Raw genomic sequence first — 285,753 nt, 5'->3', positions numbered from 1 at the left:
CTCTGTTGACATCACGAAGCATCATACAAATGCCATCAGATGCATGCATTGGACCTGTCTAGAAGGATGAAAGGGAAAGACGTCTATACAGTTTGCAGCAGGCATCTGTTTGGGAGAAAACCTCTATCCCTGAGCCCCTGTCAGACTTCAAGTTTCAGCGTGGGTGAGCACCAGCAAATTTTGAGAACACACGCACGGCCTGTCTGCCTGGAAATCCAGCCACGCAGTAACTCACTCACCATGCTCGCTCCCCAGACCATGAGGAAGTCCTGGTAATGCTACCTTCAAAATAGACGCAGCTTTTGACCATGGGGAAGTGGTCAGCATTGAATGAGTTAATACATTGAAACCATTCAGAAAAGTCTCTCTGCAGGAGGGTGGGGAGGGAGGGGAAAAAATGAGGAGCTGATACCAAGGGCTCAAGTAGAAAGAAAATGTTTTGAAAATGACGATGGCGACAAATGTACAAATGTGCTTGACACAATGGATGTATGCATGAAAAGCGATAAGAGCTGGAAGAGCCCCCAGTAAAATGATTTTTAAGTCTCTCTGCAATACACATTGAGTATATTTAATACTACTTAATCCTAGACCAGAGAAGCCCAGGTGGTGATGTCAGGTAAGCTGGGCTGCTAACGCCCGGGTAGACAGTTCAAATCCACTGTTGAGGAATCTGCTCCCATAAATATCTACAGCCTCAGAAACCTGAAGTAGGGTCACTGTGAGTCAGAACTGACCTGGTGGCAGTGGGTTTTGGGAATCTTCTGCCCAGAGGAGCCCTAGAAGCGCAGTGGTTAAGCGCTTGACAGATAATTAAAAGGTCAGTGTTTTGAACCCACCGGTCACACCGCAGAGAATCACGCCGCAGAGAAAAGATGTGGCAGTCAGGTGCGTAAAGAAGACAGCCTTGGAAACCGTGTAGGGCAGGTCGGCTCAGTCACAGTGAGTCAGAAGCATTTTGATGGCAACCATTGACGATATTTGGTTTTGTTTTTTACAATGTATCTGCTTGCTTGGTTCATCCTAGGCTTATGTTAAAGGTGGAGCCATCGAGTCAAGGGAAAGCAAGGTGAACTGCCCAAGCTCACTCAACGGAAAGGTGGACAGGCCACGTGAAAATTCAGACTTGTCTGGTTCCTGAGTCCCTGCTCCTTTTGCAACACAACCTGCCACTCTTTGAAGGTGGTTGAACCGACCAAAGTTCCACGAAGGAGCAGAAGCCTGATGGATGGAGATTGGGAGACCCCAAGGTGTGGCTCTTGCCTCCTCTGTGTACAAATAATCAACCATGTACCATCAAAAGGACAGCACAGACCCCAGGAAAAGGCACAGAGAATTGGAAGGAAGGAAGGAAAGAAGGAAGGAAGAGAGAGAGAGAGAGAGGGAGGAAGAGAGGAAGGAAGGAAGGAAGACAGGAAGGAAAACAGGAAGCCCAGGAAGGCTGTGGAACCAGGGATGGCACCTTGGGGAGACCCCAGTGCATGAGTACACGAAATCTGAATGAATTGTTGGCTTGCAAAACACAGGATCTGCCTGGCAAATGTTTACCTCATTCACTATAAAAAGCTTTAAAAAAATAAATTTAAAATGTTTTAAACACAAACTCTGAATCAAAAGAAAGAAAGAAAAGAAAAGCCCTTCTGAAAACTCCAAGCAAGAAGGAAATTAGCTCATGTAACTGAATGTTTGCCCAGAGGGATTCACCAGTGACATGAGGAGCTGCCAGCTTTCAGGTTCACCCTGTGACTAAATCCATGAGGAGAAACGGCCTGGCTGCTGCCACCTGAAGGCAAGAAACTGCAACCAGTCCCTCTTCTGTAATGCCCTTCAGTCCTGTGCCAGGGGACTGACCGAGGACAAGGTCACCCGGCCACTGCAAAAGCCCACGTCTACTGAAGCATCCACATTTTGTCATGACAGCCAGAGGAAGAATGGCTTCTGCCTTCCAAATGTCATGTGTGTACCTCTTCAGGACACGCTAAACCAGCGGTTCTCAACCTGTGGGTCGCGACCCCTTTGGGGGTCAAACAACCCTTTCACAGGGGTGACCCAATTAATAACAGTAGCAAAATGACAGTGATGAAGTAGCAACGAAAATAATGCTATGGTTGGGGGGTCGCCACAAGATGAGGAACTGTATGAAAGGGTCGCAGCATGAGGAAGGTTGAGAACCACTGTGTCTAAATCCTATCTACAACCATGCTAGGAAAAGAGTTTGGAAAACCTAGTTACCAGGCTTCCAATCCCCATGATACAGAGGAGTCAGAGCAGGGGGGTAAGAGTACTGGCCAGGTGCCAACAGTTAAAACCATGCAGCGCTTCCCAGGCCAGACCTAGGCACAGGGAGAGCCCTTCCTTTCATTCTTTCAACGAAGAAGGACATTTACTGAGGCTCTACTTTGCTCCCAGCGGAGACTAGGTAGAGGGCCCTGGCGAGCTACTGCTTTAGAAACTGGACAGTGAAAATGACATTAGACGTGGTGTCGGAGAATGAGCCCCTCACGTGGAAAGACACTCAAAGGAGAGTTGACCTGAATGAGGTGAATGGAGGAAGCATCTCAGGGCCTTCTTTGCTGATGGCGCACGACTCAAATTTGGGGGTGGGGGAACAGCTGCAAACATCCATTAATAATCAAAACACGGAATGCACAACATATAAACCTAGGAACACTAGAAGTCATCAAAAATTACATGGAACCCGAGATAGTTAAAGTTTATTGTGCCAACCTGGCCGATAAACACGTGGGGTTAATTGAAGGGCGGAGAGATAAATGGCTCGGTGAGCCTCGCCTTTCTAGTTCTCGAGTCTCTTGCTTTGTGATGGTCGGACCAGGGTACAGCTGCCTTAGCCAGTTTCCTGCTTCAGCTTGCAAGGCTCACTTCCTGCAGGACATCCCTGAGGAGAAGCCACATGACCTACCCCAATGCAGCCCTGGGTGCTGCAGCACCTGCGTGGAGACCCCGGCCAGCGCTGAGATGCTTACACACTCACTGATTCAGCTTTCCTCCTGCAGTCGGTCATTGCGTGTGTTTTGTGAGATGGAGGAGGACTTTGTGGATTGGTGTCAGACATATGGGCTAATGTTGGACCTATAGACTTGGGCAGCACTGGGTTGGGATTCTTTCTCTTTATTAAATCATTTTTAATCATTTTATTGGGACTCATACAACTCTTATCACAATCCAGACATGCATCAATTGTGTAAAGCACCCTTATACATTCGTTGCCCTCATCATTCTCAAAAGTCACCTTCCGCTTGGGTTCCTGGAATCAGCTCATTTTCCCTCCTCCTCTCTCCCTGCACCCCCCTCCCTCACGAACCCTTAATAATTTATAAAGTATTATTTTATCTTATCTTACACTGCCCGGCATCTCCCTTCACCCACTTTCCTGTTGCCCATCGCCCAGAGAGAAGGTTATATGTGGATCCCCGAGATCGAGTCCCCCTTTCTACTCACCCTTCCCTCCCGGTGTCGCCACTCCCACCGTTGGTCCTGAGGGGTTCATCCGTCCTAGATTCCCTGTGTTTCCAGATCCCAGCTGTACCGCTGTGCATGGGATCCTTTCTTAATGCACACTGACCCTTTATCTAAACCTCTCTCTTATACAAAGGAGTTTCTGGGGATGTGTTTCCCTCGTTTACCCAGACTGACACAGAGCCCATCAAGATCGCTGTTCCAGGCACTCCTTTTTGCACCTGCCATTCTGTGATCTATGCTTGGAAGGACACGTTGACGGAAAATGACATCACATTCATCACCAAAGCGATCATTCCTTTTAAAGATCTATCCTGTGCTCGCGTCGACAGCACATACACTAAAACTGGGACGATCCCGGGAAGATGGGCGTGGCCCCTGCGTGAGGACGACACGCAAATCCGTGAGCGTTCCGTATTTTAGAGAGAAAGATCTGAAGCGCAATATTGTCCATGATAGGACGGTTTCCACACACCCACCTGGAAGACCAGGTATCGCAACTATTACTCAACTACTAAGGCCAGCTGGGGGAAAATGACCATTTTTACCAAAGTCTGCGGTCTGACGTTAAAACATGCGGTCTAAGTTATTGATACTTCCTGATGACTGGAATGTGAAAGTTGGAAACAGAAAAGAATTCATCATTTGAAAAGATGGCCTTGATGACAGAAGTGACCCCAGAGAGCTCATGATGGAATTTTATAAGATTAATGACTTATTCATCCCAGAATCCCCTTTTCAACGACATAATGGCAGCTATACACGTGGACCTCACTAGATGGTTTAAACAAGAATTAAATCTACTTCATTTGTGGGAAGAGAAGCCAGAAAAATCTGATATTTTCAGGCAGAACAAGGTCAAGGGCCAGCTAGGGAACAGACTATCAAGTTGAAGCCAAAGAAAATCAGCACACACCTGTGAGGACTGAAGTACAACCTTAAACCAGGTGTCTCACCTGGACGGAAAGACCATTCATGAATGAATTTGGCACACTGAGCACTCGTGACTGACAAGTAGAGGAATCATGGAATGGCCCCAACAACATCATTTACAACGAAAGTGCAGGTCCCTCAATTCAAATGGATGTCAGAAGAGAGCCTGGAACTTGCTCTTGAGTGGGCAGGGCAGCCTCAGGGTGTGTGAAAAAATTTCATCATCTTTTCATGAACTTTTTGAAGGCTCCTCATAGCTTAGCTAAAGCAAACAGACGATGAAAAAAAGCACTGAGCAGATTTCAAAGGGTAGCCCAAGAACACAAGATAAAGTGTCATAATGAGATCTGCAAAGACCTGGAGCTGGAAAGTCAAAGCAGAAGAACACACTCAGCATTACTCAAGCTGAAAGGGCTGAAGAAAAATACAAACCTGGGTGGCAGTACTAAAGGAGCCCATGGGCAACATATAGGCACTCTGGAGGCATAGTGGGTTCGCAATTGAGCCGCTGGCATCAAGGTCTTCAGTTCAAAGCCAAAAGCTACTATCTGGGAGAAAGAGAATGCGCTCTGCCTCTGTGCACAGGACATTCTATTTGGTCCTACAGGGTCACTGGGAGTCAGATGAACTCGATGGCAATGAATTTATCTGTTTTTATGTGAAAAATATGAATTTTGAAAGACAAGAGACAGTATGCACCCAAATAAAATGGAAGGAATACACAGTTGCTGTATCAAAAAGACTTCATCCATGTTCAGTCCTTTCAGGAAGTAATATAAGATCAACAAGAGATATTAAAGGAAGAAGTTCATGCTGCCCTGAAGTCATTGGCATTAATAATAATAATAATAAATAGTAGTAGTGGTAGTAGTAATATCAAGGCCCCAGGAATTGACAGAAACCCCACTGAGGTGTTTCAGCTGAGAGACGCCATTCTGGAAGTGAGCGCTACTCAGCTGTGCCAAGAAATCTGGAAGACAGCTCCCTGACCAACTGCCTGGGAGAGATCTATATTTGTGCCATTCCAAAGAAGGTGATCCAAAGGAGTGCAGAACCCATCAAACACGATCATAAACATCTCGCTGAAGATACTGCTAAAGCGGTTCCAGAGGACATAGTAAGGGAACCACCACAACTTCAAGCGTGAGTCAGAAGATAACATGGACGGGGGATTCCGTTGTTGGTGTCTGCGGATGCCAGAGCGAACCTCTGGTTTACTGATTCTGCAAAGGCATTGGCTAGTTATCCCTACTCTGTCTGTTTTGGATGAAATCCTTATGGATAGAGCCACACCCAAAGTATGGATAACATGGAAAAGAATGGGAAGTCCAGAGCACTTCTTTGTGCTCATGCCAACCCTGGACGCGGACCAAGAGCACGGACGTGCTGGGTGGTTTAAAATCAGAAAAGGTGTGTGTCGGAGCTGCATACCTATTCAGCCTGTGTGCTGAGCCCATAATCTGAGAAGCCGGGCAATATGAAACAGGCAGCAGGAGGAGTTAGAGGGCTTTCTTAACAAACCATGGTAAGCGGATGACACAAACGTGCTTGCTGGAAGCCAAGAGGATTGTACACACTTCCTAGGGAAGATTAAAGACTACCGCCCTCACTACGGATTACGCCTCGACATAAAAGAAAACAAACCCCCTCACAGTGGCCCCACGAAGCAGCATCGTGGTAAATGGAGAAGAGGTGGAAGAGGCCCACCACCACCCACGCAGGCAGCTCTCAGGACCCAAGCAACGTGTTGCGCTGGGCGGAGCTGCTGCAAACGTCCTCTTGAACATGCTGAAAGGCAAATATACCACGATGAGGGCTGAGGTGAAGCTGATCCAAGCCCTGGTGTTTCACTCGCCTGGTAAAAGATGGACATCAAATAACGAAGACTGGAGAAGAACTGAGCTGGCGGTGTTTGGGAAGAAGAGTAAAGAGTAGGTAGTGGGTATGCAGTAAATGTAGGTATGCCACAGACTGCCCCAAGAATGAGCCAAACTTGTCTCAGAAGAAGTACAACCAGAATGATCTTGCGAAGACGTCAAAACTTCACCTCCCATAGTTCAGACACGTTATCACTGAAAAAAGGACATCGGGCTTCATAAAGTAGGGGGGCAGCAAAAATGGAAGCCCCTGCAGAGATGGACTAGCACAGTGGCCGCAACAATGGGGCAGGCACAGGACGAGGTGTGGAGACAGCCCAGGGGCTGGAAGCGCCTCGTTCTGTTCTACGTGGGGTCACTGCCGATTGGGACCATCTAGAGAACACCTGGGTGTCAAGTCCTGCTGCCCTCTGGGAAGATAGCAACAAGAAGCTCAAACCTCTGCATAGTCCATATGCCACGTCCAAGGGCAATCGATGGAGGCTCCAGGTGTGAGCTAGACGTGGTCAGCTCGGATCAGTCTGCTGTGGCAGTCACCCGTCCACTCAGCACAGCGTGTGCCAGGCTCTGTGTGAGGCACTGTGCCCACAACTGCTTTCGTTCTCCTACGTGTTCTGACACACACGGCCTTCTGCCTGCCTGTCCCTTTCTCTCCATTCTCTTGGAAAGAGTTCAGTCAATCTGGTTACGGTACATATACTTCTTTGTAACTCAATGGCACCAGCCCTGACCTCTCCCCTAAGCTGTAGACACATAGGTCCCAACTGCCCATTGGAAATAACCCCTCTCTATTAAATGCATAAATAGAAGCCGTGGTGGTGTGGTGGGGACATGCTGGGCTGCTAACAGCAAGGTAAGCCGTTTGAAACCACCAGCTGCTCCGTGGTGGAAAGATGAAGTTTTCTACTCCCTTAAAGATGTAATCTCAGAAATCCACAGGGGGCGGCTCTACCCTGTCCTATGGGGTCACTGTGAGTCAGAATGGACTCTACAGCATTGAGTTTGGAATAGATACTTAAAGGAGTCTTTGGGGCGCAATCGGGGGACTGACGTCGGCAGTTTGCACTCACTAGCGGCTTCAAGGGAGAAAATCGAGGTTTTCTGCTCCCGTGCGGATTACCCTCTCAGAGACCCAGAGGGTCAGCTCTATCTGCCCTGTAGGGTCCCTCTGTGCCGAATGAACTGATGGCAGTGTGGCAGTGAGCTTGTTTGGGTTTTCATGAGGCAGAATCAACTCAATGGCAGTGGGAATAAGTATTTGTACCAGGACTGTTCTCAGCACTATACACAGATTAGCTCATTTATCCTCATTAATCCTCTGAATTGGGTGCATTTTGTAGATGGCAGATGGATTGCACCTCTTATCTGAACCCTTTCCCCTAATCTCCATTGTGATGAACACCACCGTTCGCCCAGCTTCCGGGGCCAAGCAAGAGGATTCCTCTCCTTTCTTCCCACCCCCACATGTAGTCCGTCAGCAAGTCCTGTTGGCTTAATTTTCCAGTCCGATCACGCTGATGATAAACCAGTTGATCACCTTCTTCCTGGACTCGTCACCTGTTCAACGGTCATTGTGTCTTGCTCTGGCCTCACCCCAACTACCCACCCACCCACCACGACGACTATAGTCCATTGTGCACCCTCGGTGCTTAGAACACAGACTGGTCACACCACATCCTGCTTAAAGGCCTCCGATGCTCGTCCATCTGATCTGAAGAGGCTCCAATGCCTCACGATGGCTTCCAAGGCCCTGTGTGACCCGAGCCTTGCAAGAGGTGCAGCCAGCGTGCTCCTTAGCAGCAAGGATGGCGAGACGAAGTCTCCCGGACTTTGGACATGTTGTCAGGAGAGAGCAGTCCCTGGACACGGGCATCACACTGGGTAGAGGGCCCTCTCCCAAGCAAGGCCCTCGACAAGATGGACTGACACAGCGGCTGCAACACTGGCATGAGAAGAGTGGCGAGCCTCCGCAGGCCTGGGCAGTGCTTCACTCTGCTGTCCATGCGGTCACCCTGCGTTGGAGCCAACCCAATGGCTCCCAACAAAAGCAGCATGTGATCTGACCCAGTCTACGTCTTCCCGCATCTCCACCCGGCTCCCCCTTGTTTACTTGGCTCCAGCCACACTGTCCCTTCTGCTGCTCCTGAAACACCCCCAGCTCCACCAGCCGAAGGATCTCTGCCCTTGAAAGTCAGCCCACCGAGTCAATCCCCCGTGTGCTTCCGCGTAGAACTGTGTTCCCTAAATTCCCAATGGCTGTGGTCTTTTTGGAAGCGGCTCACCAGAACTTTCTTCCAAGGCACTTCTGGGTGAGCGGGAACCACCAACCTTTCCGTTAGTACATGCCAGCGACATTATTGCTTTTGCCGCCCAGGGGCTCCTGGGGACCTTTGCACTTGCCTGGCATTCTCTCTCCCACTTTCTCATCCATGGCGCCTTCCTCGGGTCTCAGCCCAAAAACCACCCTTGTCCCCACCCCCACCCCCATAGAACTCTCTCCAACACTCTCCACCCCTCTGCCCGCTTTATTTCCCCTCAAGCTCTCGCTTCCTGAAATGACCCGATTCATTCATTTGCTGGCCCTCTCCATGTCCCTGCGACTGTCCGACTGTCCGCGTCCCTCCTGCATGCTGCCTGGTAAGCTGCTGCCTCTCCAGCACAGAGCCTGCAGCGAGTGCTGCGGAAAGCGTGCGGGACAGACGTGGACAGGAAGTGCCTGCTGGGGGGAGTGGGAACCATAGAACTAGAGCTCTCAGCCGGGGCAGGATGGATCAGGGGCAGAGAGCAGAGAGCACGCTACCCTCCCGTGCAAACAGCAAGTGACTTGGTGACAAAGTGGGGTAAGATAATCAGGAGACCAGAGGAAGGAACCCAAGGCGGAGCTCTCAAGAGCGATTCCCAAAATCGCCCCAAGCCGGCTGAAGCCACCAGTTGGGGCGCCACTGCAGGACCCCCACTGGCTATGCCCACCAAGACCTGCACCTGCTGCAGACAGTGCCCAGCCCTGCCTCTCCCGCCCCCCAAACCTCACGAAGCCGGCGCCCAGACACGAGCGGGGCACCCCACCAATTCCCTCACCCCCCTTCCAGAGGTCACAGAGGGCTGCGATGAAGGGAGAGCCCAAGCTCTCCCAGAAAGGGAGTCTGGAAAATATGCTTCCGCCTTCCAGCCTCAGTGGTGCAGGAAAGCAGGTAAGGGGGTGTGAAGGGAGGCTGAGTGACGTGGCAACACTGCACGTAAGCACGCATGTCCTGGGGTGTGGTAGTCACCTACTCTGGGGTCAATTTAAGGATTAAGAGTATAAGGGTGGAGTCTAGGCTGTCAACCTGGAGATGGCCAATGAGACTTCTGTGTGGGCATGGCCTCCTCCTGAGGATTCTGGGAAATCTGCTACTTCCTCTCTGTTACTCCCTGAAGTAGCTACTCCCTCCCTGGGAGACATTGCAGAAGACAAGGCATGGCCGCAACCAGACCTCAGAAGGCAGAGAGCCACAGACAGACCCCTGCCAGCGCTGAGATGTTTACAACACCCCTGGACCCCAAGACTTTCTACCCACTAGCTTGTGATCGTCCTGCATTTGGCTTCATTGCATGTGTTTCGTGAGTCTGAAGAGGACTTTATAGATTGGTGTCAGACATATGGGCTAACATCAGACTTAGGGACTTGATCTGGACTGGGCTGGGATGTTTTCTCAATATTCAAGTGCTCTTGTATATAAACCTCTCCCTTATATACATATGTGCTTATGAATTTGTTTATCTAGTCTACCCAGACTAGCACAGGGGGAGGTGTTCATGTGCATGAGTTTCCACGTATGTGCATCTGCTATGTGTGCACGTGTGTGTGCCAACGTGTACAGACATCTGTGTTGTTATTTGCTTGGCTACATAGGCATCTATGTATTTGGTGTGTGCCCACATGACGTGTGTGTACGTACCCACCTGGGTGTGTGCAGCATGTGTGCAGGCGTGCACATGAGTGGATCTGGGCCTGGTGTGCACTTGCACACATCGGGGAATGGTCAAAAAGCCCGGCCCAGGTCGTTCTTCTGCAAGGACGGCCCAGAGCTCGTGAGCACTGTTGAGACTCGGCAGGGAAGCAGACTTAACTGTTGTACACTCAGGGTCTTTATTCAACTAAGGGGCAAAGCAAGGTCAGATGAAGGATGTCCTTTGCCCAAGGTCTCACTGTAAATCAGTGGCTCGGGCCAAAAGCCCAGCCAGGTTCCCGGGGGTGGAGGGTGTTCTCCGCCGGACAAGGTGTCCAGTGAGGGTTCTCCCTGGGGGACCACACACTCTGGGAGCCCCGAGGGCCACAGCAGCACCAGACTCCACCTCCCTCATGCCCAGCAGGCCTTCTGGCCCCTCACTCCTGACATGCCATCCCCAGACCCCACCTTGGCCTGGCCTCAGGTGGGAAAAAGCTCAGCCCAGGGCCCCGCCCAGAGGGCGAGGGCGCAGAGAACATACACGGGAAGGCACACACATGGGCTTGATACTGGGCAAAGTCTTAGAGACTTGATAAGGCACGGAGTTCCATAGGGATGGGCCCCCTCGGGGTGTGGTCAGGTTCCTGGGTCTCAGGACGGCCACCCAGCCATGTAAGTGCTCCCCACACTCTGAGTAGCCCTCCCCTTCAGCCCCCTCCTCTGGGGAGCCTGAGAACAAGGAGAACTTTTTCCCCAAAATGGGTGAATGTGAGTGATGAGGAGCAAGGGGGAGAGGCAGCTCCATGGGTCTGGGGGCAGCCGGAGAGGGTACTCAGGCCATATGCCTGGTCCTCCTCCCAGCAAAGGCACTAAGAGGGGAGAGGGCCCGGCACAGGGGCGAGCCCGGAAGGTGGAGGCAGAGGAGGAAGAGAAGGCTGGCTGTCAGCAAGCCCCCAGGCACCAGGGAGTGGGCTTTAGCGGCTGCCTCAGCTGAAGTCTCGGTTGGGCAGGAGCAGGGGGGCGACCAGGGTCCACAGGTAGAGCAGCAGCCCCGCCCAGCTGGCGCAAATCTTCACCCACACCGCCGTCCATGTGCTGATCATTTTCTGGGTCTCGCTGGGCCTGCAACACACCATCAGCACCCCCGAGCCGGCCCTCAGGCTGTGACCTGATGACCACAGCGGCGACCCCCGACTGCAGGGCTGGCTCCTACCCAGCAGCCCTGGTTGTGCGGTGGTGACGTGCTCAGCTACGAGTGGAAAGGCTGTTGGTTTGAAGCCTCCCGGCAGCTCCACAGGAAAAGAGGTCTGGCGCTCTGCTCCCATCGAGATCTTGGCCAAGGAGACCGAGACCTTCCGGGGCAGCTTGAGTCTGTCCTCTGAGGTCACCAGGAGTCAGCCACCACCACACAACAGCAGCCCTGTGGCCCGTCCTCCTCTCAGGCAACTCTGTCCCTCAGTCCTGGCCCTTGACCTTGTGGCCCTGGGCATAGCCCGTGCCCTGGTATCGCAAAACTGGCTCCTGACCCCAACTCCAACTGTGACCCTGGTCCTCGATTCGAGTCAATGCAGGCTTCATGACCTCAGTCCTGCTCCCTGACCTTGTGCTTCCAGTCTTGTGACCTCAGCTCCTGGAACTCCAGCCCTTAGTCATGGCCTCTCACTTTGAGCTCATCCTTGGTCATGTGACCCTAGCCCTGACCCCTTTTCTGGTACCCTCCATCTCAATTCTGACCCTGGACCCTGTGACCCTAGTCTGGCCTGGTTGTCTTGAGTTTAACCCTTTGAATTTTATATTTCAACCCAGGCTTTCTGGCCGACTCAGCCCCATGTTAGCCAAATAACTAACTTCCTGGCTTGAGACAGCCCTAATCTCAGCCCCATTCTGTGCCTCATAACTTCGATTTGGGGTCCTGTGACTGAGCTGACTGCCACACACTAATTCAAACCTTCTTCCGACCCACATCTGACCCCATGACCCCGACCGCCATTCCTGATCCCATACACCCCGTGTGCCCAGCAAAGGCCCAGCCTCACGGCCTGTGGCCCACCTTTCGGTCACCTAGTGAAGGGCCAGGAGCTGAATAGAGAAGGTGTCAGAGGGCAAGTGGGGGATGGACGTGGGGGAGGCTTTGTGGTGGGCCCCTGAAAAGCACTTCACCCACAGGCCTGGCTCAGCATCACAGGAAAACTCAGAGCCAGGGAGAAGAGAGGGGTGTGTGGCATGCCCACCTAGTCCCCGAGGCTCGCCGCGCCCAGCCAGGTGCACACACCTGTACCAGTTGGTGAGCGTCATCATGATGTGCAGGGAGGCGAGGACCATGCAGAAGTGGAAGAAGGAGTAGTTGTAGGTCACACCATCTTGCTCGTTGTCAAAGGCCCTGCCCTCGCTGATCACCTGCTGCTCCTGGGTGGCCTCCAGCATGGGCGGGCACGCTTCCGTCTGCATAAGGGTGTTCACTTGCCGGTGGTCTGAGGAGCGCAGACTGCAGTGGGGACAAGGGCGGGGATGAGAGCAGAGCAGCCGGTTGGGACTGCTGGCCCCGAGGTGGGCACACAGGGGCCCAGGAGGCATGGCATTGGCCACACCCCAGGCCAGGAGGCTCCCACATTTGTGGAGGCTGGTGACCTGGTGAAGAGGGCCTGGCCTGGCCTCTCAACTCTGCCCCAACCCCAGCGTGACCTTGGCAAGACACCACCTCTCGGGCTTCATTGGTAAACTCGGGGATACTGCTGTCTCCCTGCGAAGGTTGCGGTCGGGATTAAATGGGATCATTCGGGCAAAGAGCCCTGCACCCGACGCAGCACAGAGCACAGCCTACAGCAAGAGTCAGTGTTATTAAGACTGTCCACTGGCCATTTCCACAAATGCTTACTGAGGACCTACCACGGCCAGGCACCATCCCAGGCGCTCATTAATTAGCAGTGTTTATAATTAATCATGCTCATTTCCTACTACTGTTAAGCCTTCCTGTTTGATCTTTCGTCAATTACTCTCCCTTCCTTCCGACTGATGTGAAACACAGTAACACCAGTAACGACAATGGTATGTCACAGCTTTTCTCCAACGAGGCCGTGAGGTTTTAGAGGATTGAGAACAGAGTTGCAGGCCAGTTCGGTGGTCAAGGAAAATCAGAGCAGCCCTGGATTTCCACAAGTTGGGCAAAGCAGAGCGGCAAGTCGGGCTGAGAAAATTACAGTGGGCAGCCCGAGCACGGGAGGGGAGGTGTGAGGCCTTGCAGGAGCCTGGTGCCTGCCGATCAATGGCCAAGACCCTGGAATTCAGGGACTATCCATTGCAATGGTCCAGCAAGCTGAAGTCGCACGGGAAGCACTCGCTGGTCTAGGCCAGGAAACTTGGAAGACAGCTGCCTGGCCCACTGACTGGAAGAGATCCCTATGTGTGCCCATTCCTGAGAATGGTGACTCAACAGAAGGCTCAAGCTACAGCACAGCCTCGGTGATGTCGCACCCACGGGACATTTTGCTCACGATCATCCAACAACGGCTGCAGCAGTACATGGGGAGGAGACTGCCAGAGTCAATGGGCTCGGGCAGAACGATTGCGAGGCTGCCGCAGCACCGAGCGGTGTTCGGTTCTGTTGTGCAGAGGCTCCACCCAGGCCGGGGCCTTACAACGGCATGCAGCACACGCCTGTCCTTGCTTCCCAAGAGCGAGCGTGATTGCAGCCATGATCCCCCATTCTGCCCATCACTCCAGTTCACCCACAGTCTACCTGCGTGGGTCCACCCCAGTGTCACTTCACTGGCCATGACTGAACCGGGAAGGACTGGGGCCAACGTGCTGCGTAATAGCGAGACATACGAGTTAAGCGTATACAACTCTGAACAAACAACTTGTGTTTTAAAAAAAACAGGAGAGGAAGACTTGGGATCCAACTGCACCCCACTAAGTGAAGAAATCGCCCTTTAAAATCACCCAGCTGACGCCTTTGCCAGGTGAGCAGAACCAACTTCCTTCCAACCAGCCAACGTACGCTGGCATCTACCGCATGGGAGCCCAGGCGGACCGGATTTAGAGCTTGGGCATCAGTGGACCTGCCCTCATGCAGCTGTTTAGGCTTCTGTGTCCTGTATTTTAAGAACTCTGCCCAGAATAAACGGGCACTCGTGGGCTCCCAGAAGGGACTGTCCCGGGAACCACAGTGCGCAGGGTGGGTGAGTATGGGGCATCAGGAAGCACAGCTGCAGGGTGGGACGGGGAGAAACAGAGAGAGGGCGGTGAGGACGTGTTTGCTCACTGCCCGCTCACAGCTCATCTGTAAAATGGAGCGAATACGGGTCTTTCCCAATTAAAAAAATGAAAAAAACAATCAAGCGAGGCGACAAAGAAGAGAGAGGTTTGTGAGCTGCACAGCCTTGACTTGGAGAGAACGTCTTGGTAACGGCGATTACAAAACAAGATGTGAACAGACCCCAAGGCCTTAGACCAGGGGTCCTCAAACTTTTTACACAGGGGCCCAGTTCATTGTCCCTCAGACCCATTAGAGGGCCGGACTATAGTTTAAAAAAAAAAACTATGAACAAATTCCTATGCACACTGCACGTATCTTATGTTGAAATTAAAAAAAAACAGGGCAAAAACACCTGGCAGGCTGGATAAATGTCCTCGGCGGCCCGCAGGTGTTAGTTTGAGGACCCCTGCCCTAGATCATGAGCCTGGAGGCAGGTGTGCTGCGCTTAGGAAAAGGGCTGCCCAGGATGGGTGACTGGGTAAGACAGGTGCAGGACAATGGACAATGGTTCTGCCAGAGTGCAAGGGACTGCAAGGCAGCGAACTATTTAAAGTGGCTCCTAGGGGCCCGGCCTTTGCTACGCCCACCAAATGGCCTGTGTTTCCTGCGGGGTCTGGATAAGAGGGTGGGGGAGAATGATTTAGCTGATGGTAACAGAGTCGATCTGAGAGCACCATCCTCCTGGCTATAAAATGAGCCACGAGGGCAGCAGAGAAGGGATCTCACTACCAGCAAAAGGGAAGACTGAGGAGTGTGGTGTGTCCTTCGGACCCTGAGGTCCCTGTGCAGTGAATGTCCTGGATCCAGGAGACAGGTGTGACACCAGAGGTGCAACCGCAGCAACAGAACCAGCAGCAAAGTTCCGAGGCCGAGCAGTGAACTTCCAGGCCACAGAGCAAATGAAGCTGGGTGCTTTGGGGCAGGAGGTTGGCTTGTGGAGTGGGGTGCCCCCAGGCCCTAACTGGGAGAGCTGCGTTTGCTGACCCACGGGGCTGGAGCTGGATGCCTCCAGGCTGAGCTTATGGCAGCATGGCATGCCCTCTGGGCATTTATTGGCAACCCTCAAAGAGCTCTGTAAAATGCCTGAGCAGGCAGGAGCCAGGTCGAGAGGCTGACGTGCAGAGAGGCTGCCTATGGGCACAGCAGAGAAGACACTGTCCTGACTGAGCCGCTCTGTCGTGAGCATGCATTTCTCCCCTGAATTGTAACCTGTTCACATCCCTCTTAAGCACTGTCATGGTGAGTACCATCTGTGTGGCCACTGCAGCGACCTGGCCAATCCAGCAGGAACGTGGAGGGCTGTGAGAGGAATGGCCGATGTCAGAAAAGACGGAGGGCATGTCTGAGTCCTGTGAGCCAGAGGAGGTGAACTTATGCTTCGTTTTATCATCCAGTGACTCTCGCCAGACAGGCACACACACTCCACCCGGCTGCACACATGTTCTGTGGCTTGACGTAATAGCGAACACTCACACAGCACCTGCTACGGGCCATAAGGAACCTTGGGGGTGTCGTGGGTAACACCTCAGGCTGCTAACCACAAGGTCAGCAGTTCACACCCACCAGCTGCTGCTCCGGAGAAAGATGAGGCTTTCTGCTCCCATATAGATCCCCAGCTGCGGTAGCCCGCAGTGGCAAGTAGTACTCACCATGCGCCTTTAGAAGTGCTTTACACCCATTAGCTCACCCCTAACCCTCCAACGCCCCAATGAGGTAGTTACTGACACACCCCAGCCAGCCTCTGCTCCCGACTCCCAGCGTACTCTCTGCGGGCTCCGTTTCCCCACCAGCACACCACGTGGGGTGGCCATGCAGCTAGTGGAGGATGCCTTCCAACTTGGTTGGTGTTAGGGTCCCCATCCTGCTAGCTCTGGGCCCCAGCATACCTGATGAAAAAGGTGCACAGGATGAAGATTATGAGCCCCACGATGCTGGGGGCGTCCCACCACTGGGTCACGTAACTCACAGGATCTGCCAGGATCGTCTCATTGCCAAAATGGGTCGGTAGGTGGGGGTTGCATTTCTGGTCTAGGGGAGGGAACACAGCCTCCGTGAGCCTAAGTCTGCCTAAGGGACCAGGGCGCCCTGAGGTGGGACCGAAAGCCAGCCCCAAAGAAGGGAAGCTCATTTACCAGCCAGTGCTCAGAGAGCTTCAGGAGTCTGTCTCCTTGAAGGACTGAATTTCAGAAAGAACCAAAGGTAGATGGCTCTGTACCCTGTGTGGGCCCCAGCTCCTCCCCGACAGACCACTGCTGGTCCAGAAATATGGCCAGGGCTTGTTCCCGACTGGAAATACCTCCCCACCCCCAGGACTTGCCTGGCACACTGGACAGGGCCAACCAGGTGACAAACATGGTGTACAGCGTGATGACCGAGGCCTGCAGCAGGCCCGAGTTTGGCTGAGCGTCCTGCAAAGAGGAAGTTCCCGGTAAAACACCTACCAGGCCCAGTGCACCCCTCCCCATCACCATCCAGCCCACTCACTCCCAGCCAGGGCAGGGGATCTCAGAAAATCACACACACACACACACACACACACACACACACAGGGCTACCTGCCTATCACCTTGGGAAAACACACCAAACCAACCAGGTCATTACTACCCACCTTGCCACCCAGAGGGAGAGTTATAATTATTCTAATGCCCCTCGGGGCACCCCTCTCCCTCCATCTCCACAGGATTCGGCCCCACACTCCCCCTGCTGCATTCGGGCCACGGGGTGCCCCCTCCCCACCTCCCACCTCAGGGCCAGCCAGGCCACCCCACTCTAGCATGTAGGCCTCCCAAGGAGGAGGCTCGGCCCCAAAGCCTGACTACAGCAGCCTCTATGTTTAGTGCAAACCCTCTTATTCTCCAGACCCCACACCACCCCATCTTCTTGTCATACTCTCAGATGGCCTGTCCAGTCCCTGGCCCTCGCCCCATCACCTCTTACAACTGTAAATCTCATCTCTGGTTAAGAGCACGAGATCTGGGTTCAAGGCCCAGCTCCCTCCCTTCTGCCCTTTCTCGCCCAGCAACCTCCAGCAAAGCTGCTTCCCTGCTCTCAGCCTCCGGGGACCAGGGTATAAGAATCAAGTGGCATACAGCAGAGACTCGCTGCCAAGGAGTCAATTCTGCACCATAGTAGCCCCACGGGACAGTGTGTGACAGTCTGTGAGTTCCTGAGACTGTCACTCTTTACAGGAGTCGGAAGCCCGCCTTTCTCCCCGAGGAGCAGCTTGGATGCCACCAGCCATGATGACAAAACCAAACCAAGTTCGTTGCCATTGAGTCCACGCTGTCTCATAGCTACCCTCGAGGACCAGGCAGAAGTGGCCCCGTGGGCTTCCGAAACCGTCAACTGTTAGCTATTGGTATGTCTCCTCCTCTTCCTCGCGGCTGTCCCGCCACATCCAGAAAGAGGTGTGCTCAAGAGACCATTCGTGAATGGCCACAGCTTGCTGTGTGACCTAAAGGGGGAGCATCGCCCTCTCTGGGCCTCATCGTTCCCACTGGGAAATGGATCTACTGAAGCCATCTTAGAAACCCACGGTGGGCTGAGATTCCAAACTGTGAGGGGCACATGATTCACAGGGGCTTTCTGAGCAAAACTAAATGCAGGAGCCTCCACCCACCACCCCCAAAGGTCTGGGGGCAGATACCACCACCCAAAGTCCTCAGTGACTCCCATCACGGTCTCCTGGCTCCCACAGAAACAGCAAAGGCAGCTCTGTACCGATCAATGGTTGCAGCCGCTAACGGGCTGCAGGCTGGCTAGACGCCAAGCCTGTTCTAAGGGCCTCGCTAACAGCATAGGAGGTATTCTCCCCACTTTACATGGAGACGAGACGGGCACAGAGAGGTGCAGCCACTTTCCCAGAGACACTCAGCATGCAGGTGTGCAGGCCCGGGCTCTGACCCACAGGGGTGGTCTGGGGAGCCCAGTCTGTGAGCCCGAGTCTCCGTGACTGAGAGCCCCTGCCCAGGACCCCTCAGTTCCCCCAAGGGCCCCACCCACGGGGCGGGGCAGGACCGGGAGGGCTCACCTGGACCTTGGGCAGGACAGCGATGATGGAGACGCAGACGCAGAAGGTGAGGTTGAGGCTGATGAAGACCTTGCCCTCGTGGCAGGTGCCGGGCTGCGTGTAGTAGATGAAGAGCAGTGCCACCGCTGCAATGGACAGCGCGTAGAAGAGGAAGGTGAAGAAGAAGAGACCTAGGGGGGGAGAGGGGTGTCAGCCGGCACTGAGTTGAAAGGCAGTCCCCCCTCCCAGTCTCAGTTTCCTCGCCTGCCTTCAGTGTTGTTTCCCCTTCAGCCATTCACCAACACCCCACCCCTGGCCCCAGGAACCAGAAGGGCCCCTTTGCTATAAATAACTCTAAACTGTAGGACAGACGGCAGACGGGGAGGAACTGCCCCTGTGGGTTTCCCAGGCTGGGACTCGTTAGGGGTAGAAAGGCCGACTTTCTCCCTCAGAGTGGTTTGGGAAAGTGCACCTTGCAGTTGGCAGCCCAGTGCATAACCACTGTGCCACCAGGGCGCCTGCTTGTAATTAAGGCACCCGTTCAAAGAAGCAGGGGAGTCACAGTCACTGGAGCTAGGTGGGTGGCAGGAGGCCTGGTGGCACAGCAGTTAAGCGCTCGACTGCCAACAAAGGTTGGTGGCTTGGTCGCAGGAAGGCCTGGCGGGCTGGAAATATGGCAGCCCAGGGATGCCCGTGGGAGGCACTCCTCTGCCATCCGGGTTTGGCAGCTGCCAGTCTAACCCTGCGCACAGCACCGAACAACAGAGGTGCTCGGCGGTCTGCTGAAGACTTTCTGGCGCTGAGGCCCAATGACCCAACGAGTGTCACTGAAATCAGGTCTGAGTACCACTCCCCCTCCCAACACCCCCACCGACCCCCACTCCTGAACTGCCAGGCTTTCCATCAGTACCCGGGACTCACCAGACATGCTCACTGGACCTGGTGAGCAAGATGGCCCCCCTCTCCTCTGACCCTCAGCACCAGCTGCCTCAGCCCCTCCCACTTCCTGGGACACAGGGGGCTGCTCAGGACGCCCCCAGGTCCCAGTCTGACTCCCAGAAACCTCCCAGGCCCAGTGCGCGCATGCGCACGTGCGAGGGCCTCCCCCCCCCACCCCCCCGGGGCGGGCAGGCCATACTGACCTGCGTACCAGGCGCGCGAGTCGCACTCCTCGGCCTTGCACAGCCATTGCTGGTTCCAGGAGTGCGCGAAGTCCACCAGCAGCACCAGCTGCATGATGATGAAGAGGAAGGAGCCCACGACGCCGAAGTAGAACCAGACTGCGGGGGCGGGGGGGGGGTGGGGTGCGGGGAGGGACAGTGAGGGGAGGGGCAGTCCGCGCTGGGGGCGGGCCCACGCCCAGGGTCGCCTTGCTGGCACACGCGTGTGATCATTGACCAGTCGTCTGCCATGAAAAGCGGTCAAGGCAGGGCCCATCCCCCACCCCACCCCGAGGTGCCAGGAAGCCCAACAGCGGGGGCCACTAGTGTTATCTCGTGGGTAGGGGGCAAGAGACACAGCTGGCAGCCCCCCGGGCTGGGAACCCTACTTCCCTGCCCCGTGCAAGTCCACCTACTTTTGGGGAAGGGGCCGTCCGGGATGTAGAAGGCGCCCACAGTGATGCCCACGAAGACCAGGAACTTAAAGAACCAAAACCTGCGGCAGGAGCGGAGGGAGGGGCACGGAGGACTGAGCTTCACGGGAGCCATCTAGGGCCCCCACACCCAGCGCAGAGCCCGGCAGCAGTGAACAGGAGCGGAGGGAGGGGCCAGAGCAGGGGTGGGGTGGTCACCAGGGCTCCGCCCCAACTGTGGCCTTAGGCAAGTCGCTGCCCTTCTCCGGCCTCCATCCTGAGCTGCCTGAGCCCTGTGCTGCAGCCCCCTGGCTCCGGGGGCTCCTGAGCCTGGGGGTTCCTCACCCATTTTGGATGGCAGCCCGGGGATCCCGGCTGCTGCGCACACAGATCATGAGCAGGCTGAACAGGAAGAAGAAGGCGGCCGTGGCGAAGCACATTCGGTAGACGGCACGGTGGCCGAGCAGGGAGCCACAGTCGATGTGTCCCTGTAGGATGGGGTTCTGGGCACCCTCTTCACACACCCAGGGCAGCTGTGGAGACAGAGTGAGCTAAGTGGCCTGAAGGCCCCGCCCCACACAGGCCCCGTGTCTCCTTGGGAACCCGAACCCCCTCGGCCCAGGCCCCTCCCATCCCTCCACTGTGTTACTGTGGGTGTCCCATTTCCAGCCCCATGACCTCAAGACCGCAAGCCCCTGTCTGAACCTATCACATCCGGATCCCCTGAGGTGCTGGGCGAAACAGTGCCCACAACCGTCATCCTCTACGGTGGCGGCATCTGCAGGCCCTGAGTGGTCCAAAAGGTAAGGCACTTGACAGAAAGGGTAGCCTCAGAAGGCCTGGCACTCGACTGCCACCAAGTCTGCTGGGGACAGCACACCCTCATGGCTCAGAGTCCCCTAAGCTGCCCCCGTCTCCGTGGTGAGGTCTGAGAGTCGCTAACAGAGCCCAGGCAGCACTGGTTCCCACTCACTGTTGCCAAGCCTCTGCCTAGCGGTCCCCTGGGTCTGCAGCACCCCACCCGGGAAGTGGGGAGTCAGGAATCTCAAACAGGGCTTGAGGATTGAGGGGGGAGCGCAGCCTCTGGCTGGTGGCCCGAGGCCATAAAGATTACTAAGATTTTCCAATTGTCCCACGGTTCAGAAGAGACCCAAGTTCTCGAGCAAGGTTCTAAGATCCTCCTCCCCTAATGAGGCACGCCTGTCACTGGCCTTGGATTGGGGACAGCTGTTCATGCCAACCACCGCTCCCTCCCGCCTCAGAGTGTGTGTGTGTGTGTGTGTGTGTGTGTGTGTGTGTGTGTTTGGGGTTGGGGGGGGGGTTGTTTTTTCCTAAAGTTTTCTCGTGGTGCAGTTGAGAACAGGCGCAGCAAACAAACTCGGCCGCTTCTCATTCGGGACACTGGTTAGTCTTGGAGTGCTGTGTCCATGTCCCCCTCTTTTCTGAGTTGTTCTCCCTCGTGGGCAGAAACTCACTGGCCCACTAAGGTTCCTGTCTCATCTTCCCGTCCAGTGGCTGCTATCAGTTTGCTTCCTCGCCCAGTGTTCCCTGCTCCGGACAAGCCTGCAGTCTATTACTCGGCGAAACCTGTGTTAGGTTTTAAGAAGACTCCAGGGGATCATTCTTGGCTGAGGGATTCAAGAGGACCTCGGGGCAAATGTGGGGAGTTCATCCACCCTTCGAGGCTCCAGACAGTCTGGAGTCCATGAGTATTAAAACCCTGCTCTGCATCTGCCCTCTGTGGATTACGATCCTCCACGATCTTTGATCAAAATATGGAGTCATGATAGCCGGGCACCATCTAGTTCTTCAGGTCTCATGGCAAAAGGAGGCAGTTATTCTTGGAGGCAATGTGCCTTCCACACACCCCACACCCTCCTGCTGGTCCTGACCCTCCTTCCTCTGTATTTCCAAGTGAACAGACACCCAAGGTCAGGCCTCACAGAGCTGCTTAGCCCCAGGCTCTACACCAGCAGTTCTCTACCTGTGGGTCCAGACCCCTTTGGGGGTCAAACGACCCATTCGCAGGGGTAGCCTAATTCATAACAGTAGCAAAATGACAATGATGAAGTAGCAACGAAAATAATGTTTATGGTTGGGGGTCACCACCACTTGAACTGTATTAAAGGGTCGCAACATGAGGAAGGTTGAGACCACTGCTCTACACAAAGAACAAGGAGGCACTGATTGGTTAGACCAGTTCCCTAGGCTGGCCCACACCAAGTTGATTCGCTTGCCCCCTAAGGCCTGGGGCACCGGAATGAGTCCCCTCCTGGAGACAGGCCTCCCAGCCCAGCCCCACTCCCTCACCTTGTGCAGCTGACTCTCCACGCCAGGGCTCAGCATGATGATGGACACCAGCACCCCCAGGAAGAGGAAGGTGGTGAAGAGGAGGCGGCTGATGGTGGAGTTGCGGGTGGCAGGGCAGCAGCCGCACAGGATGCAGGGGGCAGAGCCACAGAGGCAGGAAGCCTGCAGGGAGGGCAGGGCACTGGGGCTAGTCGGCAGGCCTTCGCAGCACCCACCACCACCTGCCCACAGATGTCCCCAAATCTCCCCCAGACTTCAACCCTCAAGCCCAGGTAGAGGAGGGAGGGAAGACTGAGGAAACCAAGCCTCAGAGAGGTTAGGTCACACAGTCCTTGAAATCACCAGGCCACACAGCTCTCTCGGGCGTGTCCTGGCTCAGAACTTGAGCAGGGAATGGAGAGTCTGACTTGGTGGAAACAAATTGGTTCAAAACCAAACCACTAGTTAGCTGCGTGACCTTGGACAAATCCCTCAGCCTCTCTGAACCTCTTCCTTCCTCTATAACAGCAGTTCTCAACCTGTGGGTGTCGACCCCTTTGGGGGTTGAACTACCATTTCCCAGGGGTCGCCTAAGACCATGGGAAAACACATATTTCCACTGGTCTTAGGAACTGAGACCCCGCTCCTCTATCCGTCCACCCACATGCAGGTACGCCCACCTGCGAGTACCCGGCGTGAAGACTGTTACCTATGCTGCACCATGCTCCAAGACAAAATTTCATTGATTTGTCATTAGAAATAAATTTCTGTGGGGCAGGCCCCAATCCCAACTACTAAGTGGACACCTGCCCCTCCCCCCAGAAGAATTTATTTCAAAAGAAGGCATTTAATCTGTAGCTCCGGGAGAGGGAAATATCTGATTGGAGCACATGGGTGCTGATGAAGGGGGAGGAGGAGAGAGTTGAGCACACCCTGGCCCACCAGGCCTTGAGGACGATGACCCCAATTAGAGCAGTCTGCCCAAAGAGAAGACCACATGGCCAGCCCCACTATGAGACACGACACCCCTCACTGACTCATAGCCCTACAGAGGACAACACCGGAGACACAGTGTGGGAATTATGCCCAATCTGATCCCACCATATCGAGGCAAAACACTAAAGGGTGCAACAGAACAGCAAGGAAATGGAGCAGCGAGGTCCCCAAGGAATGCTGAAGGTAGATTTGGGGGCCAGGGTGTGGTGCCCCAACAGGCTGGACTGGAAAACACTCCTAAAGGTCAACAAATGATCCTTGAACTAACTACAAGCTTTTCTTTTTGGTGTTTTGTTTTGTCTTTTTGTCATTGGTCTGTTGTTGTTTTGTTGTATATTTTTGCTCTGTCTTGTTTTTGTGCGTGTTGTTATCTCCGCAGGTCTGCCTAATAAGATAGGCTGGATGAACAATCTGGAGGAGAAAACAACACGACCGACAGTTCCAGGGGGACAGGGGAGAGAGGGAGGTGGGGGAAAAGAAGTGGTGTTAACAAACCCAGGGACAAGGGAACAACAAGTGATCCAAATTGGGGGTGAGGAGGGTGTGGGAGGCCTGGTAGGGCATGATCAAGGGTAATGTAACCAAGAGGAATTGCTGAAACCCTGGTGGGGACTGAGCATGATAATGGGACAGGAGGAAAGTCAAGGGAAGTAGAGGAAAGAGCTGGGAGGCAAAGGGCATTTATAGAGGTCTAGATAAACACACATACATAGGCAAATATATTTATATATGAGGATGGGGAAATAGATCTATGTGCATATATTTATAGGTTTAGTATTAAGGTAGCAGAAGGACATTGGGCCTCCACTCAAGTACTCCCTCAATGCAAGAATACTTTCTTCTATAAAATTGGCATTCTATGATGCTCACCTTCACGACACAACCGCTGAAGACAAAGCGGGTGCATAAGCAAATGTGGTGAAGAAAGCTGATGGTGCCCGGCTATCAAAAGATATAGCATCTGGGGTCTTAAAGGCTTGAAGGTAAACAAGCGGCCATCTAGCTCAGAAGCAACAAAGCCCACAGGAAGAAGCACACCAGCCTGTGTGATCACGGTGCCAAAGGGATCAGTTATCAGACATCAAAGAAAGAAAAATCATATCATTGTGTGCTCACCTCCATGATACAATTGCTGAAGACAAATGTGTGCATAAGCAAATGTGGTGAAGAAAGCTGATGGTGCCCGGCTATCAAAAGATACAGCGTCTGGAGTCTTAAAGGCTTGAAGGTAAACAAGCGGCCATCTAGCTCAGAAAAAACAAAGCCCACATGGAAGAAGCACACCAGCCCGTGCAATCACGAAGTGTTGAAGGGATCAGATATCAGACATCATCAGAACAAAAAATCTTACCATAGTGAATGAGGCGGGGAGTGCGGAGTGGAGACCCAGAGCCCATTTGTCAGCCACTGGAGATCCCCTTGGAGAGGGGTCTTGGGGAGGAGATGAGCCAGACAGGGTGTGATGTAGCAACGATGAAAAATACAACTTTCCTCTAGTTCCTAAATGCTTCTTCCCCCTGCGCCCGTCCCCACCCCCGCCACTATCACGATCCCAATTCTACCTTGCAAGTCTGGCTATAACAGAGGATGTACATTGGTATAGATAGGAACTGGAAACAAAGGGAATCCAGGGCAGGAGGGTAGCTTGGAAAGGGGGAACCGATTACAAGGATCTACATGTGACCTCTTCCCTGGAGGACGGACAGCAGAAAGTGGGTGAAGGGAGATGTTTGACAGGGCAAGATATGACAAAATAATAATTTATAAATTATCAAGGGTTCATGAGGGAGGAGGGAGCGGGGAGGAAGGGGAAAAATGAGGAGTTGATGCCAGGGGCTTAAGTGGAAAGCAACTGTTTTGAGAATGATGAGGTCAATGAATGTACAAATGTGCTTTACACAATTGATGTATGTATAGATTCTGATAAGAGTTGTATGAATCCCTAATAAAACAATTTAAAAATAAAGAAATATTTCACAATCTATGATCACATATTGTTTTTATGATCATCACTGTGCTTTAATGATGTTCAATTTGTAACAATGAAAATACATCCTGCATGTCAGATATTTACATTCTGATTCATAATAGTAGCAAAATTACAGGTATGAAGAAGCAATGAGCATAATTTTATGGTTGGGGGTCACCACAACATGAGGAACTGTATGAAAAGGCCACTACTCTATAAGATGGGAATTATAAAGGGCACCTATTTCTCACAGGGCAGTTGTTTAAAATTTATAAATTCAACACCAAATGGAAAGTGGACTTTAAGTCATATGACACACTTTAGATTGTACTATAGAATGCAAATTCCAGGAGGGCAGGAACCTGTGTCTGCTTTGTTCCAAATCAAACTCCCTGCCATTGCGCCCACCCTGCGATGAAACCCAGGAGTGCTATACCAGCCTTGGGCAGCAGGTGGCGGTCAACTCTTTGCCTCTCTAGGTCGGAATCTCCCCCAACCCAAACTGATGTTAGTCGGATCCCTCCAGCAGGCTGAAATCATTGTGAACCTGTTGACACCGACCCCCGGAGCCACCCCCCACTCCCTGCCATTCACAGCTGGATGTGGCTCCACAGCCCAGCCTCTGAGCAAACTACCTCCCCTCTCTCCGCCCCAAGTCTTCAGCGGGGTGCTTAAGAGTCTGGGAACAGAGACCAAGCCCCCACCCTCTGGAGCAGGAAAGATAGTAAACAAACTAGAGCACTGTCGGGAGAGTGGCTCTAGTTTAAGGGGGGGCCACGCCAGGGGCCATGCCGCTCCCTGGAAGAAGGAAAATTTCTCCTGAGAGCTAAGAACAAGGAGGCAGGTGTCCTACCAAAAACTGGGAGGCAAGAATATTCCAGAAAAACTCTAGGGCGCAACGACTGGTCTCTCTCCGTGTGGAACAAAGCAGAGAACCAAAGAGGCCTGGAAATAATTGTTCCACGGGATTGTGGGGACCAGTGTCCGCACCCCAGAGAGCAGGTGAACGGGGTGGTCCCCAGCCACCACTGGTAACCACACGGAAAGCGATCACAAGGGGTCCAGGTTCGAGCAGGCAGGGCAACGTGGAACCAACTCAAAACCACAAAGAGCAGGTGTCCTCCTCTAATGGAACCCTCCCAGGATGGGGGCCCTGGGGCAGCCGCTCAGCTTTCAGCAGAAGCATAGAGAGCTACGGGTCATTAGAACAATCAACCGTTGGTGAGCCAGAGACAAGGCTCCAAAGGCAGGAATGGTTAGGGAAGAAGGACCAGTGGGAAAAGAAACCAGGGGGGAAGAAGGTTGTTACAGGTATGGAGGGCAACCTGTCGTGAAACAAGATGAGTATAAAGGTGGCGTGGAAGACAATTGCTCTGTAAACTTCCAACCAAATCACAGTAAAGCTTGCTGAGAAAAAGAAAACAGCAGCCCCTTGCTCTCTCTGACACAGAGGGGGGTCGCCCGCCTGCCAGCCGGGAGTCAGGGCCAACTCTGTGGCCACTGGCTTGGGGTGTCCGGAGGGCTGGAGAAGACGCTTGGAAACCCAGCCATCACGTTCACTTTGGGCTCCTCTCTCCCTCAGGTATGGACTTGGAACCCAGAGTAGCCACAGTCTGCTTTAAAAACAACAAAAGCAAAACTGTTTTATTGTGAATCGAATGAAGGTTTATGAAGCAAATCCTAATTCACTGATTCCTACAACAGGACCCCACTCCGCCCACGTCTACCCCAGGGATGCCACTGGGAAATCTTGGTTTGGGATTCTGACACTTGACCCTGGGCCCAATAATTACCTTTATAAACCTCTGTGTAGTCATTAGTAAAGCAGGTACACCAAATAAATAAATAAAGTAGACATATCTATAAGGTCAACTTGTAGGATTGTTTTCTGAATTATGAGCTAGAAAGATAAGTGACAGATGGATGGATAGGTAGATGGATGGATGGATGGATAGATAGATAGATAGATAGATAGATAGATAGATAGATAGATAGATAGATAGATAGATAGATAGGTGTTTCCCCATAGTGGGCAACATCCTGGTGGGTGGAGGGCGGGGGGTGCTGGGATGGTCCCGGGAGGCTGCCCAAGCAGACGCCTACATTTTATCCAAGATGATGGACCGTAGCACAAAAGTTTTACATCTCTGGGCAGCAGCAGTGGCGTCAAGTAACTTTTTTCTGATAAGGAGGCAGTAGCCCAATTAGCTTATGAACCTATGATGTAGATATATAGATCATAGCTGTTGTTACTATCCACTCTATGTCTCCAAAAACAACCTCCTTGAATAAAGTGCATATGCCACTGAAAATAAAATAAAGAAGATATGATAAAATAATAACAATGTATAAATTATCAAGTGTTCAGGGGGAGGGGGAGCAGGGAGGGAGGGAGAAAAATGAGGAGCAGATGCCAAGGGCTCAAGTAGAAAGCAGGTGTTTTAAGACTGATGATGGCAACATATGTACTAATGTGCTGGACACAAATGATGTATGTACGGATTGTGAAAAGAGTAGTATGAGGCCCTAATAAAATGATTTTTAAAGGAAATAAAATAAAGAAGAGAGTTCTGGGAGATAAAACAGAATGGGAAGAGGCTCTGCGGTGGGCAGGAGCTGAGGGCATTTGAGGGGTGGGAAGAAGGCTCTTAAGACCAAAGCCTCATGAGCAGACAGGCTGGCCCAGGTAGGAACACAGAGACAGGGCCTGGCAGCCACATGAAGAACCCTGGCTTCATGTTCACAGCATCAGGTGGCCCTCTGGAGTTCTAAGCCAGCAGTGTGACCGGAACAGTTTCACATATTTTAAAAAACCAGCTTTGTGGAGAGCAATGTAGAAGGCCCCTGGTTCCTCTGAAAGCCCACAGCCTTCGCTGGGGACTGGTCCCAAGGGACACAGCACAGTCTCCCTTGGGCTGCAGCTGCCGCTGTCTCCCTCTTACTGCTCCCCCAGCCTGGAGCGGGTCCCGGAGCCCCTCCTTACCCATCTCTCTGTCTCCCACAAAGCCAGGCACAACAGGATGCTCTAAGAAACGTCGGATGAGATTTTTCACATGGCTTAAATCAAAGCCAGTCCTTTCAGCTTGCAGGCCCTGACCTCAAGCCCTGCCTCCTGCCCACGGCCACCTCTGGGAGTTGAGGGAATGAGCCAAGGCCACCAGAAAACTAGCCTATAGCCATAGGAGCATCAGACGGAGCAGGCTATCATTCCCCTTTTGCAGATCAGGACACTGAGGCCAGAGGGGTGAGACGCATGTCAGAGGTCACCCACCAAGTCAATAGCAATGCCAAGTAATAACAGTGACAGCTGAGATTTATCCAGGGCTACTCGGTTCCGGGCACTGTGGTGAGCAGTTGACGCTGAGAAGTGCTGTTGCAGTCTCCCGTTTCTAGATGGGAAAACTGAGGCCCAAAGAGGTGGTGACATGGCCAAGGGCATGCGGCAAGTAAACTGAGGAGCTGGGCGTCAAACTCCAGGTCAGTCTGTGCCAAAGGCCAGACTCTGTCCGCAGAGCAAGGCTACCTCCTGGACCACTAACTCGCTGAGGGCTGTCTCACTTCATTCCATAACACCCCAAGGATAAACGCTTCATTCCACAACACCCCAATATAAACGCAACCCCTCCAGGGACATAAGAAACCAAGGAAAGCCAACAGATACTGCTTCCCAGAACCAGGCGCCTAGGCAAGTTGGTCAAGCCCTGACTCAGCTTGTTACCAGCTCCGTGTGGCCCATTTGAGGGTAGGCAAAGCTGGAAGCTGGGCCTCTTATTCTAGTTCTTGGAGATCAGAATCCAAGCGCGCCTGAGTGCTGAAACCTCAACCAATTTGAGGGCTGGCTGGCAGCCAGGAGGACCAGGTCCAAGAGAGCAAAACACACCCCAGCTCCCAGGCACTTCCAGTAGGAAGTGTTTGCACACTTTGACCCCTTCACTCTGCCCCCTCTGGGGGGACCCCTCCTACAGGAACTCTTCCCACAGCCAACCAGACCTCGGAGGTTAAGCGTGGATCTGAGTATGCACAGACACACTTAGACATGGATGTTCACATGTAGCACTGCACACAACAGGGAAATAACAGGAGAAATAACTACATGCCCATCAATACATCCCAGGGCTCCTATAACAGGGACCTGAGTAGCCCTTAAAAAAATTTAAACTATCATCGAGTCAAGGCTGCCTCATAACAACCCCCTGTGGGTTTCTGAGATGGTAAACTGTTTACGGAAGTAGAAAGTCCAGCGTTTCTCCTGAGGAACTGCTGGTAGTTTCGAACTTCTGACCATGCAGATCACCACCCAACTCGTACCTGCTACACCACCCGGGCTCCTTCAGCCCTTAAAATGGGTGTGTTTAATTTTGTGAAAATCCAACCTCGATTAGGTTGATTTTATATGTACAGGAAGTTAAAGATCTTAAATTGAAAATGAATGTAGACCCAAAGCACTTACGAGCTTATTGGACTCTCGAGAAACTTCAGAGTCCAGCAGCGGGGGGGGCAGTGGTGGCCCACATCCTCCCCGGGAGGCACAGAGGCAGGGAAGACCGCCTGGTGCTGATACTCTAATGTAAACCACCGAGGCTGCCTGGGAGCCTGCTCCCTCTCTCCCCACCAGAACAAACACGGAGCCTTCAGGGTGTGTGTGTAGACGTGAGTGGGGGGGCGGGGTGGGGGTGAGAAGTGGAAGCCACAGGATGCTCTCTGTGGCTGAGGTGTCCCCTGGAGAAGTCCTAGAAGGTAGAGTAGGCCGTCAGCCACTGAAGAATCATCAGGAAGACGGCCCCCCCAGCCTCCCTCTGCTGCCTGTGTACTGCCAGTTCTAAGGAGCTCACCACCGCCCATGGCCAGATGGCCCCGTTGCTAGGTGGCTCTGGGCCTGTGGGTGGTTTGGCTTGGTTGGCACAGGCTGTCACAGAGCCAAAAGGACTCCTTCCTGGTTGCTCCTCGGGCCACTTGTTAGAACCACTCATGGGTGGCCAATGGGTGGGAGGAGCTGAGGGCTGGGCTCACAGTTTAGAGATATTTTGCTAACACAGCTGGTCCAGGTAAGGATGGGATGCCCCGTGCAGACTTCAGGAGCAACCTCATGAGTGGTTGAACCCCCAGGATTAGACAATGAGGGAAGAGACTGCCCCCAAGCTACTCAATGCACCCTTCCTTTCCCAGGGCTGTGCCAAGAATCCCAATGTTGTCAATTTGAGACTTGCGAGTGAAGGGGTGGAGTTTAGCCTGTCAATCAGGTCAAGCTTGATGACCTCATTTGGAGGTGCTAAGGAGATAAATAGCTCACTGGAGGCAGGATGCAGGCTCGCTCCCTGGGAGATACTGCAGCTGACAAGACACATGGAACAACGACACTAGTGTCCTGAGCTGGAGGAGCCACATGGAGACCCCTGGCAGCGCTGAGATGCTTACCACACCACTGGATCCAAAAGACTTCCCACCACCAGGCCTGTGATCTTCCTGAATTTGGCATCATTGTATGTATTTCATGAGTCTGAAGAGGATTTTATAGATTGGTATTGGACATATGAGCTAATACCGAACTTATAGACTTATCTGGACCGGGCTGGGATGTTTTCATAATGTACAATTACTCTTTATATAAAGCTCTTTCTTATACACAAGTGTCCCTGGATTTCTTAACACACCAGGTCCTTGGCCTGGCGGGCCACTAGCCTGCAGTACGACATTAGGCAAGTCCCTTCTCCCTTCTGTGGGGCTCCGTTTCCTCACCTATAGAAAGAGCTTCCGGGACAAGACAGTGAAGTGGCTTAGGGCCCAAGCTCTGTGGTCAGACAGCTCTGGCTTCCACCAGCCCAGCCACTTCCTCCTCCGTGGTCTCCAATGGAATACCACTTGGGGTCTCCAGAGTGCCCACCACACGTCAGCTACCTGCTGTGCATGTTGGTGGTCTCAGTCCTACTTCAGCCTCACACGGCCTGTTACCTCCACTTCACAGACCAGGAAGCAGAGGATCTGCGACACCAAGGGACTGCCCATGACCACGCAGCTGACAGGTCTGACAAGGTACCTTTCAACTCATACCCAAGACTGACCCCCGAGCTGGCCCTGACCTGGCCTGCCTGGTGGCTCCCATCCTGAAAGGGTCCACCTTACCTTCCCACCCACAGCCGGGGTCACCTCCACCCTAGTCCAATGCTGACGCAGCGGCACAGTGAGCCAATGCACAGGCTATGGTGAGAAAGGTACAGAAGCATTCGTTCCCCATTGAGCTATGGACCCCAAAAGGATACCCCTGAAGATGCCAGGGAACCTTCTATGGGTCATTCCTCTGAGGCAAATCTCCAAAGGAACCGTGCCCAGTAGTGCTCAACCGCAGCCCGCAGGACCATGCCGCGGTGAGGAAATCAGCGGCCCTCTCTGATCCAGTGTTTTCATCTGAGACATGGAAGTAGATGAACTGCCCAGGGGAGGTGGTGCCGTGAGGTAAGGGAAAGGACAGGGGGGAGGGCTGACTACAGCAGTGGGCCGGTCTCCGGATGCAGTAAACGGCATTGTAGAATGAGTCAAAGTGGGTTGGTGGCACAGTAGGAATCCAGTGTCAGGGCCCAGGACCCCAAGGGGAGGGCACTGAACGGCACCAGGCAGGGCAAATCCCCTCACCCGTAGTAGATACTGAGCTATTTCCCCATTCTACCCTGGACCAGCCCAGTCCCTCTGGTACCCAGAGAGTGGGGGAGGGGAGGTGTGGACAGATCCCATTTAAATCCTGATACAGCCTGGGAAGCCCTGTAGGGGGTCACTAGGGGTCAGAATCTACTCTATGGCAGTGGGTTTTGATTTGGGGCAAGGGAGAGTGGGGATAGAGTCCCCCCAGACCCCCACTGTGCATCCTTAGACAAATCAGCTAAGTTCTCTGCGCCCAGGTTTCAGCATCTGTAAACTGAGGATGTGAGCGGCTGCATGGTGACTCAGAGGCCAGTGTATGACTACATGCCTCCAGTGGGAATTCGTTCTCCACCCTCCTTTCTCAGATGAGAGTAGTAAGTAACAAGAGCTCCCGAGCATGTGTGAGCACTCCCTCCATGCCTGAAGCCGGCTGGACACCGGACCATTTATGCCCCTTACTCCATGGGGCATGTGTGTCCCTTACTTATGGGCCAGGCGCTGTTGACTCCCCAGTTACAAATGGGGGACAGAGGCACAGGCCCTCAAATCCCCACCCCAGGGGCTCCACCAGATAGAAATCTGGTCAAGTGGGAGGAGGAAGCTTTCCTGCCACCAGGAAGCAAGCCTTTCTGGCTAGCACGGACCTTGTCTTGGTGTGGATGGATGGATTCAGGGACCAGCTTGGGGTCAGCCTCCTATACCACATACACTCGGGGTTACCCGAAGACAAATGGCCTGTCCCAGGCCCACTCCACAAGGAGCCTGTCTCAGAACTGACTGTTCAGGAAATCCCCAGCTTTGCCCTGCTGAAGCACACACAAACCAGGGACAAAGAAAAGCAGGCCCTAAGAGTCAGCAGCCAGCCGACCCCCTCTCCTCAGACCCCCTCTCCTTGCTCCTCTTTGTGTGCAGGCCTGGAGGAGGGGCTGCCTGACAGAACCTCAGACGGATTTAATGAGGGGAACAGGAAAAGGAGAGGGGGCTGGGAGTCTGGGAAAAGTGAGCGGAGAGGGGGGCTCCCACCCCACTGTCTGCCCAAAGCCCCTCCTTCCCAGTGCTGGCTGCAGCCCCTGAGCGAGGCCTGCATCCCTCCACCCCAGGCCACCTAGAAACCCCCACACTCCAACACTGCCCAAACTCCTGGACCCCCAACCCAATGTTGGCCCAGGTGGTCCTTGGGCCTACACCAACTTCACCCAAGGGTGGCAGATAAAGGCCAGATGGGGGCTTCCTTCCTGCCCCTCCCTCAGCTTAGGCTCCAGTGGGATGGGAGGGGAGCTTTGGGGCTGGCTGGCTGGGGAAGTGTCTAAGTTTGTGTGAACCCCACTGAACAAGGGATGTACAGTGACAGACAGCCGGACTGACAGGCACAGAACCACAGAGAAAGACAATGACAGACGGGGCGGCAACAAACAAAGAAAAACAGTCGGACCAGCGAGGGGGCAGAGTGGATCTCAGACGTACACCCAAGGTCCCCGGGAGCCCCGGAGAGGGGCGCGGGCCGCCCGCGGGAGGGAGAGGGAAGGATCGGGGCTCAGAGGGTCCGGGCTGGGGGGCTACACAAAGAGCGCGCCCGGGCGGGCCGCCCCAAAAGACGCACTCCGCCGACTCCAAGTTGGGAGAGGTGGAGCGGCGGGGAGGGGACAGCGACAGCTCCGGGCCTCGGTCCCCGGGAGTCCCCGGGAGGGCGCTGGCCAGGGCCATTCCCCGCCCCCCCCCCGCCCTCCCCGCTCCCGCAGTAACCCGAGCCCCGACACCAGCTGCCCGGGGCGCCGGAGGGCCCAGGGGACGGGGGCCGGGAACCCGGGGGCCTCGAGTTGGGGACGCGGCCAGGGGGGTTAGGAGGCGGGAGCGGGGACTGGGGGCGCCCCGGCAGACAAGTTTGGAGGAAGGTTCCAAGAGAAAGTGCGGGCGTGGGAAGAAGGCGGCGGCGGCGCGGGGCCGGGCGCGGGCGGGACTCACGCAGCTGAGCAGGGAGCAGGCTCCCAGGCAGGCTCCCATGCCGGCGGCGCGGGGGGCGCGGGGGGCGCGGACGCGGGCGCGGCGCGAGGCGAGGGCCTGGGATCCCGCCGACTCGGGGCGCCCCGGCTGGCCCCGCCCCGCCCCGCCCCACCTGCCCACGTCACGCGCCGCTTTCGGGCGGGGCTTTGGGGCAGGTGTGCTGGGCGGGGCGTGGGGGAGAGACACCCGGGACGCCCGCGACCGCGAGAGCCCCGGGACCCGACCCCATTCAGGCCCAGAATTCTGCCTCGGTCCGAAACGAGGATTTGGAATGTTGGAGACCTCCCGATTCCGTCAGCCCTGGGAGCAGAGAATGGACCCCTCCAACTGACCCCGCGGACCCTGCTGCTCGGACTCCATACAGAGGTGCTGACCAGGACTACCTCGATGGAGACCTGGACAGAGTTACTGCCGAAAAAACGTACGAGGGGCTTCCAAAAGTGCGTGGGAAATTCCACTGTCTGCTCTGTTTTGCACTTGTATTTCTTTGTTATGAGAAGCATAATGAAGTTCAACAGTCTTTTGCTTTTACTGCCCCCCTTTCCAAACAAGCAGCAGAGAAGAGAAAATGAGAAGTGGACAACTTTAGCAATTATCTCCGTTCTAACAAGCTTCAGTGCATGGCTAATTCAGCAGTCACGTGGTCTGGCGATGATTAATGCGCGCATTTCCCCATGAGCCAGTTAATTGTGGAATGGCAGCTCTGAACGTGGATGAACCTGAAATTAGTCAGTCGCAGAAGTACAAAACTGGGATGTGGCCATTGCTGTAAAAAGTCGAGAAAAGCTTCACACTCACAGAAACATTCTTTGGTGCCTGCCTCGGGTGGGAGAACTTGTCATCCAATTGTCTCACAACGTTTTGAAGCCCCTTAGTTTACGTGGGGCAGCCCTGGTGGTGGAGCAGTTCCGCATTCCTCAGCTACCTGCAAGCTCAACGGTTTGAAACCACAAGCTACTCCAAGGGGAAAAGATAAGGCTTTCTACAGTTTGGAAAACCTCGGGGGGTTTACCCTGTCTTAGGAGTCAGTATAGACTCCGTGGCAGTGAGTTTAGTTTGGGGGCTTCAGTCTATATGGGGAAGCCCTGCTTACACATTGGGCTGCTAATTCAAGGTCAGCCGCTTGAAACCACCAGTCTCCCACAATGAGAAAGACAAGACCTTCTGCTCCCAGAAAGAGTTACAGTCTGGGAAACCCACAGGGGAAGTTCTACCCGGAGTAAGAATTGACACACTGGCAGGGAGTCTGAGAACCTATGAGACCAAAAGGGAGTAGGGACAATAGAGCCCCGGAAAGGGAACAACCAGGACATCATTTACAAGGTCACCAAGATGTAACTAATGTTGCTGAACATGATTGTGTCGACATGGCCCAAAGGGGATTTAATTTGCTGTGTAAACTCACCAACAACACAGTAAAATACTCTTTCAAAAAGAAAAGAGGCAAGCCACTTCATCTCTCTGAGCCTCAGTTTCTCATCAGTAAATGTGGGTTTCCTAGTCTGTCCCTCACTGGGCTGTTGCCCGGATGAGTGGGACAAGACAAAGTGGGTGACTGTCCCAGGTGACCTCTCTGTCTGGTCCTCATTTCCCCAGCCTTACACTCTCACAGCCCCATCCTCCCCTCCCTCCGGCCATTCCTCAATCGCCACTGGTTCACAGCAGCCACGCCCACCCTGCTCCTTCGCTCAGTGCTTTCCCCAATGCTCAGCCCTGGCCCCCAGCTAAGGAGGTCAGAAGGCGGGGTGGAGGAGGGGGTCGGGTCACTCTCCCATAGGTGGAGAGACCCAGAAGTGGGGCTCTGTAATTACTCCTGTTTTGCCCTCCAGCCCGCTCCCCACTCAACTCCTCCCAGGGAAATGTTAGAGAAGGAAGTTTGGGAGCCTCCCAGCTGCCCCACCCCACCCCCACCCCCCCACCCCACCCCCACCCCCGGGGTCCAAAGCCCGCCTGACTGCATCCCTGGGTGACTCACTGCTCCAGGCTTCCCTGTGAATGTTGTCCCGAAGGCTCCACAAGCAAGCCCCACACTTTCCTTCCCACACGCTTTCACCCACACAGTGCCCGCCTCCTGGGGAGCCCTTTGTCCCCTTGTCCTTCCTCCTCCCTCCCCGCCCTCCCGTCAGATCCCTTGTCTTCTCGCTAAAGAGAAACACGCCCCCCCCCCCTACTCCCTGACCCCATTAGGATGGAATATCTTGCTGCTTCCCTCCAGTTTCCAAACCAGCAGTGGCCTCCACCATGGTCTCCGTGGGGCGCAAGCAGGATCCCTTAAGCCGATTCATTGCAGGGCAAACCTTGATTTACCAATAGAAGCAGAGGCCCAGAGAAGCAAAGGGACTTGCTACACATGAATGGAGCACTGCATCCGCTGTCTCGGATCATTGTGATTGTGACTCAGGCGGCACACCTCCTAAGGGGCGGAACTGGAAGCTCACCCGCCGGTCTGGTCTTGACCTCAGACAAGAGACCAATCCCTGACACCTCACTGCCTCTCCTGGAAATTGCATGTGACACTATTGAGTGCCGCTTGTCCATCCAGCACTGCCTTCAATCCTTCCCTCACTGGGTCCCGTGGGCGCCAAGGCTCTGGAGGGCTGCCTAATTGGGTCTGGCTTTCCTGCTCCCCACTGGGGACAGTCTGGGGTCTGGCGTGCTTGCTGAATGAAGCAAGCATTGACTTTCACAAGCCCAGTTGCCCCACACTGTGGTGACTTCTCTGCTGTCCTGCCAGCATTGAAAGCATGCACTGAGTGACTTGGGGCTTTGTCCTGTTGGAAATGCAAAATGCCCTGGGGAAAGCAGTTCTCTCTCTCTCTCTCTCTCTCTCTCTCTCTCTCTCTCTCTCTCTCTCTCTCTCTCTCTCTCTCTCTCTCTCTCTCTCTCTCTCTCTCTCTCTCTCTCTCTCTCTCTCTCTTCTTTCTCTCTCCCTCCCCACAAGCCTCTTAGAACCGTTCTTCAAAGCAAGGCAAGTGGGAGGCAGAAGATCAGCGTAGGGACTAAGTTACCGGGGGATTGTAGGCACACGCAGTCTGAGAAGGGAGACAAATTGGGAGACCTTTACGATTTGGCAAGGGTCCCTGCTGTCCAGGAACCCCAGCTCAGACAGATGTTGGCAATGCAAACCACGTAGTCTGGAGTGACCCCTTGCCACAGCCCCCTCCCCCTTCACCTTTCTCTTGGGGACCTCATTTTCCATCCCTTTCTGAGGGGTGGGGGTAAAATAGAAAGTGCCCACAAGCTGAGATTCCTATTCTATCACCCCTTGGGGTCTCGGCCTGCCCTGAGATGGGGTGGTGACCCTGCTGGCCCCTCCGAGCTCCAGGGAGCATCCGAAAGTGCAGTGTGGGGAACCTGCAGTGTCTGGGCTGGAAAGAGGTGTTGCTAGCATGACATGCAGCCCCTCTGACCTTAGAAGGACTTTGCTCAGTGCAGGTGATGTGCTGCCACTGCCTGGCTTCCCCCCTCCCCAAGAGGAGCAGGCCTCTCCCCACCTCCTCTTCACCGGCCCCAGAGGGGCTGGCCCCATCTTGCAGTAACTCACTGTGTGGATTTGTTCCGGCGAGTCCTCCTCTCTCAGCCGCACGCTTCTCATCTGTGAAACAGAGACCATCGTGTTTGCTCCGGCTAGCTCAGGGGCCATTGTGCAGATGAAATGAAAAAGCAGGCATGCCCAGGTGTCCTGAGCAGCTGGCCTGCCTGCAGCAACCTCTCTCCCACCTCCAAAGGCAAGACCCCAGGTGGAGCTGAAGGCTTTAGCCAGTCACCTGGCCCCAGCCTTCTGAGAGTGCTGGCCCTTGGCTCTTTCATGTAGCTCCAACGCTGCCACAGAGAGAAGGAGTCAGGGTCCAGACTGCCCAGTCCCTAAGCCCACCCTCCAGGCTGGACAGAAACACCACTTTCCACATTCCAGAGGGAGCTGGCTGGCTTGTTGGACCACTCACTGCACAAATGGTCCAAACTGATCTCTTTGGGCCTCGCTTTTCAAATTGGCCAGATGAGGAATAAACCCCTGCCCAAGCGGCTAGCACCCCCTAATGCCTCCCGGCCCATCCTCCTGCCATCCCCACTCACCATCCTCCCGTCCATGAGGACTCAGATGCTCTGGCTTGGAGCCTCCTGTCCCCTGGGCCTTGATCACTGCACTGGCCTCCACTTCCTGCTTCCAGTCCATTTACAGAGCAGGCTTGAGGCCGTCCTTGATGAATATGCATGTGGGATAATGAGGGCTTGGGACTGGGGGAGCCCTTAGGGAGATGTGTCCATGTGGGTACCATCTACTTGGCTCTTCCCAGATGCTCTCCCCAACCAAGGCTGCCCTCCATGCCACAGGGTAAAGGCTGACCCACTGGTGCCCGTAAGACCCACTGGTGCCTGTTTCCCAGTGCCCAGCACTGGCTGCAGGGATCTCAGTGAAGCTGCATTTCAGGGAGGGGTTCCTTCTTCTCCACTTGGCAGCAAAGCACAGTGACGATCCTCAGTGACACTCCCACAAGTCACAGAAAGTGGACAGTGGCTAAGGGACAGAGCAAGGCTACACCCAGGTTTCATCTGACCCCAGAGCTGCTGCTCTTCGTTCCTATTGTCCAGATGTCCAGCCCAAACCAGAGGTCCTGACCAAAGCCATGGCCCCAGGGCACACCTGGAGTCCATCTGAATCATCCTGACCTCTGGCCCTCAGCAGATGAGCCCATGGTGGCCTAAGGTGGCCAGCGCCGGGGGAAAGGTCCCAGGTCCTCGGAGCAGCCCCATCTGGAGAGTGTGGAGATCAGCAGCTGGGTGTGTGCGCGCAGTGCACAATCTCATGCGTGCAGGCACGTGCGCGGTGCATGTACGTCAGAGCCTGGGTGAGTGCTCTGTGTCTCCTGTTTGCATAGACGTACCCATGCCAGAGTGTGGGGCCACCTGGTGTCTACATCTCTCTGTTCCTTTTTTCCCACCAGCACCTAGACAGTGCCTGCCGTGTGCCAAGCTGGGGTGCGGCGTGAGCAAGGCTGACACAGAGTGGCCCATCCGGAGGGACCCGAGGTGAGAGTCCATGTGGGTGGGGGTCGGGGAAGCCCCTCATACATGCCAGCAATGTGGTCAAGGAGGATCAGACGAAAGCAGGGTTTGTGTCTTTGCTCTGTCCATTAGCCACTGCCCACTGTCTGTGTGGTGGGGGAGGGTCAGGCACAGGCTCTGGGTGATTGTGGCAGATGCGCCACATGATATATGTTTTTGGAGGGAACGTGTGTGAATTTAGGGACGTGAGTAAATCAGATGTCGTGTGTGTGTGTGAGAGTCTATTACTATGGAAAGGAGATGAGAAGAAAGAGTCAGCTGGCCCAAGCGTCACGTTCATTCACAAGCCTCAAATTCAGACTAAGCAGGCATTAAAAACCAAGGAGAGATGATAACGAAATGGTGGGTGGATGGACAGATGGATGGATGACTGGATAGGTGACAGAGATGGATGGATAGAAGGATGGATACACACGAAAGCAAATATTTCAGGGGGTCAATATAGGTGCCAGGTAGGTGTTCTCTTGTACAATTCTTTCAACCTTTCTGAATAGTTGAAATTTTTAATAATAAAAAATATACACCCTGGGGCTGCCTCTCTAATCCCAGAGAAGCTTGGGCACAGTGGAACGCCCAGGCTGCTCACCGTGCTGTCTTAGGTTTATGTCAGCCCCATCTCAGACTACACAGCCTGGGAGTATATATTCTTTTTTTTAAAATCATTTTATTGGGGGCTTGTACAATTCTTATCACAATCCATTCATACCTCCCTTGTATCAAGAACATATGTACATGTGTTGCCATCATCATTTTCAAAACATTTGCCTTCTATTTGAGACCTTGATAGCTGCTGCTCAATGTTCCCCCTCCCTCCCCACTGCCCCCTACCTCAGGAACCCTTCATCATTCATAAATTATTATTATTTTGTCATGTGGTACGCTTTGTCACTCCTGTGAGTCTGTGCCTCTCGATGGAGTAGCTTTCTTGTCTGTGTGCGTGCTAAAGTGGTCGACTTGTTCCATAGCAGTGTGTAAATAGCCATCCCAGTGAGGCATTTCTTTGTTTTAATTTCTAACCCCACACAAGCTGGTTGGCATTGTTGATTCCTGCTCAGGGCCGTGTGCTGTCGACAGAGCACAGCTGCTCTGCAGGGTTTCCTTGGCTGTAATCTTCATAGAGCCCATCTTCAGGCCTTCCTTCCTCAGCCCCCCTGTGGCCTCAAATCTCCAGGCCTTAGGTTAGCAGTTGATCCCCAATGCATGCCAGGACCCTCACAAAACAACAGGAGCAAACAAAGGACAGCAGAGGTGTGGTCCTCTCTTGGCCCCGTGGGTCTGTGCTTGGGTCTGTATGCGTCTGTGTATAGGTGTAAGGGATATGAACGGGCACGAGGGTGGGGAGGGAGGGGGTGTCAGGCTGAATCCCTGAGAATGCCCCTCTGGGGAGCTCGATCTCCTGTAAGCTGCCATAAGGCTGGCACTGCTCCCAGGGCAAGTGGCAGCCCCGGGGCAGTCTTGGGGGCCGGTGCTCTGTCATCTGCGGCTTGGACACGCTCAGGCCAAGCTGTGTCCTCTGGCCAGCAGCAGGAGTGTGGGTGGCTGAAACCCAGTGTTTCCTGGAGGAAGGAGGGGGTCGAAGGCAGGCCCCCAAGGCTCCTCTCTTCCTCATGGACCCGTCACCTTGTGTGTGAAGGCCTCCTGTCCTGCTCAGACAGGAGCTGTCAGCGCCCGATCGATGTAGAGCTGGGGAGACTGAGGCCTGCACAACAAGTTGGCGGCAGAGCCAGGACCGAGACTCGGTCTGGGTTTTATTCCCTGTACCTACTGCCTCCCTCCTGCATCTCCCTCCCTCCGCCTCTGGCTCCAGGCCACGTGCAGGACCCATGAGGCCATGTAGGCACAGGAAACAGCTCACAACTGTGAGGCAGGACACAGCTTCTGATCTCAGCTCTGGACCTCAGACTCTCATTCTGTGAAGTCAATGGGTTCAGTGGCCACAGTGACCTGGGAAGCAGGGCTGCTAGGCACCTACCCGAGGTTGGTAGACCTATGAGAGGCAGGTAGATGCGTATCATGTGGCTGCCTTGATGATGTGTCCGCCACCGTGAGGCTCACCAAAGAAAGTCCCACCGAGCCATACAGCTCCGTGGAGACAAAGCCAACACGTCAGCAAAGAACTGGGACCTGATTCTGGCTGGGCCACTTGCCAACTGCTTGGTCTCCGGCCGGGCTCTCTAAGCCTCAGTTGGCTCATCTAGAAAACGGAGGGTAACAATACCAAGCTCCCAGAGCTGTGTGCCAGTTAAATGTATTAACCTGTGTCCAGTGCCTGGCCCGAGATGAGCACATGCACACTTCCAGCAGCAGTGACTCACGAACGACCCCAGACCAAACCCTCACACGAGCCCCAGGCTTGAGTCCCCGTGGGTTGTAGCTATCGTTCCAGACCCCGGGCCAGAGTGCTGTGGCAGCTGCTTCCTCCAATTCCTCGGCCCACCTGTCTCCTCAGCTGCTCCTGAACAGCTGGGCATGCAGGGGCTGCTGGGAGGCCAGCCTGGCCTGAGGAGGGGACGCTCGGGCTCCCTGTAATCAAGCCAGGCCTGGGAGCAAGACCCATTTCATCTGGATGATAAAGTCCCAGGCAGGCCATTATTAGCCCCACCCCAGCTGCACCCTGCCGCTGGCCCTGACCTGGCTGCCAAAGGCCCCGAGAGGAGGCAGCAGATTTGTTACTGACGCCTTCCTTCCCAGAGGGGCCACGGAGTTCAGGGGGAGTGCCTGGTGACATAGCAGCAGGAAAGTCTGTCAGGAGCCCCATCTGCCCCATCAGGCCGCAGGCAGCCCCACGGGGCCGCGGACAGAGACGAGAATCCTACAGCAGTGGAGGAAAAGAGCGCTCCCAAACCGTCTAGTGCCTCCCTGTCAACGAACAGGTGGGGAAATGGCTCATGCCAGGAAGTCGGAAAGGGTTTCCCTGAATGGACACATGGGTAGGTATACTGGGAAGTGGCCCCGGGCCTTCTCAGCCCTAGCCCTGCCCGGCTGCAGCAACAGCCTTCTAAGCAAATCCCAAACGTCTGGGTTCCCCTGCCAGCCTTTGGCACAGCGGCCACAGCCATTCACTCATTTTCACAAAAATAACTTTACTCCTATAATGTGATCCCAGTCCAAATCCCAACATGCCTTATTAACATGCCAAAGCTTAACATTCTCTTCATACAGAAAACAAGAGACCTTGCAGGGTAATCTGAGCAATGTTGAAGAAGAACAAAGTAGAGGGCCTCACATGCCTGACCTCAAGACACACTAGACAGTCACCGGAGCCAGCACAGCCTCTGGCTGGTGTGACGGTAGACACACAGGCCAGTGGGAAGGAACTGAGAACTCCGAAACAAAGCCATCCTTCTTTTGGGCAAACAGTCAGATAGGGTGGCGGCAGTGTCTGTAACAAATAAGGCTGGCAAAACTGGATTTCCATTTGCAGGAAAACGAAATAGGATCCATACCTAACACTATACACAACAACTCACTCAAAACGGATCAAGGACTTCAATGTGAAAGTCAAAAATATAAGGACAAGACCTTGGGACCCAATTCCTTTCTGTAATAAATGACCAAACACAATTACAATTGCTGGAGCCACCGAAGATAACTGGGGTTTCCTAAGTAAAGATCATCGGGAAAAAAATTATTGAAAGAATAAAAAGAGAACCTACCGATTGGGGGGAGGGGGATTAAAACTTTGGGAATGATAGATCTGCGAAGGATCTGAATCCTTTAAAATATAGCAAACTTTAGCAACTTAACATCAAAAAGTTAACAGCGCAATTTAAAAATGGGCAAAAGACATGAACAAACACTTCGCCAAAGAGGTCATTGGCGTGACTAAAGATCACATGGTCAAACGCCCACGGGAGCCCTGGAGGCACCATGGGTACCCACCGAGCCGTTAACTCGAGGGCCCGGAAAATACCATGGCGTGCGTGGGTTCTGATGAGAGGAGGCAGCCTCGGCAGACTCTTCACAACAGAACAGGAGAAAACAAACATCGAGGGAAACCGGGAGTCCGGCCTTTCTGCGAAGGGAGAAGAAAGCGGAGAGAGCTGCTCCCGTACTCATGGAGAGCAAGCAACTAACATGTTCTGGGGACTGTGGATGTGGACAGCGGAGGGTCGCTGCACAGCACCAGGGACTCCTGGGGCTCCTGGGTGTCCCGGGCCCACCGTTCAGCAGTGCACGGGGCTGCCAGAGTCAGTATGGAACTTCATTTTTCTTCCTTCCTTTCTGTCATTCTTTCTCTCTTCCTGCCTCTCTCCTTCTCTCTTTCTTCCTTCTTTCTAATTCATTTCTTCCTTTCTTCCCTCCCTCCCTTCGCTTTTTCACTAACGAAGTGGAGCGGGCTAGCAGGATGGGGCCTCTACATTCCCAGTCCAGCTTCTAGAATCATCTGTTCAGCAGACAGATGGAAGAAGTTGGGTCAAGATTGCAACCCCAATGCACAGCTTTCCTGATTTTACGCCATGCAACACTGCCCGTTCTGTTTAAACAACTGCCATAAACCTAATTTGGTCTGTGCCCAGCTTCCAGGGGAGCACCATCAAGTATTCCGGAATTCCCATTCTTCACAACATCCATAGTTTATTGTGACCCATACAGCTGAATGTCTTTGCCTATAACAGCTTTCTAGTATTCTCTGCTTTCAGCCAAGATCCATCCATCTAACATCAGTAATCATTTTTACCCTTCTATGTCCTCTGAATCCAGTTGAGCTTCTGTCGGTTATCAGTCAGCATAGTGCTATGAAAGTTTTAAATTTTCTTCAGCAACATTTTTATTCCTGTGCGGTATTCACTATGTTATTCAAGAATCTCTGCATTCTGTCGGGCCACCTGACTTTGGAATGGGCACCATGGGGATCTCTTCTCCTTGGTCTCCCATTTGTCTGGGTGTCGGTGAAGGCGTGCTTTGAGAATGGCCTCCATTCGTGGAAACATCCCGTCAGTAGTCTATCAATTCCTGCCCTCGTGGGTTTGGCCAATGCTGTCAGTACCGCTTGGACTCCTTCCTGCAGGCCCGTAGGACCTCGATTACATGCTACCTCCTGAAACCGTTGACTGTCACCTGTTCCTGTGAGTATCATGTATTATTCCCTCCATTTTCCTTTTGTTTCCTACAGCATTCCATATTTTGCTCATGGAAGGTTCAGTGAGCAGCGGCTCCTCAGGAGAAAGACGACGAGGCTGCCGGTCTCCGTAAAGACTTACAGTCCTGAGTCGGAATCCATTCTACTGCAGTGGGTTGGCATGCATAGTGTATCAATCCTTACCAATTCCATTTCACTTATCACAGCTTCTAATTGCATTGATTTACACTTTATACCTTCCATGTCCCAAGTAGTATGGATGTTTGTAGTTATTTCTCCTCTTTCAAGTTGACCAACATCTGCAAAGGAAGATCTTAAAAGCTTTACTCTATTTACCTCTTCAAGATAAACTCTATTGACCCAGGACAAAACATCTTATCATTTTGAATGAGGGGGAGCTTGGAGTGGAGACCCAAAGCCCATCCACAGACAGTTGGACATCCCCATATAGAAGGGCCACAAGGAGGAGCCGAACCAGTCAGGGTGCAGTATAGCGCCAATGAAACATACAACTTTCCCTAGTTCTTTAATACTTCCTCCCCGCCACTATCATGATCCCAATTCTACCTTACAAATCCAGCTAGACCAGAGCATGTACATGGGTACAGATAAGAGCTGGAAACACAGGGAATCCAGGACACATAAACCCCTCAGGACCCATAATGAGAGTAGCAATACCAGGAGGGTAAGGGTAAAGAGAGTAATGAGAAAGGGGGAACCGATCACAATAATCTATGTATGACCACCCCCCACTCCCAGGGGCACAGATAACAGAAAAGTGGGTGAAGGGAGACATCAGTCAGTGGAATACATGGAAAAAATAATAATCTATAAATTATTAAGGGTTCATGAGGAGGGGAGGGTGGAGGGAGGGAGGGGGGAATGAGGAGCTGATACCAAGAGCTTAAGTACAAAGAAAATGTTTTGAAAATGATGATGGCAACAAATGTGCTTGACACTATGGATGGATGGATGGATTGTGATAGAGTTGTATGAGACCCCAGTAAAATGATTTTTTAAAAAGACCGACTCTCCTTTGAGGAGGGAACTCTTCTTCCTCCCCAGGCCTTTTTGAGTGACTCCTAGTCTCTTCCGGCACCGTGTCAGACAGTGCCCCGCTGCTATTCAGAGGACTGCACTGGTCAGTTGTCTGAGAAGTACTTGCAGGTTTTCCTTTCTAGCCTGTCTTCGGCTAGAAGTTCTTTTTGTTGTTGTTAAAAATGAGGGACATGGGAGAGGGAGGAGTGCGGGGAAAGGTAGTGGTGTTAACAAACCCAACGACAAGGGAACAACAAGTGATCCAAATTGATGGTGAGGAGGGTGTAGGAGGCCTGGTAGGACATGACCAAGGGTAATGTAACCGAAAGGAATTACTGAAACCCTAATGGAGCTGAACGTGATAGAGGAACAAGAGGAAAGTAAAAGGAAATAGAGGAAAGAGCTAGGAGGTAAAGGGCATTTATAGAGGTCTAAATAAAGGCATGTACATATGTAAATATATTTATATATGAGGATGTGGAAATAGATCTATGTGCATATATGTATAGATTTAGTATTAAGGTAGCAGATGGACATTGGGCCTCCACTCAAGTACTCCCTCAATGCAAGACTACTTTGTTCTATTAAACTGGCATTCCATGATGCTCACCTTCCCGACACAATCGCTGAAGACAAATGGGTGCGTAAGCAAATGTGGCAAAGAAAGCTGATGGTGCCCAGCTATCAAAAGATATAGCATCTGGGGTCTTAAAGGTTTGAAGGCAAACAAGCAGCCATCTAGCTCAGAAGTAACAAAGCCCACATGGAAGAAGCACACCAGCCTGTGCAATCATGAGGTGTCGAAGAGATCATCAGAACAAAAAATCATATCATTATGAATGAGGGGGAGTGCAGAGTGGAGACCCAAAGCCAATCTGTAGGCAATTGAATATCCCCTTATGGAAGGGTTGTGGGGAGAAGATGAGCCAGTCAGGATGCAGTGTAGCAACAATGAAAAATATAACTTTCCTCTAGTTCCTAAATACTTCCTCCTCCTCCACTAGTATGATCCCAATTCTACCTTACAAATATGGCTAGACCAGAGGACGTACACTAGTAAAGATAGGAACTAGAAACACAGGGAATCCAGGATGGATGATCTCTTCAGGACCAGTGGTGTGAGTGGCGATACTGGGAGGGTGGAGGAAGGGTGGGTTGGAAAGGGGTAACTGATTATGAAGATCTACATATAACCTCCTCCCTGGGGGGGGGGGACAGACAATAGAAAAGTGGGTGAAGGGAGACATCAGACAGTGCAATATATGACAAAATAATAATTTATAAATTATCTAGGGTTCATGAGGGAGGGGGGAGAAGGGAGGGAGGGGAAAATGAGGAGCTGATGCCAGGGGCTTAAGTGGAGAGCAAATGTTTTGAGAATGATGAGGGCAATGAATGTACAAATGTGCTTTACACAATTGATGTATGTATGGATTGTGATAAGAGTTGTATGACCCCGAATAAAATGATTTTTAATTGCCTTTACTCATAACTTCAGAACTTTTTTCTTCTTTCTTTTTTTTTTGTTGCATTTTCCCCTCCTTTCCCGCTCCTGCCTCCCTCATGAACCCTTGATAATTCATAAATGATTATTATTTTGAGTCTAGAAGTTCTAGTGAAACCTAGCTACCATAAGTGACCTACTGTGTCTGAAATACTGTTAGCACAACGTCTAGCACCACGATACGCACACGCCAGCACAGCACAACAAACTAACATGAGTGGTGCAATGACGTTAATAACAACCAACAAATATATGCGTGGTCACAGACGCAGATAGCTATATTTATACATGTATAGGTAAGCACATATTGAATATATGGGAGCACAGGTATAGGAATTTCTGTAGATGAAGTCAGACATGCGTGTGTGTATTACTTATAGGAAAGGCCTTCAAAAATTGGTGGAAAATTGGAATGAAAAAAAATGATGGCATATTTCCAGGAACCTTTGGAAGCACCCTGTATATTTATATATGAAATGAAGCACACAGAGACTTCGTTATGGGTTCTTCCAAGACATAAAAAAACACTGTACGGTATTGGATTCCCGGGTGTGAGGGCTTAGGACCAGAGTCTTAGGCGCAACTTGGTCAGTTGGTATAGGAAGCACACAGCTCACAAATACAATGTCCTCCATCCTAGTTCGGTGAGCAGCATTCGGAGGTTTTTAAGCATGCGAGCAGCCACCTGGGATACAGCTGTTCGTTTGTCCTCATCTGAAACAGAAGAAAAAGAAAAGAAGACTCAAAAAGAGAAATGAGTCAGCAGGATGAATGAGTCTATGTCAACCCAGTCTCACCTTCCTTGAACCAGAAGAGCTAGATGGTGCCCCGCAATCAGTATAGAACATTCTGGTCAGGGACACAACAGATAGTCCCAGATAATTTGGGAGAAAAATGTACACTATAACCAAGATTCTTTTTAAAAGCCAGACCTACTAGACCAATAGACACTGGAGGAAAAATGTTAAATGATTGACCTGCGATACCCTTGACGCTTGGAACTCAAGCCACTCCCAGCGGCCACCTACCAGCCCAAAGAAAGAGTGACTCGCAAAGTTCGTGGCATCACCTGTGAGTAAGGAACCGTGGAAGGACTGCCGGCAAGCACGGGCTGCTGACTCTAGGCAGGAGGCAGTCTGCTTCTGTAGAGGTATACAGCCTCGGAAAGCCTAGGAAGAGATTCTACTCTGTCCTCTAGGGTTGGGCTTGTTCTCAGTGGTTTTAAGGTCCCCGGGGAGTAGGGGTGGGGGCCCCAAGCAGTTGATGGTCAGCTGATAACCTCGGGGTTGCAGCAGCTCCACAGAAGAAGGGCTGGTGGTCCACTCACCTAAAAAATGCAGCCACTGACGCTTCCCATCTGCGCAAGTCAACACATCATGCACTGTGGTCTGAGAAGCCGGCCTCTGCAGCTCTCATTTCCTCTTCTCAGCAGAGTGCTAAATTTGACCCCAGAGGCCGGATTAAAAGGAACCCTGGTGATGCGTTGGGTGCCCCTTGGGCTAGATCCACCTGGTCGGCAGTCTGGAAGCCCCAGCAACTCCCAGGGAGAAAGACTAGGCTTTCTACTCCCGTAAACAGTGACAGTCTTGGAAGCCCACTGGTAAGTTAGGTTTTGAAGAGTTGGCCAAATTTGTGATACTGTTGGTAGAATTACCTTATGCCCCATGGCGATGACTTATCATATAAACCATAGATTTATGACTGGATTGGGGCTCGTACTTCATCACAGCCCTAATCTAAGAACAATTAGTTCTATACTCATCTTATGCTTAGTTTGGGTCTTTTGCTGCCAGCACAAGGCCTGGTCTCCTGGTTGGTTGAAGCTGTAAGTCAGATAATGTCACAATGATGTCTATCAAAGGGAATGGCCATCGAAACAGGACCACTTTTGGGTGAAGAGCACTCCCAACCAGAGTGACTCACTGGCCCTTTTCTCATCCACCTCATAGTATTTTAGGACTGCCAGATTAATCTTCTTCATCTCCCGCTTATCATCAGGAGTCATGAAAGACTCGTTTTCTTCAGCACCACTGCCAACTCTCGACAAGCTGAAGAGTGGACTCTTTGGGTCAGACAAGGCACTCCCTGTCTTCCCGTTGCTTGTCTGTAAGATCTCTGCTGATCAGGAGGAGTCCTGTCCCTCTCCTGATGTTGGGCCTTACACTTTCTATTGGATTTGTGTCTAAGGTCAATATGAGTTGGCATGGGCATGATGGTTTGTTAATTGTGTCTGAGAGCTCAGCCTTGAGAGAGATGGTCCTCCCTGCCAGGGTTGTTATGGAAACCTGTCTCTTGGCAGAGGTCCCACAACAGATGATGGATTGGAGAACTACTCTGACTGCTTTTGTTGTGATTGTTGGTCATTAGCAAGGTTGAAAGAGAGCCTTGGTAGTCCTGTGGGTTAAGCAATGGGCTCCTAACCAAAATGTTGGTGGTAAGAACTTATCATTGTTGTTGAGAGAGAAAGAGGAGGTTAGTTTGTTAGTGTAAGGATTTACAAACACACCTACCTGTGCGATCACGTGGTCCTGAAGGGATCAGTTCTCAGGCATCAAAGAACAAAAAATCATATCATTGACTGCACACCTCCATGATACGATCACCGAAGACAAACGAGTGCATAAGCAAAAGTGGCGAGGAAAGTTGATGGTGCCCGGCTATCGAAAGAGATAGTGTCTGGGGCCTTAAAGGCTTGAAGGTGAACAAGCGGCCATCTGGCTCAGAAGCAATAAAGCTCACATGGAAAGGGACCAGATATAAGGCATCATGCAAAAAAAAAAGAATATATATATATATGTGTGTGTGTGTCTGTATGTGTGTGTGTGTATACCATAGTGAATGAAGGGGGAAGTGCAGAGTGGAGACCCGAGGCCCATGTGTCGACCACTGGAGATCCCCTCATAGAGGGGTTTAGGAGAGGAGATGGGTCAATTAGGGTGTGAGGTAGTACCGATGAAGAACACAGCTTTCCCCAGATCCTGGATGCTTCCTCCCCCCAACTACCATGATCCGAATTCTACCTTGCAGGACTGGATAGGGCAGAGGTCGTACACTGGTGCATATGGGAGCTGGAGGCACAGGGAATCCAGGGTGGATGATACCTTCAGGACCAGGGGTGTGAGGGGCGATGCTGGGAGAGTGGAGGGTGAGTGGGTTGGAGGGGGGGAACTGATTACAAGGATCCACATGTAACCTCCTGCCTAGGAGATGGACGGCAGAGAAGGGGGTGAAGGGAGACTCCAGATAGGGCAAGATATGACAAAATAACAGTCTGTGGATTATCAAGGGCTCATGAGGGAGGGGGGAGCGGGGAGGGAGGGGAAAAAAAGAGGACCTGATGCAGAGGGCTTAAGTGGAGAGCAAATGCTTTCAGAGTGATTAGGTCAAAGAATGGTCGGATGTGCTTTATACAATTGATGTATGTATATGTGTGGATTGTGATAAGAGTTGTATGAGCCCTTAATAAAATGTTTTAAATAAATAAATAAAAGGGGAAAAAAAGGATTTACAGTTTTGAAAACTGGATGGGGCAGTAGTGTTCTGTCCTGTAGGGTTGCTATGAGTTGGAATGAACTTCGTGGCAGTGGGCTTTGTTTTGTTTTTTTGGGGGGAGGATTTAATGAGGTTGGAGGAATCCCTGAGATTAAGTTGTGTGATGAACAGTCAGTGTGCTCAGCTGCTAACTGTATGGTGGGGGTTCAGGTGCACTAAGAGGGCCTTGGAAGACCCAGCAATCTACTTTGAAAAAGCAATCCCTGAACCAGACTGCAACCTGGTGCTCAAAGGCATGAATGCAATATGCCCCCAGAAGAATTCACTGAAGAGGACAGCACTGAAGCTACAGCTCATGGAGAGGGATGTGTCTGATCAGAGCACACATGGAAGCAAATAAAGGTAGAGGAAGGGAGTGGAGCACCTCCTGGCCCACCAAGCCCTGGGAGTGAGGAGTTAAAGCAGAGAGAGGACCATAGGGCCAGTCCCACCACGACACATGACCTCCCTCACTGACCCACAGTGCTACAGGGGACAACACTGGAGACACAGTGTGAGAATTGCACCCAATCTGACCCCACCACACCGAGGCAAAACACTAAGGGTGTGCAACAGAACAGCAAGGGGAACAGAGCAACGAAGTCCCCAGGGAATACCAAAAACAGACTGTGAGGCCAGGGTGTGGCACCCCATCAGACCCAATTGGAAAATACTCCTAAAGGTCAACAAAACAGACCATCAACTATTTATAGGCACTTTTTTGTTGTTGTTGGTTTGTTGCTGTTGTTTTGTTTTCTTTTGTTGCTTTGTTTTGCTCTGTCTTGTCTTTTGTGAAAATTATGATCTCTGTAGGTCTATCTAGATAAGAGAAGAAGGATAAATATCTGGAGGAGACAACAACTGGACCAACAGTCCTGGGGGGGACATGGGAGAGGAGAATAGGGGGGGAGGAAATGGGTGTTAACAAACCCAGGGACAAAGGAACAACAAATGATCCAAAATCGATAACAAGGAGGTGTAGGAAGCCTGGTAAGGCTTGATCAAGGGCAAGGTAACTGAGAGGAATTACTGAAACCCAAATGAAGGCTGAGCATGATAGTGGGACAAGAGGAAAGTCAAAGGAAATAGAGGAAGGAACTTAGGAGGCAAAGAGCATTTATAGAGGTCTAAATAAAGGCATGTACATATGTGAATATATTTATATATGAGAATGGGGAAATAGATCTATTTATAGGTTTAGTATTAAGGTAGCAGACAGACATTGGGCCTCTACTTAAGTACTCCTTCAATGAAAAAACACTTTGTTCTATTAAACTGGCATTCCACGATGCTCACCTTCCTGACATGATTGCTGAAAACAAAGTGGGTGCATAGCAAATGTGGTGAAGAAAGCTGATGGTGCCTGTCTATCAAAGGATAGAGTGTCTGGGGTCTTAAAGGCATGAAGATAAACAAGAGGCCATCTAGCTGAGAAGCAACAAAGCCCACAGGGTAGAAGCACACCAGCCTGTGTGATCACAAGGTGTCGATGGGATCAGGTATCAGGTATCAAAGACCCAGAAAAAATCATATCAATGTGAATGAGAGAGAGTGCAGAGTGGAGACCCAAAGCCCATCTGTACACAATTGGACATCCCCTTACAGAAGGGTCTCAAGAGGAGACGAGCCAGTCAGGGGGTAGTGTAGCAACGATGACACATAATATTTTCCTCTAGTTCTTTAATGCTTCCTCCCCCCCCCCCACTGTCATGATCCCAATTCTACCTTACAAATCTGGCTAGAGCAGAGAATGTACACTGGTACAGGGGAAGATGGGGGAAGAAAGGGGGAACCAATCACAATGATCTACATATAATCCCCTCCATGAGTGACAGACAACAAATAAGTGGGTAAAGAGAGACATAGGACAGTGTAAGACATGAAAAAAATTTTTTTCAAAGTATCAAGGGTTTGAGAGGGAAGGAAAGTGGAGGAGGGAGGGGATAAAATGAGGAACTGATACCAAGGGCTCAAGTAGAAATAAAATATTTTCAGGATCATGATAGCAACAAATGTACAAATGTGCATGACACAATGGATGGATGGATGGATGGATGGATGGATGGATGGATGGATGGATGGATGGATGATGATAAGAGCTGTACAAGTCCCAATAAAATGATTAAAAGAAAGTGCAGCCCCTGAAATTCCAGGGTCCACAGTTCTTTCTACCTGGTCCCCATAAATCAGCAGTGTAAAGGTGAAACTAAAGTATAGGGAGACAGACATAACTGACAGGACAAGGGAGAGCAGAAACAGAAATAGCTTTATTAGCTGGGGGAAGCTCCTGGAGGAGGTTCCGTGACCTAGGCCAACAGGTCAGGGAAGTTGTGCTCAGAAACTGGGGGCGCGGGTTTTTAAAGGGGTGGTAAGGAATGTATGGCAATTAGCATACAGGGTCTGGAAACTCCGAGAATTGCTTGTGGACTCCTTGTGGCTTTCTTGAACCCAGAGCATCTGGTTTCACAGGTTATCTTTTTCTCTGGTGGTTATCTTATCTGGCATCCTCTGCTGCTGACCTTTGGGATGTGCAGGGAAGAATGTGCAGGGCCCTGACCTGCTTCAGCTTAATCAAACATTCCAGCCTTTTTGGTGATAAATGGGTGTCAATACTGACCTGACTACTTCCTGCTGATACGGGCCCATGGGAGCAGGGCTATGGGCTGGAATGGTCTGGACCAGCATTGGCAGGCAGAAGGCTGTAATAGTTAGATTGGATATGTCTTTCATTCATTCTTGAAGGAACTTAAAAGGACAAGGGGTTAAAAGGAACAGCAAGTAAATTATTACCAGGAGTGCTGCCAGGGCCATGACCCAGGACATAACGGGGCTTGGAAACCAGGAGGTAGTTGCTGCGTTGCCCCAACGGTGACTTCTGATTTCTTCAGCCATGGTTTTTACATTTTGCTTAACCACTCCCTACTCATGAATATAGTAACAGCACTTTTCTCCTAGAAACATGCATGTACCTTCTTTGTCAGCTGTCAACAGGTATAATGCACAAGCGTTCTGAAGGGTTACCTGTGCTAGGGACGTAAGGTGTCGCTGTAAGGAGGTGAGAGACTCCGAGGTGGAGTCTATGACTAGCTGGAGTTGTCTGTTAAAGTTTGTGCTCCAAGGCTCTACTGAGACTGCCAGGGAGGAGCCAAAACTCAGGTTTACTAGGACAGGTGGGAATACAGCTATGCTCTGCCTTACTATCCCTGATTTATTGTCATGATAACAGCACTCTTTCTTTAGCTGTCGCTGCAGGGAAGCTAGAGAGACTGGGGGGGGGGGTGGACTAGGAATGCTGCTCTTCTCGACCTCTGGGTGGGGAGTGACCATGCTTATTCAGACTGACCATAGAGGATGAGCTGAGGAAATGCATACAGTCACTGGAAAACAAGGTCCTTCTGTGAATTAAAAAAAAATTGCGCATTTAGTTATTTGCTCAGCTGAAGTCTGTGGCTGGAGGTCCTTTACAACCCAGCATCTATCTAGAGCAAACCCTGAGTGGTCGGGGTGAGGCACAGGCCTGAATCGATAAGGGTGCCTTGGAGGGAGAGAGAAGTTGGGCCATGCTTGCCTTAGAACTGCTTTAGGAGGGGCTGCAGGTAAAGGCAAAGGAATGCTGACAAGCTGGGTTAAGGCGGATGGTGGGAAATTACAGTGGAGGGGGAATGTGGGACAAAAGAGTATAGGGGTCAGGAACTACTGGGTGTATGGGGATAACAGCTTCGTTAATGAGGCACAGGTCCTGGACCAAGTGATAAGTACTCCAATCTTACTGTTGCAGAGAGAGTGGGTAGGAGAAGTGAGGTTGTTAGGAAGGAGGCATTGTATGATGGGTTAACATCGGGAAGCAACCGGGTCTGTAGGGCCAGTTCTTCCAGGTCGGGTGAAAAAGGGGAAGGAGCAGAGGTGCTGTGAGACCAAAAGTGAGGTGTAAGGAGGTTTTTAACTAATTCAAAATGTCTCTTCCCAACAGATGACCAGGCACGAAGGGATTATAAGGAAGGAATGAGTAAAGGGCTAGTACACCTGGGGCAGGTAGGCGTGCCATCAATATCCATGACTGAGCGTGAGGAAGGACTGCCTAGCCCTGAAAATGAGGGCAGGTCAGAAAAGATAGCTTCTGTGTAAGAAGGAAATTTACTCACCCAATACCTGGAGCAATACCCCAGGCTTGGCAAAGGGTGATGGGGGGTCCAGTTAGGGTTTCTTTGGACTTCAGCCAATCCCAGAAGAGTCAGTGGTGGGTCAGGAATTGAAAGGACAGTCCCCCCGAGTGGAGATGCAAAGAGCCTGTCGCTTTTCCAAGGACAGTAGGTCTTCCAATGTCCACTTTGACCTCACGCCAGGCAGGGTTTGGTTGGAGCTTCAGACCTGGGGCACTCCTGTAACCAGTGCCCTTCTTCTCCGTACTTGAAGCAGGCGCCAGGTGGTGGACATTGTTCCCATACACCCTTGTCCTATGTGCTGCCCCTTTGCGGCCACGGTGGGGATTGCTGGGCACAGGGCTGCTACTAAAGCTTGGGTTTGAAAATTTACCTTCTGCCGGAACCAGGCATCACTGGCTGACTCTGCCTGCTCCTCATGGCTGTTAACAACCTTAAATGCCATATTCACTAAATCTCAGACTGGGGTTTCAGGGCCTTTCTTCCGCTTTTATAAGCTTTTAATGTAAAGCATCAGTTAAGCACCTTAAAAAGGTGGCTGGATTCTGGTCAGGCTTTTGAGTGATCTTAAGTTTATTAAAATTGACTTCTATCACCGTGAAAGAGGGGGAGTGCATGATGGGGACCCAATGCCCACCTGTAGAGAGCTGAACACCCCTTCCAGAGGGGTAGTGAGGAGGAGATGGGCCACACAGGGTTCAGTGTAACAACAATGAAACTCAAAACCTTCCTCTAGTTCCTGAACGCTTCCTCCCCTCCCAATCATCATGACCCCAATCCTACCTTGCCTTGCGGACCTGGTTGTACCAGAGGATGTACAGCGGTGCAGTGGGGATCTGGAGGCACAGGGAATCTAGGACAGACGAACCCTTCAACACCAGCGGTGGGAGAGGCGACACCAGGAGGGAAGGGCATGTAGAAAGGGAGAACCGATCTCGGAGATCTATGTGTAACCTCCTCTCTGGGAGATTGTCAAGGGGGAGGCGGGTGAGGGGAGATGCCGGGGAGTGTAAGATAAGATATAATAATTATTTATAAACTATCAAGGGACCAGGGGTGGGATCGGGGAGGGAGGGGGATGGGGGAAAAAAAAGGGAAACCGAGCTGATTCCAGGAACCCAAGTGGAAGGTGAATTATGAGAGTGACAAGTGCAACGAATGTATAAGGGTGCTTTGCTCATTTGATGTATGCACAGATTGTGATAAGAGCCTTATGAGCCCCAATAAAAAGATTTTTTTTTAAAAATTGACTTCTATATGGGAAATGGCCTGGAGCCAAGCCAGGACCCACTGAAGCATTTTATTACGGCAGGCATGTCTGTCCCTACCTGATTGTCAATTTGATAAATTTAACCAGGTGTTTTGTCTGGGAACTGCTTAGATCAGGGTGGGTTAAATGAACCTGGTCGGGGTGCTGCTCAGCAGCAAGAAAAATACACTCCTTCTTCTTTTTTTGTAATCGCTTTATTAGGGGCTCATACAACTCTTATCACAATCCATACAGACATCAACTGTGTCAAGAACATATGTACATTGTTTGCCCTCATCATTCTCAAAACATTTGCTCTCCACTTAAGCCCCTGGCATCAGGTCCTCATTTTTCCTCTCCCTCCTACATTCCTTCTTATCTGCTGTTAAGGTAGAGAAAAGGATGACAAAAATCTCATGCCAGGACAAAGCATAAGCTTGAGTTAAATATCGAAACTCCTGAATATAGGTGGTGGGATCATTCAAAAAGGTGCCTAAATGCTTTTCAATCTGAGATAAATCAGGGAGAGAGAAGGGAACATGAACTGGACCGGAGTGCAGACTCGGGTTCCTCCAGCGAGGCGGGGAGGTGGGGAGAAGAGGACGTGGGGGCTCCGGGTGTGGCCAGAATAGGAAGAGGGGTGAGTAGGAGGGGAGACAAGGTGTTCAGGCAGGTCTGAAAAGGCAGACACCAGACGGGTGCAGAAGCAGGAGGAGAGGAATTTACTTTAGTCAGGAGGACTTGGGAAGGGGAGCAGGAACTACAGAGAAAGCGACGGGAGCGCAGAGAAAAGGCGGCCTGGACGTACAGAATCTCAGACTATTTGTGAGTTTCCAGGCAGAAGTTGTCAGGATTTCAGAGGATATTGAAATCCAAAATGCGGCAGGCGATTAAAGTTGTTACTTCCCGGAGCTTTCTGACCCCTCCCTCCTGCTGGTCTCCGGGCGACAACCTTGGCTCCGGCTCCAGCTCACCTAGATTTACGCCCCACTTCCCTATCTGGGAGAGGTCTGTTAGAGGCTGCAGGTGTTGGCTCAGAGAAGGCTGAACAGGGAGGGGGCCCGGGAATGGAGAGAGAGAGAGAGAGAGAGGAGAGAGAGAGGAGAGAGAGAGGGGAGGAGAGGGGAGGGGAGGGGAGGGGAGGGGAGGGGAGGGGAGGGGAGGGGAGGGGAGGGGAGGGGAGGGGAGGGGAGGGGAGGGGAGGGGAGGGGAGAGGAGGGGAGGGGAGGGGAGGGGAGGGGAGGGGAGGGGAGGGGAGGGGAGAGGAGGGGAGGGGAGGGGAGGGGAGGGGAGAGGAGAGGAGAGGAGAGGAGAGGAGAGGAGAGGAGAGGAGAGGAGAGGAGAGGAGAGGAGAGGAGAGGAGAGGGAGTCCAGGGAGTCTGAGGGGTCTTTCTCCGGGGAGGGGAAGGGTGTTGGGGGCACAGTGCCTCAGCCTTTTGGAGTTGAGGGGGTAGTGGAGGGAGGTGAAGGTGAGGGACACCCAGAATAAGGAGGAGGCTTACTGGGGGCACAGACAAGGAATCAGGGGGTTCGGAGAAAGATGAGGAGGAGCACTGTCAGGGGCCTGATTAAGAAAGTGTTTGGCTAAGAGAACTTGAGCAGGGTGACAGGTTGTAGACAGGGATGGGAGCAAAGAAAGAAAAGACCTGAACATGTGGGACTTCTGATTATTTGTGAGTTTGTTGACAAAAATTGTTGAAGTTGCGGAGAATGTTAATATCGAAAGTGCTCTTTTCTGGCTAGCTCGACTCATTGTCCAGTTGATATTGAAGCCAAACTTGGTTACAGAAAAAGACCAGGCATTTAGGGCTGGAGATCAGGAGCCAAACCCAATTCAGTAAGGTTGGCAGTAGGCACTCCAAAGGACTGTCCTTAGGAGGTTGGGACAGGAGACTTCCCATTGTGTCTCCAACTGCAGGGGGTACTGACAGAGGAGAAGGGCGTCCCCTGGTCCCTGCTCCTAACCTTAAGTCAGAAAGCAGTCTAGTTACCCTGAGGGCGTCCTGATCAGAGTTAGGGACCCAGGGGAGAGTCCTGGACTCTCCGAAACAGGAAGGTTCCCTGGCACAGATCTGTGGTTTTCGTCCAGCAGACAGGGGCCTCAGATCAGAGAGAGACACAATGGAAACCGAGGAAGGGGTGGGGGGCCTGGCTTATGGCAGCTAAAAAATGGAGGTTGGTCAGAGGCCTTTGTTCAGGGTGAGAGGAAGGGGAAGCAGAAAGTTTTAGAGAAAGCACTGCAGAGCCACAAACGCAAAACACACAAACAGGCAGAAAGGCTCAGGCACACCCTCTGTGTTCCAGTCCAGGCAGAAGGTGCAGTGACTGCTGTTGTCAGCAGGAGTCCCAGGAGGTGAGCAGAGACAAAAGGCTGGAGGCCACATGAGAGAAGACAGAAGCAGAGAAAAGATGGACACGAGACACTGGCCTTATCCTCGCCCCCCTTTTGGGGAAAGGCAGTTTTTTCCAGCTCCTCTTGGTACCAGGGCAGCAGAATAACCCCCCGGCAGCGTCACGTCCAGCTTCCCAGCGTGCTTGCTTTTCAGGGCTTCCCGCTAGTTAGCTGCCCGCGGAGCCCTTGTTCCGCACGAGTTTGCTGGTCCTCCGTGTCCAGGGCAACAAACAAGACAGAGCGAACATACAGAGAGATACCGACCAGAAGTCACCTGTCCAGGTGGGTTTCCAGAGGTTTGAGAGGAGAGGCGGGGTGGGCTACGTCCCCAGGGACAGGACGGCATGGAGCCCCTTGGCCCTACCTCTTCCAGGCTTCGGGCACCAACTGTAAAGGGAAGCTGAGGCACAGGGAGGCAGACGGACATAACTGAGAGCACAAGGGAGAGCAGAAGCAGAAATAGCTGTATTAGGGGAGGTCCCGGACGAGGTTCAGTGACCTAGGCCAACAGGTCAGGGAAGTCGTGCTCAGCAGCTGGGGGTGAGGGTTTTTAAAGGGGGGTGAGGAATGTAGGGCAATTAGCATCTGGGGTCTGGAAACCAGGAGAATTGCTGGTGGACTCCTTGTGGCTTTCTTCGAACCCGGAACATCTGGTTTCACTGGTTATCTTCTCTGGCACCCTCTGCTGCTGCTGACCTTGGGGATGTGCAGGGAAGCATGTGCAGGGCCCTGACCTGCTTCAACTCAGTCCAAACAAGCAGCAGTGGTTAGTTTGTTTTCCATTAAGGTGGAACCTTTTCTCATGATCACTAGTGTTTATTATTTTTTATTTGTAGGCAAAATGATCCTTTAAAAGGAGCAGGACAATGGTCCCTTGTTTCGAACTCTGGATAGTTCCCATGACCCACCTCTCTGACGTGGCCCACAGGGACTCCACCTCTGGGCCCTTGTCTAGACATCTTGCAGTCTCTGAGCAAAGCCACAAGGCCCCTGCCTCCTGGGCTCACCTGGACCCTGGGAAGGAGTGCTGGCTTCACTGGTGTGCATGAGGTCTGTGCAGTGGCACCGGGACTCTGCTGTCACTGTTGCCCATTCTCAGTCATGGAGAGCAAAGGGCCCGAGCTTCCACGTTGCACGGGCACCTGCCAAGTATGCAGCCGGGCCTGCTTGTTTACCTTCTCCGGCTCACCCAGGACAATAAACTCCTCGACTTGCCCCCATGGTGCACCCAGTGCCAGCAGAGACAGGAGGAAGAGAGGGGACGGGAACAGCTTTCTTATATAAAGCTATAATAAAGGGGAGGGAGGGAGGGAGGGAGGGAGGAAGTTGTGTGAATGGAATGAATGTGTATTCCATACATGATTGTGAAGGAAACGAAAGGATGAATGGCTGGCAGGAAGGGTGTCTGTCTGAGTTGCACCACAGGACAAACCGAGTCGGCCTCAACTCAGGACGACCGAGCCCCACCGAGCAGACGGAGCTGCTCTTGGCCGTCACCAGGTGGAACCAGATTGCCAGGACTTGCTTCTTTGGCACCCTCCCACCTGCCCCCCGTGAAGATTCCTCATGGGTGGGGCAGGCCTGAGGTTCAGGCAGTGGTGGCTGCACTGGGCTCATCTGCCCCTCTGGCTGGGCAGCATGACAAGGTGAGCTGAATGACATGGGGTTGTGGGGAGGCGGGGGTGGGGGGGGGGGAACGCCTGGCTTCTGTCAGCAGCTATTCATCTGACTGGGGCGGGCAAGGCCTGGAATCCAGAAGAGGAAGCACTAATAAGGGCTCTCAGAGGCCCTCTCCTCTCCTTGGTGGGTGGTTCGAGGTCAGGCCAGGAAGCTGAGCGGGGCTACGGGGCAGCTTGGCTCAGGGCCAGCTCATCACGGCTTGAAAATCTATGTGACTCCAATCATAGTGTCCTTACTGCCACAGGACCAAGACTCAGGGGTCAGCACCTCCTCCTCCTGGTACCCCATCAGCTGAATGGGCTTCTCTGGGTCTCAGGCTCTTGGCCCCAGCCCACCCTATGGCCCTCTGCCCCCTGGGAACTAGAAGGTCACCAGGATCCTGGGACCAATGGAAAGTTGAAGGTGGCCAGGCAGTGGGTGCCCTGGTTAGGGTGAAAAGATAATGACCTCTTCCAGTTTATAGGGGCAGGGGGTTGGGCCTGTCTGGCGCTAGGGAAGACGCCTGGATGGCTATATTTCTCATCAGGACAGACAAAGGCCCCCTACAGTCCAAGTTGATCTTCTCCCCACCTACATCCCCCTCCTTCCACTATCTCCCCGTTCATCCCTGATTCCCTAGCTCCAGGGGCCACCCTCCCAGCCTTTGACAAGGCCTTGATATGGGGCCAGGGGTGCATAGTATCCTCTGGACCATGAACCCAGGTTCCCCAGAAGGAGGCTGCACTGGTGACATTGTCGGAGGGGGTGACACCAAAGTGACTATGGAAGTTTTATGCAGAGCTTCCACAGAAATCTATTTATTGATTTACTTTCAATTCTTCAGTGTTGTTTAATGTCCTCCTTTCCTACACCTAAGAAACCATCCAAAACACATGGCTTGGGTCAAGTATTTAGTTTCCCAAAGAGACCTCTTTGCCCTGTAACACTGTACAGACGTCTTGTGTAGTAGATTCTGCAATATGAGGGGGTAACCCCCCCAAACCGGATTTTTTTTCAAAGCTATGTATTAAAGTTTTTTGGTTTTTTTTTTTTTTTTTTTTTTTTTACAAAATAACCTTATCCCCTTCAAAGTACTACTTCATACATTTGTCAAATCTGAGGTTCCAGTCTTGGGAGCAGTTTTCAAACTCATCTGTTTGGGTGGCTGATAGCACCTCCCTCCTGTTCTTTTTGTTTCTTCTTCACCTCTTTGTCACAACATTGCTGGTCCTTTCATGCCCCTCTTCATTCACAGAAACAAAAAGAAGTCACAGGGAGTGAGGTCAGGTGAGTCAGGTGCATGGGGCAAGAAAGGCATGCTGTTTTTGCCCAAAACTGGCACACTGAGATGGCTGTGTGAACAGGTGCATTGTCATGGGGGCAAAACCAGACCTCTGTCTGCCACAAATCAGGCCTTTTTTTGTCACACACTATTAGGCGATCTTTTCAGAACCTCTAAATAGAAAGCTTGATTAATAGTATGACCTGGTAGAATGAACTCCAAATGCACTATGAGTCAACAGTTTTGTCGTTCAGGAAGTTGACAGATGTCCAGAAGTAGGTTTATCATCAATCAACATTTCCCCTCTTTGAAATGAGAAAACCACTCATACACTTGCGTTTTTCCCATCACACTGTCCTTGTAAGCCGTGTTCAATATTGCAACATTTCCTACGGCAGTTTTTCTGAGCAGGAAACAAAATTTCACGGCCACGTGCTGTGTGTTCTCTTGAATAGGGCATCCCCCAAAAAACAAGGTTTGAGCAAAACTCACTGTGACCAGAGAGAACCTTCCCAAGAGATGCCACTGGGTGCACCGACTCAGAGTAAGTTGTGGACGGTTGCTTTAGAGGAAGAGTCCTCCAGCGGAGCCCCCCCCCCCTTTTGTCCCCCAATGGTATCTTCTAATAGATTGATGTCTGACTGCTGCTTCCATGCTGTTGATTGTGGCGCCAGTAAAATGAAATCTTTGATAACTTCAGTCTTTTCTTCATGGGTCATGATGTTGCTTAGGGGGTCCGGTTGTGAGGAATTCTGATCTTCCTCAGGAAGTGCTTCGGTTCCTCTTGGCTTTCAGCGAGCAAGGCAATGCCATCTGTGTACTGGGTTGTTAATGAGTCTTCCTCCTCCCACCCTGCTGCCACATCCCTCTTCACAATGCCCATCTACCGTCTCAGGTCATCTGCTCAGCAGCGCGTATTAGAAGGTTCAGAAAGTAAATCAGCATTGAGTTTCACCGTGTTGATATATTGACTCGTGTAAGTGGACGTGCACAATATTTATGTTACAGCCACGGGGATGTTTTCAATACATAAAAATTATACACTTCTGCGGAAAGCCAGCACAGAGTTTGTGTAGATGGCCTTTGGGTGGCACCCCTTCTGACACTGTCAGCAGGTGCATACTGGAGAGGAAAGGGTGCGGCTATGGGTGGGGAGGGGAGAGAGCAGGGTGTCTGATGAGGGTGAAGGTGGCAGGGCTCTCGGGTCACGTGATGCTGATAACTCTGCAGGTTATCAGGTTTGGGTATCTGGTGCAAATGGGGTTTCATCCCCAGGGGACCAAGTGATCATGTAGAGGCAGGGGCTGGTGGCCCTGGGGAGCAGTGTAGGGAGATGTGCCTTACCACAGAAATTTATTTTTAAATAAAAATATTCCTTATAGCTTGTTATAACAACAACAACAACAACAACATTTCTTCAAAAGCCTGCTCACTGTGTCGCTGTATCTGCGAGGCTAACAATGCAGAGCTCGCTCCGCTCCATGAACCTTCTAGCACAGGGCGCTGGGTCAGGGCTGTACCCAGTGACTGGGAAACTGTCAATCAAGGAATCTCCAAGCACGCCCTAAGGTTTGCAATGCTGTCAGTGTTTTCAACATGATGGATTTTGTCAGGTTTTCCGGTATTTTAGCCACAGTTGTGTTTGTGAAGCTGGGCCGATCACTTTCTTGTGAATGCAGCCATCAGAATCAGAAAAGGAGATAAAGCTCCCAAGAGGCTTCCCTTTGGTTGCCAATAACAATGCAGTCGGGCTGGGGTTCTGTGCACAGAGGTCACCGGCCAGCGTTGCCCTTGCACCCGGATCATCGAAGGCACATCACAGTTACACAAGGGGGAACTATCTTTATCACATACCGCCCTATGATGGACATCGGTTTGAAAACAAGGGTTGTATATGATTTACAGGGAGGAGGGCCACAGTGGGTTTGGCCCCATGAGTTAGCACACTGGTGACAAGGACAGTAGGCATACCACATTCACTCCTATCCCAGGGCCTTGGCCCAGGCTGTCCCCTCCGCCGGCACTGCTCCAGCCCCAGGTCTAAGTGTGCCTGCTTCTGATCACTACGGAGTCCACCTCCTTGTTGAGCAAACACTGGGTCCTCCTGGCTGACACCCGCAGCCCAGAACCTCCCCCTAGCTGCACACTAGCCATGCTGGATCCTACCTCGATTAGCTGTCAGCTGGGCGAGTTACTGGCTCTCTCTGTGCTCTCTTCTCGCCCATCAAGAGCAGCCTTTCCATTGCTGTGCTGCTCACGACCTGCCTGCAGGGTCGTTGTCCCTGTCAGCTGCTGTTGACTTGTGATAACCCGGCGACAATGTCATAAAGGGTTGCTGTGTCTCGTGCCCTCCTCATGACGGAGTCCATTGTCCAGCACTGCATCAGACCAGACCTGTTGCGGTCCAGGTGGCGTCCTGGCTCACACCTGGGGCCGTGGAGAGATGCAGGGCTCCCTGAGCTCCTTGAACCTTCTCGTGCAGGGCGCCGGGGTCAGAGCTGTCCTTAGGACCCAGTGACTGGGATGCTGTCAATCGTACGGTCTCAACTGTGCTCTCCAAGTGCACCCTATGGTTTGCAACGCTGTCAGTGTTTTCAATGTCGTGGGTATCACAAGGTCAGCAGTTCAAAACCAGGTCACTGTGAGTCAAATCAAGTCAATGGGAGTGAGTTGTCTCTGGGTTTGTTGGTTTGTTTAGTTTTACTGGAACATAATTGGCATGTCATATAATTCCATAGTTCAATCATATCAAGAAAATTTGGTTTGGAGGTTGGTTAATATCCAGAAGTAGATCTCCCGATGTCTCTTCCTAATCTGTCTTAATCTGGAAGTTCCACTGAAACCTGTCTACCCAGGGTGACCGTGCTCGTATTTGAAATATTGGTGGCAGTTTCCAGCATCATGTAACTTGTGAGCCACCACAGTGCGACAAATTGGTGGGTAGGCAGTGGCATGCAGTAGGCACACCGTTGCTGTTGACCGCGTTGAGTTGCTTTGTGGGGTTTTCTTGGTTGTCATCCTCATGGACAAGGATGGCCAGGTTTTTCTGCCATGGAACCACTGGGTGGATTTGAACCGCCAACTTTCAGGTGAGTAAAATAAAACCTACTACCACCCAGTCAATCGTGACCCCTCATGACCTTGTATAGGGATTCTCAGACTGAACATCTTCGCAGGAGCAAACAGCCTTATTATTCTCCCAAGGAGCAGCTGGTGGGTTTGAACTACTGACCCTGGGGTTAGCAGCCCAATGCCTAACCTACAGAGTCACCAGGGGTCCTTTAGGTTCAGAGTCAAGCACACATCATTTACACCATGCAGGGATCCGGGGTTCTGGAATGGGTAGCCATTGTGACCATCACTGACTGCCCCTCCTCCCTCCTTGAGGACAAGAGCCATGCCCGCTGCCTCATCGCTGCGCCCCTCTCCCCACACAGTCTAGACGAGTAGAGCGATGCCAAAAAAAAAACCCAACTTGCTCCAGAAACGTACACAGAAGCACTGAGGTAACCTGTGTGCTTTTCCCTCGGGCTTTGTCCTTACCTGCTCTCACCCCCACCCCACCCCCACCCCCGCCGCCCCAAGCTGCGTCTGCTACGAACACTAAAAAAGGGCTTGGCTTAATGGGCCGGGAGAAAGACAGGCAGAGGCCCCACCCAAGGCTCTGTACCTACTCCCAGGGCAGAGCATGGGGACAGTGGGCAGAGCCCAGAGGAGGACAGCCTAAGCCGCATCCCAAATACCGTTCTGCAAATACCAAGATGTGCCTTGCCCTCCAGCAGAAAACGGGAGGGGTGAGGCAGAGATTGACCCTAGAAGAGTCATTCAAAGCAAAAGGGACAAGGGCATCCCTAAGGTGACCTAAGGACAGTGGGCCACCTGCTCTCCTGTGACTGTAGTTCTAGGTTGTTGTGTAATTGTCGTTATTGTTGTTGGGAGCCTTCAAGGGGCTCCGACTCACCCATCCACAACAGAGGGCCCTGCGCCGCCCTCTCACTTGTTGTTGGAGCCCCTGTGTGGACCCAGCCCGCTGGGGTCTTCCTCTTTCCGAGGACCCTGCACTTTACCAAGAGTGGCTCCACAAGTGCACCCCCTTATCCCGCTTGAAATAACCAAGTCATGACCTGGCTGCCACGGTCGGCAGTCTGAAGTCAGTGACCACCTTGCTCATGGGCCTCGTTGAGCCTCAGCTATTGCATCAATGCGGCAGAGATGGTCTCACACACACACACACACACACACACACACACACAGAGTGGGATTCTTGCACAGGTGTCGGTCGGCATGAAAAGCCCCCATGGGCACCTGGCTGCCGCAGCTGAGCCTCTGAGCAACCTGTGTGATGTGAACCACTGTCAGCCTGCTTTGGAGGTAAGGAAACCGAGGCTCAGCACCGAGGCTCAGCACCGTTGCATAACCAGCGGGGGGTGGGACTGAAACTGGTTCAGACCACACTCCTCCTCCTCATGCACAAAGAGCACTCGCTCACAGTGGACAGTGGACAGGAAGCCACCCAGTCCTGTGCTGACATCGGGTTGCAGGCTGCGAGGGGCTCGGGCCGAGGGCAGAGGTTGTTAGGCAGCTTAGCTTAGGGAATTGGGAAGTCTGTTTACGCATGCCCAGGAGAGCCAGCAAAGGACAAAGCAGGATTTTCCCGCCAGTGTGCGGAGATGGGCGTTACACCTGGAGCAGCCCACCTGGGCCAGGTGACTGCAATTCAGTCAATGGGATCGACCTGGAGTCTTTCACCACACCTTCCCCGGGAACCCTTAAGAAGGCAAGAAGCGAGAGGGAGAGGGTCTTGGCTTGCTTGGGTGGTTTGGTCATCTTCATGGGAGGGGAGAGATCCTTGCGTGACCTGGGGCAGTCTCTGCCAGGCCCCATGGTCAAAGGAATCCTAATGGGTGCTGCGTAAAACCTGATGGTTCTTTGAACTCTCATTAAATTCACTTGGATCACGAGCCCGGCTTCGGCGTGAAATCTTTCTCACGTGGAGCCAAGGACCGAGGCTGAAATCTAGTCCCGGAGAGAGAGACCTTACAAGGTGATTAGTGGAACCAGAAAGGGGAGAAGCAGCCCTGTCCCCAGATGGAAGGGTGGCCGTTGGCTCACCCAGGACTGTGCCTAACTGATACTGTCTCTAGCTCTCAGCGTGACCCCCCAAGTCCTTCTCTTCCCTAGGTCAAGGCATCCCACCCTTCCCACCCTAACAGCCCACATAGGAGGATCCTTACTAACAGTTATCATCGATTTTCATCATAAAACTGAACAAACACAAAGCTGCCGTTGAGCCCATTCTGACTCAGAGACCCATAGAACGCAAGAGAACGGTCCCTTTGGGTTTCTGAGGCTGGCAACCTTCACAGGAGCACGCCAGTCCATTTCCAGCCCCAGGAAGCAGCGGAAGGCCCCAGGAGTTCTGACCCTACCCCTCACTTGCTGTCTGCTCACCTCCCTCTCTCTGAGGTAAACTATGGACTGGCCAGTGAAAGACTTGGTTTTCATTCCATTAATGAGCTCGGTAAGCGAGTGAGGCAATTCTCTTCTTGGCCTCAGTGTCCCCTACTGCACAAGTTGATAAGCTTGAATGTCCTCAGGTCTCCTCTGCTCTGACACCTAGGAGCTGGTAGTCTTGAACCACCAACCTTGTGGTTAGCAGGTCAACGCCTAACCCACAGCACCTCCTGAGGTCTGTGAGCTGAAGAACTGAGGGTCAAAATGTCGGCGGTTTGTCCTATCTAGTGCGGAAATGCAGAGTTATTGGCCAGATTAATGTGTTTGTAGAAGAGTAAGAAATAGGGTCATGATAAATCGTGCGCCAGATGTAATGCCAATATACCTATTAGGACAAGAGCAGGCTGGCCGGCAACTTCAATTTAAACTGTGGGAGAGCAGCAGGCGCAGGGCGACCTGGAGAGAAGCAATTTACTGTAAGAAATGTGCCGTCCCAAGCCTGTACATACTGTAGTTTGTATATTGTATGCTACTTAACCTGTGTATTAATAAAGTGTGTGACATACATATGTACGTATGGCTATGTAAAGTATGCATTTGGATTTTTGAAGAGCCGCTGGCAAGCACGTAAAAGCACCCCATGAATGCAAACTTAAGAAAGTCCTTTTCAAAGCAAGTGTCTCCTTGGGACATGATCTCAATGATGGTCCGCGTTTCCAGGAGATGGATGGTCTTGTGCTTCTGCTGAGGATGCTGCGCTCTAAGGTCTGTCCTGTTCCACGATGGCAAGGTCACCCACACATTCCGGAGTGTTGCTGTACCGTCTTTTCTTTGGCCCGTTTCCTCATGTAAGTGAAAAGGCCCTGGACGGGTTGGGCTGCCCACCACAGGGCAGCACTTGGAAACCACAACAGCTTCCCTGCAGAAAGACGGACTTGCTGCCCCTTGAAGAGAGCTCACACTCTCGGAAACCCACAGGGGCAGTTGTGCCCTGTCCTTTAGAGTTCTGTGAGAAGTGACTTTGATAAGGCTGTTTGAGTGTAGGCAACTGAACAGGCAGGTGAAACAACAAAGCAGGTGTTGTCCTATCAACGGAGTGGTAATGCAAACAGTGAGGGGCCCTCCCAACGGCTCTGAGGCAGAAAGCCCTGTGAGCAAAATCCATGCACCAAAGAAGCTCCTGGGAACAGTTCCGCTCCCACACACAGGGTCGCCCTGAGTCCTGAGGGCAGCAAACAGCAGCACAGCAACCAATAGGACAGGGAGCACCCTGTCCATACCTGTGAGCACCCTCCCATCGCCAGCCCCATCCCCATGCCAGGCCCAGCCTGAGCCCCAGCCCCAACCTCAGCCCCATCCCCATCCCAGTCCCAGCCCCAGCCTCAGCCCCAGCCCCAGCCCCAACCTCAGCCCCATCCCCATCCCAGCCCCAGCCCCAGCCTCAGCCTCAGCCTCAGCCTCAGCCCCAGTCCCAGCCCCAACCCCAACCCCAGCCCCAGCCCCAGCCGCAGCCCTAGTCTCAGCCCCAGCCCCAGCCCCAGCCCCAGCCCCAGCCCTAGCCTCAGCCCCAGCCCCAGCCCCAGCCTCAGCCCCAGCCCCATCCCAGCCCCAGCCCCAGCCTCAGCCTCAGCCTCAGCCTCAGCCTCAGCCCCAGCCCCAGTCCCAGCCCCAGCCCCAGCCCCAGCCCCAGCCCTAGTCTCAGCCCCAGCCCCAGCCCCAGCCCCAGCCTCAGCCCCAGCCCCAGCCCCAGCCCCAGCCTCAGCCCCAGCCCCATCCCCATCCCCATCCCCATCCCCAGCCTCAGCCCCAGCCCCAGCCTCAGCCCCAGCCCCAGCCCCAGCCTCAGCCCCAGCCCCATCCCCATCCCCATCCCCAGCCCCAGCCCCAGTCCCAGCCCCAGCCCCAACCCCAGCCCCAGCCCCAGCCCCAGCCTCAGCCCCAGCCCTAGTCTCAGCCCCAGCCCCAGCCCCAGCCCCAGCCCTAGCCTCAGCCCCAGCCCCAGCCCCAGCCTCAGCCCCAGCCCCATCCCAGCCCCAGCCCCAGCCCCAGCCTCAGCCTCAGCCTCAGCCTCAGCCTCAGCCCCAGCCCCAGTCCCAGCCCCAGCCCCAGCCCCAGCCCCAGCCCTAGTCTCAGCCCCAGCCCCAGCCCCAGCCCCAGCCTCAGCCCCAGCCCCAGCCCCAGCCCCAGCCCCAGCCTCAGCCCCAGCCCCAGCCCCATCCCCATCCCCATCCCCAGCCTCAGCCCCAGCCCCAGCCTCAGCCCCAGCCCCAGCCCCAGGCTCAGCCCCAGCCCCATCCCCATCCCCATCCCCATCCCCATCCCCATCCCCATCCCCAGCCCCAGTCCCAGCCCCAGCCCCAACCCCAGCCCCAGCCCCAGCCCCAGCCTCAGCCCCAGCCCTAGTCTCAGCCCCAGCCCCAGCCCCAGCCTCAGCCTCAGCCCCATCCCCATCCCCAGCCTCAGCCCCAGTCCCATCCCCATCCCCATCCCCATCCCCATCCCCATCCCCAGCCTCAGCCCCAGCCCCAGCCTCAGCCCCAGCCCCAGCCCCAGGCTCAGCCCCAGCCCCATCCGCATCCCCATCCCCATCCCCAGCCCCAGCCCCAGCCTCAGTCCCAGCCCGAGCCCCAGCCTCAGCCTCAGCCCCAGCCCCATCCCCATCCCAGGCCCAGGCCCAGGCCCAGGCCCAGCCCCAGCCTCAATCTCAGCCCCAGCCCCAGCCCCAGCCCCAGGCTCAGCCCCATCCCCAGCCCCAGCCCCAGGCTCAGCCCCAGCCCCAGCCCCAGCCCCAGCCTCAGCCCCATCCCCATCCCAGCCCCAGCCCCAGCCCCAGCCTCAGCCTCAGCCTCAGCCCCAGCCCCAGTCCCAGCCCTAGCCTCAGCCCCAGCCCCAGCCCTAGCCTCAGCCCCAGCCCCAGCCCCAGGCTCAGCCCCAGCCCCAGCCCCAGTCCCAGCCCTAGCCTCAGCCCCAGCCCCAGCCCTAGCCTCAGCCCCAGCCCCAGCCTCAGCCCCAGCCCCAGCCCCAGCCTCAGCCTCGGCCCCAGCCCCATCCCCATCCCAGGCCCAGGCCCAGGCCCAGCCCCAGCCTCAATCTCAGCCCCAGCCCCATCCCCATCCCAGGCCCAGGCCCAGCCCCAGCCTCAATCTCAGCCCCAGCCCCAGCCCCAGGCTCAGCCCCAGCCCCAGCCCCAGCCCCAGCCTCAGCCCCAGCCCCAGCCCCAGCCCCAGCCTCAGCCTCAGCCCCAGCCCCAGGCTCAGCCCCAGCCCCAGCCCCAGCCCCAGCCTCAGCCCCAGCCCCAGCCCCAGCCTCAGCCCCAGCCCCAGCCCCAGCCCCAGCCTCGGCCTCAGCCCCAGCCCCAGCCCCATCCCCAGCCCCAGTCTCAGCCCCAGCCCCAGTCCCAGCCCCAGCCCCAGCCCCAGCCCCAGCCTCAGCCCCAGCTCCAGCCCCATCCCCAGCCCCAGCCTCAGCTCCAGCCCCAGCCCCAGCCCCAGCCCCAGCCCCAGCTTCAGCCCCAGCCTCAGCCCCAGCCCCATCCCCAGCCCCAGCCCCAGCCTCAGCCCCAGCCTCAGCCCCAGCCCCAGCCCCATCCCCATCCCCAGCCCCAGTCCCAGCCCCAGCCCCAGCCCCAGTCCCAGTCCCAGCCCCAGCCCCAGCCCCAGCCCCAGCCCCAGCCCCAGCCCCAGCCCCAGCCCCAGCCCCAGCCCCAGCCTCAGCCCCAGCCCCAGCCCCAATCCCAGCCCCATCCCCATCAGCAGCAAAGAGGGAGGGAGCTGCTTCCCAGTCCCCAAGTATACATGTTCTTTGTTCAGGGGACCAGTTCAAGATAGCGGAGACACCTAGCAAGGATCTAATTGGCCCCCTGGGAGCAGGTAGGCAGGCACTCCTGGACCTGCCAGCCCTGGCCACCAGAGGAGGGATGGGAGCCACAGGACACAAATACCACCTCAGAGGCCACACAGACTGAGCGGCAACTCTCCCTAAGGGAGGGGGGCCAGGGCTGGGCAGCCTCAGGAAGAATCAATAGGGTAGCCAGAGATGGGGAAATCTCCCCAATTTGGGGTCATTTGGAACGGAAACTTTCAAGGTGAGAGCCTTGGGTTGGGAACCCGGTTGGTCGATGCTGAGCAAACCTCTTCAGGAGCCTGGCGCACAACACTGGGCTGGGCCAGGACTGTGGAGAGAGCTGGCACTCACAGAAGCCTGGTCTATCATAACCTTTGAGCCGAACTTCTGCTGTAAACCAGTCAGTCCAGAGTTCTGGTTGCTATGCAAAACACGCTGGGTGGATGGAGCAGGGAGTCCATCAGCCTTCCTGTAGCAGTTAGGTTCTTTCTGTCCCACTGCCCCTCCCTCTGCCATGACTGGACCTCTTAGAGCCCAGGATTACAGTCAACTATATTATAGACAGCGCCCTGGTAGCATAGTAGTTACACATGGGGCTGTGAGCCGAAAAGCCGAAAAGTCGGTAGTTCGAAACCACCAATTCAAAATCATCAGCCACTTGTGGAAAAAAGATGGGACTTTTTACTCCCAGAGTCTTAGAAGCAGCCGGGGACACTTCTACCCTGTCCTATAGGGCCGCCCGCCATGAGTCGGCGTGGGCTCGATGGCAGTGTGTCCAGTTTGCAGGTTACTGTGCGGGTAGTCCGGTGCTCAGAGCCGAGCCAGGGCACGTCTTCTTTCAATCTCACTGGGGAGATGCCCTCAAGGACTGGCCACCAGCCACTGGCAGGGCTGCCCATTATCTAACCCATTATCCTACAACCAATCCTAACTCACTGCCATCACGTTGATCCCCAGCATCCGGGAGGGAGAGTGGAGCGGCCTATCGGGTTTCCACAGCAGTCTCAGTCTCCCGCACAGTGGCTGGTCCTTTGGAACCACTGGCCTTGAGGTCAGCAGGACCATCACACATAGAGTGTGGCCTTAATAGCAGAGATGAAAGATGACTTAAGAACACCTGCCATCATTTTGGTTGTTCAAAGGAACAGACAGTTCCCAAACATCACCTTGTAATAATGAAAATCACATGAGAGCACCCAGACTGGTGGCCCTCCTGGGGTGCTTGGAGCTGTCCTTGGACCCATGGTCATCTTTTTCCTTCATTTCACAAGAGCTCTGCGCCATGCAAGGCCGTGCCCAGAGCCCCTCGAGCCACAGTACCTGGCAGTGTCCAGGTTCAGTCATGCCAACAACTGGCAGAGCAGCCTGGGTCAACAATTCCCTTCGTAACTGCCAGCCAATTGTCACTGTGCGCTCCTGGGCATCTGACTTCACGCTTCTGTGCCTCGGTTTCCTCATCTAGGACACAATGTGGTGAAAATGATGAAACAAGTCAGCCTGGTAAAATGACAGATTCTGACACCCAGTTATAAAGATTTTAGCAAAGATTTTATTGGGGAGTACACAAAAATGCAGCCCCCAATTCCGAATATCATGAATGCCTGTTCTGCTTGCTCTCGGGTTCGCAGTAACATGAGCAGGAAACCCTGGCTCTGCCCATGGGAGTGTCCCCATGCTGCTTCAGAAGTGTCCCTAGAAGCCCATGCCCCAAAGACCTGGCCTAGGCCTTTCCCGCGTCTCTCTACTGTCTCTTTGTATTGGACCACTCAGGGCTGTGGTTGAGTGCAATGCTGAGGGCAGATGAAAGCGACTGTCACTCACTCACTGCTCTAGAGGAGATGCCCACCCACAGGGACCCTATAGATCAGGCTAGAAGTGCCCTGTGGGTTTCCAAGAGGGTAACTCTTTATAGGAGTAGAAAGCCTTGTCTTTCTCCAGTGAGGTAATGGTGGTTTCAAACTGCTGCCCTTGGGGATCGCAGCCCAGTATATAACCTCTTACATCACCAGGGCTAACTTCTAATCATTTTCAAACTTGAAAGTTCTGATGAGAATGCATGAAGAGTGAGCCAACGCACAAAGAAACCGGGTTGTTTCTGTGATGTGCCACAGTCTTAACATGAAAAACAGCCCCGATCGCACCATCTTTGCCCCCTGCACCTCCTTGAACATATGGGGAAACTGAGGCCCAGGGGGATTACAGGCGCTGCTCCAGGTCCCCGAGCCAGACAGCCTCCTGAGCCTCCTGAATGGGGGTTCTCCCTGTTGCTCCTCTCCCCTGTCCCTACACAGGACTCCCAGGGCTGTCCCTGGGACAGCAGGACTTCTGTTCCCATCTGAGGTCACCCAGCACAGCAGTGGGACCCAGTCTGCTGCTCCCCACTGGGGCTCCATCCCACTGTGCTCCCGCCTCCCCCAAGCAGAGCCTGGGTCTCGGGGACTGAGTCTGGGCTTCAAACAACAAACTCGGAGACCAGATCTTTTCCCATGTATGCTCTGGGAAGGAGGCAGGGGTGAACAAGGCCTAAGGCTGACACCTGGGTTCTGGGGACCTGAGCACAGGAGGTGCTGACCCCAGCATGCATGCTACTCTACTGCAGGACACCCCCAAGATGAATCCAGATGGCTGTCATAGCCCTCTGGCTGTCAGCAACCTAAGTTTCTCCTTGTCCCTGGCCTTGGGCCCTCCCTCCTGCTGCTAGGCTGCCTTTTCTCTGAAGTTGTTCTCAGCGCCCACCCCAGCCTCCGAGCACCCTCTCCCCAGCAGCGCTCCCACCTTGCCGGTTTCTGGCGAGCACCAGTAAGGGAGCTCAGAGGGCAGGCCTGGGGGGGGGGGGCCCACGCTCCCTCTTCCAGGAGGGGGCGCGCTGTCGCTTGCAGAGGACCCTGCTCTCCCAAGCGCTCAGCCCTGTGGATCGCAGCCAGACCACAGCCCCTGGGCAGACAGGCAGGGAGGGACGAGGGAATCCCAGCTTCCAGGGAAGAGCAGCGATGGCGGTGGGCGGTCACACAGTGTCCCTGAGTGAGTCTGAGTCCTGCTTCGCTTCAGGTGACCTTGAGTCCAACCGAGTGCCCACCCCAGGCCCCGGGAGGTCTCTGCTGTGCTGTGAGGGGAAGGGACTCTGGACTGGCTGCCTTTGTCCTTGACATGAACCATCCGTTCATGAACTCCTCTCAGAATTGACCCTGCTCTCTACTCCCATAGACAGTTACAGTCTGAGACCCCCGGGGAGGGCACGGGAAGTGGGGGGCAGTTTTACCCTGTCTTAGAGGGTCACTGTGAGCTGGCATCGACTCGATGGCAGTAAGATTGAGATTCCTCCCCCAGGACAACCATGCCCTGATCCCGGCATGCTTTGCCAAACCATGGGTGTGTCTGAATGGCCCAGCGCCCTGTTTGGGCTGCCCTGGCCACGCGGCAACCCCCCACGGGTGTGCCTCGGCAGGACCTGGGGTAACACCCGCACCCCTTCTCTCAGAAGCTCCGAGTCAGGCTCCAGTCCACGCACGTGGTGTGCACTAGTGCGCAGACTCCTCAGATGAAGCCGCTTAGGCAGAGATGCAAAGCCCCCACCCAGCCCACATAGCTGGCTGCCGGTGTGGAACACTGAACAGCAGAACAGCAGCTGATTTCAGAGACTTCCAGATCCTGGTGCCCACTCTGCCCTTCGTCCAGAGTAATAGAGCATCCAGGATCACGGCCATGGCTCCCTGCCTCCCATGGCAAGCTCTGGCCAGAGAAGGGATGTGAGCCGAAGTCCAGCCTGGTGTTGAACTAGGAGAGATGTGGCCCTCTCCACCTGCCCCTCCACCACCATTCTCCATCCCCGATTCCTGCTGGCAGCAGTGTGGGCGTCCTGGACCAAGCAGCTCAGGAGAACCGCATGGCCTCCTGACCCATCTCCATCCCGGCCTCCATACATCTGCCCTGTGGGACTCTTTCCCAGCATGATGCTCTCCTCCTCAAAACCTCTCCGTGACTCCCCCAAAGCCAGCTTCTTCAAGGATGCTCCAGGCCCTTCCCTGTCTGGTCCCCAACTCTCATCTTGCACTCTGCTCCCAGGCTGTGCCTTAGGGATGTCGCATGCCTCCCGACTATTCTGCGCCCCCTGCCTTTCCAACCGCGTGCTCCACACCTGACAAAAAGAGCAGCCTAAAGGCTCCTCTAGGGTGAAGCCCCTCCTGGCTGAGATGGGCCCCTGTCCCATGGCCTCTGAGATAGTGCGTGCCTATTGTACTGTCCTGGTCTGTAGACTCACACCTCCCCCTCCTCTCTGACCTTTGTGAGGGCGGGGCCCAAGTCTGGGTCAGCTGTTGGTGGTCAGTACCCGGAATGGGCCAGCCATAAGCCAGTGGGGGTCAAGTTCAGTGAGTGATGAGTAACTGCTTGTGTGTGAATGGTCAGACGGGGCTGATGCCCAGTTCAAGGAGACCAAGAGGACATCTAGAAATAGCCCATCCCAGGCCCCCAGACTAGGCCTGCTGCCCAGATCTGCTGGCCCAAGGGGTGGGTGGGGTGGAGCCGAGGATGGCTGGATAGAGACTAAGGAGAGTGGGTCAGACAGGCTGTGGCCTCTGGGATTGGCTACCAGAGGTAGGACAGGCCCTACCCACTGCTGGCAGGTAGTCCTGGCACTCAGGCCTTAGTGACCTTCAGTGATTGGTGAGTATTTCAAGCTGCACTGAGCATCACCTGCTCCCCTGGCCCCACAGCTTGTAGGGCAAAGGGGAGCCTGCCAGCCTCCCCACAGACGAGGAAGCAGAGACACTGGAAAAGTTTGTCCCCTCTGCCACACCTGGCATACATAGTCCCCTCCCTGCCCTCTTCCCCACTTGGAAGGCCCCTTCCTGAACCACCCACCAAGTGTCAGAGCTTGAAAGACGAAGCGATCACCAAACCCACACCCCCTGTGTCTCCTCCCCTCCTGCCGATAGAGTCCAGGGCAGGCAAGAAAAGGGACTGGCCCAAGGTCACAGAGCAAGGCAGAGCTAAGACGTCACGGGAAAAGTCCATGTGGAACAGTGCTGCGGCCATAGGGGCTCTGGGTTCTACCCCTGGCTGCCATCCGTAAGGCGGGCCCCTGGGTTCTACCCCTGGCTGCCACCCGTAAGGCAGGCTGGGATTCTATCACCAGGTGGTTAAAGGATGACATGCATTAAGACCAAGAGTCAGCATGGCAACAGTGTCAGTAATTGTTATGATTCAATGGTACTTCTCCAGCGCCCTGCCCCGTCCACACGTGTGTTATGTCCTAACCCTTCTCCCTGTGAGTGTAGTCCCAGATGGGGGAAAGGCTTCTTTGTTACATGAAGGAGACCATTTCAGTGTGGTGCTATCTTGAACCAGTCACCTCGGAGATATGCAAGGAGCAGGCCAGACAGAAGCAGGGCAACATAGCTATGGGAAGTGAGACATCACACCACCTGGGGCGTGCTAAGAAATCAAGAGATGACCTTCTCCCAGGGCAGAGAGAAAGTCTCCTTCCTTGAGCCCACTGCCATCAAGTGATTCTAACTCACAGAGACCCCTGAAGGCCGAGCAGAACTGCCCCTGTGGGTTTCTGGGGCTCTAACTAGCTACAAGAGAAGACAGCCTCATCCGTTCTCCGAAGAAGCACCTGGTGGATTCGAACTGCCAGCTTTTCAGTTAGCAGCCTAGCAGTTAACCCCCTGAGACACCAGGGCCCTTTCCCCCTCGTGTCAGTGCCCTGAATTCAGACTTCTGACTACCTACATGGGGAGAAATACATTTCTGCTCAGTAGGCCACCCACTTGGGGTATTTCTGTCCTGGCATGATCAGGAAATTGAGCAAGCCATGCTTTCTACACAGCTCTTCCAAGCGCACAAGGCTCTCCAGGCAATTTCACGCCTGCCTCACAACCCTAAGAGGTGGCATGATCATCCCCACCATGACAGGTCTGGTTTTCCTGCCTTTTCCAAGACAGAGCAGGTTGACATCCATGGTACCCCCTGAGGGGGAGGGGACAGGCACAGATGGATTGGCTTGCCCAAAGCCACATAGTATCCAGTAGAGATGGCCTTGTCTCCCACCTGCCCTCCCCACTCTTCAACAGGTCAGGTCCTGGCTCCTCAGATGGAGGGAGCTGGCTGGCTGGGTGGCTGGCTGCGATGCCACCCTGGGCTCCTCTTGGCCCTGCACAGGAGGACCTCACTCTCAGGAGAGACAGGCTTCCTGTGACCTCATCCTGCTCTTGAGCCTGACCCTTCCAACCTCTTGGTCTTCTATCTCCCACCTCTAGGAGGGACACCCCCACCCCCAGTCCACCCAGTCCTTCTTGCACCCAGGGCTCTTCCTATCCAGCACTGTTCACAACAGCATCGCATAACCAGCCCCCGATGCTGCCCCTGCCACCTCTAGTCGCCTCCAGCCATCCTCCAAGACCTGACCCTAAAATAGCCCAGACTCTAAGGCCAAGATGCCCCCTGCCATTCCCAGCCCTCCCCTCCCCCCAAGTGCCCTCCCTCATGGCTTGCCAGCCCCCCTCCCCCAGGGGCACACAGCAGCCTCTGCTCACACCAGTCAAGCACATCAAGACTCATGGAGCTGCCAGGGTTCCCTTGGAAACACATGCAGGCTGCTCCTGTGATGGAGTGGCAGGGGAGCAGGAGTGGTGGTGGTGGGCGGGGGGCGGGGTGGTGTCACATCACGGAACACTTGAACAACATGTGCATTTTGCTGAGTTTTCATTTCAGACAGGGGGACGCTGTACTTCTGCGACAGAGCCAGGGACAGTTCCACATCTGGGATCTGGCTTCGCTACTTCCTGGTAAAGGTCCTGTGCCCAAAGACTGCTACCCCTGCCATCCAGGCTGCACAGCGACTCCCAAGGGGCATCTTGCACCCACGGGAAGAACTTAGGGCCCACCACCGGGAGGGCCCAATGGCCTGGCCCCCGGGGGAGGATGGAGAAAAGGGACACAAGCAGGATAGTCTGGCAGGGCTATGGGGGTAGAGGGGGTTATGGGGGTGGGAGAGAGTGTGTTGGGTGTGATGGACAAGGGCGGAGGAGGGACCAGAATGTCCACCCAGAGAGGACACTGCCATGAGCAAGCAGCTCTTCTTGGCTCTGTAGAGACTGTCCGGGCCACACAGAGAACAATGTCCACCTGGCCCCCCTCTCCCTCGCAGGGCCTCCTAAGTAATAGGAGAGGGAGACGCTGAAACAGGGCAGCAGGGTAAGTGTCCCAAGGGCCACAGTGGGGCTTCCTGAGGCAGGCTCTGTTCAGCTGGAGCCTGAAAAGTGGGTGGGGGGTGGGGAGGCAGAGGGAGGACTACAGGCAGGCCACATCCCACACTGGGCAAGAGAGAAACTTGGGGCTCTGTTGGGGTACAGAAAGGAGGTCAGTGTGGCTGCAGTGTGCATTGCCCGCCAGGCCCTGGCAGGGGATGGAGCCCTTATGCGGGGGGCGGGGCCGGAAGGCTTTCCCAGACATACAGAGGAGAGGAGAGAAACAGTTCAGCTTTGTTCTGTACTCCCAAATTCCCAAACACTATCTTCCCCCGGTCCTTGGGAGGCAAGCTAGACAGAGATTCTGACAGGCTTCATCTTTTTGAAACATGAAAGAAAGTAAGCCTCACTGGAGGGCTTACAGGGTGTGAACCCTGGTCCCACTTGGGTTCTCACTTCAGACGGAGCCACTCAGCCATGAGTGAGAGATGGTGCAAATGCTGACGTCCTCCGCTCCCAGCCACAGGGTTGGCGGTACAAACCTAGCCAGGGGCAGCTTGGCAGGCAGCCTGCCTTGGACACCTATGGGGCTGTTCCGCTCTGCACCCTTGGGGCTGTCCGAAGCCACGGGAGATTTCACAGCTACTAACAGCGCCTTGCCAGGCTTGATTCTTCCCACAAAGTCCCTGGGTGTTACACATGGTTGGCACACCTGACTGCTCACCAAAAGGTGGGCGGTTCAAATCCACCCAGGAATGCCGTGAACTAATAAATCTGTCTTGGAAGAAGTACAGCCATGCAGAATGGGTCTTTAGAAACCAGGAGGTGAGGCTTTGTCTCATGTGCTTTGGACAGGTGGTCAGGAGAGCTCAGTCCCTGGAGAAAGACCCCAGGCTTGGTCTAGAGCAGTGGTTCTACACCTTCCCAATGCTCCCGCGACCCTCCCATACAGGTCCTCAAGTGGTGGTGACCCCAACCATAACAATATTTTTGTTGCTACTTCATCACTGTCATTTTGCTACTGTTATGAATCATCATGTAAATATCTGATATGCGGGATATATTCTTATTTTTACAAATTGAACATCATGAAAGCATAGTGATGAATCACAAAAACAATATGTAATTATATGTTGTGAAATATTTATTTCTAAGGACAAATAAGTGAAATTTTGTCTTGAAGCATGGTGTAGCATGGGTAACAGCCTTATAACAACTGCAAACTACATTGCTACACTTCACGGCAGTAAAATGTGTGAAAAGTCAACGTCAGTGTGAAGGTTGAGATGGCTTCTTTCTCATGAGATCAGCATATCTGCATGTGAGAGGACCCGCCTGGAGACAGATAGAGAAGCTGGGTCTCATTCCTAAGACCATCGGAAATATGTTTTCCAATGGCCTTAGGCGACCTTGGTGAAAGGGGTGTTCGGCCCCCAAAGGGGTTGTGACCCACAGGTTGAGAACCTAGTGCTGCCCTCGAGGCAGGCTCTCGGAGATGGCCTGACACAGGGGCTGCAACGCTGGGCTCCCACGCAGGAACAGCTGTGAGGAGGGTGCCCGCCCGGGGGGTTTCCATTCGGGTGTCCACAGGCTCGCTGTGAGTCAGAACGAACTGAGCTACACCCAACAACAACAATGGGCCATGAAAGAAAGGCCTGGCAATGCCCTGGGCCACCGGCTCTGAAATGTCAGCTACTGAAAATGTCGTGGAGGAGCCCGGTTCTAGTGACATGACTCGACGACCACGCTTGGGCTCTTCAATCGAGGACTCAGTTAAGAATCATGGCCAAGAAACCAATGCGACCAAAGAATTTGGGCATTATCCTGCCACCCATAGGAAGGACAGTTGGTTTCTCGGAAAGGCCTATATAACTGCCCCTCTGTTCTGGGCTGCACCCCACTCCAACAACCCCCCTCCCCCGCCCTCAGGACAAGGAGAGCCACTGTTCTTCCTCTGGGGGATCGGAGGGAGACTGACACCACGGCCATGCAGTTCTCAGAAGGAAGCTGGTGTTGAGCAAGCCTCTACCTTTGCCTTAACTGTTCTCTCTGGCCCAGAGTATCTAGAACTCCAGGAACAGGGAAGCAAACTTCCTAGTGGCACGGTTGCAGTCCCCCTCATGGGGAGTTTGGTGAGAACCCGGGCTTTGGCTCTCTACTTTACCCCCTGCCTGATTCCCACTGAGCCCCGTGCAATGCCAGGCCACAGGAAGCCTCCACGGAGATGGGTGAAGTGGATGAATTATTTAGAGAAACAGAGGGGGCGAAGGAGAGAGGAGGAGACTTTTCCGCACTGTCTGATGGAATGGACACTGGATAACTCTGTGAGGCCCATTTTTATTTGTCCAGGAATTCCAAATCAACAGCAACCAAATCAAACTCACTGTCGTTGACTCACTGCGGACTCAGAGTGACTCTACTGGGACTCCAAGGACTGATGGACTCATTCTTTCTGCACTTTGGGGACAACTTCTGGTGGTGCAGGGGTTACAAGTTGGGCTGCAATCCCTATGGTCAGCAGTTCAAAACCACCAGTGGCTCCGAAGGAGAAAGACTGGGCTTTCTACTCCCATAAACAATTGGTCTCAGAAACAGCTGGTCACTGTGAGTCAGCATTCTCTGGATAGCAGTGAGTCCCTGTCTCCATGCTGATTGAGTGGAGGGTGTGTTTTGCATTCCACATACTATCTCCTGATTCTCACAACAATCCTGAAAAGTCGATGCCCTTCCTCCTCTTAAAGGAGAAAGTGACATTGGAAGGAAAAGGGAGTTTGTTCCTGGTCTCTAATGAGAGTGGCCTAAGTCTAGACCTCAAGGCCCCTTCCAGAGATAGTCACTTCCACATTCACAAGGCACCAAGGGTGGGGGTAGGAAGGTGTGCAGAGCAGGGCTGTCTAAGACTCAATGGCAGCAGAAATTGAGAGCCCCACCACCGGCCCCAGCAATATTGAAAAGTTCCCAGCCACAAGTCCTGGGAGCAGAGGGGAGGTGAGCATTCACAGAATCAGGCTCTAAAAGGGCAAAAGGAGGGCTACCTCATCCCTGGGTCAGCAGGACCTCAGGGTCCAGGGCCGAACCGAGGAAGCAGAGCAGGCTGCCTTCTCCACATCCCACGGCCCCACGGGTCACCCCACCCGGTGTTGCCCGCCCAGCTCATTGGCTCTCCCCTATTTACTCATCTCTCCTCTTTGCCATCCCAGCCTGCAGTTGCTGTGGAAACACAGAGCAGTGATGTCATTATCGGGTGAGGGCTGAGGAGATGCTGCTTTGGGCCAGGACTGGCTCTGCTGCCTGCCAGATCAGGCTCTGCCCAGGGCCAGAGAGGGGAGCAGGAGGGGGGAGCTCCTCTTACCCCGGATGTGGAGAGTGCACCAGGCAAGGAGGATGCAGGGACTCTGGGGGATGGAGAGGCCCGGCTTAGGTGTCAATCTTGCTGGCAGGATCTAAGCATGCAGAGGATAGGGGGCAGGGAAGGTAGGGGCTGACCCAGTGTCTCAAATGGAATACCAGGACTCAAGACCTCCTCACAATTGTAGCATTGCTAATCTGGTCTCAGAAATCAGTGAACTGCAGATTCCAGCAGCAAAGCCTTCTACCCTGGGATTAGGTGCTGAGTGAGACCAGACTCAGGTGCCCTGCCCTAACCAGGGGGAGGAGAATCTGCTACCTTGAAAGGGCAGCAAGCATTTATTAAGTCAGCCATGCCCAGCATTTTAAAGTGCATACTCCCATGTGATCCCCAATACCTCCATGAAGTAAATGATATTATCTCCACCTGACAGATAAAGATCCAGATTCCAGTGCAAGGGTGGACCAGAACCACCTAAGCACACACCATTTACACGGTGGCATCAGGACTGGAACGCTGATCATCCGGTCAGCGGGTTAGCCAGCCCACGCTCCTCACTGTTACATGGCATGGGGGAAGGAGACAACACTGGTCTCTAGTCTTGGTCCCTCTGTATGAGAGCAGAGGCTGGGCCTAAAAGCAGTGACCTTGAATTAGAAACCACACCCCCCCATACACACACCCCTGCACCTGCTCCAGTCTTGAGGTCATTGGGGCTCCCTGCCCAGCCCGGAGGCCTGTTCTGTAGCTTTGGCAGAAATAGGCTCCTGATTCTGACAACTGGCCTTCTGCAAAGGGAACCAAGACTTTTGTGTGGAGCGGGCTCTTCCTCCCTGGCCTCTGCCCAGGACAGCCAACAGGGAGAAAGGAAGGGGCAGATGGTGTCCACTTCCCCATGGAGAAGCAGAGGCTCAGGGGAGAGGGCCCCCATACTGTGGGTACCAACCACGTGTCCACCTCCGACCCAAGCCACGTCTCCCAGGAAGCCTTCTCTGAGCTCCCCAGCAGACCCGGCCTCCCCCTGGCCTTGAGCTGTGTGGAGGGAGGTGTGTCCGATTCGGGGATGTCCCTCCAGGGCCTGAGCAGAGCTGGGTAGGAAGTGAGTCCCGCTAATGAAGGTATGAGCGAACAAGCCCTTCTTTGCTCATCAACCAGCAGAGCCTCGACGCGGCCAGCCACGCTGAAGTGCTTCCCCAGGGACCACCAGCCACTCCAACGGCGGGGCAGCCCTACTGTCCTGGAGGGTCTAACACCGACTCCAGGGCGATGGGTTGGTGGCCTGACAGTTTAGGGGGACTACTTACAAAGCGCCCGTGGCGCAGTGAGCCCGCAGTCCAACGTGGGCCAGACTATGGAGCGCAGGCGCCCTCGGAGGTCAGGGCAAGGGCGGTGGAGAGGAGGGAGATGGCTGACGGGCAGAATATCTGATGGGGGTATCAGGGGTGCAGGAACACCCCAGGAGAGGCTCCGCCGTGCTCAGAGGTGGGAAAGGCCTGGAGACCTCGGAGAAGGGAAGGGCAGATGGATGTTCTGCAGACTGGCGTCCGAGGAGACATTCCTGGGGTGGGTGAGCACGTGTGGGGCAGGGACAAGAGGGTCCCCCTTTGGGCCGGTGGCGGTCCTGCGCTGTACCCAGTCGGGTGCAGGCGAGCGCAGGCTCTGAGTCAGCTAGACCAGACTTGCCACCAGGACGGCAGCCCACCACCTCCTGCCTCGGGTGGCCGCGTCCCTCCGGTCCGCAGGAATCCCGGAGAGCCTTCCCCCGCGGGGGTGGCGGCCCAAGGGCGAGGTGACTTTCTCCGGGGGTCTCACCTCCGCTCTGACCCCAAGCGGGCCAGGGGTTGGAGGACCGGTGCCCCGGGCGCGCTTCCTCCTCGCACGCGGCCGAGGGCCCGGAGGCCAGAGCGGGGAGCGGCCAGGGCTGACGCAGGCCAGCGGGCCGCTGGGCCTGGCCCCCTGCCCCCTTCACCCGCCCTCCCCGGCTGCCCCGGGTGGGGCACGGCGGGGCGGGGCGGCTCCCGCGGGCGCGCGCCAGCCCGGGGCGGGTTTCCGATTTCGGGAGCCCGGGGCTTGGCTCTCATCGCGTCACGTGAGCCGAGGTCTATTTAAAGCGGCGGCGCGCGCCCGGCGCCGCGGGTTCCGGAGTCCTCGCACGCGGCCGGCCTTCCTCGTGGCTGCTCGTCCTGCCGGCGCCTTCCAGTGTCACCATGGCAGACGCGTTCGCGGGCACCTGGAAACTGGTGGACAGCAAGAATTTCGATGACTACATGAAGTCGCTCGGTGAGCGGGGCTCGGGCTGCGGGGCCGGGGGTGGGCTGGCAGCGGCCGAGCGCCGCGCTCCTGCCCGCAGTGCTGCCCTGCGCTCGGGCAGCATCCCTCTAGGACCCGGTCAAGGTTGGGAAGCAGCGGGGCGCGGCGGGGCAGCCCAGGCGGGGCTCGCGGGAGCCTGCTGGAAGGGAGCTTCCGTGGTCAGAGTCAGCAGCAGGGATCCTTCTCTAGGGCGGTGCCGGGAGGAGGCAGATGGACCTGCCTTCAAGTCGATTCCGACTCTTACGGCCTTCCAGGTCCCGATAAACCTGCCCGACAGTAGAACGCTGTACCTTTCTCCCGCGGAGCGGCCGTTGGTTACGAATTGCGGGCCTTGCAGTTAGCAGCCCAACGCGCAACCACTGCGCCACCAGGACTTTCCAGGAAGCAGGGCTGATGCGCCAGCGAAGGGAAAGTTTGGGTCACCGAAGAGCATTCGTGGCAGGCGGTGGGAGGCTTCATGGGGGAAAGTACCTTCACAGCCGCTGTTAAGGACAGCTGAGCACCGCCAGGGGGTGGGGAGGTGTGCCCCAGCCTCAAGTATGCATGCCCAGGAGGGAAACTGCCCACCCGCGGGGAGCCTGAGCCCTTAGCAGCGATTCCCATCCTACCCTGCTGGGAAGGGTTGCCCATGGAAGGTACCCTCTTGATCACCAGGGAGCCCGGTGCCAGGGCAGGAGAAAGGCTTAGCCACCGGCTGAGCACACCACCTCACCTCATTGCTCAGCCACCAATTCATGGTGACTCCATGTGTGTCACACAACTGTCTTTTCCCCAAGTGGATGTTGGGCCTTTATCCTAAGGCTCCCTTGGGTGATCTTGAACTTCTGACCTTCAAATTAGCAGCCAGAGTGTTAATCATTTGTACCACCTGGGGATAATCCTAGCAAGCCCTTCGAGAAAGATCTAGCGGAGAAAGCCATTGGACTACAGCTTCTGCCAGCCAGTCCCAGAGTAGAACAAACCTTTAGACCATAGGCACACCCAGAATGAGGTCATGACCTATTCAAGGCAGGGAGGGTCTAGGGGTAGCTAGCTGTGTGCTGTTAGGGATGGATAAGAATAAAGATCCAAAGAATCTTACAAAAGGGGAGAACCTTGGGGATCTCCATACCTTGCCTAGTTCAACAAATGGGAAAACTGGGGTCCAGACAGAGTGGAAACTCATAGAAATTTCATAGCAGAGCTTACATGAAAACCTAGGTTTCGAGATCTGTAATGCGGAATTCTCCCCAGCACTCCAGACCTGGATGTGGGCCGGTCTGCTGACCCTTTTGACTTCCTGGTTTGGGCTTTGGCGGAGAGTGTGCTATTTTCTCCAGTCTGTGGCAGAGAGAGTAGTCCAAACCATAGGCTCCCGAACTGACATGTACTACTGCTCCCTTTTCAGGAAAACAAAACAGAATTACTCGGCATTCTAAGCATTTGCAATATAACCCATACTCCATGATAAATTGTAGGTATCTGCTTCTGCAGCCCCCCTGGATCTTTCCTACATGGTATCCTGGATTATGGGCTAGGTATTTGCTTTTGCAGCCTCCCTCTGTCCCCCATCTTCCCACCAGGAGCCCCCCCAGTGGCGTAGTGGTAATGTGTTGGGCTGCTAACTACAATCGGGAACCACCATCCACTCCACAGGAGAACAATGGGCCTTTCTTCTTCCAGGCGAGTTACAGTCTAGGAAACTAAGAGGCAGTTCTACCCTACCCTATAGGGCCGTTGTGAGTTGGGATAGACTCGAGGCAGTGAGGTTTTGTTTCCCCAGTGGATCTTTTGGGGGTAGAGGCTGGCCTCACTCACTGGGAAAAACACTACTGTGCACGATCAGACTGGGATGGGGAAGAGCAGGAGCATCTTCACAGTCGAGAGCCGGGCTGCCTGTTGTCCTCCCGGGGCAGAGGGCTCCAAGGAGTGGGGAGGCCCACTTCCGGCACCACGCCTTTCCGGTGAACTCTGTTTCTATGAAACAGGACCACTCCTATGCTGGGCACTCTGTGCAGTGGCTCCAGGAAGGCAGCCCAACCTTGGGCAGCTGTTGGGGGAGAAGTTGGAATTACTCCAATGCAGCCATTGGATCAGAGGGCTGGGCTTCAACATTCATACTTCTCCTGTTCTGTCATTCTGTCCCAACCTGGGACTAGGGAACTGGTCTCCCTAAGACCTTCTGCCTTTGGGCAGCGCCTTCTATTAGATGAGATTCCATCCAGCCTGCTATTCTCACTGTACAGAAAGGCCGAGGCCCAACAGGAAGAGGGGCGCTTGACTTCTGAATAGATACAGCTTCATTTCCAAGTAAACATAGCTCATCCCTAGTCTCTTAAACTCTGTCAGTCCACGTTTTACTTGGCTCAGTCACTTACTGGCGGGCAAATCCCACACCGGCAGAGCTGCTGGCTCAGTGTTGGGGGAGTGTGACTGGCTGGCTCTGAACATGCTGGAGGCAGTTAATCCTAAATTCAAATCCAGGTTTGAAGTTGAGCAAGTGACTTGAGACCCACAAAACAAAGGTGTTAAAACCTATGCTTCAGGGGTGCTGGACAAAACAGATGAGAGTGTTCCTGTCCCCACCTGCTGGGGCAGGGGACACCAGAACGGGTTCATGATCAGGAGCTGGGGACTGGGTCAGAGGTAGCAGGCACATCTGGGGACTTACATATACACACTTACCCCATGGCCTGCATTCTGCCCCCACCCCCCATCTTGGACAGAAGCTAAGCACAGGCTGCTGGGGCAGGGGCAAGGCACTCACGATGGGAGGTTTGGTTAGAGACCAAAGGGCAGATGTCCACAGAAGCTACAACCTGAAAAGGCTTTGCTTAAAAGCTTTCTTCCTCACTCATTGATGGGACACCTTAGAGTTTTCCAGTGTCCAGGGAAGCCATGCTTGGGTTCCCGGTGGGAGTCCCCCGGGGCACCAGAAGACCAGAAGTGGAGCCCTGCCTGTAGGCTTCTTCTCAATCTGTACAAACACTCCCTGCTTTCTATCTACCTTCTGAATCATGGAGAGGGATTTGAACATACACTTGTTGCTGGGCTCTTGAGAGAAGTGAAACCAGGGAAAGTGACACAAGCGTCAAGCGTCCCACCATGTATGGGGACGAGGACGCAGGTGCTCCCCTTTTGGGCCGATTGCTTCCCCACATGGAAATGTCTTTTCCTCCTGAGCCAGTGGTTGGAAAGCTGCTTGGGGGGAGGGGCTCTGCACGCCAGCCACGGACTGCGGGAGACCCAATTAGGTGGCTTTGGAGTCAAACCGTTCTGGAGATGGCTCCCCGAGGTGTGGCCCTGAGCTCTGTCAGCTACTGCATCTGGACACTGGAACCAGTCCTTAGGGAAGCGGAAAGGATTGGATACAGTCGTGCGTGCCTGGCTCCCGGCGCACAGAAAGCACTCCGTGCAAGGCTAGGTCAGAGTGTGCCATGAGGGTCCCAGTTCACACGCGCTTGGGTTTGTTCCACACACGTGCTTCTGCATGTCTCTGCCTGTGAGCAGTGGAGGTCTAGTCTTGCTCCTTAAAGTGCCGTTAAAAAAAAAAAAAGCTCATCAAAACCGGCACTTCCCAGTTGATCCAATGGGCCAGTTAAATTCAAGGCCGAGAAGTCAGCTCGGGATTCCCCAGAGGTAATCATAAGTTTGTTTTGTTCCTCCAAAGACACAGTATGGTCACAGGGGCTTCTCTGGAAGTTCTAAGAAAGTTGACAAACGCTTTAGCAGGGGGGAAAGTCGTGCTGTTTCGTTCCCATCCTGGGGAGGGCTGACCTCTCGAGAATTTCATGGGGACTCTGCCATTTAACCTACAGCCCTGATCTTGCCCCTTCTTTCTGCTCCCCAAATTCAAAGACTACCTCAAAGGTACATCACTTGAGCCCCCTCAAGATGCCCAAACTGCTACTTTTATGTGTAAATTGAAGAGCATGAGACTGGTGGGCAGGAGATAAGGATGGAAAGGGTATCTTCAGGAGATCGCCCTGCACAGGAGCTATGTGGAGTAACGAGAGCTTCATATTTTGGGTGCTTTTGTTTCAGAAAGGTTTTTATGGCAAGACTGCTGACCCAACCTTGTGAATGGCAGCTCTGCGCTGGTTCCTGTGGCCTGTGCCCTGCACACAGCAATGGGGAAGAGAACGTGACCGATGGGCATGCAGAGGCTCTGTTCTCAAGCCCAAGACCTGATCACGGAGCTCTTGGTCCGTGCCTCTTTGCGTTCTGGCCCGAGAGTTGCACGGTTTGCATAAACGAATCAAAATGTGCACGGTTCCTGTACAAATACTGTCCTGGTAACCTTCCCCTTTTTCTCAGGTGTGGGTTTTGCTACCAGGCAGGTGGCTAATATGACCAAGCCTACCACCATCATTGAAGTGAACGGGGAAAACATCACCATAAAGACGCAGAGCACCTTTAAGAACACGGAGATCAGCTTCAAGCTGGGAGTGGAGTTTGACGAGACGACCGCAGATGACCGCAAGGTCAAGGTGAGTCTGGGAAGGGGATGCTGAGTGTAGGGCGAGAGGACCCCAGGGGGCAGGCAGCAAACAAAGTCCCGAAAGCCTGGGCAGTGCTGCAGCGTTCCCAGAGCCAGGTGCGGGCAAGTTCTGTTTTGCTCACTTGTCAGCAGCATCCACTGGCCGCCTCTGGGAATACCAGGCTAAGAGCCTGGTGGCCAGCACGGAGCCTTCCATGTCTACCCCAGTCCCAGCTGGGTGACCTTGTGGAAGGCATGCTGTTGCTCTGCGTTCCTGTCCCCTTTCCATAGTTGGGGGAGTTATGTGGTCACGGCTGTGACCCAAGTACTCGGGAATGCTGCCCAGAAGTCAGGGCCCTCCGCTCAGTGGCAAGGTCATTCAGCAGAGGCGGCGGCAGCTAGGAACAAGAGGCTGAGACCTACTCTGATGTTTTCTCTACCTCCAACTCCTGGACTTGGCAGTGACCTTGAATATCTTCTGTTGCTGCCAGTTGACAGGCAGGACAAGCTACAAGGTTCCCAGGTGGGGCAATCACTGTCTTGGGTGGATTTGTACAGTCTTCCCCCTCTAGGCCTCAGACCCTCAGTCTTGGGCTGCTTGTGGCTGTCTTGCAGCTGTCTCAGGCATCCGACCAAGCCCTGTGGCCAGGTGGGAGTGAGATAGAACTAGGGTATTTGACCTCTATGCTCTCCTCCCCACCTTCACCCTGTGACCAGGCCCCTCAGTTTTCCTCCCTACCTACCCCGTACAGTTGTCCTAAGGAAGGATGGGGGGTGGAGTGGGTATCTGGTCGCCTTGTAGAACGAGGAGTTGGAGCACAACCCAGGAGCACACTGGCTGGCAGCAGACTGGAGATGGTTTCGAGGTTGGCAGCCAGCTTGGGGTAAAGGTGGCTGTCCCACCACATTCGCCTACCTTCTAGGACTTGCCCACCTTCTTGCCAAGGGGCAAGGTGACAAACCCAAGAACTGCTTTGAGGGCCCTGAGTGGATGGGAAGAAAGTTGGTGAAGAATGAGGAAGGTCATGGTCATGAGAGTGCACCAGGAGATAAGCCCCTACACACACACACATGCACACACACACGAAGGTCATGGTCATGAGAGTGCACCAGGAGATAAGCCCCTACACACACACACGAAGGTCATGGTCATGAGAGTGCACCAGGAGATAAGCCCCTACACACACACACACACACACACACACACACACACACACGAACGAACGAGCCCGGCCCACACCCTATCCCATAGGCTGGCACAGAGCCCCCAAATTCCTAAAGAGATGCCTAGGAGAGCTGCCAGTTGAGAACCAGGTAATGCAGGTGGACGGGCCAAGGGACTGAGTGTGCATTTGACCTTGAGAAGTGGAACACTTCCCAGGCACTCAGCCCCGGGACCCTGCGACTGCTTCCTCTGGGACTGCCTTTTGCCCGATGGGGTCAAATGGTGTGAATGACAGGAGGGGATAGGAAGTCTACCAGGGGGGAGGTGACTGTTCAGACTGGGACATGCCCCCCCTTATCTTAAGAGGTGCTGGGGCTCTTTGAGACCAGCGCTGCATAACTCCTTGTGGGAGTCGGAAAAAGTGTGGTCACAGCAAAAAGGCTTCTGAATGTGCAACGACCCAAAATCAACTCAGCACACAACTCGGTAGTGAAGCTGAGGGGTTTGGGGCAATGCAATTTCCTCTGGCAAAAAGCAGTCCCTTCCCCCAGTCTAGGCAGGAGTGGTGCAGAGGCTGGAGGTGAACCAGACCTGCGCAGAGCTGGGGGGAGGTGGCTCATGTTGTCCCTAGCTTGGGTTGGAGGCTGCGTCTCTGGGGCCCCGGTGAACAGATGTCAGTGTGTGTTCCAATCCTAGCTGAGATCTCAGACCAGGCCTCTCCTCTTTCCACAGTCCACTGTGACGCTGGATGGCGGCAAACTTGTCCACACGCAGAAGTGGGATGGGCAGGAGACGACACTTGTCCGGGAACTGAGTGATGGGAAGCTCATCCTGGTAAGATGGGTAACCGGGGAGCCCCACCTAACTGGTTCCAGCCGTTGTCCTTTGGGGAACCCTGGACCTGGGATGGGAAGTGTAGAGGCAGCGTTGGGATGACGTTAGGTGGGCGTGTTCTCTAAGGTGGCTCTGGATTCAGACCGTCAAGGGCTCAACTCTCAGTCGACAGGCTGTGCAACCATGGCCAGGCCCGTCTTGGGACGGAACCATGAAGTGGGTGTGCGTAGGACTCGCCTTGCAGGGCTGCTGGGAGGTGTGCAGGAGGCAGCATCGTCTAGCAGCAGGCCCTGTGTGCTGGCAGGAAGGACGAAGGTGGCACCGTGGCCTGCCTTTCCTCCGTCACCTAGCCTCGGCCGCAGTCAGGGAGAACGCAGGGCCGCCCGCAGCTGGCCTCAGACCCTCTACAGCAGATTCTCCTCTCCCCGCGTGCACTGTCACATTCAAAGCCTTTGGGCAGGGACAAAGCCGGGGGCGGATTCTCTAGTTGACATGCGGTCTTCTCGACCGCTTCAGTCCCACCTCGGTGCCTGCCTGCGCAGTGCTCTCCGTGTACCCACCTACTGGCAGGAACTCACTTCTGGGAACGAACATCTTTTAGCTACAAACACAAGCATGCCAGGCCAAGTACTGGCAATCAGACTCCTCTCCCAGGAAGGGACGAGGCTCCGGCCCTAGTTTAGGGGAAGAAGGGATGAAGAATTAGTGGCCTGACTCAGTCCCTTCCCAAGAGCTTCCAGATATTCTGACTCACCTGTTTGTCTTACCGGCAGCCCTGGTAGTACAGTAGCTATGCACTGGGCTGCTACCGAGAGCCAGCAGTTCAAAGAGCAGGCTTTCTATTCCTGTAGAGTCACGGTCTTGGAGAGCCATAGGGGCAGCTGTACCCTGTCCTTCGGGGCTGCCGTGAGTCAGGTTTCACGGGATGGCAGTGCGGTTTTTCTCTGTCTGCTGTGTGCTATCCACCATCCAAAGCACCAAGGATGAATGATGCCAAGCAGACAGAAATACTGGGGGATCTTGACCCAGTCAATTCCCTTCATGTTTCCTGATCCCCGAGTCTCTAAAAGGAGAATTAGCATGCCTGTCTTAAAGACTTGGCATAAGGATCTGAAAAAAATACATGCGAAGTGCCGGCAAGTGATAAAATACTCCGTAAACGAAGCCGAGGGTCTTCTCCTTCAGTTGGAGGGCCCCCATCTCCGCCCACTCTCTGTCTTTCCTTCCAGACACTTTCCCACGGCAGTGTGGTCAGCACTCGCACCTATGAGAAGGAGGCTTGACGGACTGCTCTGCCAACCAGCGACCACTGGACTCGGCACCAGACTGCCTCACTTGTGCCCCTCTGGCATTTTGTATAAATTCACTTTGGTTGGGGAGTCCTGGGGTCAGGTGGCACCAGCCTGGTCCGGTTCCCACTGTGTATGCTTGCTTTTTTAACTGTCTCCGCAAGGTGCTCTGAGGTCAATAAAGGAGAGCTCAAGGCCACTCACTTGCCTTTTTGCCTCTGGTGACTTGCTTCTGGATGTCTAAGTCGCCCCTGTGCGCCACACCACGGACAGAAATGGCTGCGTGAAGGACCCCCGGACCAAGAAGCACTAGCCAAGAGGGGACAGTGGGAGTCAGCAGTCACCATGTGCAATCAGGATTAAGCATCTGCACCTGCACTTGCTTTTACACTGCCCTTTCTCCAGTCGAACCTGGGCAGCTCAGTGAAGGGGCTTCCCCAGTGCTCCATCCTGCACCAAATGCTCTTGAATCTGGGGGGCATTTGTTTTCTGTGGCATGTTCAGGTCACTCCCTAGTTAGAACTCACGCTGAGGTCACAGTTTCCTTCATGGTGGTGGGAGACGACCACTGGCAGTGACTGCTTAGCCTGGGTCCTACTCAGGGTTCTACATTTTTATAGTTAATCCAACCAATTTTGGGGGGAGGGGTCATCTGACCACTGGAGAGGAAGGCATATGAGGCCCGGTGTCCCTGGACCTCTCCAACATATGGAGTAACACTGACTGTCAACCATGCAAGCTCAGTGACTTCAAATCTGTAAATGACCCAGGAAGAGCAGGGTTAAAGGAATAAGAACTTTTAGTAAGTTTCAGATCAAACACATTGCCATCAAATGCCAGGAATTTAAGCAGCGGTCTGAAGGGGAACTGATTAACACGCACAGGAATGAGTACAAAGTGGAACGATGATCTTGGCTGGGGCTGGCTGGTTCAGCCATCTGGGGAATGTCACACACAAACTCAGTCACTGCAAACAGTCTCTTTCTGGCGGTGGCCACGGCTGTCGCTTGTAGCAGAGCAGAGCCGTGTTGGGGAGAATGGGAAAAGTGAGCACCACTTCTGACCAGGCTCGCCCCCTGCCTGCCTGCTGGCAGCCAGGATCACCCCACTGATGAGCCCGGGACAGACCGGGCGGCTCTGTTCTTCTGCGACCAGTGAGACTCCCCTCCACAGCAGTAGCTGCGGCTCAAGCTTGGGCTGGACTCGGGAGCGCAGCTGCCGCGGTGGCAGCTGGAGAAGCCAAGGCCCTCCTGCTGAAAGAGGTTGGGTGCGCGCATGGGTAGGGTGCAGAGGTCACTTGCAAAGAGACCAGGAGCGAGAAGCAAACACGCGATCAGGCAGCTGCTCTGGACGTGGGACCCCCCAAGCCCTGCCTGCTGCTTAAGGGGAAGCCGCCTCTCGTGGGAGAGAAGGAAACGGAGCCTTGGCTTTCAGGACTAAGGGTCTGGCTCTGTGCTCTCGCCCAGCCCTCTCCTTCCCGCTCTCACTCCTTGTGCTTCTTCTTGTGCTTCCTCTTCTTCTTCTTCTTCTTGGCCGCCTTGCTGTCTTTCGGCGCGTGCCGGGCCTTCTTGCCAGCGTCGCTCTCGGAGTCCGAGCTGCCCGAGTCAGATGACTTCCTGTCTCGGTGTTTCTTTTTCTTCTTTTCCTGGAAAGAAGAGCTGAAAATCAGGCGTGGATACGTATACTGCCTTTAAGCAGACAAGCGACTCGTAGGGCCACTTTAAAAAGGGCAGAAATCGATTAAGTGGAAGACTCGAGTCGCAGCACGGTGTGGCTGGTGAGCTCCAGGGCGCTCTGCGCAGAGCTAGTCTCGCGGAAAGCCAGAGCCCCGCAGTGCGCAGGATCTGGGTCAGTAGCTGCGACGGTGGGCTCAGGCCCACCCAGGGCCATGAGGTGGCTCGGCAGGTTTGCCTAAAGTGGCCAGGAGTTGGAGCTGGCTCACTGGCAAATAGCACATACAAATGCACATGTATACACACGTATGATGCGTATATTATAAATACTTATGCACGCATATTGGTTTAATATGCACAGAAAACCAGTAACTTACAAGTGTTACCTTTGGGGATCAGTGAGCGGACAGGAAAGCAGTTTTTCATCCATACATTTTTGTTTTTTAAACCATTTTATTGGGGGCTCATACAGCTCTTATCACAATCCATCCATTGTGTCAAGCACATTTCTATATTTGTTGCCATCATCATTTTAAAAACATTTTCTATTTGAGCCCTTGGTATCAGATATTTTTCCCCTTCCTCCCCCTTGATAATTTATAAATCATTATTTTTTCATGTCTTACAGTGACCGATGTCTCCCTTCACCCACTTTTCTGTTGTCAATCTCCCAAGGAGGGGGTTATATGTGGATCATTGTGATTGGTTTCCCCTCTCCCCCTAACCCTCCTGGTATTGCTACTTTCATTATGGATCCTGAGGGGTTTATCTGTCCTGGATTCCCTGTGTGTTCAGTTCTGATCTGTACCTGTGTACATGCTCTGGTCTAGCCAGATTTGTAAGGTAGAATTGGGATCATGAAAGTAGCGGGGATGAAGCATTAAAGAACTAGAGGAAAGTAGTATATTTCATCGGTGCTGTACTGCACCCTGACTGGCTCGTCTCTTCCTTGTGAGGGGATGTCCAATTGTCCATAGATGGGCTTTGGGTCTCCATTCTGCGCTCCCTCTCATTCATATTGATATGATTTTTTTGTTCTGGGTCTTTGATACCTGATCCCATCAACGCCTCATAATCACACAGGCTGGTGTGCTTCTTCCATGTGGGCTTTGTTGCTTCTCAGTTAGATGGCCACGTGTTTAACTTCTATGCACCATTTTGTCTTCAGTGATTGTGTCGGGAAGACGTTATTAGAACAAAGTGTTCTTGCGCTGTGGGAGTACTTAAATAGAGGCCAACTTCTGTCTGCTACCTTGATACGTAACATAAATATACCTACCTAGATCTATTTCCCTAGCGTTATACATATATATATATGCCTTATTTAGACCTCTATAAATGCCCTTTGCCTTCTCTTTCTTTCCTCTAGTCCTTTTCCTTCCCTCTTGCCCCACTATCCTGTTCAGCCTTCAGTTTCAGTAATTGCTCGTAGTTGTAATTCTGTTCTTTGGGGGGTTGCTGTTGTTAAACAAATATCTACCGGTTGTTTTCATTAAGAAACAAACACACGCAGAGAACCACCGGATATAGAGCCCAAGGAGCCATGGAGATCACCTACTTCTCTGCCAGGCAACAGTGCCCGCTGGCCCAGGTTACACTAGGGCTGAGCTATGGATACAGGACTCGATGGAGTCAGGCTCCTCTGAAGACTGCTGCCAGGGGACACACCTGCCATCCACGATGAGCTGCAGACGCGTTTGTTTCTTGTTTTAATCTGCTGGCACTGGTTACTTATCACCTTTAACCTTTACATGGTTATACAGATGAACAAGAAAAACAGCTCAGAATAAACTTTGCCCAAACTACTGGTGGACAACGGGAGCGTGAACGCCGGCATCTCAGCAGGGCTCGCTACACTGCAGCTCTCTGCCAACACAACCGCATACACATGGAGACAGGCCCGGCTTCGGTGGGGTGCCAGGTCAGTCTAGTCACCTAGTCAACCTTTAAACGTGGGGGTCCAGGAAAGCGAAGGAAGGAACAGACTCTATCCTGGAGCGCCAAGCCTTGATTGAGGGCAAGATATTGACGTGGGAAAGCAAACTAACAGAGGACAATGGGGCTGGGCCCAAGCTGAGCTATGTGGGCTCCCTCCCCAGAAAAATGTAATAGAGAGGGCAGCGCTGAAGATGCAGCCTGGGGGGGAGTGGCGGGTGTGTCCAGACCACTAAGACTGCCAATTGGGAGAGAGAGAACCTCACCATGGCCCACCAAGCCCCCAGGGACGACATCCTGCTCAGAGCAGCCAATGCACAGAGACGACCATAGGGCCGGTCCTACCACCAGACATGACATTCTCTCACTGACCCATAGCGCTCTGGGGGACAGCACTGGAGACACTGGAAAATGTGCCTGGTCTGCCCCACACACCAGGGTGAAATGGGACGGGGGTGCAAAAGGGTAGTAAGGGGAGCAAAGTTATCAAGTCCCTGAGGAATCCTGAAAATAGACTTCTGACTTGGGAGACAGGGCGTGGCGCCTCATCAGACCCAACTGGAAACACTCATGAGGATCAGCTGCCAGACCTGGAATTATCTATTGTGTTTTGCCCACTTTTTCTCTATACCTATCTACATAAGACAGGAGGGACAAACAATCCCAAGGAGAAGACAACAGGACTGTGGTCCTGGGGGTGGGGGTGGGGGACATGGGAGAAGAGGGGGAGCAGGGAGCCAACAAACTCAGGGATAAGAGAATATCAAGAGATTTAAAATTGATGGCATGGACGGCGTGTAATGTCCGGTGGGGTTTGCTCAAGTGCAGTGTATCCGAGAGGAATTACTGAGAGCCGAATGGAAGGGGAGCATCACAGCGGGACAAGAGGAAGGTGAAAGGAAATAAAGGAAAGAGGTAGGAGGCAAAAGCTATTTATAGAGGTATAGCTATAGCTATGTATATTTGTAAATACACTAATTTATAATGAAAGGGATAGAGCCCAAAGTACATCTATGTTAAGTCTTAAGGTAGCAGATGGACATTGGGCCTCAACTCAAGCACTCCCTGAACGCAAGAACACTTTGTTCTAATAACCTGGTACTCTTTGATACTCACCTTCCCGACAGGATCACTGAAGACAAAACGGGTGCATAAGCAAATTTGAAGAGAGCAGATGGTGTCCAGCTATCAAAAGATACAGCATCTAGAGTCCTAAAGGCTTCAAGTTAAATAAGCAGCCATCTAGCAAGGAAGCAAATAAGCCACGTGGACGAAGCACACCAACATGTGTGATCATGAGGGACAATGGGATCAGGTATCAGCTATCAAAAGATCCAAAACACTGACATCCATGTGAAAGAGGTGGGTTAGAGTGGAGACCCCACACCCATCTGTAGGCAGTTGGCTATCCCTCCACAGAAGGGTTACAAGGAAGGGATGATTCAACCAAAGTGCAGCATAGCACCGACGAATCACACATCATTCCTCCAGTTCCTGAATACCACCCCTCCCCGCTCTGCCAGAACCCAGTTCTACCTTACAGATCCGGCTACACCAAAGTACACACATTGGTACACATGAAATGCAGAGCAGATTAAAACCTCAGGAACTGTAATGGGAGTAAAAGAGGTGTAGCAGGGGAGGGTATTGTTTCTGTCTTCACAGGGAGAGGGACCAGACTTAAATCCGGTGTTCCGGGATGCAAATGCAGCGTGCCTTCCTGGAGAAGGGAGCCAGTGGAGGGGCCTGAGGGCTCAGTCCCAATCCCAGCTACATGGACAACTGCCCCTCCCCCCGGAAGAATTTACTTTAGAGGACTGCCCTGAAGCTGCAGTCTGATCAGAGCACACGGGAGCAAATGAATGGGGAGGAAGAGAGTGGAGCACATCCGGGCCACCAGGCCTGGAGGACAATATCCCTGCTCCAAACAGCCAATGCACAGAGTGGACCATATGGCTGATCCCACCATGACACACGACGACCCTCTCTGACCCATGGCCCTATGGAGGACAACACTGGCCCGGTCTGACCCTGAGTCACAGAGGCAAAACACTAAAGGCGTGTGGCAGAGCAACGGGGTAGCAGAGCAGGGAGCCCCCGGGGGATAAACATTGGGGCCAGAGCGTGGCACCCCAGTGGACTTCACTGGAGGACACGCCTAGAGTTAAAAAAATCAGACCTTGATATATTTACAGGATTTTTTTCTTTTAAAAAATTTTTTTAATTTAATTAATTTATTCTTCTCTGGGTCATTGGCTCTATTTTTTTGTCGTCATCATTGTGTTCTCTTTTGTCGCTTTGTCTTGCTATGCCTTGTTTTTTGGTGCATGTAATTATCTCTGCAGATCTATCTAGATAAGATATGCTGGATGAACAGTCTGCAGGAGAAAACAATGGGACTGATGGTTCCAGGGGGACATGGGAGAGGGGGAAAGGAGGTAGTGCTGACCAACCCAGGGACAAAGGAACAAGTGATCCAAAATACATGGCAAAGAGGGTGTGAAAGGCCTGGTAGGGAGCCCAAGGGCCATGTAACTGAGATAAATTACTGAAACCAAAATGAAGGCTGGGCATAATAGTGGAACAAGATGAAATTAAAAGGAAACCGAGGAAAGAACTAAGAGGCAAAGGGTATTTATAGAGGTCTCGATACAGGCATGTACATATGTAAATATATTGATATAGGATGATGGAGAATAGATCTATGTGCATATATTTATAGGTTTAGTATTAAGGCAGCAGATGGACATTGGACCTCCACTCAAGTACTTCCTCAGTGCAAGTACATTTTGTTCTATTAAATTTGTATTCCTTGATGAACACCTTCCCGACATGATCGCTGCAGACAAATGTGTGCACAAGCAAATGTGGAGAAGAAAGCTGATGGTGCCTGGCTATCAAAAGATAAGAGCATCTGTGGTCTTAAAGGCTTGAAGATAAACAAGTGGCCATCTAGCTGAGAAGCAACCAAGCCCACATGGAAGAAGCACACCAGCCTGTGTGATCACGAGGTGTTGAAGGGATGAGGTATGAAGCATCAAAGGACAAAAAAAAATCCTATCATTGTAAATGAGGGGAGTGCAGAGTAGAGACACAAAGCCCATCTGTAGGCAACTGGATACCCCCTTACAGAAGGGTTGTGGGGAGGAGACGAGCCAATCAGGGTGCAGGGTATCAAAGATGAAACATACAACTTTCCTCTAGTTCTTCAATGCTTCCACAACTACCATGATCCCAATTCTACCTTACAAGTCTGGCTAGACCAGAGGATGTACACAGGTACAGATAGGAACTGGAGACACAGGGAATCCAGGACAGCCAGCGGTGAGAGTGGCAATACTTAGAAGGTGGAGGGTAGGTGGGGTAGAAAGGGGGAAGCGATTACAACCTCTACCCTTGGGGATGGGACAACAGAAAAGTGGGTGAAGGTAGACATCAGACAGTGTAAGATATGACAAAATAATTTATAAATTATTAAGGGTTCATGGGGGAAAGGGGAGCTGGGAGGGAAGGGGGAAAATGAGAAGCTAATATCAAGGGGCCAAGTAGAAAGAATGTTTTGAGAATGATGATGACAACAAATGTACTGATGTGTTTGACACAATGGATGTATGGATTGTGATAAGAATTGTACGAGATCCCAATACAATAATTTTTAAACAATAGTAATTTTATGGCTGGGGTCACCCCAACATGGGGAACTGTATTAAAGGGGGGAACTGTATTAAAGGGTGGCGGCATGAGGAAGGTTGAGAGCCACTGCCTTAGGGGCAGTTTGACTCTTTCCTGTAGTGTTGCTATGAGTCGAAATTAGGTTTTGGGGTTTGTTTTATTTCCCAACAGTTTTATCGGCATATAATTCACATTACCATAAAATTCAATAATTCAATCACATCAAGAAGAGTTGTACAGTCAATACAATCATTTTTAGAACATGTTCTTCATTCTTTTTTTGAAAAATCATTTTATTGGAGGATCATACAGCTCTTATCACAATACATCCATCCATCCATTGTGTCAAGCACATTTGTACATTTGTTGCCATCATCATTCTCAAAACATTTTCTTTGTACTTGAACTCTTGGTATCAGCTCCTCAATTTCTCCCCTCCCTTCCTCACCCTCCCTCTCTCTTGATAATTTATAAATTGCTATTTTTTCATGTCTTACACTGACCAATGGCTCCCTTCACCCACTTTTCTGTAGGTTACCTGGTCATCATAGTGTGTGTGTGTGTTGGGGGGAGCATTAAAGAACTAGAAGAAAGTTACATGTTTCATCGTTGCTACACTGCACCCTGACCAGCTTGTCTCCTCCCTATGACCCTTCTGTAAGGGGATGGCCAGTTGCCTACAGATGGGCTTGGGTTTTCACTCCTCACTCCCCCTCATTCACAATGATATGATTTTTTGCTCTTTGATGTCTGATACCTGATGATCCCATCAACACCTCGTGATCACACAGGCTGGTGTGCTTCTTCCATGTGGGTTTTGTTGCTTCTCAGCTAGATGGCCACTTGTTTATCCTTCAAGCCTTTAAGATTACAGACGCTATATCTTTTGATAGCCTGGCACCATCAGCTTTCTTCACCACATTTGCTTATGCACACATTTGTCTTCAGTGATTGTGTTGGGAAGGTGAGCATCATGGAATGCCAGTTTAATAGAACAAAGTGTTCTTGCATTGAGAGTGGAGGTCCAATGTCCATCTGCTACCTTAATACTAAACCTATAAATATATGCACATAGATCCATTTCCCCATCGTTATATATAAATACATTTACATGTGTACATGCATTTATTTAGACCTCTATAAATACCCATTGCCTCCTAGTTCTTTCCTCCATTTCCTTTTACTTTCCTCTTGTCCCACTATCATGTTCAGCCTTCAGTCAGGTTTCAGTAATTCCTCTCGGTTACATTGCCCTTGATCATATTCTTCATTCTTGTACTATCATTAGCTTCTCGTTTCCCCTCAACTTCCCCTGCCAGGCCCCCAAAGAGCTATTAATCCAGTTACCATCTCTATAGATTTGCCTATCCTGGATTTCATGTACAGGAAAACATTAAAAACAAACAAACAAAAACTAAGAATAAAGGAAACAGATTTTCAAAAACCTCAAATGAAAAGAAAACAGAAATTATTAAAAACTAGAACTACTTTAAATAGATCATATGGAAAATCAAATAATAGGGTGATAAATTTTAACCTAACTGCTCCTACAACAATCAACTTTCCAGTGTGCTCTACATGATAGCTAGGCTGTTCACACCCACGGTCATGTCACAGAGGACTCACCAGGGGCTTCATCCCTGTGCATTTCCCCTTCCCTTTTTCAAAAACGGAAACCGCTTCTAAACGTCAAAAGGGAGATGGAGTGGTATTACATTGTGACTTAACTATGGCGGCCACCATGTCTGGTAACGGGGCGAGTCACACCCCTCGACTAGGGCCGGTGGGGATTCATCAGAGGCTTCACCTGTGTGTGGATCCTGCACATGGAGTGTGGGTTCCACTGTCATCCGCAGCCCGCAAACCAGGTGTGCACCGTTTAAGCTCTGACACCATTCTCTCCTCTGGATTTGGATGATGGTATTTTACAATCCTTGGATCACACAGGCTGATGCGCTTCTTCCACGTGAACTTGGTTGACACCTCACTTATTAGATGGCTGCTTGTTTGAGGCAAGCCTTGAAGATCTCAGATGCTATTCTTTCTGATAGCCTTCACCACACTTAGCTATAACATCCGTATCTTCAGTGATCTCTTCATAAGGGTAAACATCAAGCAAGCCTTTTCATAAGAACTTAGATTGGGGCTAGAATTAAGTGCAAGTTCAAAATCCATTCATGTATCCATCCATAGTTGTTTATATAGAGAGACATCATTGTCATTTTATGTTACAGAATATTCTCAACATGGGCATCACTTCCACTGCCATCAAGTCAATGCTGACTCACAGAGAGTGAAAAAGCCTCATCTTTCCCCTGTGGAGCTGGCTGGTGGTTTCGAAGTATGCACTGCTAGTGCCATTAGTTTAGCTAATGGTATAGAATTTGAAACTGTTGAGAAAGGAAATTATATGAATATAAGGCAGCTATGAAATACATGAATTGTTGCCTTGTACAGATTAAACTCTTAAGTGATTGCACCCTATTTACATAAATAACAGGAGTTGGTGATAGGGCAAATCTTCCAATAATATTCATTCACAATAGCAGATGAATGCCTAACAGATTAATGCGTGTCAAAATGAAGCCAGGAGGGCATTAAAATCTTAAGTATATGGTAGTTCCAGGCCACCATTCAGCAGGCCCCTTCAAGGCAAGAGATCGGGACCAAAGTCCAAGATCTGTCAGTTCTACGCCCTTGGGCTTCTCCCTGTAGGGAGTTTCAGCCTTATGCCCAACGGCTACAGGTGGATTTGAGGTAGCATCCAGCACACAGTAGGGCTGTGCGTCTTCAGCCTTCACAAGAGATGTACAAAGTGGGCATGGTTATCCTGACACTTTCAGAGCGGAAAGCTTCATCTCAGAGACATGAAGTGACTTGCTCAAGATCACACAAGAAACAGAACCAAGGCTTGAAGATGGTTCACTCTGGTTCACCGCCCTGCTGAGGATTTGTATTGAATGAAGGAAGGAATTTAATGAGTCAGAATCTTCAGTTGGACAGGATTCCCAGGTGACTCTCATGAACACCAAAGCAAGCACCTAGCGCCCTTGTGGAGCAGGAGGTGCTGCTGCGGTCGATCTGCAGTAGAAAGCCCAATTCTTAGCAGGAGTGGGGGTGTCAAAGCAGAATAAACCTGTGCAAAGCCTGGAGTAGATTCAGGCAGCGTCACAAAGTGGGCACGTTGTCTAACCTGGTCTTTCAAAGGCAGCACCTAATTTTGCACCTCGCAGCAAAAATGCATAGGTTTCGCTGAAAAGCAAGCATATATTCAGTTATGCTTTCTGGAAGTGAGACAGAGGTGGTTTCTGGTTAGAACTTACCTTACGGCACTAGCTTATCCTAACTTAGAAAGAACAGTACCCAGAAGAAAGAAAAGTTTATCAATCAACTCTCAAATATTTACTGAACTTGATGAATACAGAGCACTTTGGAGCACCATAGTTTCATTCAAGGCTGCTTAGGTGATATGGAGAACAGGGCAAATAAGGAACCCTACTGGCACAAGGCACAATGCAGGCGCCGGGGGCAAAGTCAACCCGCTCAGCGGAGCCTGGCACCGTCCCCTCCACACTGGACCCAACTATATCAAGCAAGGGGACATTCACTCCTCACCACGGAGTCCAGTCCATAGACCAGGGACACCATTGCCTCGTCTCAGCAGTGAGTGAGGCCAGAAACCAGGGCTCACAGTCTTCTAGGAACAAATTATTTAGTCAGGGAGGAAAACTCAAGAGATACTAGTTGGTGTAAGTGCAGCACGTATTGAAGAGTCAAGGGCACACGGGAAAGAAATCAAGGACATTCAAGGAATAGGACAGCGGCTTCCGCTCTCCACAGAGGAACCAGGTAAGAGGGAGTGCTTTAGTTAATGGGCCAGGGCCAGTCCTGGAGCCAAGGAATGACTGTTCGTTTTTTAAAAATCACTGTATTGGGGTCTCGTACAGCTCTTATCGCAAGCCAGCCAGCCAGCCATCCATCGTGTCAAGCACATTTGTACATATGTTGTCGCCATCATTTTCAAATCACTTGCTTTCTACTTGAGCCCTTGGTATCAACAGCTCATTTCTTCCCCTCCCTCATGATTCCTTGATAATTTATAAATTGTCATTTTTTTCATGTCTTATGCCACCCACTGTCCCCCTTCACCCACTTTCCTGCTGTCCATCCCCCTGGGGGGGGGTATATGTCTATAATTGTGATCGGTTGTCCCTTTCTCCCCCCGACCTTCCCCTTCCCCTCCTGTTCTTGTCATTTCTATTCTTGTTCCTAGGAGCCCTGGTGGTATAGTGGATAGAGATTGGGCTGTGATCTGCAAGGTCAGCAGTTTGAAACCACCAGATGCTCTGTGGGAGAACGATGGGGCTTTCTACTCCTCCAAACAGTTACACTCTTGGAAATTCCAAGAGGGCAGTTCTACTCGCTCACTATGAGTTGGCATTGATGGATGGCAGTGAGTGACCTGCTTGTTCCTGTGAGAACGGCAGAGCGGAGAGCGTTGAAGTACTGTAGTCACATTAAAAGGAGAACACTGGATCCAATATCGCTAAACTGCCTCATGACCAGTGGTCAGCCTGATCTTTGAGGCACATGCTTCCTTAGAATACAGCCATGACTCCGAAGACCGGTGATGGCATAGGATAAGTCAAAGAGGCCACAGCCCAAAGCACAGTTCAGGGCAAGATTACTGAGGTCTTCCTTCACTGCAAAAATCCAGCCACTTCATATCCCATTTCTAGTCACAACATGGTTTCTTCTCCCTCTGATTCTGCCCAATAAAAACGGCTGGCAATTTTCAGATATTGGGGCAAAAACTGTGACAGAAACTGAATAGCCATGAGTCCAGCGATGCAGTCTAGATTTTTGGCCATGCATTAAATATATCTATGTCTGATGAAAAGAGGCGGGGGGCCCACTACGATAATCGATGATGCTGGCCCATGCTTCTTCAGGATTGAGCAGCTGTAGGGGTCAGTCCCTATTACTCCACAGGTGAGGGCAGATCTCCCCGTTCTGTAAGGAGTGGCTATAAAGTCTGTCCATTCACAGGTAGTCAGAGCATATGAAGGGGTACCCCCCCAAAAAAACTGGACTTCCCCTAGCCCACCCCTCTCTAAAAGCTATGTATTTAATTTTTTTTTACAAAACAATCTATCACTTCAAAGTACTCTCTCTCTCCATTACACGTAATGCAGGTCAAGTCTGTGACTCAGTGCTTGGAAACATCTTTCAAACTTGTCTGTCTGGATCTTGTTTTTTTCTTCACCTCTTCTACTTTGTCAATTGCTGCTTTTTCAAGTCCTCTTCATTTGCAGAAAGAAAAAGAAGTCGCATGGAGCAAGGTCAGGTGAGTAAGGTGAGTGGGGCAAGAGAGGCATGCTGTGTTTTACCCAAAACTGATGTACTGAGATGGCTGCGTGAGCAGGTGCATTGTCATGGTGGCAAAACCAGAGCCCTGTCTGCCAGACATCAGACCTTTTTTGTCACACACAGCTATGTAATCTTTTCAGAACCTCTAAAGAGAAAGCTTGATTAACAGTCTGACCTGGTGGAATGAACTCCAAATACACTACACATAGACATTTTTGTCTGTTCGGGACGTTGACAGATGTCCAGAACAAGGTTTGTCATCAATCAATATTTTGAAACAAGAAAACCACTTGTAAACTTGAGTTTTTCCCATAGTGAGCTGGTCTTTGTAAGCTGTGCTCAATATCACAATTGTTTCTGCAGCATTTTTCCCAAGCAGGAAACAAAATGTCATAGCCACATGTTGTTTCCTTAAATCGGTGATCACAAAAAATCAAGGTTCAAGTGAAAATGGCTTCCATGAAAAACTTCACTGTGACCAGAGAACCTTCCCAGGCAACACCACTGAGTGCACTAACGCAAAGCACGTTGCTTGACGCTGGCGTAGTGGGGAAAGCGCAGACTGCGAAAGCTCCGCTCTGCCCAGCACAATTCCAGGTTTTTATGGGTACTCCTTCGTACTTATCATGTACTTGGAAGAAGTGACATCGTTCATTTAACCTTGGCCGGTTCCTGGCCCCTCAACATGCCACCTTCTCCTGTCTTAAAGGGTTCGCATTGGCCATTCTTCTCTAGCAACAGCAAGCAGCAGGTATTTAGAAAAACATGTCGTCTGAAAAGGCGTGGGAAGGTATATATACCAAACCCAAACCAAATTCACTGCCATCAAGCCAATGACAACTCACGGCAACCCTATAGGACCGGGTGGAACTAAACTGCCCCGTAAGTTTCTGAGACTAAAACTCTGCACAGGAGTAGGACGCCTTGTCTTTCTCCGTGGGACAGGTGGTTTCAAACTGCTGATCTTGCAGGTAACAGCCCAATGTGTAACCACTAACTGCCAGAGGGTCTTTAGAACATACAGGGGCAAACGTGTAAAACTTCGTGGTCTGACCGATCACCCTGAGGGAGTAAGTCACTGGGCCTGGGGGCTCCGGATCATGTTCTCGGAGGATAAAGTAAGCTGGCATAACAGAGGCCACAAAGACAACGCTCCACAGCCTACTTCAGCGAGCAGTGGCTGGGATCTTAAAAGCTCATGGACGGCCATCCAACATGCAAGTATTGGTCTCTCCCCACCTAAAGCAAAGCAGAGTGAAGAAATCCAAGACATGTAAACATAGTTAGTCCAAAGAACTTATGGGCCAGGCAAATTGCAGTCCCCGAGGCCGACACTAGAGGGCGCTTGGCTGTTCCTATGGACCGCTCTCGCAGAGAGCACATTTGCAGGTCCTGAGAGCGTGGCATAGTAATGTAGGACAAAACTCAACGCAGTCACAGAAGACGAGGCTGTTTCACTACTAGACACACTGGTGGGGCTCCTGAGACTTGGTCACACTGCTCTCAAGCACTCTTCAAACCTGGAATGGAATTCACTACCACTTTCAGGCAAACAATAGCCAGGCCTAGAAGCGGAATAAAGACGGACACTCACACTCCTGAGAACAGTCAAGCACATTACAATCAAGAGGGCAGCCCTTACCCAGGGGCAAAACTCAGACAGCACCACAGTCCAGGAAATAAAAACCAATGCGATTGGCTAACAGGAGGATACCTGGTGGGCCGGTGGGAGAGGAAGGGGGCAGAACCAGGGTACCAGAAGAGCCTTGTGAAGAAGTGGGGGCAAAAGCCCAACCACCAAAATCTCTCCTTCTAGCAGGAAACATGAGGGATGGGAAGCTGTCTGGCTCTACTTGGGAAGCTGTCTGGCTCTACTTGCCTTCCCATTTTGGAAGCGCGGACTAGATTGAGTAAACGCTGTCTGTCCTTTGCCACCAGTTGCACCTGGCTGCTTCTCTGTCCTCGTGCTATTAGTTGATCGAACGCAGGTGTTGACTGTTATTTCATGACAGCGGCTCATCACATGGGCTTTCCACGGTCGGGAATCCCGGCTAACCCTGGAGCGACTTGGCAACAGGGACTGCTGGCGGCATTCCCTTCAGATGAAAGGGCTCAGTTCAGTCCCACACTGACCCCAGGGCTGACTGATGGAAGAGGCCTCTGAATCTCCACGCACAATACTCCACCAAAATATCGATCGCAGGTAAATTTTTTGCTGGTCAGGAAAGCCAGAAATCTTGAAGGAGAAAGGGAACAGACTGGAGATGTGAAGTTTTTATTTGCGGTTGTCAACCGATCAGATCAATAAATAACGTCCGGTGGCTGGTAAGAGGACCAGGGGACAGAAAGTGACAGGAAGTGACTCTATGAGTTCTGACATTGTGCCAGGAAAATGATTAGGGACCCATACACATTTCTCAGTGAGCGAAATAACTGAAGACTCAAAGGGACGGGTGACAGGAGTGCAGTGAGCAGAAGATCGCCGTGAGTTGGTATGTGAACACCTGGTTGTCAGTTCAACTCCAGATGTGTGATTCCAGAGGCGCCAATTACCCTCTCTGACTCGCCCCTCCCCTCCCCTCAGCTGTCAAACGTGGGACAACCGTGCCGCCTCCGGCTACTTCACAGGATTGTAGAAAGGAGAAGAAAATTAAACACACATGAGAGGACTTCACCAACTTTAAATGCTACACAAGTCTAAGCCGTCAAAAGTAATGAAGACATTCTCAGTAAGGTGAAAGGGCAGTGCTGCTGGGCGCGATCTTGGTAGACAAGGTGGGCCGCAGGGAGAAGCTTTAACGTTTTCCACCTCCTGGAGCCCATCTTAATCAAAGAAGGCTCGTGAGCTGGCGGTTCGTATGCGCGGTGGCACTTTAGCTGTAATGAGGTACAATGATTATCACTGCTTGGTTTATCAAGCCAGTCCCCTAAGAAGTGAAAGACGATGGATAATAGGATGACTAAGCAAGCCTAGAAGATCCTCATTAAGTTTTTTGATGAAGTGACAGATGTACATATATCAAAGCAACTTTGGAAACAAAAGGAACAAAACAAACTTCATTAGGTGTGCTACGCTCAACCAAAGACCCTCAGAGTAAGATCTAAACTCTATCCCTTAAGAGAGTAAAAGAGGAAGAGTTATACTTGGAACACACAAATAGAATCTGGTTACAATCTGGCAGCTGGCCTTGCTACTAAAATAAATATAAATTAAAACAGTATTAATCTCCTCTTAAATGTTCAGAATACCAAGAGCCACACTAACCTAGAACTGTAGATAAAAGAACCCTAAGCACTTGGCTGCTAGAGGACAGGTCAATGGTGTGAACCCACCAATGTCCCCAGAGAGAAAGCTAAGGCAGGCTGGAAACTCCCTGGGGCAGTTCTTGTGGGGTCACCATGAGTCGGAATTGACTGGGTGGCACTTAACAATAATTGTGTTGTCAGTTCCAGCCCATAGCAACCCTAAGTACAACAGAATGAAATACTACTGCCTGGAGGCATGCCATCTTCACAATGATTCTTACGTTTGAGGCCATCAATGCAACCATATGTCAATCCATCTTGTCAACAAAGGTCTTCCTCTCTTTCACGGCTCCACTACTTTACCAAGCATGATGTCCTTCTCCAAGGATTGGTCTCTCCTGACAACGTGCCCAAAGTATGTGAGATGAAGCAACAAAGCCCACATGGAAGAAGCACACCAGCCTGTGTTATCACGAGGTGTCGATAGGATCAGGTATCAGGCATCAAAGAACAAAAAATCCTATCATTGTGAATGAGAGGGAGTTCGGAGTGGAGATCCAAAGCCCATCTGCAGGCAACTGGACACGCCCTTAAGGAAGGGTAGTGGAAGGAGACAAACCAGTCAGGGTGCAGTGTAGCAACCATGAAACATACAACTTTCCTCTAGTTCTTAAATGCTCCTCCCCCACCACCACCCCCAGCCTATCATGATCCCAATTCTACCTTATAAATCTGGCAAGACCAGAGGATGTACACTGGTACAGATAGGAACTGGAAACACAGGGAATCCAGGACAGATGATCCCTTCAGGACCAGTGGTGAGAGTGGTGATACCAGGAGGGTCAAGGGAGGGTGGGGTAGAGAGGGAGAACCGATTACAGGGATCTACATATAACCTCCTCAGTGGGAGACGAACAACATAAGAGTTGGTGAAGGGAGAAGTCAGACAGTGCAAGATATGACAAAATAATAACTTATACATTATTAAGGGTTCATGAGGGAGTGGGGAGCGAGGGAGAAGGGGGAAAAATGAGAAGCTGATGCCAGGGGCCTAAGCGGAGAGCAAATGTTTTGAGAATGATGAGGGCAACGAATGTACAAATGTGCTTTATACAATTGATGTATGTATGGATTGTGATAAGAGTTGTATGAGCCCCCACTAAAATGATAAAAAAGAAAATACCATGGCTTGGGTCAGGTGTACCTCACAGTAACATCCTTGCTTTTCAACACTCTCAGGAGGTCTTGCATAGCAGATTTACCCAATAAAACTCATCCTTTTGATCTGGTAACTGCTGCTGCCATGTAAGCACTGATTGTGGATCTGAGGAAGACAAATGCCCTGGACAACTTCAGTCTTTTCTCTGTAGATCCGGTTTCCTACTGGTCCAGTTGGGAGAATTTGGGTTTTCCTTACACAGAGTTGTAATTCACACTGAAGGCTCCAATCCCTGAGCTTCATCAACAAGTGCTTTAAGTCTTTCTCACTTTCAGGAACTAGAGTCGTGTCATCTGCATAGCGCAGGTTGTTAATGAGCCTTCCTGCAATCCTGATGCCGCATTCTTCTTCATATAAGCCAGCTTCTCTGAAGATTTTCTCAGCAGACTGAACAAGTATGGTGAGAAGATAGAACTCTGGAGCACACCTTCCCTGATTTTAACTCATTTAGAATGCTCTTATTCTGTTTGCACACAATAATCACAGATAGAAATCTACACCAAGGAAATGATTTTAATATTTTCAGATAAGGATAAAAATCTATAGATACTAAAGAAATGATCATTTAGATGTTTAAAAGAGATACAAACTCTCCAACAATAGCTTCACAGCTAGGTGGTAATTATAACAGCACTGAAAAACCAGAGTCCCTGCCATGGTGTCAAACTGCAACTCCTGGTGAGTCTTAGAACCAACTGCTGACAGGGTTGGGAAAGCAGACATCGCCCTCTCCTGGGGCAGCTGGTGGGTTCAAGTGCTTAAACCTCTGTGCCACCAGGGCTCCTATCACAGTACTCGCTGCCACTTACGGAGCACTCAGTGTTGTCACCAAGTTGACTCGGACTCCTCGTGACCGCCTACGCAGAGTAGAACTGCGCTTTGAGGCTTCAAGGCTGTGATGTTCACAGCAGAGCTCCACACGCCCCTCCAGAGGGCCTCCAGACAGGTCTGCAGTGCCAGCCTTCAGAGGCTCGTCAGGATCGCAGCCCTGGAAACCCAGGGGGCAGTCCCCCTCAGTCCAGCAGGGTGGCTATGAGGGAGGGACTCCCGTGTGCTTTCTTCCCCTTGATGAGGCTGAGAGTGCTTATATGACAAACTCTACTTGAATCCAGTCTCTCTGACCACACAACATCTGCCCTTAACCAGTAGTTACTAGTAGCTAGACATTCACTGGGCCTTTACTGCATGTCGGTCCTTGGGCTTAGTTTTACATGCATCACCTCACCATGACAACCTTATGAGGTAGGTGCTATCTGTATTTCATAAATGGGAAGACTCGGGCTCAGAAGACTTGAGTAACTGGCCTCATTCCCACAGTCAGGAGGGGGCAAAGCCGAGAGAGGAACCCAGGCTGCTTGATCTACAGCCCATTTTCTTACACCCCACGCTCCACTACCTTCTAGAGGAGGTGACATTCACACACGGAAGCACGCCCCATGGCTGAGTGCTCAATATTCTAAGCAGGGTAATCAGAAAAGGAGGCTCTCGGAAGGTAACCTTTGAGCAAAGACCGACAGATGGAATATGGTAGATGAGGGGAAGAAAGGAGTAACGGGTCATTCCTGGATTTCCACTGGTGCTGCTTATTGAAAAGAGATGGTTCTAGGAAGGAAAACCATGTGTGTGTGTGTGTCTGTGTGTGTCTGTGTGTGTGTGTGTGTGTGTGTGTGTGTGTGTGGTGTTTGTTTTCTGAGAGTAGCTAATTAGACAAACACAGAAGTCAAGCAGTCTGAAGTCTGAAGGTGGCGCTCCGGAGGAAAAGTCAGAACTGGAACTACAGATCTGGACAAAAAGGAGGATGTAGACACTACTTTGGGAGTCATTAGCACACACATTGTGTTTAAAACCCTAGGCTAGAGTGAGGTTACCTAGGGAGAAGGTAGGTATAGAATGGAAGGGAATCTAAAGAGCCCTGGGCACTCCAACACTGAGCCAGAGCCAGTGATGGGGCAGTGACATAAAGAGCAGCAGCCAGATGCAGGAATGGGTACTTAAGGGGCAGGGAGAAGCCTGGGGTAGTGGGCCATGGGCAAATACATACTTTAAAAACTCTCTAGGCTAGTTCAATATTCTAAAAGAAATGAATTCAGCACTAAACTGTCAGTACTTCCTATCTTATTTTTAGAAGTTGGGCATTTCAAAATCCCTGTTATCAAAGATAATATGAATCTTACTTTGGAAATGAAACTGAAGTTTGCTTAAATTTAGGTATCATTCTGGGCTAAAGTTGGAGGCACCTGTGGTAAACTACACAGGACAATGGAAGTTATCAAAGCAGCTAGAGTCTTATGAGGGATACGATTACCCAGGGAGAAAGTATTAGTCAACAGCTAAATCTATAAAATATAAGTTAATGATTATTCTCTTCATACACTTAATTTTTTGAATGGTACCAGGAACCCCTTTTCTCACCTATAAATGAAGAAATATTTGAGGTGCAGATATACCCACTAAGGGGAAGACCTTATCTTATCCTTTGCATTCCTAGGTTTGCACAATGTCTGGCACACACACACACACACAAAAGCCATTCAATGGAAGTTTCCCAAAGCTTAAAAGAACAAAACCCCAGTAAGTTGTCACTGATAGAAAAACACTACAAAATAGCCTAAACAACCACTTATCCAACTATATCATCGTTTTTGTTTCGGTCTTAATTTCCTTGCTATGCAACAGACTACAAATGTGCTATTTCTTTTTGGACTACCAAAGTGTGTGCTTTCTGGATTGCCCTGTAGTAAACACAGGAGGCAGAACTCAGAGACAGGCACTCCTATGTACTGCCGGGGCAGGTAAATACTTTCTAGAAGGTTCTTGATAAAATATACCAAAAACTTAATGCCCTAATTCAGCAATCTTAGAAATGTATCCAAAAGCAAACGAGTTAGGCTAAAGATTAAGGTTGGAAGCAGTTCAAATATTTAACAATGGAGAAATAATTACACATACCAAGTGTAGACTATTATATACTATTGAATAAGGGTTTTGATGAGCACTTAAGAATACTAGAAAATACTTTAGTTAGCAAAATGAACAGAAAATAAACTACACTACCAAACTTAAGTCTAGTAGATATTTGTGGAACCCCAAAACTATGACCCTTAGACACCCTTCAAACCTGAAACCAAACCAGCCCCCTGCCCAACCCCAAGATCATCTTTCAGCCAAAAAACAGAAGGTGTATGACGTGCACAACATCCTTGTGATGAACATATTCCTCACCACAACCATCCATCTGGGGCCCCAAGGGCAGCCTTTTCCCAGTAACAAAGCCGGAGACAGAAGATGCAGGGAGGAGGGCCCAAGGGAGCTGCGCCCCAGGGAGGAAGTGGAAGGCGCTGGTACACTCAGGGGACGACAACAAAGGCCACACAACAGGTATCAACTGTGGAATGGAAAACGAACCAGAGAAAACCAACAATACCTAGTATTAGTACCACAACTTCGTGTTTATATGCATATGTGCCCACCTAGATATATTTATTACCACTCAGAAAAGAGGCTAGAACATACCTAAAATGTTCCGTAGTCTTTCTGAGTGGAGAGACCACAGGGGTTTATTCTCAGCCAATAGTACATTTCCAATCAAGCTCAGAGAAAGACATATAAAAGTAAAGCAAGATGTCACTCACCTTCTTTCTTTTTCTAGAATTCTTCTCGGGGTCAGGTTTCTCCAACTCTGCTGACTTTGCCTCTTCCTTCTCCTCTTCCTCATCGGGTATCAGAGAGTACTTGGTCCCACCTGGCTGCATGAAACAATCCTTGGCAAAGTGGCCTGGGAAGAGTCAAAAAGACAAGGGAGGGAGGAAGCAGTCCTCCTCTTCGCAGGGGCGCCTCCCCAGAGGCGCCTGCTAGGGGCTGGCTGGTCAGGGGCTATCACTGAATTCATTCGCAGCAGGGTCCCGGTCATCTCCAGATGGCCTGAGCTGTGGGGAGTGCTGACACAGCCTGGGTAGGAGGATGCAGGCTTGCGCCGCCCTCCATCAGCTACGGGCTCATTAATTCTTAAAGCTCTATTTTGGAACAAACTCCTGACAGTGAAAGGCTGCTCTGGGGAGCAGGACGCTTAGCAGAGAGAACTAAGTGACCCTACGAGAAGCTAGCTCTCATGCAGTTGGCAGAAAGGGGGCACGTACGACCAAGCTACCACACAGAGAGGGGCACCTGGGGTGCTGAACATTCCAGGTTGTCAGGATTCGCTAGGACCCGCTCTCCACGGCAAACGTATCGAGCCCAGAGTAGAGAAGCGGCTCAAGCCCAGACAGGCAGCACCAGCACTAAAGCTGATCCCAGGTCCCGTGCATCCTTCTAACCAACCGCCTTCCGCATTACCTTTGCGAACTGAGTCAAGTTCATTTCTCGTCTTCCTCCTCTGCCTCATGTAACACTGATGGACACAGGTGATGGTAAGAGGACCCTCCCCCCTCAGTCTTCCTAAGGCTCTAAGGCTATCACAGGGGCCCCTGGCAGATACCATACTCTATCTACAAAGCTGGTTGTCTCAGCTTTCGTTACACCATGCCACGGGACGCGAAGCGGCTGTCCAAGACAATCTAAGTGCTGTGGGTGAACAATTCTACACTTCTAGGTACAGAAGCTTGGTGGTGCCTGGACGGGGAATACAACATGGAGTCTCCCAAGTTATCTAGAATGCGCTCTCACACAATTGCCCTGAAGAGGCATTGTCTTTCAATTTTACCTCTGCCTTCCTCTCGCTACATTAATGATAAATAGAGGCCTAAAATCCCTCAACCTCAAGCAGGCCACACGTCTGCTGCGAGTCTTTGTAGAAACTCAACAGAGCAGGATGAGGGAAAGGTCCGGGAGAGGGGGGACAAATTGAGGTCACTCTGTAAACGAGATGCTGGCAATCCCGCTCACTATAGCTCCAACAGGGGAAGTCAGGCTGAAAGAGCTCTTTAATATTTGAGCAGGACTAGAGGAAACCTGAAGAATAGAACCAAAAGGAAGTGCCTACGACGGGTGCTTCTTACTGAAAGGACTTTATATGCAGAGCCTGGAAGTTGAGAGAGAGAAAGGTGAGAAGAGCTGAGCTTGGAATGTGAAGGAATATATTTCCAAGCCTCCAAATTCTTGCCTTGGAACAATCAGGATCCCTGGAACTATGATGCAGGGAGTTAGTCATAATGCAGCACTCTTACCCCGGCACAGTGAAGGGGATCTGGCCCAGGGGGTCAATAGCTGCAGAGGGGGGTGGGTGTGATACAGTGCAGTGTGTGAAAGCACAGCATTCTGAAGCGTCAAGGCAGGAGCTCGGAGGAGCCCAGTCAGAGCGTGAGCAGGCGAGGTCAACGCCTGGCTAAAAAGCAGAGAAAGCAAACTCCCTCATCCGGTACAGGGGCCGCTCACAAGGGGCGAAACACTGAGGTGGCAGAGGCGCCACCTTACCTTTACAGCCGCACTTCTTGCAGGTAGTGTTCAGGACCGCCTCAAGGGTAATCTTCTGCCCAGTGTAATCCTGGAAGGACCGTCTGCGTCTCTCTTCTTGCCTGGGATGAAAAGGACACCGATGAGTGCCCCCCTTTTAGCGATGCGGCCCGAGATAGGGACGACACGGCGATGGCCCACATCGGGTTTTGGTTGTTGTTGACAGGGAGGGAGAGGCAGCGGTGGGCAGAAGACAGGCAATGAAGCAAGGGCGTGAAATGGCCCAGTGTTTTCATTCAAGACAAAGCTCTGAATTAGTAATTACGAATGAGACTAGGCCTCATCTCACCACGCACAGAGGATAAAAAATATTATTTCTCATCTTGCTGAGCCCTGCACAACCCTTACTAGGTCACTCCTGGGTTTAAAGGAACCTCAAAGACTAGGAAATCAAGCCCACACTCCTTACCATGGCGTTCAGGGCATTTTGCAATGCCTCTAAGCTACTCTTCCGACCGCAGCTGCTTGCATAGAACGCCCTGGCCCGCCCGGACAATGGCACTGTCACCACGTGGCCCGTGCCTCTGCTCAGTCAGCTCGTGCTAGCTAATATGCTGCTTCCCCTGGGCACACCTGATCTTGGCCACCTGCAGAGACATGCTGCTTCCCTCTGCACTTCCCCACCGCACCCCACTCCAGCCAAAGCCTGCAGCGCTCAGCTCAGTTCCCCTTCTCCCCCATCCAACGGTCTTCCTGGAGCCCCTCTGCCAAATTAACCTTAGTTCACCTCCCCAGGGCACTTTTCTAAAAGTCCCAACTTTTAAGCGATGTATGATCTACACACAGGAAAGTGTTCATTTTAAGTATCAAGCTCAATTTGTTTTGATAATGTAAATGTGTCCATGTAGTAACCAGTACTCAGCTCACGAGACAGATTGTTACCAGCGCCTCGGACGCCCCACCCCAGACCCCCCTCTAATAGCCAGGCGGCTCCTTGTGGTAAGCACTATTCTGACTTGTAACATGCATTAGTTGGAACTGCTTTTGCAGATGACATGCATGGAACCAGAGTATGAATCCGTCTGTCTGGCTTCGTTCACTCATCACAGCTTGTGAGATTCGTCTAGCTTGTCCAAAACCAAGGCAGAAACCTGCAACATGACTTCAACAAGCCCTAAGTTCCACGTATAACTGTCAGAAGTGCTTATTTCTAGAGCTGTGTTCCAAGTCGTTTTGAATTGCAGCATAAGCAAACTTTGATGAATTCTTACACTCCGTGGATTCTCACACACTGCATACCAAATCACACCTCCCATCTAACATGCAGTTCAACCCATGTTGAACCCATGGGGGTGTCACTCACCCCCATGCCTCCTTTCCTGCTCTCACTGCCATTGTGAGATTAGGCTTTTTAGTAATAATAGTCTTCCTGTCTCCAACATCTCCTCCAATCCACCCAACACAAAGTGTCAGATTAATCTTTGGCTCAGTTCCTTTAGTGACAACAGTCGCTAGTACTGGTGGTAAGAATTAATCATAAAAGAGTGCACACCCCGTGGGCCTGGTCCTCAAGGAGCTTACATAACCTAACAGCAGGAGGTGACAGCTAGATAATTACACTGTGGGGAGTGAGTCACGGCGCTCTTTCGAAAATCTCTACGATGCTGGCTGCACCTAACTGGAAAACTAGAGCCACTTACTAAGTGACTGCTCTCTTCGGGGCCCTGGGGAATGACAGCAAAGGCCCCCTTGAAGCTTCAGAAGCCCTTTATCACCATGCAATCATGTCAGATCTAAGAACTTCAGGGCTCTGAGTTACAAAATATTTCTATTGTAATCAGAAAGTGTTTTGTCAACAATCAGACTTACAAACAGATCATTATTTAGATAATAAACACAGGAATATGAAAAACCCTAGGAGCCACCTGCACCAAGTAGATGCTCTAGATTCTAGTCTTTGCTTCCCTGGAACTGGCTACGTAACTAGGCAAATTACTCAGCATCAAGCGAGGAGCTAGTAATAGAGAATATGTAATAAAACAAGAAATTTAAAAGGTTTTTTTTTTAATCTGGCTGAAGGTTGTTGTTTGATTTATGAAATTAAGAGTTTTACTATCAAATACCAAAAAATTATTTTTTTCTATTAAAATAAAATTTTCTTTAAATATTTCTTCTTTCAGTAGTCTACTTCAAAAGCAAAAGTTCAACAAATTAATTCCTACATTTTTAATCAAAAACTTAAAGTTTACTTAATTTTGTTAGGTCTTGTTTCCTTGGCTTGTTATTGCTTTTTCCAATAATACAAATGTAAAATTTTACTACATAAACTGCTTAAGAGGCAAAAATTCTGTCTTTATATTTATATTAACTTTATGTCCTTAACTGAAATATCAAACTATTCAGCCTAAAAAAAGCTTTAAAATTTATACCTCAAGTATTATCTTTCACTGACTTAAAATTAACTTCTGACAACTCAAAATTCATAAAAGTCACAATTTAAATAAACACTTGCTTTTGTCTAAAAAGTACTAATTTTTGCTGTATTATGAATTACATTGACATGTTCCCACATTTTAAATAGTGCCAAATTTTCTTTAGGTTAAATTTATAATGTTCATTGAATATTAGGCAACAACCATCATATAATATGTCATAATTTTATTATTTCAATTACTAACTCGATTGTGACATTTAAAAAATTTTAACATCACCAAAACTAAATAACTGAAGAATATACAACTTTTACTCATAATGTCATTATTATTATTCAAATATTTAGAAACTGAATAATCTTAGTACATCCTCAGTATGCACTATTTAATATTATATCTGAGAGCGACTGTATATTTTTAAAATAAGGCTAATAATGTTTAATTATTTAAAAATAACTAAAGTCTCTTATTGATTTTAGTTCTATGTTGCTTTTAAAATTCAAACCAGACTTTTCACTTAAAAAATTATATTTAGTTAACCATGGTCATTTTTGTCACCTACAGAAAAATCCTACCATTTACTGAAAATGTTTGACTGAAATATTTTAATTATAAGGGACTATATAAAACTAATGACAAGGACTATAATTCAAATATTTTTTTAAAATTCAAATATTAATACCATTAAACCAGGATTTTTATAACAAACCAATAAAGTTTCAAACTGCTTCTGATTCAAAATTACATGGAACTAAAACTACATAAGACTGAACAAACAAAAGGATTGATATAAGGCTTAACTGGACTACTGTTAATATACCATGTGTTCTATTTTACACCCAAGAAACTTCCTGCTACTTTTCAAATATAAAAACCCATCATTTCCAAAAGGAAATCCATCATTTCAACTAATATTATGTTGATCATAGATATTTAAAAGATGTTACAGTAAGTACTAAAAATGACCATGCTAAACACACATCAAGCTCATACACACGAGTCCACCAAAACCAAACAGCCCTCCGCACCTTGACTGCTACACAGCGCGTCAGTATTAAAATTAATATGAATGTTAATATCCTGTTCCTTCCTTAACCGTTTATTTGTCATCATTTTTCCTGTTATGAAAATAGCTGCCACACTTAATTTCACTTTATAAGACTTTCATAGGGTAAACACTTCAATGACCCAAGGCAAAACACCAGCCCGATTTTATGCCCGTGCTCGAGGTCTCCGCCTTCATTAAGCTGGCTACGAATCAGCACGGACGCAGCGGCCGTGCGCTGGGTGTTGGCTTTCTGTGTATTACTCTGCAGATAGTAACATGGCCTTTGTAGACATACGAGTACTCAGTCAATATTACTTCCTCCCCTACGTAACATTCCTTCATAAAACTTCCCATCCAATGATTTTGCTTAGAACTATAAACATAAATGTTTCCTTATTTTAAACCTTTGAGATTCTGTTCCAAACAACATTAATTCTTTTCTCACATTTGTATTACTCAGTGATATAACTGGGAGTATTGGATTAGCAAACGTGGTATGAAGGGACTTTTACGTTTTTGGAAAAATGGAATTGGAGATGTAATTTTTCCATGAACTTCTCATAGTCCCCTTGTGTATTATTGTCAAAAGGACCAAGAGTTTGTGACCAGCCTGAAAATAAATATATGATTTTGGGAGGCTTTTTGATATACTAACAGTCCTGGTGGCATAGTGGTTACTCAGTGGTCAGCATTTCGAAACCACCAGCCACTCCGTGGGTGAAAGATTACAATTACAGTCTCAGAGACACTGGGGCAGGTCTACCCTGACCAGTAGGATCACTCACTGTAAGCCAGTGTGACTCGATGGCAGTTGAGTTTGTTGATATACTGGAAACAGCTCCTAAACCCCTGAGGTGAAACTAGTCCCGTTCTGTGACCTTAGAGTCTTGTTTTTTAACCAACAGCTTGGGACCTTTCATGTAAGCCCTGAGGAGCCATCCTATCCCAGGTCAGTCACCTTTATCCCGCGCAGTTGACACTTCCTGGGTAAGCTATGAAAAGATTCGTTTGCTACTTTTTGTCTGGTCCTGCGTTACAGCATGGTGTGACTGGTACCATCTTGCAAAGATCGGTCAATAGATTATGCAAATGAGGTGCCTCACTTACTATGCAAAGGAATTTCCTGTGGCCTACTGAGAGGGACTGGTCAGTTAGTAGCCCTACAAGCCCAGCCATACCTTGACACTGATGCAGAAATTGTGTATATAAACAGCTGGGCCCCACAGAGGGTTCTAAGAAAGCAGCAGATGGAGAAGCTGCAGGAAGATGTGGGCAGTTGAAAAAAGCAGAAAGGAGGGCAAGGAACTTCCTAAAGTCTGTAACATGGGTCAAGGGCTGTAATGTTCAAGACAGTGAGAGACCAAGAAGGGCCTCGTGGCAGGGCAGGGGTGGCACACAGTAGGGTCAAGAGGAGCCTGCTGTCCTCAGGGAGCTAAGAGGAGGCCTGTGCCAGGGGCAGTGGGAGAACGACTTTCATGTCTGAGAGCGCTAACCTGCACTGATGGCGACTTTACCTGCATGTAGATCCTGACACAGAGCGCAGCTTGTTATTTTCTCAAAACACCGCTTAACTCAGGATGATACATTCTGTGTGGCCAACACAACAGATCACGGAACCTAAATGAGCAGTAGAGTGCTATGGGAGGGAGGGCTGGTGTCAGAATTGATAAAAACATCGGAGAGTGGAGATAGGCTTGGCCTTGGCGGATCATGATTTATGATCATGATCATGAGACACTCCCTGTCTCAAAGTCAGACAGGTTCTGAAGCTACTGATTTATAATTGGTGTCAGGAATGGGATTCCTCTCAATGACTACTGAATCAATGGAAGCATGAGGTTTGGGAGGCAGGATGAATAGGCATGGGATGAGAAAACTTTGCCTTCTAGATGGGGCAAAAAACAACAAAACAAAATAACCCCATGGGGTAAAGCAACCCACATCCTACAATCAATTACCCAGGCAGAAGCTCTATGTACAATCCCTAAGACTTTTCAAGACCTCTTAGAGGTTCAGGAATTCCTGGAAAGAATCCCTGGTATATATTCCATATAGACTTTGAGACACAAAACCAATCCCCTGTATCTCCAGATTAAATTCTGTATCCATGGATTAAAATAAGAGTAAATTTCTATTCCTAAATTAAAGGTTAATAGCCAATGAGAAGTAGAGTTCTGGGTTTATAACACAGTATACCAAGATGCCAGAATCTAACCCCCACTGGAGTTGCCCCTGAATCAACCCACTTCTTCCCACACATGGTCTCTATTTTTACAGTCCCACGGCAGAAACTACTAGGAGAGAGGCAAAAAATAGGCGCTTCATGAATGCTCACAGGCTAAAGGGTCAAAGGGTAGAAGTGGAAAGAGACTAAGAGCAAAGACACAAAACCACTGATGAAGTACTAGAAGTTTTATGTGTTAACTCATTTTATTCTAAGCGCTCTATGAAATAAAGCATTAGCTACACTTTGTAGCTTTGAAAATTCAGTATCATAATGGGCGCACACCTATCAATTTCATAAAGTCTATAAATGGGAGCTTCCAGTTCATCCTGAGCCACCACGGCATTCTGTGGTTCGGGAAGTTCTCACACCTTTTACCTACTCAATAATAACGTTGTTGGGATCCAGGTCTTTCCCAGTCCCTTGGTTGACAACTTTCATGGAGAGAGATATCTTTATCCTATCATTTTTCATCTGAAAAAGACAAAAATAAAGTCACCAAGAGCTCTCAGTAACACCCAAGCTACTGCTGGTCTGCAGTCATCTCAGAATCAAAGCCTCTCAGCATCCTAACAAACATTTAGAGAGCGCCTTTAATAAACAAGGCACTGTAAGAAGACCCTGCGGGAACAAAGGGACATCATATTCAATCCCTGCCATGGAAGACGTCTAGGAAACTGTCCTAGGTCCTGCTCCTGTCCCTCGGGGTAAAGACAAACATGAGAAACTCAAGGCCCGTGGAAATAACTCAGCAGGCTGTAAAAGCTGCTTCTTCCAGGTAGACAAAGTTATGTAATCAGTTCAAGGTTTCATAAGCCCAGGATGGCTTCAGAATGCTCTTCTTCCGGAATTCGCCTAGAGTGTCTTTAAGCATTGAGAACACTTGCTAGCCACGCTGTTCCTCTTCCCTTCAGGGTCTTCGGGTGCATATTCTTAACCCAAGTCTTCACATGACTCATTCCTCTCTTTTCCTTTGAGTCTCAGCGCGTGTGTCAGCTCCTTAGAAGCGCCTTTCCTGCCCACTTCATCTAGAGCTGTCTCTAACATTGTCTGAACTCATCACAGCAAACATGCCGTTACTCCGTGTATAAGCTTGTTTACATGTTTTTGTCTCTGCATGAGAGCTGAGATCACTGGTGTTGTTGGATGGCCCCTCTTCCTGTCTGCGGAAGCTCCCTCCACTCAGCTAGAAGACAAAGGTTTTGTCGTGTGTTCGCACTTCTCCTGTTAGGAGTGAATGCTTGTTAATCCGTCCTACAGAACCTCCTCGCCTCTTCCATACTGTGCAGTGTCAGACATTAGGAGAAGCTAGCAACACCTGTGGCCTTGTGCTTTGGGGTCCAAAATGGGTGGGCTTCGGGAGGGAAGGTTTATAAACATGCTCTTATTCCACCCCCCTTACTGTGTACGCTACACCTTTCATTATGGCTTCTGTGCAAGACAGAAGCCAAAGGTTTTAAATTCAGGACAGATGACAGTGTCAGGATCCAAACATGAGGCAATGTGGCACAATTAATAATACAGACACGCACCATCACACCCGGAAAACCTCAGCATGTTCTAATCCTTTCTACACACATGAAAGTTGTACAGCACTTTACCTCTCGGCCAATAAGCTTCACCCACACTTTGTCGCCAACATCTACTATCTCCGAGGGCTTATCTACCCGACAAGATGACATGTGAGTTCGATGGACAAGACCTAGGTACAAGAAGAGAAAGGAGACGAGCCGGTCAGGGTGCAGTGTAGCAGAGATGAAACATACAACTTTCCTCTAGTTCTTAAATGCTCCCCGCCCCCACTATCATGATCCCAATTCTACCTTACAAATCTGGCTAGACCAGAGGATGTACACTGGTACAGATAGGAACTGAAAACACAGGAATCCAGGACAGATGACTCCTCCAGGGCCAGTGGTGAGAGTATCAATACAGGGAGGGTGGAGGGAGGGTGGGGAGGAAAGGGGAAACCGATTATAAGGATCTACATGTGACCTCCTCCCTGGAGGAAGGACAACAGAAAAGTGGGTAAAGGGAGACGTTGGACAATTTATAATTTATAAATTATTTTGTCAAGAGATGACAAAATAATTTATAAATTATCAAGGGTTCATGAGGGAGCGGGGAGGGGGAAGCGGGAGGGTGAGGAAAAAATTGAGCTGATACCAAGGATTCAAGTAGAAAGCAAATGTTTTGAGAATGATGATGGCAACAGATGTACAAATGTGCTTGAATGGGTGCATGTGTGAATTGTACACGCCCCCAATAAAGCGAGTAAAAAATAGAGAAAGAAGGTAACGTATAGGGGATACCTGGCATTTACATTACAAATAACCAGCATGATGACAGTTGGAGAAAGAAAAAGAAAAACTGGTTCACTAAAAAAAAGTTCATTAATTATAAACTACAAATTAAGGCAATTTGAGATAGCTTTGTATACTTAATCAACTAGCACACATTCTATCAAAACAATGCTGTTAGTAGAGACAAAGCCTTCAGGTACAGACTACACTATCATGATATTCCAAAGTTACAAAGGAACCCACACCAAACTCAGTTGATTCTGAGGCAGAACAGAACACCCCACACGTTTCCACTCTATCATCTATGGAAGCAAATTGCTACCTCTTTCTCCCACAGAGAAACTAGCTTTACATAAACAACCTTTTTGTTTAGCAGTAGAATACTTTATGAACATGCTAGCATAAAAATACTTAGAAAACAATGATATATCCAAAGTAATGCTAAGAATACAATAACATAAAAAATGCGGTTACTTTAAACTTTTAGAAATGATGTGGCACTGGACACCTCCTTGCAAAGGGGTGTAGGGGAGGAGATGGGCCGGTCAGGGTGCGATGTGGCACCGATGAAGCATGCAGCTTTCCTCTGGTTCCTAAATGCACCGCCCCCCCCACCACTACTGTGATCCCAATTCCACCTTAAGGGTATGGCTGGACCCGAGGATGCACACTGGTGCAGATGGGAAGTGGAGACACAGGGAGTCCGGGGCGGATGGTCCCTTCGGGATCAGTGGTGCGGGTGGTGGTGTTGGGAGGGTAGAGGGAGGGTAGGTTGGAAGGGGGAGCCGATTGCAGGGATCTGCATGTGGCCTCCTCCCTGGGGGACGGACAGCAGAGGGGTGGGTGGGTGAGGGGAGATGTCGGAACGGGCCAAGATGTGACAAGGTAATAATTTGTAAATTGTCAAGGGTTGGGTGGGGGGGTGAGCGGGGAGGGAGGGGAGAGAGTGGGGGCTGGTACCGGGGGCTTGGGTGGAGAGCGGATGTTTTGGGAGTGGTGAGGACAGTGAATGTGCAGGTGTGCCTCGCACAGCTGATGTGTATGTGGATTGTGATAGGAGTGGTATGAGCCCCTAATAAGACCATTTTTAAAAAAGGAAGGGTCACCAAGAGAGAAAGGAAAATGATGTGGCACTACTGGCTATCAAGAATGATAAGAATGTGGATATTTCACCTTTCTGCTCACAGTAATCATTTCAGTGATAACATGCTAGCTAGATCAAATAACCTTTCAGTTCTATGAACTATAAAACAATCACTAATGCTCATCGTTGCCACCAGGGGGCAGGACCTTGCCAGAGGGAAGCAAAGACAGCGTCTTGGCTGTGTTTCTGAGCAAAGGAGAAAGCTGCGGCCCTAAGAAGACTGCATATGAACCCAAACCTTTCTCCAATGTGTTTCTGTCCCTTGCAATCAGGAGTTCCAAGTAACAATTAATTTGTTGCATAATCACTTCTGCTTATCTGTCCTAAAGAAATAATCTTATGCATAGAAAAAGCTACATGTAACAGGAAAAGCTAATATGTAAAAAACAAAACAAAAGCTAATACATAAAAAAATGAAATGTATTTTAAAACAGAACAAACCCTAATATCTAATAAAGAGTAATATTTAACTATTATAACCACTGATGGCTGATTAAAAATTAGTCAAAAATTACATAAAACATGTTAATAATTCATTCTTCAGTAATTATTACTCAGTGCCTACTATGTGCCATATACTTTTGGCATCTAGAATTTTCTTATGCTAAATAATAAAAGACTGCAAGGTTTGATTACAAATATACATATACATATGTATATATACATATGTTTTTAAATACAAAATTCTAACAATAGTTCCATGAGGGTATAGTATTAGAGTTAATTTTTTTCATTTATTTTCAAATGATTTAATGATTGAGAAAACTACTTCTATTCTAGGAAATGGATGTAACAATTATTTTGGGTGAACATAAACCTGGCATATAACTTAAAAGAAAAAAGAAATCTGTAAGAAAAACAAAAATACATCTAAAACAGTTGTCTTCCTAGAAGTTGGGACGCTTATTAAGCTTTAATAAGCTTAACAATCTGTTGTGCGTATGCTTATGAGCATGAGTATTCAAAGTGCCTGCCTTTTCCGTTTGTAGCTCCTACGGGAAGCCACTGCCACAGCCTTCCTTGTCTGTGGCCAGAGACTCTCACACCTACTTCAGCGGATTCTGAAATTGATAATCTACTACTTTGAATCACTCTGGATCTCCCAAGTATCTCACTGCCTCACGTTTTTGTTTTAAAACTACCCTATCCTCTCCATATTGGGTAAAATCCATGTACCCATGTCCTCCCTTGATGATGTAGTGAGCAGACTTGCCGAAATAGAAATCCTGGAAAAGAAATTCAGATCCCCCCTCCACCCCAGGCGGAGAGAAACCCCTCCCCTTTTTCCTACAAGTGTCCTCAAATAGAATTTGCCTGTTCCCTTTATTGCTAATAAATGTTGTAAAGGAAATTAATGTTGAATTTAACACAGAACACTTTTTCTTTCTTTGTAATGAATGCTTTCAAGAGCCATCACTATGGTCCCTGTGAGTCAGAGCCGACTGGAAGGCATCGGACAAGTGCCAACAAGTCAGCTCCAACTCACACTGACCCAGTGTGCAATCCAACAGAACACTGCTGTCCTATGGCTCCTCACAAGTGTGTGTGAGCCCACTGCTGCAGCCCCTGCGTCTACTCATGTCCTTGAAAGGAAAGAGGAGCCACTAGGGGTCCTCAGTGGGATCTACACCTGAAGCAGGGAGGCATCTTACGAAAAAGATGGCAAATTTAAAAGGGACATGGTCTAGCCCTCATCCCTGCATCTAAAAATTAGGTAGACGGTTAGATCTGTAAGTCTGTAGCTCAAGAGAGATGGATGGGTTAGGATATGGAAATATGGGAGTCTTTAGAATATGGATGCTTATATACTACCAGATATTCATTAGCCTGTCAGTTTAGGGGTCCGTTCTGGGATAGACACAAGACATTAAATAGTTTATGCTGGAAGGTCTGATACCTAGAAGGCTCCCAATTCTCTAGGTAAACTACCTGCCACCCCAGTATCAAATGTCTGAAAAATTGTTAGTAGATTCTGGCTCATGGGGAAAAATAAGTGCTTCAACATGGAGTCAGAACAAAGGGGAGACAACTGGTTTGAGATGCTCGACCATTCCATGATGTAGTGGAGTCAAATTGCCTGATAATGCTCTTCCACCTTTTAACTCCCACCCAGTCACTGGCAGCATGCAAACAGGGTATGGTGGACTAACCTCTGAAATACCCATTATTGTATGAATTGTCTATTGTGTTCTGGGTAGCCATTGAAACCAGTTATCCAAGCAGCGGTGGAGTACCATGAAGGAAAGGTTGGGGTCAGAACGAGAAAGGAGGGTGGGGGCACTGCTGCCCTCCACCTTGTAGCAATTCTCCTGATCCTACTGAGGCCAAAGGAGGTCAGACACAGCGCCCGCCTCTCTCACAAGGTTCCCACTTCTCCTCAGCTCCTCAGGAAGAATCCCTCTCTCTAGTTCCTAACAGCCAGATTCATTCCTGCCCTGGTAAGGCAAGATGAGCAATGCCAACCTCAGGCTCTTGGGCTTTTTTACTGTGCTCCAGGCTGGCAGCCCCCGTCCTGCTCACAAAATCTGACCCTAAATAGGAGAACTATTAGATTTTTGTCTACTGCATTTTTATTTCATCCCAATCCCTTTTCCTGGGATTATCTCCAGATTATCATTCAGTCTGGAGCACTAGTTCCTTAGTTACATATTGAGAAACAATGTCAACCCACAGTGAGGAGCCATCACTCCACGCGGAGGGGCTCGCTGGACACTGAGTGATGTACGCTCACATCTCCAGTATGCCGCTCAGAGAACGGTCTAGAAATTAAGTGAATTGTTCAAGGTCACAAAGCCACAGTTCAGATATGAGCCTCTCAGCTTTCCTGCACTCTCCCATTTTTTCCCTTTTAATGAGTGATTTTACATTATCTTCTCAACTGAAAAAGGGAAAGGTTGTCTTCTACAAACAGTAGAAGCCCACCGGGCTCCATTCCAACGCATGCTGCACACGAAACAGAGACAAACAAACCAAACTGCTTTGCTGGCCAGGTCAACCAAAGGGGAGTTCTCCAGAGCAGTGTGTGCGTCTGGATTTCTGACACAGAGCCATCAATGCCCCTGGGGTATATGGATCCACATCATGTTCAATCAACCTAACACTGTGCTCAAACAAAATGAGCCCCATGTATGCGTCAGCCGGTAAAAGAAAAAAAATCTGTTAACTTGGAAATCATATGAGAGAAAGCGAGTAAGTCTAGAACAGTCAGGTACTTCTCTCAATAGGTTCACATTCGTTTCTTTTACAACTTTCATTGGTAATAAAGAGGTGAAAATTTCAAATGAAAGGGCAGCACAGTCAAAAATTATTAAAATGACAGGTTACCTTTACCTCTGGGGAATATGGGTTGTCTTCTTAGATTTTCTGAATAAGCAGTCTACGACAATAAAGAAGCACGTAAATTAATAAGTGCTTCTGCATCCTTCTATTTGCTTGGATTAAGGTTCATTAAAACATTTACTAAGCACTCACGACATTGTGGAGAAAATGGATCCAAGAGTGAGTAAAACATTATCCTGCCAATCAAGAAACTCAAGAGTCTAAAATGCACACATCCGACTCATTTTACAGAGGTGGAAGTTAGGGATCAGAGATTAAGCAGCTAGCACAAGTCAAGAAGCTAGTCAGAACTGATCGCAATGATGGACATATTCCCCGCCCCCAGGGGTATGCGTGTGGGAATGACAAAAAAACAGAAACTGTGGGGGGACACAACACTTGGGTGATAAATGAAAGTAAAAATAATTTATAACTTATCACGAGGTCAGGAGAGGATAAAAGAGGAGCTGATACCAAGGGCTCAAATAGAAAGCAAATGTTTATAAAATAATGATGGCAACATATGTTGCTTTGATATAACTGATATATGGATTGTTATAAGAGCCGTAAAAACCCCAATAAAGTGATCTTTTAAAAAAATTTAAAATATGGGTTGGACATTGGAGGGAAGTTCGGGGAGAAGGCAATAAGGCCAATGGCCCTGGAAGGTAGAGGAGGAAGGAGGTGGGGAGAAGGGGGTGGGGGTGGTGAGAGGATGGGGTCATAGACTGGGGAACAACTAGGGAAGCGGAACCAGCATCTAGGAGAGGGTGGAGATCCGGTGAGCATTCGAGCAACACCAAGCTAGTGGAGAGGAAGCTCTGAGAGGGGGGAGAAGGGGGAAAGTGATGTTGGGGCAGGAGGAGGCAAAAGGAAACAGAGGCAAGCTCTAGGAAGCAAAGGCACAGATAGGGAGATTAACAGAGGTGTGCACTTATGCAAATACATTAATCCATTAACAATAGTGGTATTGGCCTGTGTACATGTATTTATAAGACAATACACTGAAGCTGCAGACGGGCCTTGGGCCTCAGCTCATGCCTTCCCTCAATACAAGAACACTTTGTTCTAACAAATTGGCATACTGTGATGCTCACCGCACACACACACACACACACACACACACACACATACACACATACAAAATCGCTGAAGACAAAGTGGGTGCATAAGCAGATGTGGTGAAGACAGAGGATGGAGCCTGGCTATAAAAAGATATAATAGTGTCTGGGGTCTTAAAGGCTTGAAGTTAAATAAGCAGTCATCCAACAGTGAAGCAACAAGCCCACATGGGAGAAGCACACCAGTGGATGCAATCGCGAGGTGTCATCGAGATTGGGCAACGTGCATCAGAAGATTCACAAAAAACAGCAAACAAACGAACAAATATTCATTAGTGAGACCCAAAGCCCATCTATGGGCAATGGAACATCCCCCCACAGAAGGGTCGCAGGCAGGGGATGAGTCAATCAGGGTGCAGTAGAGCACTAACGGGTCACACAATATACCTCTGTTTCCTTGAGGGCTCCTGACCCCCACACTCCTGCTGTCATGACCCCAGTGCTGCTTCCCACTCTGGACTAGACGGGAGCACGTACATAGGTATAGGCGAGATAAAACTCACAACACGTGGAACCCAGGAACAGGAATGGGAATAGAGATACCAAAAGGGTAGGGAGAAAAACAACAGAAACCAGAGGAGAAGGGAAATAGCAGTTGGTATGAGATTTGAAAATAATTAACAATCTAAAATCTATCAAGGGGCCATGAGGGTTGGGGATGTGGGGGGGCAGAGGCAGGAGGAAAGGAGGAGCTGGTCCCAAGGGCTCAATGGAAAGTAAATGTATAGGAAAAAACGATGGCATGTATGTACTAATATGTCGGATAAAATTAATGTATGGATTGTAACAAGAGTTGTAAGAGCCCCCCAATAAAATGATTTTTAAAATTAAAAATAAACATTACACAAGCAAATTATAACTATATTTGATAATAAAATATATTTCTATTAAAATTTATCATAAAAAGGAGCTAGTCAGTGGTGAAGTTGAGTCTATGTATTCATTCAATACAACTTATTGGAGTTGGCTATGTATTCATTGAATAACATATGTACTCATTCAATAAAATCACTATGCCTCACACTCTCATAGCCCCTGTCTCGTCTACAGTTCAGTGGACCAGGTGCTACCTGACACTGGAATTTTCTAATGCAAACACTTTGGGGGCAGCAAGGACTATGTTTTCATTTCCCCTATGTTCCACCGAACAATGTTGCTGAGAAAGAGAACTCAATAAATACGAGGGGGCTTCAAAATGTTCATGGAAAATCCCATCCTCCTTTAGTTCCACTTTTTACAGCCCTCATATTTGCTAAACTGAACTCCTGCAGAAAATTCTTGGAGCTTCTACGACAAGCAAAGAAGTGTTAGAAACATTCTGAAAGTGTAACACTGAGCAAATAAGCTTTACTCTCAAACTTTCCTGAGTGAGTGCTAGTGAGAAAAAATAGTACAAAAACCAAACCTTACCAGGGTAAGTCAAAGAGTGCTCTCGCTCAGGCTCCAGTTCACACAGGTTTCTTCCAAACACATCGTGTTTGAACATGTTTTTGGTGCAGTGAGTGTCTGCAGGCAAGTTCTCTCGATCACACACCTGTCAGGCTCGTTCACTCACTGCCATCAGTTGCTTCTCTTACTGACACTATAGGACAGGGAGAACTGCCCCTCTGGGTTTGAGGCTTTAAGTGATCACGGGAGCTGTAATTATTTACATGCCAACATGTAATCACTGTGCCATCAGGGCATTGGTCTGCCTTCAAAAAAAAGCTCCAAAATACTTTATGAAATCACTACTATAAAACAATCCAGAAAGAGTTCCACACGGAAAGAAACGGATCTTGACACCAGGGATGGGAGAAAGGGGAGGTTCCAGGCTAGAGGATAGACACGTATGAAGTTGGGTGATGGTGAGGCAGGCAAGAGCCAACCAAACGGATCTTGACACCAGGGATGGGAGAAAGGGGAGGTTCCAGGCTAGAGGATAGACACGTATGAAGTTGGGTGATGGTGAGGCAGGCAAGAGCCAACCAAACGGATCTTGACACCAGGGATGGGAGAAAGGGGAGGTTCCAGGCTAGAGGATAGACACGTATGAAGTTGGGTGATGGTGAGGCAGGCAAGAGCCAACCAAACGGATCTTGACACCAGGGATGGGAGAAAGGGGAGGTTCCAGGCTGGAGGATAGACACGTATGAAGTTGGGTGATGGTGAGGCAGGCAAGAGCCAACCAAACGGATCTTGACACCAGGGATGGGAGAAAGGGGAGGTTCCAGGCTGGAGGCTAGACACGTATGAAGTTGGGTGATGGTGAGGCAGGCAAGAGCCAACCAAACGGATCTTGACACCAGGGATGGGAGAAAGGGGAGGTTCCAGGCTGGAGGAGCAAACACTGAAAGAAACAGAGCAAGGCGTCCTGACGTGAGATGAGGGGTTGAATGTAAAACTGATCATCTGCTTTGTGAATCTTCACTGAATTCACAATTAAAAGGTTAAAAAAAAGCTAAACAAAATAAGAAACAGTGGAAGCACTATTGATGTGATGGGGGGGGGGCAGGAAATTCAGTCAAAGCAGTGGCTTCCAAGGGGATCTGCTGGGCCAGTTAATTCAAGAGGTCAGCTCAGGGGATTTCCAAGGGGTGATCTTGGTACATTTTCTCCAAAAGACAAAGGATGATCATGAGGGCTTGTTATGAAGTAGTTTTTAAAAAATAAAAACTACACTGGGGTGATGAAGTAGAATTATGTTATGGCTCCTCTATATTCTTTGTAATTCCCAACCAGTAACTGGGTGGGAGCATTACATACAACTAAGGTGCAGAGAACTCTAATTTGGGAATTGATCAGTTTTACCATTCTGCTGGGTATAAAAATGAGCCATTTCAGAAGCAGTAGCAGAGGAATCCCATGACCGTCAAGAAAGAAGAGCCACCACTGGGGCACGTGTGAGATACATGCCTGAGTCGGGGAAGCACCAGAGGCGACAGCACTGAGACCATAAGACAGAGCAGGGAGCTTTCAGGCCCATGGAATGAGTAAAACTGAGTGCTTTTATGTAGGAGGCTGGCTGGCAGGGTGGAGTGCCCTTTGGGCCTTTATCAGCACTAAACGAGCTTGTTCACACTTGCCCAAGCAAGGCAGAGACCAAGGGGCCACGTGGCTAAGAGAGCAAGGGCCAGAGAGAGGCATGCCTGCCAGCATGGTTGAAAAGAGGTGCTACGATAAAAAGAACTAGAATCTTAACGTGTAACCCGTTAGGTCCCTAACGAACCCGATAGTTGGGGGTACTGTTGGTGGGTTCTGTGCAGCCTTCACAACCAATTATCGAACGCAGCAGAAAAGCAAGTGCCCTGGGAAGGATGGCTGGTGTCAGAATAGGGTAAAGAACGATGGAGGGTGGAGGCGCATCTGCCCTCTGCCCCATAAGACTCATCCTTGGACAGATGTGGAGCTGAATTGTCCTCCTTTGTATAGCCGCAGGAGGACCTCTGAGGTCCCTTGCCCTTTCTCAATGGATGAGAAAATGGTCAGGGAGGTTGCACCAAGGAATTTTTTTCAGACATGAGAATACACCTGCTAAATCTTTTTCCCCCCAACAGTTTTATTTGCAAATAATTTATATGCTATACAATTCAATAGTTCAATTGTTCAATCATCTTAAGAATGTAACAATCATTACCACAACAATTTAGAACATCTGCCCCTCATGGTTAACTTGCTTTTAACACATTGCGAACGGATCCCGAGTTCACTCATGTTTCGCGTGCTGTTACGGACGGATCACGAGATTACTCGTGACTTCTACACGCTGTCTTCAGATGCCATCTGCTTGGATACATTTTAAGTACTTCGTCTATTTAGGTGTTTACATCAGTAGTGAATGTATCAAACTCGATTGTCTTCATGTTCTTTTTGTTTATTTAGCATTTTAGTGCATTTTGGTTAAATCAAATAGTTACTATTTGCATTGTTTTACAAGGAGTTGTGTACTTACAATGATCAAACCTCAGTGAAATGTAAAACAGCACCTAAATCGCTCAAGTGGTCTCCCATTAAGCGAAGACATGAAGAAATTCTTAGCCCTAATTCTTCTAATTTTTCAAAGTAATCTGGATTATGTTGATTATTTTTACAGGAAGTTTACAATTTCATGAAGATTATAGTTCAAAAAAGTAATAATGTTCTGCAGACATCGCAAAATAGTGTTTCATAATGTGAGACGTTTTATATTCAAAAACTAAAAGTTATAAATAAATGATAAAAAGGTGATGAGATGTAAACCCATTTATGGTTTAATGCAAAAAAAATAACAACTAACAACCCAAAAAATACCCGGCCACTTGGGTAAGTTGGTAAAAAATACCCAGTCTTAAATGTGTTCAAATGAGTTGTGCATTCAGTCAGTTCTAGTGCTCCCTCCCCCTCCTGCCTTCATCATTTACTCCTGAAATCCCCTTTCCCTCCTTATCCCTGCTCATTTTTAAGAGGGTAGCAAGGGCTGTCCAATGAAAGGTTCTTTAGGAAACCTGACCTCCGCCCATCCCACAGTCCTAATCATGCCATTTCAAACTTCTTTTTGTTCCCCAAACACAAAGAACATTTCAAAGGAACACAATTCGAGACCCTCAAGGAAGCCAAAATTGCCCTTTTGACACGGGATGCATGCAAGAGTGCAGAATTCTTTGGGGGATGGTTGGGAGAAGGGAAATAATGCCTTCAGGAGCATACAGTCAGAGCTGGCTGGAGGACATGTGGGGCAACAAAAACTTCACATTTTGATCTATTTGTTCAAGAGCAATACTTCTTCACCTACCTTCACTTGATCTTAGAAGTCTGCTCCATACACAATAGTCTATACCCACCTGTAGCTGTTTGAAGTTTAAACTTGAGTTAAAACAACAAATTCAGTGAGCGCTGTGCTAAAAAGCACAAGTAAGGAGCATTTCCACGATCACAGAGCTCTCGCTTTGCCATACTGAGGAAGCAGGGTCGTAAACCCAGTAGTGGTTACAAAATCCTCAGAATAGGATGGGGAAACTAACTCAGATCAGGGACTACATTGCTGAATTCAAGGTGTTAAGAGTTCTCTGATCAGATCTGTTTCATCACTTAGGCCTTAAGTCAGGTAGGACTTAATAACAGTGCTCACCTTTACATGCAGAGAAATGAAGGCATGCTGTAGGGAAGGGACTCAGCTGACCAAGCTCTCCAATAAAGCTTGAGAAGACTCTGGAGTCAGAACTCAATCTCATTCGACTCTCTGAGCTTTACCCCAGGCCTGGCTCAGCGCAGCTGTTAGACAGAGCCCCTTATAAGCTGTCAGGTACAATCAGAGACATCACCTGAAAAGGTATGGGCACCAATGAGCTGAAGACTGACAGCTGGAAAGTGGCAGGCCATCGTGAATCCCACATGATCCTGAAAGTGTCACAGAGGCGCCAAAGGAAGCACGGGATAGATACTCCGGCACTGGCAGCCATGGCAAGTACGCTAACAAGAAACTGTCTTCTCACCCACACGGGGACAAGAGTCAGAGAGTAGCCCCTAATTATATCCCACCCCAAACCAAATGCTATCAGTCGGATAGAAGCGCGTCAAAATTACGTAAAAACCACCCACTGACTTTTTTCTGACATCAAAGTATCTCAGAGATGCAGTTATCGTTCTTTTCGACATCCTCACAGTCCACTGTACAAATGTACAGAATCTATCTAACTCTATACAGTCGGCAAAACCCCCTACAGAAATGCAGGGTACAAGCTAAGGACGTTTAGAAATATTACTAGGAATGGCTAAAGCTTGAAAAGTTGACGTTCCTAATATTGAACAAAAGTGCAGCTAAATGTACTTTTAACAGTAATTTTTCTAATATTATGAAATCTCACTGTTTTCAAAGATTTGTAGATGTTTAAAATTACTTTTCCAAAAAAACTTCATTTTGAGAGCTTTATAAAATTCACTTGTAAGACAAAGCAGGTGCAAAAGCAAATGTGGTGAACAAAGCTGATGGTGCCCTGCTATCAAAAGAGATAGCATCTGGGGTCTTAAAGGCTTGAAGGTAAACAAGCGGCCATCTAGCTCAAAAGCAACGAAGCCCACATAGAAGAAGCCCAGCAGCCTGTGTGATCAAGAGGTGTCGATGGGATCAGGTGTCAGGCATCAAAGAACAGAAAAACCTATCATTGAGAATGAGGAGTGCAGAGTGGGGACCCAAAGCCCATCTGTAGGCAACTGGACATCCCCTTACAGAAGAATGGTTGTGGGGAGGAGACAAGCCACTCAGGGTGCAGTATAGCACCGATGAAACACATAACTTTCCTCTAGTTTTTTAATGCTTCCTCCCCACCCCACTATCATGATCCCAATTCTATCTTACAAATCCAGCTAGACCAGAAGATGTACACTGGTACAGATAAGAACTGGAAGCACAGGGAATCCAGGGCTCCTCAGGACCAATAATTGAGAGTAGCAATACCAGCAGGGGAAGGGGAAGGTGGGGTAAAAAGGGGGAACCAATTACAAGGATATACATATAACCCCATCCCTGGGGGATGGACAACAGAAAAGTGGGTGAAGAGAGACATCAGACAGTGTAAGACATGACAAAATAAAAATGATTTTTGGTTCCTGAAGGAGGGAGGGGGAAGGGAGGAAAAAATGAGTAACTGCTACCAAGGGCTCTAGTAGAAAGCAAATGTTTTGAGAATGATGATGGCAACAAATGTACAAATGTGCTTGACACAATGGATGAATGTATGCATTGTGATAAGAGTTGTACAAATCCCCAATAAAAGAATTTTTTAATTCACTTGTAAGAAATGCAAGCATGATTTTGTGTACTTTTCCCCCAGTTTATTTCCCCTCTACCCCAGTTTATCTAAGTGGAAACACTTTGCAAAATAAAAAGAATACAAAAGAGCCACTTGAACACCTCAATAGATGCAGATAAGAGATTTGAGAGAATCAAACACCCTCTCTTGATGAAAACTCTCAAAAGATTAGACTAGAAGGGAGCTGAAGTTCTCGATATGATTCAGGGCATACAGAAAAAGCCAAGAGCCGACATTACAGTTAATGGTGATTGACAGAGTTTTTTTTCTCCTGGAAACTGTGAACAAGACAAGGGTATCCATTGTACCACTTCTATTCAAATTTGTATCAGAAATCCTAGTCAGAGCAAAAAAGATAAGGAAAAGAAATCAACAGTATCCAGATTAGAAAAGAAGTGAATTTACCTCTATTTGCAGATAATATGACCTTGCATATAGAAAAGCCCAGAGGCAACCAGAAAACGTCTAGAGCTCTAGAAGCATCGAGCCAAGTGGCAGGGTACAAGACAACCAAACACACATCAGCTGGGCTTATATACACCAACAAGGACAAACCTAAAAGGGAAATTGAGGTAATAATTCCATTCTAAAAAATTCTGAACCAAACTCACTGCCATCAATCAAGTCAATTCTGACTCACAGTGACTCCACAGGGCAGGGTAGAACTGCCCTGTTGAGGCTGTTGCCTTTTACCGAGTAGAAATCCCCATCTTTCTCCATGGAGCGCCTAGTGGTTTCCAACTGCAGACCTTGCGTACTGCACCCGAACGCTACCCACCATACCACCGGGCTCCATAATTCCATTCCTAAACGCATGTGAAAGGATGCCGTACCAGGGAGAGGGAAAGGCGGAGGGGAGTAAACAAGCACTGGTAGACGGTTTGATAGGGTATGATTGTTGGTTCCATGTCTTGAGATGGACTGGGTAAATATGTAGTATTTCCCTTAAACACAAAACAAAAACTCCCTCCATATTCCTTATCCCTCAAAACTAAATAGTGACTTGAGTGGCTTAAAAAAAGAGAGAAAGAAGAGTCAAATTGCAACAGACTGGGCGTCTTTAGTGACAGACAAGTTCATCGGAAACAAACAAACAAACAAAAAGAATATAACACCTAGGAATGAATGTAACAGGAACTATGACGGACTTATACAATGAAACATGTGAAACACTGCTGAAAGATATTAAGGAGGACTTACATAACTGGAAAAATGTTCCATGTTCATAAAGGAGAAGATCTAGTACTGTTAAGACATCAAAACTACTCAAAGCAATCAACACATTCAAAATAATCCCAATAAGTTTTCCAACAGCTTTCTTCACAGAAAAACTAAGCCTCAACTTCATGTGGCACGGCAAGGAAGCCACAAACGCTAAAGCACTGCTCAGAGAGAAGACTGAGGCAGGAAGCTCCCACTTTGATGCAGCGCACTGGTACTTCTAACGACAGACACAAAGAACAACGGAGTTCAAAGTAAGAGCCTACAGACAACCTGGACATCCAAGGTCAATGGATTTTTGACAGGGATGTGAGGTCCATCGATGAAGAAAAAGAAAATCTCAACACACAGTGCTGGGAACGGAATTCAAAATGGCTCCCTAAAAGCTTGACCAAAAAACCTTATATGGGAATTCCAAAACTAAAACTAATAAATAATGCTGGGAAACTTGATGGTCTCCATTTATAAGCGGGACTACACAAAGAAACAAAATCAAGTGGACTAAGGGCTTAAGACTTAATAGAAGCTTTTGAAAAAGCAGGGGCAACACTGTCGGCCTCTCTTTTAAAAGCAAATTATCTACTATACTAACAAATAGTGAGTATTTGCACAAACAGGGAAGGTCTAAATAAACAAATAAGACCTCACATAAATGAAAAACTTTTGTTCGTCAAAACACTTTACCTAAAAAAGAAAAGTAAAAAGTCCGCGACTGACCGGGAGGCTATCTTCAGAAGTACACCCAACAAAAATCTAATACAAAACACCCGCGACTGACCGGGAGGCTATCTTCAGAAGTACACCCAACAAAAATCTAATACAAAACACACATAAAACTTAAAAACCTTAACAAACAGACTAACATTTTAATCAGAATCGAACAAAGGACTTGAACAGACATATCACTAAAGAGAACATCAAATGATCACTGTGTTTTCTTAATCAGTCTTCTCCATTTGACCGTTCTAAGTCCTACTGTCCATTGCAAAGACTACCTAGAACTCAGACATAATAAGGATGCGGGGATGTCGTAATGCAAGTGAGAAATGATCAGGATACAGCTGTTTATCGGGACATGTTACAAAGTTCTTTCAGGTCTGCTAGTAAACACCCAAAAGGGCATACCAAGCACTCCACTGGAAACTTCAACTCCCAGGCATTCAGCTCCAACTCCAAGGGTCTGCAAACCCAACTTCCTGAATTAAGCACCAAGAGGTACCTCATGCCAGGATGCCTCAGCCCAAAGGCATTCAGCTCCACTTCCCAGGGTCAGCAAGCCAAGCTTTCCCAATTACGAAGTACCTAGAGGCGCCTCACTCCGTGCGAGCCTCCTGCACAAAAGCATTCAGCTTCATTTGCTCCGGGGGCTGCAATGTCCAACACTCAGTTTCATGTCCGGCTCAGAGGTCTGCTGTTGCTGCTTCTCTGATGTTACAAGAGGTCTGCTGGCTCCAGGAGGTTCACTGTGCAGGGATCTGCAGGCCAAAGGACACACTCCACTCTTGGCTCTTGTACGTAAAGCGAACCCTTTTCCCATCTCTCAGAGGGCTCGTTGTAATCCAAGCAGGCTGGCATGCCAGGCGATCCTGTTCACAATCACTCACAGGTGAATGCTACTGCATAGTCTCCACACCTTCTCACCAGACTGGTGCAAGAGAGGGTCGTTTGATGGGAGCGATGTGCTAGAAGAGCCAGGGTTAATACATAGTACCTGTAGCCACCAAACACCTGAAAAGATGCTCCACGTTATTAGTTATGTTGTTAAGTGCCATCAGTCGGTCCTTACCCACAAAAGAATAAAACACTGCCCTGTCCTGCATAATTCCCACAATTACTCCAATGCTGTAACCCACTGTGGCAACCACCGTGCCAAGCCATCTCCTTGAAGGTCTTCCTCTGCTCCTGTCCCTTTACTTTATCAAACACGATGTCTGTGTTAGTCTGGGGAGACTAGAGAAACCAAGTCAGGGAGACTCCTATGTGTACAAGAAAGAGCTTTACATAAGAGTAATTATATATTAAGAAAACATCCCAGCCCAGGCCAGGTCAAGTCCTTAAATCTGATATAGGCTATCTGTCCAATACCCATCTATAAAGTCCTCTTCAGACTCATGAAACACACGCAATGACACTGAGTGCAGGAAGATCACAGGCCACTGGGTGAGAAGTCTTGTGGATCCAGTGGCATTGTAAGCATCTCAGTGCTGGCAGGGGTTTCCACGTGGCACCTCCAGACCAGGGCACTAGCGTAGTACCATGTGTCTGGTAAACTGCAATGTCTCCCAGGGAGTGAGCCAAGAGAGTGTCTCCCGCCTCGAAAGAGGCATACAGGCGTTCCCAGAATCCTCGGAAGGCCACATCCACAGAGGCCTCACTGGCTATGAACTCATTGATAGGCTAGACAACGCCCCTTCACTCTGAGTCCTCAATTTGACACCAGATTATGTAACTACCACAATGTCCTTCTCCATGCACGGATCCTTCCTGACATGTCCAAAGTAAGACAAAGCCTTGCCATCCTTGCCTCCAAGGAGCACTCTGGCCATGCTTCTTCCAAGACAGGCTTATCTGTCCTTTTAACAGGTCATCGTTCTTTGCATATCCTTTGCCAGCAAGAGAATTCAAGAGCATCTGCTCTTCCTCTTCTTTATGGCTCACTGTCCAACTTTCCCATGCGTATTGGGCAACTGACAATATGACTCAGATGTGGAGCACTTCCACCCTCAAGGCAACATCCTTGCTCTTCAGTACTCTAAAGAGGTCTTGTGAAGCAGAGTCACCTAATGCAACACATCTTGTCATCTCTTGACTGCTGCTTCCATGAGCACTGATTGCGGATCTGAGCAAGACCAGATCCTTGACAACTTCTGCCTTGTCTCCATTGATCATGATGTAACCTACTGGTCCGGTTGTGAGGATTTGGGTCTACTCTGTATTGAACGATAATCCTTACTGCAATCCTCGATCTTCATCAGCAAGGGCTTCAGGTCCTCCTCACTTTCAGCAAGCAAGGTTGTGTCATCTGCTTAATAATAAGCTTCTTCCAATCCCGATGTCACATTCCTGTTCATACAAGTCAGCTTCTCTGATTATTTGGTCAGCACACAGATTGAATAAGTATGGTGAGAGGATGCCACCCTTAAACCATGCAGGATTCCCTTGTTCTGTTTGTGCAGCTGCCTGTACAAGGTCCACATGAACACGATTCAGTGTTCCGGAATTCCCATTCATCTCAAGGTTTGTTATGATCCACAAACTCAAATGCCGTGGTATAGTCAATAGAACACAAGTAAGCATCTTTCAGACGTTCTCTGCTTTCAACCAAGATCCATCTGACATAAGAAATGATATCCCTTGTTACGTATCCTTTTGAATCTGGCCTGAACCTCTGGCAGTTCCCTGTCATTGCACTGCTGCAACTGTTGTTGGGTGATCTTCAGCAACATTTTATTGTCCTGCGATATTAATATTCATCTATAATTTGAGCCTTATGTTTGGCCACCTTTCTTTTTTAAAAAAATTATTTTATTTGGGGCTATTGAAGATCTTATCACAATCCACACATACATCCACTGTGTCAAGCACATTTGTTGCCATCATCATTCTCAAAACATTTGCTTTCTACTTGAGCCCTTGGGATCAGCTTTTTTTCCCCTCCCTCATGAACCCTCGATAATACATAAATTATTATTATTTTGTCATGCCTTACACTGCCCGACATCCCCTTTAACCCACTTTTCTGTTGTCATTCCCCAGGGAGGAGATTATATGTAGATATTTGTAATTGGCTTCCCCTTTCTACCCCACCTTCCCCTTCCCCTCACCCTCCTGGTATAACTACTCTCATTATTGGTTCTGAGGGGTTTATCTGTCCTGGATTCCCTATGCTTCCAGCTCTTCTCTCTTACCAGTGTATATCCTCTGCTCTAGCTGGATTTGTAAGGTAGAATTGGGGTCATGATAGTGGGGGGAGGAAGCTTTAAAGAACTAGAGGAAAGGCGTATGTTTCATTGGTGCTATACTACACTCTGACTGGCACATCTCCTCCTACGACTCTTCTGCAAGGGGATGTCCAGTTGCCTACATATGGGCTTTGGGTCTCCACTCTGCACTCCCCCTCATTCATAATGATTGTTTGTTCTTTGATGTCTAATACCTGATCCCATCAACACCTCGTGATCACACAGGCTGGTGTGCTTCTTCCATGTGGGCTTTACTTCTGAGCTAGATGGTTACTTGTTTATCTTCAAGCCTTTAAGACCTCAGAAGCTTTATCTTTTGATAGCCGCGCACCATCAGCTGTCTAGACCACATTTGCTTATGCACCCGCTTTGTCTTCAGCAATCATGTCAGGAAGGTGAGCATCATGGAATGCCAGTTTAATAGAACAAAGTGTTCTTGCATTGAGGGAGTACTTCAGTGGAGGCCCAATGTCCATCTGCCACCTTAATAATAAACCTATAAATATATGCACATAGATCTATTTCCCCATCATCACATATAAATATATTTACATATGTATATGCCTGTATTTAGACCTCTATAAATGCCCTTTGGATTGGGTACAATTAGGATCACTTCCAGTTATTTGGCCAAGTAGCTGCCTTCTAAATGTCCTGGCATAGACCAGTGCTTCCAGTGCTCCATCAGCTGGCTGAAACATTTCAGTTGGAATCCCATCAGTTCCTGAAGCCTTGTTTTTGTCTAACGCTTTTAGTGCGGCTTGAACAACTCCCTTCATCACCACTGGTTCTGCTCTTATGGTGCTCCTGCAGTGGCGCCGTGTGGACTAGTTGGTTGTGGTACGGTGGCCCTGTGTGCTCTCTCCATCTTCTGTGGTGCTCCTGCAGTGGTGCCGTGTGGACTGGTTGGTTGTGGTACGGTGGCCCTGTGTGCTCTCTCCATCTTCTGTGGTGCTCCTGCAGCATCAATATCTGACGTGCAGATTGCAACTTGAGGCTTAGAGTGTCTCGGGTTCTTTCCGTTTCAGGTGTACTGAGCACGTTCTTCCCTGTGGATTCTAGTGCTGGGTCTTTGCACATTTCCTTTCAACATTCGACTTTGTCTTCTTGAGCTACCTTTAAAGTTTGCCATGCAACTCCTTGACGTCATCATTTATTCCATTCTATGATGAAGAGCAAGTTTCAGAGTCTCTTCTAACATCCATTTTGATCCTGTTTTTTTAAATGAAATATTGCTTTCTTCATGAATGATGGATGTTCTTGCTATGTTCCCACAGTTCATTCCAGTCTTCTGTCATTAGTGTCCGATGCAGCAGATCTGTTCTTGAGATGTTCTCAAAATTAAAGTGGAATAGACTCAAGGTCCTGTTTGGGCTCTTGTGGACTGGTTTTCATTTGCATCCGTTCAGTTCAGTGTTAACAGCTACACCAGGCTCAGGGCAGATCATGGAACACGCCATCAATTGCTCATATGCAAGTCCAGGATAAAGCTGAAGACAACTAGTTATGAGAGAAATGCAAATCAAAACCACAGTGCGACACCATTACACTCCCCACTAGATTGGCTAATGGAACAATGGTGTCACTGTGGCAAGGTAGGCAGTTTAAACCCACCAGCTTCTCTGCAGGAGCGTGATAAGGCTTTCTGCTTCCATAAAGATTCATAGTCTTAGAAACCCACCCACAGGGCAGTTCAATTTATTAGGGTCACTTTGATGGCAGTGAGTTTAGGATGGCCAAGATTATGTATTTAGATTTATGTAATTTGTCCCATGTGTGAGTTTATATAATCACCACCGTAGGCAAGATATCAGTCTGTCACCATACAGATCCTTATTGTTGTCACTGCCATTTGTACTTGTCTCCCAACTTTAGCTCAATAAATCAATACTGTGAACACAAATATTTTAACATTTATTGACTAATTGATGTTTTTTTCTGCAAACTAGCAAGCCTTTACTTTTTTTAAGAGTTTTATTGGCGCTTCTTCCACATGTCATACAATTCAGTAATTCAACCTATCAAGACAATTGTACAATCATTACCACACCCAATTTTAGAACCTTTTCTTCTTCCGTGTATTCACTGTTATTCTTGTAATTTTATTTTTTATTTGTGGCAAAAATTTATACAACGAAACATTCTGCAACTCAACAACCTCTGCATGTATAACTGCTACCGTTATTGACATCCTTTACTAAATTGTCCCACCACCATAATGTAAACTCAGTGCCTCCTGAGCGGAAATCTTCTTCCTGTACCCAAGGTACGCAATGGGTGCAGTCTGGTCTCTTCTTTGAAGGTTTTAGTCGTTTTCTTGACCTCATAGTCATATAGCAGATATTTACATAATTAAATCACTCTTTAAAAGTTGTACATACATCACCACAATCAGTTTTTCTTTCCCACAGTTTTATTGGCAAGAAATTTACATATCATATAATTTAATAGTTCAATCATACAATCATATCAAGAGTTGTACAATTACCCCCACATAAAAGTTTTTAGAACATTCCCCCTCCTGTGGTTAAATCGCCTCCAAGATGAGTTATGCCGTCACAATCCATTGTACTGCTCCTTCCCCCTCCCTCCCTCACTCATTGTTTGCACCCTAAATCCCCTCACCCCCATGTCCCCATAAACCAGTGCACCAGTTATTGTCTCTATGCATCTACTCCAGCGCTTCTCACCCTGTGGGTCGCGATCCCTTTGGGGATAAAACGACCCTTTCACAGAGGTCGCCCAATTCATAAGAGTTACAGAATTACAGTTATGAACTAGCCACGAAAATAATTTTGGGGTTGGGGATTGACCACAACATGAGGAACTGTATGAAAGGGTCGCAGCATTAGGAAGGTTGAGAACCACTGATCTACTTCTTCTATGCTTCACAAACTGAGAAACTCAACAGAAACAATAAAAAACAAAATGAAACAGCAAGAAGAAAATAATAATAACATAAAGATAAAAATAAAAAGAAAGAAATATTTTAAAAGCCAGAGAAGAAATTTATCATGGAACGGGTGAGAAATATTTGAGCCTACAAAGAATTCAGATCAGTTGAAGAGGGAGGTCAAATGACCAAGTATCTATTACACCACGGTTTGATCCACCATAACCATGTTGTCAATAACCTCTGTCTGACAGTAAAGCTGCTGGAGTCCCTCGTCTGTGGCTAAAGGGGATCTGCCAGAGACCTAATCTGGCAAGCCTTTTTTTACTGTTGTTTGCTTTTATTTCTTCAGTGGCCTCAGTCTTTTTTTTTAATTTTTAAAAAACATTTTATTAGGGGCTCATACAACTCCCATCACAATCCACACATACATCAACTGTGTTAAGCACATCTGCACACTCTCTGCCCCCATCATTTTGAAAGCATTTGCTCTCTACTCAAGCCCTCCGCCGTCTCCTTCCACCCCCTCCTCTACTGTCTGTTCCCCAGGGAGGTCACATGTAGATCCTTGCAATTGGCTCCCCCTTTCCAACCCACCTTCCCACTACCCTCCTAGTATCGCCACTCTCACCACTGGTCCTGAAGGGATCATCCGCCCTGGGTTCCCTGTGCCTCCAGCTCCTATCTGCACCAGTGTACATCCTCTGCTCTATCCAGACTTGCAAGGTAGAATTCGGATCATGATAGTTGTGGGGGAAGGGGTGAGGTAACTTTTAGGAACTGAAAGAAAGCTGTATTCTTCATCAGTGCTATATCACACCCTGACTGACTCATCTCCTCCCCTAGACCCCTCTGCAAGGGGATCTCCAGTGGCCGACAAATGGGCTTTGGGTCTCCACTCTGCACTTCCGCCCTTCATCCACCCTGGTAAGTTTTTTTTTTGTTCTGATGATGCCCTATACCTGATACCCTCGACAACCCGTGATCGCACAGGCTGGTGTGCTTCCTCCACGTGGGACTTGCTGCCTCTGAGCTAGATGGCCGCCTGTCCACCCTCAAGCCTTCAAGACCCCAGACGCTATATCTTTTGATAGCCAGGCACCATCAAGTTTCTTCGCCACATTTGCTTATGCACCCATTCGTCCTCGGCGATCCAATGATATGATTTTTTGTTTCATGCCTGGTAACTGATCCCTTTGGAAGCACGTGACCACACAGGCTGGTATATTCTTCCATGTGGGCTCTGTTGCCTCTGAGCTAGATGGCCACTTGTTTACCTTCAAGTCTTTAAGACCCCAGACACCACATCTTTTGATAGCCGGGCACCATTAGCCCCCTTCACCACACTTGCTTATTCACCAGCTTTGTCTTCAGCGGTTGTGTCGGGAGGGTGAGCATCATAGAATGCAAATTTAATAGAAGAAAGTATTCTTGCATTGAGGGAGTGCTTGAGTGGAGGCCCAATGTCCTTCCGCCACCTTAATACTAAACCTATAAATATAGGCACATAGATCTACTTCCCCAACCTCATATATAAATATATATTTGCATATGTACATGTCTTTGTCTAGACTTCTATAAATGCCCTTTGCCTCCCAGCTGTTTCCTCTATTTCCCTTGACTTTCCTCCTGTCCCACTATCAATTCTGGCAAGTCTTTAGAAATTTTTTTTACATTAATCTTTTGTTGTACATACTAAAAATTCCTTTCCCCAACTTTGTTTATATCATTTTTGCTATGCTTTTGGCTTTTATAGAGTCAAGCTTCTTTCCTTCCACATTTTATTCCAGTACTTCTACGTTTTTGTTTTGTTTTGAATATTAAAATCTTTAGTTTATTCTAGTGCAGAGAGGGCTGTGCCTTACCTAACTATGTCACTTTGGGTCCATTATTAGCCTGCGGAACCTGCCTTTTCTAGTCACCAGAATTTTTCTGACAAACAAATGAAAATATAAGTATGAAAAGAATGTTCCAAAATTGCTCAACAGATATCTATCAGCTCTTAAGTGCCATAAATTAGAGAATTCTCAACGTCAACCTCCAAGAGTAAGAGGCTTTCCCTTCCCCAAACTCTAAGTCCCAAGAGGTCAAGTGGCTTGCCCAGGGTCCCAGATGGAGTCTAGGGAAGAGCGGCACCAAAAGTGAACCCACGTAGCCACACCGCAGCCTTTCATCAAGAAAAGCAGCGTCATTTCCTGCTTTAAGGCTCGCTCTAGGGACCTGTCACCACTTGTCTGTATTCATATCTCTATGAATAAAAGGAAAACTGTCAGAAAAATGGAGAGCCTGTAATTAGGAAGCAGGGAGGTGACAGCAAAGAATGTACACAGAGAGAAGGGGAGGTCTGAATTTCAAGTTATAGGCTCCCACCTTGTTTCCGACAGCCTGGGATTTTGATAAAGGCTCCATAGTCTGTCACCATAGCAACCTATAAAGAAAAAAATCGATATGTCACACAAACGAGAACCTCTCTTCCGTGGCACTTAACCTGGTCTCTTTAAATTTCCACCCGGCACTGACTGAATCTGTTTGCTACAAAACTGCCTAACCTGATCTTCTGTCAGACATTGCTTCTGTTCTTCATGAGATTTCGATGGACAGGGATGAGTGTATACATTAAAAACAACGGTCAGAAAAGGGGGGGTCAAATGGAATGCTGCTACCTAAGAATTCCCAAATCCCACTCCTATTAAAATTCCAAAAGAAAGAAAATAAACAAAGGAAGCAAACAAAAGAAAATCAAATAAAAATGCTGTACTTTTAGATTAGCTGGGACTGAGGCTTCAAATCCCAACACAGAAAATTTTAATAGAATGGGATGAAACTTCATTTTTCCTAACTTTCACATCAAACCAGACTATATAACCTGTTCTATTTGACTCGAATAGAGTCTAGACTTTACCAAGACAATTCAGAAGTAAACACACAGAGAGTTGATGGACATGAAAAGTTGAGTTTTAGCTCTTCGGCAGAGCTAATCTTCTAATGAAGACTTACAGATTAAGTGGTTCCACGTAACAGGTAACCAATAAACATTAGTACTGAAAGGCCCCAAGGCCCCCCGCACCTGGAACTCAAGACTTCTCTTTCTCCCTCTATTCTCAAGCCTACCTTTTTAGTCTGTCCCACCCGAATACTGAGAACATCCCAAGAACAGATGTGCTGCACTGAACACTAATGACCGAAGGCCTGATGAGCAGTGGAAAGACATCAAGAACATCATTCATGAAGAATACAAAAGATCATTAAAGACACAAGAAAGAAAGACTCAAAATGGATGTAAGAGGAGATTCTGAAATTCGCTCATAATCATAGAGTAGCTAAAGCAAATGGAAGAAATGAGGAAGTCAGCTGAATGGAAAACTTCAAAGGGTAGCTCGAGAAGACAAAGTCAAATATTAAAATGAACTGTACAAAGACCGAGGATTTGAAAACCAAAAAGGAAAAATATGCTCAGCATACCTTAAACTGAAAGAACTCAAGAAAAAAAATCCAAGTCTCAAGTTGCAATCTTGAAGAATTCTGCAGGCAAACCACTGAATGATGCAGGAGCACCACAGAAGATGGAGAGAACACACAGGGCCACTGTACCACAACCAACCAGTCCACACGGCGCCACTGCAGGAGCACCACAGAAGATGGAGAGAGCACACAGGGCCACCGTACCACAACCAACCAGTCCACACGGCGCCACTGCAGGAGCACCACAGAAGATGGAGAGAGCACACAGGGCCACCGTACCACAGCCAACTAGTCCACACGGCACCACTGCAGGAGCACCACAGAAGATGGAGAGAGCACACAGGGCCACCGTACCACAGCCAACTAGTCCACACGGCACCACTGCAGGAGCACCATAAGAGCAGAACCACCAGTGATGAAGGGAGTTGTTCAAGCCGCACTAAAAGCGTTAGTCAAAACAAGGCTTCAGGAACTGATGGGATTCCAACTGAAATGTTTCAGCCAGCTGACGGAGCACTGGAAGCACTGGTCTATGCCAGGACATTTAGAAGGCAGCTACTTGGCCAAATAACTGGAAGCGATCCTAATTGTACCCAATCCAAAGAAAGGTGGCCCAACAGGAGGCTCAAATTATAGAATAATATTATTAATATCGCAGGGCAATAAAATGTTGCTGAAGATCACCCAACAACAGTTGCAGCAGTGCAATGACAGGGAGCTGCCAGAGGTTCAGGCTGGATTCAGAGAGGATACGTAACAAGGGATATCACTGCTGATGTCAGATGGATCTTGGTTGAAAGCAGAGAATACCTGAAAGTTGCCTACTTGTTGTTTTTTTTAATCATTTTATTAGGGCTCATACTACTCTTATCACAACCCATACATACATCAATTGAGTAAAGCACCCTTATACATTCGTGGCTCTCATCATTCTCAAAATTCGCCTTCCACTTGGGTTCCTAGAATCAGCTCATTTTCCTTTTTCCTCTCCCCATCCCTCCCCGCTCCTCCCTCATGAATCTTTAATAATTTATAAATTATTATTTTATCTTATGTTACACTGCCTGGCGTCTCCCTTCACCCACTTTCCTGTTGCCCATCCCCCAGAGAGGAGGTTATATGTAGATCCCCGAGATTGGTTCCCCCTTTCTATGGCCTCCTTCCCTCCCGGGATCGCCACTCTCACTGTTGGTCCTGTGGGGTTCATCTGTCCTGGATTCCCTGTGTTTCCAGATCCCAACTGTACCACTGTGCACCCTCTGGTCTAACCAGGTTTATAAGGTAGAATTGGGATCATGATAGTTGGGGGGGAGGAAGCGTTTAAGAACTACAGGAAGTTTTGTGAGTTTTGTTATTGCTACACTGAACCCTGGGTGACTCATCTCCTCCCCACGACCCCTCTGCAAGGGATATCCAGTTGTCTACAGATGGGCATTGGGTGCCCATCAAGCACTCCTCTCATTCACGATGATATGATTTTCCCCCCGCCTTTGTTGCTTGAAACCTGGTCCCCTCGGTCCTTCTTGATCACACATGTTGGTGTGCTGCTTCTATGTGGGCTTTGTTGCTTCTGGGCTAGATGGCCGCTTGTTTATTTTCAAGCCTTTAAGTCCCCAGACGCTATATCTCTCAATAGCCGGGCACCATCAGCCTTCTTCACCACAATTACTTACGCACACATTCTTCTTCAGCGTTTATGTGGGGCAGGTGATTACACAATGATGGTTTTTGTGCCTACTTGTGTTCTATTGACTATACCAAGGCATTTGAGTGTGTGGATCATAACAAACCTTGAGATGAATGGGAATTCCGGAACACTGGATCGTGCTCCTGTGGACCTTGTACAGGCAGCTGCACACACAGAACAAGGGAATCCTGCATGGTTTAAGATTGGGAAAGGTGTGTGCCAGGGTGGCATCCTCTCACCATACTTATTCAATCTGTGTGCTGACCAAATAATCAGAGAAGCTGACTTGTATGAACAGGAATGTGACATCGGGATTGGAAGAAGCTTATTATTAAGCAGATGACACAACCTTGCTTGCTGAAAGTGAGGAGGACCTGAAGCCCTTGCTGATGAAGATCGAGGATTGCAGTAAGGATTATCGTTCAATACAGAGTAGACCCAAATCCTCACAACCGGACCAGTAGGTTACATCATGATCAATGGAGACAAGGCAGAAGTTGTCAAGGATCTGGTCTTGCTCAGATCCGCAATCAGTGCTCATGGAAGCAGCAGTCAAGAGATGACAAGATGTGTTGCATTAGGTGACTCTGCTTCACAAGACCTCTTTAGAGTACTGAAGAGCAAGGATGTTGCCTTGAGGGTGGAAGTGCTCCACATCTGAGTCATATTGTCAGTTGCCCAATATGCATGGGAAAGTTGGACAGTGAGCCATAAAGAAGAGGAAGAGCAGATGCTCTTGAATTCTCTTGCTGGCAAAGGATATGCAAAGAACGATGACCTGCTAAAAGGACAGATAAGCCTGTCTTGGAAGAAGCATGGCCAGAGTGCTCCTTGGAGGCAAGGATGGCAAGGCTTTGTCTTACTTTGGACGTGTTGTCAGGAGGGACCAGTCCCTGGAGCTGGGGTCCTCAAACTGCAGCCCGCCAAGGATATTTATCCAGGCTGCCAAGTGGTTTTGCCCTGTTTGTTTTTTTTACTTCAAAATAAGATATGTGCAGTGTGCATAGGAATTTGTTCATAGTTTTTTTTTTAACTATAATCTGTCCCTCCAACGAGTCTGAGGAACAGTGAACTGGCCCCCTGTTTAAAAAGTTGAGGACCCCCGCCCTAGAGAAAGGAGGACATCATGTTGGGTAGAGTGGAGGGGCAGCGAAAAGAGGAAGGCTCTCAATGAGGCAGACCGACACAGTGGTGACAAAAGCTGGCTGAAGCACGATTGTGAGGATGGGGCAGGACCGGGCAGTGTTTCGTCCTACTGCACACAGGGCTGCTATGGGTCAGAACCAACTCGATGGCACCTACCAAAGTGTCTTTATCACGTATGTGTCTTTATCACGAAATTTACTCTTACTTGTAAACCATCAGCAATAGCTTTTTACACGTTATTCTTTGCAATGCTTTTATTTAGCTGCTTCATCTTGGGCCTTCCAGCCTTTAGGTTTCAGTTTCACTGTATCTACAATAGGGGTGTTGACTGAAACAATCCCTCCTCCATTGCTACATAGTAATATGTATAGAACACCCAGTATGAGGGAGGGGGGTAGAATACTTAGTATGTGCAGAACACCATCCAAAGTGATTTCCATCATCCTCATAACATCTTAAGAAATTGGTATGATCATTATTCCCATTTAATAAATGAAAAATCTGACATGTGGAAACATTAAGTAACTCATCCAAGTGAGTAGCAGAGTTGGGATTTGCACTCAGGACATCTTAACTACACTAGAGCTCCTCATGGGTCCTGGGTTCCCTTGACCTAGAAAGTTCTAGTGGCCAATCGCATTGTGACATCTGGTATCTTATCTGGTCCTGGCAACTTTCTCTGATATGGCTCTTCTAGCCATAATTCCTTATGTGATGTATTACAAATTCTGGTCTATGCTTGTGGCTAGAATCCCATTTTGAAAGTAGTTATTTGCTTACAGTGACCCTATAGAACTGAGTAGAACTGTGTCTTTTGAGTTTCTGAAACTTCATATCTTCACAGGAATCGACGAACTCATCTCTCTCTGTGGAGCAGCTGGTGGGTTTGAATCGCTGACCTTGTGGTTAGTAGCTCAATGCATAACCCACTACCCCACCAGAGCTCCTTTCAACTTCTTAGGAGGTATATGTGGTTATGTCTCCACATTGCATATGTGGCAGAGCAGAGTAGTTGTATAAACAACATAAGCTTCAGCGTGAAGGATGGGGCTTCTAATCCCAGCTCTACTCTTTCCTATCCGTGGAATCTTGTGCACACTTGCCATTAAGGGCCTACATTCCCACTGATACTCACTTTGCTGCTGAAGCAAACAGATGTACATGAAAGTGCTTGGCAGCGATCTGGCACCCAATGTACATTCAACAAACTATAGCTTTTAATTCATTTACACTTTGAGACATGGAAGCACAAAAAAGTGAGTGGACAAACAGCACAATTAGATACAAGTTGGGTACAGAAGCTAGGAGTCTCCTAGAGCAGTGTCTCAGAAGACAGCAGGACTCACTTCAGTCTCAGGAAACGGGTGAGGTTTCATCCTCCCCCTTTGGGCTGGGACTATTGGGACAGCGCATTTGAACTACATGTCCAGGATCATTCACCAGTAAGAATGGGCCAAGAACCAAAAAGTTCTCAACTGCTGTTTTACACTTGCTTTGTCAATATCTTTATGCCAGAGTAGGAGCCAGACGGTCCCAAAGATATAGTATAATCCAGGGGTCCTCAAACTTTTTAAACAGGGGGCCAGTTCATTGTCCCTCAGACCCGTTGGGAGGGCCGGACTATAGTTAAAAAAAAATTACTATGCATACTGCACATATCTTACTTTGAAGTAAAAAAACAAACGGGGCAAAAACACCCAACTGGCCAGATAAATGTCCTCGGTGGGCCGTATGTGGCCCATGGGCCATAGTTTGAGAACGCCTGCTCTAGAGATTAGCTAGTCCATCGTTATGTAAATGAAGAACCTGAAATGCTTACCCAAATTCACAAGGTCATTTGTTCTCTGTAAAACAGGGTCACATGGATAAAGAGGGTAAGAACTTCTATTTTTAATTATGAGAAAATAAAGTCCCTTCCTTTTTGTGCCAAAGTATGCGAACTGGTGTTTGCTGCAGGGTTCCAGAGAGGGTGAGATGTTTTATGTTATCTAACAACACTATGAAAAAGGCATCAAGATCTAACAAACTTAACAGCAGCATCTGGAGGCTGGAGCTCAACTCACTAGCTGCTATAAATTAAGACAATCTCACTCCGCAATCCTGAGCTCTAGTGTCACGTTACAGACTGTAGAGGAAATACTTTAACAGACCTTAATGTGGTGTCTCCCAAAAGGAAAGGTTAACATGCTCCAGAATGAATGCACTCAACTGTTCCGTTAGGAAGAGCCATGCTTGCCTGCTTCCTGCACCAGGTGTTCCTAGGGCCCACTCAGAATTAAAATTCACAGGATGGCACCTGCCGTACATGATCACACTGTCAGCCTGGTGTCCCAAAAATAATTAGTCAAGTGGCTTAGGGGAAAACATTCAGTAATTATCTCCACTGAACTCAGGACTTGGGTAAAATGTACTTGTCATTTCCAGATTAGAGGCTGCATTAGCCCTAAAACCATTTATCCCCATAATACAAGGGAGCACTTTAAGGCTCAGACACATTACTTTACTTGCCCGAGTTAGAAAGCTACGGAGAAAGAGGTACAGAAGTTTTCAGTTTTTCTAGCCTAGTGCTATTCTACCTTCCCAGCCTGCCCTCCGTAATTATTATTATTATTATTATTATTATGGGGGGGGGCTATGGCAGGGCTTGATCAAATCCCAACTTCCACTTGCTGTGCCTGTACCTCTAGCAGGCATAACGGACTCCAGCAACAAGAGGCCGCTCCGAAGACAATGCACTACTGAACATCGGCTTCTGGGCCCTATTCCTGCGAAGTTTATTCAGAGAACTCCTTGGATATGGGCTATCTCACCACTTTCTTCAAAGACACTGGTCAGAAAAAACTTACGATTCAACTTTATTCACACATTTACTAAGCACCTAGTATGTGCAAGAAACCATGTCTGATACTATGAGGTAAAAGCAACTTAAAAAACATATATGCCCAATCTATTTTATAATGAACTTTAAATAGTTACCGAGAGACAAGACAACCATGGCCCCTGCTCACCAGTAATTCATAATCTAGTGGAAGAGAGACACACATATATATAAACAATATAATAACAAAGATATTAATAAATGACTGTGTGAGATATGGCCCTTCTAGCCATAATTCCTTATGTGATGTATTACAAATTCTGGTCTATGCTTGTGGCTTGAATCCCATTTTGAAAGTGGTTATTTGCTATGTACTTTTTTTTCTTTGCTGTGTGCTGTGTACTAACCCTTGCTCTTCCTGGTGCCACAGTGGGCTGCTAACCATAAGGTCAGCGATCTCAAAGCACAAGCCACTCTGCGGGACAGAGACAGGAGTGTCTAAACTCTGAGACAGTTGCAGGCTCAAGAAGCACAGGGGCACCGCTACCGTGAGAACTACAAGGTGTTATGAGTCAGCATTAACTTGATGGCAGGGAGGGGCTTTTGTTTTCCTACTACGCTAATGAACAGGATAAAGGTGGGATTAGATCCCAACCTTGATAGCGAGTGTGAACACGTCACGCCCTGCGTTTCCTTAGGGTATGGTCACACATCAATAGCCATCTCTGAAGGAGAGAGAAGCCCCGGGACTAGTGGAAGAACATGTTCATGATTTCTGTCTTGAGTGGCGGAGGCAGAGATGGGAGGCACTAACGACTATACAGCGCTGAGACCGTGCAACAAAGCAGAGGAGCGAGCCAAGTTGAGATGAGAGGCCGGCAGTGCCAAGACTGAGACAGTGAGGCAGAGCAGTGGGCAACCGTCCTGGCTCATGGAAGCAGAAGCTTAGGGACCAGATGGCTGAGAGGCTGAGGCAGAGAGATTTGGCTGCAGGCTGTGTCCTATGCTGACTTGCAGCTAGTGTAGGACAGGAGTGTCATGGGGGGCATCAGAACGGTTAAGAAAAGGTAAGGGGTGATGTCTGGCCTATGCCTCAAGGCAACAGGGAAGCAGAGGTCAGATACAGCCTCTGTGCCAGCTTCACACACTGGGAAACCGTCATATTGACTATCAGTCTTCCTCCATACCCCAATAGAAATCTTCAGCACCTGTGGGGGAGGCAGGTGGGAGTGAGACCAGCAGAGCCACTTCTCCGGTGGAGGGAGACTGGTGAGATTAAGGAGAAGTCTAAAAACATATTTATGGACTGATGTATTCCGTTACATTGGCTCCCGGCACCAGTGAGCCCCACCAAAAAAACTGGGTGTGACTGCTGGAGCCACACACTCCCAAAAGCACAAGCAACACAAAATCAGGGGCTATGTGTTACTTCCCCAGGAACTTAAGGACACATGGAAATGTTCCTTCATTATAATTGTGAAACTGCAAGAATAACAACCAAATGAACTCCCTTACCTGTAGATAAAACACATGTAAACAAGAAAACAAACAAAAGAAACTAGCTTAATATAACCCTCAGCCCTAATGTGGGAATCCAAGATGGACTCATTGACTTTCTTGGCCCAGAGTTGACAGTGCAGGTTTCTTCTGCACAGGTTTGCACTCCCAGTTCGGTGAGGTTGAGTCAGGGGAAGGAGTGTCAATCCTCTAAATCTGAGAAAAGTAGGTCCAAGACTTGTCTTTGACTAACTTAAAAGTTGTAGGGGGAGAGGAGAACACACTCAGGTCCTACCCAGGGCGAAACTGCTGACTCATTCCCTCTCTGACAAGGCCTCCTGCTTCTGGTCGGATCCCCAGAAGGGGCAGGAGAAACTGCCCGTCCATAGACTGGGAGAGCCTGGTGAATGTGACAAGGTCGGTAAACTAACATGCTGCAGCTGGAACTCAAGGCATCAGAGTATTGGGATTCGGGACTATTGGAAGTAAAGAGAGAACTATTTCATTGGTGGCCCGCACATCTTGGACGAGGCACCATTTACCGTTTATAGGGGTTCTTTATTGCCAAAAGTGGGGGTGTTAGAAGGAGACACCCCTTCTATAAGCATTCCCACCTCAAGAACCTGTTCAATGACGGAGTCAGGCTGTGAAGGCCTCTGGGGAGATTCAATCTTGCCTTTTCTCAGGGTATTCTGCTCCCAGCTAGAGGATCATTCTTACTACACTGAAGGCATTGATGCTTCTCAGAAGCCACACTGTGCTGTATTTGCGAGCCCCAGAAACTCCCTGCACAATAGGGAGCCCAGAACAGCGAGGCGGAGTTTCCTCAATCTTCAGATCGCTGTCATAAGCTCATTCGGAGAAAGAGACAAACTCACTCACCTGACCGAATATCTTCTGGAGGAGTCCCAAATATTGGCTCTCACCTCACCTGTACAGTAGGACCTGGTCCCGAGGACCTTCAGCCTCTCAGACTGGAAATCGAGAGCAGGCTCGCCGGAGCAATGTCGCAGGAGAACACACTCTACTATGTGCCTCAGCTTGCAGACATTTACTAGGGACAAACGCGACAGCAGGCTTCGGGAAGCCCAAAGAGGGCCTGTTCTCTAAAGGAAGGGCAGAGAACAGACCCCATAGGCAAACGAGTTCAGGAGTAAATATATAGCCACGGCCACCCTTGGGGCAAGTTCAGGGGATGCTTCTGATTGGTCAGAGCACTGGCACTTTCCTTGTAAGGCCACAGGCTTCGGTCCATCTGAGGCAGTGGCCGCTACGCCTTCCGTGATCGCCAGCATCCCAAGAGTGGTTCGCCCTGCTGTCCACAGGGTCACTAGGAGTCAGAGTAACGCACCGGCCCGAGCGACAGGACTTTGGAGCCGGCCTTTTTAGTTCTCCTCATGTACAGACCCAGATAGAGTTAGAAGGTAAAAATGGTGGGGCTTGCTGACAGACCAAAGAGGAAAGGAAAATTAAGAGGCGAAAACAAGAGGATTCCTCCTATCGTACAGGATGATTTCTACATTTCCGGCTTGGGCACAGAATTAAGAATTTCAGTTGATGAAAGAGAAAAAGTCTAGAAGAGATACATGTTTCCTGAGAAAAATCAAGAACTCGATCTAAAACCTAAACTTGAGATGCTATGCAGTAGTGAACGAAGATGTCAAGTGCCAGTTCAAGGTTAGTGTCTAGTGGAGGTCCACATGATCGCCTGCTCTGCCTGTACTCGCCCTTTCTACCCTGTAACGCCCCGGATATTACCACATGGTCAGAAGCTCCAAGCCCAGCCGTTTCCCCCCCCTCATCTGTGTTGAACATTAACAGATACAAAACACAAGAGAACATACCTGGCCTTGGAAAATCGTGTAGAGAGCAGGCAAGTTCTCCATGGTCTCGGGTCTTCCTGAATTCATTCTCACTGTTCTACGGCTCCTCCATGTCTCTTTTGCTAAGCTATCTCAAGTGTCCTGTCACAAAGAGATAAGGCACATGAGATGCGATGGGGACAGTGGGGTGCGGTGATGACTGCATAGCCCTTCTTAACATGACCGGACGACTGAGCTGCATGTTGTTAATTATAGCTCAGTGCAACGGAGTTAGAAAACAAAAGAGGACAGGAGAAACGGTAACACACGAAGGACGTGGGGAAAGTGCTACATCGCAGGGACTGCAATCAACCTGATTGGACTACTAATTGAAAACCAACCTGCAAACTTTCACCTAAATCACATACACACAAAGAGAAAATAAACAAAACAGGGAAAACTTCCCTTAATTAGCCCTAAACACAACAACTCCATTCCCGTGCCTAGGAGTAGAGGATTATTTCTCAAACTCTGTAAACCTCTTGATTCATTTAAAGAGAAGTAATAAGCTAAGAACCCATAGCTAGTCTCTGCAGAATTAAATCATTAGATTTAACACCTTTGATTTTAACCCACATCTCCCTAATTGTAGATAGAGCGTTTTTGGAGAATTGGATCTAAAATCTAATTTGTCACTTACCCAAATCATTAATCTGATATTTACAGTTCTTTTCTTTTTTTTAAGAGTTTATTAGCTAGCTCGAGCTAGGGCTTCCTCCCTCCGCTGCCTGGCGTAGCGGGGATGCAGCGTCCAAAGGGAATCGGTCAATATTTACAGTTCTACTGCAGCCTTTTTTTTTTTTGCCAAGGGGAGGTTGTTGGGATTATGGGGTGTGTGTGTGTGTGTGTGTGTGTGTGTGTGTGTGTGTGTGTGTGTGTGATAATAGATAACACTTATCCAGTATGTACAATATCCAACCACGTGCAATTATCTCTTAATCCTCAAAACTCTAAAGGTATAGGTTTTACTATTCCATAGGCTGCCAAGGTTACATTAGGAGGCTTACGTCAGAGTTTGCAAGATGGTGGACGACCTCCGCGTCCATGCTCTGAATCACTATAAAGCCAAACCCACAGCCTTCCGGCAGACTCCAGCTCATAGTGGAGAACACAGCAGGACTGTTCCATAGGGGTTTTGAGATTAAAATCTTCATGAGAGCAAACAGGACCAAGAGCACTTCAATTTGCTGTATGTAAAGTAACTACGAAGTACAACTGACTCGACAACATCTAACACAGAGGTTCTCAGCCCTTTGGGGGTCAAACAACCTTTTCACAGGGTCACCTAAGACCATATTTCCGAGGGTTTGGTGGTGGTATGGTGGGTAAATGGGGAAAAGCAAGCTCACATTGGGAAGCGATGGTAAATAATAATTGTAGGGAACCCATTCTGTTTCTGGGAAGACACTATGGATGCTTCTACCCAACCTCGGTGAACCTGACCATGGACTAAGCACTGAGATGATCCTAAACACTGGCCTGAGAGGCAACATAGCACCCTCCAAGGGCCACACCAGGATTCAACATGGAAGCCCGGCTGAACAAACTGGGCCCTACCTCAAAACTACCTTTACCATGTTCACTTCGGCAGTACATATACTAAAACTGTAAAGATACAGAGATTAGCTTGGGCCCTGCACAAGGACACCCAAATTCGTGAAGCGTTCCATATTAAAAAAAAGTACTTGCACCCTTGGACTGAAATACTCTGATGGGAGAGGAAACAAAGGAAAGGAGACCCGGAACCACCACATACTCCGTACCTCAACGCTCCCTTGCAACATTAATATGACAGGTTCTGACCTGACAGGCAGGAAGTGCACAAGTTTTCCCTAGTGCCAAGCCCCAAGCTCGGCGTACACAGAGCTCAATCAATTAGGAAATCAATCTGTGCAAAGCAACAACTCATGGATTGGAGCTCTCTGTTGGACTAAACTTGCACACGCTCCTCATAGAAACAGTATCTTAAATCCTATGCCATCGGATGCATTACTGATATTACCAATGCAATTGCCTTATACCCGAAAGGGATGATCCGACTTGTTTTTATGCATTTTCTTTGTGTTTTTGTTAGTTTTGTTTTTGTCAATAATATAACAGCCAAAGTAAACCAGAGTAGTTTATAACCTGTGGACCAGCAGGTGGATTCTGGGCCCCCACCTAACTCTCGGCCCAATCCAAGAGCAGTTAGTTCTTATCACATGGCCCTGCTTGACACTGGCCTTCACGAAGAGATCACAGAAGATCAGGGAGCTACAGCACAGTGTGGTGAAGAAGGCAGATGGTGCTCGGTTATCAATTGGAATAGTGTCTGGGATCTTAAAGGCTTGTATGCAAACAAGCAGCCATTTAATTCATTTAGAACTAAATCCACACTGAAGACCTACACCAGCCTGTCTGATGCAAAGATGATGATAACAAAATCTAATTATGATGACGGGGAAAGTATCAGAGCTTAAATTGTAAACATCCAATTTGCAGAAAGCTCTGGAGGACAGTAGGAGCCCAAAATCCATCTGCAGACTAGCTAGTCAGACTGAGCCTCTGGCAGCTCCCCTCTAGCCACAGGTGAGGGACTCAAATAGCTGTACTATCAGACAGATTATTGGAAATTTGATCACGGTGGATCGAACCGTGGTAGAATATGATACTTGGTCAGTTGAACTCCCTCTTGACCCAATCTGAATTTGCTCTAGGCTCTTGGTTGTTCCAAGGCAGGAATTTCTTTGCTGGCTTTTTAAGTATTGTTGGTGGTCTCTTCTTTCTTACTCTTTATTTTTATCTTTGTATTATTATGATTTCCTTCTGCTTGTTTTCATTTTTCATTGTTTCTGTTGGGCTTCCGTTTGTGAAGTACAGAGTGGATGTATGGAGACAGTAACTGATGCCATAGTTTATCAGGGATGCAGGGGGACCATGAGGAGACTTGGGGAGCAGACAATGAATGCAGGAGGGGGAGGGAGCATTAGAACTGATTGTGATAATGTGTACACAACTCATTTTAAAAGCGATTTAACTATGGAAATGTATGATATGGGAACATTATATCAAGAAAACTATATAAAAAGAAAGAAAACCAACTTGCCCATGGTTCCCATGGGTGAAGGAGAAAGAGTTGTTGCTTAGGGGGCATTGAATTCATGTGAATGGTGGTGGAATAATTTGGAAAAGGACATCAATAATGGTAGTACAACACCAAAAGTATAATCAATGGCACTGAATTATAATCAATGGCAACAATTATTGTTGAAATGGAGAATGTCTTGTATATATGTTTGCTGCAATTAAAAAACATCACACAAATAACAAAGAGTACAAGGGAGAATAAAATGTTTGAAAGTTGATTGTGAAAAAAAATTTATTGTGGTGATGATTGTACAATTCTTCTTGATATTATTGAACAATTGTACTATTCAATATGTAGATTAAGTGCCAATAAAAAAGTTAGTCTCAGAAACTGGCAGGGTATTATACCCTGTCCCACAGAGTTGCTATGAGTTGCCATCAACTCGATGGCAGTTGAGTGTTTTGGTTTTCTCCTGGCAAGGAGACCTGGTAGCATAGGGGGTTATGCACTAAGCTGTTAACCTCAAGGTTAGAAGTTTGAAACCACAAATGGCTCTGTGGGAGACAGAAGAGGCTTTCTACCCATGTAAAGAGGTACAACCTACGAACAGAGGCAAGTTATACCTTGTCCTATTGGGTTGCTATGAATAGAAACCAACTTGGCAGTGAGTTTGGGATTTGGTTTATCTCCTTGGATGATCTCCCACATTTGGACTGTTCCATAAGCTCATTTGGGGATTATACATCACTGATGAGTTCTTAAAAATCCTTCAATGTTCCCATCCCTGCCTTCGTCCCCTACAGCTGAGTTTCCCCATAATCTTGCTATAAAAATCTCATGAATTCAGTGTGTTAGTTGCATAATGTGGAACTCGATTTGGGACTGAAAAATGTTTAGAATGAAGGGGTGGAGTCTACTCTGTCAATCGGGTCATAGCCAATGAGGCTTCTGTGTGGGCATGGCCTTCCCCTCAGGATTCTGGGAATTCCAGTACTTCCTCCTTGGAGGTGGGAGAAACTTCTCTCTCTGCTGACTCCCTGGGAGACTTTGCAGCTGGTAAGACACATGGAACTACACTAGTGCCCTGAACTGGAGAAACCACATAGGCCCACCCTGATGCAACCAGACCTCTGGAGCCGGAGAACATTGAGACCCCTGCCCCTGAGATGCTTACAAGGCCACTGGATCCACAAGACTTCCAACCCACTGGCCTGTGATCCTCCTGCATTTAGCATCAATGCATGCATTTTGTGAGTCTGAAGAAGACTTTATAGATTGGTATCGGACATATGGTCTAACATTGATCTGGACGTTTTCTCAATATTCAATTGCTCTTGTATATAAACCTCTTTTTTATATATGTGAGTGTCCATGGTTTTGTTTCTCTAGTCTACCCAGACTTAACACATTGAGCTTGGGAGGTTTTCTTCAACCCAATCCTACCTCATTCACATCCTCCAGACATTCATCAAATATTTAGTAGACTGATGACACCTTTCCCCCATTTCCTATGTTACTGCATACCTTGTGAATTTTTTTTACATCCCTGGTCATTTCAAGAGAGTACTGGAAAACAGAACAAATAGACTGCTTGTCGTCTTAAAATAAAAAGTGGCCCCTTTCATTCTCAAATTCAAAGCTCCAAACAGTGCTTCTCAAGGTCTACAGGCATGTGAACCATGTTAAAATGCAGGTTGTGATTCACAGGTCTGAGGTGGTGTTCCCGATTCAGCATTTCTAACGGCTTCCAGGTGATGCTGACGCGATCTCGAGTAGCAAGTCTCAGAGGTTAGCACTAAATGGGATCTTAAAAACACTCTCTTTGGACTCCTTGCTTTTAAGAGGAAATGAGCAATTCTGCTTGGTAAAGTGGAGGGACAGAGAAAAAGAGGAAGGCCCTCAATGAGGTCAACTGATACAGGGCTGCAACAATGGGCTCAGAGCCTAAGAACAATTGTGAGCGTGGTGCAGCACGGGATGTGTCAGAACTAATTGGACAGCAACTGGGTAAGTGTTCAGCTGTTAATGATAAAGTCAGCAGTTCAAAACCACCAGCCATTCTGTGAGGTGAAGATGCACAGCCTGGGAAACCCTATGGGGCAGTTCTACTCAGCCCACTGGGGTCGTTTTGTGTTGCAATCAACTTGACGGCAAGGAATATAATTTGTTTGGCTTTTGCTTGGTCTATGGCTCTTAACCATCCCCTTTACAGAAGCCACTGCTAGATGGAGACAAATAGCATCAGCCTCAGGTTTTTCTCACCATCTCCTCCCCGTTACATAGCAGGTCTTGACTACTCTCCCTGGGCTTCCTTCGCTCAACTGCCCCGCATTGTCAGACAATGACTGCATCTCCTACCCTTAAAACACATTCCTAATTCACAAGGACCACCCAGCAGCTGGAACCAGAAATGAGAAAAAAAAAAAATCCCTGGCAAGCTTCCAACACTGTTCTTGGCTGACCCTAAGGTCTAGGAACATCCTTATCCTTGAATTATTTCATAAGGCATAATTCTGCCCTGTTTTTGTTTACATCACCACAGCTGGTTTTTCATCACTTGCTGACAGTATTTGGATAGAATGGAGGGTTCAGCCCAGTACCCAGTGAACCTAAAATCGCCGGTATCGAATCTGTTAGCTGCACACACAGTGGAGCACTACAGCACGGGAAGAGAAGGATGATGCACCTGTGAACACGTCTGACATGGAGGGGATTATGCTCCGTACCTAATCACAAAAAAGTAAAAATTGGTGTTTTTTTTAAAGGTTTTTCAAGCCAAAAGACACAGACTTTGATGGTTACCAGAGGTGGTAGGACAGGGTGGGAAGGGCCAGTAACAGAATAGAGGGGAGCGGGTTAATTAACTTGAGTGAAGGGAAAGATCATATCCAAGAGGGAGATGGGAAAAAGAAGGGGAAATAGAAAGAGGGCATCAGGGCAAACCACTGAGAGATTTGATAAGTTGTTAAAGGCAAAAATAATTATCTGATCTGTACACCCCCACTGAATTTACAATAAAATGTTAAAAAAAGAGAAACACCAGATTGAATTCTGCCACTCTATTTACCAGCACTGCAGTCTCATTTCCAACCCTCCCTCTGCTCTGCCTGGCACTTCTCAATTTACACCCCCCAACCAACAGGAGTTACTGACCAGAGGTCAATAGCTCTATGAAGGCAGTGTTATTATCCCGCCAACTCCTGTAGTGTCGGGGAGGTGGAGGCTCCCGTGGCGTCGGGGAGGTGGAGGCTCCCATGGCGTCGGGGAGGTGGAGGCTCCCGTGGCATCGGGGAGGTGGAGGCTCCCATGGCATCGGGGAGGTGGAGGCTCCCGTGGCGTTGGGGAGGTAGAGGGTCCCGTGGCGTTGGGGAGGTAGAGGCTCCCGTGGCATTGGGGAGGTAGACTCCCGTGGCGTTAGGGAGGTAGAGGCTCCCGTGGCGTTAGGGAGGTAGAGGCTCCCGTGGCATTGGGGAGGTAGACTCCCGTGGCGTTAGGGAGGTGGAGACTCCCGTGGCGTTAGGGAGGTGGAGACTCCCGTGGCATTAGGGAGGTAGAGGCTCCCGTGGCGTTAGGGAGGTAGACTCCCATGGCATTAGGGAGGTAGACTCCCATGGCGTTAGGGAGGTAGACTCCCGTGGCATTAGGGAGGTAGACTCCCATGGCGTTAGGGAGGTGGAGACTCCCGTGGCGTTAGGGAGGTGGAGACTCCCGTGGCATTAGGGAGGTAGAGGCTCCCGTGGCGTTAGGGAGGTAGACTCCCATGGCATTAGGGAGGTAGACTCCCATGGCGTTAGGGAGGTAGACTCCCGTGGCATTAGGGAGGTAGACTCCCATGGCGTTAGGGAGGTGGAGACTCCCGTGGCGTTAGGGAGGTGGAGACTCCCGTGGCATTAGGGAGGTAGAGGCTCCCGTGGCGTTAGGGAGGTAGACTCCCATGGCATTAGGGAGGTAGACTCCCATGGCGTTAGGGAGGTAGACTCCCGTGGCGTTGGGGAGGTAGAGACTCCCGTGGCGTTGGGGCGGTAGAGACTCCCGTGGCGTTGGGGAGGTAGAGGCTCCCGTGGCATTAGGGAGTAGAGGCTCCCGTGGCGTTAGGGAGTAGAGGCTCCCGTGGCGTTGGGGAGGTAGAGACTCCCGTGGCGTTAGGGAGTAGAGGCTCCCGTGGCATTGGGGAGGTAGAGGCTCCCGTAGCGTTAGGGAGTAGAGGCTCCCGTGGCATTGGGGAGGTAGAGGCTCCCGTGGAGTTAGGGAGGTAGAGACTCCAGTGGCGTTAGGGAGTAGAGGCTCCCGTGGAGTTAGGGAGTAGAGGCTCCCGTGGAGTTAGGGAGGTAGAGACTCCAGTGGCGTTAGGGAGTAGAGGCTCCCGTGGAGTTAGGGAGGTAGAGACTCCAGTGGCGTTAGGGAGTAGAGGCTCCCGTGGCATTGGGGAGGTAGAGGCTCCCGTGGCGTTGGGGAGGTAGAGACTCCCGTGGCGTTAGCGAGGTACAATAGAATCAGCAGTTGGGGTAAATCTGACCCTCTAGTCTATCATCTGTTTTCTGCACACAGTGGCCATGGAAAGTACAATCAGATCAAAACGCTCCGGGGTTATCCTTACACATTTCTCCTGGGATAAGAGAATGAGCCACTGAGTACAAGGCGCATCTGCTTGCTCCTCCTGTGGCATGAAAAACCCCGTGTGGTTTTTCCGATGGAAACTGGCATGCAGCTCTGAGCGGAAGCCTGGGAATAAAGCAATGAGCAGGCTGACAACTTCAGAAAAGCAGTGGGGTGCCATTTTAAGACAGCATTTACAATTTTTCTAATTATGTTCTGTGAAACCCTAGGGCTGTGTGGAAATTATTCAGAGGTTCATCAACCAATTCAAGCTGTTTTTTTTTTAAGTCAGTTCTGAAATACATAGGTCTCCACAGGGTTCAGGAAGAAAGCCAAAGAGGTCAGCCAACTAGACCAGCAGGGAGCCTACATGCCAAGGGCGGCAGCAGTACACTGCCCGCTCCCCCACCAAAAAGAAGAACCAGGCAAGTCCCGCCCAGGACAATTGGGAGGGGAGGGACCTACCCTTAGTAACTGGGCAGAAGCTGGCTACTGCTCCTTCCTACTCGTCCTCCTGGTCTTGGGGAGTGGGCCAGGGTGGAGGGAAGGCGTATTACTAGCAGAAGGCATACAAAACAGGAGTACTCTGCTTTGATCCAGTTTATATAGTAAGCTTCTGTGTAAGATTGGAGTTGGGGAAAAAAAAGTTCTGCTGCTTTGAAATCAGTTTTTTTTTAAAAACGTTTTATTAGGGGCTCATACAACTCTTATCACAATCCATACAGACATCAATTGTGTAGAGCACATCTATACATTCATTGCCCTCATCATTTTCAAAGCATTTGCTCTCCACTTAAGCCCTTGGCATCAGGTCCTCTTTTTTTCCCCTCCCTCATGAGCCCTTGATAATTTATAAATTATTATTTTGTCATATCTTGCCCTGTCCGACATCTCCCTTCACCCCCTTTTCTATTGTCCATCCCTCAGGGAGGTCACATGTAGATCCTTGGAATCCATTCCCTCTTTCCAACCCACTCCCTCTATCCTCCCAGTATTGCACTCACACCCCTGGTCCTGAAGGGATCATCCACCCTGGATTCCCTGTGCCTCCAGCTCCTATCTGCACCAGTGTACATCCTCTGCTCTATCCAGACTTGCAAGGTAGAATTCAGATCATGATGGGGGGAGGGGGAGAGGAAGCATTTAGGAACTAGAAGAAAGCTACATTGCACCCTGACTGACTCATCTCCTCCCCTAGACCCATCTGCAAGGGGATCTCCAGTGGCCAACACATAGGCTTTGGGTCTCCACTCTGCACTTCCCCCTTCATTCACTATAGTAAGATTTTTTTTTTCTGATGATGTCTTATACCTGATCCCTTTGACACCTCGTGATCGCACAGGCTGGTGTGCTTCTTCCAATGTGGGCTTTGTTGCTTCTCAGCTAGATGGCCGCTTGTTTACCTTCAAGTCTTTAAGATCCCAGACATTAACTCTTTTGAAAGCCGGGCACCATCAGCTTTCTTCGCCACATTTGCTTCTGCACCCATTTGTCCTCAGCGATTGTATCATGGAGGTGTACACCCAATGATATGATTTTTTGTTCTTTGATGCCTGATAACTGATCCCTTCAGAACCACGTGGTCACACAGGCTGGTGTGTTCTTCCATGTGGGCTTTGTTGCTTCTGAGCTAGATGGCAGCTTGTTTATCTTCAAGCCTTTAAGACCCCAGACGCTATATCTTTTGATAGCCGGACACCATTAGCTTTCTTCACACTTGCTTGTTCACCCGATTTGTCTTCAGAGGTTACGTCAGGAGGGTGAGCATCATAGAATGCCAATTTAATAGAAGTATTCTTGCATTGAGGGAGTGCTTGAGTAGAGGCCCAATGTCCTTCCGTCACCTTAATACTAAACCTATAAATATAGGCACATAGATCTATTTCCCCATCTTCATCTATTTGCATATGTACATGTCTTTGTCTAGACCTCTATAAATGCCCTTTGCCTCCCAGCTCTTTCCTCTATTTCCCTTGACTTTCCTTCTGTCCCACTATCATGCTCTGTCCCCACCTGGGTTTCAGCAATACCTCTTCATTACATTACCCTTGATCATGCCCTACCAGGCCTGCCACACCCACCTCACCACCATTTTGGATCCCTTGTTGTTCCCTTGTCCCTGGGTTTGTAAACACCACTGCCTTACACCCACCCCCCCTCTTCCCCCTATTCCATTTCCCCCCGGGACTGTCAGTCCTGTTGTTTTTCCTCCAGCTTGTTCATCCAGCCTATCATCTTAGACAGACCTGCAGAGATAATAATATGCACAAAAACAAGACAGAGCAAAACCGAGCAACAATATACAACAAAACAACAACAACCACTGACAAAGAACAAAAGAAAACACAACAAGAAAGAAAAGCTTATAGTTAGGTCAAGAATCATTTGTTGGCCTTTAGGAGTGTTTTCCAGTCCAGTCTGTTGGGGCACCACATCCTGGCCCCAAAGTCCACCTTCAGCTTTCCCTGGGGACCTTGCCACTCCATTCCCTGCTGTTCCGCTGCACTCCCCCAGTGCTTTGCCTCGGTGTGGTAGGATCAGGTCAGGTGCAATTCCCACACTGTGTCTCTGGTGCTGTCCCCCGCAGGGCCATGGGTCAGTGAAGGACGTCATGTCTCATAGTGGGGTCAGCCATGTGGTCCTGTCTGTGGACTGGCTGCTCTAATTGGGGTCATCGTCCTCAGGGCCTGGTGGGCCAGGATGTGCTCCACTCTCTCCTACTCCCCCTTCAACTGCTCCTGTGTGCTCCGATCAGATATGTCCCTCTCCAAGAGCTGTAGATTCAATGCTGTCCTTTGAAATAAATTCTTCTGGGGGGAGGGGCAGGCATCCACTATTTGGTACTGGGGCCAGCCCCCCAGATCCGTCCACTAGTTCCCTACTCCACACTGGAATGTTGGATATCTAAGTTTAAAAAACTCTGAGACACAGTCCAATCAGATGAGATCATACCCCCATACTTAACGCAAAGACATTGAGAAAGACTGAAGCACCATTTGGGGTTGCCCTGCAATAGTTCTTCAGGCAAGCAATCTTCCCTAGGTGCTTAATTTCACGTGAGCATTCTCAGCAACGGCACAATGTACACTATGGGAACAAGAACTGTTGCTCTACACCCTTCCCAGAGCAAGGGGCCGAACAAGCCAACGGTCAGGGGAGAAGGGCGTATGAGAAGAGCAGGGGCCCAGAATGGACACCCAGACCTGAGCGCGGAGAGGTGGGCCTAAGGAGAAAGGTTGCTAATTTTCGGACTTTAATAGTATACTCTGGTCATGTATGATGATATCTTTGAAAGAAAATGACACTATTCAGAGGTGATGGATCATAAACTAAACTCTCAGTGTTATTTGCACTATTTCTCCATAATTTGGTGATTATTTCAAAGGGCTTTTTTTTAACGTGCATATGAATGGGGGGGGGAAATCCTCCCCCCATTTCCACAAGTTAAAAAAAGTTTGCATAATATTAAATTAGTAAGATCAAAGACTACAACCTTCAATACACGGCTACACCTAACATACTATGACAACACGAATGAACGAGAACCCTGAGAGAGAGAGAAAGGGATGTTCATTGAACCTTAACCTCGGTAAAAGAATTGAGGCAAGTCAGCTAGTGGAATGTAAACAAAGAACAGTAACTCCCGAAGCTGCACTTTCAGTCATTTGACTACACAGACTCACAAAGAATACAGTTCAGAGCTGGGGCCAGATTCACTCAAACGTGAGACCAAGCACCACTACCTATTTAACTGTGAGGTCCCAGGGCCTGTCTTCAGAGAGTTCTTGCATGAACAGAGGAAGAAGAGGGAAACATCCTAGTGTCTACAGAATGAGGAGGAGAAGGAATCTGGGTATGCCTGCAGAAGAGAGGCATTCACATGGTAACTGGCAGTCTGGCCGTCCCCTTCCCACCAGAGTCCTACAGCAGCTGCATACGGCAACAGCGTCTTGCTTTTCAAGCTCCAGGCACGGGTATGTTGAGGACACATTCCAAAGCAGGAATGAGGAAGAACAGGAAAAAGCCGGGAAAAGCACAAAGATGAATTCATAAAATGTAACAGTTACCAAGGCGCTCAAGAAAGAAAACATTTTGAAACTGATTGTGGTAGCAATTGTACAACACTGCTTGATGGGACTGAACAGAGCTCCCAATAAAATATTTTTAAAATGTAGAAGTGGGAAGGAATTACACAAGATTATCAAGCCTTTTTAAAATGGAAAATGAGGCAATGAGAGGTCAGTGATTTGCCAGATGCTGCTCAGAGTGAGCCATGTTGGGACTAGACCTCGGGACCAGTACTTACTCTCCTAGGCCACACTGTTCTTCCAGACAATAGTCTCTAAGTCCCTTCCAGGTCTGCTAATAACAACAGCTAAGGTTTGAGTGCTTCCTATTTGCCACGTGTTATACGAGTTTTACTTCTCTCAACTAGTTCAATCCTCTTCTTGCCCACCTTATGAAATAAACAATTATTCTTGCCATCTTACAGAGGAAGAAACTAAGAAAGAAGGCTAAGTGACCTGCTCACATTACAAAGCCGTGAATGGTGGAGCTGGAATACAAATGCTCTAACATTATTTGTGAACATGATTTCCTGTCCTTGATTTAGCAATACCTGTTCACATGCCCGTATCGTACACGGCACCATAACTTCCCTCCCCAAATCTCTACTGTTAGCACAATAGGAAACCAAACAAAAAACCCAATGACAATGAGTGGCTTTCGGCTTACATAGGGACACTACAGGGCAGAGAAGAACGGACCCATTGGGTTTCCAAGTGTGGAAATCTTTATGGGAACAGAAAGCCTCATCTTTCTCCCAAGGCAACCGGTGAATTCGAACTGCAGCAAGCACAACTTGTAACCACTGCACCATCGAGGCTCCTGGCACAGTAGAGTGCACACAGAAAACTGTAGCTGGGTACTGAAAACAATAGTCTTACACGACACCCTACTGAAAACTGTTAGCTAACGCATGGCCAGAGTACAACATCTATGAATGTTTACATAGCAGACCCTGTGCTAAGCACTTTCCAAACCTAATTTTCATCCAGAAAACAACTCTAAAACATTACTCATCCCTGTGATAGAGTCAATTTGGACTTACAGCAACCCTAAATACAGTTACCCTTATTTTACGAGAGGAGCGCTGGTGGTTCAGTGGTTACATATTGGGCTGCAATCCGCGAGGTCTATAGTCCGAAACCACCAACCACTCCCTGGGGAGAAGGACCGGGAGGGCTTTCTGCTCCCAGACAGTTAGTCTCTGAAACTCAGAAGCAGTTCTACCCTGTCCTATACAGTCGCTGTGAGGTGACATGCACTAATGGCAATTTTACAAGAATGAAGTATTTTGTCCAAAACACAGAGCGAGAGAATCCTCACAGGGATGAAACCTCCCCTGAATGTCCTCAGACCACTGACCAGGGGAGTGGATAGCCTTGCCCTCAGACGGAGCGCAGCAGAACGAGAATCAATGCAGATAGAGTTATGTGAAATTTTAACACCTTATCACGTGTTTTCCCTTTAACTCATTTTTAATTTGTTCTATTTTCTTTTATTGCCTGTTTTCTTTAGGATTGAGGTTTTTCTGTATTTTATTTTGTTATTGTTATGGGGTTTGGGGATATGATTTTCTTTATGTAGAATTCAGGATGAGTAAATCTATATAAACGACAACTAGAAAGACAGTTGGTTAGGGTTAGGCTTGGGGAGAAATGGAGAGCTAATAACCATGAATACGAAATGAAGAAAATGTTCTAAAATTGACTGGTGACGACTGCACACTCCTGAAAATATTCAAGTCACTGAATTGTATGGTAAATGAATTATATGTCAATAAAACTATTGAATCAAAGCCCATTCCAAGGGCCACACACATTTGTCACAATGCCACCCTTTTATGCACAACCCTTTACCCTAGACAATCTCACCAGCAGGTGAGGTGAGGTGAGGATGACAAATCAGTTATGCAGTGTGGTTCAAAGTAATGGCAAATAAGCATCAAACAGGGTAGCGTCGTAAAGCAATGACAACTGTGTAGACCAGTAAAGATAAGGAGGAATCTCCAACAGAGAAGGCTTCTATTTTCTTCCCATCTTTCCGCACTTTTTCTATGCCCTCCTCCCTTAGATTCCACAGCCCATCATTCAACAATACCCTTCACTCTCTTGACAACTCACCTGTCTGGCAGTCTTCTTGCCCTGATGGGAAACAGTTACAGACAACAGCATTAACTATAGCTAGGTTAAGCAGAAAAGGATTCAATGTCTGGTATTGTGTGGCTTTCAAAACTACTACCAGATAGAAGTAAGAGCTAACAAAACTTCCAGGAACAAGTCCTAAGCTACAAAATAACACCACCCTTGTCAAGATAAGAAATGTATTACTATCGCTACATAAAGTCATGAAGCCAGCAAACCATTGACTGGAAAAAGTCACTGCCTTTGCCATGACAACGGCCAGCAAAACTGGCTGCCTTGCACTCTGCTTCTTTGCCCATTTAACTCTGATCCAAATTCAATTCTCAGCTTAGCGGCAAAATGAGGCTATGAAATCATTTTTAGCTGTCGAGCCTCTTCCGTAAAATAAAAGGGGCACTAGAGGTTGCTCTGTGTTGTAAGTCAAACCCACAGTCATTCTCAAACATGGATGTTTTCTGCACGCATAAACTAAATAGCCTGGTAAAGATAAATAGCCGAGTAACAAGTTATGCTCACCAATCTCAAAGGAGTCCTTTATTTTGCCTTGAAATCCTACATTTCTTTGGTGAGCTTATTCTCTCATATCCTACAGTAACTTTCAAATCTTCTGCAATCTACTCAAATCTCTGACCTCACTGCAAGTGTATGATCCCAATTCTGACTCCACAGAGAAAATAAAAGCCAGGAGGCAGGAACTCATCTTCCAATGCCAGGCATACAAAACAAGCTGGTTCTGCAGTCTTCATCCCATTCTTCCTACGTGTTAAGTGAAGAAACTGTCTATCTTCTGAAGGCTGCACCCTCACCTGCTAAGTCAGATCCCATCTTCTCAGAAACTTTACATTGCTGACCAGATTTTCTCTTGGATATTCAATTTATCCATCAGCCTCTCAATTGGATCCCCTTTCCATGCCATAGCCTCTCCTCCCCTTTTACAAACACCTCTGAAAAGCACTGCCTCCATCTTGTTTGAATCCTTGCCTCATTGGGTTCATCATCCCCCAAAATAACTCTAAGGTGTGAGCCCGAGGATGATAAACCTGGCAGTTTCCAATCTTCATCCTAAATTCCAGGAATTTCTGTTACAGACTATCCCTTCTGGGGGAAAAAATCCCTCTGGTTCTCCTCGTTAGTTGTTCCTTCTCTGTTTTCCTGTTTCCTTCCCATCCTCCTGTTTTTGGCTATTAAATGTTGGAATTCAAGGTTCTGGCCTAGATGTCATTTTACCTACAGATGTGACTCAATCACCCCATATAGCACTCCCAAATTTTTGTCTCCAACACAAAAACATCCTCGGAGCTCCAGAGCCATCATTTCAAACTGCCTGCAAGATGTCATCAATGATACCCCCCACCACCAAAGAACAAAATAAATATGCAATGACAACAATGAACAAAAACCTAAGCTCTAGTTTGCACTTGTCTTTTGGTGTTCCTGACCTCAATGGTGGTAACATTTTTTCACCTGTACAAGCCAGATACCTACATGTTATCCTTGATCCCCCTCTCTCTACACCCTGCATCCAATCCACCACCAAGTTTATCCATGTTCCTTTCTAAACATCTAGAATATCCCAGTCCTTCTTGCACCACCACCTCTTGAAGAACTACTGCTAGGCCTCCTACGTGGTCTGTCTGTCTCCCCTAGGATTCGTCTCCTATCTGTTCACACCACAAAGCCCGAGAGATCAAGCCACTCCCCTGGACCCCCAAACCCTCAGTGACCACCCATCAGTCTAAAGGAAAGTGATACATTTCTGCAGTCCAACGTTTTAACTGCTTTCACCTTCATCTTGTCAAACTCCACTTTATTCTTTTTGCACCAGCCTCTCCAGGCCTGTTAGACACATTTGTTCCCACCTGCCACAGGCCCCTCCTTCCCCTCTTCCTTCAGTTATCGGTTCAGGCACCTCCTCCTCAGAGAAGCCCTCCTGTACCTCTTACTTTTCTCCAACAGGCTCAAACTGCCAGGGGCCATGTTTGGTTCCCACTGTACCCACAACGCTTAGCACAGTATCTGCTGGATGATTGAGAGAAGGCCTACTTTACAGATCTGAGTCTCCAATGTCTCAACCATCCAGCGCCCTGGAGATGCAGGCAGTGAGCATCTTCTCCAGCCCTGCCTCTCAGGCCCTAGCAAAAGGATGCAGCATCATTAGCCGGAATCTCGCCCCTCCACTGAGGTCTGATCGTGGTGCAATGGGAGCCAGGCCTTTTCTCCCGTGGGAGCGCCCTAACAGGGCTGGACTCAAGTAGTCTCTTGTTAGAAAATCAGCCGGAGAGGACACTCCCCCTCACCCCCACCTCCCAAGGCAGCCGCGGGGTCTGGAATCCGCCGCCAGAAAATCCAGGCTGATCCCGCCGGGAGAGAGAATCCAGGGCATGAAACGCGGGCCTGCCTCCGACCCTTTGCAATCGGCATCTTCAGCTGAGAAGGGCCGAGCTCTGACGCCATGACACGGGTGGCCCCCGCAGACTCGGGTGGCCGCCCCCATTCCTTACACTTACTTACCCGGGGTTAGCTCCAGGTCGCCCCGTCGCAGCAGTGAGCGAAGCAAGCACCAAACCTAGCCGGCGCGCGTCCACCCACAAGACACAGCGCGCGTAGGAGGGACTCCAGCCCTACCCGCCAATCCTGTAGTCGCGCTCCAGTGACGTCAGGAAGAGCTGCCCAATAACAAGCGACGAGTCGGAGGGCGGCGCCGCGAGGGCATTCAGGAGCCGATTGGCTCCTCCAATCCGGAAGCTCCCGGGGAAGGATTAAGCGGAAGCCAATCGCGTGGCCCCGGGACGTGCCGGCGCGGTCCGTGGCGGCGCGGAGCGGAGTGGCTGCCGCCATGATCGAACAGCAGAAGCGCAAAGGGCCGGAGTTACCCCTGGTCCCCGTCAAGCGGCAGCGCCATGACTTGCTGTTGGGAGCGGCGGGCTCGGGCCCCGGAGCGGGGCAGCAGCAGGGGGCTTTGCTGCAAGCGGTAAGTGGAGGAGTAGGCGGCCTTCGGCCCTCAGCGCGTCTTCTCTCCTTGGCCCCGAGCCGGCCTTTCCCCCCACAGGACAATCTCGAAGGATCCGCATGGTAGAATTGCAGTTCATAACCCGGGCCTCGGTTGACGACCGCTGAAACTTGAGAGGCATCTTTTGCCCAGCTCACTGCCATAGCGACCCGGTCCGACTCCTAGCGACCCGGTCGCACAGGGTAGAACTGCCCCTGTGGGCTTCGGATGCAGTCACTCGACGCGAACAGAAAGCCTCTATGCACCATCTGTAAAAGGTCCCGAGCAGATGGATGAGGGAGGGGAGGAAGTGAATAATAATGGCCACTTTGGGCAAGTTCTTTAAACTCTTCCAACCTCCCTTGATGTCTTTGTGTTGGTATCCTTGTGTCACTTTTTTTCCATGTCATTGATTGTGATCCCCAGGTTTCTCCATTTCCATTCATCTTCCTTCCCTATCCCCTCCCGTCTCCTGGGCTGTCTCCCGGGGAACAAATGCTGCCCGATGGTGGTGCTAAGGTGCAGTACCTCCCTGGTGTCAGTGGTTCAAGGCCAATCTACCCGTTGGCTGAAAGTTGAACCACAAAGACGAGTTCACGTCCAGGAAGCAGAGCTACCCTTCGTTGAGCCTTTGTGTTGAGTGCCTTGTGTAATCGCTGTAGTATTTTAGTTAGGGACGCCTGTGGACCTATTTTGCAGATGAGAAAACAAACTATCCAGTAAGTGACAAAAGCAACCTTTAAAAAAAAAGTAATATCTTGTGTTTTCAGTGAGAGTTGACACAGCAAATTAAGTGGCCAATGAACAATTTCTACACCATCAAGTCGTGTGGCATTGCTTCCTTTTCACGCACTGTGTCGGCGTTATTACATCTCTTCTGTTTCCAGAGGTCCAGTAAATTTGAACGTTGTCAGGATTTGAGTTCTATTCCACATTTTCCTCCCATTCAGTCAGGAGCCATCGTTTCTGGCTCTGATCACAGCAGTAACTAGTGGTAGCCAGGGACCACCTGCAGTTGAGATTATGATTTCTTCATGCTGTCAGGCCTGTGGATCGGCTTCCTCTCTGAATATTTGGTGGCTTTAATTCTTATATTCTAGACCTGTAGAGACCAATGGCTATGTCGTAGGTGGTCACTCGCAAGCTTTTGAAGGCCCAGACACTGCTCAAACTAGGACACAGAATATGAACCAAACATTCTTTACTTTGCCAGTTGACTGGGTTGTCCTATGACACTGTGGCCCTCAGCCTTTAGACCCCTGGGAGTTGCACGACCCTTGCACAGGGATTGCCTGATTGATAACAGTAGCAAAATGACAGTTATCAAGTAGCAACAAAAATAATGTTGTGGTTGGGGGGGGTCACCACCACGTGAAGAACTATTAAAACGTCACGGCATTAGGAAGGTTGAGAACCACTGCTCTAGACCCTGTAAACCGTCCCGTGAGGTGTTTTCTGCCCCCTGTCTGCTTTGTTGTATACGTGAGTAATCAAAGGAGCTATGGAAAGTTCGCAGAAAAATTCCAGTGTCTTGTGATCTCCTTTCCCATGAGGTTTTTGAAGCTCCCACACAGATGAATACACAAACTTAACCTATCAAGCTGTCTCCTGCTCCCTAAAGTAATTCTGTAAGTGTGTTTCCTGGAGAACGTGCTTGGCAGCACAACTCTCGTTCAGTGTAGACACCGCAACCACTTTAACAGCTTCCTGCAACTCAGTGCTGGTTTCGCTTTGTAAAATCACGGTGCCCCCTCAGGTGTCTCTTACTTACCAAAAATGAAGACTCATAAAGTGAACTTTTTAAAAGCAGGGGATTCATGTATAAATGTGCACTTAGATCTACTTATAAGTCCACCCCTGTACATAAGGCAGGAGAAAGGGGGCTTTCTACTCCTGTAAAAAGTTACAGGGGTGGTTCTACCCTGTGCTGGGGTTACTGTGAGTCAGATTCGACTTGATAGCAGTGAGTTCCGGGGGGGGGTTTGTTTGTTTTTTGCTTTATATGCATAAGACCCCTCCCCCCAAAAAAAACCCAATTCACTGCCATCGAGACAATTCCAAACCCATAGCAACCCCGTAGGACAGGGTAGAACTGCCACTGTGGGTTTCCAAGACAACAGTTCTTTATGGGAATAGAAAGCCTCGTCTTTCTCCTGAGGAGCAACTGGTGGTTTTGAACTGCTGACCTTGCAGTTAGCCCAGTGCATTACCATTTTGCCACCAGAGCTCTTGTTCTAATGGCACAAAACTCACTGCCATCGAGTCGAGGCCGACTCATAGCAACTCTATAGGATGGGGTAGAACTGCCCCTGTGGGTTTCTAAGACTGTAACTGTTTACGGGAGTAGAAAGCCATGTCTTTCTCCCCTGAAGTGGCTGATGGTTTCGAACTGCTGACCTTGCAAATTATAGCCCAACACATAACAACTATGCACCATAGCCCTTTTCTAGTGCACAGCAGTGGTTAAAGCACTTGGATGCCAACTGAAAGATCGGTAGGTCAAACCTACCAGCCGCTCCACGTGAAAACTGCCCCAGTCTACTTCTGCAACGACATACAGCCATAGAGACCCTGTGTGGCCATTCTATTCTGTCACTGAGTTCAAATCAGTTGGACCCCAGCAGGTTTGTTTTGGGGTATTTAAACATGTAGACTTCTGCGTGTGTGCCTCTGTTGCAACTTACAGTGACCCTATTGTGTACAACAGGCAAAGCACTGCCAGGTCCTGCGTCATCCTCCCAGTCTTTCCTATAATGAGTGTCCTATTGTTGAGCCACTGTGTCAGTCATGTCAGTGAGGGTCTTCCTCTTGTTGCTGACCCTCTACTATGTCAAGCATGATGTTCTTTCCAGGGGCTGATCTCTCCCAGTCACATGTCCAAAATGCGTGCGGTGGCGGTTCACCATCCTCACTTATAAGGAGCAGTCTAGCTGTCCTTCCTCCAAAGCAGATTCGTTACTTGTTGCACAGCTTTACATGTCCTAGCCTTTACCAAAAATGGCCTTTCTTCTTTCCCACTTCCGGGTGACATCATTTACCTTGGTCAAGTCGCACGTACTTCACCCACATTTGGTGTCATATTTCCCATCCTGCCCCCCAGAAATAACAAGTGTCTGCTGTCTAAAGAGGAATCTCCCCTCCCAGCACTATCACTGGTAATCACCAGTGAATACTGGGTTCATTATGGATACTAATTGTCTCTTTATAATAGTGAGGTCTTAATAAAATGTGACCTTCTGTGATTACCTTATTTCATAATATTCTCCAGTTTCATCCATGTTTTATATTTTTTGCCTTTTTCTGCATAGTATTCTGTGGACCACATTTTATTTATTCGGCCATCCATTGACAGGTACTTAGGTTGTTTCCTTTCTGCTATTCTGTCATAAACATAGGTATACATACAGAAACAGATTTTGAACCAAGACACTCTGGCTCCAGAATCTGACCTATGCTATTAACTACTTTTCTTATAAAGCATAGGTAGTGATCATACCTCTCCTACTGCACTTTGAGGTATACATGTGTTCCCTCGTTCTCTCACCTTCTGGACCAGTCCATCAGCAAATCCCACTGACACCACCCTCAGTAATATTCAGAAGTGCTACCACGTCTACCACCTCCCACCATCACCTCCTGTTCAAGCTATTTGCTCATCTAGGATTGTTGAAGGAGACAGATTCTCATTGGTGTTCTTGTTTCTACTTTTTTTACCTATAGTCAGAGAAATCTCTGTAAAGTATAAATCAGTTCTTTATATCCTCTTCTGAAAAGTTTACAATGGTCTTCTACTCAAGTAAAACCTAAATCCTGACCATGTTCTGCGTGCACCAGTCTCTTTGTTCCCTCGCTCCACCCACACTGACTTCTGTGCTCCTGCGTCACTCACAGCCTTGGCATCTGTTGCTCCCACCGCTGGGATGCTCTTCTGCTAATGCTCTCTGGACGTAAACTCTTGCTCCTGGGAATCTTTGCTCGGCTCACTTTCAATGACTTTTCCTGACCATCTTACTCTATATCACAGTCAGTCTACACCCCTGTGCTCTTCTCCAGAGCACATGAACTAGTTGCTATCAACCTGTCTTCAACTCACAGTGCCCCTGAGCGTGTCAGGGTGAAACTGCTCCGAAAGGCTGGTTTTGCTGACATCTATTGCCAGACCTGTCCTCTGAGGCATTTCTGGTGGACACGGCCATGCTCTGTAGGTTTCCATTATCTCTCCTTCCTGCTAGGTGACTCCATTGCTTATTTGGTTTGCTGTTTCCCCCATATCTAGAACAGTGCCTGGCAAGGGGTATTATTTGAATAAATGAAAAGCCACTGAAGAGATTTGGGGATGATGGGTAGTATAGTTATTCTTGTTTGGCAATTGAGCATGTCAGCCTGGGTTTGGGAAGAGAATTGCCCAAACCTAGGCTTAGTGTCCAAGGGCAAAATCAGACCCGCTGTATCAACACTGACCCTCACTCTGCGGGGTTGTCGGAAGCTCCTTTCAATCCTGCATTCATTCAAACGAAGGCTCCTGGGAGTGCAGTGTCGGATGACGTTGCAGTCAGGATCCCCGCTTCACTGTTGGAAACCACCAATGTGGAGGGAGTTTTGAGAGTGCCGCTACATTGTAAGGATTACAGTCAGTGGCTCAAAACAGAACGTATGTGCATTGTTGAGTTTGCATGATAAAATTCCATGAAAATTACCATAAAACATTAGAGAAAACTCCTGTGAGACAGGTCTACTCTATCATATCGGGTCACCATGTATCAGAATCTACTCCACAGCACCAACAACATTCCTAAAAAGGTATACAAGACATCATTTATTTGATGACTGATCTTTATCATAGTCCTCAATTACTATGTAACCATACCCAAGGGTTATTGGATATATTTAAGTTTTTTCTTTATAAAGTGCTTCTTTTCCCTTTTAAAAAAACAAACAAACCTGCCTTCTGTTCTAGTGGGGGAATAGATGAAATGTATATATATAAAGATAATTTCAGATCGTGTTAAGTACTATGTAAAGGAATAGAGTATGGTTAATGGCCTATCAGAACAAGCAAACTCACAGCCTTTGAGCTGATTCAGACTCGTGGTGACGCTGTAAGAACCTGCTCTTACAGGTTTTCCAGACTAACTTTTGACGGGACTAGAAAGCCTCTTTCTCCCACAGAGCGGCTGGTGGTTTCAATCGAGGAAAAACTTTTTGAGTCGGAAATATTTGAAAGCCAAACATGGAGGAAAATATTCCAGGGGAGGGGGGGCTGTTATCAAAAATGCAAAGATCCTGTAGCAAAATGAGTTTAACACGTTTGAGCCATAATTTAGCTGTGAGACAGGCCAGTTCAGCTGCAGAGACTCCTGAGAGGCATGAATGATGTGAGAAGAGCAGAAACCGCTCCATCGTATTTTCCTTCGCTCCCAGTTTGGCAGCCCCCTCGGCCTGTGGGCTGGGCGGCCTGGGGCGTACTGAGGTTTGCCCTGTGCAGTGGCTACTCTGTGCTTCTTTCTTCTCTGCAGGGCCCTCCAAGGTGCTCCTCCCTTCAAGCGCCGATCATGCTGCTCTCCGGGCATGAAGGAGAGGTGTATTGTTGCAAGTTCCATCCCAGTGGATCCACCTTGGCGTCTGCAGGATTTGACCGGCTGATATGTAAGGCACACTTTTTAACCTCTTATAATTGCTCTCTGCCAAATAGTGATTTCATTTTAAGTTGATCAATTCTGGAGGTGAAGCAACATAACAGACGACATAGTTGGCATAATAAAATGGGCAGGTGAAAATACTGAACGACCCTGGTTGCAGGCGTGAAGGGGTTTGTGTGGTAAACAAAGTGAGAATCATGTACCGAGCTGATAAGTGAATTGTTGTGGCTGGAGAATGTCTTCCTCGTGGAGGCAAAGCTTGACCTGACGGAGCAAGGCACGGAATGTGAGCTAAAGAGCCGCCTCAGGCAGTAAAGTACATCTACACAGTAGGTACTTTCCGCCGGTGAGATGCCTGCAGTTCATGTGCTTGGCTAGGAGTAAGTGTGAGAATCTCTGGAGAGAAGCATCCAGATCAGAACTGGCAATGGAGACATGACGTCCATCCTGAGACGCAGAGTTATCCGAAACCAGCCAGGACTTGTGTCAGCTCGCATTTGATGCCTGCCGCCCACTTGTGACATCCCTCTCTCCCAAACAGTGCTGTGGAATGTGTACGGTGACTGCGATAACTATGCCACCCTGAAGGGACACAGTGGCGCCGTGATGGAACTGCATTATAACACAGATGGCAGGTGAGGCTGTTGCATCGTGGGCAGGCGACTGCTGTTACTTCTTAGCACTGTTTCACCTTTCGCCTGAGTCTCCTCTCAAGAGACACCCTGCGTTTTAGGTCACTACCTTATCCTTGTCATTGGCATCCCAAGTAAAAAAAAGGCTTAGTGTTTCATAGATGCAGTATATCACCCCTGTCATCTAACAGCACCAATCCAATACATTTATCTTCTTTTGAAAATAGAAAGCAAACGGTAATTTTTATGTGTAGAAATTACCATATATACTCAAATATAAGCCGAGTTTTTCCAGCACATTTTTTAATGCAGTACTGTAGGTGGTGAAATTTTAAGTGCCTCGGCTGATAGTCAGTTCGGCTTTTACTCAGGTATATATGGAAACCTTTTTCCCCACAAATAAATGATAAGATAATTTTGAGGGTCCCAAAAAAGACAGGCAGCTGGAAAAATAGCCCATATTTCTACCACAAAAAAAAAATAAAACAGTAATATGATACACTTCCCTCACCTTCTACTCAAAATTCTCTGGTTTTCATGTATTTGTCAGAGCTGTGTAGAAGAGCTTGTCTCTGTTTTTCCCCTCATACTTAGTCACCTAGCAAACGCTATATATCAGTCAGGGTAATGACAAATAATTATAGACTGCCTATTGATAATATACAAAATTGGTTATAAAGAAAATATTCGGTTAAATAAATTTTGTAAATTCCATTGTTATATATCTAGTTTAGCTTTTTTTTATACTTCTGGCTTCTAAAATCTGGGTCAGCTGGCATAAATAGCCTTTATACATTTTCCTGTTAATATTTCAGTTAAAAAGCTAAACGCTTTGCTTCTCAGAGAAAGGGTTAGAATTGCATAGCTGTCAGGTCCAGAATTAGCGCAGTCTGTTCTATCTCTGCAGCAACAGGGAGTGACTGTACATTTCCACATCGAGTGGGTATTACATGCAAAAGGTTATCTGTCACAAAGGAGGACTACAGATTCAGAAAACTGCTCTTTTGGGCTTATAATATGTCATGGAGCTCAGAGAAGATTATTTTTTAAAGCTTCATCAGGTAGCTCTTACAAGATCATGTAATAGCGTCTAAAGCCTAAATAGATTTTTTTTTTTAATAGAACATTTATTAAGTCTTAAACATTTATTAAGCCAAAGACACAGGTAGGTCATGCAGTCGAGGGAGGCTGAGTCTGAGGATAAGACGGCGAGTCGAGTTTTGGTAGCTCGGGTAAGGCCTCCCAAGTAGAGATGATGGCTTCCTGTACAAAATGGTCAGAATCCTGGCAAGGAGGCAAGATGAATTGCTAATGTCTTCCCTTGCTTCTTTTGTGTTCTTGCCTTCTAGTATGCTCTTCTCAGCATCCACAGATAAAACCGTCGCTGTGTGGGATAGTGAGACAGGCGAGAGAGTTAAGAGACTGAAGGGGCATACTTCTTTTGTGAATTCCTGCTACCCGGCCAGGAGAGGTCCCCAGCTTGTGTGCACTGGCAGTGATGACGGCACAGTTAAGGTGGGTGGTGCTGTCTGCCTGTTGTGGTTTTCAGCTGACACTATCGGAGTGAACCTTTTCTTGCCTTCCCCCCTTGACTGCACCCTCTTCTCCACAGCCCTTGGAGCAACTGCTTTTCAGAACAAACTCTTGAAATTTTTCTGCTTTTAAAAAATGTTCTTAATAATAGGCAGTGTTTTACATACTCTACGGAATCATAGAACCACAGAACAGGAAAAATGTTCCAACTAGATTGGATTCATGGCCCCGCTGTTTGCTTACTTGTATGCAGTTTCCCTTCCGAGCGTTGGCTTCTTAATCTTCAGGACAAGAAAGAAAGAAACGGACCGCCATCAAATCGATGCTAGCACATAGCAGTCCTGTGGACAGGGTGGAGCTGCCCCTGTGAGTTTCAGAGACTGTAAATCGGCAGGAATAGAAAGGCCTTGTCTTTCTTCAAAGGAGGGGATGGTGGTTTCGAGTTGCTGACCTTACAGTTGGCAGCACAGTGATTAACCACTTAGCCACCAGTGCACCTGATCTTTAGAACAGTGACACGGTCATACATGCTTTGTGGTGGGATTACAGGAACAGGCATACGAATTCAATTAAGGGTGGAAACTCCAGGGCTATTTTGGTTTGTGATCGGTCTGCATTTCTGAGTCACCTGAAGAGCGTGATAAAAATACCCAGAGGGACCAATGTTGAGAGCAGCAGTACCAGGGGGAGAAAGGGCATGGACAACAGAAAAGTGGGTGAAGGGAGATGTCAGTCAGTGTAAGACATGAAGAAAATAATAACAGTTTATAAATTACCAAGGGTTCATGAGGGAGACGGGGTGGAGAGGGAGGGGAGAATTGAGAAGCTATGCCAAGGACTCAAGTAGAAAGAAAATGTTTTGAAAATGATGATGGCAGCAAGTGTACAAATGTGCTTCACACAGTGGATGAATGGATGGACTGTGATAAGAGCTGTATGAGCCCCCAATAAAATGATTTTAAAAAAATAGTACCCAGAGGTTTATTAGGTATGGAATGGGCATCAGTATTTTTATATTTCTCAAAGGATTTTTTGTAGTGGGTCTCAATTTGGGAATCACTGGTTTTATTCAGCATCTTCATATGTAAAATGAGACCAGAAATACTAACTTGTCTCAAGGGCACACACAGGGCACACTGCTTTGCAGTACCAGCCTTCTTATTTGGGGGCATTAATTTTGGACGCTAGGGTGGCATTTTAATGACTAAATGGGGTATTAGTAAGTCACACTAAGCTTGTAATTATTGCTGTCTTAAATGAATGTGCTGGTTTTCATAATAAGGGTTATAACAACATAACTGGATTATCTGCTTTGGAGAATATTTCTACTAAATGCAAGGTCATTTGGAGCTGCTGATGCTTTGCTAAGAGGAAGAATGATTCCAGAGGTCAGAGTCTAGACTTAGATAAGTACTACTGCTGGAGAGTTGTTTGGTTTGTTTTTCATTGTCAGAGGTGGGAGGTATAAATACAGGCGGGCCTGATAAGTTCTCAGCTCAGAAAACCAAAGTTTTTCTTCTTGATAATAGTGAGGACCCCCTCCTTACCACCCTGGGATGTACTCATTTTCAATCTAGCAGCATGACACAACTGGCTGATCCCATAGTAATGGTTTGATAATGTCTTTTTGCACGGCCTCATCTTCCAGGTTAGACAGTGCTATTCAGTCTCTTTGGTAAGCCACAAGCACCTGATTTGCTTAGGAACCCGGTCGTATGGAAGTCAGAGTCGGTTAAACCAAACCTGCCATTGGATCAATTCCAACTCATAGTGACCCTCAAGGACAGAGTAGACCTGCTCTTTAGCTGTTCTGAGACTGTAAATCTCTTTACAGGGACAGACAATGTCATCTTTAAACTAATGACTTTAAACTGCTGACCTTGCCATTAGGAATCAAGTGCATGACCTACTGTGCCATCCCCTATTAAATAATTCACTGTACTACATGTTTCCTAGGCTCATACATGGGCATGTTGTCACATGTATCAGTACTTCATTCTTTTCTGTGGCTGAATGATACTCCATTGTATGGATACACCTCATTCTATTGGTCCATTCATCCGGTGATGAATATTTGGGTTGTTTCCATCGTCTAGCTGTTGTGAGTAGAATAGAATTGCTGGGTCATATTGTAATTGTGTATTAATTTTGAGGAAACACACAGTAGTTGTGGCATTTCTCATTTCCACAGCTCTCTGTGAGGAACTCTTTGTGGCTGCTGTCGGTGGGTGCCACCGAAGTCCTCTCTAATGAACTCTTCTCCTTATCGACCCGTCTGTTTGAGGGGAAATTGAACCTGACAGTTAGGTCCAGTTCCAGGCCTGAAGAGTAATTAAGGGCCGTTAGTCTGGGTGATTCCTTCGGTCCTATGTGACCAGTAAGCCTAGTCTTTTTTATAACTTTTGTTTTCTTCTAAATTGTTCTAACATTTTATTTAGGGCCATCTGTTACAATTGCTTTCAGAGCAGTGGGTAGTAGCAGCCTGGCATCATGGAGCTATTCTGATCTCAGTACCAGGGAGGCTGCGGGTCATTTTGTCCATCAGCCCATTGGCTTATTTCCATGCATTTCTTGTAGGGGAAATCCAGTGGTAATAAATTCTCTCTGCTTTTGTTTACCTGGGAATGCCTTCATTTCATCATCAATTTCGAGGGGTAGCTTTGCTAAATACAATTTCTTGGTGGATCGTTTTTCGTGAATAGCTTTCCCCTAGTACTTTGAATATATCACCTGGTTTCCATTGGCTTCTGATGAAATATCCACCAATCATCATACAAGATTCTTCATGCATTATGGATTAGTTCTTACTTGATGTTTCAGGACTCTCTCTTTGTGACTATGTTGGGTCGGATTTTCTAGGGAATCAAAGCCAGGATATTTCTTATATAGAAAAAATATATCAAGTAAGCAGCCTAACCCAGTCGTACTCAAGTCCATAGGTCAGATGCGAGCTGGAGCCCCCTGTCGACTCACACAGGTGCAGGCCGATGGAGCAGCAAGGGAAGCCAGAAGTGGGGAGCTCACAGGCTGGTGGATACAGAGGCACATGGATCCAAGGTCAGCAAAAGCAGGGCAACACCTCCCACCATCAGCAGGCCATATGGGCCACTGGACTCGGAACCAGACGCAAAATCCAGGGAAGCAGGAACGCAAAGAGGGGCAAGCAAGAGATCAGTCCTCCAGTGTCCCTTATAAATAGGGTGACACCACCACCCACCATCCCTGTGGAGGCATTAGGCTGTGTCCTGATGGAGAGGTTGGATTGCCCATACTGTCACACAGGTGCGCCAAATTGACATAAAATCTAACCATCATGGTAGCTTTCAACGGTATGATTATAATGTCTTGTTGTGGCTCTCTTGTGTGCCATTTGGAGTTCATTGAGCTGTTGAAATACGTAGATGCATGTCTTCCATCAAATTTGGAACCGTTCTAAGGGTTCCTGTGTGCTCTTTGTGTCACACATTCTCTTCCCTCTCTGTGCATGTTGGCATACTTGACGGTGCCCACTAGGTGGGTCCTGTTCTCTTTTTGTTTCTTTTTCTTTCTGTCCCTCAAATTGAATTATCTTGTGTGACTCACCCTCGGATTCTTCTTTCCTTACGTGGATGTGTGGATATTTTGTGTTTACATACAGAAAAATCGGCTATGTACTTTGGCCCAATGTGAAGGAGAGTTCTTTGGCCTTTGCTTTTCCCCGCTTGGTATGTGGCCCTCAGGAAGATCACCTGTTCAATGGAGTCCACGTTATAAGCATTCACCACCAGCTAGGGCTTCTCATTTTCCGACTAAGTGACAGCAGTATTAACCCTAGTACAAAGGACAGAGGTCTCTTGGGGAGGCTGTTTTCTGTATCAGCAACATTCTTTACAGCCCAGGCCTATAGCCTCTGCTGTTTTCTCACTTTGTCTCTGCTCTGGACATATGGGGTAGCTCAACAGTTGAATCTTTGGTGGTCCACGTCCTTGGTCAAATGGTTAATTGATGAGAGGAACACTCAGCTGCTTATAAAAGATACCCCTTTGCCACCTCAATCAGATGTGGTAAGGCTATTTGACAAAGTGAATGAGGTCCCCTTTTGTGCTGGACGTCTGAAGCAGTCGTTCTCAGCCTTCCTAAGGCTATGACCCTTTAACACAGTTCCTCGTGTTGTGGTGAACCCCCAACCATAAAATTATCTTTGTTGCTACTTCATAAGTCTAATTTTGCTGCTGTTATGAATTGGGCTACCCTTGTGAAAGAATCGTTCCACCCGACAAAGGGGTGGTGACCCACAGTTTAAGAACAACTGATCCTTTTCTCCAACAGGATTCACCACATGCTTGGCCTCCTGCTTCTTGGCAGGAGCAGGGCCCTGGTCCACCTTCTTCCCTAGCCTTCTCTCCTTTCAGCATCTTGGGCAGATAGACAACAGCTGACTTACCGTATATACTTGAATATACGCCGACCCGAGTATAAGCCTAGGGTGGAAAATACAGAAGCTATTGGTGAGTTTCAATAATCAAAACAAATGAAAAAATTACTAAAAATTGAGACAGTGGGGTAATGTATTTAAATATTTTAAATAAAAAACATAAATAAAAGGACAAGTCATTAAACATTAGTAAACCAGTACAGTAAGTGGAAAATAGGTTCAACAAAAATAAGGTATCAACAATGATACCTTAAGAATACTATTCCCTGAGCTCAATCAGCAACCAAGCTAAAATGTAAAGAGTTAAAATCCTTTAAAACTGGATTCTTCATCATCATCCGTATCCCGAAGAAGAGCTTCAGCTGGTGTGAGGTCATCATAGACGCTGTCCTCACTGAGATCGCCGTCATCACCATCACTGCTGTCATTTTCATACAAAACGCAGTCTTCACTGCCATCCACAGCATTACTAATACTACATTTCTGGAAGGCACGTCGCACCATGTCTTCTGGAATGTCTTCCCATGCATCTCGAACCCACTGTTCTATTAACTCTATGTCAGGCTTCATGAGATTTCCTCCTTTTGTTAGTTGGGCTTGACCAGATGACTTCCATTCATGCCACATCCTTCGCACACGGTCTTTAAAAGGCTTATTCAAAGATACACGTCATAGGATGGCTCTGATTGGTTAGATGTGAGTAAACAAACTTTCAAAGCCCTAGCAGGGCTTTGAATGAACAGCAGAGATACTGCAATCACCCGCGAGATAAGGAGCGCTCGTTCTGTTACCTGTGGGGGGGTGCCAGGGAGATGTTACATCTCGCTGGGGTACCACTGACCCATGTATAAGCCGAACCCCAGTTTTTCAGCACAAAACTCGGCTTATACACGAGTATATACGGTAGTTGTTTTCAGGCTCAAATCTGCTGTTGAACCCTTCCAGGGAATGTTTCGGTAATTCGTTTCTTTGTGTTCTATGTGGCTACTTAAGTCATCCATTAGCTACCAGAGCCTTCCATTAGCTTAGTGGTCAGCCAGTGACTCAACAGAGATTTCTTTAAATGCTCGGGAACAAAATTTTTTTTTTAAGCTCATCAGTTTGGGTGGGGGTAGTGGGGGCGGGGTGTGTGTTTGTGTGTGTGTGTGTGTGTGTGTGTATTGGAGTACGCCTTCAACAATCATCAAGGAAGATCGTGACACTGCCTACTCTTTGCTTCCTGCAAACGCACTAGAAGGTCAGCGAGAAGTAACTGACCTTTAGGCACATGCCTGGCTTTCTAGATCCCAGGAAAATGAGCTCTTCAAAATCTTTTCTTTCCAAAACATCATATTCCCCAACCTTTTCTTCTAAGCCTTTTGATTCTCCTCTTGTTTGCCCCCAGTATTCCCTGTCACAACTACTAATGTATTTACTTTTTTTAATGTTGATTTTATTTATTTACTTGGATCATTTATTGGGGTTCTTACAGATTTTATAACAATCCATAAATCAAATTAGATCAGGTGAACTTGTACAGATGCTGCCATCATCATTTCAAAGTTTCTTTCTACATGAGCCCCTTGATATTAGCTCTTTATTCCCTCCCCACCCTACTACTCTCTTGAACCCTAAATAAATTATATATATATTCACCAGGTTTTCTTCTCCCGTGAAGTGTCTGGGGAATGTGAACTGCCAACTCTTGGTTATACAAGTGCTAAAGTATTTGTGCCAGTAAGGCTCCTTCTTGGAATTCTCTACTCCTCTATCTTCACTGTTGTACACTGCTTTAATGTCCCCGTTGCCTTTGATTCTTTTTTTAATGTAAGTTGCAGCCCAACCATAAGCTAAGCTCTACACTTTGAAAAACCCTGGTCTAATATCCTTGCTGCCCGGAAAATATACAAAGTAAATGGGCAGAGGGTCCACTCTAAGGCATGTTTTAAGTATGTTTTTGTTGTGTTATATCTGACAGTTGGCCTCACAATCTGTTCCCATTTAACAGTTTCTACAAATACTGCTCAGTGACATTAGTTATGTTTTCCACATTGCGTAACTGTATTTAAACTTTTAACAAAGAAATCTGGAAATAGAAAAATTGATTTGTTCTCGCAACCTTACATATATTGGAAAAGTTGTGACCTGCTTCTTGGGATGAATATTACAAGAGTATCCAGAAAAGTTTCTCACTGAAGTTGTTTTTAGTTGCATGCTTACCTCCTAGAAGTCCTTGGACTTAAGCTATACTGTTTAATTCTGTCCTCAGGTGGTCTTACTGATAGATTCCTGATGCTTTGTTTCAGCTTTGGGACATCCGCAAGAAAGCAGCCATCCAGACCTTCCAAAACACTTACCAGGTGTTAGCTGTGACCTTCAATGACACGAGTGATCAGATCATTTCTGGTGGCATAGACAATGATATCAAGGTATGTTTAACGTTTCAAGGTGAAGCTTTTCAAGCTTCTGAAACGATGGTAGCTTGGTGCGTAATACCTGCTGAAAATAGAGAGTGACTTGCCCTGCCTTTTTGACTTCCTGAATCCAGGGTTGCATGGCCGTTCATAGGAACGCCTCCAGAAGCCTGGCAGGTGGTGTGAAGTCTCTGGGTGGGGACTGTGTGGAAATGTAGAATGTAGTCTCTGCCTACAGACATTCCAAAGGAATTTTTAAAAAGCTTATGGTCTAATGAGACCTCTGATAAGAGTGAATCCATTGTGTTTTCCTGCCGTGCTCTTTCTTTTGGAGAATATGAGAAAGAGGTTTTCAAAGCATAACCATAGCTACGCCTCCATTTTTCTCACGTGAACAGTGAGGGTAATAGAGACGGTAATGTAATATCTACCTTATAGGGGTGAAGCGTAGATGAGCTAATGCTCAAGAGTACCGAGCAGACTTCCTTGACAGAGCAAGTACCAGAAAGTAAATGTGGGGTGTTCTTTGAAAGTGGCACAAACTGTTTCTGCTTCTTGATCTTCTTAAAGATCTCAGAAACCTTAGCCTCATCCGCTTTTATTGAGAGACTGTACTCAGCTTCCTGTACTGACAGACTGTACACATTCCTTTCTCTTGCCTCTTGCTGTCATTGTGGGTGAGACAGAGGAACCCTGGTGGCGCTATGGGTAGGCTTTGGACTGCCAACCGAAAGGTTGGTGCTTTGAACCCACCAACTGCTCCGAGGGAGAACAGAAAGGCTATTGGTTTCCTTAAGCAGTGGTTCGTAACTGGTGGGGGTGCGACCCCGTTGGAGGTCGAACGAGCCCTTCACAGGGGTTGCCTAAGACCATGGGAAAACTCATATTTCCGATGGTCTTAGGAACGGAGACACCGCTCCTCTATCGGTCTCCAGGCGGGTCCGCCCACATACGAGTAGCTGATGGGAAGACTGTTACCCATGCTACTCCGTGCTTCAAGACCAAACTTCATTTATTCGTCATTAGAAATAAATGTTTCACGATCTATAATTACAGATTGTTTTTGTGAATCGTCACTATGCTTTAATTATGTTCAATTTGTAACAATGAAAATGCATCCTGCATATCAGATATTACATGACGATTCATGAAACAGTAGCAAGATGACAATTATAAAGAGCAGTGAAAATAATCTTATGGTTGGGGGTCACCACAATATGAGGAAAGGGTCACGACATTGGGAGGTTGAGAACCACTGCCCTAGAGATTTTACAGCCTGGAAAACCCTCTAGCGTCCCTGTGAGTGTGTGTCGGCGTGGTGGTAAGTTTAGTTTGTGGGGCTCTGGGGCCATAATGGGTTCAAACCCAGCAGTCACTTCATAGGAGAAAGATGAGGCTTTCTGTTCCCAACGATTCAGAGCCTCGGAGCCCGTGGGGGCAGTTGTACGCCGACCTGTGGGTCGCTCCGAGGTGGCATGAACTCCGTGACAGTGGGGTTGGGTGCCATTTTTCGACACTCTCCATCACCTCCTTTGGTTCCTCAGTTACTTAAATGCCATTTCTCCTCGAACTGCTCTTCTCACCACTTTCTCCCTAGACGGTCTCATCTTTTCATGACTTCAGTAGCCAGCTCTGTGCTGATGACTCTGTGTCCCATCCCAGATCTCGAGTCCCTTTGCATAGCCAGTTACACCACGGCCCCCACTCGGACTGCACACAAGGACCTCAGAACTCACCTCTTCCCAAAGTTGAACTTAGCTTCCTGTTCCTTTTTCCCCCAAATAACTATGTGAAGAACGTGGAATCTGAACATAGGGACTTAATTAGATCATTTTAATAGCTAATGTAGTATTTCCCAGGCTGAAGTTTGGGGACCCACAGGCATTAGAATCAGCAGAGGGCTTTTTGTGCATTTGAAAGTGGGTTGGTGTCATCAAGATAGGATCATTTGTACACTTTAAAGATTTTATTGAAATGCACATTCTTTGCTGTGTAGTTTTATAATTTTAACATTTGCATGGAATCATATTACTGCAAATTAAAGTGATTTTTTTTCTATTGCCCCCAAAATTCCATAGTTCTCCTTGTAGTCCACGCTTCTTAGCACGTCTGACACCTAACAAGCACTGTTTGTCTTTTGTACTCTTGGGGGTTTTTGTTGTTTGTTTGTTTTTCTTGTCCATAATATCATTTAAATAAAATTATTCAATACCTTTTTGAGATTTGAAAATGTGATGCCCCTCCCCCACACACAAACATACGTATATTTATTACACTGTGGTGCCCGCATCTCTGCCATGACTACAATCTTCTCACCACTAATAAAGGGGTTGATTCCTGGGCTCTTGATCTCCACTGTTCTTGGCCTTTCTAGACAGACAGACTCAATTGGGCTCTAGTCCTGGAGGTGTACTCCTTTCTAGGATTTGAAGATTTTTTTTTTTAATCATTTTTTTAGGGGCTCATACAACTCTTACATTCCGTACATACATCATTTGTGTCTACCACATTCATACATAATGTTGCCATCATCATTCTCAGAACACCTGCTTTCTACTTGAGCCCTTGGTATCAGCTCCTCATTTTTCCCCTCCCTCCCACTCCCCCTCCCCCAAAGATTTTTTAAAAAATAATTCATTGGGGGCTCATACAACTCATCATGATCCATCCATCCACTGTGTCAAGCACATTTGTACATTTGTTGCCATCATCATTCTCAAAATATTTGTTTTCTACTTGAGCCCTTGGTATCAGCCCCTCATTTTTCCCCGCCCCTCCATGAACCCTTGATAATTTATCAATTATTTTTATTTGTCATGTCTTACACTGCCCGACATCTCCCTTCACCCACTTTTCTGTTGTCCACCCCCCAGGGAGGGGGTTATATGTAGATCCTTGTACTCGGTTCCCCCTTCCTACCCACCTTCCCTCCACCCTCCTCGTATCACCACTCTCATCACTGGCCCTGAGGGGTTCATATGTCCTGAATTCCCTGTGTTTCCAGTTCCTATCTGTACCAGTGTACATCTACTGATGTAGCCAGATTTGTAAGGTAGAATTGGGATCATGATAGTGGGCCAGAGAAAGCATTGAAGAACTAGAGGAAAGTTGTATATTTCATTGGTGCTATATTGCACCCTAACTGACTCATCTCCTCCCCGCAATCCTTCTTTAAGGGATGTCAAGTTGCCTACAGATTGGCTTTGGGTCCCAACTCCGCACACTCTCCCCATTTATAATGGTGTGATTTTTGTTTGATGGTTTGTTCTTTGATACCTCGTACCTGATTCCTTCAACACCTAATGATCACACAGACTGGTGTGCTTCTTCCATGTGGGCTTTGTTGCTTCTCAGACATACACTGTATATCATACCTACTTGGAGTAAATGGCTTTTGAAGTCTTGTTGTTAGACAGATTATACTCTCATTCCACACTTTCCTGACAGAAATAGACTTAGAGCCCCAGTTCTGCAGTTTTGTCCAGCACTACTCTTTCCTGAGACATTGTCCTTCATATTCCTTGAGGGTGTCTACTCATTGTCGTTTTGTATAATTTGGATTAGTTCCTAGATGCCCTGTATATTTCGTAAGTTTGTATTTACATCATAGCCTCGTGGTCTAAAGTGAAAGGTGTCTAGTTCGCAGACACTGTCTTTTCCTGCCGGCACTTTGCTTTCAGGGCCTTGTTAACAAGAGCTGCACCCAGCGCTCCAGAGGCTGGGGCGGCCTGGGCAGGATCACTGCCTCCTTCGTCAGCGTCGAGCGCTCCCTGTTGTGCACTGTGTTATATATCCTGATTTTTCAACTAGAAATCTGGGTGGATACTTCTAATTTGCTATTTTTGTTTACCCTAAAGTTTTCCATTTTAAATATAGAAAGTGCATTTAAGTGCATAGTTGACCAAATAACTTTGAGAATAAACATATATTAACTTAAGGTAATTGTCAGAATTAAAATATAATCCATAATCAAACTAAGAATTTAGTAAAGAAAGTGTTTTTTAAAAGGAGGGAAAGTCCCTTAGTCGCATCATCCAGATTCCAATCCTGTTGAAATTGCAGTGTTTCCTCTTTTTCCAGACAACAGTATTTTACGTGTAAACTTTGAATCCCGTGTTAGGTAAAACTATCAGGTGGGAGGTTCCTTTGTGGGAACTCCCGCCCCAGATGCACCCACGGCTGCTTCACCCTGCCCTCCACTCGGAGCTCCTCCGGCTGTGCTGTGCTTCCCAGAGCCGGCTTCTTGTTTGTCCTCACGAGCCGGATGCTTGTGGCAACCTTGCGTGGAGCGCGTCTGTCGGTGCTGTGGGCAAAGGCAGAGGACGTTCGGGGGGGAGGGGGCGCCGCAGGGTGGGTGCCTCCTCTGAAGAGGGAGAGCAAGCGCGGAGCAAGCCGTGCTGATCACAGCATGGCAGTTGGCAGTGACTGGAGGTGAAGTGCGCGGGGCCGCACACACTGACTGATGAGTGGAGCTGTCTGCTGCTGCGCTTTGCTTTGACCACTGCACCCGCTCCCTTTCTGGATGAGGGGAAATGCCCTGCTGAGAGGAACAGCAAGAAAACAATCCCCCCCTTAGGAAAGCTGCTTGGCAACCAGAAATGAGACCGGGAAAGTTGTGTGTAATGGTGAGCATTAGCAAACCCGCTGTTCCTTTGCATCCGACGGTCCAGACCGTTTTTCTCAGCTTGAGCAGGTTTGACATCGCTGTCCGCAAAGTGACTGGACACCGTTTAGTATTTTCCCCTTTTGCTGCATAGCTTATTTTGTAAACAGTTTTCTATTTGGTCTTCAAGGTTATTTTAGGAGCTGCTTGTAATAATAGCTACCAATTATTGAGGGCCTGCTATGTGCCAGACATTTGCTAAGGATTCTACTTGTAGTCTTCACATTAGCCAGCACAAGGAGATACTTGACTAAGAAACGCCACGATGCATTTAGTGGCCCGCTGCCCACCCAGCTTCAAGTGACAGAGATGAGCTCAGCCTGGCCCGAAGACCCCACTCTTCTGTGTAGTACTGCCGCCTGCATGAGACCGTGTGTATTGCGTGGTTATGAGCCAGAACTTAGTAAACCATTTTTTTCCTTGCTTGGCATTTATGTTATTTCCAGCTGAACTGTTCATCTTACTTTTCTTGCGCAGGCAACAGTGAATCTGTAAAAATGTATTTTCCTTATAATGAATGTTTTCCTTGCACAGGCATGCATATACTTATATACATACATTAAAGGGGAAATTGTAAGCATCTACATTTTTACAATGTTACCTTGCCATTGTTTATGTGTGTGTATATATATGTACATGTGATACTAATGCCTTTCTCAAATGATATGTTTACTTGTTTCTAGGTACTTCTTGATAACCAGGGTTTGAAAAATTACCTCTATTCTGTCTTTTTGTTGTTGTTGCTCTTAAGCTTTATCTTAATATTTGACATTCCTTATTCTGAATCTTGTCAAACAGAAACTTTTGTCTCCTTATGTAGAATGGCGAGAGGTTTTTCCTCTTTGACAGAAAACCTGTATTTTGAAATAAAGTAATAATTGGCCTAGAGCCAGATTAAGAAGGAATATCAATTTTTCCAAGCAGTTGACTCTTGTAATTCTTTCTCTCTGCTCCTCCCCATGCGATTTCTGATAGTCTGCTTTTATCTTTGCAGGTCTGGGACCTGCGCCAAAACAAGCTAACCTACACCATGAGAGGCCATGCAGATTCAGTGACCGGCCTGAGTTTAAGTTCTGAAGGCTCTTACCTCTTGTCCAATGCAATGGACAATACAGGTAACTCTGAGAAAGCATGTTCTCCCAGCACCCAGTCATGTCAGCCCTTAGCGGAGTGGGCATTCAGTGGCAGAAATGCATGCCAAGGTAAATGAGATCCAGAGAAAGAGTCAGAAATGGCTCACAGGGTTCCTCCTGGGCAGCTAGAGAAACGTGTTACGATGGGCTAGGCTTTCAACCCAGCAATTAAGAACCCAGCAATTAAGAACCAAGGATTCTAGAGCCAGGGCAGCCCGCTAGTCTTTGAGCAGCTGTGCCCACAGCATGCACTGTCTCCAGGCGTCCCTGTTTGCACTGACAGGTGGACCGCTCTGCTTTTAGAGCTTGTTCGCCCAAGGCCCTGGACCCACGTGGGACTTGTAGTGATTGGTTTGTTGAAAAGGCAAACCTGGATGAGCTGCCCAGTGCACTTGCGTACCAAGCTCAGGGGTTCCATAGACCTGTTGATGCCCGACATTTTGCCCTTTGTGACGGTGTGCCTTCTTCCCCACTCCAAAGCCACTGGTGTGACCCAAGGCCCTCATTCAGACAGCTCCGCATTCTGGGTGGACACAAACAGCCTTGGGGCCTTTGTTGTTTTTGAGTTACATGAGTATACTACAACAAAAAGGAAGGTGACTTGGAATACTTTCTCGTTTTAGGAGGAGTTCGGGAACATCCCGAGAGACAATTTTACAGACTTATTGGGAACTAAAGTGCATTCACTGACGTTTTATTACTTAAAAAGAGTGACTTTCACTTAGTGGGTACTTGATAATTGCCGAATCAGTGGACATCCTACCTTTCTTACTGGATTCTCTGCCCAGCTGTAAATTTTCATGCCCATTTGACCTCAAGAGTAAGCCCTGTTAGCTCATAACTACAAAGTCAGACGTTCAGAATCACTGGCCACTCTGAGGGAGAAAGTTGAGGCTTTCTACTCCCATACACACACACAGTTGCAGTTCTACTCTGTCCTACAGGGTCTCTGTGAGTCAGAATCGACTCCGTGGCATTGAGTTTTGACCCCAGGAGTCCTTGTTATTTTTTCAGCCTCAAAGTATTACTCTTAGCAACAGCCATAGCCTACTGCTAATGTAAGAAAAATAACTCACTGCCGTTGGGTCTACTTTGACTCTTAGTGACCCCTATAGAACATAGTAGAGCTTCCCTTTTTGGTTTTCCAAAGAGGTGAATCTATAGACACAGAAAGCCTCCTCTTTCTTCCACAGAGCAGCTGGCGGGTGCAAACTGCTAACTTGCCAGTGCTAGCTTGTTCACTGTTAAGGAAAGAGAAGATTCCGTGAATAGTTGTGAAAATAACTAGGAGTTTCTTGTTGCCGTGACATCATAAAATGATAAATTCATTATTTTTAATGATTGCTTGCCAACCTTTTAGAGCCCTTTTCATGTATGAAAAGAACAGACAGTTTGTGGGGGATGACCAGGGTTTGAAAGATAATGGAAGTTTTCCAAATGTTTTTGAAGGCCCTCGTATCTCCCATTTGATCCTTAAAGAACTTAGACTTTTAAGACAGAAGAAGAAAACCTGGTGCTATTCTCGTTTTAGAAACGAAGAAACGCAGACGCGAGAGCCGCCATAGTCACCTAAGTAGGGCCCTGCATATCTGCAGGCCTCCAGCTACCATGCTTGTGCTGTGGGTCCCTGCTACACTGGTTCCCTAGAGATCATTGTCGCCGTTAGATTGTCGTGTTGAAGCATTACTGGATGTGATTCCCTGGAGTTTGCATAGGAATCATTGCAAACTGTCTTGGTGGAATTGGTATCACGAGCAACTTTTCCCACCACCAATCCCCAGCAGTATGTTTGACTTTTCCCCTCCAAGCTCCTCAGCTCCCCTCTGTGTCACCCCTACTTAGTGGGCCTAGATGCAAGGAAACATCCCCAGTGGCCATTGCCCCTGTGACATGCCAGCCCCTCTAAGCAGGAAGCGGCATCTGCCTTTCTCATCGCTGCAGGTGGGTTCTCAGGGCACCTGGCGAAGCACTGTCTTAGTGGTTTATTTGGATTCTTCCACAGTGAGAGTCTGGGATGTCCGTCCATTTGCCCCCAAGGAGAGATGTGTGAAGATATTTCAAGGGAACGTGCACAATTTTGAAAAGGTGAGTTGTGAGTGGCTGAGAGGGGGTTGTATTCCAGTCACAATGTTCATCGTCAAAACCGTGCCTGTCAGGGTTCAAACTCATAGAAGCAGAGAGAAGAAAGAAGGCTGTCAGAGATGAGGCGGCTGTGAAAAATTCATGGGATAATTGAGTCAAAAGATAATGGAAATTTCCCACGCATTTTTAGATACTCGTGGGGCCAGCCCTCATTGGATGACTCTTGACTTTTGTCCCCTTGCGGTTAGCAGCGCAACGTGTTAACCAGTTCACCACCAGGGCTCCTTAGCACACTGCTCTTCTTCTCCGATGGAAATACCGGCCCTCAGATCAGTGGTTGTGAAGAAACCCAGGCTCCCAGGGCTGGGGCCCGATGGTCTGCTGTACAATCCGGTCTGCATGGCTCCCCTCTGAGCACTGTGGCCACACGTCTGACAGAGACCTTTTTTCTGTTGTTGTTGTTGTTGTTGAATCTTTTTTTTAATCATTTTATCGGGGGCTCATAAAGCTCTTATCATAATCTATCCATCCATCCATGTGTCAAGCACATTTGTTACCATCATACCTTTTTCCTAATCATGCAAATTCCCAAGTCAGTTCTATAAAAGCAGTTCCCCCTAGTTTAAATCCCTGTTGTGTGTGTGGTGGTGGGGAGGGGGAACTGTTTGTTTGTGAACTTGAGGTTTTGTTTTACTTTATAAATCAGATCTTACATTGTGTTGGCTTGATCTGTATTTTCATTTTCCTTCAATTTAAACAAACAAAAGTGAGTGGGTGTCGAGGTCAGTGGATCAAAGGGAGTCGGCGTCCGTTTGTGAGCAGAAGAGCATGTTGTTGCCAGGCCCGTTCCAGTTCCCTGTGTCCTGAGCATTCTCTGGAGAGCGTTGTTTGGTGTGACCTGACGGAGTATGCTGTTTGGGGGGGCGGGTCCCAAAATGTGGGGTGATGGCCGGTCCTCCTTGTGGGGAGACCGTCCAGTAAAGAAGAGTGGGTGTGTTGCTGTAGTCACTGGGTCCCTGCGTGTTCATCTTGCAGAATCTCCTGAGATGCTCATGGTCGCCTGATGGAAGCAAAATAGCAGCTGGCTCCGCCGACAGGTAGGCCCACTAATCTGAGGTCCCGGGATGCAGCCATGCAGCTAGCCTCTCGTGGGCAGTGCCTGAGGTGGGCACGCTGCACGCCAGCAGAGTCAGAGCTGTGCTCAGAGAGCAGGGCACAGATGCCAACGAAGGCTCGCACGGTTGCATTTTAGACCGGAGGGTAAAAATGTGCTTCTGGCTGTTGAATTCCCTTTGCCCTCCAAACAAAATGCAGCCTGTGTCCTCCTTTCAGCTTCATCTCCTGCCACCCTTCAAATAGCTATTGAGCTCCCGCCCCCCCCCCCGTGCTGTGCCTGCTGCTAAACTCCCTGGCATGTTCTCACCTCCAGGCCTCCTCTCATACACCCGCGTCTCCTTTGTCCAAGGTCCTGTCTCCAGTCTGTGCCTGCGCACTGGGTCTGCGAGTGCCCCCATCCTCTCCGAGCTCCCTCTCAGGCTTAGCTCGTTTTTCTGTGCTGTGCTCAGTGGTCACTCCTCTACCCTGTATTAACATGGAGTGCATCTTCTCGTCAGACAAACTCAGGGGAGCACCCCACTAAGTTACGTGCCCCTCGTGTCAGGGGCTGGGTCTTTTAAACTCAGGGGAGTGCTTGACATATTCTAGATGCTCACTGCATATTGATCTGCATGAATTACAGATCAGCTCAAATACCGACTATGACGGCTGGGTTCAGAGGATTCAGGGTGGATCAGATTGTTAAGTCAGAGGCGTGGCAAACTGGCAGTGAGGCAGTTTCCAGCGCTGAGCTGCCTTCAGCGACAATGAGGCTTTCTTTACATGTAAATTTTAACAGACCACTATGTTTGGGTGAACTTCAAACACAAGAAAATTCCGTCGGGATGCTATGGTATGGAGCTTGTATGTAGTATGTCGATAGTGACTGTGGCTTAAAGGGGTTTAGAACTTGAATAGGGTGGTCAGATGCTAAGGCTTACAGACTACAGATAAGGCTCTGAGGGCAAATCCTGGGTTTAGCTACCAGTAAGAAATGTCTGATCCTTCTTGAGCCTAGCATCGCTACCTGTCAAAACAAGCACCATTCTATCAACCAGAACCCTTTCCTTGGCGAGTGAGGGCGCTCAGCATGTTGCAGGGTTTCCTCCTTTGGGGGCTCTACTACCACCTACCACAGAGAAGAATCACTTCCACCCTGCCCCACCCTCCCTGTTTGTGAGCCATGCCCATAAACCTCAGGGCTCCGATGCCTTTGTTTCTTTTCCCCTGACAAGTTTAATGCCAGAGAAAATGGACAAGAACTGATAGCGTAAGGCCATTCTGAAGTCATTTTATATCATTTTTATCAAAGATTCCACTTTTGGATTATATAGGCATAAGCCTCTTTGTTTCTTTTCTGAGAAGAGCCATTTTCTTCTAACATTGGTCCTTTTTGATGTGCAGTGTCCCCGCCCCCCATTGTGCTTTAGACATTGCATGTGGACTGCTGGCTCGCCTCGGGTCTGAGGGAAGCCGGCCTCTCTTCTCTGCCTGCTGGGGCTTGACCAGATTTCACAGGCCGTTGCGCCAATTAGCCCAAGTCAACAGCAGCCCTGCTGCATGCAGAGACGGCTCCTGCTGAAGGCTGCCACACCAGAGTAAGAGAGGACCAGCAGCCCCTCTGAATTTAGTATCGAACTGGCAGCCACTGGGAGCCGTGCCTTAGAGATCGGGGTTCTGCAGGCTTTGGTGAGCCTAGGAAAGGCGTTCTTGCTTCTCAGCAAACTGCTTTTCAGTTTGGCCTGGATTTGGCAAAATCTGCCCTCCAGGCATGTCACCACCTCTAGCGTGCGCCCCATCAGATTTCCCCTCAGGGACTGCAGTAAGACTGGCTGAGATTTGTTTGCCGGTCGTCAAAGCGGGGTGGTCTGACAGGGAAAGAGAAGCTTGGGGAGGTTTGGCCATCAAAGTCTGCTTGGGCAGCGAGTGGCTGCACTGACACAGGCTGAAGGAAGGGGGACCAGCGGCTTGTGGCTGACAGGAAAGAAGGCGTGGGAAGGGTGTTTGTGGACAGATGGGGTTCCTGTTGCTCTTCCATCTTGCGTGGAGTCTGGGTTCCTATGGAGCCTAGCCCTTGAGAGCTGAATGGTGTTGTTAGAAGCTCTTATTTATGACCAAGCTCACTTCCATCGAGCTGATTCTGACTCATGGCCTCCCAGCAGGGCAGGATAGAAGTGCCCTGTGGGGTCTCAAGACTGTAACTTTTGACAGGAGTAGAAAGCCTTATCTCTCTCCCACAGCAGCTATTACTTTCGAACTGCTGACCGAGGTTGGCAGCACAAGTGTCACTGCACCAAGCAGATAATTTTCATGATCATGTCAAGATGGTGTCTCTATTTTAACTGTCTGATAAAATGACTAGAGCAACATTGGTCATCAAAGGAACATTTTTTTTCCCAGAATGTTTGAGGGTGGAAAGACGAAGGACACCACAAACTCTGTCAATGGAAAAGTTTCTATACTGCAGTGTCCTTGTCTGTAAAACGAGGGGTTAGGCCAGCTGCATCTGTTGGTCCCTTCTCATTTTAGAATTATCTAATCTTTCTGCCCGTGGGTTCAGCTCAAGATGTGGTTTGTTTACGTAGCAGAAAATTTCCGTTTCTTTCTGCACTACACTAAATGAAATATTGGTGCCATCGCGCCTCATGGGGACACTACAGGACAGAGTAGAACTGCTCCTGTGGGTTTCTGAAACTAGCTTTTTATGGATGTAGACAGCCTCACCTTCTCCCACCGGGTGGCTGGGTGGCCAACTGCTGACCTAGAGGTTGGCAGCCCAACTCGGAACCAGGACTCCCACGAAATGAACTAAGGCAGGCACAGGAGGACGAACATTATATGTTCCCATGTATATGTCATCTCTAGACGTGGTAGACTCGAGCCCTGGTGGTGTGATGGGTTATATGCCTTGGGCTGGTCACCTCAAGGCCAGCAGTTTAACCTACTGTGAGCTGCTTCGAGGGAGAAAGACCAGACTTTCTGCTCCCATGAAAGAGTCACCGCCTTGGAAGCCCGCAGCGGCAGCCCTACTCCGACCTATGTGGCCACTGAGTCGAAATCATCTCAGTGGCCGAGTTTGCTGTAGAGTGTAGGCAGACATAAAGGTAAGAGTTGACCAAAAAAAAAAAAAAGTTGACTCGTGATTAGCGGTTTGCCTTTGCAAGAATGGAAGAGGTACGCAGTTCTCTTCAGGACCATAAAATCAATAGTGATGATGGTACAATGTGAGGATGTAAATTAGTGCCACTGAGTAGTATACTCTTAAATGGTCAAAATAACAATTTCTCCCAAACGTCTATTGATCACAGTAAAATCTTTCTAAAAGCCATGCCTCTGCCCTCCATCTGCGTCGGAGGCCTGACCTTTGTCACGGTGCTTTGCAGGTTTGTGTATGTGTGGGATACCACGAGCAGAAGAATCCTGTATAAGCTGCCCGGCCACGCTGGCTCCATCAATGAAGTGGCCTTTCACCCGGACGAGCCCATCAGTAAGTCTGGCCAACTGTGGGACAGGGGGAACGGCGAGAGTGTCCTCAGAGGGGTCCTGGTAATACAGAGCTGGACATCTCTTTATGTACTTGCCATGCAAGCCAGCTAAGCATTGGTCTCCGTCGCAAACGGAAATTGGTTAGTCTGTTGTGGTTCTTTTGTGGTTACTTGCTTCAAGCCTATGTGTTGATACTGTGGTTGAGTAAAAGAATGTTTCTCAGTAGTCAGGAATGGATTACAGATCGACTTAAATTTTATTAGCAAGCCAACGTAAGTAAGGCCTCGGAACTCTGGTGAACATTGAACACTGAGTGTAACAACCAGAAAGAGCTGCCATCGCCATCGGCTCCCCTCTTCTAGGGGAACCGAGGTCTTTTTCTTGGGCTTGACGGGCAAGTGGTGTGCAGAGAATACCTGCCGTGAAGTTCCCAGAGCTGTGGCCTTCCAGGCAGGTCATGAGGTCTGTCTTCCAAGACATCTGGGTGGGTTCGAACCGTCCGTCTTCTAGCTAGTAATTGAACGTGTACCTTTTTGTGCCACCAAAGAGCCTCCTGGACTGACCGGGGATGTCAGGAATTAGAGCCAGGTGATGTATCCCCGAAACCCACACTCATGGTTTTGAAAGTGTGAGGCCTAAAAAGCCAAACGCTTTCCCGTGCATGGCGTTTAGGAGGAGGGGGTTCCAGCCAAATCCAGCTGCTCTTCTGGACCAAAATTGGTTCTTGACGGCGAGTCCTTGAGCCCCAAGTCGCCACAGGCCTTCGTTATGCCCAGCTGTCTTCTCTGTTGTTTCCGCCTCAGTTCTCTCGGCATCCAGCGACAAGCGGCTCTATATGGGAGAGATTCAATGAGGGGCACAGCGGAAGACTCGGGGCCGCCTGATCCTGAGACCGCCGATGGAACAAGTGGCTTCCAGTGGTGCCCAGGCCGGCATCCTCCTGAGAAACAGCGGGAGGTGGCCACACTCAATGACCACATGTGTCGCATTCCACCAGGATGGTTAGGGCAAGCTCCTATGGCCTCAAAACCGCGTGCCGGATTTTAAGAATGTTGTTTCAGTCTGCGTTTGTTTGTTTTTTAATAAGACTTCTTTAAATGGACTGATAATGATTTCCAGCCGCCTGTTTTCTAATCCAGACTGAAGACAGGGAAGGTAGCTGATGTTTGTTAGCTTTTTTGATGGGGATTTTGGTTTTGTTTTGTTGCTTAAATCAGTAGCGGGCTTGTATGATCCTTCCTTCCTGTGTTTCTGTGAGTCATTTTGTATTAAAAACCAAATAGATGCCTTTTTGCAAGTACCATGTGGATTGAATTTATTGCTCTTTTTTTTTAATTATATTTTTGGGGACTCTTCCACCTCTTATAACAAGCCATACATCAGTTTTGTCCAGCACATTTGTATATATGTTGCCATCATCATTTCCAGAATATTTTCTTTCTACTTGAGCCCTTGGTATCGTCTCCTCTTTACCATTCCCTCACCCTCCCTCATGAAGCCTTAATAATTTATAGATCATTTTTATTTTCATATTTTACACTGTCTGCTGTCTCCCTTCACCCATGTGTCTGTGGTTCATCCCCCTGAGGGGACTGGGGGAGGTGTTTGTACACTGATCATAGCGATCGGTTCTCCCTTTCTCCCCCACCTTCTCCCTACCCTCATGGTATCACTACTCTCATTATTGGTCCGGAGGGGGTTATCTGTCCTGGATTCTGGGTGTCTAGAGCTCTTATCTGTGTACATGTACCAGTATACATGCTCTGGTCTAGCCAGATTTGTAAGACAGAACTGGGGTCATGATAGTGGGGGGGGGCACTAAAGAACTAGAGAAACGTTGTGTTTCATCGGTGCTGTACTGCACTGTGGCTGACTTGTCCCTACCTTGTGACTTGCTGTCTTTTTGTTGAGACTTTATCACTATAAATCAAACCAGGTCATGATGTGACCACTTTAAACTTCTGAGAAGCTGTTTACTTGGATTTTCTGTCCCCGTTTTCTGTGTATGGAGGTTGACTCACTCCCATGAAAATAACAAAAACTTTAATAAAAAAAAAAAAAAGAAATAACAAAAACTAATTATCGGTGGCAAACACTTTTCTCTGTGCTAGAGGAGAGCAGCCAGACGGTGGGGAATAAGATCTAAAGAGCCTTGTTCCTGTGGCCTGGGCCGCCCTGGAGTGCGAAGCGCCCTTGGCTCCTCTGCCCTCTTCCGAGCAGTGCTCCCTGCACTCAGCTTCCTGAAGGGGGCAGACTGGGCCGTCTCCAGTGAGAGAGCTGGCACTGCTGTGATGCTGCTTCCACCCCACGTCAAATGGAATACGGGAACATGGAGGTGGAGTGCAAACGAGGACACGGCCGAAGACTATAATGACTCCGGCAGGGACATTTCAAAGTGCTGTCACTTGCCTCCTTCCCCTGGGACAGGCCACCGTCTCCTGCAAGGATCCTGGGTGGCTGCCCCGCCCACAGACACTGATGAGTCCCATCTGGCACTGGAAAATGGTGGCTGTCTGTTTCGAATCAGTCTCAGGACAAAGAGGTCTTTGCGCTCCTGCCCATTGTTAGTCCACAGCCCGTGTTGCTGCAGTTGTAAGATGGGGCGAGCATTGCCCTTGGTGTGGTAGACACACCACTCCCTATTATGTGGTGGGAAATGTATAGACCAGCAGAAAAGACCATCTCAAATTCATTACTTTTTTTTCCCTTTAAGTGAGCACATGCCAAAGATTTACTTAGCTCATTAATGAGGGAACCAGCAGGATAGTAAAGCTGTCTCACCAATTACTTTTAATGCAGCGAATGAAGTTTAAATACAGTGTCTGGAAAGAGGAGGAAGCAATTTATTGCACCTGTGAGACTAAAAGAAGTTTGTTTCATAGATTATGTGATGATGCCTGAGTGAAGCCTTGAAGAAGGGGTGGGGCTTTGCCAGGTAGAGAAAGACACGTACACGCCCAGACAGCAGGCACAAGCTAGAAAGCGGTGTGGTTCCTGAGCCAGAGAGCTTGCACACGACTAGCATTACGGAGCCGCAGGCAATATGGCTACAGAATGAATCGGGCCAAGTGCCAGAGAATTTGTGCTTCGTGTGCTTCGTCCTGTGGCTTGAGGTTTCCTAAACATAACCCATAGAACACTATCCCAAAACCCTGTGTCCCAATCAGTTCATGACAATGGTCTCTTCACTGCAGGACCCTGAGAACCATTAATCTACAGTAAATAGAGGGGTTGCCAGGAGCCCTGGTGGCGCAGTGGTTACATGTTGGGCTGCTAACCACAAGGTAGGCAGTTTGGAACCAGCAGCCACTTGTCAGGAGAAAAACGGCTTTCTACTCCCGTAAAGATTCACCACCACGAGGCCCCAATTAAATAAATAAAATGATCAATTTGCTTAAAAAAAAAAAGATTCACCATCGCAGAAACTCACAGGCAGTTCTACCTTGACTAGAGAAACATCCATAGACAAGTGTGTATAAGAAAGAGCTTTTGGTTAACTTACAGAACCATAGAACCGGAAGAGCTCAAATGAAGTTCAATCCCTTTGTGACTTTGGACCGGGGCAAATATGGAAAAGGCATTTCAATGCACCTTCCTACGTTTGCAGGAAGATTATGTCTTCCCCTCTTTCCAAGGAACTGAGACAGAAATACAATGTTCAGTCCATGTCTAGCCGCACGGATGATGAAGTTCAGGTTGTGCGAGGACACTACAAAGATCAGCAGATTGGCCAAGTGCTCCAGGTTTACAGGAAGCATTATGTCATTGACACTGAGCACGTACAGTGAGATCAAGTTCACGGTACCACTGTCCATGTGGGCATTCACCCCAGCAAGGTGGTTATTATGAGGTTAAAAGTGGACAAAGACTGCAAAAAGATCCTGAAACGGAAAGCCAAATCTCGCCAGGTAGGAAAGGGGCAAATACAAGGAAGAATCATTTGAGAATATCCAAGAGTAAAATATCTTGTACTTAACTTCTATTAAAACCGGTACATTTGAAGGGGAAAAAAAGCTTTATATAAAAGAGTAATTGTATATTAAGAAAACATCCCAAGAAAAGAGTAAAAAATGATTAGGGCAAGGACTGTACAGATGTGCTTTATACAATTGATGTATGTATATGTATGAACTGTGAAAAGAATTGTATGAGCCCCAATAAATTGTTAAAATAAAAAAAAATAAAAATAAAAAAACATCCCAGCCCAGTGCAGATCAAGTCCATAGGTCCAATATTATCCCATATGTCCGATACCAGTCTGTAAATTCTTCAGACTCACGCAATACGTGCAATGACACAATTCAGGAAGATCACAGATCAGTGGGTGGAAAGTCTTGTGGATCCAGTGGCAGTGGAAGCATCTTAGCGCTGGCAGGGTCTCCATGTGGCTCCTCCAGCTCCAGAGCTCTGGCTCTATCAGCATAGTAGCTCCATGTGGCTTATCAGCAGGAAATGTCTCGCAGGGAGAGTGTCCCACCTCCAGAGAGAAAGACAGGACTTAACAGAATCCTCAGAAGGCCATGCCCACATAGAGGCCTCATTGGCTATGACCTGATTGACAGGCTAGACTCCATCCACCCCCCTTTGCAAGTTGACAGGAGATTATATAACTGACATATCAGGTTACTAAGAGTCAGAATTGACTCCATGCCAGTGTGTTTGGCTGTGTGGTTTTGAGTGGGATAGCCAAGGAGGAAGGAGTGCTACTCTCGGATTCCTGGCTTGAGCAAATACATAAAGTCATGGCACTAACCAGGAGAGAGGTGGCCAAAAGGGTATATCAGCCATACTCCACACTGACTAATAGATGCTCTCAACCCTTGGGAACATATTTATATGCCTTAGAATTAGCCCAGACCCTTCCACCTTGCCAGCATCTTCTCTGGGAGAAAACAAGGCTTGAACCTTGACCCTGTACTTTCAAAGCCTGCCAGTCCCCGGAGATTGCCTGCGAATGGGAAGAACTGAGACCCTGGAGACTACAAGGGCTTTCCTGTAACCTCAGCTGCTTCAGCCCTCCCAAGTGCCTTCTTCAAAGGGCTGGATAGGAACCATTAACAGGAAATAAGAGCACCATTTAGAATGTGAAAAGAATAGACAGAGGCCCTGAACCTGGGGGATAAAGATTTGAGTATAAAACATCCCCAGAGGGTACAAATTGTATTTTCACTTTGGGAGAGATAGATTGCTCTCGAATGAGTAATGGCAAGTCTGGTTTTCAGTTAATTTCCCTTTATGACTTCTTCAGTCTCTAGCACTTTAATACTATTGGCACTTAAAGAGCCCAATTTCTTTTTCGCCGGGTGGTTAGGTTTTGCAGGCTGAATTGTCAGGAAGGTGATTCTGCAGGCCATTTTTCCGGGTAGGGCTTGGTCTCAGTCGCTCCTTCTAGCCCGTGGCCCGAATCCATCTATGCCTCACCCACGGAATAGTTCGTTTACAAGCTCACTCATCAGAATACAGGTTGGTGCCATCTTCCTTCACCTTGCTGCCCTGATGGAGCAGGAATGGTTGCCCCTCTTCTCAGCTAGGAGAAGGAAATCCTCAGAGACCTGCAGGAGCTTCATGGAGTTGTACAAAAGGAAATATGGCGTTCCAGATCCAGAGGTCAGGCAGTGTGCACTGCTCCAAGCAGGCAGACAGTCAGGGTTGCTTGTTTCAAAGACAAAGACGATCTTGACCAGGCCTGAGAGAGCCTAGTTAGCAGCTAGAAAAAGCGTCCAGCCTCCTGTCAGACTTGCTGCTGAGATGAACTACCAGAGGACCTAGCAACTGGTAGTTCACATCTCAAGGTGAGTGGGTGGGAAGCAGGTGAAAGGAGGGCTCTGACAGTTTGGGTTGCAGGCAGGTGAGCCTTAGGGAAAGGCTGTCAGGCTATTTGGTTTAGGACGGGATGATTCCTTCCAAGAGACCTTGGGGCTTTTGACAGTTGATGCCCCAGAACAGAGAGAAGCCAGTCTGGGACCAAATAATACCAAGTCAGAGCTCTGAGCGTGCCCTCTGGTCTGTTGTCGCTCACCAAGCCCTGTAACGATCCTTCTCTGAAAAGGCAGTCTGTGGGTGCCCACCCTTTCTGCATCAAGCCTTGGACTGACTTGAGCCTCGTCTCTTTTATTTTTTTAATAAATCATTTTGGGGCGGGGGGCTCTTACAGCTCTTACAATAATCCATACCTCAATTGTATCAAACACATTTGTACATATGTTGCCGTCATCATTTTCAAAACTCTTTCTGCCTGAGTCTTTGGTTTTAGCAACTCTTTTTCCCCTCCCCCACCCCACCCTCCCATCCTTGTAGACCCCAGATAAATTATAAACTATTATATTCATATCTTGCCCCATCTGCTGTCTCCCTTCACCCACGTTTCTGTTGTTCGTCCCCTGGGGGTGGGGTGCTGTTATACGTTATTGTAGCCAGTTCCCCGTTTCTCTCCCTTCTCCCCACACCTTCCCCCTACCGTCATGGCATCTCTATTCCCATTACTATTCTTGAGGGGTTTCTCTGTCTTGAATTCCTTGTGTTGAGATGTCTTATCTGTGCCAGTGTACATGCTCCAGTCTAGCCAGATTTATAAGGTAGAATTGGGGTCATGATAGTGGGCGGGGGGTGAGGGGTGTCAGACCAGGCACAATCCCCCACTGTCTCCAGTGCTATCCCCTGTAGCACTGTGGGTCAGTGAGGAGCCTCACCTTTTTGCTCCGGAAGTTCACTAGTGCCACTGCTGAGAAATCCAGCTTTGTTGAGCAGTAAGTACATTAAAAGAGAACCTGTTAGGTTCAAACTCTTAACACCCCAAACCTACACATATCTTCATTTGTCGGGCCCATTCAGAGATCTCCCTCCACGTTCATCTTCCCCACTCTTCCCTGTCACCATTTTCCAATTTTATTCCTTCCAAGTCTCTGACAATCCAGCCGAATGATTAGCGACAGCCTGTGAATCCATCGACAGTCACCCATCTGGCCATTTCTCCTTCCAAGCAAAAGGAACAACTGTGCGAAGCTCTGCCCATCAAGAGGGTTTCCCCTCACCGCTGTCCTTCAGAGAAGCCCTAGAAGGGGGCTGTGGTGCTGTTGCTGCCCACCGAGTGGTGCCTGCCCCGGTGCAGAATCCTCTAAAGAACCAAGCTCAAGTAGGTTTCTCTTCCTCAGTCAGCTGATCATAAGGAGCTTCCCATGAGGCTGTAGGTGCAAACTGAGGACGAAGGGAGCGAAACCAAAACCTTTGGGCCACTTCTTTACAAAGCTCGCATGTCCCTTCGGCCGACTCCAGCCCTGTCTCATCTACACCCCTTCCGTTGCTTGTTCCATTAATGACTGTGGATCAGCCAGCACCCGGTTCACGATGGGCAGCCCGGGCTACACGCTGACTTGAAGGCCCACAGCAGCAAGTGAGTAGCTCTCTCTCAAAAGGAACGTAGTTATCTACAGAGGACGGCAGGGCTTTCCTCCAAAATCAGGCTCTGCACTGTGATTCACCAAATAGCCTACCATAGACTCCCGACGGCAACTCAAGCTGCCAGGGACTTAGCTGGGTCATATGGACCAAGTGGCAGAATGGCCGGCAGGGCAGCCTGACCAGGTCACAGAGCCTTCCACCTTCTGGGCCCCACTCGACGCCGGCAGCGTTTCGAGTCACCCGATAAACAGTCTGGAGTAACACACCCGAATGAGGGATGGGTTGCCTCCAAATTCCAAAGAGCCTGTGCCTCCTTGGTAGCGCAGGAGGGGCCAGAGGCAGCAACTGGGCCTTCGCCTTACTAGGAGCATCTCAAAAGCTTTCACCCGCTGGACATCTGGGAATTCCACCGACGTGGGGAGCACCTTAATTTCTGTAGGTTGCGTTTCTCACCCTCTAGCCTGCAGGTCCTGCTTCATAGTCTGTTCTCAGTCGGGAAGCTCTGCCGAAACCCGTTCCCTTGGGGCGGCCCTGCTGGCATTTGAAATGCCAGTGAGACAGCTCCCAGCAGCACGACACACTGACAGCCAACTAATAGGTCTTGATTGCAGGTTTTCATGTTCAAAGTCGAGGAGAGACCAGTCCGTGGAGAAGGCTCTCATGCCTGGTAAAGTAGAAGGTCAGGAGAAAGAAAGCTCCAACGAGACGGATTGACACCGGCTGCAACCATGGGCTCAGGTATAGGACCAATGGGGAGAATGGCGCAGGACCACGGCGTTTCAGCCTGTCACATGGTAGGGTTGCAATGGGTCGGAACCGACTTGGCGGCACCTGACAACAGCAGCACCAGCACCCAAATGGGGAGCCCTGGAAAGTAGTGCCGAGGGAGGCAGAAGAGGCCATTTAATGGAGGATGGAACGCTTCCATCTTAACAGAAATCCGAGAGAAGAGGCAGAGGTTTGGTGAGAGTGCACGCACAGCCTAAGTCGTTGAGAAAGCCGACGGCAAACAGATCCCCACATCTGGAGTGCGTGCTCCCAAGCAGCAGCAGGAGGAGGAGCCCTGGGAAGTGTTGGAGCCAGATGGCGAAGGGCACGGGAGCCAGCAGGGCTCTCGCACAGCTGAGGAGAGCCGTAGGCTCTGGGTGCCCTCTAAGGAGGTCACTGGTGGAACAAAAACCACTGTCTTCAGACTAAGTGGGAAAGAAGGGAGCCTTCATCCTGCGAGGCGCAGAAGCGCAGCACCCCGACCACTGAGTTCTCAGGGGGCCGATGTCCTCAACATAAGCAAGCTCGGAACCGAACGGAAGTGGGCAAGCAGAAGCTGCCTCACCAGGTGTCACACGGATTATTCGGGACTGAGAGCTACCCAGCACGAGACGAGCTGGAGAGGACTCTTGGAAGGACTGTGGGCTGCTAAAAGGACAGACTGATCCCGACCGGTCTTGCAAGAAGTACAGCCAGAGTGCTCCTCAGAGGCCAGGATGGGGAGACTTCATCCGACACACTGCCTGTCAGGAGAGACCAGTCCCTGGAGAAGGACATCGTGCTTGATGAAAGTGGAGGAGCAGCGAAAAGGGGGAAGGCCATGGATGGCACAACCCCAGGCAGGCAGTCCGTCTTTCTTTCCGCCCGGTGTTCCGTCCTGTCGTGCACTGGGTCTCTATGGGTCAGAACTACCCCCATGGCACCTAACAGCAGCATCAGCCTCCCTGGAAAGATGTTCAAAGCACCCAAACCAGATTTGGTTAGAGCCAGTCCGATGCAAAGGCAACAAGCCCCTCGATCAGAGGGCCTCTCAAGTCGGCGGTTCACATCACCAGCTGCCCTGTGGGAGAACACTGAGGCTGTCCATCCCATCAGAATGTACCGTCTGAAAGCCCCTCCACCGGGTCTCTAGCAGTCACAAGCGGCTCCAGGGCCAGGGCGGCGGCTTGACTATTGCGGGTTCTAGGTCCTTTCCAGCTGCACTCACGATGCTTCAGGTGCCATTAGCATTTTAGGATGATCATTGTCTGCCGGGAAGGGACACCTGGGTGAAGGCTGGCGAGTGAGAGAAGAGCCAGCAGGAGCCTGGGAATCCTCATCAGTCCTACCAAAGCACTTGGGACCTGCTGGAAGGACTAGGCCTGAAGCGACACCATCTGTCTTCTTAATCCCAGCTGACCTCCAGGCCAGCCCAGGCCAGCCCAGCGCCGCATAATGAAGGCCCAGTGACGTATGAGATGGGCAGGAGGGGGCCTCTCACCATCTTGCACTGTCCGCAGCTCAGCGGGCCTGAGGGCAGCCTTTAAGGGAAAACCCTGTACCCTCCAAGGACTCGTGGTGAAGGAGATGTATCTTGATTCAACAGATTATGTGCTAGGAATCTGGGGCCCTGTGCCCCCAAACAAGCAGAGTGGCATGCTCTGCAAGCCTTGCCTGCTGTCAGTTCTGCTGGGTTCCTGACCTATATAACCCTGTCCTTTTGGACAGTCTGTTGGGGTCTCTTCCCATTTCCTCAACCATTTTTCCTTCACAGAGGTTTGTTTTCATTCTAAGAATTTTATCCGGAAAGATGCAGCAGTCTGCTCCCATCAAGATAAAGGCTGAGAAAACCCTCCAGGGCAGTTCCACTGGAAACTTCTGCACAATTTTTATATAAAGCTAAAGCTGCTTTAAAAAATAAATAAATAACGTGGGGAAGAGGGGAGTTGATAGCCCTGATGATTGTATAACCCCATCGATGGGATTGAACAACAGAACTGTATGGGAAGGGAAGGGTTATATTGGAATGAGTAAGATATATCATTAAAAATATTATTTCATTTAAAAAATCAATAAATAGAGGGGAACATTTATAAATTACTAAGGGGTCATGAGTGAGGGAGGGTGGAGGAGGGGGGAAATGAGCTGATACCAAGGGCTCAAGTAGAAAGAAAATGTTTTGAAAATGATGATGGCAACATATGCATAAATGTGCTTGACACATGGATAGATGTAGAGATTGTGATAAGAGCCGTAAGAGTCCCCAATAAAATGATATTAAATATATATATCTAAATAAAATCTATTTTCTTAGCAAAGAAGGAAAAAATAATAATTCTCTCAGAAGTCAAGTTAATAAATGAAGAACGTCGGCTGGAGAGAGGTGAAGGAGGTACGTGGACAAGCAGCAGCAGAGCGAAACGCTGACTAATTCATGGTGGCCCTGTTGTTGACAGGATAGATCTGTGCACCGTAGGACTGGATTTTTCTTTACCTGTCATTGGTCTCATTGTTCTTGAGAATCCCCATAGCAAGACATTCGCCAATTCCACAGTTCCTACATGTCCGACTGAGGGACCCATCAAGCTACACAGCCCCTCTCCGCCTCCTTTTCGGAGTTGTTTCTACCTCCGCATACGCTCAGTGCCCCACTGAGTTCACGCTAATGGTGGTGCGACAACTTGGGGAAGGGAATCAACAGTGGTTGCACAACACGAAGCGTGGAATCAATAGCACTGAATTACACGTGTAGAAGTTGCTGGACTGGGTAATGTTATGCTGTGTATATTTTTGCCACAATTAAAAAAAAGAATAATTACATGAGTAACAAAGTACAAGAGGAAAATGTTCTTAAATAGATTGTGGTCATAATTGTGCAACTCTTGTTGATATGATTGAACTTTTGAATTGTATGTTATATGGATGAAGTGTCAATACAACTGTTTAAAAAATCACAACCTCAGTGCCCCCGACCTAAGGTTCCCATCTAATCTTTCAAGTTGTCCGTGTTGATTTCCTCTGGTAGAGATAGCTGTTAAAAGAGCATAATGCAATAATAATAATAATAAATAAAAAGAGCACAATGCTCAAAGCATTTGTTTTCACTAGTTATGTTTAAATATTGTTTAGTTTGGCGGGGAGAGGACCTGATGCAAAGGGCTTAAGTGGAGAGCAAAGGCTTTGAAAATGATTAGGGCAAAGAATGTACGGATGTGCTTTATACAATTGATGTATGTATACGTATGGATTGTGATAAGAGTTGTATGAGCCCCTAATAAAATGTTTAGAAAAAATTATTGTTTAGTTTTAAGATGACTTCAGGTGATAGTTTTGGATAAGTTTTAAAGATTATTTCAGGGCAATAGTTTCAGAGTTTTATCCAACATCCATGGCCCAGGAAATCTGGAGTTTATGAGCATTTTAATTTCTGTTCTGCATTTTCCACCTTTTGATCGGGACTCTTCTATGGAACCTTTCTTTGATCGACATGTTTCAGTAATGGAAGCTGAGCATTAAAGTTCTCCTTGTCTCATGGCAAAGAGACAGTTATTCATGGAGGGCCTCAGCCACATGGGTGTGACTTGCATGGCTGCTTGCCACAGCACTACACAACCAGCTAGCGGGCAATATCAAAACCAAGCGCACTGCCCTCTAAAGGATTTCGTCGCATTGCAACCTTACCTAGGGGCTTCAAGACTGTAAATCTTTATGGGAATGGCCAGTCTCATTTTCTAAAATGGCTTTATTGCGATGCAATTAGCATGTTATGCAATTGCGTGGTTCGATCATCTCAAGAAGAGTTGTGCAATCATCAAACTCAACTTTGGAGCATTTTCTTCCTTCTTGGATCCATTGTTATTGACTCCCCAAGTTCCTCTTCTGTGCCCACAGGTGGTTGCTGGGTGCTGTCAGTCAGGTCCAACCCATAGCAGCCCACGCACGAGACTGCTCCTCTGCCTGCTCTGGCGCCAGCCTCACTGTTGTTCCTGTGCTCGAGCCCATGACTGCAGCCATGGGGTCAGTCCATCTCCTTGAGGGCCTTCCCGTTGGCACTGCCCCTCCACTTGACCAAGCACGATGCCCTTCTCCAGGGAACAACCTGGCCGGAGTATGTAAAGCAAAGTATCACCATTCTTGCCTCTAAGGAGCACTCTGACTGCACTTCTTCCAAGACAGATCAGTTTGTCCCTTTAGCAGTCCAGGGTACTTGCGTATTCTTCTCCAACACCACAGTTCAAATGCATGGATTCTTCATGGGTCTCCATTATTCCGTGTCCACTTTCACATGCATATGAGGCCATTGAAAATACTATGGTTAAAAAAAATACTATGGTTTAGGTCAGGCGCACCTCAGTCCTCGAAGTAACATCCTTGCTTTCCGATGCTCTAAAGAGACCTTGTGCAGCAGATAAGCCTAACGCAGCAAGTCTTTTGAACCCTTGCCTGCTGCTTCTGTGAGCGTGGAGTGCGGATCCCAGCCAGACATGGTCCTTGACAACCTTTTCTCCATGTGTCATGATGGGATACTGGTCCAATTGTGAGGATTTTAGCTTTCTCTACACGGAATTGTAATCCGTACTGAAGGCTGAAATCCTTGTTCTTCATCAGCAAGTGTTTCAAGTCCTCCTCAATTTCAGCAAGCAAAGTGTGTCATCTGCGTGCCACAGGTTACTAATAAGCCTTCTCCAACCCTGACGACACATTCTTCTTCATGTAATCCAGGTTCTCGGATTATTTGCTCAGCAAACAAATGGAGTAAGTATGGTGAAAGGATACAACCCTGACTCACACCTTTCCTGATTTTAAGCCAGGCGACACTCCTTCGTTCTGTTTTGTCACACACTGCCTCCTGATCCAAGTTCCTCACGAGCACAGTGAAGTGTTCTGGAACTCCCATTCTTCTCAAGGCCGTCCACAGTTTGTTAAGATCATTTGACATAGTCAAATGCCTTGGCATCATCAAGAAAACACAAGTAATTTTTTTCTGGTATTTTCTGCTTTCAGCTGAGACCCATCTGACATCAGCATTGCTTTCCGTGTTCTACAGCCTCCTCTGAATGCTCTGTCTTCATAGCAGTCTCGTTTTTCTCTCTGAGTGACGGGTGGGTTTGAACCACTAACCTTGAGGTTAGCAGCACAATGCTTACCCAACAGTGCCACCAGGCCTCCTGGGAGGAAGTGCAAAAGCACCAAATACATTATTAGGCCAATTTATTGGGACATTCCATGAATGTTCTGACACTAAACTACTGTCATTCGATGCATCACTAGTCAGCATCTGTTAGCCTACTGCACAAGTATCTGCCTTGCCCACAGGCCCAAGAGTCACAAGATCAGATGTCGTCCAGGAGCACAGAGAAAAGGCCAATAGGGAACCTGCTGAGTGCAGGAAAGCCAGTAGCGGGGAAAGTCACTCTGTTGGCCACCATGCTCACTGCTGGTCTTCAGCTCAAGGATCCCGCAAGGACAGCCATCCTATTGACTTTTCCGTCCAAAGCTCCCTGCCCCAGGCCTGGTGTATTAATGTAACTGAACTTACTTGGAAATCTTGAAATCCAGTTCTACCCCAAACATGCTGTGTGACAGGAATGAACTCACTCAACCTGTCTGCGCTTCACAGTCTCCCTGAAAGCACTTTGGAGATTTAGCCAGCATGCCCCCCCTCCACACCCCCACCCCCTACACCCAGTTCCTTGGAGACTTCAAACGGAGGAGTTGACTTGTAAGCTTTCACAGAAGGTGAGGGCAGGTTGAGAAAATCAGCTGTCCTCTTCCGCCTTCGCACTAGATCAGTTGCACTTTGTTCTGTGTTAGGAATGTACAGTCTCCCCAGAGTGACACATGTTCACTGCCTGTTATTAGGTGTCATCGAGTCCGTTCCGATCCCACTGCAACCCCATGCATGACAGAACAGGACACTGCCCGGTCCTACGCCACCCTCCTAATTGTTCCTGTGCGACTCCTGACTTAGTAATATAAGCACATATTCATTCTGGTGAAAGGAAAGGGAATATAAAATATAAGGGAAGTCAACATGGAAAAATAATAATTTATAAATTATCAAGGGTTCATGGGTTGATACCAAGGGCTCAAGTAGAAAGAAAATGTTTTGAAAATGATGATGGCAACATATGTACAAATGTGCTGGACACGAGTGTACGTATGCATTGCGATAAGATCTGTAAGAGCCCTCCCCCAAAATAATTATATATATATATATGTATATATATGAAGTCGATCTAAGGTGATCAAGGAAAAGAAAGACACGGAAAGGTACACAGGAATGAAAGACCACTGTGATGAACATAGTGCCGCAGGAGGAGCCCCGCACTTTGAAAGACACTCAGAATTTGACTGGGCAAGAGCTGCCTCGTTAGAATAGAGTTGACTTTAATGGTGTGGATGGACCAAAGCTTTCAGGACCTTCATTTGCTAATGGACCATGACTCAAAATGAGAAGAAAGGGCTGCAAATACCCATTAATCCTCAGAATAGGGAAATTGGCAGTCATCAAAAATTAAATACAGCAAATAAAGATCAATATGCTGGGCATTAATTAGTGAGCTGGAATGGGCTGACCAGTCATTGTGAGTCAGACCGTCATCTGGTCTACTGTCCAGGAGGGGCAAACTCAAGAGGCAAGGCATCGCATTCCTCATTAAAAAGGACATCTGAAGATCTATGTAGAAGTACAACGCTTTCTGTGAAAAAATAATATCTGGATGCCTACAAGGAAGTCCAGTTAATACAAACTGCCATTCTCCCTTTAAAGCTAGTGATGAGGACACTGAAGATCTCCATCAACTTCTTCTCAAACTCATGGAGCATGCGTTGCTAATTACTGGCCATTAGAATCCAATCTGTTGGAAACAAAGAGGGAAGAACAATAGTTGAAATCTAACGCCTTAGTGGTAGAAACGAAGCTGGAAATTGCATGACAGCCGTTTGTAAGACGAGCGACTCCATCATCGCAAGGGCCTTTTTCAGCTCTCCATGGGGTCTTGCTGGACGCCATGCCCGGGAGTCAGGCTGATTGCACTTTGGGAAGAGGTGCTGGAGAAACTCAATATCTTCAGCCAACACCAGGCCAGTGGCTACTCTGGTAAGCACTTGCTCATATGAAGATTCAGACTGAAGCTAAAGAAAATCAAAACAAGCCAGCAAGAGCAAAATACAACCTTGAATACATCCCACCTGAATGTCAAAGAACGGATTTGATTCACCGAACACGAATGAGAGAAGACCTGCTGGGCTGTGGGATGGAATCAAGAACGCCACACATGAAGAAAGCAAACGGACACGAAAAAGACAACAGAAAAAAGACCAAAGTGGATGTCCGAAGAGCCTCTGTCTTGCTCTTGAACACAGAGTAGCTGAAGCAAATGGAAGAGATTAGGAACGAAAGAATGGAAAGGAACGTCTCAAAGGGCAGCATGAGAAGGTAAAGTAGGTTAGGGTTAGGGTTAGGGAAAAATAAAAAAAATTTTAAAAAAGGAGAAGGTAAAGTAAAGTAGTACATAATGAGATGGACAAAGACCTAGACTTAAAAAGCGAACATGGGAAAATATACTCTGTATCTCAGGCTGAGAGAACTGAAGAAAAAATTCAAACCTCGAGCTGTAATATTGCAGGATTCTCTGGGGGAAATATTGAATGATGCAGGAAACCTCAAAAGAAGATGGAAGGAACACACAGAGTCACCGTGCCAAAAAGACTTGTTGAGTTTTTCATGAAGATGGCGCCAAAGGTGAAGAAGGAAGCTCCTGCCCCTCCCAAAACGGAAGCCAAAGCAAAGGCTTTAAAAGCCAAGAAGGCCGTGCTGAAAGGCGTCCACAGCCACACAAAAAAGAAGATCCGCACGTCACCCACCTTCCGGCAGCCCAAGACCTTGAGACTAAGAAGGCAGCCCAAATACCCTCGGAAGAGCGCCCCCAGGAGAAATAAGCTGGACCATTATGCCATCAAGTTCCCCTTGACTACAGTCTGCCATGAAGATCGAAGATAACAACACACTGTGTTCATTGTGGATGTCAAGGCCAACAAACAGCAGATCAAACAGGCTGTGAAGAAGCTCTGTGACATTGACGTAGCCAAGGTCAACACTTTGATCAGGCCTGACGGGGAGAAGAAGGCATATGTTCGACTGGCTCCTGACTATGACGCTTTAGATGTTGCCAACACAATTGGAATCATCTAAAGTGAGCCCAGCTGGCTAATGCTAAATATAAACTTTTTCAATATTAAAAAAAAAGGAATTGTTGATATTCAACCATTTCAAGAGATAACATGTGAACAAGCACCAATGGTACAAGCTGCAATGAAGGCATTCGGGAAAATTAAGGCTCCGAGCCATTCCAAAGAAGATGGCCCCAGAGGAAGTGGAGATTACTGAATAATGTAATTGACATCACATTGCAGGGCAGTGGGTTACTTACAGTGGCTCCTCTAGCCAAGTCTCTAACTTGCACCAAATGGCCTTTCCCTGCCTGGGTCTGGGTAAGAAGGCAGGGGGCGGGGGGAGGGGGGGGTGGACTCACCTCTGAGAACTTGCAAACAGGATTCATGGGAATGCCATCCTGCTGGGTATAAGATCTGTCGTGCTGATACTTTCAGTCACCTCATATGCATGTCAAGGAAGACTGGAGACAAATCGATAGTGTTGGAGAAGAGTATTGAAAAGCACCATGTAGGACGACCAGCAGAACAAACACATCTGTCTCAGAAGAAGCAGAGCTGAAATGCCCCCTGGAAGTGGGAATGGCAAGGATTTGTCTCATCTACTTTGACATGTTATCAGGAGAGACCCTCCCTGGAAAAGGACATTGGCCTTGGTAAAGTCCAGGGTTAGCGAAAAAGAGGCAGGACCTGGAGGAGAAGGATCGGCGCAGTGATTGCAGTAATGGGCCCCAACGTAGCCATGAGGAGGACGGGGTCAGAGCAGGCAGTGCCTCATGCACATAGGGTTGCGCTAAGTTGGAACCCACTTGGCTGCACCGAATACCAGCAACAGCACCACCGGTAAACACCACCACATGGACGGGCATCAGAACGAAGGGCAGCGGAGAGGAGGCTTGCCACTCCCCTGGAGAGTGGCGGTCTTGGAAGCCCACAGGGGCAGGTCTACTCTATCCTCTAGGCTCGCTCTCAGTCAGCACCGACTGGATGGCAGTTGGTGTTTTTGTTTTTTCCTAGTACATGCTATAAACATATACAATCCTGCGACAATACTAATAACAAACAGTGATTTGTGTGCAAATGCATAAACAGATATGTATGCTGGCTGGGTGTAGGAAGTCATATGGGACTGCCTCCACATGCAGGTATAATTTATGTATTTATATATAAATTTGTATGTCCGTAGGTATAATAGCGTGCATAGGAAACATATCTATGGAAACTTCTCAGATGTAGCCAAACGGAGGCTTAGCTGAAGATCACAATCTTGTGGGGACATCACCATCAGTTGTCAGAACACAGACCATAAAGCCAGCATCCTGCATCTTCATTTGGTGAGTAGCATCCTGCCATAAAAGCTTGCAAATGGCCATCTAAGAAACAACTATTGGTCGTTAACACTCAGAGCCAAGGACAGTGGACCAATTAGTCCAAATCACTATCGGCCCACTTGAGCCACAGCCTCCTCGAGCCAGAGAGCAGGAGAACTAGCCAGCGCCGCGTGAAGGCCACTATGAAACATTCAGACCAGGGACCCAATAGAAGGTGAGAAAGAGAGAAAACGCAGAACAAAACGCAACTTCATGAGAAGTCCAGACTTCTTGTCTGAGAGAGACCTGAGACCCTCCTCCAATGTGGCCTGGAAGGTCACCTCTCAACCAATCGACTGGCCTCTAAAATAATCATACCTGGGAGGGGCCGGGAAATGAGCAAGGCCTCCGACAAGATGGATTGACGCAATGGCGGCAACGATGAGTTCAAGTCTAAGAAGAGCTATGAGGGTGGGGCAGGACAGGGCAGTGTTTCCGCCTGTTGTACACATTCATGCCTGTTCTGAGTCAGAACCGACCCAAAGGCACCTAACAACACACCGGGGAGGCAGGTCCTCCCAGAGCGACAAAGAACAAAAGGGCAACATGCGGCCCAAAATGAAGATGAGGAGGCAGGAAAACTGGCAAAAGGCCACAGTGAGCCCAGGGTGGTGACTGGTAGGGAGCTGAGACGTTGCAAAGGCTGCAACCACTGCTGCAGAATGTGTGTTCAGTTTGTCTTCGGCGGCTCCTTGACAGAAGCAAAACCAGGGGAGCCAATATGCACGTATCTGAGGGGGCTTCCAAAAGTCTGTGGAACAGCTCCGCTATCTCCTCATCTTTCAATTCCATTGTCCATGAGCTTTTGAAGTGTGTGTGTGTGTGTGCGTGTGTGTGTGGGGGGGCGGGGGAGGTGTTGTGAGAGAGACTGAGCTCAAGAAACTGGTCAGTGTGATTGTAGACCCAGATCTGTGGGTCAGGCACCAGGCAGGAGGCTTCTCCCGATTCAAATAGCTGCAAGGCCGCCGTGAAGAACTGGCGGTCAGCTGGTGACGAGCAGGATGCCGAGCAAGCCAGAGCCCTCCTGGAACCTTCGTTAGTAGTCCAGAGGCTGACGGCACACCCTCAAAGCAGATCGCATCATGGAAGTGATTACATCATAGCAGGTCACAAAGTGTGTGGGGTGGGGCGGGGTGGGGGAGGTCTCCATCACTATGTCACTGCTGAATTATGTCATAACTGCCAAGCCTCTGAGAATCATGGCCCAAAGTGACACACAGCCTGCACCACCACAGCATTATTGTGTGAAGTACTAATTTGCCATGTAAACTTAGACCTAAAATACAATGACATGTTCCAAAAGAACGAACTATATGGCTTCTTTTGAAGAAAGGGGTCTGCGGCTAAGATAGAAAAGTTTGATACTGATCGCGGAGCTCTGCCTGGTCTCAAATTCGGGTATTTGCCACTTCCTTGTTCTGTGACCGTGGGCCAATTATCTAACCACTCAGAGCCTGTTTCCTCGTCTAGAAAATGGGGATGGTGCAATAGTATCTACTTCAAAAGGCTATTATGAGATTTAGTGAATCCAAATTGCTTAAACATTCAGGATAGGTGGCTCTATATAGATGGTAATTGGATTGATAATCACCCAGGGTCATGGCGGGTGGGGAGGAGGGGAGATGGGAAGAAGTAGAGAGCTGATGCCAGAGTTCCAGAAGAAAATATTCTGGAATGGCTTGTGGTGATGATTGGACAAATCCCCTTAATATACTTGAATGATTAAAGTATATGATACATGAAGATAATCCCAGTAAAGTATAATTTTAAGAAAAGATATCGCTTAAACCATGCCTGCCACAGTGTTTAATGTGTGTTGGCTGCAGTTAGTGCCTGGGTGCTGCCCAGTCATGAACACATTCAGCTGCTAACTGAAAGTGTGGGGATTCAGGTCCCCCTGGAAGAAAGGCCTGGTGATCTGATTCTAAAACAACCAGCCACCAAAGACTCAATGGCACACAGTCCTACGCTGACACACACAGGGCCTCCATGAGACGGAATTGACTCGATGGCAGCTAGTCCTTTTTATAATCCGTGAGTGTGTTCAATCTTCTAACTTGCAAGAGAGGGGAGTCCCTGAGTTCCCCATTCAGCAATCCGCTGAGGGAACTCGAACTTGCTGCAAAAGGTTCCGAGTTTTGACCCACAGAGGAACTGATGGTCGAAGACACAGACACTGTGACTAGCTCGGACTTAGGACACGGGAGGAACTTGTTAACAGCCCACAGACCTCCCCCTTTCGTCAGCTCCTTCCACCCTGTCTGTTGGACCGATCGGGATCCTGCCTTCTCCCTCAGGAAGCGTGGGTCTGTTCTGAATCATTTCTGTCCTTCACTAGTCTAGTTCTAAATCTTGCTTCATTTTCTGCCCCCTCTTTCCCTAGTCCAGGAGTTAGTCATCCTTCAGTCATGCTGCAAGTCCCTCCTGAGGTCATCACCAGCTCTTGGCACCACTCCCCGCCCACCCCCACTACTTGCCTGGCAGAGATGTTTCTCTCCAACCAGGCTGCCTTCCTTTCAAGCCCGTGGCGAAGAGGCACAAGTAGGCTAAGGTCCTAGACTGTGAGGAAGAGCTGGATCTGTAGTCGCCAAACATGGACTCCTGCCAAGTTCCAGACCCTGTGCAATAGACAGAGAGTCTGTGTCATCGTCATGTCCTCGTGGAGTCACATTCTACTGCAGATACAGACAAGTGCAGTAAATCCCAGTACATCTGACCTCTAGTTACACAAAGGCAGAGAATCCAATTCCATCTCTGCCCAAGGATGATTCCCATCGGGCAGAGGTCAACCACGCCTCCATCCTCCATCCTTTTTTATCTTTTTTTTTTTCTTCTCCATCCTTCTTTATTCCGTAAACACCTAGTTACAAGTTGCACAAATCAAAAATAAAGGCAGAGGAGGGTGTAGGGAAGACTTTTGTTATGTGTGTGGGTGGGTGGGACAGGAAGGAGTTGGGAATGAGACCAGTCCTCTCCCTCCACAGTCCTGGTCAAAGACCAATGAATGGCCCCTAGAGCGGGGGCTCTGAGGAAGAGGTGGATGAAGGCCCAGGAGGCTCCTGCACCCAGAGCTTACCTCCACAGACCTTTCCTTCACTGCATGGCGGGGGAGGGGGGGGGAGGGGGAGCAGCAAAATGAAAAATCAAGTTAGCGGACACATCATGGTAAGGGACGTACAGAAGTAGGTACAAGGGGCTGTGAACGTTCGCCCTGAGGCCCCCAGGGAGAGGTGGGGGCCGGCTTGCCTATTAATTAATATTAAATTGGGGGTGGGAGTTGGAGAGGGGCAAGTTCTCTCAGGGGGCGATGTCCCAGCCTCTCGCGGTTGTACAGGAGAGGCTGAGGACCCGGGCCTTCACCAGTCATAGCGGCGGGACTGTCGGGAGGGGGAGTCCTCGGGTCCCTGTATAGCCAGGCGGGGAGGCCCCTCAGCCCTTCGTCCCCCGCCCCCTGACGCCTCATGCCGTCGGAATTCAAGAGGGCGCTGCTGCCGGAATCGGGAGGTCTCTCTCCGCCACTCGTCAGGTTGATGTAGTCCTGCCGCTCCTCCTGGTCCCCTGTGCGGTGGTTTCGGGAGCGTTGAAGAATGTGAGCCCTGTCTCGGATGTGGTGCCCAATGGACATCTGCTCCAGGCCACTGTTCGAATCCCGGACAGTCCTCCGAGTCTCCCGGATCCCGCCTGGTGCAGAGCCCATCTCTGACGTCTCTTGGTAGACCTTGGGAGCACCATCGCCGGTATTGGAGTAGGAGATGACCGTGGAGGAGGAAAAGGTCTGGCAGTTGCCTGCTACAGTCATATGTTCCATGTTCCCAATCATGTTATTCATCATCCCAAACATGTCCATGAAGCCACCGGACATTCCCAGCATCCCGAAGGGGGAGACAGCCCCAGCCTGCATCCTGCGGCTGGCAGGCCTGGTCCCTGGCATGTTGCCATCTGTGATGCTGAGGAAGGGGCTGTACCCAAAGCCCCCTGTCAACATCCGGCTCATATGCTGGCGGTGAATGGCAAAGGGGTCCATCAGGAACATGGGGTCCTCCGGCTCCGCGTCCCTCATGAAGCGGAACATCCTGGTCGCAGCTCCAGGGGGCTCCACGCGGGCTCAGGGGCCCATCCGGCCAGTTTCGCCTCTCGGTGCGGCGCAGGCTCGGGGTTCGCGGCCCGGGACGCGAGGACTACTCCGGGCTTGAGCTCTCCGGCCTCCTGCGCCACCGCCTCCCACAGCTGCCACCTCCGTACCCACCCCACCTCGGCCCACGGAGCCCGAGCCGCGGCCAGGCCCGGACGGAAGTCCCTTTTTTATCTTATTCTGACACCAACCATCCCTCCGTAACACTGCAGCTCCTCTGGGTTTGTCAATCTTTGCCATAAGGAATGCCTAAACCAGCGGTTTTCAACCTGTGGGTCCCGACCCCTTTGGGGGTCGAGTGACCCTTTCAATGGGGTCGCCTGATTCATAACAGTAGTGAAATGACAGTTATGAAATAGCAACGAAAATCATTTTTATGGTTGGGTTCACCACAATTGTATGAGGTTTTATAAGAAAGGGTCGCAGCATGAGGCAGGTTGCAAACCACTGTCCTAGACAGTACTCATGATTATGGGGTTTACTAGAGAAGCTAAGAGTTTACAGAATGTTAAGGACAGTCCTTTTGTTCCCCGTGTCTCTTCTCAGCCATGCTGGCAGGCACCTCTCGACTTTGCTGTCTCTTGATCTTGGACTCTGACTCATGGTCTCAGTGAGTCTGCTACCACTTTGTGCAGGGATCTTGCATGCCTTTCGTGGTGGCTCTTCTTTCTTAATGGTCTCAGGAGTCCTGTGTTCCTGCTTCTGAGATGACTTACTGTTATATAGCAGAAGGGCAAAGCTGACCAGTCCCCACATTAAGAGTCCTCTACATCTTATTTGCATGCTAGGAATACAAGACTATGAATAGAAAAGCGATTTCACTTCACCATACCCAGTGTGAAGAATTGAATCCTCCCCACCAAAATGTGTCAACTTGGCTTGGCCTTGATTCTTAGTGGTTTGGCAATTATAATGATGCCAATTATAATCCTTCCTAATGTGATCTGCCAATCAGTTGTCCTGATCCAAAGCAAAATTTCCCTGGGGTTCAGCACGCATCACCTTTTACCTTACAGGAAATAATAAGGGAAATAATTGAGCAGAGAAAGAGGGGTCTCAGCACCACCAACAAAGAGAGCCATAAGCAGAACTCCCCCTTTGGACCAGGGTCCCTGCGCTGAGAACATCCTAGACCCCAGGGTCTCGGGTTGATACCAGATACATGTAGATCTCCAAGTAATGTTGGGTCCACAGATGTTGAGAGGAGACAAGGACAGAGCTGACAGAGAGAGAAAGCCTTCCTTTGAGGCTGATATCCTGAATTCCCACTTCAAGCCTCCTAACCCACGAGAGAAGAGATTTCTGTTTGTTAAATCCTCTTGTGGTATTTATGGTAGACCTGCACCAGTTAACTAAGTCTCCCAGCAAAAGGCATGCAGCAGTGTGAACCCCAGGGAGGACACCTCAGCTAGACTGCAGAGTGGCAAGGAAGGCCTCCTGGAGGAAGTGAGAGGTGAGTTAGGTTTTGAAGGTGACTAAGCATAAGAGGTGAATTCTAGGCAGAAAACAACTACCCAAAGCACAAATAAGCAACTCAAGGTGTGTGCATGGATTCACCAGTTAGGATTTAGAAGAAGCGGAATGACTCAGGCACAGAGACTAATTCTGCTGAGGTCAGACAGGCCATCTCAGGTTCCAGGAGACAAACTAAAAGGGGTGTCTCCGATGGACGTGACCTGATACAATCAAGACACTGCCAAGGGCTTTAGCTCAGCAATTCTCAACCTGTGGATCGAGACCCCTTTGGGGGTCTAACGACCCTTTCACAGGGGTGGCTTAAGACCATCAGAAAACACATATTTCCAATGGTCTTAGAAACCAAGACACCGCTCTTCTGTCTCCAGGCAGGTCTGCCCACCTGCAGATCCGCCCATCTATGAGTAGCCGGCATGAAGACTGTTACCCATGCTACACCATGCTTCAAGACAAAAGTTCACTTATTTGTCATTAGAAATAAATATTTCACAATCTGTAATTACAGATTGTTTTTGTGATTCATCACTATGCTTTAATTATCTTCAATTTGTAACAATGAAAATTCATCCTGCATATGATATTTACATGATGATTCATAACAGTAGCAATGACAGTTATGAAGTAGCAATGAAAATAATTTTATGGTATGAAAGGGTCGCGGCATTAGGAAGGTTGAGAGCCACTGATTTAGCTGAATCCACATAAGAATCATATGAAATATGCATGGCAAATGTTTAGGGCAGCGCCTGGCTCCGAATAAACGGTGACTCCTAGAATTATCATTGAATCACACCGTTGGCGTCGCAGAAAGATCTGGCAGGAGCTATATCGGGAAGAGAGCGCAGAAAATATCTGTTAGAGCGTTACATCTGGGCTGAGCTTCTGTTGGGGGTGGTTCTGACTCTTTTGTGGGAAAACAGATTCGTGGGAGAGCCTGACAATAGCTCTGGACCCTCTCCCCAGTAAAAGGCACATCTGTCGCCAGAAAGCTTTGCATATGATTTCAGGGACTTCACAGACTCCCACAAGGCTGGCTTGGGTGGAACCTGGTTGGTCACAGCTGTTATTTGCCAAGTATGACCAAGAAAACTGACCACTGCCATCTTCGATCTTCTTGATCAGTCCAAGTAAATCTCAGCCATGTAGTTTCAACTGTGGGAATATCCTGTGTGTTTTCAGATACAAAGTGTCATGCGGCGGCAGGGGTGGAGGAGGCAGATGAGTGAGATGGGTTTGTGCACAGCAATCTCTGTAGTTCCATAGAGCCCCACGCTTTGTTTAATGCTCGGTTCTGTCACCATCTAGAAATTCTTCCATTTTGAAGGAGTCCACATTTTCGTTTCGCGCTGGGCCCTGCAAATTAGGTAGTCGGTCCAGGTAAAGGATAATAATCTTGAGGTTTTATGATGTGAGCAGCAAGTGGCCCTGCTGGGCCTAGAACTTCAGGAGTCCCAGTGTCTCCTGAAGCCAGAGGGCCAGTGAGAGCAGGGAGGAAGGGAAGTCTCTTCTCCCCTCTGCCTCTCCTGCCCTCCTGCTGGTACTTGGAGCCTCCATGTCCCTTCCTGGAGGAGAGTTTCCCAGCTTCTAAACCTAAACTATGCCCCTCCATAGTCTCTCTTATACCATTCCTTGTCCTTCAAGGCGACCATCAGAATTTATCATTACGCATTTTTCTATATGTTTGTTTCAATGACAACTCCAGACTGGTTCACACGAATGCGGGCAGAGGTTGAATGTGGGGGTTCATCTCCTTATTCTCCAGCAAACTCTCTCCTCGTCACTCACTTACCCTCTTCCACTGCCACCCAGGCGGTTCCCACTCAGAGTGACTCAGAGAGGGCAGGGGTCAACGGCCCCTGTGGGGGGTATGAGACTGAACCTTTATGGGAGAAGGTCTCCTCTTGCTGCCACAGAGTGGCTGGTGGTTTTGAACTACCCAACTTCTCCCTATGCCTCCAGGGCTCCTCCCTTGGCACAGTGAACCACAGACCTGTTGCAGTGGCGGGATCCGAACGCCCGACCCCATGGGTTACACAGGGCCTCTGATCCCCCGGGTGTTCTTAACTGGACTCTTGAAGGGGGCTGGTCTCTTGTGGGCATTGGATGTGTCAACCTGGAGGTCAGTAGTTGAGCCACAAACCTTTTGCAGCACCTGGGAGCTTGACAATAAGATATTTAATTAATGTTAGTTTGAAAAGTGCACAGAACGGGAAGGAGAATGGACTAGATGAGATGGAGCAGGCCTGAGGATGACTCAGCTCCAGGATGAATATGGGAAATTGAGACAGAGTGTGGGGGGGGGGGCACGGGGATCGTCAAACGGATTTGGGGTGGGTTGCACTTGAAGGTCTGAGGGTATGTTTGCAGATGGCGGCCTTCCGCCAAAAAAAAAAAAAACCAACCTTGAAAAACAAACTCCCTCGCAGCCAGCCTCCGGTGCTGACTCCAACCCCCTGAGCAGACCTCCACCTCCACCTCCACTTTTCCTACTAGTGTGCCCTTGGGGACCTGTCTTTGTCCTGGGCCAGGAAGCTCCGTGGGGGCTCATCTCCAGCCCCCAGGTTCCCCCGGAGCGCGTGCGAGGCAGGGAAAGAAACGTGGCCAGCGGGAAGGGGAGAGAGGCTCCAATGAGACGCGGATCGCGGGGCAGGGGTGCAAGCCGAGGTTGGAAGCCCGTGCGTGTCGAGAGGAGCGCTCCTGAAGCCTCCCGACGCCAGGGGCAGGGCCAAATGCTTTGTTCACGGGGCCACAGCGCAGCGTCGCCTCAACGCCGACAGGGTCAATGTTCTCCCTACTTCGTTAGTCAGAAATCTGACGCTCAGAGAAGGGATGTGATCGGCCCAGGGTCACACAGCCAGTAAGCAGCCGCGTCCAGCTTTGACGCCCGGCCCGCACTCTTCCCCCTGCGCCCCGAGCGGCTCCCCGCGCCTCCGCCCCTTCCTCGCCCCCTCCCCTCCCCTCCGCCGCCCCGCCCCGCCCGCCCTCTCTTTAGGTGGCGGCGGCGCGGAGCCACGTGGTGGGCCGGGAAGCCTTGGCGGCCGAGCGCCCGGCGGCCGCCCCAGCTGGGCAGTGCTGCGCTGCGCTGCGCCCGGTGCCTGCGCCCCGCGCTCCCCGCCCGCCAGCCGCCCCGGGGCAGGAAGCGCGCCTGGCGGCCGGCCGGCCAGACAAAGGAGGCGGGCGCGGCGGAGCCTGAGCGCGGGCGCACGGACCATGGACTCGCCGCGCGGCCGGCCGGCCCCCGCCCTGAGGACCCGGCGCGCCCTGCCCGGGCCCTAAGCGCCCGGCCCCGCCGCCGCCGCCCGGGGCGCCCAGCGGGAGACGCGGAGCCCGCGCGGCGCGGACCCGGCGGCGGCCGCCGAGCTAGAGGGGCGGGCGGCCCGCGCGGTCCCCGGAGCCATGGGCAAGTGCAGCGGGCGCTGCACGCTGGTCGCCTTCTGCTGCCTGCAGCTGGTGAGCGCCGGGCGGCCGGGGCCGGGTGGGGCGCGGCGGGGCGGGGTCCCGGGGCGTGCGGCCGGGCAGGGGGCTCCGTGGGTGTGTGTCGGGGGCGAGCGCCGGCTGGGGGCTGCTCGGGAGTCACCGAGCGGACGGGCGGAGCCTGCTCCTGCTGGCCGGGCTGTCTCTTTGTGTGCGCTTCTCGCCGCGCTGTCCACGGCTCCCGGGTCCCGGAGTGCGTCCGCTGCGCGCGCCGGCGGCCCGCCCGGCTCCACGGGCTCGGCGCGTCAGTCCGCCGCGTGGGATCAGCGGCCCTGGTCGGGGACGCGCGCTGGGGCGGGGGTGTGTCCGAGGCTGGCCGGTGGTTCTGCCCAGGTCCCTTCCGTCTGTTTCCCTCCAGATCGCCCCTTGCCTGGGTCGTCCCCGCCCCCGTGTGAGTGTTCCGCCCCAAGGGTGAGTCCCTCGGCCGGGTTGGGCTCGGCGCGAGTCCCCGGATCTCTGGTCCTTTCCGATCCCTCGCCATCTGTGTCTTGGACTATGAGACTTCAGAGCCTCCATCCGTGCCTCCTTTGTGCCGACCCCACTTCCTTCCCCCTCCTGACTCCGCAGGCCTGGGGGTGGAGAGCCACCGCCCCTGAAAGGGGGCATTGGAGCTGCCAGGTCATAACCCTGACGGCACGGGGACCCCGCTCTGCTTTGGCTATGGTCATGAGAGCCTTGGGGGCTCCATCGGGCTGACCAGCTCCTCAGCCCGCTGGCTCTGATGGGGGCGGGCACGCTTGAGTGGCCTGGGATGGACTGGAGCACCCGGTGACCCACGCCCAGCTGAGGGAACTCGGGACCTTGCCTCAGGGAGGCCAGTGGAGTGAATCTGGGACTGAGGGGCACCAGCTCTGCCCCTCTGGTTAGGCCCCCTGGAGGGAAGTTAAGGGGAAACCCCTGCTCTCCTACCCACCCTGTTTCTGACGCCCACCAAGTAGGGGCTTAGAAGCAGTGTGGGGACCTCCATGGGCTGAACTCAGCCTCCGTTCTGGCCAGGTACATGTGGGATGGCGGAGGAGACAGCTTTCAGGCTGATGTGCACCACGTTTCGTTCATCTTGCTTCTGGCCTCTTGGGGGACCCCGTGCCAAACTTGCCGCCCCCAGACCTGCCCTCCACGGGCCCTGGGGGATGCAGCTCTGCCCCAGCTCTGGATACTGGGAAACTGACGCCTCTGGCTGGGCCCCCTCAGGCTGCCTCTCTGCCCGTTGCTTGTCCCCAAGACTTGTAGAGGGGAGTAATTACGACCAGGTAGGGCTGAAACCCCAGAAGGGCAAAAAGTGTTGGTTTTGCTCTTTGTGAAATCCCCGGCCTCTGGACCAGTGCCTGGCCCTCCATGAACAGCTGTAGAATAAAAGACTGAACGGGGTGTTCGGCAACTCCTGCTTCCTAGTCGGATCGTCCTTCTTTGATCACATCAAATCCCAAGCTGTGTTGAAGTCGTCCCGAGGATCTCTGACGCATTCTTTTTCAGTGTCTTTTCATTTGTCGACTGGTTTGGTTCATTTTTCTATTTATCAGTAAAGTAAGATACGCGCATGGTTAGAAGTGAATAAATCAGTAAATCATCAAACAGCAGGAGATAAGCTAAGGCTCCTCCCCCTTATGCTCCGCCCTTCTCCCCTTGCCCCCTCTCTGTTGATGAGTCCCGGGTTAGCCTCGGTGAGCACACAGTGGTTCCAGGAGTTTGGGTCAGTGCTTCTGTGTGTGTGAACTCATTGAAGCCTCATTACTGGGTTTTATTTTGTGTTTTTGGTCCATTCCAACTCCTGGCGACCTCGTGTTACACAGTAGAACTGCGTTCCACCAGGCTTTCTTGGCTATAATCTTGACAGAAGCAAATTGCCAGGCTATTTTCCATGGTGTCGCGGTGTGAATTTGAACTATCAACTCTTTGGTTAGCAGCTGGGCGCCAGCCTTTTGGATCACCCAGGGGCTTTGTAATAATCCTATAGAGCTCTTACCAGGAGCCCTGCTGGCGTAATGGGTTCCCCATTGGGCTGTTAACCACAAGGTCAGCCTTCCAAAACACCAGCCACTCTATGGGAGAAAGACGGGCTTTAATGACACCCTGGAAACCCACCGGGACGCTCCGACCCTGCTCCATAGGGTCACCGTGGGTTGGAATCGACATGTCACCCGGAAGTGGTAGTGGTGGATAAAGCTATTATTCGTGTTGGCATTTTCTAGGTGAGGTGAAGTAACTTGCCCAGGGTTTTACAGCTCGGGCTGATTGTGGAGCAGGCCCCTCCAGGTGTTACTAACTCCCAAGAGCCCCTGCTGCCTGGCAGCTTCTGTAAGTGTAAAGTGAGACCGGGATGCTGGAACTCATCTCCAGCCCCAGGTGACGGGGGAGCCTAGGCAGGTTTGCTCTTCCAACATCGAGAGACTGGAGAAGGAAGAGGCTGTTGAATGATTCTAGCCGAACGCGTAAGAGGAAGAACTGTGTCATTTTTCTTTATCCAATGGAGTTTAATCATGACAATCAAACAGGCCGATTCCAAACAATGGTTTGTCGTTGGATAGGCTTGTTTTGTGTGGGAAGAGGAGGCGAGGCTGTGATAGGGGGCGAGTTGGGGGGTTGGAGAGGCAGCTGGGCTTTTGTCACTCAGGTGGACAAGAGGAGAGTAGGAATACTAAGTAGCTAGACCTCTGGAATCTGACAGGACCGACCTAGGTTTGAGTCCTGGCTCCAACACGAGCTGCGCAAACCAGTCTCGCTGTCTGTTAGGGAGTACCCACCACTTTTCAAAACAGTATCTCAGTTCCCCCATGGGAGGAAAGGAGAGCGAAAATCAAAGACTCAGGAAATAATTAGTCAGAAGGACAAATGGCCCACAGGAACCACAGCCTGCCCTGCCCTGAGACCAGGAGACGTAGATGGTGCCCCGCTTCTACCATCTACTGCTCTAATTGAGATCATGGAAGGTCCTGCACAGACTCGGAGACTATTAGAAGAAATTTCAAATTAATTTTAAAAATACTACTGGTGCAATAGAGACTGGTGTAACCCCCACCCAAGACTGTGGCCCTTAGACACCTCTCAAATCTGGAACTGACCCCAACCCCACGGGACCATCTTGCAGTCAAACAACAGACAGGCCTATAGAGCGCGTAGTATTCTCTTCTGGATCATCCTCCTGAGTCATCCACCAAACAGACCAAAAGGGCATCATTCGTCCAAAAACAAAGCTCAAGGCACGAAGAGGCAGGAAGGAAGGCAAACTATTGCATTGCTAGGATGCAGTGAATGCCACGAAGCAAACCTTGTAAATTGTTGAATGGAAAACTAATTCACTCAACTCTCCCCAAACCACAATGAGAAACACCGAGGGTGTTGTGAGGATGAAATGCAGTGTGCAGAGCCCTGTGGCTGGCACAGGGTGGGTGCCCAGGAAACCCTTGCTTTTTACTGTCATTGTCATGTTTTGATGGCACACAGGGCTTTCCCGAAAGCACAGCCCAGGCATATCCAGGTGTCCCTGCACCTTCCTTTGTGGGAAGCAGCAGGTAGTTAGCTGGCCACCGAACTGAGAGGCGGCAGGCCTGGATGCAAGCCCAGTTCTGACACTGACTCCTGGGAACCTGGGCAAGTCTCCTCCCCAGCGTAAACTGCACAAAACCCCGTAGCCATCAAATTGCTTTAGACTCATGGAGACCTCATGTGTTACAAAGAAGAATGATTCGCATAAGTTTTTTTGGAAGCAGAATTCCGAACAGCCTACCTGTCAGTGAACAGCTCATCAAACTGTGGGTACCACCTGGGGACCCTTCCCCGGGCTGGACCTCAGCTTTTCATTTCTCCAACGCCCTGGCCCCTTGCCCTCCTAGGACCCTGGGAGAGTGTGGGGCTGGCATGGAGGTTCCAGTGCACTCTGGGCCCCTTCCATCCTGTTGGACTAATTGGGTCCTTTGCTCTCCGAGTACTCCTTGGTGCATCATCTTGTGACATTATTCACCCGATTCATCCTGGAATTCCCTTTCCCCTCCCTGCCCGAGTCTTCCCTTCCTGAAACCACTTGGCCACTCCGTTCTTCCTGTAAATTCACGAACCCGGCTTTACCCCCTGGGAATTATCATCCATTTCATCTTCGTCGTCATCATCACTCTGTTGCTGGAGTCCTGGGCTCAGCACTTTATAGGCATCACCTCATTTAACCAAATGAGCTTACATATGTAGAGTGCTCGTGCTTTCATGATCCCCTTTTTCAGATGAGGAAACTGAGGCGCAGGGAGGTGAGAAGTCACCGAGCTAGTCAGTGACAGAACCAGGGGGTCTGCCCTGAGCCACCCCTCCCTCCCCTGCACCTCCTCCGGTCACCACTCACCGGTGAGTGTAACCTCATGCAGCAGCTCTGTACCCCACGCCCAGCCGCAGGTTCCTCATTTCCTCCCAGGTTTCAACAGGATCCCGCACGGGCCTGGCACTGCAAGCCCGCTGAGGGCTCAGTGACACATCGCTGGCCAGCTGGCTCCTGTCCCAGTTCTGTGTGACCTTGGATCACATGCTTGCCGCCCTCAGGACCCGCCTCTTCCTCTGTGGAAGACGGGAGTGTCATCCGGACCTCACCGAAGTGCCTGGCTGTCTGCAGCCAGTGCAGAGCATGGAGCAGTCACTCAGCAAACACTGGCTTCTGTCTCTTCCCTTCTGGAAAGCTTGCTTTCTGGAAGGTAGTGGGTGAGGGGGCGGGGGATCTGGCTTCCTGCTGAGCTGCGAGTAATGGTGTGAAACGTGGTCAACCTGATTGATGTCGTTATTAGCGATAGCTACGGTGAGGGCTGGAGGGAGACAGCTCTGGGTGGGGGCCTGTGCGCCCAGGCAGCTGCAGCTGCCAGCTCCTCACACTGATTGGGGGCTGAGGTCCACGGGCCACGCTGGTTGTAAGTGTCTGTCTCGGGCCCTTCAGACACTGGCCAGGGCACAGAGCCCTTTTTAACCTCCCCGCCGCCTTAGATAGCATGGAATGGGGTGATGCGTGCCTTTGGTGAGTGAACAGAGTGAGGCAAAGCATACCCCCAGAGCCCTTCAGAGGTAGCAGAGCAAGGTGGAGGGGAGTGGAGAAGAGGGTCTGTAGAAGTGGTGGTCGCAGGAGGACTCTTTGCAAAGTAGTACTTGAAGTTACTGTTTTGACAGCAGCCCCCTGTAGGTGGCAGCTGCTCAGAGAGCTGGCACTGCGGTGAGGAGCACCATCTTGGATCAGACAGATGTGGTTGCCTTGCTCTATGACTTTCAAAAAAAAACCAACAACAAACAAACCAATCCCTGCCCTCTGGGAGCCCCCCCAGTCTTCTCTGAGGAAGTCAGAACACCAACTCAGCACTTTGGGGTCCAGTGACTTCTGGGCAGACCACCAGGCTGAGCACCTCATCCGGCCCAGGGGAGGATCTCTGGCTGTTGTCAATTACTCTGTGTGTGTGTGTGTGTGTGTGTGTGTGTGTGTGTGTGTGTGTGTAGGTAGCAGTGTGTGTGTGTGTGTGTGTGTGTGTGTGTGTGTGTGTGTGTGTGTAGGTAGCAGTGCCTGTTCTTGCACCATCTTGTGCCTGTTCTTGCACCATCTTGTGATCCCTGGTCTGCTTGGGGCCATTGTGGCAGCTGTTGGGTCAGCCCTTCTCATTGTGGGCTTTTTCTCATTCTCATTGGCCCTCTACGTTAGCCAAAGAGCCTGGTGGCCTAGTGGGTTAGGCATTAGGCCACTAACCACACAAGGTCAGCTGTTCGAATCCACTGGCTGCTCCATGAGAGGAAGAGGAAGCTTCCTGCTCCCGTAAAGAGTTACAGTCTCGGGAACCTGTAGGGGCAGTTCTGCTCTGTCCTATAGGGTCACTATGAGTTGGCAGCAACTCAATCAGAGTGAGGTTTTTTGTTTTCTGGGAGTTTGGGGGTCTACTTAACCCCACACAGTGTCCTTTTCAGCCATTGGATGACTAGCTGGGATTATTTTCCTTGAGACTTGGACAAGTCACTTTAGGCTGTCCCGCTGCCTGGATTAAAGAGTTTAGTGATTGGGTTCGTTCCCATAAACATTTAGAGCCTTAGTTCTTTATCTAGGGTTAGGTGCCATCGAGTTGCCTCCAACCCATAGGGACCTTGTGCACAACACAAGGAAACACTGCTCTGTCCTCGCCATCTTCATGATTGTTCCTAGGCCTTGGCCCATTGTTGGGGCAACGGTGCCAATCCATCTCGTTGAGGCCCTTCCTCTTTTTTGCTGCACTTCCAGTTTATCAAACATGATATTCTTCCCCGGGGACTCTCCTGACAATATGTCTGAAGTATGCAAGACAAAAGCCTTGTCAGCCTTGCCTCTAAGGAACACTCTGGCCATTCTTCTTCCAAAATAGATTTGTTGGTCTTTTTAGCAGTCCAGGGTACTTTCAATATTTTTCCCCAGCACTGTAATTCAAATCCATTCATTCTTCTTTGGAGTTCTTTATTCAACATCCAATTTTCACATGCATATGAGGCAATGGAAAATACCATGGCCTGGGTCAGGTCCACCTCAGTCCCCAAAGTAACATCCTTGTGCTTCAGTCCTCTATAAAAAGATCTTGTGCAGCAGGTTGACCTACTGCAACTCGTCTTTCGATGTCTTGATTGCTGCTTCCATGAGCACTGATTGTGGATCCAAGCAAGACAGATTGCTTGGCAACGTCAACCTTTCCTCCATTCATCATGTTACTTAATACCAGCCGTGAGGATTTGGGGCCCTGATGAGTCATGTTAATCATACTAATTTAACCCCTCTACCACTGAGTTAGTCTGACTCAGAGTCTCCCTGTGTCGGGTTTCAGAGACTGTAAATCTTTCCCAGAACAGACTGCCTGCTCTTTCTCCCGAAGAACGGCTGGATTTTTGGAGTGGATTTGAATCTCTGACCTTGAAGTTAGCAGCCCAGGCACTATATTGCATTCAGTCACTACCATCGAGTCGAGTCCAGCTCATAGTGACCATATAGGGCAGGGTAGAACTGCCCTCCCGTGGGTGTCTGATACTGCCATTCTATGGGAGTAGAAAGCCCATCTTTCTCCCTTGGAGCAGCTGGTGGTTTTGAATTGCTGATCTTGTGCATTGCAGCCCAGTGTGTAACCACTCTCCCACTAGGGGCTCCTCAGGCACCATGTTAGGCATTTTCACAAACTCTCCCTCTCTTGTCACTGTCTCACTTATCCGTGCCCACATCTGTAGTAGATGCTGAATGAGATTCAAACCCAGATCGAGGACTCGGTGTGGCTCTGCCAGGCATGCTGCGTTGGTCCCCTCAGAGGACTTCAAGGTACTGGGTGAAGGGACGGTGGAGGAATCAGTCTAGCACGAGTTACAAGGGGTTTCTTAGTGGATAGCAGATCATCCAAGCCGCCTGCTCAAACACCCACCCCCGCCCCTGGTTGTCTCTTCCCACCCTAACCACATAAGGGAGTCATGAGTTAGGTGAGGGAAACATTCCCCAGGGAAGAAATAGCCTGTACCGAGGATGAACCCACTTTCATAACAACCCTGTGAGACGGTCCTGGTCCTCCACCCATTTCTAGAAGGACAGACGGAGGCTCAGAGGAGTGAAGTGACCGTAACCGAGCAAACAGGGCACTCGGTTGAGCGACCAGGAGAAAGGCTTAGGCTTTGAAACCTGGGTCTACTCTGATCATGAGAATCTGCCCCCTGGTTGGCTGGTGAGGAGGCGGGTGGCGAGAAGACAAGACTTGGTTTTAAAAACTCCAGGTCAGGATTCCAGACCCAGTGTCCCCGCACTGCCCTGAAGAGGGACAGGGAGAGAGGTGGTAAAGCAAGCAAAGTCTGATCTGTGATCAGAGGTTTTAACAGACTCCTTCAGCGCCCGCCCCCCCCCCCCCCCAGGAGCTCTGTTAGCATAGGGTCGCCCTGGGTCAGAATAGACTCAACGGCAGTGAGTTTGTGTCTGGGTGCGCCCTGTTCACGGTGGTGGGCTTGCACTGCTGGACTTTCTGTTTGCTGCCCTGTACTTAGGCCCCTGCACCACTAGGGGTCCTTGCTGCCTTGCTCAGCAGCTGGTACATCAAGAGCCAGGGAGGTGGCGTGGGGAGAGCTTGGGCTTTGGAATCAGACGGGGGTTGGAATTCCACTCCTGCCACTTCGTAGCTGGGTGACCTTGGGCAAGATGCTGAGCCTCTCTGAGTATCCACTCACTCGCTCATCCCTAAACTCAAGACCAGGACAGCCTGTCTCAGAGCGTGGTTGGCGCTCCTCTGAGATAAAATGTGCCACGGAGGAGCTGACACAGGGTTCAAATCCTCTCCCTTCCCATATGCTTAGGAAATGAGACAGGAGATGGGCTTGCCTCTTTCCCGAGCCCGGGTTGTAGCACTGATCCTGATGCTTCTGTGGGGCCTTTGCTCGAGCCTCTGCCCTCGGCTCTGCCCTCTGTCAAGTGGAGGTGGCTGGGACTATGCCAGTGTAATGCTGTGTTAGACTCTAAGGATGGGACCTGGCTTAAGAGGGGATTTGGGAAACCCAAAGCCCGTCTGTAGGCAACTGGACACCCCCTTACAGAAGGGTTGTGGGAAGGAGATGAGCCAATCAAGGTGCAGGGTAACAACGATGAAACATACAACTTTCCTCTATCATGATCCCAATTCTACCTTATGATCCCAATTCTACCTTACAAATCTGGCTAGACCAGAGGATGTACACTGGTACAGATAGCAACTGGAAACACAGGGAGTCCAGGACAGGTGATCCCTTTAGGACCAATGCTGAAAATGGCGATTCTGGGAAGGTGGAGTAGAAAGGGGGAACCGATTACAAGGATCTACATATAACCTCCTCCCTGGGGGATGGACAACAGAAAAGTGGGTGAAGGGAAACGTCGGACAGTGTAAGATATGACAAAATAATAATTTGTCAATTATCAAGGGTTCATGAAGGAGAGGGGAGCGGGGAGGGAGGGTGAAAATGAGCTGATATCAAGGGCTCAAGTAGAAAGCAAATGCTTTGAGAATGATGATGGCAACAAATGTACAATGTGCTTGACACAATGGATGGATGGATGGATTGTGATGAGTTGTATGAGCCACCAATAAAATTACTTAAAAAAACCAGAGTGAGTTTGACAGGAAGACTTGGCTTTCTCGGGGCTCCTGTGACCCTCTGTGAAGGGAGAGAGTAGGACTCACATTCTCCAAAGCCCTTCCCAGCTCTGAGTCAGCAAAGGCCTCCTTTCCTCCTTGGCAGAGATCCGAGTTGCTGGGGCAGCCGTGTCTGCGCGGTCAGAGGTTCTGAGGACAGGAGAGCCCTGTCTCTGAGGGCCTGCTCGGGCCCTCCACCCCACCGTCACGCTGTCGGAGCCTCAGGTGATTGCTTTTCTCCATCTGCCTGACAGCCACACACCAGCTCCATCCCAGGTGCCCACATGGCTTCTTTGGTATTCAGACCCAAGAGGTTCTCTCTCATCCGTCATGAACCCCTAACCATTATAGGTGAGTGTCTTAAACTCCACAAAGACCAGATACTCTTGAGGTGTAAGACAGAGAGGAGTCTTGGTAGTGGAGTGCCTCTGAGTTGCCCTACTAGTGGCAAGGTCAGTAGTTCGAGCCCATCAGCTGCGCCAAAGGGGCCACATGAGGCTCTTTGTGCCTGTAAATATCGACAGCCTCTGAAGCCCACAGGGCAGGCAACTCTGCTCTGTCCTCTAGGGTTGCTGTGGGTCAGCATTGACTCGACGGCAGTGAGTTTGGTTTCGCATGGGAAGGGATTAAGAATGGCCACCAGGTACCCAAATGGAGCCCGGTGGTGTTGGTTACACGTCAGGCTGCGAGCCGCACAGTGGACAGTTCGAAACCACCAGCAGCTCCTTGGGAAAAAGACTGGCGTTTGTACTCCCTGCACCAGTTCCAGCCTCAGAAACCCACAGGGGGTCGCCTTGAGACAGCATGGACTCCGTGGCAGTGCGTTTTGTCGTTGTCTTAGTTCGCCCACAAGGAGTCCTGGTGGCTTCTTGTTGAGTGCTCAGCTGCGAATGAATAGTCAGTAGCTCGGACCCTGGCGCCCTGCCCCTGTAAAGGGGCTTCCCTTGGCGAACCTGCCGGGCAGAGTGGAGCTGCCCCACACGGTTTCCGAGGCTGTCACCTCCGTGCAGGCAGACTGACATCGTTCTCCTGCAGAGCGGCTGGTGGGTTGGAACTGCTGACCTTCCAGTTAGCAACTGAGTGCTTTAACTGTTGTGCCATCAGGACTCCTGTAAAAATGACCACCTAGGAACCCCTCTGAGACAGTCCTAGTCCATCCTGCTGGGTCACTTTGAGTCAGGGTAGACACGAGGGCGCCCATCAACCCCCACCCGTGCATCTGAGTTATGAAGCCCCGGCAGTGGGCCCTCAGCCCCCAGGTGATGGCACCCACTCGCTGCCCTGTCCTCTCTAGTCTCTGCCCGGGTCTGAGGAGTTCTATGTAGGGTAGGGCTGGTCGTCACAATAGGAAGCTGTGCGTAGGCGGCAAGAGCCCTTGGCCATGTGAAGGTTTAATACTGGCCTCAGTTTGCAGGAGCCACAAGATGCTGGCGCTGGGCCCTGGGAAGAGTGTCAACAGAGAGAACTCTACTATGAAAAATGAAAATAGCCTGTTTGAGCCTGGGAGCTGCTATTTTTATCTCCATTCTATATATGAGGAAACTGAGGAACACACCCACTCAAGGGTCAGTCAGATGACTGGTAGGCAGCAGAACCATGGTTTGGACCCCAGTCTGGCTGCCTTCAGAACCCATGCCAAGCCCAGCTCCTGAAATGCTGCATGCCCTTGGCAGACTCCTGGCCTCTGGCCTCACTCTCCTCCCCGCCCAAGGAAGAAGTGGTGGACAGCCCTTCCAGAGCCAATAGCCCATGATCTGTGGTCTCTCTCAACCCCACCCCACCCCACAGAGCCTGGCTGACTCCTGACACAAAATGTGGCGGGCCAAGGGGTCTGTTGGCATTTTACCCCCTTGCCTGCTTTGATCACCCCTTGCCCTAGAAGAGAAGGTGGCTCTGGGATTTTACTTGGGGGTGGTGGCAGTGGTGGGGTTCTGCAGCCCCAACCTGAACCAGAGATGTGGGTTTTCAATTACACAATTAAATGCACAATTAGGCATAATTACCAGTGCTCAGAGCCCGAGACTGCTCATAATAGGCGTGTAATCTACTGCAGCCTCTGTTTATACTACTCAGCGCACTCCCTAATGATGCCAGGATGCCTTCACACTGCACTGTTGCCATGGAGACAAGCCCGCCACCACCGTGCAGGACTGACAAATGATGTTCCAGTCCCTGGCCCGGGATTGTCTCTGAGGCCTCTGTATCCAGCCCTGGTGTGGAGGGCCCATCCAGGCAGGCCAGCGAGGCAAGTCAGCTCTCCCTGCCCTCTGACACCGCCCTGCTGGAAGCTCCACAGGTTCAGGCCAGCCTTGAAGCAACTAGGGAGGATGGGGAGGGGGAGAGTCCTCAAGCCACGAGCAGGTGGACAGCGGTGTTGTGGGTGGGCTTGTGGTCAGCCATTTAAGCATCTCATTCTTCCAGGGAAGCTGAGATCCCGAGCGGGGGCTCTGCATACACTCGGCTCCCAGGTAAGCCTGGCTGTGCTGTGAACCAGCTCTGCTACCTTGGGCAAGTCCCAGCCCATCTCTGGGGCACTATTTCCCTACATATAAATGACCTGCAGGGTCTCTAGGCCTGGTGTAGTCTTGTAGAGATGTATGGGGCATATTCGACATGCCTCATGCCATTCGCTCACCCTCAGTCCCCCCCTTGGCTGATAGGTACAGTCATCGTATCTATTTTACAGAATCCCCACTTTCTCAGACTCTGAGGCTAGAGCACTTCTATCAGGCAGGGGCAGTGCTGGGGTACTTAACCCAGTCTGATTCCAAGATCCACCCTGAATCTCTGTGCCAGATGGCGCCCCATACACCGTCTCTGATTAGCCTTGAAACTGCCCTAATTATTAACCCCGTTTCCCAGGTGCGACTCTGAGCTCAAAGAGCTGAGGCCACTCGCCCCAAGGCCCATAGCCAGGTAGTGAGTAGCAGAACAGGGTGTGGCCGATGCCAACAGCCAGGAGTCTTCACTTAGGTTTCTCTGTAGAAAGAAAGGGATAAAAATGAGCTTGTACCAAGGCTCTCCATTCCTGCTTCCCCATCGCAGGAGGCCGTCTGGCCTAGCCACTGAGAAGGCACGTAGCCCTGCAGTCCCTTAGGCCCAGCACCTACAGGAAATCAGTCCAGTCCGTCCGCCAGCGGGGCCTCGTCTTACCCTCGTGCTTTGCTCAAGAAAGGCATTTATGGAGACCTACTGTGAGCAGCCCTGGTGGCCTAGTGGTTGTGAGTAGGGCTGCAAAGTGCAAGGTCAGCAGTTTAAAACCACCAGTTGCTCCAAGGGAGAAAGACGGGGTTTTCTACTCCCCGAAAGAGTTAGTCTCGGCCCCTTACAGAAGGGTCTCAGGGAGGAGACGGGCCAGGCAGGATGCAGTGTAGCAATGATGAAACATACAACTTTCCTCTAGTTCATGAATGCTTCCTCCCCACCCACTATCATGATCCCAATTCTATCTTACAAATCTGGCTAGACCAGAGGATGTACAGTGGTACAGATAGGAACTGCAAACACAGGGAATCCAGGGCAGATGATCCCTTCAGGACCAGTGGTGTGAGTGGTAATACTGGGAGGGTGGGGTAGAAAGGGAGAACTGGTTACAGGATCTACATATAACCCCCCCTTGGGGGATGGACAATAGAAAAGTGGGTGAAGGGAGACGTCGGACAATGTAAGACATGACAAAAGAATAATCATAAATTGTCAAGGGTTCATGAGGGACAGGAAAAATAAGGCGTTGATACCAAGGGTTCAAGTAGAAAGCAGATGTTTTGAGAATGACCATGGCAACAAATGTGCTTGACACAATGGATGGATGGATTGTGAAAAGTGTAAGAGCCCCCAATAAAATGATCTAAAAAGATTTACAGCCTCACAGACCTATATGGGCAGTGCTGCTCGGTCCTCCTGTGTTACGCTGACGTTGAAAAGGACATGACCCAATGGCAGTGATGATTTTTGGATGTGCTTTTGGGAGGACTGCATTCTGGATGAAATAAGTTATGTGTAATTTTACTATAATAAACAGCAGGGTAAAACAAAAGAATTAGTCTCAGAAACCCACAGTTCTACTCCATCCTGTAGGGTCGCTGTGAGTCAGCATTGACTCTATGGCAGTGAGTTTATTTCTGCTTTTTGCTGTGTGCCAGTCCTGGGCCACACACGGATCAGACTGTGGAGGAACATGACTGGTCAGGAGGCTCCCTCCCAAGTCAGGCAGTCTGGGTTCACATGCTGCTCTGTACCGCCGATCACCGCAGGTCCGCTACCCGGGAGGGGGGTGGGGGCTCTCTCAGGAATGAAGGCAGCACTCTGCGCCTCGCTCGGGATGTTGGAAATACTAACAAGAGCAGCTTCACACCACAACAGTTGCCATGAATTAGAACCGTGCTCCCCTGGCTTTGAATGACCGTGATCTTTGGGAAGGCGATCACCGGGCCTTTCTTCTAAGGTGCCCACGGGCGGTCTCAAAGTGGTGACCTTTCAGGTAGCAAGCAGCTCAGCATGTTGATCATCTGCACCATCCAGAACCAGAAACCCACCACCACCGAGTCGCTTCTGACCCACAGCAACCCTGTTTCCCAGGCTGCAACTCTCTACCAGCATAGACAGGGGCGGGGCACCTTGCTCCCAAAGAGAGTGGCTGGTGGGTTTGAACCCTTGATCTTGAAGTTAGTAGTCTGACTCTTACCCACCAGTGCCATGGGGTGCTCCATAACAGCCACTACTTACCAAGTGCCTACTCTGTGCCAGGCATTCAGAAAAGGCCATCCTGTACCCTGGGTGAGCCATCAAAACACACCATCTGTTTTTCCCACTTATGAGACTAAGTGACTGAGGCTCAGAAGCCTAAGTGCCTTCCCCAGGGCTTCACATCTGGGGAGTAGCAGGGCATATCTCTGGGCCCAGAGCCCCTGGGCTTCCCTACCAGGTCTCCCAGTCCCTGGAGCCACCAGCCATGGGACCAGTTTCTCTCAGACATCTGAAAGCAGGGGACAACCAGGAGCCAGTGCTCTGTCTAGAGTTCTAGCTCAAGGTTCTGTGTAGATGTCTCCTTCAGAGGACGTGCTACAAAGGTGGTTCTTGGAGTGGGAGCTGGCATCAGTTATGTAAGTGGGGAAACAGACCCAGAAAGGGCCTCTGATTTTGCCATGGCCACAGTGCAAGTCAGGGGAGGCGTCTGAACCCAAAGACAGTTTATTTCTCTTTTTTTACACCCCATTAGTCCTCTGGAATGGAATCCCGGTGGCGTAGCAATTATGCATAGGGCTGCTAACCACAAGGTCAGCAGTTCGAAACCACCAGCTGCTCGGAGGGAGAAAGATGAGGCTCTCTAGTCCCGTAAACATTTAGTCTCGCAAACCCACAGGAGCAGTTCTACCCCATCCTATAGGATCTCTGAGTTGGCATCACTCAATGGCAGTGAGAATCCTCTGGAGAGAGAGGTTTGAGGCTGTGGCATGTGTGTTCGTGTGTGTATATGTTCCAAACTGCACGCAGCTGCATGCCCAAGCATTTGTGGGGCAGACACTGGCATGTAGAGATTTGTGGATCAATAAACGTCCCTACCCGCTTCCTCCCTCTTCATTTATTCATGAACTCTGAACTCCTTGGCTCCAGAGAAACTGCCTGGAAGAAAGCAATTAGAACATAATTAGAACCACTCCTATTATCTGCTCCTGGCGGGAGGGAAGAGGGGCTGGCTGTTAGGGTATGGGGTGGGGGTGGGGGTTACCCTGGGAGTTCCCTGCAGTCGCAGCTAGTGCCACTGCCCATTTGGTGCCCGCTCTTCTCCGGTGGAGTATCCCTGGAGATCAGGACACTCAGCCAGCCTTGGTGGGGACTAAGCGGCTTGTCTCTGGGGGCATTCAAGCTTTGCACGTTCTGAGGTAGGGTGGGTGAGTTACAAGTCCCGTCCCTGCTGAGTGCTCACTGCCAGGGCCTGGGCCAGACAATGCAGGAAAGCCAAGAAGCCCAGCATGGCTGTGCTCTCAAGAAAGCACCCGCTGAGCAAACTAGTGAATGAGGAGTACAACAATGGGAAATGTAAATTACCTGGAGGAAGCGACTTGCCAGGCAGGACTCCATCTGTTTGCAGATGATGACTAGTAGTAATAACTGTTCCAGCACTCAGAGTTTATGGGGCTGGTGCTGCTGTCCTACCAGTGCAGAGAGGCCCTGGCTGGCTCAGGGTGGGCACTCCCCCACTGCCCCCCAGGACCCGGAGGACCAACTGCTACAAGAAGGTGCTGCTTGCTTCAGTTGCAGTCTCTCCTGTGGTTCTTGCAGTCGCCCTAAGAGGTAGACACTCGGGTTATCTCTTATGTACAGACAAGGAAACTGAGGCTCCGAAAGTGACCGACCTGCCCCAGGTAGTGCCACGTTGATGCACACTTGGCATCCAGGCCTTGCAGAATCCAGGACCAGGTTGAAGGGTGCAGTTTGCCCCCTTGCCTTTCCCGTCTCTCGTGAGCCCCTGGTTGGTCCCCAGTCCTTCTGTGCTTCGCGGTTGGGGAGCTGGTTAATGTGACCCTGGCACAGACCTCTCCTGGTTGACTGGCAGCACACTGGGTCCGACTGCTCCTCCTCACGCCCTGTGTTGCTGGCCCGGTCACTGTCCCCAGACCCAGCCTGGGCAAAAGAAGTTGATGGCCTGGCAGATTAAGGTCTTTGGCCTCTTGAGAGAGGGTCACCATGGATACAGGATCCCAGGTCATAACCAAGGAGACAGCCCCCCCACCCCCAGCCCTTGGGTCTGTGACAAGTTAGTGTGGTCTCTGGGTGGGCCCCACTTGGAGCTGTGGGTCAGTAGTGCCTCCAGCTGGGAATGGGATGGGGTGCCCTGAGAATGACCAGGCTCTTGGTTTCTCTGCCCTGCCTTACCTGAGGGCATGCATCCATGGTAACTAGCTGACAGGTGGTCACCCAGGCAACAGGCTGTGTGGCCAGCAGGGATCTCTGACTTCCCAGTGGGCTCCTTCCCTCTCACATGAAGCTAGAAATGAAGATGGATTGTACCCTGTCCAGCTGCAGGTAAGGGGCCAGGGACGCACTAGCTTTCCACTGGGAATCTGGTCTCAAACCCTCCCAGATGGGCCACTCACTACCTCTGGATGGACTGAGACAGGGATCTTAATCCTGTGCGATTCTGATTCTCCTCTTGCTGTTTAAAGCAGGTCCTGGACTCCTCCGGGCCTTCCTCGGGGAGCAGGGGCTCTCAGACATCATTGAGCCCCAGAACCCCTTGTTATAAAACACACATGCTTGGGCCTCCCCCAGAGTTTCTCATTTAGTAGGCCTTGGGGGAATTTAGGATTTGCAGATCTGACAAATCCCCAGCAGCGATGCTGATGCCACACACTAAAGATTATTGATCTATTGATCTCCACTCCAGGGACCCGGAAGCTGACCTCGGCTTTCTTATCAGCCTCCGCTCCCTGCTCTTTCATGTCCCTAAGCTCCAGCTGCATTGATCTGAGCACACCAGGCCTTTACACCTCTCTGCCTTGATGCCATTTGCTGCCCCTGCCCCTGGAAGACTTTTCTTTTATGATCTCCTTAGAACCAAAACACCCGTTGCCCACTGAGTTGAATCTGACTGGTGGCGACCCCATGTGTCTAGAGTAGAACTGTGCTTTCTAGGGCTTTTGGTAACTGGTTTTTTCCCCTGTAGATCACTAGGCCATTCTTCCGAGGCACCTCTGAGAGGATTGGCACCTCCCTCAGCCTTTTACTTAGTGGTAGAGTGTGTGTGTTAACCATTTGCACGAGCCAGGGCCTCCGTCCATCTCTTTGCTGCTAGTTACCATGGAGTCTGCCTGGCCTCGCTGGGAGGAGAACTGCTCTGTAGGATCTTCAAGGATGTGACTTTGGGGAGGCAGATGGCCAGGTCAGACTTTAAAGGTGCCCATTAGTGTCACCAGGTACTCCTTTTGTCTCCTCCCGGCCAGCGCTCCCATCCTGTCTTCCTGGGAACATCCCCGCCACACCCCGGAGGGCCTCTGGGCTCAGGCCTCACCTCCGCCCCATGTCGCCATGATGACAGGTAGCAAGCAGGCTTTCATTAATTCTGTTCCTATATCCGCATCTAATCCCTCTCCTGAGACCGTGAGCTACTTGCAGTCGGGAAAGCTGCCCAAACCGCCCAGACCTTGGAGCCTGGCACTGTGTTGAGCACTCAGTTGGGGCGGGGCGGGGGTATTGGAGTGAACCCCACGAGCAGACCGAAAGCCCAGGCAAACAATAACGAAGCTTCATACTTTACTTAGCCGGCCGTATAGACCCCCGGGGGCGTCCTCTGTGGCAGGCACTGAGCGACAGCAGTGGCCGTGGCCAAGTCCTGGCCCTGGTGGGGCTCCCTGCTCCAGAGGGGAGCCTGTGGGATGTGGCAAAAGCTGGAGGCCACCTCGTCCTGTGCTCACTGAGAGTGACTGTCCATGGAGGTTTGTGGTGACCCTGTAGCAAGTCGATAGGTGCCGTTTGCTAGCACCCTTCGTGTCCTGGGGCCACATGTTGATCATTCCCACAGTTTTTCCAACTTTTTAATAATGCTATCACTCACTCCATAGACTATGGCTTAGGGTAAGCATAACCTCTGTAGGCACTGAGAAGCCCCCAAAATCCTTGCCACTCCCCTTATGGCAGTATCTGCCTTACTGTCGCGGTGGGGAGCAAGCTCACTTTCTCTTCTCTCTGGGGTCTGTCCGTCTCAGAAAACCACCACCGTCAGTCAGATTGTGGAGCGGTGGTGCCTGGTGTGTCCCCTGGTGCTGGAAGCTAGGCCACCAGCATTTCACTTCACAATAGTTTTTAGCAGTACTTCCGAATTCCGAGAGACAAGGAAGAAAGGCTTGATGGTCTCCTTCTGAAAATCAGCCAGTGAAGACCGTTTCTGATCACAACTGGATATTGCCAGATGTTTTATGGCAGATTAGCCGCCTAGGTTGGAAGGGCCTCAGAATACACACTGGCCACCACAGTGGACTTGAACCTACCAGTGATCATGAGGATGATGGGGCAGCACCGGTTGTGCGATGAGACATGGGTCCCCGTGAGTCAGAGCCAACCCCAGGACCACTGACCGCAGCAATCGGGGTGGAAGGCGCTCTGCGGACTGCATGGTGTGACCGGGAGGGCTTCTCAGGAAGAGGGGGATTGAACTGCTTGCCTCTGCCAGACTTAGGCCCTGTCAGTGACCACTGCGTTCGCTCATCACGAGAATCTGCCAGGCAGGAACTTTGCCCTCCTTCACGGCTGACCAAGTGGAGCTAAGAGGGAGGACTCACTGGCCATGCTTCCAGAGTGGACACAGATGTGAACTTGGGTTTCCAGATACTGAATTCCACCTAGAGTCCACTCAAATCCCAGGCCCCAGGGTGCCAAGCCAGGGTAACTTCTGCAGAGAGCAGTCTGGCCACGTGGGTGTGGGTGTGGGTGGGTGTGTGCCCCCAAGCCCAAAGATAGAGGGGAGCCGGCAGTTTGTGGAAGGGGCAGGAGAAGCGTTGCTTAGGTAGACAGGTGTCTTAAGGTGTTCAGACCTGTGCTTCTGGAAGGATCCAGAAGGGCTGGCTTGCCCCACATGGTGCTGTTCCCAGGAGGCAAGGCGATGTGAAGCCAAGCCTGGTCGTCCATCTGCAAGCTTGTCAGCTTGGCCTGTAACTTTTAAGTGTGTAGACCCCCTTTGTGCTCTTGCCTCAATCTCTCAGCGCCACCCCCCCTTCACCACCTTAGAGATGGGCCTGGCCTGGGGGGTGGCTGAAGCTTCGAGGTACCTGATCTGCCTCCAGGGCGTGAGGCCAGCTGCTCCAGTCTGTCACTGCCCGGTCTGCTGGTCAGGACCCAGGGAGAGCTGTGCGAGTCGAGCCGCAGTCCCCAAGCTGCCACGAGCTGTCATCACCAAGACAGGCCCCCAGGGACAAAGGGGTTCTCAATTGAAGTGAGAGGCCTCTGGGGCTCAGTCTGCGTGGCAAATGTCCCTGACAGGCTGGCCTCATCTGCACCCCAGCCATGGGGGTAAGAGAGGCAGTGGCCTTGGGACTTGGGGCCCTGCTGTGACCCAGCGCTTGGTGCATGTGCTGGGCTCCCAGCTGCTCTGAGTGGTGGTGAGGCCGCAGCCCATTTTGCAGAAGAGGAAACTGAGGGGGTGAGTAATCTGTAGGAATGTGGGTTCGAGAATGTCACTCCACCTTCCTGAGCCTGGTTTCTCCACCTGTAAAACGGCAGCGGTCATGTTTTTGTCATGTAGGGCTACCAAGCAGATTCTGTGAGAGATTCCCCAAGAAGCCTGAGGCCCCGCACCGTGGTGCTTAGCTAACCGAGCTGGACAAGGGTAGCCGCCATCCCCAGATTGTTGCCCCTCAGGTGCAGGCTTCTTCTTCCAGGGCAGGTGTGTGGAGATGGCCCCCCGCAGGAAAGGTACTGACTGGCGCCCTTTGTACAGATGGGAGCACTGAGGCCCAGGGAGGCCAAGGAAAGGCTGTCTCCCTCCTCACCTAGCAGAGGCTGGTGGGCTTGGCTCCTGGGCCCTTCATGAGCTGCAGCCTCCAAACAGCCAGGTGCCATTGCTGGGGAGAATGAGGGTTGGGTGTGTGATTTCGGTTGTCACCAGACAAAAATACCGGCCCCAAAATGAGCTCCACAGATGGGCGGAGGCGGCCAGCGCTCTCTGCTCAGTTCTGACCTGCCATGGGCAAGAGTCTGCCCCAAGGAGTTACCGAGCAGCATGCACCTTTGTTCTGGGGCTGTCTGAGATGTCATCAGCTTGGGGATGGACAAGGTGCCGGGGCGCCTTTCCCAGGAGATGGGGCTCAGACACTGCTGTGAGCTATGAGACTTCACACAAGGACTCACTTTTCTCTTCAGGTCAATGGAGACACACTGTCCTTCCTGGCAAAGGAGCTCCGGTGACTTAACAGCTATAGGTTGGGCTGCTAACTGCAAGGTCAGCAGTTTGAAACCACCAGCTGTACAGAGTTACTGTCTCAGAAACCCATAGGCGTAGCTCTAGTCTGTCCTACAGGCTCGCTATGAGTCAGAATAATGGACTCCGTTAATTCAATGGCTGTGAGCTTGGTTTTGGTTTGGTCTCTCCTGGCAGCAGTATCTGTCTGTTTATATGTGCTCTGTGGAGTCTAGAGGGTCTGGGTTCAAATCCTGACTGGCCATGCAACCTTGGACCTGCACTTCCCTGTGCTTCCGTCTGCCAATGTCCAGAGTGCCCCTGACCTCAGGCTCTACCTGGTAGGTTCTGTGGGGATGAAATGAAGCAAAGCATGCTACGATGCAAGTGAGCTCACCGGCCTGTAGTTAGGTGTTAGCGATATCCTTAGTGGCCTCAGGCAGGACCCCTGGCGGCGCAGTGGCTGAAGTGCCGGCTGCTCACCGAAAGGTCAGAGATTTGAAAGGAGAATGACGTGGCAATCGCCGTCTATCAAGATGCCAGCCTTGGAAATCCCACGGGCTGTTCTGCGCTGTCCTGGAGTAAATTTTTAAAATTTACTATTAATCACTTAATTGGGAACTCAGACAGATATTATAACAATCCATAATTCAGTTAGATCAGTGCTTCTCAACCTTCCTAATGCGGCGACCCTTTCTTACAATTCCTCACGTGGCGACCCCCAACAATAAGATTATTTTTGTTGCTACTTCATAGCTGTCCTTTTGCTACTGTTAAGAATCGTCATGTAAATATCTGCTATGCAGGATGTATTTTCATTGTTACAAATTGAACATCATGAAAGCATAGTGATTCATCACAAAAACTATGTAATTCTATATTGTGAAATATTTATTTCTAATTACAAATAAATGAAATTTTGCCTTGAAGCATCGTGCAGCATGAGTCACAGTCTTCACGCTGGGTACTCGTAGGTGGGCATATCTGCATGTGGGCGGCCCCGCCTGGAGACAGATAGAGGAGCGGGGCCTTGGTTCCTAAAACCATGGGAGATATGTGTTTTCCAGTGGTCTTAGGCGACCCCTGTGAAAGGGTTGTTCGATGCCCAAAGGGGTCTCGACCCACAGGTTGAGAACTGCTGCCCTAGCGTGTCACTCTGAGCGGGAATCTCCATGGCAGTGGATGAGTGTCTTCCTGGGGTGAACATGAAAGCCGTCCTGGGAATACCTGTCTCGGAATATACGCACAGTGGGTCCGGAAGGAGCTTGTTGTCTGTGGGCGTGCCTGCTGCCCGCCCTCCGGAAGGGCCTCCCGCCAGCCTTGCTTCCGAGCACAGACACCACACCTCTTTCTCCCCTGGCTGCCACCAGCTGCCTTCTGGCCCAGAGCCCGGGAGTGAGAGCTACTGCCAGCTCCACTATTGGGGTTGCCCCCCACAAAGCTCTTTCCCCTCCCCTTCCATCTCCTCCACCTGCCTGGGGGTGGGGACAAAAGCTACTTCTGGGACTGCGGTGGAAGGGTCTGCTTGGGATCCCAGGCTGGGGAGTCCACCTCCCCGCCCCGGAGCACCCTCTGTTGAAGGTGGGTGGTGACTCAACCCTGAGCCCTCTGGTGAGGGGCTAGATGAGATGGTCCCCACAAAGCTCCGGGAACAAAGCACAGTCGGTGCACACAAAATACTGGCCATTGTTGCGAACACTTACGTATTCAGATTCAGAGGCAGGCAAGTTGAAAGGAAGTCCTTCCTGCAGCCTTGGCCCCTGAGGGGCTGGATGGAGGTCAGGGCCCCTCCAGCAGTCCCTTCTGACAGGTCTGGCTCTCACAGGCCTCAGATGGCCCCTGCCAAGATGCTTTCTCAGGCCATGCCTGCACAGAGAAGTGTACCAGGGAAGGGTGGGGGCGGGTGTCCACTCCCCCATTCCTTCTCCCTTCACCCCACTGCCATCTCCGGAGACCTGGCACTGTGGATTTGTTCCCTTGGGCTGCCAACCAAAGCAGTTGCAGCCCACCCACCACTCCTCCCGGGAAAGCGAGGCCATCCGTGCCAATAAAGGTTTACCGCAGCGGTCCTCAACCTGTGGGTCACGACCCCTTTGGGGTAGACCGACCCTTTCACAGGGGTTGCCTGATTCATAACAATAGCAGAATGACAGTGATGAAGTAGCAACGAAAATAATGTGATGGTTGGGCGTCCCCACCACATGAGGAACTGTATGAAAGGGTGGCAGCATGAGGAGGGTTGAGAACCCCTGGTTTACAGGCTCTGGTGCCCTAAGCGGGATCTCTGGGGGTGGGAATTGACCAGGGCAGTGGGTTTGGTTGGTATTCCTTGCTGGGCCCAGGGGCCTTAGGGGTGACTCTGCTGGAGAGGTTCGCCTCCGGAGAGGGTACGGACGGCACTAAGGGCAGGGGCTCTGACCCTCAGTGGCCTCCCCTGTGCCATGGCGCTAACCACCACACCGCACAGTCAGCTATGAGGGTACGTCCGGATATTGGATGCTGCTGAGAGTCCCCAGTGGCAGGACAAGTGGTGGCACTGGCCTCGGCACCCAGGCCTGGGCCAATCACGGGAAGGGAGATCTCCAGCCTCTGGTAGAGAGGGGCTGCAGGCACCTTTGTCCCCTGGCCCCCGGAGCCCACTGTTGTTGCTAGGCAGACTTCCCCACCTGGCTTAGAGTCAGAAGGAGGGGCAGCCAGAAGTGGTTACTGTTACCATGGCAGTGAGGCTGGATTTTAGTCAGTATTTCCTTCTTGGGAGCATCAGGAGGCATCGCGACACATCAGGGAATTGGGTTTCTCCCTCACATCCTTGGGTTCCATGTCAGTGTCCTTAGCCATACCAGAACCCAACCCCCCACCCCCTCTCTCCTTCCAGATGTGGCTATCTGATACTTCAACTGGGAGGCTTGGCGCCCCTTCCTCCCCTCTAGGCTGCTCTCTGAAGAGTTGGCATCCGCCTGTGGGCCACAGCAGCCCCCAGCCCTTCCCCCTGTGCAGTAATCTAATAAAACATAACAAACAGCAGTGACCAAGTGGATTCTGGCTCCTTGAGACGTGTGTGTGTGTGTGTGTGTGTGAGTGTGAGAGCGCGCGCGCGCACAAAACTGAGCTCCATAGGGTTTCCAGTGGCCCTCTCTTTGGCAGGGGGTTCCACTAAAACACAATGCATGGAGGTGATGCGAACTTACAGTGACCGTACAGGACACAGTAGAACTGCCTCTGGGTTTCCGAGAGTGCAACTCTTTACCGGAGTACAAAGCCTCATCCGTCTGTCTCCCGCGGAGTGGAGTGTGATTGAACTGCTTAAAGTGGGGTTAGAAACCAACTCGTGACCCACCGTCCTACCTACCAGGGCTCCGGGGGCACATCTGCGTAGACTGGACTCTCCAGCCTATCAGCAGTCAAGCCCATTGTGTGTGTGTGTGTGTGTGTGTGTGTGTAACACTCCCAGGCTCCCCTGGGCTAGACACCTGGGTTGTTTCTCCACCTCTCTACTGGCCCAGCTCCTGGCCACCAGGGGTCCTGTGCCCGGGGTCTTTCCCCGCCTGGGTCTTGTCACAGCATCACTTCCTTGCAAAACCGACCCCAGCCAACACCATCATGGTCAGTCCACCTGAGCACCGAGCACAGCGGCCATTGTGCTCTGGGGGTTTGCGTGTGTTTGGACACCGTGATTGATATCTTTACTCTCCCTGCTGAGTATAAGCTCCGAGAGGGCAGGCACTGTACCTGGGCAGTTTTTTAGAGTCTTCATATCCTACAAATAAATCTGATTTTTTGTTTGTTTGTTTGAGATCTTTTTTGGGGGGAGCTCTTACAACTCTTATGATTTTTGTTTTAATTATTGGTTTCTTTTGTTGCGATAACATTCACACACTATAAGCTTCGCCCTTTTGAAGTGTATGGTTTGGTGAGGTTTAGTATTGTCAAGGGTTGCACAACCAGCATCCCTGTCTAATTCCGGGACATCTTCATCACCCCACAAAGGAGGTCCATGCTCAGTAGAGTCGCTGCTCTCTGCCCCTCTCGCCAGCGCCTGGCAAACACACGTCTACTTTCTCCCTCTGTGGATTTGCCTATTCGAGACTCTTCCCTCGGTCCCATGTGACATAGGACCGACTGGCTCCTTCAGCTTTTCAAAGTCCATTCATTGTCTGGCGAGTTACCAGTTCCATATGCCTTTTCTCGTGAGAGGGTTGTGCCACATATTACATATCCACTTATCAGTTGATGAGGACTTGGGATGTTTGTACTTTCTGTCTGTTAGGAATAACGCTCCGGCGAGCGTGCGTGGTCACATTTTTGTCTGCGCACCTGTTTTCCGTTCTCTTGGGCGCATCCCGAAGAGTAGAATTGCCAGGACATATGGTAACTCCTTGTTTAACTTTTTGAGGTGCTGCCAAACTGTTTTCCATAGCAGCTGCACCTTTTACATCCCCACCAGTCGGGGCTCCAGTCTCTCCGCCTCACAGCCATTGATTACAGCCACCCTGCTGGGTGTGAAGTGCCATCTCAGGGTGGCTTTGATATGCACTCCCATGTTGAGGCTGATCCTCTTGTGCTGTGCTTCTGGATGTCTTTGGAGGAATTTCGATTTGGGCTCATTTTAATTGGGTTCTTGCCTTTTTTTGCTATGGAGTGGTAAGATTCTTTATATATTCTGCATACTAGCCCCTATCAGATAATGATTTGCAAACATTTTCCCCTCTTTCTATGGGTTATCTTTTTTATTTGCTTCATAATTGTGTCCTTTGATGCTCAGAAAAGCTTTAACTTCTCATTTATGGCTGATGCTTTGGGTGCCCAGAAACTTGGCTCCAAGCTTTTCTTCTAAGAGTTTTTATGGGTTTAGTTCTGATTCATTTTGAGTTGTTTTTTTGTATATGGTGTCAAATAGGGAGTGGAGACTTCATCCTTTTGCATATGGATAGCTAGTTGTGCAGTACTATTTGGGAAAGCCTTTTCTTTTTTAAGTTCAATGTTAATGTCATTGTCAAACCAATTGACCAAAAATGTATGAGTTTTTGTTTGTACTCGAAATCCTGTCGGGTTGATCTGTCTGTCTGGGACAACACGGACTTGAATACTATCACTGTGTAGTAAATTTTGACATCAGAAATGTGAATCCACCAATGTTACCCTTCTTTGTCCAGATTAGTTGTGTTATTCTGGGTCCCTTTGCATTTTCATATGAATTTTAATACCAGCTAATCCAATTCTGAAAAGATAGGCATTGCATGGAATCTATAGCTTATTGAAGCCCTTCCTAATACCTCAACCCTTTCATACAGTTCATGTTGAGGTGACCCCCACAACCATCAAATTATTCTTGTTGCTACTTCATCACTGTCATTTTGCTACTGTTATGAATCAGGTGATCCCTGTGAAAGGGTCGTTTGACTCCCCAAAGGGGTCACGACCCACAGGTTGAGAACCACTGCTCTAGACAAAGGCCTCCTGACTTTCTGTGTCTCTCCCCCAACCCTGACCCTACTCCCACATCCTGTCTGATGTAGAAAATTAGGATTTGAGACCTAGAATAAGTCTTTGGATCGCCTAGGGCCTCAGTTTCCTCATCTGTAAAATTCGAATCATCACCTGTCACCTTCTGGCCATCCAGGAGGTGGGTGGATCTGGTGGGAGGGTGGCCCCACCTCTTGAGGGCCAGCTGTCCTTAGGTCACTGAGTTGTACGTGCTAACACTGTTGGACCGGAGCATGCTTTGCAGTGTAGATTCTCAACAGCAACAACAAAACACACACACACAATTCTCTCACAGGAAGCCTGGGCTGGGAGGGAAGGCCCACCCACACCCCACCTGGGGACCCCCTGGCGCAGACTCCATCCACCTCCAGGGAGACATCTGGGAATTTTTTTTTCCAGGGGATATTTTATTGTTGCAAAAGTATACATAACACCGCATTTGCCAATTCGGTGTTTTTCATGGGTTCAAGGTAGCAACATCAATTGCAGTCAGCATGTTGGAACCATCACCAGTATCTACAGCCACATCGAGACTCCCATCCTTACAAACCACACTGCTTCCTAAACAGTGTGGCTCACCACCACCTCCAGCAGGAACTTTAGTTTCGGTGCCTTAGCTGATTCACGAGCATCTGACTGAAGTGTTCCACAGACTCCTGGGAAACGGCTTTCATTGAAGAACTTTGCAGCTGGCTCTCTGCTCTGAACTTGAGCCTCTTTGGATGGTCCTCCCTAGATCAGGAGAGCAGAGATGCTTGGCCATGAGGCATCTGATCTATATCCTCTGCGTGCAGCCTGAGGGTGCCCAGCACTGGGCTCAGATGCTGACACTCCACTTAGCACAGGTCGTGTAGCTTAGTCTACCACTCGGTGCCGCTGAGCCTGGTTCCACTTGTGGAAACAGGGATCATTTACAACAGAACTCAAGGCTGTGGGTCCGGCCAGGGTCAAGGTTGAGAAGAGTGAGTGAGGAGAAAGGGTGCAAGCCCAAGGTTTAAGGACACGGGCAGCCGGAATCGCTGTAGAAAGGATCTGGGGAAAGCCGGGTTCTAACACACCATCGTGTGTCCCTTCCCCTCTTGCCTCATTTCTTCAACCAATACATGCCCGTCGATGTCAGGCGCAACGCTAGACTTTGGAGATGAAGTGGCGAGCCCAGGCAGCAGTGACACGCTCCCTTCTGTGATGGGGACACGGAGCAAACCAGGCTTCCGAGGGAGCTTCCTCCGGCAGATGGAGGGCGTCCACGGAATCTCCACAGCTAGCGTTGCGCTTAATGGTGAAAAGAACGAACACCTTCCTCCTCGGATCTCGAACCAGACAAGGTGGCAGCTCGGCCCCTTCTAGCCAACACTGCAGGAAGCAAAAAAGTGTCTATGCTGACGAGGAAGATCTAAAACTATCTCTATTCCCAGACGACAGGAGGTTACATGTAGATCATGAAATCCTAAAGAATGTCCACACACACACAACTGGTATTGCTAAAAAACACGTTAGTAAAGTTCTAGGATACAAGATCTATGATAAAGCAGAAGTGGTTGGATGAGGGAACTCAAAAAGTTGGTGGAAACGATACTGAAAAAGATGGAGACAGCTTACGCACCCATCGCCAGGAGGGCGGGTAAGCCGGCTTGGGTACACACACCTAAGGGAATGTTGCGGAAGGATCCCCACAATGTCTGAAACACCTCGTCAGCTGGACGGCCCTGGAGGAATTCGGCTCAGAGAAACACTTGATCAAAAAGGACAAATAGTATGTGAGACCACTGTTACGAAAGTCAAGAGGGTTTTTACATGAAGGGGAAAAAAAGAAAACCGTTGATAATTCTCGGGGATGGGAGGAGAAGTTACAGGCTAGAGGGTGGGTGTTAGGGGTCACTTCCGATTCATCGCAACTCTGTACTGCCCGATCCCACACCCTTCTCTCGGCTGTGAAGCTGGAGCCACCGCTGCGGCCACTGCGGCCTTCCTTCTCCTTACGGATCTTCCTCCCATTTTGCTGCTCTTCTACTTTGACCCGATGCCCCTTTCCAGAGGCGGGTCTCTCCTAATACGACGTCCAAAGAACATGAGCCAGAGGCCCGCCGTCCTCGCTTCCAAGGTGCCCTTGTCGGCGGTCAGTCTGTCACACTGTGGTGACTTATGTGCTACTGGGTGCTGGATGGGAGCTGTGTCACCGGAATTCCACATGCCAGCTGGGTCGCCCCCGTAGTGAATGGGTTTCGATGGAGCTTCCAGTCTGGGAAGAGATGACAGAGAACAAATAGGCTGTCCACTCTGAGGGACTGGCCACAGCAAACCACTGTCAGAGCCTCTGCCACACGAGGAGGCCCTCGCGGGGGGTGTCGTGGGGGAGCACTGCAAACATGACTGAGAAGGCGTGGCCTCGTCCAGGTGGAGCCGACCCTGATGATGCGAATGGAGTAAGGCTTTCAGGGCCTTTATTGATGATGGGGAATGATGCGAAATGAGAATCCTCAGCCGCAAGCACCCCTGACTACCCAGAGAGTGGAATGCACAATGTCTGAGTCTAGGCTAGAGGGTGGATGTGCGTTACTTTGGATAAGGAGAGGCCGTGTACAGTAAGAGGAAGATTGCCTCCAAACGGCAGAGGCGGGGAAGATACCGGACAAGTATGAGTTAGGGAGCAGAAGCCACTGCTGTAAGATGTGCAATCCTGCACCCACGACACTCCGTGAGCACTCACTGCCGGCACGTCGATGCTGACTCAGGACAGAAACCCGGCGAGTGGCTGGGACTCTGGGACTGTTTACGGGAATCGACCGCCTTTCTTTCTCCCGAGGAGCGCCTGACGACCTTGCAAACCTTGGCCCAACATGTGACCACTACATCACCAGGGCTCCTCGGTGAGTAGGTGTGCGGAGAAGACACGCAGGGAGGATGGGCAGACGCTTGCGAATATGAACATATATATGTGTATGGATATATAGAAGGGTTGACAGGGGCTATCTTATGGGGTATTTATCTTCGCTGCAAATGTATCCGTGAATGTGGTAAAGCATACAGGGGCAAAGTCATGCAAACTTCTTAGACACAAGCAAGCACCTTGAGGGCATAAGTCACTGGGCCCAGGGGCTCAGGACCCATTGAGGAATAACTCAGCCCACAAAGGCAGTGTTCTCTGTCCGCAGGTGAGGAATGACGGGGTCTTCTCAACGCAGGAGCATAGCAGGGGAGGGGCTTGGTGAGCCGCTGGAACTTTAGAATGCAGGGTTGATCTAGAACAGCGGTTCCCAACCTGTGGGTCGCAACCCCTTTGGGGATCAAACGACCCTTTCACAGGGGTTGCCCCGTTCATGACAGTAGCAAAATGACAGTGATGAAGTAGCAACGACAATAATTGTGTGATTGGGGGGTCACCACCACATGAGGAAGTGGGTGAAAGGGCCGCGGCGTGAGGAAGGTTGAGACTGCCGCTCTAGACCGGATGGAGGCACTCTTCACAGAAGGACGGTGGGACGGAGAAAGGTCCTCACAGGCAGAGCTCAACCGGGAGGGCATGGAGAGCCGGGGCGCAGACCCCGCGGAGCTAGAGATGGGCATTGCCTGCACTGGTGCTTCTCCGGTGCCAGGCGTCGTGCTTGGTGCCCTGCAATTTTACATCGTCATGAACGAGCCCGTTCGATTCTTTTCCGTGTTTTCTCGATGAGGAAGACGGAAGCTTAGGGAGCCCGAGACCCTCGCCCGAGGGCGCAGGGGCAGTAAATGACGGGACAGGGTTTGGATTGAGGAGAAGATGAGTCTTTCTACCCCGGGAGAGAGTTGTAGGCTCCGGCACCCACAGAGGCGGTCTGCTCTGTCCTGCGGGGTCACTGGGAGTCGGCATTGACTCCGTGGCTGTGAGTGAGGCATGGGAACAGCACCCATCTGGGTCACCACCCCGGCTCGCGCACGTGGACGCATTAGGAGGGCCATGGGCTTCAGCAGGGTGGGGTGTCCGGTGCCCGGCAGCCGTGGACGGGCCAGCAATGCAGGCTAGCGGACGAGCACAGCAGAGAGGGGGCGGGCAGCAGCAGGACAGGCTTTGAGGCCCAGCAGGTCTGTGTTCAAATCCGGGCTGCCACTGACTCGTGCCAGTCCCAGCCCCGCCCCATCTCCCTGAGCCTCAGTTTCCCCAGAGTTGGGAGATGCTAAGAAAGAAACGGACAGAATCAGCTGGTGCGGGACAGCTTGGTGTAAGTGGCCGGTGGGAAGGTTGTCCGTTTGGCTGGAGGTCAGTTTTACGTGCCCCTTCAATTGAGGGTAGCTGCGGGCAGGCCAGGGACTGCCCCTCCCTGTACCCGAGGAACGGTCAGTGCCCACGGATGCTTGGTGAATAAAGGAGGAGGAGGGTAGCTCCGAGGGGCTCACATGGCGACTAGGGTCTAAAAGCTAGTACGTGGGTCACTCAGACTACACTGAGTCTCCACTGGGGAGGAGGAAATGGAATTCGTGTCAGGTTGCCTCCTTGACCAGTTGCCTCCCGGGCCGTGGAGCCGGAAGAACGGATGAAGGCTGACTACCAGTGCCGAACCTTTTGATCGAGGATTCTCTAGGAGAATCCTGCGGGGGGACAGTGAAGACCGGAATGGCAGGTCCGCAGTGGGACCCCAGCTTTCTGTAGCAAGGGAGGTTTGGTGGACCTCCAAAATCATTGTCCCAAGGTCATCTTTCAAACCTCAAGTCCAAACCATCCCCCCGAAGTCTTCTCTGACCCAGACAGTAGATCAGCCCAATGAGTATGTCAGCCTGAGCTTTGTACTCTTCCAGAGACTGATCTGCGTCCGAACGAATGGGCGGCAGCAACCAGGTCAGGCCGAAGCATCGGGGGTGCGGGGCGTTCAAGCTCATGGTGGCAGGATGATTTGGAAATGGATAGAAAGATTAATCCCTGATTTGTACATGTAGAAATTGTTCAAATGGTCCATTTGGCGCTGCCTATATTTTTACAAAAAAAAATAGAAAGATGAGCCAATGTTAGAGCAAGGAGAGTGGGTGCGTGGAGGGGCGTGGGGAAGTGCTGCCCGGCCGCACAGGGGTCTGCATGTGAGGACAGCCCTGCTCCCTTTTCAGGCCAGAGGCAACACTTACCACAGCTAACCCTCGCTCGTGGCTCTGAGCCAGCCAGGCTGCCTGCTGTGCTCGTAATCACTCCCGAGTCCACCCGACACCCCTGTGAGGCACCCCATCCATACTCATCATCAACCCCCTTTTATAAAAGCGCAGAAAGGTTAAGCGACTCACTGAAAGTCACACAGCTAGTAAGTATTAAAACCGGGACGCAAACCCATACTTTTAACCTTGACCCTCTTCAGACCTTCAGGGAACAACAAGACATGGTTTGATCGCTATCCCAGTCATGGCTGCTGTGGGCGCATCACGTAGCAGGGTAGAGATCACATGACTGTGTGTTCGTTGCTCTCATGACTGTGACGGCACGTGAGTTTCCCACTTCTCTTTGAAGAAAGCAGGACAGTATTGTCCAGATGTCATTTATGAAGGCCCAGAGAGGAGACATGGCATGGCTCACCGGTGATAATGCTTTGAACACTTACTAGATGCAAAGGTCTTTACTTACACTGGAACCCTGGTGGTGTAGTGGTTATGCGTTGGGCTGCGATCTGCATGGTTGGAAGTTCATCAACCACCAGCTGCTCCTGGGGAGAAAGACAGGGTTTTCTAACCCCGCCACCCCCAGTAAACAGTTACAGTCTCAGAAACTCAAAGGGGGGTGGGGGGTGGAGTCACTGTGAGTCAGCATCGACTCCATGGCGGGGAGTCTTTTTGTTTTGTTTTATTTTAAACTTACATTACTTTATTGACTTCTTGGACCACTCCAGATGTTACTATTTTTACAGACGAGGAAACTGAGGCTCCTAGAGGTGACTTTCCTGTGTGCCACAGCTTGTACATGAAATCCGACTCTCCATCCCAGGCCTGCCTGCCTCCAGGGCCTGAGCCGACACCACTGGACTCTCTGGCCCTGCTCACCAGCCAGGCGGATGTGAACTCCCGTTTGTTTTTACAGCTTGGTCTCCCCCACTCCACTTCCACCCTTTCTTAACCACTCGTGAACTTCTCAACACCGTCTTAATTAATTCTCCCCGTCTAAGTGCCTGCTCCATTAAAGTGCTTTCTGCCACGAGTTTTTGGCTTAATTATATGGCAGCATTCATTGTACTTAGTTGGGGCATCTGATTAATCACCATTTTATTTATCCAAATGTTCATTTGTCTGTAGCCAGCGTCTCCTGGGAGAGCCTTGCTCTTGCTGAGCGTTCTCTGCCAGCATGGGCGTCTGTCCCGTCCTTGTCCAAGCACTGCTTGTGGGAGGGCACTCATTTCTCGGTCCTCCAGGACCCACTTGAGAGCCTGCTGGAGGGCCTGGCATCTGTGGGGCGGCACTGGGGCTGCCCCAGCAGTTTAGACATGGGGTCATGGGCAGAGGCAGAGTGGACAGATGGCTGGAACCTGGAGAAGACAATGGAGAATGGGTCTGGTCCTTGTCCGCAGCTTGGGAAAGCCTCATTCTCCCCCTGAGCACCAAGCTCTAAAGCCACCCCCCTTGCCCAGCCATAGAGCACTGTGTCCCAAGCACCCAACTTCCTTGTTAACGTGTCCATGTCTCCCTGGCTTCTAGGGAACCTGCTGCCCACCCACTGCCCCTCGCTTCATCCTTCCAGGTCTGCCCAGGCCCCCAAGTCACTGAGGATGCTAACTTGTTCTGAGAAACCCACAGTCCAGGCAACCCCGCGCAGTGGTCACTCTCATATACACCTCAAGGGTTGTCCTCTCACTTATCAGAGAGCACTTTCTTCTTCAAGGTTTCTCTCCCTTATAAACCAATGACGCCCTGGAAACGATGGCCTCTAGACCACCTTCTACCTGAAACTGCAGTCACGCCCCTGGCTCAACTTTCAGCCAATGGGATGGGCAAGCCTGTGGAGGGATACACTCCTTAGACCTAAGGTCAACTGGGATCCAGGGAGGAAGCTCAGGTCGCAGGAAGCTGTAGGGGACAAGGGTGGCTGGGAAGGATAAGCCCAGGGAGGAAGTGGGGAGAGTGCTGTTGCATTGTGGGACTGCAACTGGGGTCCCAAAATAAAATGGGTGTGAATCACCCAATGGAAGACCAATTTGCTCTGTACATTTTTTATCTAAATCAACAAAAAGTGTGTGTGTGGGCGGGGGGAGAGGTCCAAACCCGATTAGAATAATAAGAATGTGGAAACCCGATGAAGGCATATGGATTGAATCGCCAAGCTCACCATCATCACAGGCCCCAGAGTCAACAGATTCTTATTCCTCCGTCTTCACAAACACAGCATCGTGCCGTTTGCAGTCCTTGCCTGTCTCTGACTCGTGGTGGCCAGCTCTGGAGTCATGTGCCGTGCCTGACTCTGCTGTTGGGGTCATGGTGCAGGGCCTCCCCCCCTTGTGACTCGGCCTCCAGCACTGTCCCAAACAGTGCACTCTTAGAACTCGCTGAGTTTTCTTTTTAAATTTTTTTGTAGCGTTTTATTAGGGGCTCATACAACTCTTATCACAATCCATACATACATCAATTGTGTAATGCACATTTGTACATTCATTGCCCTCATTCTCAAAACATTTGCTCTCCACCTAAGCCCCTGGCATCAGCACCTCAGTTTTTCCCCTCGCTCCCCGCTCCCTCAGGAACCCTTGATAATTTATAAATTATTTTGTCATATTTTGCACTGTCTGACGTCTCCCTTCACCCACTTTTCTGTTGTCTGTCCCCCAGGGAGGAGGTCATATGTAGATCCTTGTAATTGGGTCCCGCTTTCCAACCCACCCTCCCTCCATCCTCCCAGTATCGCCACACACACCACTGGTCCTGAAGGGATCATCCGCCCTGGATTCCCTGTGTTTCCAATTCCTATCCGTACCAGTGTACATCCTCTGTTCTAGCCAGATTTGTAAGGTAGAATTGGGATCATGATAGTGGGGGAGGAGGAAGCATTTAGGAACTAGAGGAAAGTTGTATGTTTCATTGTTGTGACATCGCACCCTGACTGGCTCATCTCCTGAGACCCTTCTGCAAGGGGATCTCCAGTGGCCTACAAATGGGCTTTGGGTCTCCACTACACACTCCCCCCCTCATTGACAATGGTATGATTTTTTGTTCTGATGATGTCTGATACCTGATCACTTCGACACCTCGTGATCACACAGGCTGGTGTGCTTCTTCCATGTGAGCCTTGTTTTTTCTGAGCTAGATGGCCGCTTGTTTACCTTCAAGCCTTTAAGACACTAGATGCTATATCTTTTGATAGCCAGGCACCATCAGCTTTCTTCACCACATTTGCTTATGCACCCATTTGTCTTCAGCGATTGTGTCAGGAAAGTGAGCATCATAGACTGCCAATTTAATAGCAGAAAGTATTCTTGCATTGAGGGAGTACTTGAGTGGAGGCTCAATGTCCTTCTGCTACCTTAATACTAAACCTATAAATATATGCACATAGATCTATTTCCCCATCCTAATATATAGATATATTTACTTATGTACATGCCATTATTTAGACCTCTATAAATGTCCTTTGCCTCCTAGCTCTTTCCTCTATTTCCTTTGACTTTCCTCTTGTCCCACTATCATGCTCAGCCTTCATTTAGGTTTCAGTATTTCCTCTCTGTTACATTACCCTTGGTCACGCCCTACCAGGCCTCCTACACACTCCTCACCACCAATTTGGATCACTTGTTGTTCCCTTGTCCCTGGGATTGTTAACACCATGGGCCCGCTGAGTTTTCATAGGTGAATTTTTAGAAGCAGATCGCTTGTCAGGCTTTTCTTCCTGCTCTTAGCCTGGAAGCTCCACCCTGTGACCTGACATCCACCCTAACAGTAGCACACAAGCCTCCACAGGCTGGCAAACTGACCGAGTGGTGGTCACCAACGTGCCTTAACACACTGCCTCTCTCCACATCATATTGGCCTGGCTGCGTTATGTCCAGGTGTGGTGACATCATGGTTTATTGTACCTTGTTAGAGGGACATCCAGAGTGTCCCCAATGTTGCAGCATTATGGTCAATTCAAGGCCAAGTTCAAATATCAGCTCCTCTGTGAAGTCCTCCCTGGACTGTGTAGGTGGTCCCAGTTCTTTCCTGGTTGATAGCTAACATTTCTGGGGCAGTCCCCATGCCAGGCACTTGATATACCTTAAACTCGCTGCCATCCAGTTGATCCTGACTCATGGTCACCTTATAGGAGCCCTGGTGGCCGGCCCAATGTTATGCTGTTAACAACAAGGTCAAAAGTTTGAAACCTACAGCTACTACTTGGGAGAAGAATGAGGCTTTTTACTCCCGTAAAGAGTTACAGTCTTAGAAACCCATAGGGACAGCTCTACCGTGCCCTGTAGCATCGCTATGGCAAACCTGATAAGGTCTCCTTTAATTTCTGTTACAAATCCAGGAAGTCTGGAAATAGTTTTACCCCCGTTTTATAGATGGGGTTTCTGTGGTGCCTATGGATGATAAGGCCCAAGATAGCAGAGCTGGTGAGTGACAAAACCAGTGTGCTGTCCCACTGCCCTCAGCCTCCTCTCCTGGCTTCCAATGGTGGTGCTGGGGGCCAGAGCCCGGTCAGACACGTCTGCTTCCTGGGCATGGATGTACTGGCACATGGCAGTTGGTCCTGATAAGCCTTCTCAAGCTTCTAATCCACTTCTTGACAGACCCAGAATCTAGGGAGGGGACAGGTTAGGTGGGTGGCCGGTGGTGTTGCAATCCCAGGTCCACAGAACAGCCTCTCTGGGCTCGCGTGGACCTCTAAGAGTTTTATGTCCACAGCATAAAGCGAGGACCTCTGGGAGTGATGGTCCAAGGGGTGGGGCCCGAGGCTGGCTGGGGAGTGAATCCAGAAGATGCCCAGGCTCTCAACACCACTGGGAAATAGGTATCCTTGTCCCCATTCTAGAAGCCGGGAACGAAGGCGCGATGGTTTGGACCAGATGGAATATTGGGCCAGATGGGGTGGAGTCCTTTCATTTTGTTTAGACTTCCCTTCGGTAGCACCCTGGGGTTTTAGGCCCAGGGTTTATGCAAATGATGCATGCTCATTAGCCTGCTGTGGGGTGGGCGTCGTTTTCATGGAACTGCCAGCTCTGGGTGTACAAGGAGGGCTAGTTCTGCCAGCAAGCAACCCCCCAGCTGAGGAAGGGTTGGGGATGGGTCAGTAGTCATCGTGTTGCAGAGGGCGGGTTGCCATGGAGACAAGCTGGCCCCAGCCGCTGCCTCCTGACAAGGCCCCAGGCTGGCTGGTGTCCGCCACCGCCATGGTCCTGGACCTCCCCAACAGAGCAGCTCCAAGCTGCTGCCATCTCTGAGGGCTAATTACCAGAAAGGTAGTGACCAGCTGCTTCCTAGCAGGCCCAAGCCCAGCTGGGGCCACAGCAGGAGGGCGTGAAGAGATGCTCCATGTGTAAGAAGCAGATGGTAGCTGGAGGGGGTGGGGTGGGGGTGTTGGGCATGTGGGGAGCTGTCCCGGGGGCAGGGAGAGGACTGTCTGACAGTCTGACTGTCTGAGTGCAGGTGCTGTTCAGCGAGACTTTGAAGGGTGAGCTCCCATGTGTGGAGGCATGCCAACACGGCCAGTGCCACGCTGCCCCCAAACAGGGTTGGAGTCTCCGCTCCTCCATGCCCAATTGGGAAAGGCCCTTCACCTCTCTGGATCTCGGAGATGGAACTTGAGTGTGTAGTTAAATCTATAAGAACCGTTCCATGGCCCGTTGAGAAAACCCGCATCCAATCCAGCTGCCACTGAGTCACTTCTAACCCCTGGTGACCCTGCATATGTCAGAGAGGCGCTCTGCTCCTTGGGGTCGTCGTGGCTGCGGTTCTGCTGAAGTAAATGGCTAGGCCTGTCTTTCAAGGCACCTGTGGGTGGACTCAAACCTCCGACCTCTCGGCACACCTGCGTGGCACCACCTAGGAACTCCTTAACCCATTGAGAGAGTAAGGAGCCCTGGTGGTGTAGTGGTTATGGTGGAGCTACTCACTGTATGGTCCGCAGTTGGGAACCGCCAGCCGCTCCGAAGGAGAGCAGTGAGCCTTTTAGTCCCGTAAAGAGGCAGGGCTTTGAGAACCCACAGGGTCAGTTCTACCCTGTCCTATAGGGTCACCAGGAGCTGGAATCGACTCGATGGCAGAGAGTGAGGATTGGCTCGCTTTGTCATGGGAAAGGGCTTCCGTTGCCTGCCCCGAGAAGGCACGAGGACAGGTGGGGGCCCACCGTGTGCACAGTGGGGGTTTCAGAGCTGGGTCGGGAAGGAAGTGAGCCTGAGCAGTGACAGCACTAAGGCTGGGCCAGGCCGGGGGAGGGGGAGGCTCACGAGAAAGAGGCTGTTGGGTCCTGAGCAGCTTCTGTTCATTCTCCCTGGCCATCCCTGGGGAGCAGACCAGGACACGGAAGAGCAGTGGGTGCAGACAAGGACGCAGATCCTGGATCTGCCACTTGCTGTCTGTGTGACTTCAGGAAGCCCAGGGGATGCCTGCGTCTGTGACAGGTGGCCATGTGAGGGCCAGAGCGAGAGGGTGACGAGTTACAGTCTCAGACACCGCAGGGGCAGCCGCTCTACACTGTCCTCCAGGGTCTCTGTGAGCGGCATCGAGTCCGTGACAGCGAGTTCACTTTGTGGTTGGAGAGAAGGGCCATGACGCCATCAGCAGAAGGCACTAGGTCTCAGGGTCAGTCGCCTGCAGCAGCCTAGTCAGTGATTCGGAGCGACCTCAGCCCCCGTTGTACAGATGAGAACACTGAGGCCCAGAGGAGGAGAGACTTGCCCAGGACCACCGAGTGCACCTGCCCTCAGCGGACGCCCTGAGCTGCTCATTCCTATAGTTGAGACCGTGAGTCAAACGTGAGGAACATCTTTCTGCTGTGAGCTGGGTGCTGGGCTAACCCACGAGCATGTCCCGGAGTGGGAGGAGGCTGGCCACCCTTCACGCACGGCTTCCGAAGCCCTGTGAGTGTCAGAAACCCTGGGCGGAGTCCCTGCGTGGAACCAACTCCATGACTGGGGGCTTGGTTGATTTGGGCCTAAAAAACAACTTTGTTGTTGAACACTTCCAGAGATAACAGAAGTGTGTCTATTTAAAAGCCTCCTGTCTTCCATTCCCTCAGCTCCCCAGAGAGAGAGGGGGGCGGCATTTACAAACAGCCTGCCAGGGTTTTTAGACACAAATGGGACCAGCTTCTTCTGTTCTGCAGTTTGTCTTTTTTCACTTAACAGATAGACCCAGTCACGTGTGCGTAATAAATCATTCATTCATTCATTCATTTGTTACACAGTTATTCAGCACTGACTGCATTCCAGGGACTGCTGGCTCAGTGTTGGGACAGGATCCCCAGCTGAGATTTCCTGGGAAGCCTGTCCCTCCCTAGGATCTAGGCTGAGACAAGAACTGAACAGGCCCTAGGAAGGGAAGAGAGAAGGGGAGTGGGGGGGAGGGAAGGGAGGGAAGTGGAGGGGGGGAGTGTTGAGTGTGTGTGGTGTGGGTGGCGGTGGCGTTTCCACAGCCCACTTTGAGCAGTCTCCATCAATTCCCAGAGGGTACCTGTCTCCTTGGTGATTCTCTGGCCAGCTTGGCCACTGCCGTACCCTCTGCACCTGGCCTGGGGCCTGGCACTTAGAAGGTGCTCAAGAACTACTTGTTCAACTAATTGAGTCCACAACAGGCCCATCCCCCCAACCCTGTGAAGGCCACCTGGCCGCCCTCTGACAATGGGTGCGCTCAGTCCATCCTCCTCTGTTGCAGCCCGATTCGGCTGGGGCGGGCCAGGAGGCGGTGTTGCTTCAGACAGAAACCAGACTGGAGGTAGGGGCTGATCTCAGGAGGGGGACATGTCACTGCCTTACCACCCCCTCCCCATCAGCTGCCTGTGGGTTTGCTCACCTCCCTAATGAGGGGGTTGGACCAGCTGATCTCCGGGCCCTTCCAGCTCTCCTGTCTGTGGCTCCAGCCCCACTCTCTCATTTCACGGATGAAGGGCTGAGTCGAGTTTAATTTTGTCAGCTGCCTCAAAAATCCATTGGGAAAAGTGGGGGTGGGGGAGGCTGAAGGGGGCAGGAAAGACTGCTACCCTGCCCCGAGTGTTGACCGCATGCCAAGTCCTGCGCTGGGGGTCCACAGCCTGACTCCTCAGCGGGGAAACTGCGGCTCCCGCAGGTGGAGGGTCGTGGCTGAGCGAGCTAGCAACTCCCCGACCCCAAGGAGCTCTTCCCAGCCTCCGCCCTGAGTGAACCACAGTCAAGGGGAGAGACAGCCAGGCTGGACTAAACCTTCTCCAAAAACTTCCCAGGCACCAACCCGGCCGTTCCCCAGACAGCCTGACTTCTGTGCCTACGGCTGGCCCCGTGGTGACAGGCCTTGGAATTTGGGCCAGGGAAGTAGTTGACTTGCAGAATTGGCTGGCAAGGGCTTGGGCACAAGAGACTTCTGATGGGCTCTGTGGCCCAGAGCCCAGCCCCCTCCCCACACTCTCCCCTAGGCAGCTTCCTGGGAATGGGGTGGGCCCATCTGCATTATTCATCCTTCACCCCCCCCTGCCCCCCACCTGGTGTTAGGCTCCTGGGGTTGGCGTCTAGACAGACAAGAGCATCCTACTGAGAACAGAGGCAGCCCTGACTCGGGTCTGAAGGTTCCCATGGCAACTGCATCCCCTCAGCTGGCAGCTACCCTATAAATAAATAATCAGGGGTGGGGGTAGGGAGCTGAGGGCAGGGGGAGGGGCCGCAGGGGAGCCCGGTGGAGGCTGCACTCTGGAGAGGAGAGGGGTGGGGTGGGCTGATGTAGAGTGCAGGGGAAGAGGCTGCCCATGCAACCTTTCAGTTGGCCAGGTGAGGATGGAGGTGGATGGAGAGAAGTGGCCAGGTGTGAAAGGTAGACGCTCAAAGAGCCAGGACTTGATGGCCGCTGGTCCCTGGGGTGATCGCAGAGTGGAGAACAGTTTCAAGTGGTTTCTACCTCACACGGCAGGTGGAGGGTGGCCCCACAACATGAAAATGGACCGTGAGTTTAGGGCATCCAACTGGGCAGTTGGTTATGAAGGGGTTAGGGCCGGTGGTCTAGTGCCCCAGGAAGCATTTCCTGGGATTTGTGGCATATTCAGGGGGCAAGAAGCTGGCCTTGCACTCTAATTTGGGGGGCCCGGTCTGCCCCAATGTTGACCTGAAATGGAGTGACAGCAGGGGCCAGCGAGGGTTAACATGGAGCTTAAATTCAACACCTGCGCAGGACAAGCGCTGTTCTCATGGGAAATACAGCTATTTACAGGACTCCCTGCCCTCCGGAGCCTGCCTTCTAATGCCCGGGACAGCAGGTAAACCGGGAGAGGGTGCATGCCTGCCAGTGGGAGTGCTGTGGGGCCTCATATCTCAGCCCTCCTTCGCACAGCCTGATGGTGGAGGCACTGTGGCCCCTGCCCAGTTTGTGGGCCAAAGCTCAGGGAGGTTAAGTGACTTGCCCGGAGTTGTCAGCTAGCTGGTGGCACCTGGATTCTAACCCACACAGGCGGTCTCTGTACCCCACTGGCCATTGAGCTGCCGCGTCCCTGGCAGGAAGTCAGGCGAGATGAGGAAATGAGAACTGCAATCTGGCTGCTGGGGTTGGTGGCCAGAGGTCAGAGGTCACTGGTGGCCTCAGTGACAGCTGTTGAGCGGCCAGGCAGCACACCAGGTGATACTGGGCGGTTGGTTGAGTGAGCAGCAAATGAGGGTTTGGAGACCTTTGAAACCCCATTCGTTGTCAACGAGTGTCGTCTTCGTTAGAAAGAGGACATGAGCCACTGTGAAACACCAGGCTTGGGAAGGTAACTGAGTCTGGGGAGCCAGCAGGAAGGACCCCCGGGGAGAGGGGGAAGTTGAGTTTCCAGGCAAGGGGGATGATAGAAGGTGGGCCAGAGAACAGAGAAGGAAGCAGGGTCTTTGATGCAAGAGAAGGGGCTCAGCTCGTGAGGGGCCCGGGGCCCCTCATGTGCACACATGCACACACACGCGTGCACACACGTACACACAGTCCATCAAGACGTGTATACTGCTAGGGGGCCAGACAGGTTTCAGCAGCGTTTCCTCCGTTAAATGAATGAGGGAGAACGGCCTGGTGATGTACTTTCAAAGAAAAAAAATCAACCAGTGAAAACCCCGTGGTCTGCAGTGTGGGAGCGAGTGGAGGGGCAGAGGCAGGGGGCCGAGTGCAGGAGATGACAGCCATCGCGCCCTGTGTGCACTGGCGCGGTCACAGAGGGGCCTGTCAAAAGCAGAGCAGTGACAAATGAAGGCACAGCCCAGAGGGTGGCCTTTAATGAGAAGCAGAGGGAAGGCGGTGGGAGACTTGCAGGTCAGGGTGCCGGGTGGGGTGGCTCAGGATTCAGTCAATGGGGATCAAGCAGGGGCCAAGCCCACTTCAAGGAAGAGGCAGGAGGTGGAGCCCAGTGGTCAGGAGGGCAGTGCAACCCCAGGGCCAGGCCTGCAGGGCTCTGGCCAATTCTCAGAGGACATCCACCCACTCCCCTTTGGGCCTGAGGAGCAGGAGGGAGGACAGAGGAGAAGCAGAGGCGCTCAGGAAGGCTGCAGGGGAAGCCACGATACCAGCCACCACACCGAGGCTGTGTTGCGTTTATCCCGATGGGCGCACTGGCTGCACAAGTTGCTCGTGGCCACAGAGATCCTGAGAGATTGGACTTGGGTTTTTTAAGTTAGGCTAAATTTTTTTTATTGGTAAATCATTTTATTGGGGGCTCTTACAGCTCTTATTAACAATCCATGTATCAATTATATTAAACACACATTCGTACATATGTTGCCATCATCACTTTCAAAACATTTTCTTTCTGCTTGAGCCTTTGGTATCAGCTCCTCTTTTTCCCCTCCCTCCCCTTGTACTTGGTTTTCTGATTGAAAATACCTGTGACTGGACCTAGAAGGTGCTGAGTCTCTCCCCCCTCCCCCCCCCCACACTCTCAGGAGGAGTTGAGAATAGAGAGGCACTTCCTGATTTGACATGTGGAGGGGTCAGTGGGGGCTAGGTCAGGAGAAAGCAGCATGGAGCCTGGGTGGCGGGGAGGCCAAGGGTACAGAGGACTGAGGGTCAGGAATGTGGAACTTACTCTTGCCTACAGATGATGACAAGGCTGCTTGGGTGACTGGCTGCCATCTGTTGCTCTGGGGCTAAGGATAAGGGGACTCGGTTCTTTTGGCAGGGGTGGGTGGTGGTGGTGGGAGGTTGTATGCCTGGGGACCTGTGTGGCTGCAGTATTGGTGGGCCCAGGAGCCAGATAATTTGCCCAACCTTCTTGTGGGTTGCTTGGTGACAGAATAACTTGACCAGATGCATATTTTAAAAAGAGCCCTTGGCTGAGTAGGAAGGTTGAGTGGAATGGTTGGCCAGGGTTCCCCGCCCCCCCCCCCCCACACACACACACACACACTCTTGGAAATCAGAAACCTTCTGCCCACGGCAGGTTTCCTTCTGGTCCACTGAGGAGAGAGGCCAGAAGCTAGTCTGACCAGACTTGCAGACTGACCAGGTGTCAGTGTCCCCCTAGGTAACCACCCCCAGTGCACATACATTGAAATTATTCCCAAGGGGTAGCGCACTGTTGCCCCCACACAATTCCTCTGTCAGTGTAACAAAGACACAGCAAGACCACTGTCTTTAGATGACCCTTTCTAAATGGGGCAGCCCAATGGGGAGCATGTTTTCTCCTATTGTGTGTTTATTTGTGCCAGTTAATTATGTGCATTTCACTGTCGCAAATGCCTAGAGATACCTGACTTGGTTTTCTAGTGGAAAATACCAGGACTTTTAGCATAGAGGTGATGTCTGAGATCTTTTTAATTTTTAAAATACTATTTAATTGTAATAAATCATTTTATTGGGATTCTTACAGCTCTTTTTTGTTTGTTTTTTAAAATCATTTTATTAGGGGCTCATACAACTCTTTTCACAATCCATCTATCCATCAATTGTGGTAAGCACATTTGTGCATTCATTGCCCTTATCATTCTCAAAACATTTGCTCTCCACTTAAGCCCCTGGCATTGGCAGCTCTTAGAACAATCCAGACATCCATTGTGTCAAGCACATTTGTACATAAGTTGCCATCATGCTTTTCAAAACATTTTCTTTCTACTTGAGCCGTTGGTATTGGCTCCTCATTTTTTTCCTTCTTCCTCACCCTCCTGCCTTCATGAACCCTTGATAAGTTATAAATTATTTTTATTTTCATATCTTACACTGTCTGTTGTCTCCTAAATGTGCATTTCTAACGAGATCACTGGTAAGGTTGATACTCTGGATCTGAGAACCACACTTTATGAACTAATTTTTTAAATCATTTTATTGGGGCTCTTACAGCTGTTTTAACATTCCATTTATCAATTGTATCAAACATATTTGTGTCTATGTTGCCATCATCATTTCCCAAACATTTTCTTTCCACTTGAGCCCTTCCTATCAGCTCCTCTTTTTTCCTTCCCTTCCCCCCACCCTCACTTGTGATCCCTGGATTAATTATACATTATTATTATTAGGTCTGACATTCTGGATCTCAATGTGTGAAAAAGATCAGTTTAAATCCATCTGCGTACTTCTCATTGGTCAGAGAGATGGCATTCTGTAGGCCCTGGTCACCTGGCCTTGTCACCAGCTCTGAGCCCCACACTGAGTGCTCCCTCTGTGAATGAATCAGCGAGGACCTCCAGGGGGTGAAGAGGGGCCGGGTGTTGGCAGTGGTCGGCGTGTGGGGGAATGACCATGGACGGAAGTGAATGGAAGCCTGGCTGGCTGTTCAGTGCCCTGGATGACAGGGACAGCCTGTGCTCTGTGTGTAATGGAAGGAGAGCAGGCCCTGTGGGCCGGGGCAGTCAGGGAGCTCTTCCCAGGAGGAAGGGATGGAGCTGTCCTGGAAAACTCCATGACCATGGGGTTTATAGGTAAAGACCCAGGAGGACTTCAATAAAAGGAATGGGGGCGGGAGGGGGGGTGGCAGCAAGTGTTTCAGCTGCTTGGGGGGAGGAGTCGACAGAGAATAAAGGATCAGGCCAGATCCTAGCAGACTTTTGATGGGAAATGAAGACACTTCCCTAAGCCTACCAGGAATTGTCGCTGTTAGGTACCACCAAGTCTGTTCCGACCCAGTGCAGCCCTGTGTGAAAGAAGATGGAACGGTGCCCTGGCCTGGACCGTCCTCCAAGCTCTCCCTGTGCTTGAACTCATTGTCACAGCCACTGTGTGGGTCCATCTCGTTGGAGGTCTCCCCTTGTGTGATGGATTAGCCTCCGTTGAGTGAGGCTACTTGTCTGCTGGTTTGTGGGACTTCAGCCTCACCGCAAGTCCTCAGGGGAGAAGTCTTCTTCCGTCTTCATAGTCAGGCAAATAAATTCAGAGAGGGAAAGGGACTTGCCCTACGTCACACAGCAGAGCAGGGATTTGAGCTGTTGGAGTCACAACAGGGTTTCCTCCTTTTCTGGTTCTGGCCTCATGCCGCCCGCCCGGTCCTCACTCAGGTCATGGAGAGCAGAGGAGGGCTCTCAACAGGGGCGGGGTGGGCGTGGGGATGTCATGTATTAGGTGTGTATCTGCCAGGGCGTCTCCCCAGCTTCACTGCGAGCCTGAGCCTCTCCTCCATCCTCTGATCAGAACCTCCTCCCCTGGGAGCCGCTGGGTGAAAGCACCCTGCTGGACCCCAGCCCACCCACCGGGCTCCTGGAACAGGAGGGCCTGGTTGAGTCCGGGTGGGAGGGGAAGAGACAGAAGGGAGGAGCATGGGGGAATGGGAGCAGCACCCAGGAGACCCTGGCAGTGGGCTCCGAGCAAGCCGGGATGCCTCTCCTGCAGGGTCAGCAAGTCACTGATGGCGAAGCTGGAAGGGCCCCTGGAGGTCATCTAGTCCCACGCCTTCTATGATTGACAGAGGAACCTGAGACCCCAGAGCCACCCAGGAGCCAGTGGCAGACCTTTTCCCAGAAGCCACACCTCTTTACGCTCAAGTCCATGCCACTTGCGAAGGTGGTAGTCTGCGCCAAGCTGGGACAGATGGCAGAGCCAGGCAGAACGGCTGCCTAGCTCTGCCACCAACCTGCTGTGTGACCTTGGGCTGGTCACTTCCCTTCTCTGAGCCTCCTGCTCACTTCACAATAAGATCTTGAGCCCAGACCTACCTTTCTGCCAAGGTGGGCCCGGGGAGAGATGAACTTGGAATGCTCTTTACAATCTCCAGAGCCCCTCAGAGGGGAGCCACTCGCAAGAGACAGGCTGGGTGGGTGCCAGGATTGGGCCTGGCACCACCCCGCTCCCCTCTCCCCCTTGCTTCCTTGGTCTCTGCCCAAACTTTGCCATCTGTGTAGCAGCAGTAGTAGCTCTACTCCTGCCTTCCTGCCAGGGACCAGACGAAAGCCTTCAGAGTCTCCCCTCCATCCCTGCCATACCTCCTCGCTGCCCTGCTACTCCCGCCAGTGCTACTCCCGCCAGTGCTACTCCCGCCAGGCCTCCGGGTTGCAGGTTAAGAGCCGGCAATACAAGGAGAGAGAAGTGGCTCTCAGCGTGGCTCATTGCAAGACCGAAGATGACCTCAGCACGCACTTCACTTGACCGCTCCTGCTCCCCACTCTCCCCGTCCCTTCGGGGCGGCTCCCTCCTCAGGCAGGCTGCCCACCCTGAGAGAAGTGGCACAGACGGGCCGTTGGCAGCTACCAGCTGACCCCACCCCCGTTCAGAGACCCCAGGAGGAGAGAACAACTCTGGTTTCCTAGCCTCTCTGGCCACCTTCGTGGTGACCAGCCAGCACCTACCTCTGGTGGCTTTCGGGGCCAGGGCCCCAGGCGAGTGAGTTCGCATCCTTGGGCCCGTGGCTGTGTCTTTGATTATTTGGCTAGTCTAGATGACATGCCTAGCCCCCAAACTGGACATGGCCCCAGTCCCACCCACATCACATGGGCAGACTGTGTGGGAGGTGCCATTCCAAACCAGGTGGCTTCTGTCACCAGAACCTGGGAGGCCGGATGGTCAGAAAGAAGAAGGACCCAGGGCACCTTGTTCCAAAGGCATCATCTGAATGCTGACACTCGGAAGGCGTGCTGGTCGACTCCTCTGTCAACTTTCGCTGCCGAACAGATGTCAGCACCACTAAGGGGCCTTACAGAGCCAGCTTCTTAAACTCACCACGCACTGGGTCAGCGGGGGAGGGAGTCTTCTGGGTGCTCACGGCCCATAGGTGGGTTGGCTGGTTTCTGAATGAGCTCAGAGACCTCCTTCTTCAGGCTGATGGGTGCCTGGCTGTGGCCTGGGCTCTCTGGGTTCTCTTAACACAGCCTTTCGCCCCAAGGGAGGCTAGCTTGGACTCGTTCACACGCTGGTCTATGGGCTGGAAGTGAAGCCAGGGAGCAAGCGCCAAGGCAGACACGTTTTTCAAGCCTTTGCTTGCATGGAGCTTGCTGAAGTCTCAGGGCAAAGCAAGTCCCCTGACCGAGCACAGCATGAGGATGGACGGATCCTACCACCGCGCCTGGAAACAGCGAGGAAGACTTGGCTGGCAGCTCCCCCGGGAAGGGGGGTGGCGCGGAGAAAAGCCCTCTCTGTTGTGCCCCATGGGCAGGAATGCCTGGGCCAGAACAGTCTATGGCAGAAGTGACTGGCTCAGTGGCTTTACCCTGGTCCCCAGCGCGTTGGCATGGGCGTGGGCTGGAGAGAGGGTCTGGGTGCTGACTGTTCCGCGTGGGGAAGGTGCTGAGCGTGAACTGGCCATGGGGATGGCCTCGGAGGAGGAAAGGGAGGTGTCCTCAACCCTGGCTGCCCAGTCTCTCTAGCTCCTCCCTTAATGGTGACCAGGCTCTTCCCACACCCCTAGGCTTGTCCCCACCTGCCAGCGTCCCTCCATTAGCCAGGAGCAGGGGCGGCCCTTGAACTGCTCACCATGGTCATTGGTGTCACCTGCACCCTCGGTGAGGTCCCTGTGACAGTGACCTCCACTGCTCTCTCCCCACAGGTGGCTGCGCTGGAGCGGCAGATCTTTGACTTCTTGGGCTACCAATGGGCCCCCATCCTAGCCAACTTCCTGCACATCATGGCCGTGATCCTGGGCATCTTTGGCACAGTGCAGTACCGTTCCCGGTACCTCATTCTGGTACGGCTCACCCAGTCCCTCCCAACCTAGCCTCTTCCCCTGACCCCTACCCGCCCCTCCTTGCCCACCACACCCCCCTCCCCCGCTAGATCTCCCACTCCTGCTCCAGGCATCCAGAGTCCTGCTGTGTCTTAGCCATTGGGGTGGATGCCCCAAATCCCAATGCTTACTTGGTATTCTATTCATGAATTTCCTCTGGAGACAATCCAAGCCTTAAGGTATCCTTTAGGGAGCGCCTGCCACATACCAGGTGCTCCTAGAGCTGTGTGAGCTTTCCCTCTTTTTTACAACTGCCCGGTGAGGTGTGTCTTCGACTCCGTGCCCCAGATGAGGAGAGTGAGGTTTCTGGAGGTGGCTGGGCAGCCTCCATAAGCCAGTGTGAGAGGGGAGCCCGAGATGGGCCTGGGCTTAAGTTTGTCGGCAGCATGTCCTGGTCAGCTGGCTACTGTGCTGGGTTTGACCCTCGGGTAGGCTGGGGTCTGCCCTTGCACACCGTGCTCATCACGGCCTGGCCTAGGGCAGCCGGCCTGCACTTCCATGTCAGGAGTTAAATTTTGTGCCCACTTCTCTCCTACCTTCCTCATTCCAAGCCAGCCTCCCGGGGCCCATCAAACTTCTGTTTCCAACCAAACCCACCCATGCCCCTGCTGTTCTGGAATGATCTTTTCCCAGGCCTCTCTGAGGGAAAAGGCTTTTGACGTAAACTCACTGCCTACATGTTGGACACCCACAGTGACAGTGACACCCCATGTCACACTGTCACCAGAGCCCACTCCTACTCGTTCTAGAGACTCTCCCACGGGCAAGCTCTGGGGCACCAGGTAAACAGGGCCCTTCCTAAGGACTCTCTCACCAGAGGTACGAGAAGGGAGCCCTTCTCTGTTATCAGGCGAGCGTCCGACACCAGTGTGAGCAAGACTCCCTGCCAAGGGACAGCCGCTGAACCCACAGGTACAGGCCTTGAGTGGAAATAACAGACTCCTGAAGCACCTCCCACCCCCTCCCTGGCCTGTCACTGAGGGAAGGAGGCACGTTTCTCCCCAGAACTGGCCACGTCTGGACCAGGGAGGACTGACAGGCCAGCCCCTTCTCTCCACATCCAGCCTGGTGGAGGAAGAGCTGGGGTCGGGGCTGTGCCATGGGGCCTCGGTCAGTCAGTGTAGTCTGCAGAGCGAGGCAGGAGGGAAGGGTGTGACCTAGTAGTGAGAGCCTCCAGGAACCACGTGGGACTGGAACCCCTTCCCATATGCTCCCCCCACCCATTGCCCTGCCCTTACCCCCTCACCCCCTCATCCCTTCCACCAGCCACAGCTGAGTGTGAGATGTACCCACTTGTATTCTCAGCCACCAGGCTGTGGGATAACTTCCTGTCTCTCTCATCGGCGGCTCCCAGCAGCCTGAGGCTTGCCTCTTCACAAGGATCGCAACCTCTTAGAAGAATGAAGGCTGCTTCTTCAGTAGGGCAGCGCTCTCCCATTCTTTCCTTCTTCCCTCCTTCCTCCTTCCCTCTGCCCTCCCTTCCCACTATAGGAAATGTCTGCCCTCTGCCTCCCACATGCCCCTGACACCCACTTCCGACGACCAGCTGTGGCCTGACATGCAGCACTTCTAGCAAACCCACCCACCCGAGGGCCTGCTCTGAGCTCGTCACCACCCTGCAGTGGCGAGTAAGGTGGGCAGGGTCCCGGCCCTCTAGTGGCTTGCCGTCTCTAAGTGTCATTTGCTCATGTCACAGTCCTCTAGGGATCATTGAAAACACTAAAGCTGGTTCGCCAGAGTTTAGCCTGTGCAAGGTGGGGTAAGCCTTAGGAAAAAATGTGTTTAAAATACTCCTGAGCTCTTTCTGGAAGCAGATTCAGAACCAGCAGGTCAGGAGGTGACCCAAGAAAACTCTCAGTGCCATCGAATCGATGGCTACTCACAGGGACCCGGTAGGACAGGGTAGAACTGCGCAACCCTTGAACTCCATTTCCCCCGACGCACCCCATCCTTGTTACCCAGGCCTGCCTCTGACCCCACTTCTGTTTTTCTCAGTATGCAGCCTGGCTGGTGCTCTGGGTTGGCTGGAACGCATTTATCATCTGCTTTTACCTGGAGGTGGGCCAGCTGTCCCAGGTAAGCCTCAGGCCTCTCAGTGTCGTGAGATAGAGGTCCTACTGCTTCCCCAGGGATCCCATGTGGGGGGCGGGGTTGGGCCACCATCTCTTGGGACGCTCCACACAATCAAATAATTGCTGCTCCCCCAGTTTGCTCCTGCCCCCTCTGCATTTCTTTAAAACAAACGGTGGAGCCGATCAGGCTGCAGAGAAGTTTGTGTGAAGATGGGCGTGGGCCCCATTGATCACAAGCTCCGGAAAACACCGTAGTAGGTAGTGGCCCAGAGAGCAACTCTCCCCAAACCCAACCCGCTGCCTTGAAGTCACTCCGGACTCACAGCAACCCTGTCTCCATGGAAGCAGACTGCCCCAACTTTCTCCCACCCACCTTTCGGCTAGCAGCTGAGCACCTGAACCACCATGCCACCAGGGCTCTGTGTCACTCTTCGCCCCCTCCAGTAGCGACAGAAATGTCAGAGCAAGGCATGTCAAAGGGCTGTGGCCCTGGTACGGCTCAGACCTCAGAGAGTGGGGTGGGCCCAATTCTGAGCAACATTTCACCAAAGGTTAAGAGACTTGTTAGTATTCATTCAAGGACAATCAAAGGGACTATCATATAGGAAGAGCTCTGGCATTGTGGTCATGCATTGGGCTGCTAACTGCCAGGTCAACAGTTTGAAACCATCAGCTGCTCTGTGTGTGGGAGAAAGACAAAGGCATGGCTTTCTACTCCTGTCAAAGAGTGACAGCCTCAGAAATCCACCCTGTCTTACAGGGTCTCTATGAGTCAGAATCAACTTGATGGCAGTGAGTTTGGTTCTTGGATGTCTTTGGGTAGAGGGTGGGGGTGGGGAGTGCCTGGGGACACTGTGTTTAAGCAGCCAAGCTGCGAACCCAGAGACCTCAGTTCAAACCCACCAGCCACTTGGCAGTCTGCTTCTGTGAAGATGACAGCATTGGGGACCCTGTGGGCAGCGCTGCTCTGTCCTGCAGGGTGGACTCCAGGGCAGTGGGTTTGGTTCCTGTCAGCTGGAGAACTTGTTCAGAAAGTGTATTTCGCTTGGAGGACATTATGAGAAGAGAGCAAGTCCAGAGGGAGACAGTGTCCATTTTCAGAGTTAAAGGAGGTGCGCGTGCACATACACACGTGCACACATACATGTGCACACACACGGAGTGGATAAGAACACGGGCTTTGTAATTTGATGCAGCTAGATTCAAATCCCTGCTCTGACATTCCTGCGTGACCTGGGTAAGTGCCTTCACCTCACCGAGCTTCCGTTTCCTCCTCTATCAAATGGAGGATACTTCAACCCCAACTTCCCGAGGTTGCTGAGAGGAGGAGATGGTAGACATCTAAGGGCTTATTCGCCCCTGAGCAGCACACAGTGGTTGAGTGAGTGCATGTGTGAATAAGTGAGTAAGTGAGTGAGTGAGTGGATTGATGAGGATTGAGCATGCCCATGCCTGAGAGCTCCTGCTTGATGCTTGCCCTGCCTCCATTGGATAGAGAGAGGCTGGAGAGCAAAGCAACCAGAGGTTTACCCAGGGTCACACACAGGGAGAGAGAGAGGCAAAATGGGCCATGAATGGGACCAATATTAAGGGTTTCACCAATCAGTGGGCAATTTGACCTGTTCACTCACTGTTAGTGTCCCCTTCCAGTCCTGGATCAGCAGCTGCCCCTTCCATTCCAGGCATGGGAAAAGTGAAGTCTGTACGTCCATCTAGTGCCATCTACTGGTCAAACGTGGACAGATGCAGACTCCCAAGCTCTTCCCCATCAGACCTGCTGAGGAGGCTGCCCTCTCTGAGTCCCAGTATGAAGCAGGCCTTCCGTAGTGTCTCCTGGGACTTGGGGAGTATCTCTTTCTCCTCCCTGCTCAGTATCCCAGGCCCCTCTGCCCCCAGGACCGGGACTTCATCATGACCTTCAACACATCCCTGCACCGCTCCTGGTGGATGGAGAATGGTCCGGGCTGCCTGGTGACACCCGTCCTAAACTCCCGCCTGGCCCTGGAGGACCACCACGTCATCTCTGTCACCGGCTGCCTGCTTGACTACCCCTACATTGAGGCGCTCAGCAGCGCTCTGCAGATATTCCTAGCAGTGAGTCCTTCTAGTCTGGCTTCCTGTTCTTGTCCACCCACCCCGGGGGGTGGGGGGGAGGGTGCCAAGTGCTGGTCAAGAGAGGGAGGGATCTGGGTCTTCAGGCCATACCTTGAAGCTCCTCCCTTTGCCCCTGCTCCTGTCCTTCTGCAGGCAGGGAGCAGATCTAAGGACAGGATGGCACATCAGACCGTGAGTCGTTCTTGGGTGGGTTTCCATCCCCACTACTCCCCATGTATGACCTTGGGCAAGTCAACTTGCCCTCTCCAAGTACATTCCCGTATTTACAAAGAGGAATGACAGAACCCATCTCAGAGCATTTCCAGGATGAAAGAGACTGCTTGGCGATGTGGAAATGGTCCCAAACTAGTAGTAGCTCCATTTCTGGAAGAGGTACGCTGGGCGAGCCCTGTTCCAGGCACTTTAATCCATGTAACTTCACGTGAGCCTCCTGACAACAAGATGTGCTATTTATCCAAGTTCACTGGGAGAAGCAGCCCCTTCCACCCCCTCTCCCCTTCCCCGGTGAGGTAAAGTAACTACTCATCCAAATTTACATTCCCAGAACAGAGAACAGGACTGGGTATGTTTGACTTCAACTTTAACTTCATTGTTTAACTTGGCGTGGTTCTATGGGTTTGGCCTCGGCTTGACACCTGTTCCCAGCAGCCAGGTCTGACAGGTATCTCCTCCTCTCCTCTCTGACGCACTGCCCTGTCCCCTCTCCCAGCTGTTCGGTTTTGTGTTCGCCTGCTACGTGAGCAAAGTCTTCCTGGAAGAGGAGGACAGCTGTGAGTGCCGTGCCCCGCCCCTGGAGAAGTGCTGACTGACACGCGGCTGCTCGCTGCCCTCGCGCCTTCAGCACCTCGGACAGGGGCCGAACGGCTGCGGCGGGAGGGACCCGGGCTGGCCCAACTGGCGGCCAGGAAGGAGCCCATTCCAAGATCCCTACGTCGGCCCTGCCCCTACTTAGACTTTACAAACCCCACCTCTGCCTGCCCAGCTCCTCTAATCTCGCCTCGCCCCGCCCAGCTCCTGGGGCTTGCTCCCTGGGAGGCCGCACTGCCCTTCTGACTCCACCCCCTCGGGGCAAGGCTCCACCCCGCCTTAAAGCCCCCTCTCTGTTTGGAGTCTGGCTCGTGCCCCGCCTCCTCCAGCTTTGTCCCCGAGCGTGGAGCCCTGCGCTTCAGATGCTTCCCGACCAGGACCCTAGACGCAGATTCCTATGCACGCCCCGCTCCTACCTTCCAAGCCCCCACCGCCACCCCACCCCACCCCACCCCCGTAGCCAAACCTTCCTAATCTTGCCCCACCTCCCGCCCACAGTTGACTTCATTGGCGGCTTTGATTCCTACGGTTACCAGGCGCCCCAGAAGACGTCGCATTTACAACTGCAGCCTCTGTACACGTGGGTCCTGGCGTGGGGCTAGGGGTGGCGGGGCGGAGGTGGTGGTGGCCTGGGATGTTAGTGGGGGGGGGGGGTGCGTGCGCAGCGGAAAGGGGCAGCTGGGTTTCACTGCCCCTGTACCTTCAGGGCCTTCTCTCTGAATCCCAACCCGCCTTTGTTCCCTCCAGGTCGGGGTAGCTTCTGCCCCGCGTCCTCCCCTGGCGCCGCTCACTCGGAGGCCTAACGGACAGCCGCTGCGGCCTACTCCGGTCAAGACGGGCGGCCACGCCCTCTGGCGGCTCGCGGAGCAACTGCAGCCCGTGCCGGCCCCACCTGGAGCTGCAGCCAGAGACTTGGCCTTGGACTTGGCCCTTGCAACTCGGACTTCAGGGGTGGGGCGGGGGGGCAAGGGGATCTCGGGGTTTGTAAATTTTTTTAATCGCAGCCTTGGTGTGAGCTGAGGCCTCTCTTCCTTCCCCTGTCTCTCCCATTCACCCTCCACTTACATCCTGCTTTCTGTCCCTAGACAAAGCAGGAGGGACAGACACCATACGCACGCAAGCACCAGCGAGGGAGAGATACCTCGAACTGAGCAGGAGCCCTACTCTGTCACGGACTCTTATGTGGCATTTTGCAAAGCTTTTGTCTTCTCTAGGCCTCTGTCTCGCTGGCCTTCACTAATTTAAATAATCCCTTAGCAGGAGGAAGTCCTTCTAGCCTTCTCATTGGCTCCCAATTCCTTGGGCTAAACTGGAATTGCTAGTCCCATTCTGCAGATGTGAAAACCGAGGCCTAGCCATGGGAAGCCGTTTGCTAAATCCACACCGTCAGGCAGTTGGTGGAGCCAGGCCTTGAACTGCACTTTGTGTTTTTGCAGACTCCCCAAACCCAAAGCTGGTGATCTCTGAATCTCATTTCTAAATCCCCTTCCAGCTGGCGCACTCTAGGATCCACGTGATCTCCAAAACACACACACACACACACACACACACACACACACACACCATTGCCACCACTTGCCAACACCTCTCTTAAAGCAATATACCCGTTCTCTCGCTGGGAGCCAGATGGACGGAGCCCAGAGCCCTGTATTCAGCCTCTGACCACAGTGGGCACACCTTTCAAGCTCTCTCCTCTAGTAAAGGAGAGCCGGGCACAGTTCAACTGCCCCACCCCTCTAGGTCCTTGAGGCTGGGTCTGCTGCACCTCTGACCCCCCTCCCCTCAGCCTGTCCACCAACCCCAGAAGGCTCCACCCACCTCACTAGATGGCAGACCTGTGATTCCCAAGTGGAGCCTGTGCAGAATGGGGGTGTGGGAGGGCCAGGAGCCCTACCCTACCTTGGGGTAATATAGAGACCAGGCTTACTCCACAGACACCCCTGAGGGAGGAGAGTCAGGCCTCTGTGCCATGCCTGTGAAAGGGGAGTGGATCTGGCTTAGAATGGAGGCTGGGACACTGGAGGGAGCCCCAGCTCCAAACCTCTGCCTACCTGGCCTGGCCATGGGGACCACTCTGTCTTTGATCCCCACGCTTGGCCCTAGCATTTTCTACTCTGGGAGGCCAAATAGCGTGGAACTCTGACCACACTCACACTGTCCCATCTACAGTGCTGTGCCCTAAAGCCAGCCCAGGACTTCTGCTGGCCACCAGGAGCACCGAGGTCCCAGATGGTCCACCAAGCCAGCTGGTGAGGCAGCTCCAGAGGGCAGCAGTCTCCTTCGGACTGCACCAGCTCCTGCCTCCAGTCTCCTTTCCTCCCACCTGCTGCCCACTGTCAGCTTCCCCTCTCCCACCTCACCCTCCTCCCTCTTTCTACTCAACGGGTTTCGCCACCGGTGCTTTGAAGCCTTTTGTTTTTATAAGATGGTCTTTGCACGGGGACCGGACCCTTCTCACTCGGACCTTGCGAGGCGGGTAATCCCTGGTCTCTGTGCAGGTGGGTTGATTAAAGATGGTGTTTTCTTCTCTGTCTTCCTCTTCTCCTGACCCGTGAGTCAGCTGGGCTTCTCAGGGAGAAGTCCCTCATGGTGGGGCGGGCAGGGGTAGGTTTGGCATGGTCATCATCAAAGTTTAAGCTTCTGAATAGCCTTTTCTTCTTGGTTGTGTCCTCCTCCTGACAGTCCGGCTGCATGGCTACTTCCGGATGAGCTGTCGGGCATGGCTCCTACGTGCCACCCCAAGCATAATGGGCCTTTTCCTGGCAATACAGCCCCAGAATCCATATTGTTCTATGCGTGGCACAGGACCAGCCAGTGTTCCATTCTCTCGCAGCCAACTTTATGGCACTTAGCCACAGCCAAACCCAAACCAAATTCACTGCCGTCGCGGCACGCCGGCATGTAGCAGTCCTGTAGGACAGGGTCTATAGAACTGCCCGGGACTTCCCGAGATTATCACTATTTACGGAGTCGAAAGCCCCCTTGGGACTCCTGGTGGTTTTGAACCGCTGACCTTGTGGATTTCAGCCCAATGCATAAGCACTATGCCAGCAAGACCTGCTAACATCACCACGGGGGGTACAAACAGTCAAGCAAGTTGGGTTGCTTAATAAAAACTGGGCAGTTCAAAACGTGGCGGGAGAAAGTCCGGGTGGTCTACTGTATAGACAGCTTCCATCGAGGTCTCTGCTCAACCACAGGGAGGTGCTGTGAATCAAATTTCAACAATCTCGTTTTTCATATATAAAGTACCACGAAGTCATGCTGCTCACAGTGACCCGCCTGTGCTACAGGTAAGGACTGATTGTGCCAGAGGGTTTCCCTGGGGTGGCCTTTATGGAATAAGTCCCTGCTGACTGGGTTTGAACTGCTAACCTTTACGTTACCAATCAAGCGGAACCTCCCTAGGTGCTTTACATTTTACATAAGTCGCCGTTGAGGAAGCACACGCGAACGGCTCCATGTTCTACCTTCACTCTTTCCAGTTGTGATTGCAGCTTGGAACTCTTTCCCCGGTAACACGAGTAGAGCCGCACCCGCCCATCCACAGCACCGTGGTAGAATGGGCATTTTTGTCACGAGACCCCGATGCAGCTAGGGGGTCCGAAACTGAGGTTCTTACGTAAGGTTACCCTAGTTCTTTTATGTCAACCCCTGTGGGCCACTCTGGGACGTGAACCACATGGGCACCTGGGATCCCCAGGAAAGAAATTACAGACATTGATTGTCCTTGAGCTTGCTGGTCTACTGGTGAGCCCCCTGGGATGAGCAGGCGGAAGGGTGATCCTGAGGCCCTGTGGAATGATAGGCAATCCTTACTTTAGTAGGCGTTTAAAGGACATGGGATCAGACTATCCCAGGTGGGCGGGTTCAACAGCAGGGGCAAGGGTGGAGGTAGGAGGAGCCCTGGTGTTGAGTGTGAGAAGAGCTGTGTTCATTGTCTGCTGCTGCTATAACACATTATCACTTTAGTGACAAAGCAATAAAAGTTGATTCTTTCAGGGCCTTCCTTGCAGAACATCAAGATGTGAGCCAAGCCGCATTCCTTCTGGTTGCTCCAGAAGAGATTCTGTTCCTGTGACTTTTCTAGCTTCTACAGCCTCCTGCAAAGGAGTCCTGGTGGTGTAGTGGTTACATGTTGGACTGCTCACTGCAAGGTCAGCGGTTCGAAACTACCCACCACTCCTTGGGAGAAAGCGCGCTTTCTACTCCTGTCTAGAGTTACAGTCTTGGAAACTCTTGGGCATTTCTACCCAGGCCTGTAGGGTCGCTGTGAGTCGGTATCAACTTGATGGCAATGAGAGGGCTGCCTGTGTTCCTTGGCCCATGAGCCCTTCCATCTGCAGCACCTTCCAATTTCATGTATGACAACGGCTGAGCAAGATAGTCTGCCTTTAAGGATTCTTGTGATTAAATTGGGCCCACTAGGATAATCTAGTCACACCTGCAACAGCTCATTCACCAGAGTCACAGAAAAGGCACTTCATCCGGGAATCCCAATTTTGATTCCTGGGAACCCTGTGTTTCACAGGCTAATTGTACTCCATTGGGTGTTTAATGGCTAGTTTTTCAAAAGTAGATAGCCGGGCCTTGCTTCTCAGGCGCCTCTGGGAGGACTTGAACTCTCAACCTTTTAGTTTGCTGCGGAGCATCTTCTAATCCGGTATCCAGCTGCTGTGTCCCATCAAGTCCATTCTGAGCACCCTGGACCTCTAGGAGAGTGGCGCTGCTCCATTGTGTCTCCTGGGCTGTCACTTTTTCTCCTTGCGGAGCAGGTATGGGTTCAAGCCATAAACCTTTGGGGTAACAACCGAGTGCTTAACCACTGTGCCACCAAGACTGGGTCTTCCTGTATCTAGTTATTACAAGCAGACAAAACCCAAACAAACTAAACTGACTGCCATCAAGTCGAGTCCAAGTCATAGTTGCCCTATCTTGGGTTTTCCAGACTAATCTCTTTGGGCGCAAACAGCCCCATCTTCCTCCTGTGGGATGGCTGGTAGGTACCAGTGACGGCTGCCCTAAATGTCAGCGCATCCATTCTGTGCAACGGCAGTGGGTAGCGACGGAAAGATTTTGAACATAAATGGCTCACCTAGACATGTCCTTTAAAGAGAACTAACAGAGGGCCCGAGGAAAGCAGGATGGTATTTGGTGGGGTACCAGCCCCCACAACTGAATGGGTCCAAAGGCTGGCAGTGTAATGGAAAGATAAAGAGACATCAGGCAACATAAAGCAGGCAAGGGCTCACCTTGACCGCCAGGACTCCAGGAGCAGGTCCACGCAGAGAGAATATATTTCCAACAGATTTATATACTTGGGGGGTGTTCAAGCCCCCCTAATTACAGGTAACCATGTACATACAAACTGGGCTGTACCCTAACCCTAAAGGTCCCTGAGTACATTGGAGGAGTAACCCAGCACCAGTGGGGGAGGGGGGCAGGTAAGGGAGTGGCTGTCTTCAGAACCTACAGAGCAATCCAGCTCTAGTTCAAGCAGTGGGCTAGATAACAATCAGCCATGTGCTTGTAAGAGGTAGCTTGAAGGCAACACTAGGGGAGGATATAGTGGGGGACAATGTTACTTAGGAGAATGTGATTGGGACTGTCTCCCACTCGAGGGGGAAGACCTCCCTCCACCCCGGAAACCCAGCCTGCCAAACTTCTTAACCTGTGAGAATAAAGGATTCATCCGAATGCACTCTCTGTTCCTTCTTTGTTTCCCACAGTACTTTATCTAGCAGAGGCCTTGAGATTTTCACGTGTGTCATGTGGATCTTGCTCCTGGCTGGGTTTTTCACCCAGAGGCCAAGAGTCCCAGCATGTCATTTGGAGCTCGGGAGCAGGCTGGTGCTGGCGACTAAAGATTTGCGTGGGGAGTCAGGGACCTCGAGTCCAAATCCCACATTTGCCACTGGGCGGAACCAGTCAAGCTGGTCTTCCCACGGAGCCCGGAGCACGCTCCGATGGACTCCAGCCATCTCCCCCAAGCAACCCCTTGCAGAAGAACAATCCCTGTATTGTCCACCTCTCTTCCCAACAACTGTTGAGTCATAAAGCGGAGGGTGGGGGTGGTTGGTTACCCTCGCGTTGACTCTGACTCATACAGAACAGAACCAAACATGACCTCATGATGGTGGTAGGTTCGAATCCACTGGGGTGGCCCTGGATCCTCTGAGCCTTCCAACCTGTGGATCAACTTTTGGCACCGGGCTGACTAGCATTCTGTTGTGATCCGTAGGGGTTCTGTTGGATACTTCTCTAAAGTAGAAGGCCTTTCCTTCCTGTTAGACTGGGAAGCAAACTTGTCCAGAGAGAAGAGGGAAGAAAGATGCCAAGCTACATGAAGATCACCCAAGAGCAGAAGCTCCAAGAGAGACCTTCCAGAGCCAGCAGAAAGAAAGCCTTTCCCTGGAGAAGGAACCCTGCACTGGTAGTCTCCTCAAGACTTAATTTTGGAGTCCTGGTGGCTTAGTGGTTACCCGCTGGGCTGCTAACTGCAAGGTCAGCAGTTTGAAACCACCAGCTGCTCTGAGGGAGAAAGACAAGGCTTTCTACTCCTATAAAGATGTATGGTCTTAGAAACCTATAGGGGGCAGTTCTCCCCTGCCTATAGAATTGTTCAACTCCATGGCAGTGAGTGAGGAAAGGCTTGATTTAAAGTGTGAAGGAACAAATATGTCACTTTGAGGACTAAGGTGCACCTGGTCCAAGCGACAGAATTTTTCTTCTTTTAAAAAAAAATAATTTTATTGGGAGCTCGTACAATTCTTCTCATCATCCATCCACTGGCGACAGTATTTTCAATGGCGTGTGAAAGCTGGGTAATGGCCAAGAGTAGAGAAGAAACAGATGCATGTGACTCCTGGGGCGGGCGAGGAATACTGAACGCAGCATCACTGTCAGAAGGGCAAGCACATCGGTCTTGGGAGCAGTACAGCCAGAATGCTCCTTAGAAGCCAGGATGGAAAGGCTTTGTCTCATGTCCTTTTGGACACATCACTGGAAGAGATCTAATCCCAGAGGAGGACTTGGCAAAGTTGAGGGTCGGGGAGAAAAGGAAGACCCCTGAGATATGTCAACACCGTGGTGGCTGCAATGGTGGAGTCCAGCACAGTGAGGGTGGTGAGCATGGCCTAGGACCAGCCGTGTTTTACACAGGGACCCACACAGTTGAACCTCAAAATAGCACCAGCCCCCTGAAGTACACGGACATGAAACCCAGTCAGCAAGATCATTCTTATCTGGAGTTTCTGGTCACTTCAGGCATTGCGCTTATTTTGTTTTTTATAAATCATTTTATTGGGGCTCATACAACTCTTATCACAATCCATACATGCATCAATTGAGTAAAGCACCCTTATACATTCGTTGCCCTCGTCATTCTCAAAATTCGCCTTCCACTTGGGTTCCTTGAATCAGCTCATTTTCCTTTTGTCCCTCCCCTGTATTTCGTTTTTAACAGTTTGTTGTGAGTTGGGTGGTTGAAGGTAGAAGGGTGGATCCTCCGTTCACTTTCAGCAGTATGTGCACACTGCAGTTTCCTTCATCCACTGCAATCCCCTCCGGGGTTCTGGTTTCCACCCCACCTTTCCCATCCTCTGCCTGCTCTCCTCGGGCAAAGGCTGCCCTTTGATCGCAAGGGCTTGATGTTTCGGATGCGGAGGTTCATTCCGTTCCAGACCTGTCTGGAGGAGGGCCTCCAGGAAACCTGTTCCAGACACTTCGGCTTGCAGATGTCTCATCACCTGGCACCTTCCTGCTGGGTGGATGACTGTTTCCACGCCTGTCCTCCTGTTGTAAGACACGACACAGAAGGAATCGGAACCAGGATTCCCTCAGCTCTCATAGGACTCCAAAGCCCCGATGTCTCCCCAGCAAGGTCCCACTCACAGAGCCAGAGAGGCTGAGACCAGCATACCGCTCTGCTGGCTACAAACCTGCAACCGCTAATAACTGACCCTGCACTTCTAGGAGTTTACAGCCTCTTGGGAGAAGAACAGGAAGGAGGGATACTTCTGCAGGGCGTTTTCCCAAAGGAATGCAGAAGAGCGCATCTGTCCACCACGGATGCCCAGGGTCACCTGAGATCCTGAGGGCATCAGCGACCCCACGCCCCCGCCCCCAGCACCACAGTATGACAAACTGTTAGAACGATGAAGGCACCCAACTCACTTTTTAAAGCAGTAGCCTGGGGTTTATCAACATCCTCTGAGTTGTCAGTGCGTTAGAATTGGGCTAGAGATGAGAGAGGACCCAGTGCCAAGGCCTGAATCCCTTAAAATTCAGATTCCTGCGCCCCATTCCAGACACCAAACCTGATCTCTCCAAGGAAGGGATAGGAATTGGGGATTTTCATGAATGCCTCTGGTGAGTGGGTTTGAGACATTCTGGGTGCATCCAACCAATTACTGACCTTCTCGCCCAGCATGTGAGAGCATTCAGACAACTGAAAATGAGTGGGGGGAGAGAGGAAACTTGGGGACAAGCCCTGGCAATGGATTAATTTGATCCAAGGCCAAGTTTTGGGAAAGGAAGGCTTCTCAGGGATGGTGGTGCTCAGCCCTAAGGGCCCTTCCCCAACCTTTTTTTCCATCCTTGGTTTCTGTTTCCTGGTGGAAATAAAGGCAGTCAGACATGGTCCGAGGAGCCCTGGTACATGCTTCCCTGTTAACCAGAAGGTTGGTGGTTCTAGTCTGTAACATGGTCTCTGTGCATCAAAATAAACTGGAGGGGGGGGGTCACCAACCACCACCACACCGGGCCACCCCTGCCCCACAGCTGGGAGGCATACCCTTCTCTGGGCTGCTGGGAATCCAGGACTCAGAAGCTGCCCTCTCAGGCCCTGGCAGGAGACTGAGCAGGCCCAGGCAAGCTGGAGCTGGAAGAGAGCCCAACACTTAGTTCTGGTCTTTCCTTTGCCCTTTAGCTCATTCCATGGCCTGGGCCAGCTCCTCCACCTCTGGTCCCAGTGAAGTCAGCTATAGAATAAAGGGACCAGACTGGAGTTTGAGGTATGCGTGGACTTCTTCGCTTCTGACAGTCTCAGATAGGGTTTGGGGGTGCCTTACAAAAATATCCATTCCTGGGCTCTACCTGTGTGTTACTGTTAGGTGGCGGTGAGTCAGCTCCCACTTGGAGCAAACCTACATGCAATAGAATTATGTTTTCACTTAAATGCACAACCCACTGCCA

The 285,753-nt window shown here is 50.2% G+C and overlaps 5 protein-coding genes, 1 non-coding gene and 2 pseudogenes across 7 annotated transcripts; 5 read left to right on the top strand and 3 right to left on the bottom strand.

Annotated features, from left to right (window-relative positions):
- Positions 1-3,793: 3,793 nt before the first annotated feature.
- LOC142438270 (U6 spliceosomal RNA) lies at positions 3,794-3,899 on the top strand. Its single transcript, XR_012782681.1, has one exon. It is a non-coding gene; the product is annotated as a U6 spliceosomal RNA (small nuclear RNA).
- Positions 3,900-10,407: 6,508 nt separating this feature from the next.
- On the bottom strand, positions 10,408-34,023 carry SERINC2 (serine incorporator 2). Its single transcript, XM_075538844.1, has 10 exons — positions 33,903-34,023; positions 22,364-22,525; positions 20,399-20,586; positions 20,057-20,136; positions 19,623-19,760; positions 18,502-18,671; positions 16,789-16,879; positions 16,358-16,499; positions 12,489-12,701; positions 10,408-11,338 (listed from the first exon to the last, which is right to left on the bottom strand). The coding sequence occupies exons 1-10, from the start codon at positions 33,939-33,941 to the stop codon at positions 11,203-11,205; spliced, it is 1,359 nt and encodes a 452-aa protein (XP_075394959.1). The 5' UTR covers positions 33,942-34,023; the 3' UTR covers positions 10,408-11,202.
- A 48,837-nt stretch (positions 34,024-82,860) lies between these two features.
- FABP3 (fatty acid binding protein 3) lies at positions 82,861-90,995 on the top strand. The gene is made up of 4 exons (XM_075553331.1): positions 82,861-83,019; positions 87,346-87,518; positions 89,406-89,507; positions 90,737-90,995. Exons 1-4 carry the CDS (start codon positions 82,947-82,949, stop codon positions 90,788-90,790), a joined length of 402 nt encoding a protein of 133 aa, XP_075409446.1. The 5' UTR covers positions 82,861-82,946; the 3' UTR covers positions 90,791-90,995.
- Positions 90,996-91,577: 582 nt separating this feature from the next.
- ZCCHC17 (zinc finger CCHC-type containing 17) lies at positions 91,578-170,708 on the bottom strand. Of its 2 annotated transcripts, XM_075553323.1 has the most exons (8): positions 170,585-170,708; positions 154,187-154,306; positions 144,103-144,160; positions 120,605-120,705; positions 119,386-119,477; positions 113,321-113,421; positions 111,544-111,686; positions 91,578-92,441 (listed from the first exon to the last, which is right to left on the bottom strand). In XM_075553323.1, the coding sequence occupies exons 2-8, from the start codon at positions 154,250-154,252 to the stop codon at positions 92,280-92,282; spliced, it is 723 nt and encodes a 240-aa protein (XP_075409438.1). In that variant the 5' UTR covers positions 154,253-154,306; positions 170,585-170,708; the 3' UTR covers positions 91,578-92,279. The 2 variants fall into 2 exon arrangements, with proteins under 2 accessions (XP_075409438.1, XP_075409443.1); XM_075553328.1 differs by lacking the exons at positions 144,103-144,160; positions 170,585-170,708.
- On the top strand, positions 155,782-155,880 carry LOC142438269 (U6 spliceosomal RNA; annotated as a pseudogene).
- Positions 170,709-170,855: 147 nt separating the features above from the next.
- Positions 170,856-199,432, top strand: SNRNP40 (small nuclear ribonucleoprotein U5 subunit 40). Its single transcript, XM_075553318.1, has 10 exons — positions 170,856-171,044; positions 176,579-176,708; positions 177,243-177,336; positions 178,683-178,848; positions 185,566-185,688; positions 191,331-191,451; positions 193,472-193,554; positions 194,587-194,648; positions 198,030-198,133; positions 198,936-199,432. Exons 1-10 carry the CDS (start codon positions 170,910-170,912, stop codon positions 198,983-198,985), a joined length of 1,068 nt encoding a protein of 355 aa, XP_075409433.1. The 5' UTR covers positions 170,856-170,909; the 3' UTR covers positions 198,986-199,432.
- Positions 199,433-218,632: 19,200 nt separating this feature from the next.
- LOC142451558 (myeloid leukemia factor 2 pseudogene) lies at positions 218,633-220,101 on the bottom strand (annotated as a pseudogene).
- Positions 220,102-224,482: 4,381 nt separating this feature from the next.
- NKAIN1 (sodium/potassium transporting ATPase interacting 1) lies at positions 224,483-279,089 on the top strand. The gene is made up of 7 exons (XM_075553315.1): positions 224,483-224,880; positions 271,388-271,525; positions 273,560-273,640; positions 275,533-275,730; positions 276,461-276,521; positions 277,057-277,138; positions 277,306-279,089. The coding sequence occupies exons 1-7, from the start codon at positions 224,827-224,829 to the stop codon at positions 277,313-277,315; spliced, it is 624 nt and encodes a 207-aa protein (XP_075409430.1). The 5' UTR covers positions 224,483-224,826; the 3' UTR covers positions 277,316-279,089.
- The last annotated feature ends 6,664 nt before the right edge of the window (positions 279,090-285,753 follow it).

The sequence above is a fragment of the Tenrec ecaudatus genome, chromosome 1 (genome assembly GCF_050624435.1).
Source record: "Tenrec ecaudatus isolate mTenEca1 chromosome 1, mTenEca1.hap1, whole genome shotgun sequence".
NCBI lineage: Eukaryota > Metazoa > Chordata > Mammalia > Afrosoricida > Tenrecidae > Tenrec > Tenrec ecaudatus.
This window is presented reverse-complemented; position numbering and strand designations above follow the sequence as displayed.

Coding starts and splice junctions, on each gene's coding strand:
- ZCCHC17 (XM_075553323.1), bottom strand. CDS start 154,252: ATGAATTCAGGAAGACCCGAGACCATGGAGAACTTGCCTGCTCTCTAC. Junction 144,161..154,186: donor ACACGATTTTCCAAGGCCAG/GTATGTTCTCTT, acceptor TTTTCTTTATAG/GTTGCTATGGTGACAGACTA. Junction 119,478..120,604: donor TGAAGCTTATTGGCCGAGAG/GTAAAGTGCTGT, acceptor TGTCTTTTTCAG/ATGAAAAATGATAGGATAAA.
- FABP3 (XM_075553331.1), top strand. CDS start 82,947: ATGGCAGACGCGTTCGCGGGCACCTGGAAACTGGTGGACAGCAAGAAT. Junction 83,020..87,345: donor TGACTACATGAAGTCGCTCG/GTGAGCGGGGCT, acceptor CCTTTTTCTCAG/GTGTGGGTTTTGCTACCAGG. Junction 89,508..90,736: donor GTGATGGGAAGCTCATCCTG/GTAAGATGGGTA, acceptor CTTTCCTTCCAG/ACACTTTCCCACGGCAGTGT.
- SERINC2 (XM_075538844.1), bottom strand. CDS start 33,941: ATGGGAGCCTGCCTGGGAGCCTGCTCCCTGCTCAGCTGC. Junction 22,526..33,902: donor CCTGCTCCCTGCTCAGCTGC/GTGAGTCCCGCC, acceptor CCCTCCCTGCAG/GCTTCCTGCCTCTGTGGCTC. Junction 20,587..22,363: donor TGGAGAGTCAGCTGCACAAG/GTGAGGGAGTGG, acceptor CTGTCTCCACAG/CTGCCCTGGGTGTGTGAAGA.
- SNRNP40 (XM_075553318.1), top strand. CDS start 170,910: ATGATCGAACAGCAGAAGCGCAAAGGGCCGGAGTTACCCCTGGTCCCC. Junction 171,045..176,578: donor AGGGGGCTTTGCTGCAAGCG/GTAAGTGGAGGA, acceptor TCTTCTCTGCAG/GGCCCTCCAAGGTGCTCCTC. Junction 185,689..191,330: donor GCATAGACAATGATATCAAG/GTATGTTTAACG, acceptor TTATCTTTGCAG/GTCTGGGACCTGCGCCAAAA.
- NKAIN1 (XM_075553315.1), top strand. CDS start 224,827: ATGGGCAAGTGCAGCGGGCGCTGCACGCTGGTCGCCTTCTGCTGCCTG. Junction 224,881..271,387: donor CCTTCTGCTGCCTGCAGCTG/GTGAGCGCCGGG, acceptor CTCTCCCCACAG/GTGGCTGCGCTGGAGCGGCA. Junction 275,731..276,460: donor CTCTGCAGATATTCCTAGCA/GTGAGTCCTTCT, acceptor CCCCTCTCCCAG/CTGTTCGGTTTTGTGTTCGC.